Raw genomic sequence first — 280685 nt, 5'->3', positions numbered from 1 at the left:
CGATTATCCAGCGGACCCCCATTTGAAAATATCTTGAGAGAAGACCCCCATGAGAGAAGACTTTTGTTTTGCGGCTCTATCAGTGATTCTCAACCATTTTAATTTCAAGGACCCCCAGTTTGACATGCATTATAATACGGACCCCCCCATTTTATGTAGCCTAATTTCTATCTATTGTAAGATCAATGTTAAATTAAAACTCAGATATATAGGCCTGTACAAATATGACCCGTTTTTTTTTACCTTACAGACCCATAAGGGTTCATTTGGTTCCTATCATTTAGCTGAGGACCCCCTGGAACTCCCTCAAGGACCCCTTTGGGAACCACTGAACCAATTCATTGATTAAACCATTGTCATCTGCCGCAACCATTCAATTAAAGACGTTTTCGCTCTCCCATGCTATTGGCTAGCCTTAACAGATCGAGATTGATATCTATCGAAAAATAACCTAGCTCAAAAAACTACGCAATAGCCTACTCTATAGGCTATATCTTAGGGGGTTTAAAAAAATCATGAGATTGCAGCACCATGGACAGTAGCAGAGCAGAGGGCTGACGCCTTGCAGACGCAGAGGGAGAGAGAGAGGAGACAGGAGAGACCATCAGATCAGACCCAAGTTTTACCTTCTTTAGACTTTTTCTTGCGCGCCAGAGTCCCTCCTAATTTCCCGAGGAAAGATTCGTCCTTTTTCATCTTTGCAGACTGCGATGAGGTGCCAGATCTGCTCGGATGAGTCCCAGACATTGTTGAGTTGTCTAGTCTGGTCTGGGGTCTGTCCGCTAGAGTTGTGTATCCTGCCTGGTCGTCCGGTCCTGGCTGCTGCGAGGGGCTTTGTGCAAATCTCAGTCCCCCCTCTGGTTTACATCCAGACACCTGCGAATGAGATCCCTATCCGCTGACCAGAACAAACAACAGCTGTAACAATAGACAGACAGGGAGGAGAAGGAAGGTCGTCTCGTTTAGCATCTGTACTCGTACTTAAAGGTGGGACGTTAGCGAACGAATCGAGTAGTTTGAACGGCTCTCTTGAAATGAACGACGGGATCCGGTTCGCAGTATAGGGAGCCGTTCCTTTCTAATGATGAACAGTGATGGAGAAAGTAGACTACTAAAATAAATTCATTAATTACTTAAGTAAAAGGATCAATACTGCGCAGTGCAATGTGGAAATACTCTACCACCCACAAGTAGAAGTTTGGAATGTTAATGTAGTCTACTTGAGTAAATGTAGGCCTACAGTAAAAATGTATTGGTATCAAAATGTAATTAAAGTACCAATAAAGTACTCCTTATGCAGAATGTCCTGTTTCGCAGGTTTTCCAATGAATAAATGTAAAAAAAAAAAAAACACACACACATTTGAAAATAGCAGATCTACAATCTCACAATGCGTAGCGTTATTTTCAAATGGCAGGTAGGTAGGCCTACCTATAGCCTATATGGCAGGTATGTACCTATATATGTCCTAAATAAATGTATATAGTGTTGAAGTTATTTGTCATTATAATCAAAATCTACAGAGTAGTCTAACTATGAGCCACTCTTTTGAACGGCTCTAGAAAGGAACGGATCCCAGAGATCCGGCTCACTTCAAAGAGCCATAAATCCCATGTAGGGCTGAATGACTCACAGTCATGGTTTGATTCATTCACCCCACAGCGCCAGTCCATGGCTGGATGAGGGATAGGGCATCATGGTCATGCATGGTGGGAGACATTATGATAAGATGCTCGCAAGGCGCAAGCAGCGTTCATTTTGACAGCAATTTTTGATGTATTTTTTAATCATAGCCTTTTGAATAAAAAAACATTTCGTTTTAGTCATATTTTTGGCATCTTAACATTTTAGATGACTAAAGCTACAGTTGATTTTGTCAGCAAAAATGTGTCTTGGCAGGCCTTGATTGGTGGCATTAAAGTGGCTGATTTTACACTTGGTTGCATGCTGAAAATATAGCCGATCTACTAGCTTATTGTATCCAAAACATCCAGCAAATATAAAATGACTTCTACTCTTCCCCACTTGTCTCTCCCTAACATTTTAGTCTAGTTTTTATTTGTTGACAATAAATATAATCTTAGTAAAGATGGCTTAGTTTTCGTTTCGTTTGTCAGTGAAAAAAGGTAGCCAAACATTTTTCGTTAGTTTTAGTGACAAAATTAAGACTGCTTGCAAGTGAGCCATCAACAACCAAAGCAATAGGTAATGGCTATTGTTGTGTGAAGATACTATAATAACTTTTAAGAGCTTACTATAAAGATTAACATCATATGTTATAGTAGCCTATATCTTGACTTGCATTCATGCAGGATTCATCATTAAAAAAAAAAAAGAAAACTAAAAAAGAAAGAAAACAGAACTACTGTTATCTCCTGTTGGCCAAACCAGAAGAGTGGCATGGGCACCAAAACATGGTGGGCACCAGGGAAATCTGGGCACAGCAGAAGAGTTGCCCTGAAGCAGGTCCACATAAGCCACTTAAACCATAATTATCAAATAACAAAAATAGCCAATTTACAAGCTCACATGTTGAATGAATTATGCTGTTCACCAAATGTTTGTATTTTTGCCAAGCGTTCCTCTATTTATTGCCTATTATGTCATGCCAAAAAATAGGGACAATAGGGTTGCGGTTGATCCTTTAATCTCCCCAATCTGTTTTCCAGATGACTTGAACCGTCAGCCTTTGTGATAGAGAATCATTAAGACAATAACTATTGTATAGTCATAGTATTACCCAAGTGACAATACCAAAACATAATTTTTGTTAAAAATACACACAGTGAATATTACAATGTAATTTGCAGAAATGCACAATTTGGACTCAATTAAATGTTATAGGCAAAACAATTACAAAACTGTATAAAAATAATTCTGAAACAACATTATATCAAAATACAAGTTTTCTCTCCTTTTTAGATGTTTTTTTTTAATTTATGGAATTTCTTTGATTTTTCTTTTATTTATTAATGAAATGACTTGCATTTTCTTTCTCCATCATGAAAAATTAGCTTTTTTTAGGAATGTTTTGAAAATGTTTTGAAATAATAATTAAAAACAAAATGTAGGAAACAAAAAAGAGATGTGCCGATTGATCGATCGGCCGATAATGCCTCTATCGGCTTTGATCAGTATCGGTTGTATCGGTATACAAGCTAGATCAGCTATTTTCACAATATTTATCTGTGGGACTGAATGTAACCTCAGCTTCAACTCCTAAAAGTTGAATTGGATACTAAAGCACCTCAGCCTGCAATACTTAATATACATTGTCAATGTTTTGTAAGAAGAATCATTAAATATATACTGTAAATGCTGCAATAAATTGAAGAATTTATGGATTTGACGCTGTAATCGGGAATATCGGTATCGGCAGATACTGATTCCAGTTGATCGGTGATCGGTATCGGCCCCAAAAATCGCAATCGGAGCATCTCTAACTGGCACTGCTGTCAAGGGAACAACAATCACTGTGCGCCTCTTTCCGAGCAACATTTTTACGTCGAGTTAGTTTTGCACAATGCCACTGCTGTTGAATTACATCATTAGTGAGTTCCCAAGAAATGCTAACGGCGCTCATCCGAGGTTGATCCGGTCCTCACGTCTCCTGTGTCGTCTGTGGTCCGCAACAGTTTCCAGTCCTGCTGTGCTCTCTGTCTGAGTCTCTCCAGGGACGCCACGTCCTCTGGCAAACGGGCCCCCAGAGGCCCCAGGGAAGGAGCAGGGTTTCCCCGGAGAGAAGAGGCCGTGGAGCTTACCAACGCCTTCTCAGACTCCTGGAAAGAATGCGCACACCAGAGTTAATTTCGCAGACTAAACACTAAAACGAAAATAATGTTCGTCGACTACCCTTTTTCGCTGACGAAAACAAAACAAAAAGTAAATAAAAACTAAGCTATGATGACTAAAACTATGACTAAATATATTGACAATTTCGTAGACAAATAAAACTAGACGAAAATGTTAGAGAGGGACTAATGGGGAAGAGATCCAGTAGAACTAAAAGACAAGTCATTTTATGTTTGGTTGGTTGTAGTCGGGTGATTAGGCCGCAGGGCTACTTCTGATACTTCTGAAACTTTAAACCCTATTCTACTCCGTAAAAGCCTGAACTTGGGGTGTACTTGGTTACACAGCCATTGTTGGCCAATGTAAAGCCAGGCCAGGAAAGTATGTTGTTGTGAACATGAGGTGAGAAGAAGGCTTCCATTTCTAATGGGAAGAGACAAAGACACTGGTGTGCTCTTTGTAAAGACCTTTTCTTGTACTAGGTTTATACTGGCTGAAGTATGATCTATGCAGTGGTTTAAAGTAAAGTGTAAGTGTAAGTACATTTACTCAAGAGCTGTACTTGGTACAATTTTGAGGTATTATTTTTACTTTACTGGAGTATTTTAAAATGTCTATACCTTTACTACTCTACTACATCACAAGAGCAAATATTGTACTTTTACTCCACTACAATGATTTGGAAATTTGAGTTACTAGTTACTTTGCAGATTTTTATTATTATTACAAAACATACAGTAACCACTTCAGCCCTATAAACATTTCGGCCATTTGAAAATAGACGCTATCGTGACGCATTGTGAGCTTGTAGATCTGCCATTTTCAAAATACTTTTTTACAATTATACAATTATGTTGAAAACCTGTGAAATGGAACATTCTACGTAATGAGGGCCTTTTGGTGGAAATATATATAAAATGGCAGACGGAACGCAAGCTTAGAGGTCGCGAGCTTAGGGGTCTGCTATTTTCGCTGCTTTATACCACACTGAACTAAGCATCATCAAGTCAATACCGGAGATTTGGCATACAGCATGGATTTCTACACAGAGAGGGCAATTCTTTCAACATAAGATTCAAGTTCAGGAGAGTTTGGACAAGGCAGTTCTATTGAATGCTGCCTTCAGGTATGGCATGGAAAGAGGGGCATTTGCATTTCTTTCACCATAGTAAAAGCTCACCTGCATCAGCACCAGTGTGTGCCCGTGCGCCAGGCCCTGCAGCAGGCCGGTGAGTTGGAGCCAGGCGTGGTGGGCTGCGCCGCTGTGTGGCATCAGCGCCAACACGACCAGGCTGGGGTCGTACTCATAGGCTAGGGGCAGGAGGAGGCCTAGCACCGCCTGCATGAACGCTGCTACGTCACCGCAGCCCTGGGGAAGAGCACACACACGCGCACGCACAGTTCATTTCGCCGACTAGAACTATGACGGAAAATGTCTGTTGACTATGTTTTTCACAGACGAATATGACATAAAAACGTCTACTAAAACTGAGACTAAATATGTTGACAATTTCGTCGATGAATAAAAACTAGACTAAAATGTTAGGGAGGGACTAGTGGAGAAGAGATCCAGTAGAACTAAAAGAGTAAATTCAGGCATTACTACGCCATCAAGGCCTGCCTAAATATATTTTTAACAACAAAATCAACTGGATATTTAGTCGACTAAAACATTTCAGATCACTAAAATATGACTAAAACTAAATTAAATGTTATTCAAAAGGCTGACTAAAACTACATACATATTTGCACACAAAATGACCACTGGCACGCACGCACACACACACACACACACACACACACACACACACACACACACACACACACACACACACACACACACACACACACACACACACACACACACACACACACACACACACACACACACACACACACACACACACACACACACACACACACACACACACACACACACACACACACCCTTCGCTGGTGTGATTGTTTATCTCCACTGTACCTTCTTCAGATGCACCGGAAAATGATATTTGGATTTCTGACCCTCAGACTCCTTAGCACCGATATGCACCAGTATGGCTTTCCTGCAGGAACATTTTGAAAAGAGAACAGTCACTAATTCATGTCATTCATGATTTATTCTATTACTGTTATAATGTTCACTGAGGGAGGATCCATTCCCATAATAATGAAACATAAAAAAATAAATGCTCAGGAGCCAAAACTCACCCATCATGAGTCAAATGATCTGGGACCACTCCATCTCCAACACACACCAACAAAACCCTGTGTTAGAGCAAACGCTCAATTACCCCCATCACTAGCGCTTTTGCGATTATGACATTTTACTCAATGATTAATTCTCCCTCAAATAATAGCAATAAATGATTTTGTTTCATTTCTGTCTTTGAACATTATGGCACATTATGAATAGAAATTACATTTTGGTTTGGCTTTTAGGCATTTTTTTCTTTAGTAAATTAAACCCTACTTCATCATACAAAAGTGCCACACAAAAGTAGTGAAAATAGCAGATATACATGCATACTGTACAACACCTCGCATCGTGTGCTTGTAGATCGGCTATTCTAACTATTTAAAATCTTTTAAAAATAATACAAAAAAGGAAGGTTTTGGACATACAAGGTTTCTACCCGACAACAGGACAACAGCGTTATACTGTACATACTGTATATAGCACAAGAATCCCAAAAGGGGTGACCCATCTTTAACCCATTTAGGCCTAGAATTATTGACTGCTTTAACCAGTGAAAAAATAGCAGATATACAAGCTCACAGCACGGCACCGAGTGCCGCGCTGCGAGCTTGTAGATCTGCTATTTTTGAAAAAGTCGTGAAAATGTGTGCAAATCTTTGAATATATGTATTTTCAAAGCGAACGGTTGTAACTCAAATTTTGCTTCTGGGTGGTCCCTGGAACTAGATATTTTGAGATGGGGGTCCGTGGTCAAATAAATATCAGTTTGGGGGTCCTTCACATGAAAAGGTTTGAGAACCACTGACATAGTAGTATCTCAAGAACAGACTAACTGAGCTCCAGTTAAGTAAAAAGGACCTTTTCTTTGACGATGGCTGGCCAGATTGCTGACATAGAAACTTAGATTTTTTCCAAAAATCTTAGAAGGATTCAAAAGACACTTATAGAATCGGGTCAAAATTCGAATTTTCACGATTTTTCAAAAATAGCAGATCTACAAGCTCGCAGCGCGGCACTCAGTGCCGCGCTGTGAGCTTGTATATCTGCTATTTTTTTATATTTAAAGCATAAAATATTGCGTCATATTGTGTTCAGGCCTAAATGGGTTAAAGGTATAGGCTGCCTGACAGTGAAGAATTTAGGATGTTGTACCGGTTGGTGGGTGAAGTCATCACAGCCTGCTGAACGGCACACCTCATGGCCGTGGAGACGTCGCCGACCAGCGCCAGGCCGTTACCAATCTGACAGTAAAAAATGACAGTGATTTGTCGAGAAATGTTGGTCACAGCAGCACGCGTTGGTCTTTTATCTCACACAAAGAAGGGCTATAGGGCTAGAAAGAAGCCAGAGTAGGCGTGGGCGATATGGAAGAATACAATAACACAATATTTTTCCAAGCGGTATCAAGATCAAGATTTTTTATGGTTAACTTTCAAGTTACTTAACACTACAACCACCACAACCAAAAAACCTGTACAAAAACCACAGTTTTTGTACAAGCCAAAGGTAACAAAAACTAAAAGAAAAAATAGTAACCGAGCATTTAGACCAGCGGTCCTCAAAGTGGGGTCCAGGGACTAAATTGACCCTTACAAGTATGTAACTCTGACAGTATACAAACGAAACCAAATTGGTTTCGTTTGTATACTGTCAGAGTTAAGGGGAGACCTTGACATTTTAAAGTTTGAGAACTAAGACCAAAATGTAGGTTTAAATGAATTCTGCAATGAATCTCTGTATTAACAACTCAATGAACAGGATTGTTTAAGGCTCATTGTATCACGATACATACGATATCTCTAAAAAGCAATATCCTGGAGAAAGTGTATCGTCTCAACGATATTTATCACCCTATCGCCCACCCCTAAGCCAGAGGTTATGCAATTGATGTAACGACAAATGAGTTGGGGATGATTCTACGTACGTTCTGTTTTGAGTGCAAGCATTGTGAATTTTTTGACCAAAATACCTGCCAAAGTATTATATAACTCACCCATCTATGTTGAAATTGATTTTAGTACTGCAATCTGATAAGCCAAAGGCTATTTGTGAATTGGGTGCTTTTCTGAAAAGCGTTCCTTCCTCTGTTCAAATAACGCATGCCATGCCTTTTGCTACGTCTGCATGAATATTGTAATGTATTGTATACTGTATTTATGGAGCTGTGCTTCATACCATGTGAACATGGTCGTGAGTTAAATAAATGATTATGACGATGATGATGATAATGAAAAACGAGGTGCTCACTGTACCTTGTTTTTTCCCATTTCCTCTATGAGGTCGACGAGAGCACAAAGGGTTGTGAGAGCGTCCTCACCGCCTGACCCCTCGGAGAAATTCTCCCTTTTTGTGGAGAAAACAATAATCAGTGTATCGAATGCAAATGACACCATGGAACAGAAATATTTGAGAATAAAAAAATAAAAAAAAGAATCTTTGAATGTACTGTATATCGTCACTGTCGGGCAGAAACCTTGTATCTCCAAGTTTCAAATTAGTACGTTTTTTTTTCGCGAAGTAAAGGCCTGCTTCATCAGTTAAGGCTGTCGCACAAAAGTAGTGAAAAACAGCAGATCTAGTTTAGTAAATCTTCTTAAATGATAAAACGAATGGTTTTGGACATACTGTACAAGGTTTCCACCCGACAACGACAATATATATATATTTTTCTTTTTCTTCTGAAAACTGTTAGGAATTAAAAATTATGACAGAAGCCATCTTCCGCCGTAGCTCTCGTACCGGAGTCTGAGGAGAACGGCTGGACTGGGGGTCTGCTGTGGCGTGAAGGGCTGACATCCGTCTGGAGGCGCCTCCCCGCCGGGGAGAACCACGGCTGTGTGGAAGGGAGGGGTGGGGCGGAGGGGAGGCTCTGCCCACACCACCACCTCCTCCTCCTCTTTCGTCACAGTCAGGTTACTCTATAACAGTATAACAGTCAAATTGCATATGCTTATTATATATGTATTAATAGCAACAGCTTCATAAGGATTTTAGATCCCTAAAATGGAGGGGAAAAATGCTTTGATCTGCTATTGCTGATGTATTTGGGTTTTCATTTACATGTTATTTTATTGTCTCCACCAGCCGAAGGCTGAGGGAGAGTATGTTTTCCCCTCCGTCCGTCCGTCCGTCCGTGCGTCCGTCCGTGCGTCCGTCCGTCCGTCCGTCCGTGCGTGCGTCCGTGCGTCCTCGCAGTTTGTGAGCAGCTAATCTCAGTCACCGTTGGCCCGATCGCTGCCAAACTGAGCACACACACTCCCTGGATGCCAATCTAGAACCTCTGCCCCACATTTTTCAAATCAGCCTCATGGTGGCGCTATAACAGGCCGATTTGTGTGGCCTGGTTGTTACCAGCTAATCTCCGGCGCCGTTGGCCCGATCGCTGCCAAACTGAGCACACACACTCCCTGGATGCTAATTCAGAACCTCTGCCCCACATTTTTTAAATCAGCCTCATGGTGGCGCTATAACAGGCCGATTTGTGTGGCCTGGTGGAGACCTGTGCTCGTTTTCATTATCTTTTTATGGTGAACTTGTATACTCTTATAACATATTACTGTATCTTAAAGTTAAACCATGAATATGTAGGACAGGCATTCTTTGATTTGCTATTATGCTGATGTATTTGGGCTTGTAAATACAGTTTCTTTATATTTACTTTCTCTTTATATGGTAAATTTGAACACCTCTATAACATATTACTGCATCTTAAACCATGAACATGTAGGATAGGCATTCATAAGCTTTATAGCTTCAGCCTATTCCTTTTGAACACCTCAAACAGTGCTACTGTTTTTTTTTTTTTTTTTTAAGATTTGTTTTTGGGCTTTTATGCCTTTATTGGATAGTACAGTAGACTGACAGGAAACGGGGGGAGAGATGGGGAGAGACATGCGGCAAAGGTCGTCCGGATCGGGAATCGAACCGGCAACGCCGCCAGGCATCAATGCCTATATGGTATGCGCTTAGACCAGTAGGCCACCAGGCGCCCCAGTGCTACTGTTTTTGTGGACGTATGACTTGTATAAATGTATGCTTGCTACTGTGAGTTGATCAGATAAACTAAAGTAAACTTTCACCTCCTCCTGCTGCAGCTCTCCACCGTGCTCTCCTCCCCCGGTTGGCTGCTGTTCTTCTGCCTTAAGGCGCTTAGTAGTGCTGTGCTCAGAGACCGGTGGGTCAGCTGAAAACAACCAAAGACATGAAAGCTTTAAAACACTGTTTCATAGACAGTGGGTCGGGACTCGGGACGCATCACTGGGGCACGGAGGCAATTTTTCAAAATAAATCTAAACATTATAAAAAGTTTAAACAGCTAAAAAGACTTTTCATCAATTAAAAAAACACTTTTCAAACAGTTTTTTCATCAATTAAAAAAATACATTTAAAAAAGTATTTCCATAAATACAATAAAAATAATGATAACTTCAATAATAATAAAATATATATATGTTTTGAGCGTTGTGAGCTGACATCTGCTATTTTCACTAGTTCGGGTCCTGGGCAAATGTCTAATCTCTCTTTTGGGTCTACAGCTAGAAGGTTTGGGAACCACTGGATCATCAATCATCATTTGATATCATGCATTCTTTCATCCGGCTCTTTTCAGCTTCTATAAATCGAGGCTTTCCTCAAAATACTTAAAAACATAAAACTAGACAAACTAAAAGCAATCAAGTTCCTAAAACAAACTACTGACACTATCCACTCATAAAACGAACACTAAGATGAAATCAATGGCCAAAAAGAACTACTAAAACTGATCAATATTCCAAAACTATGTGCAGGACCAATAGCAGATAATGCAAGACACAAAATAGAAGTCCACACACTGTAACTTTGCAAGTTCCCAGTCAAAGCTTTATTGAAGATTAACGTTTCGACACAGAGTCTTCTAGTGTCGAAATGTTAATCTATAATAAAGCCTTGCCCGGGAGCTTGCAAAGTTACAGTGTGCAGACTTCTATTTTATACAATGGTGAATATCATACCTGCGTGACTGAAACAGGACCAGTACTGCTTGTGGGCTGACCGCACACAGTGTATGGACTCCACAGCACTGAAGTAGATAAGCAAAGAAAGTATAGTCATTTCCCAATCAGCAAATTGTAGCTCCAGGCCCAGCACATTAAAATAAAACACGTATTTAAATGTGATGGGACAGCCCATAGATGACCTTTTGCAGGGACCAGGCAGCTCTCTGGGTGGAGGGCAGGGGTCTCCAAGCAACGTCTGAACAGTCTGACACACAGACTGAGCCAGAGACGTCAGGTTGTAACCACCCTGGAAACACAGCCAGACAATAAAGTGTATGACTGCCATTGAAGTACATCTATGCCATGTCAAATCCAGCCAGGGGTGTCGCACCAAATTCTGGGCCCTGGGTAAAAGGATCCATCCAAAAATAGCAGATATACAATCTCATAGGTGGGGCCGAGTGCCGTGCTGCGAGCTTGTAGATCTGCTATTTTGGAATATTTCAAATCCTTCTAAGGTTTAAAAAAAAAAAAACATATGTTTCTATGTCAGTGGTGCCCAAACCTTTTCATGTGAAGGACCCCCAAAATGATATGTATTTGGCCACGGACTCCCATCTCAAAATGTTTATTTCCAGGGACACCCAGAAGCATTCAAAGATTTGCAAACATTTTCACGACTTTTCAAAAAATAGCAGATCAACAAGCTCGCAGCGCGGCACTCGGTGCCGCGCTGTGAGCTTGTATATCTGCTCTTTTTCAATAGCAAAAGTATAAAATAATTAGTCTCCACCTTGGTCCCTAGTAATTCAGTCCCATTTTCCCCCCCTTGTGACGCCCCTGAATCCAGCACTTCACCGCCATTGACAGTGATCAATGTCTGCTCAAACCCTGGCTTTTGGTGATTACGCTAGAGGGCGCTCTTTCCACAGAACGTGTCGGCTTTAGAGCACTGGTCTTCAACGTTGTTGACCCACTTAGCAGAGAGAGCAAGGACCCTTCACTACATATTGTATAAAACTGTGTTGCAGATTAAACTTTTTCATAGATTTAATTCATGTTCATGTATATTTCAGACATTTAACCACTTAAACCATCAATACTTAGGAAAACCTAAGCTTTCACTCTGTACTTGGTCTGATCCTTTTTCCCTCTACACTAAACCTCTTTACCAAAAACTGTTGTGAGCTAGTAGATCTGCTATTTATTTTATTTTGTATAATTTTTTTTCAGTTCTCCACAGAATAGGGATGATTTTTTGATTGATTGAAGAATTTATTAGAAGTTTGCAATAGAAAAAAAGTACAGTTTCATGACAGTACAAATCACTGGTACAGGGTCAACTAAAAGGAGATCCTAGAAAGCTGAGGCTTATTTCCACAGGAACCACACTTTAAGTATCTCATATAACATTGAAAGACAGACGGATAGAACATATTACTTTATCTAGGATAATATCAGTTTCATAAGCATAATATCAAATACAAAGGCAGAAAAAAAGGGAAAAAAGGGGGGGGGGGGACATGGGGGCTTAGACTATTTACAAGTCACGGGTAGCAGCTGTCTGAAGGTGACTTTTCATACCAATTTTGAAGGAGGCTAGGGATTTGCTCTCCTTTAAGGCTTGTGGAAGGGCGTTCCACATGTTGATGGTATAGCAGGAGAACGAGTTAGCGCCTTGTTTAGTGTTAAATCTACATTGATGATGATTAGTCAAGCTGCCTCTGGTGTTGTGATCGTGAACATCCTTGACCTTTAAGAAGTAGTTTGCCAGGTACATGGTATCTTGGAGGTGTAGTGAATCTTGTACACCAGGCCCATTGCAAGATGCTGTACTCTGTCAGCTACTTTGAGCCACCCCACGCTTTCGTGGTGATGATCGGTAAGGTGGGTCTGAGGTGGAAGACCAAGCACAACCCTAATTAGTTTGTTCTGGGCTGTTTGGAGCTTTAACTTTAAGGCAGCTGGGGCATCGCGATACCAGACAAGGACCCCGTAATCAATGAGGGGCCCAATAAGAGCACCTCCTAGTGACTTTCGAGATTTAATATTGATCAGCGGGGCAACCCTTTGCAAGAAACAAATTCGTTGGTTGACTTTTTTGATTACCTTGGTAGTCATTTTTTCACTCGATAGGGTTCAAGTGGTTAATGTTAAAAAGATATCCAATCACACAAAGATTTGGCAGCATCCCTGTAGTAACTCTGAGGACCCCTTAGGGGTCCCGTACCCCCGATTAAAGACCGCTGCTTTAGAGCATGTAACAGAATGGATTATAGGATGTTTCCTCTTTAGTTTCGGAAGATGCAAGTCATTTTCCCAGCGGCGTGACCAACCACTCACACGATCAATAGCAAAGAATAGCTAATCTCCAAGATGGCAGGCTTGTAGATGTGCTATCGTCACTATTGTGTTTTGTTTGTGGACAATTCTGGAAATAATATCTTTGCCTACAATGACATGCCTAAAGTAGGGTCACCAGGGTGAAAGTTATTAATAACAACACTGACCTCTAGAACAGCACACAGTTTGCCTCCTGCCAGGTTCATCAGCAGGTGGGTGAGGTGGGCGAAGATGTCTGGGGTGGCACTCATGAGACCCTAAGAACAGCAGTACCAGTAAGACTCCCTAATCGGGAGATAAGCGACCGTAGGTGGCTTATCTCCACAAATAGGGCAAAAATTTGTTTTTCCAAAATCTTCCTGATCCATGTTGATGACATGAGTGTAGACATGCTGTGTAGTGATATTCGTGATTTTAGGGCAAAAACTGTAGGAGCAGTGTCCAAAAATGTGTTTTAAAAATCGGCCTGAAGGTGGCGCTAGAATAGGTCCATGTGAGAAATGAGGGGTGTGGTCTCCGCGTTGCCTTGGCGGACGAATAGGTACCGGCCCCGGCTCTCCCGGACGCTCCTAGCCCGAGTTACGGCATTTTATGTGCGCTGCAGTGGCAGGGGGTCCTCCACTGGGGGCGCCACCACTTTTGCATCCGTTCTGGAGCACCAGGAGTTGGTGGTCCCCGGGAATTCCCCGTGAGCAGCCCCGTTGGGGTGGTCATTTGGTCATTTTTGCACATTTGGTCATTTTTTACATCTGGGGGTCCCCCAGGGACCTGGGGGTCCCTGGGGCTCCGGGGGTCCTTGGAGGTTGTAGTTTGGCAGGCAAGGAGTGTGTGTGTAAAATCTGGCATGGATCGGGTCAACGGGTGCGGAGATATAAGCAGGGAAAAAGTGTGACGTGTGACGTGTGAGCACATTTGGTCATTTTTTACATCTGGGGGTCCCCCAGGGACCTGGGGGTCCCTGGGGCTCCGGGGGTCCTTGGAGGTTGTAGTTTGGCAGTCAAGGAGTGTGTGTGCAAAATTTGGCATGGATGGGGGCAACGGTTGTGGAGATATGAGCAGGGCAAAAGTGTGACGGACTGACTGACTGACTCACTCACTGACAGACAGCCTGTGGAGGTTTTGGTAGTAAAATAAGTAAATGCGACCTACGGTCGCAACAATACACAGTCTTTTCAGTCATCAGGTACCGTGTACTCAACTGTATACATTCAGACCAGTAAGACGCCTCAGGGCGACATGCAACCTCGAGGTCGCATGTCGGCCAGTGATGTATATCGGGCCAGTTACCCATATATGGAGATCCCGGTCCTGATGTCATCAATATTAAGGGCATAATTGGGAATGCCCATATTTGGTAATACCCATATATGGGCATGTTCTGACATCACATTGTTGACTATCATGCAGGGGTCTTGCCACCGCATGTCCTTTGCCAAAGCAAATTGGAGGGCATCACGCCAGGACCCCTTAGTGCCTTGGAGCTGCACAATTCCACAAGTCCAATATGGGCATAAAAGGGACATCAAGCCTGAGCGTGATGTCAGAGCGGCAAACCCGTTCTGTTAAGAGTGGTTCCCCTGACATCACAGTGACATCAGAGCATGATGTCAGAGCGACAAACCCGTAGAACCACAGACAAACCCATAGAACCACAGTGCCAGGCGTGACAGAGATACGTGGAAGATGTGCCGGTTTTCATACTCAGGTACAAGGCTCTGATCCAGGGGTCATTGCTATGCTGACTTGTGGAGGACATTTTTGGGGAACATTTGGGGAACACCCTGGGGGTACCGACCCACAGGTTGAGAACCCCTGCATTGTACCGTCTAGTAAACAATATCAAGCAGCTCACCTCTGGGTCACCAATGGCAGAATCAAACCCAGCACACACCAGGACCAAGTCGGGACAAAACTGGAAGTAAAATCACAACAATTTAGTTGAAAAGACAAAACAATGTAGCCGTTCTACAAGTTGACAACGTTTTTTTTACATTTGTCACTTGATGAAATATACAGTATAGAGCCTACTACGTGGTTAATCTGCAAGCATTATGACATGTGCTATCCTTTTAGCTTTAATGTCTAAAGCCCTTTGCACACAGGCGCGTTTATCCGCACGGAGAAAACGGACAATTTAATTTTTTAAAAAGAAAACAAGGATTCTCTACGACCTCATGCACACCGGATCCGAATTAGCCGTGTGACGAGTGGCTGCGGCTGTGCGTTTTTTTCTCGATCGAACCCAGTTCGATTCGTGCGTCTTGTCGCATGCGGTAAAAATCTCATCACTCCTTTTATGAATCCTTTTGGGATCCGCAGCGCCGATTCCGCACAGCATTGCACACCAAATCCAATGTGTTTTATTCATGCAGCAAAGGAAAAGAAAAAAAAAACACAACTGTCCTGTGTGCAAAGGGCTTTACTGTACCACGTGCGGTTTGCAATTCTGACTCAGGGGTTAACACTAACGGTTGCCCAACTGCCCGTGGCAAGTAAGTAAAACGCTTGGGATAAAAAGTGGAGTTTGCTTTCAGGTTGCCCGATGGGCAAGTGTATTCTGTCTTCATTAAATATTACTGGCTATTCATGAAGACAATGCTACCTTTTTTATAATTAGCAGTTACACTCATTCTGTTTTGTTTTTTTCTCAAAGTGTCTGTCACCACTCGGCAGTTATTGATTGGATGTAATATTAATTTGTTCTACAAGCGCAATTTCTACCTTACATTATTTATTATGTACAATTTACTTTTCAGGAAAGTGCACGACCTTGGGCCAAGTAGAACATGATCTGTGCTTGCCCAATCCGCAAGTGCTTCTGAGTCACCCGTGACTAATAAATTATTCAATCAATCAAAATGCATACACAAATATCGTCACTGTCGGGCAGAAACCTTGTATCTCCAAGTTTAAAATGTGTATGTTTTTTCGCTAAGTAAAGCCCTGCTTCATCATACAAGGCCGTCACACAAAACTAGTGAAAACAGCCGATCTACAAGCACACACTAGTTTAGTTCATTTTTTAAATGATAAATACAAAACGAACACTTTTGGACATACAAGGTTTCCACCCGACAATGACGATATGGAAGAACAACTCACCTCATACGCAGCAGGAAGGAGGACATGAAAGAAGACTGCCAGGTAGTCACTGTTCTCCATCCCCACCTAAACAAGCATTAAAGAGAGGCCACGCCCTTTACAGTGCATCCAAAGATACAACCAATGTATAGTCATCTTTTAGTTTTCCTTTGCATCACATCAAATCCTATGCAATTATTACCAGTAAGAGTCCCTAAACCGGGAGATACGCGACCGCCAGGTCGCATACACAAACTTTAGAAGGCAATGGTAGCCAATCAGGAGGGAATATGGGAAATGTGTTTTGCAAGAATCGGCCTCATGGTGGCGCTAGAAGAGGGCCATGTGAGAAATGAGGGGTGGAGGTTGTGGTTTGGGAGCCAAGGAGTGTGTGTGTGTGCAACGTTTGGCATGGATAGGGCCAACGGTGGCGGAGTTATGAGTAGGGCAAAAGTGTGACGTGACGTGACGTGACGTGACGTGAAGTACTAACTGACTGTCATACTGACAGCCGGTGGAGGTTTTGATAGTAACTGCGACCTGACGGTCGCAACAAGTACATCAGAGGGACGGCAGCATGTCAGATGTTTTGGAGATAAAGCAAGAGAGGCCAGAGGGATAGTGAGTATATCGTTAGAAGGATTCAGAGGTTGGAACTGCCAGGCAGGAGGCCTAGAGGAAGATGTATGGATGTAGTGAAATAGGACATGGAGTTAGTTGGTGTGAAAGAAGAGGAGGAAGAGGATTCACTGTGGCGATTCCCTGTAGGGAACAGCCGAAAGGAAAAGAAAATTAGCAGATGTGAATGACCTTGTTCCATGGCACGTTGATGTTGAATCCGGCCCCCTTGTCTTTTCCCACGCTGTCGTAGTCTGACTCCCGGAGGTTGGGCCAGAAGCTCTGGTGCTCATAGCGGTGCCAGGAGAAGTAGAGAACACTGGCATGATGCACACATACAGGATGAATATCAGTGTTCATTTCATCGAATAAAACTATGACGAATAGGGCTGTCACAATTATTGCATAATCGTCATAATCGTTTCCATGTTGAAAGGTTTTCATATATTTTCAAACATTTTCAAAAACAGTGGAACTAGCAGATCTACAAGCTCACAACACGTTGTGAGCTTGTAGATCGGCTATTTCCACCATCAATGTTCTTTTTTTAAGTATAAAGTTGTCAAATATGTCAGTCCTTTCTTTGTATATTTAGGTTATGTGTCATATCTGCCATGTGCAACTTCAAAGCCTACAAGCCAAACGTCAACGACAGATACACAATTCAATCGTTAATCGCAATTATTTGAGTGACAATTAATCGTCATGTAAAATGTCATCATCGTGACAGCCCTAATTACGAAAACTAAAAAAAAAATAAGACATGATGACTAAAACTCAGACTAAATATATTGACAATTTCATCAACAAACTAGAAGCAGTGCTCTTCTGAGCACAGATCTCCGCCAGGTCAGGTAGGTTATTGTGGCCTCCTGGTCAATGTGAAAAGGGTGCCATGTCTTCTTGGGCCTTTGACGGCAATCGGACACTGCATGCAAGATTTGTTCCAAAAATGTGTTTTACAAAGGTCGACCTGCTGGTGGCAAACGATTTTGGATTGTTTCTAATCAAATCGAATTAGTCTAAACTTGGGCCTGGGCAGTCAGAGACATTGGGAAAAACTCGGGAAACTCGGGCCTTGGCAGTCAAAATACATTTTATTTTTTGTAGGAAAAGAAAAAGGTATTTTTACTTGAGTCGTGACCCATAAAAATTGTCCCGTGACCCACAAATGGGTCCCGACCCACGGTTTGGGAAACAATGCCATAGCACAAGGTCAACCTCACCTTGGGTCATCCTCAAAGCAGTACTGCACCCCCTGGCCGTGATGCACGTCCCAATCAACTATCAACACCCTGTGGGAACAAAAACAAACACATGAAAAAGATGCAACCATTCTCCAGAGGTCACTGGAAGCATATTTAAATGAAGCTTTTTGATTTCATTATTCCCTGACATGCACAACAATTCATACATCTGCCAAGTTACTACTGTATATCGGCCTCTTTAAATGGTTATTTGAGATCGGGATCAATCTGGGAACAATGTCCAAAATCTAAACTCGGGCCTGGTTTATTTTATTTAAAAGTGAAACATTCCTTTAACTAAAATGGTTGTAAACTATTGTAAAGGTTGTAATATTGTTGCTTCAGTGTAATGCAACCAACACATGTTGCAAACAAACCTAGCAATAATAATCGTATTACCTTTTGACGCCATAGTTCTTCTTGGCATAGCGAGCAGCTATGGCCACATTATTAAACACACAGAAGCCGTTGGCTGCACTGCGCTGACTATGGTGTCCGGGAGGTCTATGAACAATGACAAAGAAGAGATGTAAGAGAGTAAAATGAACACTGTTGGATTCACTCTCTCATTAACCGGTCAAACACTTTGCATTTTAGGCATTTAGCAGACACTCTTAATCCAGGGCGATTTACAGTAAGCAAGGACATCACAAGATAATACATCAAATCCATAGACACATACTACTAATCTAAGATCATAGGTAAACCAAGAACCTATCATCAGTCTAACACAGGGGTTTTCAACAGGGGGTCCGGGACGCCTAGGTCTCAGAGTTACTACAGGGGGTCCTCCAAATCTTTGTGTGATAGAAAACTTTTTCCTCCTTTTTTTATATTAACCACTTGAACCCTAGCATCCATATTCTGAGAACTTTAGACAAAAATAGCAGATCTACAAGCTCACAACGTCTCGCACTGCGAGGCGTTGTAAATCAGCTGTTTCACTAGTTCACTAGTTTAGTTCATTTTTAAAATGATTAATACAAAACAAACGGTCTTGGACAGAAGGTTTCCACCTGACAACGATGATATTTTCACATGCTTTCTAACTCTGTTTCCACTTTCCAGGGTTTTCTTTTTGGAGCTCACCTGACCAGGGCCATACCGTTCTTCACCTTCTCCGTCATCACACTGTCCACCAGCTGCAGTGTGGCACCTATGGCTAGCTTGGCACAGTGATAGATGTTCTGGAGCCAAACCACAAACAAGGGGGTATTATCTGTCAGTAAACTGAATAATGATAATCATCTTTATTCATACATCACCTTTCGTAACAAGGTTGTTATGACAAGCTTTTATGAAGAAACTAGAACAATCAAAACAATAAAACTGTACAAAATTGATCACCAACGCAAAAAAAGAAAAAAAGAGATAAGCTTAAACAGAAGTAAAAGCAAGCAATAAAAGCATAATAAATGACATAGACAACATAGACAACAGATAAAATGCAGTTTCTTAGATCTTTTTAGTGGTGTGATGATTCGTTTTTATGCAATTGCTTAATGTAGCACTTTGAGATTTTCGTAAAGGACCCATAGTTACCCAACGTAAAGTGCATTAGGCTATAAATAAAATCCATTATTATTATTATTATTGGCTATAACATACAGTGGGGCACTTAAAAGGTGAGTACATAATAGGGGGAAAATAAAACTAATTAACAAATTCACATTAAAAACAGAACTTACCGGGTGGAAGTAGACATCACCATATTGCTGGGTGAAGGTCATCAGATCTTCCAGACTCATAGAAGGGGTTTTCTTCACTGCCTCCAGGTACTCCTCGCTGTAGGGTGCACAGCAAGACACACCTAGCTCAGCCCGTTCACATGGAACTCACTCCCAGCACACATCAAAGCTGCCCCTAGCCTCGGCACGTTTAGAAACACACTCAAAACACAACTTTTCCCCCATACCTAATTCCCCTTGTTTAGTTCTATGGGGAACGTGCGTATGACGTTTTGTAGGCCGATTTGGAGTTATCGGCCTACAAAACCAGCGCCATTGCTGAGGGGGACCAGTCCAAAAAAAAAAACATTTTCCATTGACTAAATATAAAATAGCCTACACTTTAAAAAAGTGTCCCCATTATGCAAGTAAACAACATTCGATTGTGGTTTAATAAATAGGCTTAGGCCTAAAGAGATTATATTTTAATTGGCAATGCAACACAGGTCCCGTCTTACTCACGATACAAAGTGGAGCTCACTCGACCATTTCTCTCTCTCTCTCTTTCTCTCTCTTTCTAGCCTACAACTATTACAAACAAACGGAAGATGACTTACCTCTGTAGATAGAAAATAGCCTAAAAGCATTCCTTTCTCCCTCCAATGTTAATATTATAGATTCCTAGGCAACCAACCAGCAGCATTGGACAATAATAAGTCTACATTATTACATGATAAAGTTTACACCGCTCTGAATTCTGACAGTGCCTGTCAATCAGTTCACACAGCTGAAGACAGTATGTTAGATTGAGTAGACCTCACCACATGAAAGGCAGAGGCACGCATGGACTTTTAATAGCCTAATCATAAGCTAAATGCTCGGGTCTCTCTGAACCTCGGAAATAAACGGATTTCAGGACAATGTCACAGGTCTCAAAAAAAAAAAAAAAAAAAAAGGAATCAGAACGGGACGGAACTGGACAAGACAATTACGGGGCCACTCGGGTTTGGTTTTGTAATGTGGCATAACACATGTATTTCTATTTAATATATTATAGACTTGAGCATTTCTCTCTCTCTCTTCTGTTGGATAATTAGAGAAAGCGCACCTCTCTCTCTCTCAATAAAAAGTGATCCTTGCTTGACCACAATGTTCTCTCTCAGATGATCTGCGTAAAGTGGCAGAGTTTTAATACACATTACAGGAGGTTGAGGCCAGTAAATCTGTCATAAAAATATATTATAGGATATAGCCTACAATGAGATTGAGCAAACAGTTTTGTTTAAAGACAAAATATGAACAAGGCTGTCTGTCTGTCAGACAGACCCATGATGTTTACCAGGATAAGAAATAACACTAGAAAAGTTGTTATTTTGAGAGAGAAATGTCCTGCACACTTTGATATGGTTTATTTTGATGATAACTGTTGTAGCCTACAACAATCTATCTCAATACATACAGTAATAGGATCGTCATGGAGGTTGTGTAAACGTTGTAGTGCACTTATTATTATTATAAGTGACGTTTTTTTTTTTTACTATTATAAGTGACGTCCCTCGAGGATGGCGACGGGAAATACGTCATCTGGAGCGAAACTCCTCCCTAACTCCGCCTTACGCTCGAATTCTATAGTTTTGAACTTTTTAATTAATTTTTTTCTTAATAAAGTAGTTGTTGTTCTAAAGCGACTTTGAGTACTATATAACTTTGAGCTGCCTCTAAATAAATGGTATGTTATTATTATTATGATGCATGCATGTACGTGTGTGCGTGTCCGCATTATGTGCTCGCCAGTATGCATGCATATGTATATGTACCCATGCACAGTTCGTGTGTGCCTGCACATACACGCGTGCCTGACCACATGCACCTGGTATCAGCACCAAATGGAGGCCTGACCTGTGAACCAGTAGGATGTCTTCGTCGGTTGCTTCACGGACTGACGTGGAGACGCAGCGCTCTGCCAGACCGCTGTGAACCAGGGCTTCATGACTGACGGTCAGTCGCTCAGGCACCTCGATCTTACACGCCGGACTGAGGGAAGAATGATGTTCATCAATTCATCGATCGCTCTATTACTGCTTGACTACTGAAGACTATAAGACTGCGGGTCAGGGTGACCCTACATGTTTTTTAATGTTTCTTTTTTTTTGGGGGGGGGGGGGGGGGGGGGGGGGTCACACATTTTCACAATATCTGTGGAACAGAGTCAAACTAAAATAAATGTAATGCTGCAACTCCTAAGTGCTTGTCAGGGTTCCCAGTTCACATGATAGATTATTGGGGGATTGGGGGGAGGGGGTGTCCCAATTCAATTAAATTATAATTGTTTTGGGAGGTCCCCAATCTGATGATTATTTTGGGAGGTCACCAATTGCATTGTAATAGCAGCGTTGCTCCACAAGATGGCGTCCCTGTCCATAGAGCTGCAACTTGACGTGAAGATAAAGTACTTTACCTTCACATTCTCGATCTACATTCAAAAATAGCATCACGTCCACTTGTTTCACTTGTTTATTCTGCATCCTGTAGCCCTATATAGTACCTTAGCCTTATATTAAGACTTCCAAGGCTATAGTAATATAGAACCTCACTCTCCGCTGGACAGTGTGCAGCGGAGGGTTATATCTAGCATCCTGTATGAGTTCTCTCTCCTCATTAGAATAAACGTAAACTTACTCGACCCAAAGCAGTTTGTATTTGGTCATCTCCTCATCATAGACCAGTGCTGTTCCCATCGCCATCTCTCAAGTCTAGTCTGACAGAGGAGGAGGAGGGTGTCACGGACAAGTAAGTTTCAGTAACAGTTTCCAGCAGTAAAATGCAAACATTTTGGCACAACATTTGATTTTATGCTCAACAAACATACTTACAAAATAACTGCACACGGCCTAAATACAAGCGCACGAAAAGCCCAAATATGACGTAAATTTGAAGATATTGCAGAGGTGTCAAACGAGCAGATAACTTCATAAGGGCGCAGACATGTTTGTTGTGTCATGTGACCAAATCAATGCAGACTGCCTCCATCAAAATAAAGGTTATAGCAACCCTTCAAAATAAAAGTTTAGAATGACTTTATTTTATACCCCTCAGTGAGGGGGTAGGTTGTTCACAGAAATTCACATACATACTTTATTTCAGACATTGCCTCAGTGCTACAACAAAGCTGTTCTAAAAATACCACAGGGTTCTCATAAATAAATCAACAAATACAAAAATATACATTTCACGTTGAAAGTACCAGAAATAGCCTAGACTGCAGCCTACTTCAGATTTATGTGGGATCTTTCCATGGTTGCAGTAAAGTAACTAATACAATTTACTCAAGTACTACTGTACTGTACTTTTTTGTACAATTTTGAGGTATAGGCTATTTTACTGGAGTATTTCCAATGTTCAATACTTTTACTTCTACTCCACTGCATCTCAGAGGCAAATATTGTAATTTTACTCCAATACAATTATTTAAAAACTTACTAGGTACTTTGTAGATTTTGATTGTTACAAAACAGCCTACATTAACCACTTGTCTTCAGCCCCACATTGCGTCCATTTAAAAATAGCTGATCTACAAGCTCACAAATGTGTTGTTGTGAGCTTGTAGATCAGTTATTTTCAACAGATTGTTATAATTCATACATTTCAAAACTTGAAATGGGACATTCTGTAAAAAGAGTACTTTCTATTTTTGATAGCAATACTTTTGTACTTTTACTCAAGTAACTTTTGAATTCCAGACTTTTACTTGTAAGGCTGCTCCCACACCAAAGTACCTATGAGAGTGGAATCCGCATTCCGCCAAGACATTTCAATGAGAATGGAGCCTTTTTTGCAGAAATCCTCTGCTGGCATGAAACCGCTCCATTCTCATTGAAATGCATTGGCAGAACGCGGATTCCACTCTCATAGGTATTTTGGTGTGTGTGCAGCCTAACAGAGTAGACCAATGACATTGCAGTATTGATACTTTTACTTAAATAAAACATGCTAGTACTTTTCCCATCACTTCATGCATGGTGGGAAAGCATCTGGGAGTGTCTCTCAGTGCCAGCCAATGAAACTTCTCATGTCATGGTTTGACAGTAAAATGAATTAATGCGTCTTGTAATTGTTTCCTGTTTTTCATATATATCCCATTTATTTTCAGAAGGATTACATCACTGTCTGCGCAGGATCTCTTCTTAACTCTGAGAAAAACAGCAGTTGGTCCAGGGGGTATGCTTCATAATAATAACATTAATAATGCAGAGTTAATACAGCATGAATAATTGGATTTTGAAGTTTTGTCTGCATTGAACACAGAGAAGAGATAAAACAAATACAGAGAAACATATTCCATTTAAAATGTTTTGAAAGCAAATAAAGTTGTTCCTTTTTAACTTCTTAAAAGGTAAATATTCAGTAGTCTGTTGTTATTAGGCCCTTTAATAATTAGTGTGCCTATATACTATACTATATAGGGCAACCAGACTATAGTTCTTCATAGTCCATAGTCCAGCTTCATTATTTCATCCAGAGTAGCCCCAAAACCTGTGTCCCTTTTCTGAACAATGTAATGGATTTGAGGATTGGTCAAGCTTCACGTGCCATCACAATATATAATATATAAATAGGCAACCACACTCGAAATGTGTCAGTATTGCACCTTTCGTCAAAATACATTTGTTCCGTTTTCACATTACGTAAGAAGAAACCTTGTCCTTTAACCTCCTTGCCTCCTCTCACTCCTTTCCTCATCCATTTTGCATTATATTTAACGTCTTTTCAAATGGTTCAGTGTCTTTGCTCAAGTACATTCAACTGAACACGTGGGAATCGAACCAGTGACCTCGCAGACAGCTCTGGGCCACTATAGTCTCTCTAACCCAGTGGTTCTCAGGGTGGGGGTCGAGGGACCCCCAGGCGGGGCGTCCTTGGCAGGGTTCCAGGAGGTCCCCAGGAACATTATTGGCGGCCATGAACCAAAATGGACCCCTATCTTTCTTTAACTCCAAGAGTGTACAAATGGAACCAAATGGACCCGTACCGGGTACGGGTCCATATGGTTCCATTTGTACACTCTCAGAGTTATTAGTCTGTGGCCTAATTCCATACCAAACTATGAGTCCTTGAAATGAAAAAAGTTTGAGAGCCACGTGCTCTAACCGCTGGGGCATCCTCCTGCTACTCCTTCCCTCCCACCCTCTGTCCTCCTCTCCTCCACCTCCTCCTCCTCCTCCATCCTAACCGCCGTCTCCTCCTGAGTTCCGGTGGGAGAGGCCGAGCTTCTCTCTTCCCTCTCGTCCTCGCCTCCTCCTTTCGTCTCGCCTCCCTCCCCCGCCTCTCCCGTCTCTCCTCCTCTCCCCCGCAGCTTCGCCCACAGCCGGAGGAGCGCCCCGCGGCAGCGCTTCCTGAAGGTGGAGTCGCAGGCGGCGTAGAGCAGCGGGTTGAGGCAGGAGTTGAGGTAGGCCAGGCAGGTGACGTAGGGGTGCGCGGCGAGCAGCGCCTGGTCCAGGGCGCAGGAGTACGGCAGCAGGCCGAACTCGGACAGCATGGACACGGTCTTGTTGACGTGCAGCGGGAGCCAGCACAGGAAGAAGGCGAGCACCAGGCTTATGATGACCCTGAGGAGCCGCCGCTGGCGCCGGCGGTCGGGCCGGGGCCCGCGGCCGAAGTGCCGGCTGAGGAGGCGCGCCAGCGAGCAGTAGCACACCAGCAGGATGACCAGCGGGAGCAGGAAGCCAAAGGCGGTCGACTTCAGACTCAGGGCCGCCGCCCACCACAGCTCGGCCCTCTCGCGCTCCGCCTCGCTCAGGCCCGCCCCCATCAGGGCGGAGTAGTCCATCTGGCAGGAGAGGAGGAAGCCCGAAGCCCCGGGGTCAGCGGCCCGCGCCGCCGGAGTCGGAGTCGCTTCCGTCGGCAGCCAGTAGTAGTCGTCGTAGAACTCCTCGTCGTGTCCTCCTCCGTCGAGCGCCACCTCCTTGACGGAGCGGAGCAGCAGGCCGGGAAGCGCCAGGACGCTCGCCAGCGCCCAGACTCCTCCCACGATCCAGAACGCCCTGCCGCCGCAGCCCCCTCCCCGCTGGGTGTGGTGGCCCGAGTGCCGGCGCCCGATCAGGACCCAGTAGCGCTCCACACTGAGCATGCTCAGGCTGAAGACGCTGGCGTACATGTTGAGCGCGGTGAGGAAGCTGCTCGCCTGGCACAGCGGCTGCCCGAACGGCCAGTGGTAGCCCATGGCCGTGTAGACCGCCCACAGCGGGAGGGTCACCAGGAAGCACAGGTCAGCCAGCGCCAGGCTGGCGATCAGGGAGTCCGTCAGCGAGTGGGCGGGGCGGGGGAGAGATGGAGGAGAGGCGGGAGGGGGCGGAGGGGGAACGGGGAGATGAGACGAAAGCCTGTAGCTCTGCCTGACGGTGTACTTCTGGGACGAACCGCTCTGGACGTCCCTCACCTTCTGGAAGAGTCCGCAGAAGACCCGGCTGGAGCTGACGTTCTTCCAGCCGGTTCTGATGATGTCGGCATAGCGGCCCGCCGCCGCCGCGCCACATCGGCTTCCCGTTCCGCTCTCGTGTCCAGCGTCGTTGGGCTTCTTCTTGCCGTCTCCCCGGTCCAGGTAGGCCCAGAGCACCAGGCCGTTGCCCAGGCAGCCCACCACGAAGGCCAGCAGGTAGACGCACGGGATGATGGAGAAGGAGGGGGACCAGTCGCTGTAGTCGCAGTGGGGGGCCGGAGGAGAGGGAGACACCGAGGGGAGGACGGTGAAGTCTAGGTCTTGGTCTGACATCTTTCCTGTTTTGTCTCGCCTCTTGAGTGTCTGTCTGTGTGTCTGTCAGTCAGTCTGCTTTATGCCATGGAATTGGACATCACTGGAGGCCCGACTCTTCTCGGAGAGAATGTCCCAATAAGCCAATGTCACCGAAAGAGTCAAAGTTCAGCAATAAAGCAGAATTTTTTCTGTTAAATGTCAAAACTATTCTTCAGATTTCGGCAAAGAATTATGTGAGTAAAGGTGAAGTTCCTCAATGATACAGCTGTCGGGTCTGAGTCACAAGTAACACGATGGCTCCTTGTCTTCCTTTTCTCCTTGGTCTCTCTCTGTTCACCTGAGAGGCCTGGAAACAGAGGAGTACAAAGTGAAAAACTGAGGCTATAGTGTGGCCTCGAGTGCATGCACAGTAATTTAACTCAGAGTGTAGAACTTGATCAATTAACACCAAGACACACATTCTAAAAATAGTATACATTTAATCTCCACATTAAAAACAAAACATATATATTTAAAATACACTATGTGTAGGCTTTGGTGCATCAGTCCAGTGATGTATATCAAAGCCCCTTTACAATGTAAAATGTAGTTATTTATGTGTCCATTTTCAGGATTCTGCGGAAACCATCAAACTGGTTGTCAGGAGGCGTTGATGATCAAAGTCATGGAATGCATGATCCAGAAGTAAGACAAATTGAAGTGCATTTTCAGACTTCTTAACTATTCCTGCTGAGGCCTATTAGTCCTGCTTTAAATTTTCAATTTCAAATGGTGTAGGCCAGGGGTCTTCAACAGGGGATCCGGGACCCCTAGGGGGTCCTCAGAGGTACCACAGGGGGGCCACCAAATCTTTGTGTGATAGGATCATGTTTTATACATTAATCACTGGAACCCTAGCATCCCTATTATAGTGGAACATTAGCCAAAAAATTGCAGATCTACAAGCGTTGTGAGCTTATAGATCAGCAATATTTTGGCACAGAGATTTGGTGTAGAGGGAAAAGAAGAGCAGACTAGTAGGTATTGACAGTTCAAGTGGTTAAATATGAAAATACACATTAATCCAACCTACACAGATGATAGTGCTGTCAAATCTAAACGGTTTAAGAAATAATCCATGTACATCTGTAACACAATTTTATACGATAGGTAGTGGGGGTCCCTGCTTCATCTCTCTCAGAGATAAGGGGTCCTTGGCCTGAAAACATTGAAGGCCCCTGGTGTAAGCTGTCAAATGGTGCTGCCAATGGTGCCTGGCTGTCACCCTGATGAAGGCCAGTGTGCTGCTATGCATGGGTGTGTTTCTATAAAGTTTCAAACTTTAAGCCCTATATACATTGTCATACGAATTAGTAAAAATAGCCTATCCATAAGCTCACAACCAATGATTGTTGCTTGTAGATTGGCTATTTTAGAACATCTTGCAGTGTTTTGAGTTTTGACATTTTCTGACGTGCAAAATGTATTGCTATGGCAGGTTGAAAGTTGTTAATCCTCTCGCTATGCATTAACAATACAAATAAATGCTTTTTATTTCTCCACAAGAGTACCTTCTAGTCTCCACAGTTTTGTTGTGTGTGCATCCACAATAAAAGATTCCTTACCTCAAGCAAGTCCACCAGGCTGTATGAGTATCACTCTTCTGGAAAATATCAGTTAATCTCTGTCTGTCTCCAGTGCTGTCCTCTCTGCTGATGTCCCCCAGTACCAAAATATCAGTGTCTGCCTCTTAACTCAGACTATATAGACCCCTCCCTTCTCACTTTTACACACATAACAAGACAGAGGAGGATCTTCTCTTTCTTCCCTCATCAAAACAGGACCACCCCAGCAGTGGCTTAATAATACGGGACCTGCAAATACCCCACTAACCCCAACACCCCCCACCCCCAACGCAAACACTCACACCTCCTGAGAGACACAATAAACTGCACCCTCACCTCCCGAATTCACACAGACTGCGTGCAAACACAAGCCACACAAGCAGACAACAACAGCTCGCCAACCAAAGCATGCTCTCTGCCATATTGTCTATGTATATAAGGTCATATACATAAACCCGCACAAGAACATGCACATACCCAAGTGTGTGCGTGCACAGTCGCATACATGCCCCTTGTGCTCTAATGTATGACATGCTGTAAAGGCCAAGAGTCAACAAACCACAGCGGCCTTAGAGCAGCTCTTTATATAGCCTATTATACGTAGTAGGAGACAAAGGACAACCAGGGGTCAGTCTTAATGAATAAAGCCTTTAATTCAATGGGTTGTTGTTTGAACAGTGTGTAAAACATTCAGACCTCAATGTGTTTTGCTCTTTTCCTATGTCTGAGGGAAGGTTAAGAGCCACTGATAACCATATGCCCATGCGGTGTTTTGATGACACTATGTGCCAAAGGAAGCAGACAAACTAATGTGGAATGTAATGGAACTAATGTAATGTAATGGAGCTATTGTGATAGACTGCAGGGGTTCTCAAACCTTTTTAGGCTGTGACCCCCAGAATAAACCTATTTGAAATGGGGACTCCCACCCTGACAAGCACTTGGAATTGTAGGTATTATATTTAACGTGACTTGGTCCCACAGATAAATATTGTGAAAATAGCAGATCTACAACGCCTCGCGTTGTGAGCATGTAGATCGGCTATTTTCACAATGTTCGCCTCTTGCTTACTTAATATTTGACAGTTTGGCCAGTTTGGTATTAAAATGGTCACTTTAGAAATGTGGAGATACCATGTATACACTTATACTGTGTGATGGTTTGTTTACCATTGAGTGAGAAAAAAATGACATTGAGCTAATCATCTGGGGACCGATAGACAGGGTCCCGGTGAGACACTCTGCTGCGCCTTGTGTCTCACCGCGCCTCTCAGCCGTTATAAAATACCAGGTAACCACATGCCACTTGTGGCTTATTGCTTCAATAAATACACATGTCCATGCTAGTATTCTGCAACATTTTCTAAATGCCATGCTTTGACCCTTATTGTTTAAAAGATGTCTGCTGATTCTCTTTATTTTACCGGGGGGGGTGGCTAGTTCCAGTTTACTGCTCCTCCATATCTAAATGAGCATCTTCTCTTTTGAATGCCTCAGCAAGGCAGTGTTCATTTTGTCGACTAAAACTATGATGAAAAGTTTTAGTCGGCTACTTTCTTTCACTGATGAAAAATGAATAAAAAACTAAACAAAAACTAAGCTATGATATATCGACACTTTCATCAACAGATTAAAAACTAGACTAAAATGTCAGGGAGTGACTAATGGAGAAGAGATCCAGTAGAACTAAAAGACAAGTCATGTTATGCTTGGTTGCGCTCGGACAGATCTATAAGCGGTGAGCTTGTAGATCGGCTTGTAGAGAAGTGTAAAAGTGTAAATTCAGCCACATCATCATCAAGGACCACCAAAATACATTTTTGGTGAGAAAATCAACTGAGATGACTTAAATATGACAAAAACTCGATGACATTTTATTCAAAATCAAGACGTTGTCAAAATTAACACTAGGTATCATCCAGAAAAAGACAGACAGAAAGATCGTTGGTGTGGATGAGGGCCATGCCATAAAAAGCACGTTTCTATCACCAAGCTGTACCATCGCTAGAACAGCTGCCGCAACAACTGTTCTTTTCAAGATGCACACTCCCAACTGTCCAGCATATCTGAAAGAGCTGCTTCCCCTCAGCCCACGTCCCAGGCCGAAACCACCATGGAGGTTATACCACCAAGCCGGGCCTTGTCACTCCCCATTTGGCTAACAACAAATGTCTTGACAGGAAAAGCTCCTGTCAAGACCTCCACTACTGGTCCATCCACTCTGCTGTTAACAGCCTGGGACAGCCTCTCCTCTCCTGCTGTCGCAGACATCATGTCAAGTGGTGTTCATGACTTCAGGAAGAGAGCAGGGCAGGCTGAACAAATACCTCCCCAGCATGAGACTGCAATAGAGCTCAAGGACTTCCAAAACGTACACAAAATCAATTAATAATAAAAACAATATACTGTGTATATATATACCTGCATGCATAGCTATTTCAGGGGTCATCGTCATGTTGGCTTGTGGCAGACATTTTTGTCAAAATTCTATTTTTGCCATGGACAAACAAAATGAGTAGACAAACGAATGCTTGACCTAAATTACCAATACAGGTCTGTAACTCTCAGTGTACAAACCAAATGGACGCATAGTGTTCCATTTGTACACTCAGAGTTATGGGGGTCCTTGAAAATGAAACATTTAGGACCCACTGTAGTGGACTACTAATGTTCCATAGTGTCATAGTAAATCAGTGTCATACAAAATTCTGAAGAAAACCTGGAGACTGAATCAGTGTAATACAACATTCTGAAGAAAACCTGGAGACTGACATTCAGTAACTGCAGGGTCTTATGATCAAAACAAGATTATAATGGTTAGAAAAACAAAATCTAAAAGGGCTAAGCCTTGCCACGGACATATTGATGACATCCAAGCTGTTGCTGTGTTTGTGAATATCAGTAGCTGAGTGTAAATACACTTGGACCTAAGCTATGCTCTAAAAGCAATGCAATTCCGCCGACAGGGTCTACCACAGTATTGTTTTATCCTGTTAAAAACACAACTCAACCAACTTTCATGAAGTGATTGACAACGGTCAACAATTGCATGTCCTGTTCAAAACAAATGGGCACATAGAGATGGATGCATGCAGCATGCGCTCCTGGTAACAGACCATAAGTGTGGTGATGGGTTGCTAAGCACCAACTACAGGAGCGTCCCTCAAGAGGACACTGATGAATGAATGTTGACAGATTTGATCGGTTGCTGAGGCAAATGCTTTTGGATGTAGTGCTTTAGTTATATGTGGCAATTCTCTGTCTCTAGCCAGCCTCATGGTCAATATAGTGATATCATGCACCACTACACACACATCATATCTAAGTTTTATGGTTAAAATAATCTGTGCATCAAATCATTACTGACTGCATGTAAAACAGTGGGTGAAATTTGTTTTTGTGCAACTACAAGCTCCATTGTTTTTGTTATTTCCATAAAAAAAGAAAAGGAAGAAGAATTAAAGATGAAAATTAATAGATGCAACGATGTAAAGAAATTTGAAGTATTGCTTTGAAATGTATTCAAATACAAAATACAAAGTGGAAATTATTTGAATGTAGTAAAAGCTGTATTTAAATGACTGGTCATGCTCCAAAACTGTACCACACAGGAAAAAGAGAAAATCACGATGTGACGTGAGAGTTGCCGCAAAATCATTCTGTAAATCATAACGTCTGTGTAAAGCAACACACAGAAAATATCTCCCCTTAAAATAAAGATGATCAGAATTACACTGTCTTTAGTGGCACAGACAGTGGCACAGACAGACAGACAGACAGACAGACAGACAGACAGACAGACAGCCTTGGATCAAGATGGTCATATGTATCAAGGCTATTTAGATAGATAGATGGATAGATAGACAGATAGATAGATAAATAGATGCCACTCGTCAACGGGAAGTGTTTGTTTCCAGCAGGCCAGGGGTCAGCCAGCTATCTGTTGTTATAGGAACAGTTTCAGAAACATTCCAGTCTTCTTTCACTGGTAAAGCTGGTAAATAGACTCCACCCCCAAACACACATGCACACACACACACAAACACAGCTTTATTTATAAATGGAAAGGGAGAGAAAGGAGTGGCAAATACAGACTGGCTTGCATTTAAACCACGGTCTGATTATTGCCGTGGGAAACGGCGGGCCAAGGGGGTGGTGGCAAGTGGAATCCAAAGCTTCTCCCTTGTCAACTAAAGTATTTTCTTTCTTCAAACTGTAACAGTGTGTGTTTACAGTTCAAAACTGCAGTATATCCGGCAACCACTTAGTTTATATGGCTTTACTACTTAAGCCATCGTACACTCAATAATGTGCTCTTTTCTTTTTATTTCACAACATGCATAAAAGACACAGATGTAGACATAAAACTACAATAACCCACTGTAACATACAGTATAAACCCGCACCTCCCCAGTAGTTCATCATTAACAGTCCGTTGTTCCCTTTCCCCCCTATCACGATAAGAGAGGTAGAAAAAAAAAGTGGAGATGTGGCGTATGGCATGGATTTCTACACAGATTAGGAGGTATGGCATGGAAAGAGGGAATTTGCATTTCTTTCACCATAGTGAAAACTGCATTCATGGCTGGAAAGGGCACTTTTTACAGACGAATAAAAGGGAAGGGGCTCAAGCCCCCTTTGATGTCTATGTGTGCACGTGCCTGAACCGCAGTTTTAAATATCCTTTCCAAAACAAGACTGGATAAACATTTATTTATCTCTAATAATATATACTAGACTGGAGCTGACCAAGATTTTTCAGGGATAGATATTGTAATTAAAGCCATATTCCTTCACCAGTGGTGTAAAGTAACTAAGTACATTACTCAAGTACTGTACTTACCAGGAGTATTTCCAATTTCCAGTAACTCTACTCCACTACATGTCAGAGGCAGATATTGTACTTTTACTCTACAACACTTATTTGAAAATGTTAGTTATCGGTACAAGTTACTTTGTAGATTTGGATTATTACAAAACATTCATGAACCACTTCAGCCCTATATACATTTCGGACATCTGAAAATAGCCGATCTATGAGCTTGTAGATCTGCTATTTTCAAAATATTCTATATACATGTACTGTATCTGCAAAATGAGTGCTTTCTACATTTGGTACTTTAAGTACATTTTTATACCTGCTTCTACATTGCAGTATTGATACTTTCACTTGTGAGTACTTTTTCCACCACTGCCCTTCATTATAGGGCTTGCTATTGCCACTGGATAGACTGCCCAGCCCATAATATTAAAATGAATGAGAAATTTGCATGATGTTTGCCAGAGCAGTTAAACCCACACGGGAAGAGACGTTGTCCCCTGGGATTAAATGCACAGTTAAAGAGGACCACAATACACTCAGGTTCGCGGGACAATGTTTACCAACGGAGGGACTCGAGCCCTCGTCTGTCTGCTGATGGCAGTGACGATGGCTAGAGGAGAGGTCCAGGAGAAGCTCTCGTCCGACTGTAAAGACTTCCTGTACATGGGCACGCTGCCCCAGGGACTCAACGACGACTTGCTGAAGATCATCTGCCAGTACTACGACGGCCAACCTCGCTTCGTCACCCTGTACGACCCCTGTGACCTCATCCCCATCTACTCGGCGTACACCTTCAAGCGCTCCGACGGCGCCAAGAAGACGGAGGCTCCCTGGATGTTCGAACCACAGGTGGTTATGTCACAATTATGATGTAATAATCGCCTATTCGCAATTATTTGAGATAATCGCAATTATTTGGGATAATCGCAACTATTTAGCAAAATCGTTTTCATGTTGACATTTTCCAAAAATAGCAGATCTACAAGCTTGTAGATCAGCAATTTCACAATCTTTGTAAACCATTTTTTTCACCCAGTGTCAATTGTCTAATGTAATCCTGGGTGCTACTCTCCCTCTGCCAACCTGGGGAGAGCATTTTGGAATGACCTCATGCTTCCTTCTAGAATGAGAAGGAAACATGAGGTCAGTCGGCCAAGCTGCTTCTTTTCACCTGACAGGAGGGAGTTTCCCCAGCTGGACGTAGCGTGTGGAAGGATTACTGCATGTTTTTTTGTGAGGATACCTACAGTACCCTAGGAGACACGGGGAGAACATGCAAACTCCACACAGAAAGGCCCTTTTGCCAAACCCACCTAGGGTATGGGCACTGATGACGCGGAGGAGAGAATGCCCCCAATTGCCCACAGCGTCCCCAGCAGGAATCGAACCCAGGACCTTCTAGCTGTGAGGAGTCAGTGCTACCGACTGCGCCACCGTGGCCCCCCAATTTCAGGGATAGGGGATAGTGGAGATAGACCGAAAACAGGGAATGAGAGAAGGGTAGTGACATGTAGCAAAGGTCGTCGGGAACGGGACTCGAACCTGCGACACGCTGTCAGGCTGCACAGAGCCTATGTGGCGGGTGCCCCAATTCTCAACCTTTTTTAATTCCATTTTTATCTCGCCAGCTCTCCTTATCAACTGGCTCAAGAAACATGCAGGCCTTCCCTGCCGGCGACCTCCAGAGGCTATTGGAAGAGTCCCAGGCCGTGCTGTTAGACTACTCGGACACCGTGGACTACGAGCGCGGTCAGCTGAACCCAGACGAGCACCAGAACAGTCCTGATGACAAGGCCGCCACCTACACGCTGACCAACGTGGTCCCTCAGGACCGGAGGTCAGTGGTGGATAGCAGGGGCGTCACAAGGGGAGGGAAAGTGGGACTGAATTACTAGGGCCCAAGGTGGAGGGGCCAATTATTTTATACTTTAGCTATTGAAAAATAGCAGATATACAAGCTCAAGCTGCAAGAAACCAATCCATTCCCATTGAAACGCATTGGCAGAATCCGCCCATACAGGTAGAATAAAAGTATGGCGTGACCGTGCCCTAACTTGAGTATTTCTGCACTGCAGTATTGATACTTTATTTTCCATGTTTTAACTTGAGTACTTTCTCCACCACTGCCGAAGGTTCAACGTGGGCCCGTGGAAGGCCCACGAGCACATGATCCGCAGGCGGCTGAACAACTACTGCCTGGGCACGGCGTACGTGGTGACCGGGGTGACCACCTCGGGGCGCACCATCCGTCGGAACGGCGCCGAGCGCGTGGTCATACCCACGTACCTGTGGTCGGCCTACTGCTGCCCCGACTTCGACCGCAACGCGCCGCCCGAGGAGCGTGCCAAGTTCCCGGCGTTCGGCGCGCACGGGCGCAACGACCAGGACAACAATCGGGTCCTGGAGATGGCCCTGCGGGAGTTGCAGGACTTCCTTCAGGCGATCACGTACGTCGGTCACTCCTTTCGGATCTTCTACAGCGACTGCGTGACCCCTCAAATGCCACTGAGGACCCTTCGAGACTATGTGGAGGAAGCGTTAAAAATTTAAACGTTTTAACAAATTAAAGCTGATATAAGTAGTTTTCTGCTGACATAAGCAGAGTTATTGGCCATTGCTTTTTTAAATTATAAATTCAGACGGCTAACAATGCTCCCCAAAATATTATTTTATCTGTGAGAAGCTCTGTCATTAATCCGGAAAATACATCATTAAACTATTCAAAGCTCACCTTTCTCTCCATGTCTAGGTCATTATTAAATTACGGCTATATTCTTGCAGGCCTACATTAGTTTGTATAAACTATCGAAAAGATTGTTGTGCTTAATGATTTTGCTTATACTGTACATCCTGTGTTCACGTTTGTTGTTGAATAAAAACATGATCTGTGTATGTTATCCCCATTCATCATGTGTGCAACACAGAGCAACTTGGACTTTTGGATTTGAAACAACAATATGTTTTAAACAAATTAGCTATAGTAATTCAGAAGGCCCTTGTGTTCCAAACACCTTCAGCACCTGTTCTGTGTCCTTTATCATTTCAACCCATGCATGGATGCACTATCAGGTCTTATCTCCCAGTGACAATGAGCTTTATCTCTACCGTCTCACTTGCATAGAGTAACTAAGTATGTTTACTCATGTACAGGACGACTTTGCCACTTTTCAACCGAATAGCACATGTATTTCCTACTGTCTCTCTTAGGAGGGCTGTGGGCAGTTCAGAAACCTGTCTACCAGTGACATCACTGATATGCAGATTATTTTGTTTTAAAAACAATATTTAAAAATGTATATATACATTTCTTTCTTATTGCAAGAACAATGGCTTCCATTATATCAAGGTAACTTTTCAGGAATAGAAAGCATGGACTTTCTATTAGCTTGGATTGCCCATTGATGAAAGGTTGAAAATTGGTGAAGTTGTCCTTTAAGTCCAATTCTGACCCTTGTTTACTTTACTGGAGTATTTCCAATTTTCAGCACTTTTACTTCTACTACACTACAATTATTTGAACACTTTAGTTACTTTGTAGATTTTGATTGTTACAAAACAAACATTAACAAATTCAGCCCCATATACATTTCGGCCATTTGAAAATAACTGATCTACAAGCTCACAATGCGATTTGAAACCTACTTTGGTACATTAAGTACATATTGATACCAATACTTTTGTACTTTCTCACACCCAACACTGTAGTACGTTTGTTCTCACAAGATAGATAAGCTCAACCATTTTACATGTTCCCCACATGACTATCAAGTGTAGTACGGTTCACACAGCAATGCAAAGAGGCCAGATGATGATTTAGTAAATGCTCCTGCACTGACTTGAGCACGCTATGCATAAACTGTAGCCAACGTTTGAACACCGTTTCAATTCAAGGTAGCAAAGAACTGAATGAGAATTGTGCTGCTTCCTGCAGATCAAAAGCCTGAGTAGACGATAGACCAATTTTTTATATATACTGTATTATATATATTTTTAAGAGAAATATCTCTTTAAGGCCACTAGAGGAAGTCTGATTACGTACTTATTATGTTTTACTGAAGGCTGCCTTTTTAATCCAAAGAATGTCTGCACAGAGTTGGCATCTTCAACATCGATGTGGTTTATGAAAGAACTTGCAACAAATACATCAATAATGATCTTATCGCTCTTTATTCGCCCTTAAAGAGCAGTCCAAATAAAAGTACACCTATAAAAACAAAAGTTCACTTCTCTGTACAACATTTTGTACCACGTGTGGCTATCGGTTATACACTTGTGCAAGTTATACATCTCAAGAGAAGGGCATGTCTCCATGGGTGGTCCCTGGGTGGTCCCTGAGAGCACCACAAGTCCAATTAAAACCCATTTAGGCCTGGAATTATTGAATGCTTTAACCAGTGAAAAATAGCAGATATACAAGCTCACAGCGCGGCTGCGAGCTTGTAGATCTGCTATTTTTGAAAAAGTGAAAATGTGTGCAAATCTTTGAATATATGTATTTTCAAAGCGAACGTTTGTAACTAAAATGTTGCTTCTGGGGGGGTCCCTGGAACTAAATGTTTTGAGGTCTGTGGCCAAATACATATCATTTTGGGGGTCCTTCAACATGAAAAGGTTTGAGAACCACTGACATAGTAGTCTCTCAAGAACAGACTAACTGAGCTCCAGTTAAAAACTCATCTACTGCCATTTAAATATGCCTTCTTTGGGATTTCCCCGCCAGAAGTCTCCATAGACTTCCATGTAATTTATAGTGCACAGATCATGCACGCCCATGCACAGATCATGCACCATGTTTGTGCAGTTTGTTCACAGCTTTCAAACAAAAAAAAAAACGATTGGAAATCCGTTCAGGCATTCTTGAGATAATAGCCATTATGTTTTACATGTTATGTAAGCAAAGATGGCTGAAAGATGGGGTTGTATGGGGTGGAACATGCAAAATCGCGATTGAAATCATATTTACTAGATTTAATGGGGTCCAAAAATAATTTTAAAAAAAACTCGTCATACTTGTCATAAGCAGAGTGGACACATAAATATAACTCGTCAAACTAGTCATAAGCAGTGGATGAGTTAAGTGAAAAGGACCTTTTCTTTGACGATGGCTAAGCCAGATTGCTGACATAGAAACACAGGTTTTTCAAAAAACCTTAGAAGGATTCAAAAGACACTTATAGAATCGGGTCAAAAATAGCAGATCTACAAGCTCGCAGCGCGCGCTGTGCTATTTTTCAATAGTTAAAGCATAAAATAATGATACACAATAATGTGTACCCGTTCTGAATGGGTTAAAATGCTTCTTTATGCACAACCTGCCAAAATAATCAGCGCATTTGAGAAAAACAAAATCCTGATAAAAAAGATCAAACTAAAAATGTGATAAATTGGTGCTTCTTTTGGCGTAAGTGGATTAGATAAATTCATATCGCCATATATCCCATAACGCACACAAACAAAATACACTATAATAGGGATGGGATGATCATAATCGCTTATCGCGATAGAAAACAATCGCTCACAATAATCGTATCGCAAAGACTTTAATTAATCGTGAAATTGTCCTGTGTCATTGAGCTGCAAATTCATCACCACTTAAAATCCTCTGTACTCGATGAAAACGGACGTGTAAAGTACGCAGGTAGGCCTACGCTCTTACAGTATTTCACTCTACATGAATCGGTTCGCCAAAAAAACAGATCTACAAGCTCACAACACACGTTATCAGCTTGTAGATCTTTTATTTGTTGGCAAACATTCCCCCCCATAGAATAGGGATGCTGGGGATTCAACGTTTTTCTTAAAGGTGATACACCATGAAATTTCACTTTTCCCATTTTAAAACCTTTTTTTGGGGTCCCACTAGCACCTTCTATCCTCACAAAGTCCCATTTCTGACCGTTGTGTCTTTCTCTGGTTTTGAGAAGGCTATCCAGATTTGCTACCGATTGTGACGTCATCTGCCGATTGTGACGTCATCATAAAAAATAAAAAAATTCAAAAACTTTTTTTTTTTCAAAAGAAAATGTTTTCAAAAACATTTTTTTTTTGGTGGGGGGTGGGGGGGGGGGGGGGTGGCGCAGTTCAGGCCAAAGGTGGTACTGCAGCTGAAATGCTCTGAGAGCCATTCAAAAATGAGAGAGGCTCTCTATTCAGGAGTGGTAATTTAGCCTCAAACCTTTTGAAAAACGTTTTTGGGACATAAACAATATGACATAAATACTTTTTAAATGCATGGTGTATCACCTTTAAGCGGATTCAGATTCATCACGATATCGTTAATCGCAATTATTTTCTTGACATGTAGTTTTGATATTGTGCCATCCCTAACACTTTACACTCACACAGCATTTATGCGTGTTGTTGCCACAGTAAAGACGGACGCTTTACAGCGGCGGGGTGGACGTCTGGGCGGGGCTGGGTGGTGTCAGTTCAACCACGTGGTGTTGAGCTGCGTCTGGTTCTTGATGCTGGTGTCCATCTTCAGCACCTCCCTGATGGCCATGGTGGCGTAGGTGGAGGGAGGCAGGGAGAACTCCATGCGCAGGGCGCGATACTTCCCCTCTGATAGGGGGAACAGGAGGACATGGTGATTTCACAAGTTTATAGATCTGCTATTTTAACTCAGGGGTTCTCAACCTTTTCAGGCAGCAACCCCCAAAATAATCATATTTTAATTGGGGACCCCTCCACCCTGACGAGCACTAAGAGTTGAGGCATTACATTTTGTATAACACAGTTCTATTGTGAAAACTAGAAGATCTATATGCTCACAACGCCTCGGTTTCAGAAGGTGTTTTTATAAATCCGCCTCAGGTCTAAATGGTTTAAGAGTGATAGATGAGAACATGCATCTCCACTTAAAGGAGTACTGTCACCTACAGAATATTCTTAAAAAACAAGTTAATACCTTTATGATGTCATTGTGGGAATGCCAATTATAAGCCAATCAAATTAATTGTCTGTATAGCCTGACTGTATGACTACTTACTGTACTGGTCAGCTGTTGTTGGGCAGATTACACTGAGACAGTTTCAGACTGTTTCAGGATCCACACGGGAGAGAGACCACATGACCTACTGTATCATACTATTATAATTTCGGGGCTGACAGCGGACCTTTAAGAGACAAAACAAATTGATCTGGCACTGACCTTTGTTGAAGACAGGAGCAGGTTTCTTGTCTAGTTTCTCTACATCAGTGTGGACCAGGGAGATCTTAGGGTCATCATACCGAATCAGCTCCCTATAAGACAGGAGAGAAAACCACAGCTTAATATAATATGATGAGATGATCAGATAAATCATCAGAATTTGATCAGGCTAAAATAGACAGGGAGAGCCTACTAAGGAGCAAGGGACCAGGTTACTGTCTTCCCAATACAACAAATGTAAACTGGATCTCGAAAGGGGCTAGTACCTGTAGACCTTTGTCGGCAAAATAAAAAGTTACGACGAAGAAGAAAAAAAAAAGAAATAATAATGATAATAATAATAAAAGCCGTGTACTAACCAGCTGACATCACTGGGTCTGATGATGATGCGTCGGTAGGCTCCGGCTAAAGAGTAGTCCTTCACTTTGTGTCTCATGTTGTCAATATCCAGGCCGTCTGCTGAGAGCAGCTCCCTGTAGCCTGCACCCACTGCCAGGGGACCAGAAACATCAGCTTTATTTAGCCCATTTACACCTGGAAAGCCTAGATGTTGTTTATAGCTTCAATCCAGCAGTGGTGGAAAATGTACTTGCATGTTTTACACAAGTAAAAGTATCAATGTAGAAATACTGTACTCTGTTAACTCATTGAGTGCCAGCCTATCACCACTAGAGGGCGCCCAGTGACCAGAGAATAATAGAGATATGCTGGTAATGCATGCCCAAGCCCTGGAGCCATGACTTTTTTTACAAAGGAAAGGACACTTTCCTTTGTGCATGTACAGGAAGAGGATGAAGTTAGCTTGAAGTTAGCTATTGGCTACCAAGCATTTTAGAAGCCTTATTTTCGTCAACTTAGCCATGATTAAACCTTGCACACCTCATGCATGGGAAAAAAACAGAGAAGAATGAGCTCTAAAAAATCCAATGCAATCCTGGATTGCATTGGAGTGGATTTGTGCAGTTTGTTCACAGCTTTCAAACAAAAAAATCCGATTGGAAATCCGTTCAGGCATTCTTGAGATAATCGCCATTATGTTTTACATGTAATGTAAACAAAAATGGCTGCCCTGTATGTTAGATGGGGTTGTATGGGGGTGGAACAAGCAAAATCGCGATTGAAATCATGTTCACCAGATTTGATGGGGTCCCAAAAAAAAAAAAAAAAAATTCAAAAAAATTTTTTTCAAAAAAAAAAAAAAAATTTTTTTTTTTTTTTTTTTTTTTTTTTTTTTAAAAAGCCGAACTTGTTCGGGATCGGCACACTACGATACGCTAATAAAGCCGAACTAGTTCGGGATTGGCACTCAATGAGTTAAAATTAAAAGTCCAGAATTCACAATGTCCTTAAAGGGGAAAACCGGTGTGTGATGTCATCACGGTGTGATTTACAATATAAACCACACAATCAATCTTTCAGTTCTAGGCAACACAGAAGGGGGGGGGGACTTTTTTTTAATTTCCATACAACTCCTCTATAGGTATATTAATGACATAGTTCAATATTGAAAATGGGTGGTTTTCACCTCAAGTAAACCTACAAAAGTATTGGCATCAAAATGTACTTGAAGTACAAAAAGTAAAAGTATTCGTTGTGCAGAATGTCCCATTTCAAGTTTTCAAATGTGCAAACATCTTTTGATAATAGCAGGTCTACAAGCTCACAATGCATCACATCATGACGCAATTTGAGCTTGTATATCATCTATTTTCAAAAGGCCAAAATGCATATAGAGTATGGCTGGAGTGGTTAATGTATGTTTTGTAATAATAATCAAAATCTACAGTAACTGGTAACTAAAGGTTTCAAATAATTGTAGTGGAGTAAAAGTACAATATTTTGTTCTGAGATGTAGTGAAGTAGCAGTAACATTATTGGAAATCTACTTAGTTACTTTACACCACTGCAATCCAGGAAAGCATCCATTTTATTTTACATATCATTGCCTTTTGGGCAGAAACGTCCTATCTGCATATTCTAACTTGTGTTTTTTTTGTAAATTACCGCCCCACTTGATCACACTACAGCATCACACAAAAGCATCAAAAGTAGCAGAAACACAAGCTGGAAAGAGGCGTGAAGCGACACGTTTTGAGCTTGTAGATCATTACGTTATTTAGACAGATGCTACAGGTCTGATGTTTACCGTGTCTAGGTTATTTGAAGCACTACGTAGTTCTCTTTGCACTCACTGTTTACCCTGTTTGTTGACAAGGGTCCATGCCATTTACTCTGAGGCTCTAAATGCTTCAATTGTAAATTGTCAAGAAAACCGGGGTGACTTTTAGGGCTTGACCCGAGGTCTCCACTCTCCTGCGTGCGTTTGTGTTGTTCTGTCATTACCGTGCCTCATTTATAGTAGGGATGGGATGATAATCGTCATTATCGTTTCTTCTTGTGATAAAAAAAAAAAAAAAAAAAAAAAACACTCACAATAATCGTATCGTGGAGATTTACATTTAAATTGTCCTCCGTCATGCACTGGGATCAATTCACCTTTTATTTGTTGAAGTGCATATCTGGTACTATGTAAACCCTCAATAAGTTGTCAAATGGACGTGGAAATAAAGTACTTTATACAGTCTTTTTTTTCATTCTACCAAATCTCTGCCAAATAATTGCCGATCTACAAGCTCGTTGCAATGTGTTGTGAGCTTGTAGTGAGCTTGTAGATCAGCTATTTTTGGCAAACGTTCCTCCCCAGAATAATGGATATTTTGGTTATAGTGATAATATTGTAAACCGCTATTATTTTGCTTATTATTACATTTACATGTCGTCCCATTCCTAATATAATTATTATATACATGTAAAATGACGCTGACAGCCAGCTTACCGTGGTGAGAGGGGTAAATGACGTCGAAGCCAGGCAGAGGCATCACAACCTCGTGGATGGACTGGCCCTCGGCCTCCTCTGCGGACAGTACGTGAGCCGTGCCTTGACAAGACATGTTAGGATGAGTCAGTACTGTAGAATTTCCTCCATGACATGTCCATGACACCTGCATAATTGTGCAGCTTATGAACAGTATACAAATACTGTTTTCACTTTTTTTTTCGAAGGCCAGCCATTTTTGTGGTAAGGTTCTTCTTACATAATTTCATCTGGCTCTACCAGCAGTTAAGGTGCTCAATTAACACTTCAAAATCACACCTAGTGTGAAGTGAAATTGTAAAAAAAGTTAAATATCATCAAGCGTTCAGCTGGCCAATCACAGCACGTCCTGCGAAGCTTGGCCAATGGGACCCTGGGTGTACAACAAACTTTGAGCCGGTTGTGCCAAGATGTAGGCCATATCTAGGCCAGATGTAGGCCACACTTCACATTTTTTGGGGCCCGGACATTTTTTGGGGACCAATGATTTTTTGGGAACCGAGTGCTGTGCTGTGAGCTTGTAGATCAGCTATTTTTGAAGAACCGTGATCATCTTTGCAAGTCTTTGAAATGTTTGAATATATTGCCCTGATTATAAATGTCTTCTAAATCCATCTAAATCAGTGGTTCTCAAACTTTTTTCATGTCAAGGACGCCCCAAATTACATGTATTTGGCCACGGACCCCCCCCCCCCCCATCTCAAAATATGTTTTTTCAGGGACCCCCAGAAGCAGAGATTTGAGTTACAAAAGTTTGCTTTGACAAATATAAATTCAAAGATTTGCAAAAGATTTCACGATTTTTCAAAAGTAGCGGATCTACAAGCTCGCAAGTGCAGCACTGTGAGCTTGTATACCGGTATTTGCCTCTTTTTTCTTTTTTTTTTAGATATGTTTTTGGGCTTTTATGCCTTTATTGATAGGACAGTAGACTGACAGGAAATTGGGAGAGAAATGGGGAGTGACACGCAGCAAAGTTGGTCGGGATCGGAAATCGAACCAGCGACACACTGTCAGGCTACACTGAGCCTATGTGGTCCTGGAACGGTAGGCCAGCGGGCGCCCCATATTAGCCATTTTTTAATAGTTAAAGCATAAATGCATAAATGGGGTAAACAAATGAAGTAAAGTAAAGGACGAAGTAGAAAATCCCAGTAAGCCTGTTGAGTACCAACCTCCCTTGAGCACCAGGTCACCCTCTACAGCTTTGAGGCCAAAGGCCTCGATCCTCCGGCTCACCATGGTGTTCCACATCACACTCTGGTAGCTGTGGATGTACATCAGACGGTTGTTCCGAGGGATCTGGCAGAAGAAAACACATGTCAGCATACACCACGGAACCAACCCTCGCTTCATATTTGATGATTTACATTAAGCAGGGAAACACAAGGTAATACATCAAATGCATAGAAATAACAATCTAGGATCATATGTAAACAAAGTACCTATCAGTCTAAACGGTATAAAATAACATAAAAAACTATAATCTGGGGGCGCCCGCTGGCCTACCAGTCCAGGCACATACCACATAGGCTCAGTGTAGCCTGACAGCGTGTCTCTGGCGACTACCTTTGTTGCGTGTCATTCCCCCATCTCTCTCCCCACTTCATGTCAGTCTACGGTCCTATCAATAAAGGCATAAAAGCCTTTATAGCATAAAAGAAATGTATTAAAGCAAAACTAAAAATAAAGAATTAAAAGAAAATAGGGGCAACAAAATATAACTAAATCGGTTATAAAAGTAGATTAGGTGTGGAAAGCAAGTCTGAGGAGGTGAGTTTTGAGCGTGGTTTCAAAATAACAGAGGGTATGGGGCTGCTTTGATGTCATGCGAGTTTGAGTTTGCCAGTCTAGAACCACTGTCCAAGATTATTTCTAAATTACACTGATCCGGACCGGTCCAATACGCACGTTATGGGTATCGGAATTGGAAGGAAAGAAATGCTATCAGTACATCTCTACATATGATCAGCTGGGGAGTCATGGGCTATAGAGAACCCACCAGTCCGAAGGCAGTGATAATGTTCTTCTTGCCGTACTTGGACAGCCCCCGCAGCAGCTGGCCCTCCACGCAGCGCTTGACCGGAAGCTTCCTCAGGGCAGCTTCTGGGTCCTGGGTCTTGGCCCACTCCTCCCTGCACTTCAACATGTAGTGCTTCTCCGCTGCCAGGCGCAGAGAAGGGACAAAGGCACTACAATTACCAACGGCACAATTCATTATGTTAGAACAGGGGTTCTCAAACCCCCAAAATAATCATATTTTAACTTGGGGACCCCCCCCCCCCCCCCCCCGCGGACCCCCATCTCAAAATATTTAGTTCCAGGGAGTTACAAAATGTTTGCATAAAAAATACATACATTCAAAGATTTGCACACATTTTCACGAGTTAGCAGATCTACAAGCTTGCAGCGCGGCACTCGGTGTGAGCTTGTATATCTGCTATTTTAAAATAGCTAAAGTATATAAAATAATTAAGACCCCTCTACCTTAGGCCCTCGTAACTCAGTCCCACTCTCCCCCCTCCCCCTCCCTTGTGACGCCCCTGGGTGTGATTTATAGGTGTTGGGTTTACCTCCAGGACGAGGCTTCAGAATCAGGTCGATGACCTCATTCCAGTCGTTCTTCAGGATGGCTCTAAACGCAGATGACAAGAACAGACATCGTGTCAGAGTTTTCTTTCTCATGTTATGTCAGAAGAACACATCAGTTTCAACGTTAACAAATGTGGCATTCAGCATAATCACACGCTTATCCAGAGCGTTATATGGTATCGTATGTAAGGTCCCACCAACAACAAGGCTGAAGACCCGCTGAAGGGAGATAGATCATTTTCCTGGAACCAAACTGTGGAAACGACCTGAAAAAAACCTGTGTTTGAAAACTCACTTTTCCTACTATTTAGGGAAAGTTAGCCTATTGCTACATCAATCTGGGAACTAAATCTAAATCACTAGCTTTCTTCACAAATGTGTTCATAAAGGTGTCTACTATCACCTCTGAACTTTGTCAAACCCAACTCCCTTGACATACTTTGTGGGAGCCAATCAAAGTTGGGGGTATCAGGATACCCAGGGCCTGGGATTAAAGGGGGAAAAATAAAAAATGGCCAATATGAACGTATGAAGTGTGTAATTAGGGTGTTGTTGGGCTGCTGGATCCATTCCAACCATTAGTTATAAGTAAAAATGACTCCTTGGCCATAAAAAAGGCCTAATTGGCTAAGGCTTAGCCAATCATGTCATTCGAGTTCACCTGTGTCCTGTTAGTCCCTATGTTTTAAACCCTGTGTTTGAATGTTCCTTGTCAGATTGTATCATGTTATCATGTGTGTCATGTGTGATTACCCACCTGATCTTGAATAGTTTTCATGAATTCAAACACTACTCCAACCTTTTTTTTTTTTGCCAATATTATATGTCTCATGGACACACAAAAGTAAGTGTGGCCTATTTTATGGCCAAGGAGTCATTTTAACTGAAAACAAATGGTTGGAATGGATTCAGCAGCCCAAAAATATCCAAATTACACACCTCATACGCTCATATTGGCCATTTTTTATTTCCCCCCCTTTAATCCCAGGCCCTCGGGATACCCAATAACTTTGATTGGCTCCCACAAAGTATGTCAAGGGAGTTGGGTTTGACAAAGTTCAGAGGTGATAGTAGACACCTTTATGAACACCTTTGTGAAGAAAGCTAGTGATTTAGATTTAGTTCCCAGATTGATGTAGCAATAGGCTAACTTTCTCTTACTATACTTGGCGTTCGATGATTCAGACTGAGAGTTGCTGTTTCCTTCTAGCAGTGTGTCTGTTTTGCAACCTCTATGTATTTTGTGCATCGTTTTGCTCTTTTAGTATTTTTGAGCGGTGCAAACGCTCCTACACTTGAGTGTCCGTGTGTTTCTATGTTACTATCCATCTATGTAGCCTCAGCTGCAATACCAGCACAGCAACAACAGCTGCAGCCACCAAGTGGTGCTGTCCAGCAGCCTTCAAAAGTACACACACATGCATGCATGCACGCAGCTTTGAAATGAATGGACAGCACCGCTCAGTTCACAGTCACACTAGTGTGATTTTTTGTTACCGAGTGTGCAGCACTTTGGTTCAACACTGTTGCCTTAAATGTGCTCTATACTTAAAGGAGCTATAGTCAACTTTTTCCATTGTAGGGCCAACACTTAGTTTACACCCTAGTGTATAGACTAGAATGTAAACAAAGTGTCGGTCTGACAATGGCCAAAATGATTATTTTATCATTATTTTACGCTTTTTGTGGTAATTGCCAGACCCATGAAATGGGTAGGCCTACATAAGCAAATGTCGGTCTGTCTGTCTGTCCTGGTTTTCTATATAAAGGGTATATATGATGATGACATGCCTACAAAAGGCATGATGTCATAAATGATGATGACAGACAGGGGGTCTGGCACAACCAGGTTGACCAGGTCTAGCTTTTGAATAGAAACACATATATGAAGCTTTTTTTTTTTATAAAATATTTTCGAAACATTTTTATTTTAGCATCCGTTTTTCACAAAAAAGTTGACTATAGCTCCTTTAAAGTGGATTGGATATACTGTACAAAGTACAAGGTTGGAGGTTAAGAAAATTATGTTCACCATTTACGCCAACATAAACTGACAATTATCTGACCAGAACACTTAACTTTTAGTGTGAAGTCGATGATATGATGTGATATAGTACTTTATTGTCAGTTCACACTGAAATTTGTCTTGCGACACAGCAAGTCATGTATGCGACACATAACGATAGTTTATGCATCCCCAATATAAACCGTCAACAAACTGCAGGTGCAGAATGCAGAATGATGCAATGATAATTTCCCCAGGCCAAAGCCTACCTGCCAACCTGGTACGTGGGCACCGCCGTGGTGCCAAAGCGCTGCATGCCATAGTAATTGATGAAGCCAGTCTCCTTGAGCGAAGTCAAGGCCTGCTGGACCTGCTCGTCTGTTCCTGTGATGTTCCTGAAATCAAAGCATGAGAGCAAAGAGGATGGAGACGGTTGTTGGTGTCTAAATGTCACCTGCACGGTATGGTACAGCAGTGGTTCTTAACCTGTGACATGTTTCTTTTGATCATGATAATATCTATATCAGGGGTCTTCAATGTTTTCAGGCCAAGGACCCCTTAGTTGAGAAAGAGATGAAGCAGGGACCCCCACAACCTTTTCATAGATTCCATATAGTTTCATCGTTTGACAGCACAATCATCAGTGTATTTTGGATTCATGTCAATTTGTGTTTTCAGATATTTAACCACTTGAACCGTCAATACTTAATAAACTTGACCTTTGACTATGTACTTAATCTGATCTTTTTTCCCCTCTACACCAAAGCTCTTTAGCCAAAAATAGCAGATCTACAAGCTCACAACGCCTCGCTGCGAGGCGTTGTGAGCTTGTAGATCTGCTATTTTTGGCTTAAGTTCTCAGAATACGGACGTTTGGGTTCAAGTGGTTAATATATAAAAAGGAGGAAAAAAATAGGTTTCTATCACACAAAGATTTGGAGGACCCCCTATAGTAACTCTGAGGACCCCCTAGGGGTCCCGGACCCCCTGTTGAAGACCCCTGAACTACACGGTATGGTACAGCAGCAGTTCTTAACCTGTGACATGTTTCTTTTTTCTTTTGATCATAATAATATGATTATTTTGGTGAGTCGCAGCCTGAAAATGTAGAGAACCACTGCCCTATTCTATAGGACCTACCAGTCTGAAGATAACCAGTAGGGGTCAGCAGTGACAAGCTAACACAAGTGTGCAGAGAAATCATGCTAAGGCAGTCATAATGTTACAAGCTATACAGTAGCTGTGATGGATAACAAAGCACATCTACAGTATGCTCTTTGTTTACGTCTGTCATACATAGTTTGCTTCTCTTCGGCATTGACCACATACATTTCCTTCCCCTTTTAAGCATGCCCACAACCATGGTCAGATTAGGTCTAAAATGTGTAACTTCACAATCGTTCAGTGACATTGGCTGGCTGGTGTAGGGCCTGCCAGATAAGAAAAAATAAATCTGTGATCGGCCCCAAAAAACGTGATCGGAGCACCCCTAGCTCCAACCATTCTGATTTCAATTCTGGTGCCACCGAGAGGGCACCTTAAATTAACCACATGAAAGCTTATGTCCCTATGCGCTGTAGATCGGCTATTTTCAGCAGAGAAATTTGGCATAGAGGTAAAAGATACAAAGTATAGAGCCCTGGGGAACCCAGATCAACAACGCATATAGGGCTAAGCAGAAACCATATAGACCTGTGGGTACATAAACAATGACACCTCTTTTCTTACTGCTCGAGGTGCAAGCATTAACAGCAGTATATTTGAGCAACCTTTGAAGAGATGTTTATTCACCACCCAGTGAGAACAAGTTCCATTTCTGGACCCGTAAAACCTACTGACCTGAGGACCACAGTGAAATGGTTCCCCTGCAGCTCTCCCAGCTTCAGGGGGTGGTTTTTGTAGCTGAAGTTTCCCAGGCGGAAGTTCATGAGGCACTTGTTGAGGTGTAACAGTCGTTCTGCTGTGATCCTAGGGGAGAACGGCACAAGTCTCTGATCAGTTACAGGTACATCAACTAGCCAAACAACCGGAAGCTAGCCTCACACTACAGGATAATCAGGACGATTTGTGGTCCCCTCCCCCCCGACAATCGAGGGTGGTCCCTGCTAAAGGCCTCCTGATCTACTCAAGAGATAGCCTGGGATCACTACCATCTGGTCAGGAGCGGAAACGGCCTACACTTTGGCCGGAAAGATCAAACCGGAAACAGTTTAACCCAAAATGATTCCCGCGCTCAAGGGCATAATTTTAAGGCCTACCGAATAAAACCCTTTGCCGCGTAGTTTTGCTTATGTTGTAATAGTTTGTTTGGTATATCCATCTTTTAATCCAACTCGTAACACTACTCTCAAGCATTCAAAATGGTTATTGGGGAAACAAACGGGGGGGGGGGGGGGGGGGGCAAAAACAAAGCGATGCCGCTTCTTCTTCCTTTTCCTGATCTTATTTCCGGTTTAGGCCACGTCTAGACCGGATCACACGGCCAGTTTAAAACTAATACCAGGGCAGATACCCTCACAAAAACCTGCAGTAATCCTGGTCTCTATAATGCCTCCCCCTGGCCAGCCGTGGCACCTGATGGAGGGGAAACGAACTGGTTGGAATAACGTGTTCCTTCCACGCGCTACGTCCAAACCGGGGAAATCCCCCGTCAGGTGAAAAGAAGCAACTTGGACTCCTCATGCATAGAAGGAAGCATGAGGTCAGTCCGCTGTCTCCCCAGGCGCGGCAGAGGGAGAGCAGAGCCCAGCGTTACAGTTTAGACAATTGGCACTGGGTGAAAACATGGGTTACAAAAACGTGGGATTAAGTAAAACGAATACCAGGCTTTTCTCCAAGATGGAAAGTCTGGTGATGCGAGGTTACTCAAGAGATGTACGATAAAACATTTTCAGACAAGTAGAACACTCACTTGTGGACTGCAATCTCCTGTACAGTGATGGCTCTCTTGTCCTTAGTCCCCATGTAAGAAAACACCGTGGGGGCCATCCTGCAGTAAGAAACATCCATATTCAGTACACATATTAAATGGTAGACGGTTAAATCATATAGCACCTTTATCCAAAGCACATTACATTCACCCAGTCAGGGGTTCAGTGTCTTGCTCAAGGAACCTTCCAATTCCCAAGCAGAGCCACTGCCAGACATTCACTCTTACATTATGCATAACACTACATATATATTACTACTATATTGCACTAAGTTGCCTTGTATCTCCATAACTTAACTTTTTTTGGTTCTCTTTTTTTGTTGCTGCAGATGAATGCCACAGAAGTAGTAGCTGGAAAGTGTGTTTTTATAAATATTTAACCAATGAAAAGTATTAACAAGAACTTGTGTCTAAACAATAACTACCCGTATTTTCCGGACTATAAGGCGCACTTAAAAGCCTTTAATTTTCTCAAAAAACTACAGTGCGCCTTATAGTCCAGTGCGCCTTATATATGGATCATTCATTGACATTGACATTCCCTTTAGCACAGCTCCATCTGTTGGATGCATAAGGCAACGGTAGCGTCTATTATGTGCGCCTTATAGTCAGGTGCGCCTTATATATGAAAACAGTTTGAAAATAGACCATTCATTGACAGTGCGCCTTATAGTCAGGTGCGCCTTATAGTCCAGAAAATACTGTACATTGGATCCATTCAAATGCAGGTTCTTTTTTTTTTTCCCATATCATGAAAAGTAACGGTTTTAGACACTCTGTTTGGATATCGTCCCCTTCTGGTGGAAACCTCATAATATGTCCAAAACTGTTACAGCAGATCTACAAGCTCAATACTCGTTTTCCAAGCACCGCATTTCAAGCTTGTAGATATGCCATTTTTGATATATGTGGGACGCCGTAGTATGATCAAGTAGGGCATCAATTTACCCCAAAAAATACAAAAGGTTAAATTATGGAGATCAGTAGGGCTGTCACAATTAGTACATAATCGTCTAATCGCACTTATTTGACATAATCGCAATTATTTTGTGATAATCGTCATAATCGTTTACAATGTTGAAAAATGTTTATATATGTTCAAACGTGTCGTGAGCTTGTAGATCGGCTATTTCCACTATCAATGTTCTTTTTAAAGTGTAAAGTTGTCCAATATGTCCTTAATTTCTTTGTATATTTGGGTTGTGTGTCATATCTGCCATGTGCAACTTCAAAGCCTACAACCAAACAGAAATGTAATTGTCAACGACAAAAACACAATTAAATCGTTAATCGCAATTATTTGAGTGACAATTAATCGTCATATAAAATGACAATCGTGACAGCCCTAGAGATCAGAGGATTCTGCCCGACAGCGACGACGCCCTTTGCCATACAATTTCCGCATCAGTAGATTTTGTGAAGGATCCCAGACCTGAGGAATTTGGAGAGGACATTGATGGCCTCCATGGTGTCCTTGTTCTCCTTGTACAGCACAAAGTGACAGAAATTGCCGCGGTTCTTGGGCCACGAGTGCTTCCTGGGAGCTTTAATGGAAAAAAGGAGGGAAAAAAGAAAGAAAGTTAAAACATAGAAATAAAAACAAGATAATCAATACATAACAATCACCTCAGAACTTGGCATACTGACTTGCAATACAATTTCATCATTGCATTGCGAGCCAGAATGGAAATAAATCCAAGTCTTTTTTTGAGGAACCGGAATCTATCTATTCCATCACATTTGGAACCATTCCCGGAACCAGTTTTTAATCACTCTATCAGAGCTGGTTATGTGGACTTAATATCTGCTATACAATTACAATACCAGTGGTTCTCACATGTTCTAATTACAAGGAACCGCCATAATAACTCTGAGAGTGTAGGAATGGAACCAAATGGACCTGAAAGGATCCATTTTAGGTTAAAACCTTAAAGGATCCTAGTCATTACAGCACCATACATATTAATGATCTAAAATTAGCCATGTTTATAACACAGGCTGACTTTAACATCTCCCCTGTGCTGTGTGTGGACTATACATTCTTACCTGTTGGTGTTTTCACCTGTCTTTCACCTTTGTCCACCACAAGTAGAGCAAAAAGGAGGATAGGACAATGTTACTGAAGATAAAATATGTTTATGGATTCATGGACACGGTGAAGGGTGAGATGGAGTGTTCTGCCATCTGCATGCAAAGGCCAGGGCAATGGTCTCTGTTGTTTTTATTAACCAATTGGACCCTAGCATACCTGTTCCGGGCATGGCATAATAGGTGAACGTTCAGCGAAAATGATTAGAGATGTGCCGATTGATCGGTGAGTGAACGCGATCGGCCGATAATGCCTCTATCGGCTTTGATCATATACTTAATATACAATGTCAATGTTTTGTAAGAAGAATTATTAAATATATAAATGCTGCTACAGTAACAATAAATAGAAGAATTTATGGATTTGACGCTGTGATCGGGAATATTGGTAGCGGCAGATACTGATTCCAGTTGAACGGTGATCGTATCGGCCCCAGAAATCACAATCGGAGCATCTCTAAAAATGATGTAAAGCAAAGTAGTTTGTTGCGTGGTTGTGGATGTGGTGGATGTGACAACAACGACCCATCATCACAGACAGTTTGAGCTGATATTTGATTACATGTTTTGGTTGAATGCTCAATTCCGTTTGGCCATGCACTGCATTGTGCAGCCCGCTGTATCTCAATAGAGAGTATGCATGTGACATCATCGTACCTGGAAGTTATGTGGGAACGCCTACTTAGTGGCAAAAACAAAACAGTCAGCAGGAGTCATGAGGAGTCAGCAGAGTCATGAGGCTTCCTACACACAGTAAAGTCATGTACCCTCTCCTTGTCCTTTGAGAATGAGGGGGGAGGGTGTTGTCCAATTCATTCTCTATGGAAGTCGCATGGTTTCATGCCTCTTCCAAGCCTCTTGGCTTAAATCAAGCTTGATTCTTGGCTTAAATCAAGCTTGATTCAAGCCAAGAGGCTTGGAAGAGGCATGAAACCATGTGACTTCTATAGAGAATGAATTGGACAACACCCTCCCCCCTCATTCTCAAAGGACAAGGAGAGGGTATATCACTCTTTAGTGTGAATGCAGCCTGAGGAGTCAGAAGAAGTCATGAGGAGTCAGCAGGACTGTAGAATCTCACATACGATTTACGGTGTGGCTCTGAGAGGTTAGTCGTCTATATAGGAAGATATGAAGTCAAGTTCTTCCTCTTACAGATATATAAGAGGAAGTGAAAGGTGGATGGTCAACATGGGCTGAGAGCTTCCCCCGGATATGGTCAATCGATGCCAGTAAGTAGCCTTGGGAAACAACGGACACAGTATGTCGCAGGGACTTAACCCCAATCCAAACCCTGATGCCGAGTACCAAGCAGGCATTGGGTACCATGTTAAGTCTTTAGTGTGACCAGTCCAGTCTCAGGGCAGACACTGACCACCAGACCACTGCGCTGGTTCATGTTTCATGAAGCCATACCGTTAGTATTAGACACCATCCAACAATTATTGATTTCTTTAATTTAGTAGCCATGTAAGAAGCAGAATAATAAGCCATTCATTATTGCAAAACAAACATCTTCAGGGTGATTCAAGACCTGGCTGTCACCTTGCATCAAGGGTTTATTATTGTATCCCAGATGCAGCGACCCAATGCCGAGTAGAAATAATGCTTGATTGATTTGATTTATACTTTGATGTGTAGATCTGCTTTTTGTCAGTGCAAAACCATGAGGACCAAAGCCCATCATGTGATACAATGATGGTTACCGTATCACTAAGAAGACAGCCAAACTCCTCCTGTACTTAAGGCACTTTTAAAAAATCAAACCTCGGTTCGAAGTGAAGCGGTGAATTTCTATTCTATGTGTTCTAGAGCTATGAAATCTGTGTTCTAGATCTATACATTCTGTGTTCTAGATCTATACTTTCTATGTATAGATAGACAGATAAAACCTCTATTCTGAATTGTTATTTGAATAAGGTTTTCATAGTAGCATTAGTTGTGGATAACCTGACTTTCGCCAGATAGTTGCAGCAGTGCGTAACGCTCTGCCTTACATCTGGGCTCTCTCGGGCACACTCGATGTAAGGGGCGGGCCATTTTTTGAATTTCTGTAGCAGGTGATTGGATGTGGCCGTTTCTATCACAGTCTGGGAGTGCCAACTCCAACCACTCATATTGGCCTGTCTGCATGACGTTGCACCCAGAATCCGCCTCCTGGGTTTCCACGTGGTCTGCAATCAGACTCTATTGGCTCAGAGCCGCTCAGAGCCCGCCCATAGCTGCCGCTGATTGGTCCGGCCCGGGACTTTACGAGTGTTATCAACTCTGGCCGAGCAAGCCCAGATGGTAAAGCAGAGCGTTATATACGCAATGCTGCCACCATCTGGCGAAAGTCAGGTAAAGTTGTGGATGCAGTAGGTGAGAACTATTGCATGTACAGGACAGATAAAACCTTCTGGACTGATATTCTGGACGTATGGGACAGATAAAACCTGTTCATTCTGGACTGAAATGACCATATATGGACATGAGGTGACAGACATTTTGTTTTTGATAAAACCTGTTCATTCTGGACTGGAATGACCATATATGGACATGAATCACACATTTTGTTTTTGAAAAAACCTGTTCATTCTGGACTGAAATGACCATATATGGGCGTGGGACACACAAAGCCACTCATTGGAAGCGGCTTTCACCGCTTCAAAAAATCTTTTTTATCTTGTCTGAATTTGTAGTTGGCAACATGCAGGTGTTCTGGCCGTGCACATGCGCCCACACATTCAAAGGTATGTCCCCCGCCATAGCCACATGCAACGGGGCATATGAGATGTTCATATATTTTCAAACACTTTCAAAAATAGTGGAAATAGCAGATCTACAAGCTCACTTGTTGTTTCGAAAGGTGGCGACAACCACCTGCTTCCTCCGATACACATGTAGGCCTGTCACAATCATTACGTAATCGTATATATTCGTAATTATTTGAGAAGCTGATCTTCAAGCTCACAACGCGTCAAAACACTATGTGTTATTTAGCTTGTAGATTGTCTGCAATGAGAGTTAGTGTAGACTGTAGAGGGGAAAAAAGTAGTTGGACAAGAATAGACCCCTATGCAAACCCGTTCAAAGTATATACAGTAGGGCTAAGTGCTTAACAACTAATTGCGTGTCATGTCGCATCTCCAAATTACCTGCTAAAGCCTTCTTGCCAGCAGCATGGTAGGCCACTATGAACTTGCGACCTTCTCTCTCCTCCGTCTTCGTCTCCAGGCCAGGGAACTGAGTCTTGATGGCTTTGTGGACCAGCGTTCGCTTCTCCTTTGTATCGTCGACTACCTACACACATTAACATTGCACCTGAGATCAACTTCTCTTCGACAGCCAAGGGTTGGCATGTGTGCCTGAAAAGCGTTCAAGTTTGATCAAAATGGCACTCAAAACACACAGCGTTTACAGTAAACCCTGGCCTTGTTTGTCTTCTGCAAACATGTTCTTGACTTGTTGATTAATCATATACTGTACATTATACTGTATGTGTGTGTACATAACATTTTTCCAAGTAAAAGTAACAAGTGAAGAATAAAGCTAAGCACATTACAAGACATTTAGGCCATGTTTAGACGACGTCAGTAACTAGAGAAACGTTATTTGGGAATGCTCTGCCTCGCGTCTCCATGTAAACGGACAATACGCAAACCGTGTGATGTCATGGCTCACAGTGCAGAGCCGTAGAGCCACACTGCATTAGTGAACATAAACAAACAGCTGTGAAAGAAAGTAGAACAGAAGTGGTACGCATGCGTGACTGGTCTATCTGGCAGTGTGTCACCGCCACATAGCCACCTGGCATGCACACTACAGCGTATTCGATCATTGTTGCGTCTCTGTCTCTAACGCAAAATAAAAAGTTGGGACGCCACAGACCGAAGTCTAAACATGGCCTGTGGCACACGGGTAAGAAAGGGAGTCTCACCTCTATGGAGACGTTGCCCTCTTTGTTCTTGAAGAGCTGCAGCTCTCCAAGCTGTGTTTTCTGCTCCTCGGTCAGGACCTCCGTCTCCTCTGTGGGCTGCTGGGGCTCAGGCTCTGGAACATCCTGAAAAACACCCACCCAGTACAGAGCGCTTCAATACAACTGAACATCTGGGCCCAGCTGCTGGCTTTAAGTTGGTCATGGAGGGTCCGACATTGAGGAACTGGAATCGGTTCCATCACATTTGGAACCGTGTTTTAGCACACTGTCAGAGCTGGTTATGTGGACCACCATAACTCTTGAGTGTACAACGGTCCCATTTGTACACTCTCCGAGTTACATACAGACCTATAGGAACACCAGGCCTATAGGAATCGTTAAAGGAATTAAGGACCCCAACCCTAGATGTGACACCATGGTGTCAGTATAGACATAAGAGTAATGGATAATTTCTGACATTGGGACACACAGATTTGATTGTCACATATTTTAATTCATATTATTACAATTCAGATATTGGCTTTTGTCCTCCAGTAGTAGAAGTAGGTTTCTTTGACTCAAGCAGAAAAGGAATTGAACTTAAATCTTTAATAGAGTGAATCATTTGACTGAGTAATGGCCGTGTACTGCTCGACCCCCGCTGCAAATACTGTGACAAAGACAAGAATGACAATACATATATCTTTAAAGTATGTTATCTCACCTCAGCCTCTGGGGGGATAGAGAGGTCGTCTAAGCGGGAAATCTTGCCTTGTCTGTTGATCTCGTGCACCACAAAATCTGAGTATCTGAACACAAAGGCACACGACCAATGAAGGACGTATCGAGGTAAATGAAAAAAAAAAAAGAAAAACTAAAAGAATACTGCTTCCACCGGGGGGTAATTCTTTATTGGTAACGTTTCGAGTTGGGGGGCTCTTCCTCAGACCTTACTGGGAACAGTAAAGACAGTAGGACTGAGGAAGAACCTCCCAGCTCAAAACATTACCATTAAAGAAATAACCACGATGGGAGCAGCATTCTGGTGTGCGGATTTTATGTTATTTATTTATTTACTTATTTTCATGTAGAATTATTTATCTAGCACCCAGCCCAGCAGGACAGGATTTGTGTGCCTTTTGACACTGTGTGACACCTTTTCTCACAGACTTCGAAACAAACCACTCTTTAGTCTTTAATAGCATCAGGGCACTAACCTCTCCTTCAGGATACCGGAGAACCCCTCATGTTCACTGACGAACTTCAGAATCCCCACGTCCAGCTCTGTGAGGCCGTGCTTCATCATGTCCGCGAAGGTCTCTCCATCTGCCTCCCCGGTACCACCGCCAGCTCCTTCTACAGATGGGACAATATGAAAATTACATGTCACAATTATTGTGGCAAAGATCTTTGAGCTTAACAATATTATCGCGATGATCAAAATATACTTAAGACTTGGAATGCCACTTTAGTTAACCACTTCAACCAGCATGCCTATTTTGAGGAACATTTCCCAAAAAAGGTTGATCTACAAGCTCACAATGCATTGTGAGCTTGTAGATCTGCTATCGGCGAATCGATTTGTGTAGAGCAAAGATAAGAGCGCACAAAATGCACCCTTTACAGGTCAGTTTTATCAAGTATAGAGGGTTTAAGTAGTGATGAATTTGCAGCTCAACAAAAGCTAATTCGTCACAGTGTATGACGGAGGACAATTTCATGATAAATTAAGCGTTTTCTTTTATTCGAAGTCGCGATAAACGCTAAATGCCATTATGGTCCCACCCCTAGCTCCTTCACCTCCATCTTCTTCTTCTGCTGGCTCTTCCCCCTCCTCCTCCTCCTTCTCCTCCCCATCCTCCTTGGCGGCTCCGTTCTTATGGTCGCTCTGAACTCGGGGTCTCTTGGAGGACGGATCCGTCTCCTCGTCTCCAGGGCAGCTTCTCTTCTCTCCGACCGGGGCTGCGGCAGCAGGGAGTGTGGGCTCCAGTTCCGCCATACAGACACACCTAGAACAGAGGAGATGATCACAATTATTACTAGTAAGACGCCTCAGGGTGACATCGGACCAGTTACCCATATATGGAGATCCATGTACTGTATATAGTACATCCCTTTTATGCCCATACATGGAGATCCCTGCCTGAACCAACCACACAGATATGGGCTGTCTTCCTCCTTATATGGGCATTCCCATATGAAGTCCTGTTAGATATAGGCTTAATATTGATGATATCAGGGATCTCCATATATGGGCATAAAAGGGATTCTGTTAGAGCGGTTCCCAAGACATCACAACATACAATATCTTGTATGCCTATACATGAAGATCCCTAACTGAACCAGCCACACAGATATGGGCCATGACTCTGCCATCTGGCAAGTGATATATATCGATGACATCAGAGATCTTCATAGTTCATATATGGACATAAAAGGGATTCTGGGGAATACCCATATATGGACTTTTACATGTCACAGTGATGTGTCAAGGGAACCAACCCATAGACTGTAAAAATGTGTACACACATGTCTACATGCAGACAAGCTGTGACATTTCTCATGGTAAACTTTGGTCGCAATTATTCTTTTAGCATTTAGCAGACACTTTAATCCATATCATATCACATACATCAAGGGTCTTCAACAGGTGGTCCAGGACCTCTCAGAGTAACTACAGTGGGTCTGCCAACTCTTTGCGTGATGGGGAACATAATTTAGAATATTAGCTGAAAATAGCTAGCTCATCTCTCTTGTAGAGGGAAAAGGTTCAGACCAAGTACAAAGCCTATGGTCAAGTTAACTAAATATTGAGGGGTTAAAAAGGTTAAATGTCTGAATATAAACATTAACATGAATCAAAGACAATGTGTGTCAAGTCTATTAAGCTAGCTATGAAATCTAAAAGGTTTAATCTGCAACACAATTTGTAGCCTATACAATATATGCAGTGGGGGTCCCTGCTTCATCTCTCTCTCTCTCGGCTAATGGGGTCCTTGGACTGAAAAACCTTGAAGACCCCTGACATTCATCAACTGCGATTAGGCCATTATATTAGCATAATCATCATAGCATGCCAATCATAGCATAATAGCAGAGGTGGAAGCAAGGCACCCACTATTACTATTACACACAGTAAAATCCCTGTTAATTTAATTCAGAGTTTAAAAAAGGGAACACATGGACCCCACACAGTTTAACACTGCAATAACGATACTGACATCAACATGGATTTATATGTCATTGATAGATGAACGCCGTGTTAATAATGATGATGACTTTACTTTACCCAGGGGACGCAGAAGTGAGGTAGCAAGCGGGACAGCTCAAGTGCGTTTTGGGACACACAGCGTTTAAGGACACGCCGATACAAAACTGAATTTGGTCAGAAGACAACAATTAAATGTAGTAGTATAGTTTTAATTTAATCATTCATAAATTACTGTTAATCTAGCGATCTTCCCGCAGTGTCAACAACAGCAAGGGCCGAGCTGAGCTGCTAGCCCATGCTGCTGTGGCTGGACACTAAACTAACTGTGTAGAATGTGAATAGAATACGCAGTTTGACAGTGTGAGGAAACCTGGTGTTTCTCACCGGAGCCGATGTAACGTTTACCTACTTATTTCTGCTGAAGATGTGGAGGATGATGACGAACGGTCCAACTTTCAATGGCACACGTGTGTGTGCGTGCGTGCGTGTGTTTGTTGTGTTGTGTTGTGTGTTCTCTTACCCGGTATTCGGGGTTGGCAAACCAGCTTAGAGATGCATTACCGCCACCAACTGGACTGGAGTGTGGAACTAAACTACTTAAAATACATAAATCAAATATTTTAACTAGGTTTAATAGTTTCTTTTATAAACATATAATGCGGTAGTGTATACAATTAATACATGACCTGTGTCTCGCACCAAAAAATAGCTGATCTACACGCTGACAACGAACTTGTATATTTAAACTTGAACTTTATATTGACTATATAAGTTGTCTATTAGATACGGTATAATATAAACACCCATTTGGAGATCCCCTACTTCAGTGAAAATCATTCTGCCCAAATATGGTGTATGATGTCACAATGTCAAATGACCATATTTGGAGATTCCACAACATCAGCGCACATCACCTTTGTTTGGGGAGAGGGGGAGGGACCTGTGTTTTAAGGGGAGTCAGAGGTCGTGACTCGTGTGTGACATCAGACCAGAGCTCAGCAAGAGGAGACGCCATACTGACCTCAACAAGCTAAATAAATACCTTTGGATCACTAAAGGTCTTTGTGTCTGTCCTTCCCTCTTGCCCAAATCTGGAGTTCCACACTGATGTCATAAATATGAGATCCTTGTCCAAATATGGAGTTCCACGTGGCTCCATAGTGGCCTCCATCTACCTCTGATATACTGTACTAGTCAAAGGCTATAAGGAATGTAGACTTGCTAAATAGCTTTAGACCTAACGTGCCTTGGCAAAGCTTGTTCCCAACATGAAATGCTTGTGAACAAATAAAGGGTGGCCTTCAAATCACTAAATGATCACATTGAAAAGGATTGAAAAGATCTTCTGCAAGATTCACCATGAAGTTGTACGTTTTCCAGGTCAACAATGGTATCATGCTAACATTTGACACAGAACTTGCTATGCAAACTGTGCTGGATCTTAAACATGCCATCCAGGTGAAATATAAAATTGCGACTCAACATCAAGTGCTCGTCGTCAGTGGAGGGGAGTGCATGGCTGTGGAGAGGCGCGTCTGCAGCTACAACGCTGGCACTGACACAAACCCCATGTTCCTTTTTAATAACGAGATGATTTTGTCTGACCGGGCTCCAACAATCCCTAAGACCACCTTCTCCATTGAGGATGAAATGGCACTTAAAGTGGAAAAGTCTCTAAAGATGCCACCCGTCCTTAAAACGGTTTCCTCACGAACTCAACTTGCAGTGGAAATGGCTGAAGTTGCCAAGAAAGTTGGTTCTTTCTGTGAATACTCGGTTCACGATGAACATCTACAACACCAAGGCTGGGCTGCTATTATGGCTAACCTGGATGACTGCACCCTGTCTTATGAGAAGCTGCTCGGCGAGTTTGACACTGCATACACAAACTATCAACAGGACTTTGAAGAAATTGAACTCAAACTCACCAAGCTAGGGACAGCAGTCTCGGTCATGGCCAAGATACCGTTATTAGAATGTTTGATACGACACAGTTACGGACAGAGGGTTGAAGTATCTGGTGCAGCCCCAGATAAGGACTCTGAGGCAGAGATGCAGAAGTCTCACTCTGTGTTCTGCTCCGCGGATGCACAGAAGACCATAAACTTACCTACATCTTTTTTGGCACTGGCGACAACTGCATCAGAACCAGCTGAAGACCAGGAAACAAATGAGTTGACTGACAGCGGTGGGCTTAGAGCTGCTCTACAGGAGCATGACACGCCTGAATCAGCAAACCCCCCCTCCTTCAAAGTCACACTACTAGATTGGGTCAATGTACAAGACAGGCCCAATGACATGGAATCAATCGTGAGGAAGTGCTTTGACTCCATCAACAGGCTCAACCCGCAGATCATTCAACCCTTTTTGACACACTGTCGAGATACGATTGCCAAACTAGATAATAAAAACATGAAAGCCCTCGAGGGGCTTGAGGACAGGTTGTATGCTCTAGATCAAATGACTGCAAGCTGTAAGAACTTGGTCAATGAACAGAAAGAACTTGCTCAGGGATTTGTGGCCAATCATAAGCGTGCTGATAACCTGAAGGATACTTCTGTTCTGCCAGACTTATGTGTGAGTCATGCCAAACAGATTACAATCATGCAGACCAACCACAGGAAGCTGCTAGACATTAAACAGAAGTGCACCACTGATAAACAAGAACTTGCAAACAACCTTCATGTCCATCTCAAATGGTGCTACTACGTAATGCTCCAAGCAGACCAGGATGTGGGGAAGCTTCGGGCTCTGTACAGGCTGTTAACAGAGCTAATGGAGAGAGTGAGGGTGGTAGAGGCCCTCAGCACTGTACCCCAGATGTACTGTATGGCAGTGGTGGAAGTTGTCAGGAGGAAAATGTTCCTATGCCACTACACAGAGTGGGTCTCTGCACTTGTGAAGGATGGAAAACAACTATACGAGGGTGAGAAGTACAAAAGGGAAACATTTGGGAAACTCTTCAGTAAGTCTTTCCTCAGAAATTGCCTATTTAGAGGACTTGATTCATGGCCTCCTGCATCATTTTGCACTAAACAGCCGAGACGATTTGACTATGAGCTTCCAGACATTTCGCTTGATGACCTCCAGTACCTGAAGTCATGTTGTCCCACAGAGGTGCAGCCTTTCCTCATGGTTCCCACACCGTGTGACTTTGAGCCTTTACATCAACATGTAGAGAAGCTTCACCAGCTGGTCCAAGCTGCACAGAGTGTGGATGAGATGAACGGGAGTAAGCAGCAAGAGCTTGAGAAGCAGGTCCATAACATGATGGAGGAGAGGCAAGTCAACCAAAATAAGGTAAAAGATATCCAGCAGGCAATGCTAGAGTTGGAAGGGCTCCTGGAGCGCAAGGAGGAGGAGCTCCTTCTGATAGAAAGCGAGAGGGAGAACTGGATCAAAGCAGAGATACGCCACACTAAGATCATTACAGACCTAGAGCAGAGGATCAGTGAGCAAGAGATCAAGACTCTCACCGCCTCAAGAGACTCCCTGACTAGCCAGTCTCACTTGAAGGATTTGGAGGAAAGACTGCATCAGCAGCACAATGCCCAAATTGGGTCCCTGACCAGTAAGAACCAGGAGGCCCTAGAGTGCCTGGCTGCAGAGAGCAGGATGAAGTTAAGCGAGGTGGTCCATTGTCATACATCTGTTGTGGGAGAGAAGGATAGAAAGATAAAGGACTTGGAGGCTCTTAATTCTGACCTTGCCAAACAATGCTGCAAACTTGAGGTGCAAGCCTTCAATAATAAAGTGTCAGCGACCAAGGAGGTGAGGCTGTTATTGGAGGACACCAAAGTGCAGCAGACAGAGGCTGTGAAGGTGGAGGATCAGATTGAAGCCCTCAGCAACACGGTGGCGGACCTCAACAGACAGCTTCAATTTAAAAATGAGGAGTATGAGCTCGCCCGGGTAGAGCTGAGAACTCTCATGCGGCTTGAGAAGGACCACTGCATCTCGGAGCTGATGGACCGTCATAAGAAGGAGAGCATCTTGCTGCGCAGCGAACTGTCATCCCTGCAACAGCAAGCCCTCCATGTTGAGAAAGAACATGCCGAACAGCAGCACAAACTCCAACAGGACCTAGACTGTCTTGTGGCTGCTCTGCAGAGAGAAAACAAAGAGCAGCAGAGTTTCCAGCAGCGGGAGCAAGACTTAAGGACTGTTATAAGCAATCTCCAGGCAGAGAATTACCTTCTTTCTGAAAGATTAGAGCAGGACAGACAGGCACAGAGACATTTAGAGAAGGAAGAGGGCGGAGAGGTTGCATCATCAGATGCCATTAAAGACTTACAGCAGCAAAAGGAGGAGATGGAAAAGAGACTGTTTGACAGAATCAGACAACTTGAAAATGAGCTTCATGGGGGACAGGCTTTCCTCAAAGGCGATGAGGAAAGCTCATCCCTGCAGACTGGGCCCAGGGCAGAGTCCAGTGTTCCTCTCTCTCTGGACTTTGCCCTTCAGGAGAGGCTGCAGCAAGAGAGGGCCTCCATGCAGAACCAGATGGAACTCCTGGAGAAAATGAAGAATGACAAGATGCAAAACCTCAAGCCATCACACATTGCTGAGCAGCAGATGAATTTCAACACAGTTTTAACCCAAGAGAAGCTGAAGAAAGAACAGATCATCAATGAGCTCACAGAGAAGAAACAGGAGAAGTACAAAGCCCTCACAGAGGATGGAGCCAGTGTCATGAAGCAGGAGCATCACGACGAGGAGCTGAACCGTCTGCACAGCAGCACTGCAATGGTCTCCTGTGCCTTCGTGCCTAACACTAACACTGCAGCCCAGGAGGCCACAGATGCTGATGCCAGAGTCTTTGGCTTCGGGGTGGGTGTCAGGGCAGGGGTGCCTGTCACTGGATCTTTTACCTTAGAGCCCCCACCTGACCCAGACAGATTGGCCTCTGTGGCAGTCATCATAGAAGATGAACAGTGCAGTGCAGTGGAGGCTGGCATGGTGACAATGCACAATAGCATATTAATGATATCAGAGGAGAAACAGCGGATTCTCTCACTAGAGAAGACTTTACATATGAAGGAAGAAGAAAACAAGAGCCTCAGTCAAAGGCTCAAAAACGTGTCCTCAGTGTCATCACGGCATTCAGAGAAAATTGACATCAGAGATTTCCAGGTGGGCGATTTAGTTCTCATCATTCTAGATGGAAGGCATGACAACTATGTGCTGTTCACTATCGGACCCACCCTCTACTTCCTCCACCCTGAGTCTCTCACTGCACTGGACCTCAAACCGGCACCAGGAAGTACAAGACGGCCATGGGTTCTTGGGAAAGTGATGGAGACAGAATATTGCCTGGCACAAAAGGCTCAAAACAGGTTCAAAGTTCCATTGGGAACTAAGTTCTACAGAGTGAAAGCTATGCCGTGGAACAGTAAACCTGAACATAACATAAGTCCTACATCTCATCAGTCCATCATCTCATTAGTCCTATTTTGGTTAGGGTTAGGTTTTAGGGTTAGGTTTAGACATAGTTTTACTGAGGTTAGGGTTAAGGTTTTGGTTAGGTTTAGGTTCAGGCATAGTATTTTCACCAGGTTAACATTCACCAGATAACATTTAAATAATGTTCAATACTGGTGAACCTTTATCAGGCATCAGCCAATAGGAAAAGGTGTGTCTGTCTGTCTGTCTGTCTGTCTGTCTGTCTGTCTGTCTGTCTGTGTGTGTGTGTGTGTGTGTGTGTGTGTGTGGGGGGGGGGGGGGGGGGGGGGGGGGTTTGACCCCACTTGGCAGGCATTAAGCTTGTAGTTTTTTTTTGCCCACTCCACTCCAATATTAAGTCGGCGCACACTGCCCACCACCTGCAAGACGTGTGTAACCGACATGCTTGATGCCTTGGCTGCGTCTACCTCAGACGCACATGTGTGACAGTGATCATATCTGAACATGCATATCTAATACAGTAGGTGTCCATATCATGCTTGCACATTGGCCATTGGCACACCCATGGCTCTAATCCCTGGGCACACCTGTTATTTTTACTAGGCAGGTGTCCGTCGCCCTACTACTTGTCAGGGGTTCTCTTTTTTGGCCCAGGTACCACTTGGAGGGGAGATTATTTTCCAGGTTCCCCCTCATCCTCGCAATACCGATAAGCATTTACTGTACTTACAACCACGTACATTTAGATGCCATTGGAACTGGCTTCTGATATTGTCCAAATCTTAATTACCAATTCCTATATCAACCGATACCGATATCAACCGATACCGATATAGAACTTATTTCAGAGTGGCGCTGGGTAGCTGCGGTGTCTGCGCACAACCGCACAGGTGCCGCTTGACACCGCAGTTATGGTTGCCGCACTGAGAAATCGGTCTATATGCAGGCTTTTTCACCAAAAGTCAATTAATTGTCAGGTAACATCACATATATAATCAAATAAAATAGCTATAATATCAATATAATATAATCAAATATCTAATGAATCTAATATAATACAGTGATGTTGTTAAGTTTTAAATGAAGTGAGTCCCTAGGCCTAGACCCACTGGTGGTAATTTGAATGAGTCCCATTAATCTTAGATTAGACATTGGCCTATTTGAAAGGTGCAGTAGCATAATTGCCTTGATGCACATTAACGAGCATCAACAAGTTTCAGCTGGACACAGACAAACACAACTCCCTTCTGCAGTGCTTTAATTTGAAAGTGACCTCAGTCTCATTTCTCTGCAAAGCCCTTGAATATGATGCAATATGATTAAGGATTACTGTGTGGTAAGCTCACATTTCATGCCTTAGGGAGTCTTACTTGTGGATATCTCTATATCTCTCTTTTCTCGCCGGTATTATGAAGATCCCTGATGTTATCAGTATAAGGCCATGGGCATGTGCATTGCATGTACAGTATATGGGGATATCAGGGGGGACCTGCACTTCTGGAAAGTCCTTGTGCAGTGAAACGTGTGTGCAAACTGACTGTGGGAAGTGGACTAACTAACTATCAAATGGCAGGTCTAGGGAATTTTAGGCTGGGGTTGCCATGGCAATCAATTGGCTCATTTGGTCCATCATGGCCAGAGCCTTTTGGGCAAAATGTGAAGAGATAGGCCTACATTAAATGTACATATGAGTCAGTGCATTTATTGTAAGATTAGCTACAGCTGGATTGCTAACTACCCTGGCATGCTTTACCATCCTAGGTAGTTTTTAAAATGAACTGGAAAACAAACCAGAAAAATCTGTTTGGGTGTCCTGAGCCTTTAAAGATGCTAGAACTTAGCCTAAAGCAGTGGGGTCATTCAAGGTTTTCCACTGGGTCCCAGCAAGTTGATATAGGTTATTGTTAGTAAATATAGCAATCAGTTTGAACCATTTTAAACGTATTTTATGAAGTGAGCTTGTAGATCTGTTTGTTTGGGGGTAAATATTTTTAAAATGCTTCTCTTTTTGGGGTCCCTAGTGGCACATCTTTTCAGATAGGGTATAGGCCTATGACTAAATATCAATTTGTGGGTCCTTCTCCTTCACAAAAAGTTTGGTCAACTACAATTATTTTTGTACAGGCACCAGTCTCAGTGCCTGCCTAGGCCTACTGCCCAACTGTCCAGCTTTGCAAAGGTGTCTATATTTATAACTCTATGGTCCATCTGATCCATAGGCCTACTCATACTCGAGTTTACTTCTCAAAAGTTCTCAGTTCTCTCCCTAAATTAGTAACAGCAACTAGCCTACTACTTAGCATTGTCGCTTGTCGGAGTGTAAACACAGCTGAAAGTAGCCTATTAATTAAATAAATGTAGGTGTTGGTTTGATTCAATTGATGCCGGCGTCTCTGTCTCTAGCGTGGATAGCTCCTGCCTCCTGTACAGTTAGCTCCACCCTTCTGGCACGCAGAGGCACCCAAGTGAAACACACCCCAAATTAATGTTACGTATGTTCTTCAGCTGGGCTCGCAACTCGCAAGTCTCCCTTTAAAATGACCCTAGGTGCTGATCACTGATGACATGAGGTCTGTGAGCACTCGCTGCTTCCTGTACGTGTGACAAATAAACCATCCTCGAGTCTTGAAAGGTTTAAGGTGGTCAATCACTGTTGCAGTTTGTGTAAAGGTACATAAGAGTAAATCCGTCTTTTGTTTTAAACTATTTAACACCAATAAAACTGTGTTCCCCGTGGATAAATCCGAGTGGCAGAGGTGCACGGACAGTCAGCATCGACCGCAATCGGTGTCTAACCTCGCCTCACCAGACTTTCCACATTGGAGGAAAAGCACGAGTGCAAGGGAGAGAAGAACGCCACATAAAGAAATGTAAGTAAACTGAAATGCAGTGGTGGAAAAACACTCAAATGTTGTAGCCTACTTCAGTAAAAGTAGTAGCAATACCACAACATAAATATAGCTTATTATCATTGTTAAAAGTAAAAGGCCTGTTTTCAAAACGTTACTTGAGTGCAAAAGTTTGGTATCAAAATATACTTAAAAGTAGATGCGAGACGCGTTGTAAGCGTGTAGATCTTTTGAATCTCAGTTTAAAATGGGGCTGAAGTGGTTAATGTGAAGTTTTATAAGTAATAAATATCTGCAAAGTAACTAAACTAAAGTTTTCAAATATTGGAAAAGTATATTTTCCTCAAAGATGTATCCTTGGAACAAACACGTTTGATTGAATAGGTCCCCCTAGTGGCGAGAAAAAAAAGAACATCTGGGAACTCGGATACCATTTAGAATTTAGACCTTGCTGCTTGATGACTAGCATTGGATATGACTATCATAGTCACTCTCTGTATTTTATACGAGTCTGACTTTTAGATATTAAAAGGTCAAACCCCATATTTTATACAGTCTATGGTCAAAACCGATAAAAAAAAGACAGAAGAATCAACTTGGAACAATTTCTCAACTACAAGAAAGATGGCGCTGTCCACCTTTTTTCGCCGTTCGCTCTCTGTGACCTCTGACTTGATCAATCCCCCGGCCTGCTCCACTCATTCTGGATTCACGGGGGCTAATAACTAACACGCATTGGATTATTTTAACTGTATTAGCAAGTTACTTTGTTTATACCGGCGGCGACTAGCAGCAAGCGACATCATCTTCGTCAAACAGAGACCGTCCATCGCATCACACAGACGCAGGTGCTCTAGGCCAGTGGTTCTCAGAGTGGATTTCAGGGACTCTTGAACCTTTAAGTCTATAACTTTGACAGTGTACAAATGAAACCAAATGGACCCGTTTTCCTAACGGGTCCATTTGGTTCCATTTGTAAAGTAAACTAAACTCGTGTCAGACAGACTAGTACTACCTGCTGATGCTTGAGAAAAGGTTTTATAATAGGCTGGGCTGGGAAGAAGCAGAATGTAACACTATACTAGGCTTAACAGCTGATGACGGGAGGGATAGAAAGTTAGAAACACTTACTGCAGCTAGCTATCCTCCCTTTCTAAAAGTTTGTTTGGTGGAAAGAGGTTTGACATACAGCCAGGATATCAATTTTAATTGAGACAATTGATTTGTGATTGACACACACGGCTGTGTTACATTAGGTGATTTATGGGGTCTGCATGTCAATGGAAGCCATGCTGTCTGTTTAACAGTGATTAGGAAGTCGAAAGAAGTTAGAATCACTTTGTATGACTCTCTTGCAGTGTTGCTGTTTCCCAGGCTTTTGAGTCCTCAGCTTGACTGACAGGCCACTATGCTGGAAATATCAATTTTGAAGGTAAAAAGAATATATACTTTTTTGATTAAAAAATATTATACAAATAATTCACTGTATACTTAAACAAGATTCACTGCATACTTAAGTGTGTGTGTGTGTGTGTGTGTGTGTGTGTGTGTGTGTGTGTGTGTGTGTGTGTGTGTGTGTGACCGAATGTTTATATGATTATGGCAAAATGTTGCTTTCCAATTAAAATACCCGTGGTGTTGGGTACCTCTGGTCTAGGGCTGTCACGATTATGACATTTTACATGATGATTAATTGTCACTCAAATAATTGTGATTTAATTGTGTTTTTGTCGTTGACAATTACATTTCTGTTTGGCTTGTAGGCTTTGAAGTTGCACATGGAAGATATGACACACAACCTAAATATACAAAGAAATGACTGACATATTTGACAACTTTACAATTTTAAAAGAACATTGATACTAGTGAAAATAGACGATCTACAAGCTCACAACGGGTCGCAACTCGTTGTGAGCTTGTAGATCTGCCATTTCCACTATTTTTAAAATGTTTGAACATATATAAACATTTTTCAACATGTAAACGATTATGACGATTAGCACAAAATAATTGCGATTATGTCAAATGATTGTGATTAGACGGTTATGTAATAATTGTGACAGCCCTACTCTGGTCCATAGCATTAGAAGGAGTTCTCCTTAATGCTTTGTCAGTAACTATCTGGTGCAATAGGGTGTACCAAATGTAGTTCTAAGAGCAGCCATTTCTTGGGTCAACACAGCCGTGTTCTGATTGGAGTAGAGCATTAGTTCTATGCAATCAAACAATTGAAACACCTGTGTTTTGACTCAAGAAATGGCCGCTAAGGACTACAACTGCATCACCGTTGGCACACACTATAGAGTCTGAGGCGCCGTAGTGACATTTGTGAGAGCTATCGTGTCCGTATCGTTTGAGAATGAGGGGGTATCGTTTGAGAATGAGGGGAGGCTGGGTCCAATTCATTCTCAATGGAGGTCACGTGGAGACACGGCAACGACATGAAACCACGTGACCTACATAGAGAATGAATTGGACCTCCCCCTCCCCCCCATTCTCAAACGTTACGGAGAAGATGCCTCACGCTTATGTGTGATTGCGGCCTGAGCCTACACACCTTCTTGTCGGTCCAAAAATAACACATACAATTTCGCTACTCACCAAAACAAAGGTGTCTGTGGGCGAGTTGAAAGCTTACTCTATACTTAGTGGACGCACTCTGGGCCCCCCATCACACGTCTAAAATACATCTCTAAGGCCAAATGAAAAAAGAATTCACCGGCTGGAGACTCACTTCTTCTAGTGTTTTACTATTTGTCCTCGCCATCACGGCGCCAACTCACTACTGCCGCGCAGGTCAGAGGACCGCATTAAACAGAGCATTAGACTTGTTGTTGGGTGTTAGGCTATGCAACGTTGGAACTTGGAAGCGCTGTTTTGTAAAAACAGTCTTCAACCATGAAGTGGATTATTTTTCATTTAGCTCTAGAAATGTATTTTAGGCGTGTGGTCGGAGGGGGCCAGAGTGCGTCCACTAAGTAGAATAAGCTTTCAACTCGCCACAGACTCCTTTGTTTTGGTCAGTAGCAAAACTGTATTTGTTATTTTTGGACAAGACGAGATGCTGCGCTGGCTTTCCCTCCGGCGCACCAACCGGATGGTTACTGACATAGTGTTAAGGAGAACTCCCTCTAACGCTATGGACCAGAGCTAGGTTTTGGGACACTGCGGCATTCATTTTGGAGCTGCAATTCACGACATTTTGTTTCAAAATGAATTCTGGGAATCACAGTTCTAAACAGACGAGAGCTGTACCATTATAGCTGCCAAAAAAAGACGAGGCCAATTAGCCAGTAGCTATGCCCCTCCCCTAAAAGCTTTTGTCCAATGCTAGCTTAGCAACCGGCAGCTTGCCACATAGACATAGAAAGGTAGACGCCTCCTTCGGCTAGGGGGCGTTTGCATTGAATAACTAAGGGAATCTTCATTGCTTCCTTGTTTATTGATTCCGCGTGCGTCACACATACGGAAGTCGGTAAGCCAATCAGAGGCAGGTGGGGTCTGGTCTTTACGTATGCAGCCTGTAAGAACAGCTGAGCAGCGCAACATCGGAACTGGCTCTGTTGAAATGAATTGTAGTCCTTGGATAAGTCCCGGAAAAGACACGCTGTGATTGGCCAGTAGTCACTTTGACTGACAGCGTTCCCTTAGTTTTTCCAGGAAGTCCGGACTAGAACTTTTGCACATTGCTCCAATTAACTGCAGAGGCGTACGAGGCATCTAGCTCTTTATATTAGTCCATGGGCCATACGAGATGTCGGTATCGGAAAGGTGGCAAAGGTTATCATGCATTTTTGAAAAGCTCTATATCTGTAGATTATAATTTGGTACGATAACCCTTTCTGAGACACAGCTAAATTGGTGTTATCAGCCGCTAGAGTTGGTGTCCCATTAACTTTACATTACAGGGAAAAAAAGCTAAAAATAATCTGCTTTAAGTAACATATGAGGGGTCAAACTAGGGGGTTTTCATGATTCTGAATCCATTGCAAGCATCCGTTTAGCACAAAAAACATTCCTTGGGCTAAAAAACGGCCCACAAGACTATGGTTTAGTGATGAAAAGTGATGAGTTATGACTTTCACACTTTTGTGGGGGCCGTTTTAGCCCAAGGATTTTTTTTTGTGCAAAACGGATGCTTGCAATGGATTCAGAATCATGAAAACCCCCTAGTTTGACCCTCATATGTCACTTAAAGCAGATTATTTTTTTGCTTTCTTTCCCTGTAATGTAAAGTTAATGGGACACCAACTCTAGCGGCTGATAACACCAATTTAGCTGTGTCTCAGAAAGGGTTATCGTACCAAATTATAATCTACAGATATAGAGCTTTTCAAAAATGCATGATAACCTTTGCCACCTTTCCGATACCGACATCTCGTATGGCCCATGGACTATATCTGTGGCTTGCCAAGGCAAACCTTGGCAAGCAGGAAGTTATTCTAAGCTAGCATTGGACAAAAGCTTTTTGGGAGGGGCATAGCTACTGGCTAATTGGGTTCTAATTGAATTAAAATGATGATCTTTGGTCCTCATCTATAGGTGGAGAATCCCTCCTGCCTCTGGGGTAGGATTGTCAAGGGTCTGACGGATGTGGACACTCCTGCGAAATATGGCGACTTGCAAGTGAAAATGAATCTCTTGTATCATAACGTCAACGCCGACGTGCAGAAGACGTTGAAAGTAACGTCTGTAGAGGCAGGGCAGGTAAGGAATGCCATTCTGAGCAAAAAAATAAACTTATTTAAGCAACATTTTCTTGAAATTCTAATGTTGCGTGTGAAGGTGCTACAACTGAACATGATCCGTTGATTGATTGAGAACTTAATTGGAGTTTGCTTAGGAAAAGGTACAGTTTCATGACAGTCCAGATCACTGGTCCACTGTACAAGGTCGTTAAAAGGATTAATCAAAAAAGCTTTTGGGCTTGTTTCAATTGGGGTCCTTTTTTGAGTGGTGGTCACACCACTCCTGTGATTCGCTTTCACGATGTTACTGGCCGTGTATGTCTGTTACTGGCCGTGTATGTCTGTTACTGGCCGTGTATGTCTGTCGCCTCACTCGCCTGCCATACCTCTCCTGACCAGGAGAGGGACACACAGACCACAAACACACACACACACACGTTAAAGGAGGGCACACACACACACACACACACACACACACACACACACACACACACACACATATGCACGCACGGGTCGCACGCGCACCCCCCCCCCCCAACAACCTTGCAATACATGTATTTGACTCTTTTTATTTGACCACCACTCAGTTCACAAGGTGTGATTTTTTAACTCTTACAACATAGAATGACAGACAAATAAAACAGTACTATGCAGAAAATAGTAAAACACAATGCAAAATAAATGGTATTTACAATAGAAAGGTCAGGGGGAGGTAAGGATAGGCTTTGTATTCTTTCACCAGTTTCGAGTAGTAGCCGCGTCTTAAGTGGCTTTTCAGTGCCGTTTAAAGGAAGGTAGGAATTAATTTACTCTCCCTTAAGGCCTTGGGTAGGGCCTTCCACATTTTAGCTGCATAGCAGGAGAGCGCATGATCTGTGGAGCTGCCTCTGGTGTTGTAATTGTGAACAACCTTGACGTTTTGGAAGTATTTTGTCAGGTACATGGGTATCTTAGTGTTGATGGTGTTAAAGTCTAGTGCAACATTAAAAGTAAGGGCAGAGACTATCAATCCTGCCTTACTCGGTACACATGGATTAAAGTTCTGAGTCGCCACGACTGATTTCAGTCATTTTGATTCCGTAGACGCCAGCCATGTCTCTATGGAAGCATGCAACTAAAATTGCCAATCTACGAGCTCACGCCACACATTTTCTCTTCATCCTCAGGTGTGCGTGGTGTACTGGTCGTCCATGAAGAACTGGTGCAGGGCCGTTGTGGAGTCCGTCAACCTGAACATTGACCAAAAGCATGCCATGTGCTACCTGGTAGACCATGGCCAGTACATCAGTGTCAAGTGTGATGAGTAAGACTACGTTTCCCTGTCCTACATTAGAGCTGACACGATTACAGATTTAAGTTGACGATTAATTGTCACACAAATAATTGCGATTAACAATTTAATTGTGTTTTTACCATTTGATCATTGGAACATTTGCATGCAACTTCTAAGTTTTGTTTGGGGTTTTAGGCTTCATAATCACAAATTGCACAAGGAAGACTTAAATATACAATGAAATTACTGATTTTAATAACACATTTTCAAGAAAATGTAAAAAAAAAAATGCGGGAAATAGCTGATCTACAAGCTTACACGTCACTTGTGTAAGCTTGTAGATCAGCTATTTCTGCTATTTTTGGAAAACATTTTTCTTAATTATTGTGACAGGTCTACCACATATACATTTTTAGATGTGAAGGTTTTTGCAGTGCATAGCCCTTCAAAGAATAACAATTTTCCCATTCCAACGCATCAGGATTCGCTCTCCTGTGGAGAAAGTCCTGCAGCTGCCCTTCTGGGTAAAGAAGTTTCACCTTTCTGGACTTCAGCCCACGACAATGCAGGTGTCCTTGGATGGACTGAAAGCTGAACTCAAGTAAGGCTTAGCAATTGTTGTGATAAGCCACAATGGCAGATTAAATTCCGCTATAGTCAGAGCTCCCACGGTCATGAAATTAATGGACATCTTTTGAAAAAAGAAGTTTTCCAGGCCTAGAAAATGTTTGGAATGTATTTAATGTTTTGGAAAATAGCAAAAGTAGCATATCTACAAGCTCAAAATGCTGCACGACACTTGTCAACAGTGTTGATGCTTTTGTGCGATGCTGTAGTATAATCAATGGTAGTTAAAGGTAATGCAAAGTGATCTTTTGATTAGCTTGAAACCACCTGCAACACACCCACTGATTATATGCCTCATCTAACCCACCTTGGCACTTCTGTCACCATGCCTGTACACCGTTGACTGTGCTTTCCCCAAAATAAGTCTTCATCATGTTTGTGGAGATGTACAGTTCTGCATATTTCAAGCATTGTCTTGCAGTGTAGAATAGATATTGATTGATTGATTGAAGAATTTATTAGAAGTTTGCAATAGAAAAAAGTACAGTTTCATGACAGTACAAATCACTGGTACAAGGTCAACTAAAAGGAGATCCTAGAAAGCAGAGGCTTATTTCCACAGGAACCACACTTAAAGTATCTCATATAACATTGAAAGACAGACGGATAGAACATAGTACTTTATCTAGGATATCAGTTTCAAAAGCATAACATCAAATACAAAGGCAGAAAAAAAGGAAAAAGGGGGGGGGGGCATGGGGGCTTAGTCTATTTACAAGTCACGGGTAGCAGCTGTCTGAAGGTGACTTTTCATACCAATTTTGAAGGAGGCTAGGGATTTGCTCTCCTTTAAGGCTTGTGGAAGGGCGAAATTATATTTATTCAACCATTGTATTAACATGCATGTTTATTTCTGTCCAGATCATGCACCCAATGGGACATGTCGGCAACACGCTATCTTCACAACCTCTTACAAGGTTTGCCTTTTCTTCCTTATTGCTACAGTACATAAAGGATAGATGTGTAAGATCAGCACATTCTTTTGATTGATGGATAAGTCTACTCTAAGAGAATGCTATATTGGTATCACATCTACATGGCATCACCCCTTTACATTATACGGCATATCAAGTCAGATTCAAGATTATTGGGTCCTTGAAACCTGTCGAAACCCCATTTCATTTTTCCCAATACAACTTTTGTGCTATTATTTGACACAATACCAATAAGACTCCCTAAGGGGAAAAAGGGACCTCGCCCTTCACAATATTAAGCTCTAACTTCCTCACCCTGAAGCTTCTTCCCAGACTGAGGCAGTGCTGCATGAAACCCAAGCTGATTCTACTGCCATTGAGCTCTACTTGACCATCAAGGATGTCAAAGTAAAGTATTGCACACATTTAGGGATGCTTGATCACAGAGTGACAGTGTTTACATAATATATACCGTATATCTTTAATATCAACAAATCAATTGGTGTTTTAAGTGTTAATTTATACTTTGGTACACAACAGTGTTGTATAGTGAGAATGGATGATCTACAAGCTTATAAATTCTTTATTGTCACTATTTTGAAATGTTTTTACATTTTAGGAGCATTTTTGCCTATCCCAAAGCGGAGATGCATTAATATAATATTTTATTACCTTATTTTGCTTTCTTTTTTAATAACAATCAATTAAACGAATTGGTGCAATTAAATGTTGCACCCCTGCCCTGCATACATTTGATGGGAGTGGTCTTTTGAGATGGTACAGCTGTCTTTTTATTTATTCTAACCATCTAATCAGAAAGTAATGTTTGTATGTAGCTAATTGCCCAGAAGAATGGAAAACTATTAATACTTTACTGGAGTTAAAAACCACTGATCTACGGGTTTCCACTCCATAGCAATACTAAAAACATTGAGAACAGATATGAGCATTTTAAAAGAAATCCACTTCCTTTCATCCCCTTTCCAGATCTATGTGAATGATGAGCTCGTTGCCAAGAAGTTTGCCTATTACTCCAGGGACATGGTAAATGGCAACACCAACGGGAGCCAGGACTACACGTCGCCTGCCTTCTTGAGCCATGACATCTACTGTGATACCAAAACGTTCCTCTCCAACAACCGCTGCCCCGTCAGACCCTGCTTACCCGTCACTCCACTCAGACATGGTGCCCGTCATTAGTGTTTTTCTTTTCTTTTTTTTTTCTCCTGAAATGTATTTGTCTAGTTTTAGTCGTCTAAGGGCAGATTCACACTGCGGTTGCGGGTGGGCAATAGGGCATTCACGAATAGTGATTTTTAGTATTCGAATTATTCAACCTCAAAGTATTCGAATAGTCGAATATTCAACAGGACTGGCCAAACTGTCAAATATTAAGTAAGCAAGAGGCGAACATTGTGAAAATAGCCGATCTACATGCTCAACGAGGCGTTGTGAGCATGTAGATCTGCTATTTTCACAATATTCATCTGTGCAACAGAGTCACATTAAATGTAATACCTACAATTCTAAGTGCTTGTCAGGGTGGGGGTTCCCAGTTCAAATATGTTTATTTTGGCGTTCACGGCCTAAAAAGGTTTGAGAACCCCTGCTATAGAGCATTAACAAATTCATCCACCAGGGGCATTGACAACTCATGCGTATGACTTCCTATCTAGCCAAGCTTTATAAACTATATATACTTTAAAGAAAAAACAATACAAATAAGCGAATATTCAACTCCGGTGAACAACGTCGAATAGTGACTTTGATATTTGAATATTCAAATATTTGGTGAATGCCCTAGTGCACACTGGAGACCACTTGGCAGATGTTGTGATAGTGTGAAGGCTACGTACTGTTCTCTGAAACGCATCACCGCACCTTACCCGAGACGGCCTCGGGAGGTGGTCTGGACTGGAGTCTGTTTGATGCGTCCTCGGGGACAGTGCGCTGCAATGTGAAGCCATCGTTCCATAAACATGGAAGTGGACTGCGGTAGAGACGCTGCTGCTAGGGTAAAAATAACAAGGATTGGTATGTGACGTCACTATTACGTTACTGTTATATGATGATTACAGACTACGTTACATAATTGTGATGTTTCAAAAACAGTCGGCACACACTGCTTTGGTTGTGTATTGTTCTGTTATTATTACAACTAAAGATGACATCAGGAACACAGTCAAACTTTATTATTCACTCTAAACTCTGACAAGTGAGTCTTATGTGACATGACATTCTATAGTCTCCCAAAGCCCCATATTCAACAGAGCCCCCGGGAGGCACGTATATGCCATTACAGTTGAATGAAGTGTACTCTAATGCTGGCCAGTGGGGAGCAGGCAATCGTTTTCGGTAACAGTTTGAATCAATCGGACTTCTGTGTGAATCCTTTCTAAATATCATACGATTTTATTCGATTAAATCTACAGTTGGTTTTGTTGTCAAAAATGTATTTTGGTAGGCTGATGGCTTATTTTACATTTGGTTGCATGCTGAAAGCGTCTTTTGAGTTTGTAGAACTAACCCTTTGACCCTTTAACTCTTGTAGCTTAACTTTTTATCGACGAGTTAACACCACATGAAACTACTTGACGGTTATACTGTACGTTTGTTTTTTGGCATTTAATGTTTTGGCTTTTAAAACGGTGTTGGCTTTTAGGCTTCTTAAACAAAAGTTGCTCATGACAGATGTGACAAACAACTGAAATATACAATAAATACATGAGAATGGGTGACCTGGTATGATTTGGTAGTGATGGTTTGGGAATTAATATACAAGCTGAATCTTTTATTTATCCTTAGCAAATGGAAAGATGACCAGCTCAGGACCATGGGAGTTGCTGAATTCCATATTGCTAGAGGTGAGTTATATCCCTGATTTCATAGCTGTCTAATAACTGTGCAGATGTCAATATCTCAAATTGCTGTTATGTTCTTTTTCAGAAGAGCCCAGAGAAAAACATGAAGTCCTCCGGGAGGCCCATGGATCCAAGGAAAGTATTGGGTAGCACATCTCCGAAGGCAGCCACCAATGCTGTTGACAATGAGAGGTGACATTTACTACTCATTACTACTCTATATACCAGGGGTTTTCAACGTTTTCAGGCCGAGGACCCCTTAGTTGAGAGAGAGATGAAGCACAACCTTTTCATAGATTCCATATAGTTTCGTCGTTTGACAGCACAATCTCAGTGTATGTTGGATTCATGTCAATTTGTTTTCAGATATTTAACCACTTGAACCGTCAATATTTAGTACAACTTGACCTTTCACTCTGTACTTGGTCTACCCTTTTTCCCCCTCTACACCAAACCTCTTTGCCGAAAATAGCCGATCTACAATCTCTCAACGCCTTGCAGCGAGCTTGTAGATCTGCTATGCTTGGCTAAAGTTCTCAGGATATGGTCACAGTGCATGCATATAAAAAAGGAGAAAAAAGGTTTCTAGCACACAAAGATTTGGAGGACCCCCTGTAGTAACTCTGAGGACCCCCCGTTGAAGACCCTTGCTCATGCTCCATATACAATACTTTCGGTATGGGAGGGAACTCTGGCTAACTCCCATACCAGGAGACATGCATGTTGGGTTTCATTAGAGGTTCAATGTCCAATATTATCTTTTGTCACGTGTGTACTATTGGTTACAAGGCTTAGTGTTCCATCTGTTTCACAGTGACAGTCCGGAGGCTACCGACACTGATGCTTCCCTGGTAGCTGCTCTGACCAATAACCTGAATATCTTTAGGTACAGTAAATCTGATATCTTTAGGTACAGTAAATCTTGATTCCACGTTTTTTCCCTACTATATGCATTCTTCATGCTGGAAATGAAACCATGAATTTTATCTTCTACACAGATTGTTCAGATTTTTGACTGGATCAGGTCGGCAGCAGGCAGTTCCCAATGTAAGTCTGTGTGTAAGTATTTCTGTATATTAATGGTATAATGTATAATTTAAGTGGGGATGGCTTCTTTGCAGAATAGGCCCTGCACTTGGCTGGATGGATACATTGAAAAACGTTGTTTCGGAGGATCTAGGATTAATTTTTTGAAGTTTTTTGTTTCTTTTAGAAGTCCTATCAATAAGAAGTCCTATCCGTAACAAGGCATTCATAAAAAATATAAGTTGTGTGAAACATTTTGCTGTCGTATGACTGAATTGCTTCTAGACAAATTTGAATGGGGAGCTGGATGGAGAACTGGATGGAGACCTAGATGAAAGCATGTCAAAGGACAGCGGAGCAGTCAATGAGGGAAAGACTGCCACACAACACATGCCTGCAGCTCTCCGGTAAGATGAAAGAAAGTTAGTTATAGGGATTTACAGCTACTATAAATATGTGAAATCTCTTTGTACAAAGGTGGTGCTTAAGTATGTTTGTCTTTTCAGCAATGAACGTGACTCTGGTGAAGGCCTGCAAGACAATCAAAATTTGCTCTGCAATCACGTGGAATCGCAAGATGCCAAAGCCGAGTAAGTCATGTTTGCAATATTTACACGCTTTTGCTCAATAGGTATTTTCACAGTAGTACTAGGGATGGGACAATATGAAAATGTAATATGACGATTATTGTGACCAAAGAAATTGCGATTTACGTTATAATCCAAAAATATCCCCAAGATCCATTATCCTGGGGCGGAACATTTGCCAAAAAATAGCATTTCTACAAGCTCACAACGCGTTTTGAGCTTGTTTGTAGATCGGTTATTTTTTGGCAAAGAGATTTGGTACAGTGAAAAAAAGAATGTATCAAGTATGTATATTATAAGTACGTTTTACCAATAGAGGGTTTAAATGGTACTGGATATGCAGCTCGGCAAATAAAAGGTGAATTGATCCCAGTGCATGACGGAGGATGATTTCACGATAAATGTAATCTCCACAATACGATTAACGTGAGTGTTTTTTATCACGATAAACGATAATATCGTAGTACCTTTTAAAATTCCCTCACTGTGGTGAATCTTATCATTTCAGAAGTCTTAACCTTAACCAGAGACCAGTGTCTCCAACATCCAGCTGTGTGTCTATGAAGAGTGATCTGTCAAAGGATGAGCCTATGTGCTCCAGTAATGAACCTGGACCTCCAGACACAAAGTAAGATCACTAATCATTGTGAACGTCAACTGGACATTTTTGATTGTTTCCAGAAAGAATTTATATAAAAAGACTAAAAAGTATCTACATATTACACATAGCATGTCCATCCAAACATTATGTACATGAGGTTTAGAAATGAGGTGCGTGAGCATAGCAGCTGGTAATGACATTGGTGCAAGACGAGTATCAGTGCTGGTATAATCCACATGAGTTAAGCAAAAGTCCAAGGCCAGGTTGTGGTCATGCCTTGTTCAACGGTCTGACTGCACATCCAACACCACATGAAAGCATGTTCCAATATCTATTTGAAATGGACACTATTGGTTATTTCACAAAATATTTTACACATTGATTGTTGGTAAATGTGGATATAATGATTGATTTATCAATATGATATTTATATTTGGCCAGCCCTAGTCTTGCTTCTCAACGTTTGGTCTTGGCTTCAGGCGATTTATAAGTTGGGTGGGCTTTACAAAGATGTCTTAAAATCATGCACGCTAACCCAATTTCCACACTTCCCAGAATTACTACCACCCTAGGTGAAAGCCTCTATCGAGAGTTGTACCCAAAGCCAAGCTCTGAGGACATGTATGCCTGTGCACGGTAAGCTCCCACCATTGTATGAAGTTGACAAACGGGTATCGGAGCTAAACATTGATTTCAAAATCAACATAGTATTAAGACATACACTTACAAAATCATTGACATTACACTTTTGTTTGAAAGGATTCTTGTTTTTGGACAATATTAACAATCTAGAGGACCTTACTGAGCCTAGTATGTTGGAATGGAAACACCATTTCACAGATTTTGCTTTCTTTGTATTTCAGACTTGCTGAGTGGCTAAATCCAGCTCCTCTCAATCCTCCTGACTCTGAGGATACAGACTCAACAGATGATGCTGTAAGTACTCTCCATCACCAAACACTTCACTTTTAGTACTATACCAGTAAATAAACTAAACAGGGTTTCCGGCACCGTTATATTGACCAGGCGGTGCGCCGCATAAGATAAGTTAACAAAAGTAGAAAGAAATCAAGAAATACGTATCAAAATTAAGGTAATTAAATTAATCTAATGAATTAATTAAAAAATGACGGCGAGCGCCAAGAGTCCCCCTGTAGCCTACCACCTGGCCAAGTTTTTTTCCTGCTGAAAACCCTGACTTTATACTTTATACTTTATATGCAAAACAAGACATTATACATAATGACTGACATCACTGATACGTATTAAATCCTACCATCCTATAAGCCGATACTTTGACCTCAGTACACTCCCTCCAAAACCACATATATCCACAATGAAGAGCTTGAAGCATGATCATGCTGTTTTTGCCAGACCCATGAAATGGGTAGGCCTACATAAGCAAATGTCTGTCGGTCCGGGTTTTCTATATAAAGGGTATATATGATGATGACATGATGATGACATGCCTACAAAAGGCATGATGTCATAAATGATGATGACAGACAGGGGGTCTGGCACAACCAGGTTGACCTGGTCTAGTTACATACCACTACTTGCTACTAACGACAAAGTTACTTTCAATCCCTCATATACTGTGCACACCCCAAACTCTGCACATACTGTAATTCGGAGCACATATGTTCAAACGGGCAAGGACTAGTCTATTTATAAATGGTGGATCTTCAAGCTCACAACACGTTGCATCGTAGCATGTGGTAAGCTTGTAGATTGGCTACTTTTGAAAAAAAGATTTTGGCCTGCGGGGGTTCAAGTTAAAGGTTAAAAGTTGAATGATGACGTGTCTGCCTCCAGGTTGTTCCCAGTGAGCCCAGCTGCAACGATGTGTTGGTACATTCTGTTCTCACCGTGGACCCCTGCACCAGTCTGGCCAGCGCTCCCATCACAGACATTGTCCGCAGGGTAAAAGAAGACCCTTTGTGCATGTTTTAATCTGTTTAATCTATATTCCAGGCAAGTGCACACATAGACATCAAAGGGCTTGAGCCCCTGCCCTTTTATCTGTCTGTAAAAAGTGCCCTCTCCAGACCATGAATGCAGTTTTTACTATGGCGAAAGAAATGGAAATGCCTCCTTTACATGCCATACCTGAACACAGCATTCAAGAGAATTGCCTTGACCAAACTCTCCTGAACTTGAAAGCATCTTATGTTGAAAGAATTGCCCTCTGTGTAAAAATCCATGTTATTACGCCACATCTCCGGTATTGACTTGCCATCCCTGCTATATTCAGTTTTTCCCCCCCACAAATTCAAAGTTAAACTAACAATGTGCCATGAGTGACACGAGTGTTAAGTACCTGCCCACTTCCACTATGGAGACTGTGGTTAGGCCTGTCACAATTATTGGGACTATAGCTTGCAGTTTAATATCAGAGTCGTCACAACTTGACCGTATCTTATGTTAAAATTGATGATAAAGTTGTGGGGGGTGTGGCCAACTAAACTGATACCAGCCGGGCCGGCTGTGTTCTTCTTCGTGTGCTTTATTTCGGGAGGCTCCGACCCGACCACATTCTCCCATGTATCCCTGCGGTTGTACGTGACCGTTGGCAGCCAATAGCATTCCTTATGATTCCTGGGGTACCATTCAAACGATGATGGCGACACCCATACAAGGGACAAAAAAGTGTCATTTTCGCCGCATAGAAACCAATGGCTTCGCATCGTCCATGTTCTTTTTACAGTCTATGGTACGTACGTACGTACGGGCATAAAAGGGATTTGGTTGCCCCTGGCATCACAGGTATCTCCATATATGGGTAACTGGCCCGACATACATCACTGGCCAGACATAACGCGACCTTGCTTTTTGCCCTTAGGCGTCTTACTGATTACACAATCGCTTACTTGCAAAGTTTTTCTGAAAACTTAGGTTAGGATTTAGAAGGAGTTTTTGAGCGGTGGTAAACCGCTCCTAAGAGTCTGTAGCCACTTTTCCTCAGGGTTTTGCCATAGCAATGTGTTTTCCTCAGCGTTAATATGTGTGTGCGTAGCCAATAGCCATATTACATCATATTACATCACCATTTATCTGTAGCCACTTTTCCTCAGCGTTTTGCCATAGCAATGTGTTTTCCTCAGCGTTTTGCCATAGCAATATGTGTGTGTGTGTGTAGCCATATTACATCACCAATTACATCCTAGACTTATATCCTAGTCTTTTTCCTCAGCGTTTTGCCATAGCAATGTGTTTCCCTCAGCGTTTTGCCATAGCAGTGTGTGTGTGTGTAGCCTGTATTACATCACCAATTACCAATTGAAGACGTTATGCAAGCACGACCACCGCTCACTTCACATTGGGTGTGACTTTTAAAAATCAGCCTCATGTCCAAATGGGTTAAAAAGAGTTGTTGGTTTAATCAAAGCAGGTTTAATCAAAGCAGTCTGATTAGTTTAAATGTCTTGCAACCATGTGCTTATTATTATCATGCTGTGTGCTTACCCCCTCTCTGTTCAGATCCTGACGAGAAAGAAGTATGCCGGCCCGTCTGTATCTGAGAGCTACTGTTGGCCAGCAGTGGCCCGCGGCTGTGACACCATGCTGATCTCCACCACGGCAGATGACCCCATGAACTACATCCCACCTTTCCTCGCCCACGTGCAGCTCTCCACTCTCTACAGCACACTCACCCATAAAGCAGGAGTGAGTGTCATCATGTATCATCATCAAGGACGATGATACACGAAAGAGACTTTGCGATGTGTTGTGACATTGTAGTGTTGTGCTGTGACACTGCTATTTTCTATTTTGAGTGACGAGTGTTGATCGGCATTGTACATCATCGTTAATGGACTATAATTGATAATGTCGCGTCACTGCATCTATTCAGGATCATCGTCAGCATTGTGATGAATCTTGGAAGTAATAATTGTACACATTTGGTTAGATATTGTCCTTTTAGATACATTATCTACTACCTGGACTATTGTATGTACAGTATATTATATGACATGATATTTGTATAGTACCATTTATTCCTGTTCTTAACTGTTGTAACCTATTGTCCTTGTGTTGTCGTCCAGCCTCTGGCGGTGATTTTGTGTCCCGGGTGGGAAAAGGCCCAGACAGTGTATGACCTTCTGGAGGAGACTCACGCTACACAGACCCTCCAACCCATGGTTCTATTGGTGGGTGTGGGCAAAGATGAAGGCACGCACACCAAGATCCCCAGAAACTGTAAGTTTACGTGTGTCTGTTTACATTCACACATATTCACCACAGTCCATATGTAGCCAAAATTGAGTCTTTGAAGTTTAAACCAAGTGATGGACATGCATTTTCCCAGGCTGAAGTGATCTACCATTGCCAATATAGCAGACACTGAACATGTCCACCACTTAGCTGCTATTCAGAATCAAACACAGAATAAATCAATCATTTGATATTGATAAGTAAAAATAAAAAAATACTTGTATGACCTTTTTTTTGTTGAAAATGGCAGATCTACAAGCTCCCAATATGTATTAAAAAGCAGCATTTGTAGAGAAAGCCCTACACACTGTTAGGCTAGTCATATGGGCCCTAGACGGTAGCCTGACACACCTATATACACAGATGGACAGTTAGTCAGATCAACCCACAACTCAAACCGGTCCTAGCAGATAGCTTTCAGATGTAGCCTTTGTTTGTAATAATGAATGGTTATTGCTGGTACGTAGTACGTACTGTACAAACCGAAATTCAGTTATGGGTATGCTGTACTAGCAATTTTGGAATCGGTTCTAACTTATAATGGGATTTCGGCATCAAACCCTGTATACAGTACCAGTAGATAAATGCAAATGCATGGGTGCCAACATCTACTTTAAACCTTGCATCCCTTCAGGCCAGGTGGTCATCACCACACCCTTCAGCCTGGTGCGTCTGCTGGCGTGCCACCTGCGCCTGTTCCTGCGGCTCTGTCACCTGGTGCTCGATGAAGCAGACATGCTGTTCTCCCAGGCACCAGACGAGGTGCGTATATATTTTTCTTTTTTTCCCCCGTATTGTGCCGTATTCTCAACTTTGTGTTATCCTTTTAGCATTCTTTTGTATAAATCTATGCCAACACGCCTTGTTTTGCCAACTCTTAATAAAGTATTCAGTCAATCAATACCACATGGCAAAGACCAGGTCCTTAGCCAAGACATAAGAATTACACAAAGAGTAAGAGAATCTGCATTTCCACCGTTTGTAGATCTTCGCCAGGTACCTGTGAAAGGTTGAAACGTTGCACTTTTGTCTAATGAAGTAATTGGGAGCTTGAAAGGATTCGTTATTCGTTTTCGGCGGATATCGACTTTTGGATGTGTGCACCTCCTGAACTGATGTGCACTGTGCACCTCCTGAACTGATAACAATAACACGCATGCATTATTCTACCATCGTAGATGCACACCATCCTGCAGCACTTCCAGAAGGTGACGTCCAGCGAGGAGCGGGTCTTCTATCCCAAGCAGATCGTGGCTGTGGGGAAACAATGGAGCAGTCACATGGAGAGCCTGTTGAAAGACTACATGACCTCTCCCTGTATCATCATCACCGTCATGGAAGAGGCTGCACTCTATGGCAATGTGCACCAGGTCAGTCTGCACTTTGTCATGCTTACTTATGTAATCGTCTAATTGCGATTATTTGACATAATCACGATTATTTTTCATCGTCATAATCGTTTCCATGTAAAAAAAATCATATAAGGCAAAAATAGTGGAAATAGCTTACAACGTGTCATGATGCAACGCGTTGTGAGCTTGTAGATCGGCATTTTCCACTATCAATGTTCTTTAAGTATAAAGTTGTCAAATATGTCAGTGATTTCTTTGTATATTTAGGTTATGTGTCATATCTACCATGTGCAACTTCAAAGCCTAAAAGCCAAACAGAAATGTCAACGACAAAAACGCAATTGAATCGTTAATCGCAATTATTTGAGTGACAATTAATCGTAATGTAAATGTCATAATCGTGACAGCCCTAGTCATGCTCCCCATTCATGTAATGAAAGTATATTCCATAAGTGTTGCACTGGGCAGACACGGTCGCCTCAGAAAACGAGGAAGTGTTGATCAAATGGAATACATTACTGCATTGTCTTCTCCCTTCAAATGTTTTAATAAATATTTAGTTGTACACGACAGTGTGTGTTTGTTTACAAGGCTGTCATGTTGGCATGACATGTGATCTGAGTCTTTGATTTAGAGGTCTGTTATAGAGCTCATCGGTCATTTTCCAGAAATGACACACAGCTGAATTTGGTGATCGACCAATCGGAAACAAGCATTCAACCAAGCCGTCTAATAAACCATTGTAACAGCCAACTAGTATTGAGTACGAATCTGGGTTTACATGGTTCTTTTCCATTAACAGATGAACCTCCTGTGTCTTGAGAGCACCAAGATCACCGCGCTGGTCGGCGCTTTGGATTTCCACCCTGATGTGGGCCAGAAGACCCTCATAATCTGCAACTCGGCTGAGGAGGTTGAGCACGTATTCAAGGTGGGGAAAAGCTTTAACTTGCTGCACCGTGCAAACATGTACTCTGTATACACAGATGAGCATGGTACTCATGAAGCAGTAGGTTACATGTACTGTTTGGTGCTCATTCTGAATCAAACAGTTGATTATTCTAAGTAAATGGTGTACAGAACTAAACAACATAAGTGACGATTTCCCAAATTATTGAAGAACAGGGTATTCTTTGTTTGTATTTACTCACCTCCTGAACCTAAAGTATATTGGTCAGTAGCCTTTCAGCTACTGGTTTATAAGGAAATAATAAGGCAGCAGTGAAACTAAATAACTAGGACAGTGCTCTTATCTCTGTTAAGAGCCTCTGATGACACAAAATACTTAATTCCGGTAATTCCACGGCTGGTTTATTAGCAGAACTAGAATCAAGTAGCCTAGTTCCAGACCCTGAATCGCTAGCCACACCCCTTTAATTTTTTTGTTTCGGCGATTCAGGTCTAGAATCGCTCTCAATGAGGAGGCCTGCCTCGGTTGAAAATCCAAACGGGCGAATCAGCGTCGTGAATCAGCGTCTTGTGATCAGCGTGGGTGGGGGTTTCCCAGAACTCATGTGTGTTTCCAAGTACACCAGCGCCGCCGCCGTACCGTACCGCACATCGTGTCGCGGTAAAATGCGGTAAATTGCGGTAAAATGCGATCGTATCGATCTCGCTATGAAACACCAGTAGCAGGCATGTTATGTTGTGTTTGATTACTAGTTCGTAGTGCTCCTATTCTGACTGTTTCTTTGGTTAGCAAGTAGCACTAGCAAGCAACAGGTTAGCCAGGCACACATAACAACACTATGTCATGTGTTGGTCGGTGAACCAATCGCTGAACAGTGCCTCATTTTGGCAACGCCCATCCCTGCAAACGCCGTGGGCGGAACTGACTTCAGACTGAATAATGAAGTGAAACGAAATGTCAATTCAGGCTGAGTGTCAGGCTAAGAATCAAGCTCATGAAGATAACAATTGGATATTGGCGATTAAAAGGACATCACTGCTGATTATCTCCTGTGCCCAAGTGCCCATATCAATTTCTGCGTTTCTCTTGTACTGATAAACATATCTTCTACTACACTAAGTTGATATTGTCATATTCATTATCTTTTTTTTTGTTTGCTTGTTCTGTAGGCTGTAAGCAAGATGTCTGCTTTCTGCCTGAAGACCCATGCAGGGTTAACGCAGCAATTCGACTTTGTTATTCAGCAGTGGAGGAAGGAAATTGCACCAGACACTCAAGTCATCTTGGGTAAAAGGGAGCATATTCAATAGTTTGCATGTAATGTATATATAAACCTCATTGAATGGAATTCAGAAGTGCTGTCTGAGAGGCCTTTCTTTTAATGCTGGTATTGTGTTAAGAACTGTGAAATGCTTTGTTCCTGTAGGTCACTTTGCTTGTAACAAGATAATCAATACCTTGCATAATACTGTACAGTAACCGCACATTCTCCCACAGACGAGTTGAGACACTCATTTATGATCTGTGGTGTATTCCTTCTCTTTTGATCTGCAGTGACCACCACTGATTGTCTGAAGGCGCTGTGGGTCAGAGATGCAACGTGTGTCGTCCACTATGGCTTTCCCACTTCCCCCAAACGTTTTGGCAGCTCTCTCTTTTGCATGTTGGGAAACTTCCGCAACCTCTCCGACAAAGTAAGATATACTTGAGCAGCTTCAGTTGAAATATCAAATCATTTTTTAACCACTTAAATACGTTAAACTTCATTGACTGGGGTCCCGCAGAGGTCTATACTCTATACTTGTCCCCCCCCCTTCTCCCCTTTACAGCAAATCTTGCTTAAAATCCAATCCACAAGCTCACACCAGTGTTAATTTTGACAGCATATTCTGATTTATTCTAAAGGGCTGCAACAGCCGCCCCCATTATTTTCAATGAACATACCCACACGGTGTCAGACACGTGCGTTCACACCTCGCCCGCCTCTCCGATACACCACTGTTCTATTTCCAGGTGTTGCCGCGTGGTGAAACGTTTCCGCTGCCGGTGTGCGTTCCCCTTTAGTCTTTTGAATAACACACCATTTAGTTTTAGGCCTGTTTAGTCATCTGAAATGGTCGACTAAATTAAATGAACACTGGCTCAAACGAGTTGTAGATCTACTAATTTTGATGACTTATTGTTTGTCAAACATTTGTTTTTTAGGGCGGAGGGAGCACCACCCCTGCTAAGTCGGTGCTGCTCATAACGGAGATGGACGCCAGGCACATGGTGGGAGTGCTGCGCTACCTGAAGCGCTCGGATGCCCTGCTGCCTCCAGAGCTGCTGTCCTTCGCTGAGGGAGTCATGTTGGCCAAGGAGCAGCAGAAGACTGACAGAGCCCTCTGCAGCTACCTCAAGAGCTTTGGTGTCTGTCGGTCAGTAGGGCTTTCACCATTACAACATTTAAGTTGACGATTGTCATTAAAGTAGATTTAATTGTGTTTTTGGCATTAAAAATTTGACAAATGTTTTACAAAGGCTTTGTAATCAAAAATTGTGTAGGGCAGATCATGACAAATAACTTTATATACATTTACTGACATTAAATATGTGTATGCTTGGAAATGTGGAAATAGCTGATCTACAAGCTTACAACTTATGACTGTAGCACTGCACTACACATTGCAGATGTAGATGTATTTGACATGCCCATAATAGGGACGCCAATTGCTAACGGTAAAGCTCTTCAGCTGATGAAGTATTATGGCACAACCAAATGCTGTCAGTGCGGATAAAAAATCCAAATCATCGCAGATCTAGTGAAAGTGTCTATTTGAAATAGATCTTAACGTCCATTTTCCTTTTCAGGGACCGCCATGTGTGTCCAGATCGCCACTGGTTCAGTTCCACAACTGATAAGTCACTGCTACCAGATTCTGGAACCATTACGGTGAGATCTTGAGTTGGTTCCTCTTTTGTGCAAAACCATTTTCACTGCGTGGCTCTGCAGGAGTCTATCCGTCTATAAGAGGGTCTGTGTGTGTACAGAGGTAATCCAAACTTTGTACTGCCAGTAGGCCACAGAAGTATCTCCACTTTATTTTTTCATGTTTACACTTTTTGAAATATTTAGCTTTATTTTCATATTCATAGTCAACCGGGCTGAAACCTAGTCATAGATGACATCACAGACTGGCCACATGAAAGTCCAAGATCCTTATTGGAGCCACATAGTTTCTTTCGATGTCATTGTGGATAGCGAGATCCACATGATTTGATGTTTAAATAATGTAGCTGTTTAGCTATAGCATTTACAATTTGCTTAGTAAGGCCTATATTTGTTCATTTGCTCATGCTAATACATTTCAGATGGCTCTTGTACAGTATGACTCATCAAAGTGATGCTTAGTTGCTAGTCAATCTTCACAAGATGAAACGGAATTTAAGCAATGAAGGCTTTGGCAGCATGCATACACAGATGTCTAACCACGGTTTTAACCACTAATTTAATCCGGCATGATGTTGCTTTTTGACCAATTTGGTCTGCTCAATGAGTTTGTCATCTATGCTCTAGGTCAGTTGTACAGGGTATTTTTTTTATTTTTTTTTTAAGATTTGTTTTTGGGCTTTTGTGCCTTTATTGGATAGGACAGTAGACTGACAGGAAATGGGGGGAGAGATGGGGAGCGATATGCGGCAAAGGTCGGCTGGATTGGGAATCGAACCGGCGACGCCACCAGGCATCCATGCCTAAGTGGTATGCGCCTGGACCAGTAGGCCAGTGTGCACCCCTACAGGGTCATTTCTAAAGTAGCAATCGGTCATTAAATAGATAATGTAGGTGTAATGTTATAGATAAATAGATATTGCATAAGAAAGAGGCACACATTGAGAATAGACTATTTAAAGGTTTAGTAATCCTTGCTCTAGATTCTCCAGTCTACCAGCCTCACTAGTAGAAACAACCATAATTTGGCATTTCTACTTTAATCTACCAGATGTTTTATGATCAGAAGTTGATGGTTGATTTATTTTATGTTTGGATTTTTTTGTACGCTTGTGTCTCCAAAAGGTTTTACCCCTCTACATCAAGACCGCTTCTGTCTTCTACGGGCGCATCGTGAAGAACCAGGATGACTCTTACGAGAGCCTGGCATCAAAGATGGCCTCCTACTATGCTACAGAGAAACTGGTGGTCAAAGAAGTGGTGGAGGGAGGTCTCTATGGAATGGAAGAGAAGGAGGTCTATCACAGGTCAGATGCAAAACACCACATACACAATGGTTTAAATACCTGGCTGAATAGAATAATTGCTGGGGCTATTGCACATTTTCATTAGCTTAGCTGCTGTTGACTTGTTTAAATCTGCATTCTACAGAACAAGTCAGTCAAACTTTGTCCTCAGAACCTGTGGTTTAATGCTCAACCATTGGTCAACCGTTTGGCCTAAAGCCAAATACTGTCCTGTAGAAATCACCTACTGCCACAAGAATAGATCCCGGCCGATGCCATATTTTTTGACCGATGCCGATGTTTGCCGATGGTGGGTGATAGACCACCGATTGATGATGTTTAACCAATGTTTTGTAATAATATAAAATAATAATAAATAGCCTAAATTCCTAAAAATGTATTGCGTTCAAAACCTTTTTTTTTTTTTCTTGAGGGGTTTTCAGGTGGTCCCCAGCTAAATTATGAAGATTTGGTAACCAAATGGACCCTTTATAAGATCTTTAACTCATGAGTGTAAAATGAAAACCAATGGATCCTTACGGGCAACGACAATATATTCTAAGTTTTGGGTCTGAGTGGCTAAATGTCATCAAATGGTGGTCTAATATTACTTATAAAAAACGACGATACATTGGAGAGATAATGACCAATGTCCGATACCGACATCGGGGTCCAAAAACGACCGTTATATCGGTTTGACCGATATATCGGTCGGGCTCTACAAGAAAGAGTTGTATGGGAAACCTGCTGCACTACATGAATGAACTGTGGTTTAATTTTGACCACACCTCTGCGTGTAATGACCACCAACTTACAGAGGTACCGGCGCAGGGGTGGAAAGTGGAAGCGTTTTAAAGTACAGCTAAGCCCAGGATGTTCAAGAAATAGTGGATGCTCGATTCGTTGTATTGATTTTGAATGCTAACGTTGTACCAAAAAGAATATATTACTATTCAGTGTAATATAATGAGTTATTGACTTCATTTTTTATGAATCTCTTCAGTGTCTTTCCCTTACAACCCTTTGCCTTCTCTGCCTTTCCAACCTCATCTTCCCTTGCAGAGTAAAAGTGACATCCGTGCCGGACAAAATGGACCATCTGTTCTTCAGCGTCAGAGTGTTGTTTCTGGACGAGGGCAGAGAGCAGGAGGTGAAGTCCTACCAGTTGCTCCATCTACCAGCCCACTTCCACACCCTCCCACCCCAGGCCGTGGAGATCGTCGTCTGCCGAGTGAAACCTGTGGACAAGGAGGTCGACTGGAACCCCAAGGTCAGGAGGCTGAGCTACTAGTGCTGCAGTTATTCGGTTATATAAAAACAACAAAAAGGTCATCACTAATAGCGCTCGGGTGGCGCGGGGGTAAAATACCTGCCCACCACTGTGGCATGGAATCTAGAGGGTTTAATCCTGTGTGGTGCATGGTGCATTGGTACAGTGTCTATATGACCACAATTGGCTGTTATGGGGAGAGGTTGATCTTTGTGCTGGGGCGAATCGGTTTGTGTAGATTGAAATAATATACTGTAGTACCAAATGCATGGTCTGTTATCAAGTATAGAGGGTTTAAGACTTGAGTAGTACTGAATTTGCAGCGCAACAAAAGTTAATTCATCCTATAGTGTATGACGGTGGACAATTTCACGATAAATACAAATCTCAACGATTCTATTGTGAATGTTTTTATTTTATTTTACAATAAACGATGATAATCGTTATTATCGTCCCATCCCAAGGTAATACCGATTATCATTATCCCATCAATGCAACAACTCTGCTTCTCCCTCTGCAGGCGGCCAGAGCCATTGGCCAGAAGATCAGAGGCCTGCAGCACCAAGCCAAAGTTGTTCTCAGCCTGGGAAACACCATCTTTGTAGATCCCATGGTAGGTGTTCATCTTGTAAAGCAGCCACCAAACCATGAGCGTAAAACGGATGTGCCAGTGGTATGGTGCCAGTTTTCTCTGTCCATAGGACGATGATGCCCCAACCAAGCGTTGGCGCTATCAGGGGGGCGATGTTTACTGCCTGGATTTCCTGCATTGGCACCGTGCATGCACGTGCCATCGAAGTTCAAACTTTTTCAACATTGACCCTTGCTAGTCGTGGTTGGATTAACGTTTAGCGGGCATTCAGCATGCAACCAAGTGTAAAATTAAACATTACAATGCCATCAAGGCCCGCCAAAAATATATTTTTTTCATATTTTTGTCAACAAAATCAGCTGTACATTTAGTTGACTAAAATATTTTGATATTTAGTTGACTGAAACATTTCAGATGACATAAAATAAATAAAAATAATAAAAGTTTGCTGTCAAAATTAACAATAGAAGAAATTACTGCATCGTTTTCTCTCTGAATGAATGTTCCTTTCCTGCAACCTTGCGCAGGTGCGAATGACACGCTTGCCCGGCATGAAGACACTGATCAACGAGTACAACGTCCACTCTGAGATCCTGAGCACCGGAATGGCCGCCAACAACCCTGAGCACCTGACATTACTGAAGGAGCACAAAGACACTGGAGAGCACCCTCACATCACTGGGTGAGAACACCCATAGACATGGCACTGTGATATCCTTGCTGTCGGGGGGGGAAACACCTTGTATATGTCCAAAACTATTACTATTCGGGAAATGGAAAAAAAGAAAATAATCCAATATAGTTATTTAGTCACAAGAAGCGTTAATACCAGGAGTCCAGTTCTGCTTATCGGTTTCCGGTTCCTAACGGTTCCCTATTTCGTCTGTGACGCATATCTTTAACTCTTTTACTGCTTCGGACGTTCCCGTTCACCCCTATTTTGACTGCGGCGCGTTGCCAATACGAACGGCCGTTCTTTTACCTTGTCTGATGACTGTAAGCTGATGAGAGGTTGTGCGGGTGTGTACAGTAAAAACATCTCCCGTAATGCTGCTTTCAAATCTCCACCACACGTAAACATCAATGATGTCCAATTCGCTTCCTGGCTGTTCTCTGTGGACCTGATCTAGATTATGCATTTCTATGCTCTGAACGACGGAAAGAGGGGAGGGCCATTTCACATCCATTCCTTGCATAAGGCTTCCCCCTGCCGCCAGCTTGGCTAAAGTACACATATAATAGGTCCAATGAAGAAGAAAAAAATCGTTTGGAAATAATCAATAGATCTTTTTCTATAACATCGCAACGGTAAGCTGCTTTTTGCTGGCACCAGCCCCAATAAATAAATAATAAATATGGCAGTAAAACTGTTAACACACTTGTTGCCAAACATGAGTTTCCAGAGTTTTTTTTTTTTTTTTTTGCACTCCTTACTTCCTACTTCCGGTTTTGGCATGATCGCTATTCCGAAATGCATGTATCTTTCAAACATGGCAGCCATGTTTGTTTATATTTGAAGAAAACACTAGCCTCTATCTCATGAATGCCTGAACGGATTTCCTAGCGGATTTTTTTAGTTTGAAAGCTGTGAATGGCATGCACAAGTGTGGTGCATTATCTGTGCATGACCCGTGCACCATCGTGCACATTAAAAGGTACGAAGATGGTGGCAATTGAAGACATTAGTCGATTTTAATCCAGGCAACAAGCGTGTTAAGACCTTTTTTAAATCTCTCAAGAAAGAAGAAAAAATGCCATTACTGCATCAAAAGTAATGAACAAACTATACTATAAAAGCTGTTCAAACATTAGCCAACTTGTAAAATAATATAAAGAGGCAAACATTTTGAAAATAGCCGATCTACAAGCTCATAAAACTGACATTTTTATTTTTTTATTGGGGACCCATACAATTTTTTCTGGGACCCATTTGAATGACCAACTGTGGGTCAAATCATGAACACGGAGTGCGATTTCCGTGAAACTTTGCACGCACAATCCCACTTGGCCGAGGAAGAAATCCCACTAGATTTATTTTTCAAATCAGCCTCATGGTGGTGCTATAACGGGCTGATTCGTGTTTTTACCTATAACTCCACCGATCAATGTAAAACGTTGTATTCACACTCCCTAGAGGCCAAGGAAAAACCCTCAAATGCATTTTTCACATCTGCCTTTTATAGCGCCACCAGGAAGCTGACGTATGCAAAAAACTATTTTCTAATATTACATCAGATTTTATCCAAAAATCACGCAAATCGGTATACAGTATCTCTATAGTCATGTGATCAAGACTGGTCTGTCTGATATTTCATATTGCATTCTAATTGGCTAACATTGGCTTCCAAAGTTTGCAGGATTGGTCCACTTTGAACAAAATACCATAATTAATGAACACAGCTTGCGATTTCCATGAAATTTTGCACCCACATTCACACTAGGCCGAGGAACAAATGCCACCCTTTTCACAAAATTCGACAAGCCGGTTGACTTTAGCAAAACCCATTATTAGAACAAAAATCATGAATCATGAATGCAGCGTCCAATTGCCGTGAAAGGCTGGGAGAGTATTTTTTGCAGGTCTTTCAGTCCGAGTGTATCAAAAAAGCAACTGGGTTAAAGGACCTACACCATGAATTTTCACTTTTTCTATTTTAAAACCTTTTTTTGGGGTCCCACTGGCACCTTCTATCCTCACAAAGTCCTATTTCTGACCGTTGTGTCTTTCTCTGGTTTTGGGCAGACAGAGATGAAAAGCTTTCCACGGGTTCTCAGAACAATGCTGTTCTGAGAGTTGACGAGAGTGACGTCACTCTCGTTTCCCGTTTTTTTTTCAGTCAAAAAAAAAATTCAAAAAAAATGTTTTTTTTCAAAACTTTTTTTTTTCAAAACTTTTTTTTTTTCAAAAAAATTTTTTTTTTCAAAACTTTTTTTCAATTTTTTTTTTCAAAAAACTTTTTTTCAAAAACTTTTTTTTTTTTTCAAAAAACTTATTTTTTTTTCAAAAAACTTATTTTTTTTCTGGAAAAACCCCACTAGATGCGCCCCTGAGCAAACAGAGGCCGTTTTGGTATTGCAGCTGGAGAGCCTCATTATAGTAGAGCTAGAACAAACAAAAAGAATGGTCAGAGTGTTTGTTGAGGGTTAAAACCTGTCTAAGACTCAATTTTGAGCATATATTTATACAAAAAATATAGTTTTAAAAGCATGGTGTAGGCCCTTTAAGCACCGTTGGTGCGACCAGTTTAACATTCCCCAGGTTAGCATTCACCAGCATCGGCAGGTTAGCATTTCACCAGGTTAGCATTCACCAGCGTCAGCAGGATAGAGCATCGCAGTGAGGTGTCGGAAGTCCATTTTCCATTCATTTTCACCACAGGGTTTTTCATTATCAGCCACAAAGTCGTAGCAATTCAATGTACACTTACCACTAGGCTGGTGGTTGTAAAATGGTTCTATATGCTCCTGTAGAACCCTGAGTATGTATGCAATCACTCTAGTTTTAGTAAAAACACGTTTTAATCAAGATCGCACAGAGAAGAACTGCATTTCCCATACTGCTAAACATGTACATCTGGTGAAATCGACGTCTGTGATTGGTCTAGCTTCACATATCTTGCGGTTACCGCGGAAGTAGCTACTGCCCCCTGTCTTCCCGGCGGATTATTGCACTTCAGCAGAACTCCGTGAGCGATCGTCTTTCTTTTACAAATATGATGCACTATGTTAAGGATGACGATAAGAGCGTCCACAGAGATGACAATCACTACATTTCAGGCCATATGCTGGCCTGGATAACTAAACTGAGCGTGATTTAAGGGCTATATTTCAGGAAACAAGTGTCATTCGCAATGCATTCTGGGAGTGTAGTTTACGCAATTTAAAAAATAATGATGTACACAGTCTTGTACCCTGCCCTTTTTTCAGCTTTCTAATTAATCTTTGCATTAAAAAAAAATTGAATATTGACATGATTCCTCTCTAGCCGAGGTGGCTTTGTCCAAGGCTTAAAAACGTTTAAATAAATACTTTATGAAATGTCTATGGAAGAAATGAATGCGGAAAACGCTTCTGACACCAGAGTGGGGACGGGGTGGGGCTTCAACTGCGATGCTCTATAGCATTTCAACAGGTTAGCATTCACCAGCGTTAGTTTTATTGAGGTTAAGGTTAGGTTTAGGTGTATCTCCGTCCCTCCCACTTTTGGCACCTCCGTGCAGCCAATCACAAGCTTCCGCTGCCTTAACCAATTATTTTTCCACCCTCCCGTGAAAGGCTGAAGAAGACGTGGCACCCCTTTCACAGTGGCCTATTATAGCGCCACCATGAGGACAAAATAACCTATCTGACCTGGCGGAGACCTGTGCTCAGAAGAGCACTGCTTCTATTTTTGATGATTGAAGCCTTTTTGGAACAGTTATTGGCGAGTCTAGGAACTGATATGCAGAACTGATATGGCGGGTACCAGGTACCTGCCATTCTTATTGGCTTCCTACTTGTAACCCATCCCTAGTTAATTCTTTTCATTTGTACATTTTTTATGAAACCCACATATTTCACTTTAAAAACTTTGTAACCCATCCCTAGTTCATTCATTCATTGGTACAATGTTTATAAAACCCACAGATTTCACTTAAAAACAAAAAACAAAAAACAAAAAAAAAAAACAGATCTAAAAACAACGAAGTGGGGTATCAATTTAAGTTGAAGTATGAAGATACAAGGTGTCTGCCAGACAGCAACGATATGTGTTATATAATATGTTTTGTACGACATCAAGTCATTTGAGACAGTTATTCTATCAGTACTGGTAGTATAAGGGAATTGTCTGTACGTTTTAATGTAAGCAAGACTGGGTCTAATAACAGCGTGGCTTCACGTGAATCTCAGACTTCATGTGGTCAGTCTATTGACCCATTTCTCCGAGCGGCAACCATAGCTGCGGTGCCAAGCGGCAGCGCTTCGCACAGGGACACCACAGCTACATGTCAGCGCTCTGGAAAAAGGTTTATAGAGAACCCAAGTCTTGACCTATAGTTGGGTCGAATCTAGGGCTGTCACGATATGACATTTTACATGACGATTAATTGTCACTCAAATAATTGGTGATTAACGATTTAATTGTGTTTTTGTCATTGATAATTACATTTCTGTTTGGCTTTTAGGTTTTGAAGTTGTACATGGTAGATATGACACATAACCTAAATATACAAAGAAATTACTGACATATTTGACAACTTACTACTTAAAAAATGACTTTGATAGTGGATATAGCCGATCTACAAGCTCACAACGCGTCGCGATGCGACGCGTTGTGAACTTGTAGATCGGCTATCTCCACTATTTCGGACATTTTTCAACATTCACGATTATGACAAAATAATTGCGATAATGTCAAATAATCACGATTAGACGATTATGTAATAATTGTGACAGCCCTAGTCGAATCCGATACTTCCATTACCTTGGAGAGCGAAGGTCCTTTTCTGAGTGTTTTTCATGCAAAAAAAAAATGCTTGCAATGGATTCAGAATAATTAAAAACCCCTAGTTTGACCCCTCACATGCTACTTAAAGCATTTTTGGGGCGTATTTTTTCCTTTATGTATAGTGTATAGTAAGTGAATGAGATACAAACTTTCAGCGGCTGTCAAACATTTTGGGAGCTCAATTAGTTATTCAACCTTCATAGTTGACTAAACCACTGAGAAACGGACCTTCGCTCTCCATGGTCAGGAAGTATCGGATTCGATATTTGAACTGGGGACCCCCCACCCTGACGAGCACTACTTGGAGTGGGAAGAGTTGAGGCATTACAATTTGTTTAATTAACACGGTTCTATTGTGAAAATATTTTCACAATTTCTGCCTCTAATATTTGACAATTAAAGGGATCCCTGGCTAATACGACAAATATGCCTTAATACATTATAATTGTCCTCTATAACTACAATGTAAAATTAAAAACACCTTAAATATTGTTTTTCTTCTAGAAATAGCAAATCTTTCACTCAACAGGGGGAAATGCCCGTCTCAAGTTGATGATGTCATAAATGTCATGTGTGATCTATCCCTATGGAATTTATGGCATGCATGTGCAAATAAAAACAAACGTAATACTTCCTATGGTTAATATGAGCATCAAATCAATATTTCAAATGTGTTTTTTACACATGCACTCCATAAATTATATAGGGATAGATCACACATGACATTTATGATGTCATGTGTGATCTATTAGCCATATTTGTCGTATTAGCCAGGGATCCTTTTAAGTCTCAAAAGTCCTTTAATTGACACTTTAGAAATGTGCAGATTTACACTTAAACTTTATGTTGGTTTGTTTACTGTTGAGTGAGAAAACAATCTTAACATTTAGCAAAACATCTGGGGACCCCTCAAAATAATTTGGCAACCCCCTCCCCCCTCCCCCCCCTGGGGGTCCCGACCCACAGGTTGAGAACCACTGTTCTACCCTGAGCCACTCCAGACTAGTAAAGTGTGTTGGAATTAGGCAGGTTTTGAGATTGAGCAGTTAATTGAAAATGAAGTAGTCGGATCAGTTTGTTTTTGGAGGTTCACAGCTTAGATTTGAGTGGGCTTTAGGCCGAGAAGTAGTCAGATCAGTTTGTTTTGAGAGGTTTGAAGCTTTTAGTGACATTGAGATGGAGAACCAAGAGGTGCAAGCATAGTGAAAGTGGCTTTGAATGAGGGCTCCAGCCAGAGTCTTGAGAGCACTTTTGTTGACGGAAATTCTGCCCCAAAATAATGTTTTTTGATTTGCTTTTGAAATCAGTTTGTTGTCAGGAATGCAGCCCAAAAAGGTAACCCCTTCTTGGCAAGGTTTCAGCCCAATCATTTTTTGTTCTCTCCAATTTAGTCATTATGCCAATTGATTCCTCCCCACATACATTTGTGTGATTAATTGTTTGATTGATTGAAGATTTTATTAGAAGTTTACTTAGGAAAAGGTACAGTTCACTAGTACAAGGTCAACTAAAAGGATGCCTCGGAAAAGCTTTGGGGCTTGTGTCAATTGGGGTCCTTTTTGTCACTGCTGTTGTATTCCACTGACTCACCTACCAGTGAGTAGAGTGGCAGCTTGGGAAACGAAAGGTTCCCAATTCGAACCCGGGCTCCCCCAGAGTTGGTGTTGGTTTCCTCCACTGTCGGTGTGTGAGCTATCTGCGGACCATCTTTAGTTTGAATGGATGTTATGTGAAGTGTCCCAAGGGCTATGTGAAAATGTCGTTTGTATATTACAGGCTGCACACAAACTGTAATGCACTTAGATGTTTTTTTTTTTTCCTTTTTTGGGGGGGGAGGATAGAACATTTTCACAATGGGTTAGCCTAGACCTTCTTTTTTGACCTTCTTTTCTTTTTTGTTTACAATTGAATTTAATGTTAAAATATTTGTTTGAAGGAAGGTGATTAATACACACACAGCACTTTAAAGCACATTCTCAATAAAGATATTTCACTATTTATTTGACTGTTTGTATTAACTGTTGAAAATACAAACTAACAACCACAAAATGACAGTCAATGACATTAATAGCTTTGTTTTTTATTGCCACGGCCAATTTGAACATTCCCTTTTACATAAGAATACACTGTAAAAATACAGAAGTAGCATTCTTTTTGCCATTCTACAAATTCCAACTGCAGACTTTAGCCAATATGACCATATTTGCTTTCTCTCGCAAAAAGTCAAAATGGTACAACATATTTGCATCATTACATTGATAACGTAATCTAACCTGTAACAAATCTGCAGTAATTTGTAGCGCAAAGTGACACACTACACTACCACAATACTGGTAAGAACATAAGTATGTTGTACTACTGGGGACATCAAGTAAGCTACTTTGAGACTCTTTGCTGTCATTATAAACATAGATAGACATGAACTAACATTAAGGAGATCTACAAGCATGCAACATGTTGCGATACACTTTAGTTTTGGGTTTTGCTTGGCATGGGGGCACGTCCGCAAAGCGGGAACATTTGCAGAAGAGACATGTATGCTGTCGTTGGCTTGCTAGCTTGCTAGTGGAGTGGTCTATGGATGCGGTCTGGGGCAAGTGGTACGTGTGTAGGTATGTTGTTGTTGAAGCTGTGCTTCCTATCATCTACTAGTTTTCATCATAGTGAGCAGCACAACAGATTAAAGCTCAGAGATGTCATCTTGCAGAGCAGCAACATGAAAATCTATACTTTTAATAATGAAACGAAAAAGTAACTAGTTACTTTAATAATTCAGTTCTTGTTACTGAATCAATTAAAGTAACTACCGGTAGTTAAAAGTGTTACTTATTGAGATCAGTATCTAAATTCCTCACAAAAAGTTTGGATAACTTGTGAGGATTTTGCAATCGTGGAATAAGAAAACACAGCTAAACGAGTGGGTTACGCCCCCAAACTACTTTCCTCAAATCTTACAATATGCTTCTGTTGGTAATTGCTCTTGTTTTGAGTGACCTGCCAGCACACCTGCTGGCAGTCAGGTCTATGACTGGCACCTAAGCATGGGTCCTGCAACTTTGACATCTGTCAAATCTTCCTGTAATCTCTGGAAGAAGGCCTTTGGTTCCTCAGTGATGCCAAATAATGCTGCTCTGTGAAACAAAACAGCAGCTTCCACTTGCCCTATTGCACTGGTATTATCCTGAAGGGACAAAGTGCCATCTTTCCATGGGTTCAGTGTTGCCGTTTGGAGCATACAAAAACTCATCAAAGTCTCAGGACCAATGCTCAGATGCCAGGTACACACCTGTGACTGTCACACACCTGCCAGCAAAGTGTGTGCTCGCTAGGTCCGCTCAAACCAAGAGAGTGATTACTAACATACGCATATTTGGGTATTTTGGCAACATTTTGGAGGGGTGCTACTCATATTTAGATGTGTTGGTCACTTTACACGATTGCACGATCCTTACAAGTTAGACTTTGTTGTAAAGGTGACTAATCAACAGCCATAGATGAGTGGTCAGTGAGCCCGCCTTGGGAGCTAGAGCCCCTGGTTGTCCCATGTATGATTCCCGGCCAGGCCAGCAATGTGTCGATGTGTGTCCCTAAGCAAGACTCTTAACCACTAATTAATCCAATAATTGGCTGCTCACTGCTCCTAGTTGTTATATGATGGGTAAATGCAGAGGATGCATTTCACATATGTGAATAGGCTACAGTATAAACATATATGTGACAAAACACCCCAAGGAGTGGGGACTATTCTAACAATATATGATATACAATACAACACCAATTGGTATTATTGAAGGGGAGAAATAATTGGAAGTTAAGTTTCCAAACTTTTTGTGAGGAGCTTATAACTATTCAAAGTAACATTGCCTGTGTGTACAGTATATATATTCTATTTAACAAGTTGTATTTATATGCTGTAAACTTTCATTTTAACACAATTCCAGTACTGTTTACTGGAGTAGATAAACAATTCCAGAACTGTTTACTGGAGTAGATAATCTTTTTACATGTGTTTTCCTCAAATATTGAAATGTTAATATAATATTATAAGATTGTTATAATCCTTTATAAGAAATGTTTTCAGAGGTTATAGACTGCTTAAAAACATCAATGAAGCCTTTTAGTTTGTTTTTAATTATTGGTAGCATTACAAACACATCTATTCAGTCTCACTAGCTTACCTATTAATGTTGACTTATCACGGTTTTGGCATGTACCAAGTCATGCTTTATTAAGGTTAATAAATCCTGTATATGCACTGTGCATAACTGTACTATAGTCCCGGGTGTGTGGAAGGTGGCATACCTGTTCTGCTGGATTTTCCCGTAGCTTCATTTCATTGGCTTATTTCATTGGATCATTGATTGCAGCCAAACCAATCATATGAAGCTATTGGAAAATGAACAGGAAATTCTTATGCCAGCTTCTGGAAACCCCTCAAGACAATTTTGTACTGATTAACAGTTACCTATGCTTTATTTAAATGGGGAACCATGCCTTATTAAGTTGAATAAATCCTTTACAAAGCACTTGGTGTCCCGGTGAGAAAAGCAGTTTACGTTACACAGGGATGTCTTGTGTTCTAGGATGGAGATCACTGCAATGGCCATGGAGCACAACATGCAGGCGCTGGCCGCGGTCATCAGCAGAGCCTGTCCACAAGCTGCTGCTGCTGCCGCCGCAGCCTCTGTTCAAGTCCCACAGCCAAGAAAGGAGCCTGCTGCTCCTTCTCAACCTCCTGAAATTCAACCACAGGGACCAGTCCTCCCCCATGGCCCACTTCAGCCTGCGTCTGCTGAACCAGTCCACCCCCATGGCCCACTCCAGCCTCCGTCTGCTGAACCAGTCCACCCCCATGTCCCACTTCAGCCTCCGTCTGCTGAACCAGTCCGCCCCCATCTTCCACTCCAGCCTGCATCTGCTGATCAAACCAAGCACTCAGACAACAGACGACCTCTGGTGGTGGAACCATTGAATGACTTCTTGGCCAATCTGAGGAATACAGCTCTAAGGCTGAGGTTGGTGCCCTATTTCATACTATGGCTGTTCGAAAATAGCCGATCTACAATCTCACAGTGCATCCCGATCCATTGCGAGCATCTTGATTCTTTTGGGGGGGAACTTGGAAAGAAAGAAGGGCTTGGTACATACAGTTGTAGTGCCCCGTGAGCCTTGTTATGTTTTTCTTATTAACCCATTTAGGCCTAGAATTATTTAATGCTTTAACTATTAAAAAATGGCAGATATACAAGCTCACGTTGCCGCGCTGCGAGCTTGTAGATCTGCTATTTTTGAAAAAGACGTGAAAATGTATGCAAATCTTTGAATATATGTATTTCTAAAGGGAACGTTTGTAACAAGAATTTTGCTTCTGGGTGGTCCCTGCAACTAAATATTTTGAGATGGAGGGTCTGACGGTCCGTGGCGCGTTATTTGGAATTGCACACGCGTTCTGGGCGGAGGCGTTGATTATTGTCCACGACACTGCAAGCGGCGCGAAGGCCAGCGGACCTTGGTCCTGCTCTTCGCCCCCGAGCGCCGCAGGCGCGAGTGGCCGCGAAGAGCGGGCCAGGGCCGCGCGGCCGGCGGAGCGCCGCGCGAGTTACGAAGCCGTGGTGAATGCAATCGTTCTATTTATGCCCAGGCCGTAAGGCCTGGGCAAGCGCACGATAAACGCACCGCGCACCTCTGTGCGGTCCAAGCGGACAAAAAGGAGCGCTCCCTAGCGCCAGTTCAGCCAATCAAAAGCTTCCATGGGCGGGGTTTGCCCAGAACGCGTGTGCAATTCCAAATAACGCGTCCGTGGCCAAATACATATCATTTTGGGGGTCCTTCACATGAAAAAGTTTGAGCACCACTGACATAGAAACATAGGTTTCAAATGACACTTATAGAATCGGGTCAAAATCTGGTCAAAATGTTCGATTTTTCAATAGTTAAAGCATAAAATAATAATACGCAATAATGTGTATATCCAGTCTAACTTTTTGCCTGTTATTCTAGTAGTGCTTTTGTTAATAATGGGACATGGGTTATTTAGAATGTGAATGTGTCTTCTTTTCTGGTCAGTACCTTTTGCTACTGCACTATTGTACATGGGTAATCCATTAATAAAACAATGTATGCATTATTATTTTATACAGTAATGGAAACAAAGGATTCACTGTCCAGAGTGGTCTGTCTGCAGAGCTCAACCCTTCTGAAAATGGTAAATGAAAATGCAAAAGCCATCTAACCTTCATTAGAACAGTTTAAATGTTGACAGCAACCGTTTGATTTAGTTTACCATCCATACAAGGGCTGCATCTATCATTTATTTTCTTGATGATTATTCTATCGATTTCTGTTAATTAATCTAGAAACGTTTTTTTAATGATTGTTATCAACAAATTAACATGACATTCTAATTTATCATCAACTAAATGTATGTCTGATTGACCGCTTTAGTCCTATTTTATACTTACAGTAGTAATATAACAGTGTCGTTCACAAAATAGCTGATCTATTATCTTCTAGATCTGCTATTGTATTCCAAAAAGATTTTACATTTTTTTAATTGGACTAACTGTTCCACCCCTCCAAACCATGTATTTTAGATTAATTATCAACCCACCTGCCTTTGGAAATTGGAATAGTTTTTGTTGAAGATGTCTGCGTGTGTGTACGTGTGTCAATTATGCAGTATTGCTATCATTTCTTCCATATCCATTCCAGGTCTCCCCATCAGTGAGAATCAAATGACTGGTCAGCAGCTCATCAGTAGTGGCAAACCAAACAATGCTGCCTCTACAGAAAGGTACAAATGAATACAAATATGTAACACTAAAGCGTGGGGGGTCATCGTAGCTTAGTTTTTATTTAGTTTTCGTCAGTGAAAAAAAAAAAAAAAAGGATACGAACATTTTTCATCTTAGCACTGCTGTACAACTGGGCTGGTGGAGGTACTAATGTGGGGTAATTTTATTTATTTTAAGAATAATAAATACATACAAATTATTTGTTTATGGTTTTAAGATTAAAGCTAAAAATGATTCAGGTCAACCATACAAAATGTTTCCCCTTGTTCCTGAGTTTTGTTCATGTGTGATTTCTGTCCGTTTCAGCTTCCACCCTCAGATAAAGTGGCATCAGAAGAAAGAGTTGGTGATTGTGAACGTTAAGCTCAACAATCCAGTGTCGCAGAAATGTGAATTCTACTCCAACCGTGTGGTGTACAGGTCTGTTGAGGAATGTGGATGTGATGGTCCATTGGTTTACATTCAACTAGATACATCATCTTACAACTGTCGGGTGAAAATGCCAGCATAACCTTTTTGTGTTGCATATCATTGTTGCTGGGCAGAAACATTCCCTTATACATACTATTACTACAGTGTGTAGCCGATTTACAAGCTCACAAGCTTGTGAACTTGTTTTCCATTACCTGAGAAATAATCGTTTTGGACATGCAAGGTTTTTACCCCGACAGCAACCAACAGCATTAGGACTTTACGACATTACGAAGGATAAAGAAAAATAAATTAACATTTTCAAACGTTCACCAGCATGTTTGCGTAAAGATTCTTCACAATTTACACACATGGCTTTATGTCCAGTGGTGTACAGTAACTCCGTACATACCGGTATACTCAAGTAGAGTACTGTACAATTTTTAGGTATTTTTTTGTTTTTACTTTACTGGAGTATTTCCAATTTTCAGTACTTTTACTCCTACTCATCTCAGAGGCAAATACTGTACTTTTACTCCGCTACAATTATTAGAAAACGTAAGTTACTAGTTACTTTTGTAGATTTTGATTATTACAAAACATACATTAGCCCCTTCAGCCCTCTATTCAGTACATTTTGGCGTTATGAAAATCTACAATCTCACAATGCGTTGCATCGCGGCACATTGTGAGCTTGTAGTTCTGCTGTTTTCTAAAGATTTGTATACATTTGACATTCTTTCTACTATTGTTACTTTAAGTACATTTTGATACAAATGGCCTACTTTTGTACTTATACTCAAGTCAATTTCGAACTTCCAGACTTTTACTGAGTTTCTGCATTGCAGTATTGATACTTTTACTTAAGTACAATATTTGAGTAGTTTCCCCACCACTGTTGACGTCTGTGCGGTCTCTCTTCAGTGGCAGTGTGGACGGCAGGCACTACAGTGCTGACCTGGAGCTTGATGGCACCATCGTTGCAGAGCAGTGCTCCTGGGCCGTGAAGTGCAACGAACCCGTCCTCACACTGGTGAAGCAGCAGAGAGGATGCTGGGACAAGCTGGTCAAACACAAGGTTCAATAACTGCCATATTTCACGCCCCTTTTATACTTTGTTGTTAGGCGGTGTCACTCTGTGAACTAAAATAGTTAAGGCGTCGAGTCCCCCTTCCCCTCCCAACAACATCAAACATGTTGCGTTTGTGCTACTGATTGCGATAGAGCTTTTACAGCAAACTGTACTCCTCCCTCCCTCTGTCAGCAACAAGTGGACATGATAAAAAAGGTAGACAGCTCCTTAGGCTCTGGGGCATATGCTCGCGGCTCTTGGCGACCGGTCGTTTCCGGTCAGTTCCCACTTCCACTTGTGTCACAGACACGGAAGTTGGTAGGCCATTCAGAGGCAGGTGGGGGCGGGTCTTTTCGTACGCAGCCTCTAAGAACAGCTGAGCCGCGCAACATCGGAACTGCATGGAAACAAAGTCCCGGAATAGACCCGCTGTGATTGGCCAGTAGTCACTTTGACTGGCAGCGTGGTCTCCGTCACCCTAGAGACGTCCGGCTTCCAGTTGTTGCACGTCGCTCCAATGAACTGCAGCGGCGAATGAGTCATCTAGCTTTTTATATCTATGATAAAAAAGGCAAAAAAAATAACATCACGCTCTTCTTATCTCTTTGTGGTGCTTTGTGGCAGCTTTACAGCGCCACTCAGAGGCCTGGCACATATACTACATTGGTTTTGTGCATTCTGGAGACAGACTTGCCATTCTCAGTGGTTTCATGTAGACACTTCTTGAGACGATTCCGTCTGTACAGTGTAATGTTTTGGAAACGACTCAGTGTATCGTCTTCGTGTGTATGGGGCCTCTGTTTTTTGCCACTGAGTAGGCGTTCCCGCATAATTTCCAGGTACAATGATGTCATGGCATACAACTGTGCAACAGGTGTTGATTTTAACAGAACTTTTTATTTAGTTCTAGTTATATTTTACTAATCTTTTTTTTTTTTTTTTTTACTTTTAGTTGACTAAATCTACAGTTGATTTTGGCGAGCCTTGATGATGTTGTAATGCTTGTTTTTACACTTGGCTGCATTCCAAATAGTCAATCTACAACCCACAACACGTTGCAGTGCAATCAAACATTAAATGTTCAATACTGCCATTTTACCCGTTTTACTTTATCGTGCTGTGGTGTCACACAGTGAAAATGGCCGATCTATAAGCTCACATGTCGCTATTTTCATCAGAGGATCATAATAATAATTAAACCACAGTCTAATAATACTGCCATAGTTAGTATAGTAATATTTATTTATTTTGCAGAATAATTGTGTTCGCTATGACCTTGCCTACTTCGAGGACATGGAGGAAGAGACTTCACCAAAAGGTAGGTTACATGGGGGACATTAAATATTAACATTGTAATGTGAAATCTGTGTTTTCCAGTTGTAGAAGAGATTAAATGAAATGTAACTGAACGGTTTAGGTCATTTTGCAATTTGTTCATAACTGTATTTTAGAACTGTAGAAGTGGCTGTTGGGAAGTGTACAGTACTGGTACTTATGAGAAAAGGGTATTGAGAACATTGACTAAAGCCAGGTCCAGGCACTGAGGATAGATAGGTTTGAAAATAACAAAAGGCCTTAATTCAGTGAGCTAGATACAGTAAAATGCTCAACTGCCTGTTGGGCTTGCAAGTGAGATAAAGAGACAGAATGGATACAGAGAATCTGCCTTCTGTTTTCAAATGTTTCAAATAGTATAATAATAAATGGTGGAAACAACGTAATGATTCTATTCATGGAATCACATTTGCATGAATTACATCTCCAGCTATGAGGAGTGTCGGCAGCTTTACATTTTCCAAAATTATAATTACAGCCTACATTTTTCACGTTCTTTTCTCCTTGTTGGTCCACCAGGCGGGCGGTTCGTAGAGACGGTGGAGGATGATAAAGATGATGGCTGCCCTGTGGAATCATCGGACAGTGACAGTGAGCTTGACTGAAGCCCTGGAGACTCCCTGTCTGTCACTGAAGGTTTATGGCACAATTAATGGTCAATGTTAGGCCATTATGGTCACTGTCGGCCACAAACCTTTGTTTCTCCATCTTTCAATGTTTCACCCACCTAGAATTGTGTTGCGACAAAGTTTGGTCGATTTATGGGTCTTTATTTTTTATTGATATATAACCGCTTGATTGATTGAACACTTTTATTATTCTTTAATGTGAATTAGCCTGACGGTCAGAAATGAAGGCTAAAAGGATAACACCGAAAACTCCTGTGGTCTTGTTTCCATTGTGGTCCTGGTCATTATGTAAGCAGCAAAAATAACTGATCTACAAGCCCCCGTGCCATGCAGAGTTGTGATTTGTAGATCTGTTATTTTTAACACTTACGTTGCAATAATTTTTTCTCCTTAAAAGTCCAAGATGCCATGGTCTCCATAGACTTCCATGTAATTTATAGTGCACGGATCGTGCACGCCCATGCCTAGATCATGCACGACGTGTGTGCACGCTGTTCACAGCTTTCAAACAAAAAAAATCTGCTTGGAAATCCGTTCAGGCATTCATGATCTAGCAGACATTATGTTTTCTTCAGATGTAAACAAACATGGCTGCCATGTTTGAAAGAATGGGTTGGTATGGGGGTTAAACATGCAATTTCGCGATCGCAATCATGCCTAATACATTTCTGGAGTTTTTTTTTTAATTAAAAACTTCAAAAACTTCCCAAACTCGGCAAACTCGGGGTTGGCACAGAAGTGGTACCAATACAAACTCAGGAAACTCGGGGTTGGCACCAGATGTGTTAAAACATTTTTTTTTTTTTTTTATATATATAAGTACATGCCCAATATGGGGAAGCTAGGTTGAAAGCAGTTAATTCTTTGGGCAGCGCTTAGATTATATGGACACATGCATGTGTGTGAGTTTAGTTTACCCTTCAAATTCAAAACGCTACCATGAACAACACCCGTAGAAGAATGTGGAACCTGATTATTTCTCACCCCAAAACCACAATGGATTGCTGCTGCACGTTTACCAAGGTATCACACTGTCTCACACGGATGAGCCATGCCACCGTGGCTAAATGAGCCCCCATCAGCCCTGATGACCAGCTATGTTCCCTCTCGACCCCATGTTCCCTCAGCGCCACTGAGGTTAGGGTCAGGGTTTGGGTTGGGTTTAGGCATAGTGGTTAACATTCACCAGCGTTGGCAGGTTAGCTACTCACCAGCGTCGGCAGGTTAGCATTTCACCAGGTTAACATTCACCCGCGTCGCTGAGGGAACATAGGGCTGTCGGAACTTGAGCATGGACCCGATCCAATAATGGTAACTATTAGCAAACTCATGCCTGTATTAGATCCATTCGACTTTATTGTCACATAAAGTTTAAAAAGGACCTCAATTGAAACAAGTTATAGGCTTTTTTGGTGTATCCTTTTAGTTGACCTTGTACCAGTGAACTGTACTGTCATGAAACTGTACCTTTTTCCTATGCAAACTTCTAATTAAGTCTTCAATCAATCACAGGTTTACGGGTAAAGAAGTGGGTGGGATGGCAGGATGAGCGGGAAACAATTCCGCTACGATGGTATTTGAATACAGGGTTTCTTTTCCCATTTCCTGAAAATAACAGTTTTGGACATAAGGGTTTCTGGCTCAACTGTTGGTTACAGTATCGTCCCTGTTAATTATGTCCCTTTTAATTGTGCTCACACTTTTCGTCTATGGTTGTTACTTGATACAGATTTTTGATTTGTCAACGTTTAAGTTTAATTTTCACCCAGCCTGCTCAGATAGTCTACTGGCTAAGCTACTGGCTCTCCCTTGTTTTATGAATGGACCATACTAGTGTTTTTTTTGCTTGTTTTAACCAATTGACTACGTATCACTACTTTGTATTACTGCTTATTAATAATTTTGACTTTATTCCAATTCAGCTTTCTGTTAAGCTGTAAGCTAATATTCACTTAGCCCAGAGGAAGTCATGGATGTTAGAATTTAATTCGTACAACAAGCTTTTTACCCAGGAAGTATTCTGAGAGACCATTCTGGCAGAGAGACAGAATATATTGTTTTGTGGGCTTCTTATTTGTGTGTGTAAAAAATAAACTGTAATTTGTTTGATTACCTGTCTCAAGGCGCACAGAAATTAATTGATACCAACAGTGTCCTAGATCGTTGGAAAAATATATTTGTATATAACGCTAAATTGGTCGGAATTAATGTTAAAGCTGCACTATGTAACTTTCCTCTTCTACCCTGGATTTGATCCGGTATCCTTTTTGAGCTATTAGAGCCTGCTTACTCAGAGGATAAATAATTTGTGTGGCCACGATTACTTTCCAGCACTGCCTTAACCCTCTTGGACATGGAGTTCACCAGAGCTTCACAGGTTGCCACTGGAACCCTCTTCCACTCCTCCATGACGACATCACAGAGCTGGTGAATTTTAGAGACCTTGCACTCCTCCACCTTCCATTTGAGGATGCCCCACAAATGCTCAATAGGGTTTTAGGTACTTGTACGTCTATTTTCCAAATCAACCTCTGGATATGACGCTGAGCATATGCACTCAACTTCTTTGGTTGACCATGGCGAGGCCTGTTCTGAGTGGAACTGAGCACTAACATCCACCAGCGGAGGAGTGGAAGAGGGTTCCTGTGGTGGGGCAATGGCATTGGTCCGACATCTCATTGTTCCTACATCCCATTAGTCCAAATCTGGTGAATGTTAACCTGGTGAATGATACTATGCCTATACCTAATCCTCAGTAAAACTATGCTTAAACCTAACCCAAACCCTAACCTCTGTAAAACTATGCCTAAACCTAACCCAAACCCTAACCTCAGTAAAACTATGCCTAAACCTAACCTTAAAACCTAACCCTAACCAAAGAGGTTAGGGTTAAAGGACAACTTTAGTTTTTTACAACAAGGGTTCATATTTTAGATTGTAATTAAAGAATATAAAAGATAGTTGTTGAAATTATTTCTTTACTTTCTATTGTTTTAGAGATTCTTATTTCAGTTGTTGGGGGCATGCGTACAAGTGGCTAAATATGTCACTTTACACAGAATAAGCCCATTCCCAAGATACAACGCAACCTTTCATGGTTGGATGTGACTTATGGGGGCTAGAAGTGTTACTGTAAATAGCAATAAAGAAACTGCTGGCTTGTCTAAAAATACATTTTTAGCCACTTGTACGCATGCCCCCATGCGTACGCATGCCCCACATTTTAGCACTGTAAACGCGATAAAACAATAGAACGAAGCAAATGAAAACATTTTAACACTCACGTTTTCTTTTCTCTAATTACAATCTAAAATATGTAAAAAAACAAAGTTGTCCTTTAACTCCATGCCCAAGAGGGTTAAGGCAGTGCTGGAAAGTAATGGGGGCCACAAAAATATGACACTTGAGGGGACAATATAAATTACAGTGTTATCCAAGCTGTACACTGACTATATAGTATCAAAGTGTCATACAAAAAAGTTACATAGCGAGGCTTTAAGTTTACAAGACTTAAGGCCCATTCCCACTGGGCCAGATAACAGATATCTGGAGATATTTCTCCAGATATTTTTCCATGCAAAGTGGATGGTAGATACAGATAAAAAAAAAGTCCACCACAGATATTTGCCACAGATACTTTTATCTGTGGCAAATATTTTTTGTATCTGTATCTACCATCCACTTTGCATGGAAAAATATCTGGAGAAATATCTCCAGATATCTGTTATCTGGCCCAGTGGGAATGGGCCTTTAGTGAGCAAAACATGGGGTAGATAATTATTGTTTCGATTGATGGATAGATAAACCAACCTTTAATTGATCCTGCAATGGAAATGCAGTTCATGCAGTGCTTGCTACCAGTATTCCTGATGATCCATGCAAATATTATGAATATTATGCAGCTGTTATGTGAGGCATAATGTGCTGTGTAACATCAGTTATGAGAGCCACACATTTGTTCTGCCATGTCATCCCGTATTCTGTACTGAGGTGGTCCCCAGCAGATGAGTAGATATAACATCAAAATGTGTTTAACCACTTAAACCCCATATACTGTACATAGGCTATTTGAAAATGGCTGATCTATAAGCTCACAATGCCTCATGATGTGTTCCATTATTCCATTATTATTATTTTCTTTTTTTCTGTTCTTATTGGCTACTCTTAAAAGAATTAAGAGTAGCCGTTTATTTTACACCCTTTTTCTCAATGTAGTCGTGCCAATATTGATTCCTCCCCACAACATTTCTGTGTTGTCATTTTTGTTGTATCCTATTGACTCACCTGCCAGTGAGGAGCACAGATATAAAAAGCTAGATACCTCCTCCGCCGCTGCAGTTCATTAGCGCGACTGGTCAAACACCTCTGGCGGAAGTGCATAACTGTGGAACTGCGGAAGTCACTCTGCCCCCTCCAATGGGAAAGAGGGAGTCCTGCCAGTCCTGCATCTGATTGGACTACCGAGCTTCCCATTCTGTGACGCACAAGGAAGCGTCCTTCAGAATTCCCAAGAGCCCCGCCTCAGAATTCTGGAGGCTTGCGTAGAGTTATTGGGAGGCTTGCCAGGAGTCTTGGACCAGCACCCCCCAGCCGGAAGAGGCGTCTACCTTTCTATGTCTGTGGTGAGGAGCCCCCACCGGGAGGACGTAGAGCCTTTGTCCTACTCCTCCCGCCCAACAGTCCCCGCTGACAGGTGCTGACCCAGCCTGTAGGAGTACGTGCAGGGACTATTATCAGCCTTCCCGCACGGCTTCCCTCCCCCGAAACACGGTCCAGTTGTGTTTGTGTAGGTTCCCGACAAAGCTGGTTGCACCATGGTGGATTCCAACCCACAACCACCGTGTTGGTGGGCAGGGACTTTACCACTGCGCCGCCCGAGAGCAGATCTGCTTTTTTCTAAACACATTGTCAAAAAATATTTTCAAATGGGGATCTGCAGCCAAAGGCATGAATCCACCACAGTGCATTGGGAGCGAGCGTCTACTCTATACGAACACAATGTTTTTTCTTTTAAATGATTATTATTTCTTTTAGATCCCGCTGGGAAATTGTTTTCAGCTTCACCCAGCTGCGAGAGACGGGGCGGGGGAAGTTAGGGGTGTCTTGCTCAAGGATGGGAGAGTCCCTTTTCCTGGTGTTTCGCCCGTTGGACAGGGTTTTGAGGTTAGGTTTAGGCAGAGTGTTTGTGAAATTGAGGTTGGGCTTAGCCTAGCCCTGAAAAATGAATGGTCGTATCTCATGACCGTCATGGATGAGGTATGATCTGGTTTGGCGATTTTCATCCAATTGTTTTCAGTTTTTCCTAGTATTTCCTGGTTTTCCCCATGTGCATCAGCCCCATTTATCGGTTGTAACATGGTGCACTAAAAGACCTGGGACAATCGGGTAAAACTAAGCACGTGACAACCGATAGATGGGGATGCTTCTAATTAAAGAATACAGAAAATACGGGTAATTCTAGTTGGATGTACCATATTTAGACATGTTTAAGCCTTCATTAAGCACTTTATTTTTGATATCTGAATGTTTGTGTAGATGTAAGCGACAAATTGGCTCATCCACTTCACTTTTTTTTTTTACACTGTACAGCATTCCCGCAGCTAAACATTTATAAATATTAAATGTTGCATTAAAAAACTTCAAAGACGCTTTCATTGTTTCAATTACAGAATGGAGTGCATGCACATTGATGTTTGACAACAATCAGTGTTTAGGGAGGTTTAGTGGTATTCTTTCATATAGGCCTATTGACCTGTCTTTCTCATAAAAAGTACTTGTTTAAGATATGGTTGAAAATTACAACCTCAGAATGAAATTATACATTTCCTGAATCCTTAGGTCATGACAGCATTATAGTTGTGTTTTGTGGTTCTGTTTCTTGATGCCACAGAACAAAAATAAAATGTATGGTTTAGGTGGAAATTGTATAAAAAAGTGTTATTGAAGAGCTGCAGTAAGTTGTCATACATATTCAAAGGGCATGAATGAAATCTCAGTGTCCCCTTAAAAATTATACCAATCATATAATATAAAACATTACAATATGTGAACATGAGCCAATACCAAGATATACAAGTGTTTAAATGCACATTTTCAATGGGGGATGGTAACTTAAGCAGCTGAAAACATATTACTGCTGCAACATAGCTGTGAGTTCCCGCAAAACGGCACGATCTTATATTATTCATGGGTTGCGTTTGTAGTCCTACACCGGCCATGTTGAGGACCAACACAGGTGTTCTGATTGGCGTAGAACAGTTCTACACCAATCAGACAAATTGAAACATCTGTGTTGGTCCTCAACATGGCTGTTTAGGACTACAAATGCAACACATGAATTATTAACAACTCCTTGAAGATAAAACCTCTAGTCTAAATGGATGGCTGATGTCATAATACTGACATCATATTACTGACAAGATCAATACATTTCTAATGATATTGTTTGCCAAAAGGTCATTCAGTTTGAGTAGCTATCTTACAAAATGACATCATAACACAATGACTTCACAAAATCATGACCAAAATTAATTGCCCAGTAAAGTAATCGTCATTTTGTAACTTGTTACAGATATCTGCAATTCCTGCTAACAACTTTGTCTGTAAATTAGTTTAACTGATTCATGCTTGAAATGTTTCACTGGACGACTCATCTGAAAGGAGGACATAAGCATTCCGGCCATGCTGCTGTGGTAGTCGGACGCAAGCTGTACTCCTTTGGTGGGCACCAAAAGGAATGGTGGATCACTTTCAACTGTGATCAGATTGATCCGATTGAAGTCCACATCTTCAACACAGTGTCATTATACTGGATTAAGTTGCCCCCAGGCCCAGAGCCAACTGGAAGAGGAGAATGTCCACTTGAGGTTCCCAACATGTGTTCCCACCACACAGCTGTGCTCATAGAAGATGTGGTGTACCTTTGGGGAGGGTTTCCGTTCTGCAACATTACTTATACATTTAATGTCGACACCCACAGATGGTTCAAACCCGAGGTATTTGGGACTGTTCCAGAGGCAAGGTCGTTCCACTCAGCCTGTGTCCTGGAGAAGGTCATGTATATCTATGGAGGAGAGACCGAGCTGATTGAACGCAGTAATGACATCTACAAATTGGACACCACCAACATGGTCTGGTCTTTAATCAACACCATGGGAACTCCTCCACCTGGTACACTTAGTCACTCTGCCACCATCATTGGGACAAAGATGTTTGTATTCGGGGGCTATGGGGGCTGGGGGGTCTTCTACAACAACCTCACTGTGTTTGACACAGAGACCAACTGCTGGCTGAGCAGGACTTCTGCACAGCTTGTCCCAGAAAGACGCAAATGTCATGCAGCCTTTTCCTACAATGGAGAGATGTACATATTTCATGGTGACAACTGTTTTCAGCATTTCAGTGATATGTGGAAATTCAGTCCAGAGAGTTTCTCCTGGAAGAAGGCTGTGCCCAAGAGGAAAGGCCCCTGTTCAAGTATGGCTCGGATGTGCTGTTGCATGGTGGGAGATCGTATCCTGATCTTTGGAGGATTGTCCACACCAGATGAGCTGTACATCTTAGACTTTAGTCCTACACTGAAGACGCTATGCAAGCTAGCAGTTATTCAGTACAGTCTGGAGCAGTCTGGACTCCCACACAACATCAGGTGGGAACTGGCAGCCATGAACTACCAATAACAAAACAAATAACACTTGAAGCCGGGCTGAATGAATGAGAAGACACCGCTGAGTACCGAAATTAAGTCGGGAGTTCACAACATTTCGGCAGCACCGTGGAGCCCCCCCCCCCCCCCCCAAACCGGGGACGACGACCCGGTTTTTTGGGACTCACTTTTCTCCGGGTGTTTCGCCTTGATGGCACTCACTTTTCTCTGGGTGTTTCGCCTTGATGGCACTCACTTTTCTCCGGGTGTTTCGCCTTGATGGGACTCACTTTTTTCCAGGTGTTTCGCCTTGATTTTGGGACTCACTTTTTGGGGGATTTTGGGACTCACTTTTCTCCGGGTGTTTCTTCTTGATGGGACCCGGGTGTTTCGCCTTGATGGGACTCACTTTTCTCCGGGTGTTTCGCCTTGATGGCACTCACTTTTCTCCGGGTGTTTCGCCTTGATGGGACTCACTTTTCTCCGGGTGTTTCGCCTTGATTTTGGGACTCATTTTTGGGGGATTTTGGTACTCACTTTTCTCCGGGTGTTTCGCCTTGATGGGACTAACTTTTTTCCAGGTGTTTTGCCTTGATTTTGGGACTCACTTTTTGGGGGATTTTGCACACACACACACACACACACACACACGCATCTGGGTGCGGCGCGAATGGCGCAAACAGGTATCTTCGGTATCTTCGCATCATTTGCATATGACATAGTAGATATCATTTCCTGTTTTCTGGTGAATTTGGGGAGTTTGATTCCAAATTCAGGAGAAATTCAGGAGAAATGACAATTCAGATGCACTGCAGGAGATGGTGTCAAAATCCGGGAGAATCCTGCTGATTCAGGAGGGTTGGCTACCCTGTGTGAGAGATGGTGTTTTTTTTTGATTGATTGAAGAATTTATTAGAGGTTTGCAATAGAAAAAAGTACAGTTTCATGACAGTACAAATCACTGGTACAAGGTCAACTAAAAGGAGATCCTAGAAAGCCAAGGCTTATTTCCACAGGAACCACACTTTAAGTATCTCATATAACATTGAAAGACAGACGGATAGAACATAGTACTTTATCTAGGATAATATCAGTTTCAAAAGCATAACATCAAAATACAAAGGCAGAAAAAAGAATAATAAAAAAGGGGGGGGGGGGCATGGGGGCTTAGTCTATTTACAAGTCACGGGTAGCAGCTGTCTGAAGGTGACTTTTCATACCAATTTTGAAGGAGGCTAGGGATTTGCTCTCCTTTAGGGCTTGAGGAAGGGCGTTCCACGTGTTGATGGTGTAGCAGGAGAACGAGTTAGAGCCTTGTTTAGTGTTAAATCTACGTTGATGATGATTAGTGGAGCTGCCTCTGGTGTTGTGGTCGTGAACATCCTTGACCTTTAAGAAGTAGTTTGTCAGGTACATGGGAATCTTGGAGGTGTAGTGTATCTTGTACACCAGGCCCATTGCAAGATGCTGTACTCTGTCAGCTACTTTGAGCCATCCCACGCTTTCGTGGTGATGATCGGTAAGGTGGGTCAGAGGAGGGAGACCAAGCACAACCCTAATTAGTTTGTTTTGGGCTGTTTGAAGCTTTAACTTTAAGGCGGCTGGGGCGTCGCGATACCAGACAAGGACTCCGTAATCAATGAGGGGCCCAATAAGAGCTCCTCCTAGTGTCTTTCGGGATTTAGTATTGATCAGCGGGGCAACCCTTTGCAAGAAGCGAATTCGTTGGTTGACTTTATTGATTACCTTGGTGGTCATTTTTTCACTGGATAGGTTAGCCTCCAGGATGCAACCCAGGTAGCAGATGTAGTTTTTTCTTTCTATCACAGTGTCACCTACTTTAATTGTGAAGTTCTCGACTAGGCTAAGTTTCTGACTAGATCCAAAGAGGATACATTCAGTTTTGCCTAGGTGAATTGAGAGTCTGTTGTCATTGAGCCAGGTGCAGATCTTGTTAAGTTCACAGTTAAGGGCCTTTTCAACCTGCAATAAGTCTCTGCCGGAGACTAGGAGAGCCGAGTCATCCGCGAACAGAAACAGATTGCAGTCACAAGCAGATGACATGTCGTTTACGTATATTAAGAACAACAGTGGTCCTAGTATACTCCCTTGAGGTACTCCACAGTTTACTGGGAGGGGGGGGGACAGGGTTCCGTTGACTTCCACCATCTGTTCCCTCCCCACCAAGTAAGAGTGCATCCATCTCACTGCTGTGCTATCAAGACCAATAGCTTTGAGTTTTTCAATCAGAATAGAATGATCGACGGTGTCAAATGCCTTTTGGAGGTCCAGCATGACCATGCCGCAATATTTGCCATCGTGAATTTCACGTTTGATGTAATCATTCAAATAGATGAGGCATGTATCTGTGGAATGGGACTCTCTGAAGCCAGACTGGAACTCGTAGATCAGTTTATTCTCTTCAAGATATTTAGCCACCTGTTCATAGACAATTTTTTCCATTACCTTAGAGATGGTAGTTGTATAGAGAGCTGACTCTCAGTGCAGAGGTCCCATGTTCGAATCTCAGTCCTCCCACATTGCTGTAATACATTTTCAACATTAAAATACAAAAGAACATGTCAAAATATCTGTATTGGCATATGGTTTAGCGGCCTGGTGATTGGACTCTCAGTTCAAAGGATCCATGTTCTAATCCGAGTCCTACTAGGAATAAAGTTAATACCTCTGATGAGAGATGGTCTACTCTAGTGGTCTAAAGATCAGCCTCTCAGTGCTGAGGTTCCAGGTTCAAATCTCAGTCCTCCTGCGTTGCTGTATTACTTGGACCTTTTTCAAGGCTAAAATACAAAAGAACTACTCAAAAGCACCAGGAGCTATCTATGTTGAGAGATGGTGTAGTGGTCTAAAGATTAGACTCTCAGTGCAGAGTTTCAGTGTCCAAAGCTCACTCCTCCTATGTTGCTGTTTTACTTCAAGGTTAAAATATAAAAGAGTTAGTCAAAAGCACTGGAAAATGCGTCTAGTGGTCTAAAGATCAGACCCTCATTTTCAAATCCGAGTTCTCGTACCGATTATTGTTGTTACTTTTCAAGGTTAAAATACAAAAGAAGTATTCAAAAACACCAGATAAAGTCTCCTGTGGGAGATGGTGTAGTGGTTAAAACATCAGACTCCGATTGCAGAGGTCACATGTTCAAATCCATTCCTGTAGTGCTTTGACCTTTTCAAGGCTAAAATAGAAGAGAACAACTCAAAAGCACCAGGAGATACCTGTTGAGGGCCCAAAGGTGCCTTGGCTCAATGGTATGGTCGCTTGATCGGTTGTCCCTGCTTCAGGCAGGTTTCAGACAGGTTCAAGTCCCATGCCCAAGGTACACGGAGGACCATCGTGGAGGGGTGTCCCTCCCCCTGTTTCCTGAGAGTTAAAGGTGGGGGGTTATATCTGAAAGAACTCTGTCCAGCAAACATTTTACAGAATAAAATTCTTATTAACATGCCTTGAGAGCACTGGAAGAAGTCGAGAAAATTTAGACAATTTTAGCCTTAAAAAGGTCAATACGCTCCAGAGATGGACTCTAGGTTGAGTGGTATTTGAACATGGAACCTCTTAACCGAGACTCTGAATGTTAGACCATTAGGCCATCTCTCACTGTAATGTTATCTGATGCTTTTGAGTACTTATGTTGTATTTTAACCTTGAAAAGATCCAAGTAATAGAGCAGCAGTTAGTAGGGTGACTGGGTTTTGAACACAGAACCTCTACACATTAAGTCTGATCTTTAGACCACTACACCATCTCCAACCTAAAAAACATGAGGTGCTTTTGAGTACTTATCTTGCATTTTAACCTTGAAAATATCCAAGTAATAGAGCAGCAGTTAGTAGGGTGACTGGGTTTTGAACACAGAACCTCTGCACGTTAAGTCTGATCTTTAGACCACTACACCATCTCCAACCTAAAAAAACATGAGGTGCTTTTGAGTAATTATTTTGTACTTTACCCATGAAAATGTCAAAGTAAAACAGCAATGTAGGAGCATTGAGATGTGTACATGGAACATCAGCAATGAGAGTCTGATCTTTAGACCACTACTCCATCTCTCTTGCATTTTAACCTTGAAAATATCCAAGTAATAGAGCAGCAGTTAGTAGGGTGACTGGGTTTTGAACACAGAACCTCTGCACGTTAAGTCTGATCTTTAGACCACTACACCATCTCCAACCTAAAAAACATGAGGTGCTTTTGAGTAATTATTTTGTACTTTACCCATGAACATGTCAAAGTAAAACAGCAATGTAGGAGCATTGAGATGTGTACATGGAACATCAGCAATGAGTCTGATCTTTAGACCACTACTCCATCTCTCACTACATTTTGAGTGCTCTTGAGTTATTCTTTTGTATTTGAACCTTAAAAAGGTCCAAGTAAAAGAGCAATGACCTATGGGAGAACTGGGATTTGAACATGGCTGCTCTGAACTGAGAGACCAATCATCAATTTTGTTCAGGACACTTGGACACCAGACTGGGTGAGATGAGAGTCGATCCACTGACCTTCTCAATTCCCAGGCACCGTCAGCTACAGCTATATGTTACGACCTGGTGGTTCACCAGGCACTTGTTGCTTTTGGGTCAATTTATTTATTTATATTATTATTAATTAACTAGAAATACTGTTCCTACGAAACAGTGTGGGCTCGCATGGAACACCATGTATGGGCACAAAGATCTACCCTTTGGCTGCTCCTCATTGGCTAAGGGCCCTTAGTACTGTCACTAATTCTTTTGAGGAGAATAACCTTCGTCTATAAAGTTTTGGTATAACATATTGATATAACATACGGGTCTCGAGCCCACGTGTTGTTATTTATATCAGGTCGCACTTGTTGGTGGTGATGTCACCAAGAACGCTGCTCCTCATTGGCTAAGGGCCCTGCCTTTGTACTGTTGGTCATTTTTTCTAGGAGAATAAACTTAACCTATAAAGTTTTTGTATATATTGTATATTTATATAAACGTACTGGTCTCGCCTTTCAGCGAGCCAACAATTAAAGTAGCCAAGTAATAAGCAGGTCCTCGAGGGAAAAAAAATACCTTTGGTCCTCAGGTGGTAGAGGGGTACTTGCCCACCACAGCGGAGTCTAGGGGTTTGAATCTACCACAGTGCATCTGGTCTGTCTGTCCTCTGACGTCATAGTACTGACGTCACATACTGGCCTGGACAGGGAGCACCATATGGGCATAGGTCATATATGGGCATGGGTGAAACAGTTCCCAAATGTCTGACATCACTTATACCGCCGCCTGTACTGCACATGCATCGCCGCCATGGTAACATCTGCATGCTGAAACAATGCCCAAATTTGGAGATGACTGACATCACTGATACATCTGGGTTCTCCTACATTACGTCTGGGTTCTCCAACATTACCTCTGAGACTACATTCAATATTCCTACATTCAATCCCTCATATACTGTGCATACCCCTGGACAAGGTCCTTGTACACTATAAATTGTAAGACGGAATTCAGTCCCCAATGGATTCCTCAAGACTCGTGTCAGTGCAACCACACTTGCAATCCCCCAGAATTGCACCCTTTTTTTGCCAGACCCATGAAATGGGTAGGCCTACATAAGCAAATGTCGGTCTGTCCCTTTTCTATATAAAGGGTATATATGATGATGACATGCCTACAAAAGGCATGATGTCATAAATGATGATGACAGACAGGGGGTCTGGCACAACCAGGTTGACCTGGTCTAGTTTTCTAGTTAATTGGTAGAAAAGGGAAAATCACATCCAGTGTGAAGTGAGCGGCGCTTTTTATGAAGCGTCCCGCAAAGCTTGGCCAATGAGCCAAGTGTGGAACACACGTACACACATACAAACAGACAAAGCCAGATGTAGGAGCAGCTAGCACCTCTCAAATATATGGCTACTCCAGATTACATGAAAAAACAACTTTTGTTTATCCACGAGTTTCCTACGCCCCATAGTGCATTGCGCAAACGTCTGCACCGAGGTTCCGCCGCCGATTTACAAGCTCACAACGGGTTGCATCTGCGACGCGACGTGAGCTTGTATGTCTGCTGTTAAACCCGGAAGTTTGGTCCTGATAGTCTCCAGTAAACTCCCGCGGAAACTTGTGGATATGAAAAGGTTACACTGTATGACCTTAAAGAGGCCATAGTTTTGTACTTTTTCTGGTTTTCATGTGTCTATGAGGTTGACAGTACTTCATTAGACCCCCTGGTGTGGTTGTTATGAGCAATTAAGTCCCTTTGTATTTTGGGTTTCTTCCCGGAGGCTGACACCTTGTGGCTCAAAAGCGCCGATCCAAAAACAGTGAATAAATGACATCATATAATCATCCCCTCCCCTTTTACCATTCACCCAATACTGTGGGTGTGGCTTACTTCAGCTGGGTCACCACCCACCATGACAACCAGGCATACTTAATGAACTGGTGGGTGTGACCACATAAAAACCTAATTTTAACTCTTCTGTACACTTTTTTTGGGAAAAATCTCCCTCCTAGTATAATCACAATACCTGATAATCATGTTTTAGGGTTGGAAAAATCATTGCACTGCATCTTTAAGCATGGAGTGGAGTGAAAGTTTTTCTGACTGGTGATGGTGAGGGCTGTGACACATTTAGAACATCCATGTCAGCCAACTCAGCCTTCCATTTGTTCATCATCAACTTAGCCTTCCATTGGCTCATCAGGCCTCTCTGCAGCAGGCTCCTCCTCTTGGGCCACCCGTCTCTGTGGTCTCTCCTCGAGTCCATCGAGGAACGGGGCGACATCGTCATCGTCGTAGATCGTGAACTCCATGTCTTTGCCGACGATCCCAATGGACACGTTCTTTGTGGTGAGATCTTGTTGAGCGGGCAGGGTCTCTCTTAGAGCGCGGAGGCCATGTTGCACGAGGTCATTCAGATTACAGTCAAGGAAGGTGTCCATGTTTCTCTCCAAGTAGGTCCGCGCAGACTGGGAGCGCGCACCGATGGACATGGCCTTGCAATCGAAGAAGTTGGCAGAGGGGCAGGTCTGGAAAATGTGTGGACCCATATCATCGTAGCCGGCAATGAGCAGCCCCACACCATAAGGCCTTCTTCCATACCTCTGTGTCGGTACTTGGGTCTTGCTTCCGACGACCGAGACCAGACGGGACACGTGAAGCGGCTGGTCGAACACGTACCTGGAGTCAAGGCACTCTTGGCGCATGAAGTTGCAGAGAAGCCTTGCGTCAGCGGTGAGACCAGCGATGGAGATGCCCACGTGGTTATCCACGTGCAGGATCTTCTTCTGGTGAGCGGCCAACTCGGACTGAGCTCTCTTCAGTGCCACAAGGACCGCGTGAGTGCGAGATTTCAGACCCACCGTCGCGGATCCTTGCTTCACTGCTTCCATTGCGTACTCGATCTGATGGATGCGTCCCTGGGGGCTCCAGATTGTGACGTCGTTGTCATACTGGTTGCGGAACATTATTTTCGATTTATTAGAAACCGGCTATATGTACTGTAGGATTGAACGTTGATGGTTCTCGTGTGAGTTTGAGTCCAGAACAGCTTCTGTTCTTTTATACACACCATTGCCATGATGTAACGCTCCATATTTGGACTGGAGGACGGAGATGCCCATATTTAGATATGGCCATATTTAGATATGCAGATGCAATAAAGGACATTATAATGATGCAGAGCAATTATGGCAAGTGCGCTAGGACCAAACTCAGAAAACGCAAAATGAAAGGACAAATGTTTGTGTGGTAGGTTGTGTGTCGGTTTTCAGGAGACTGGGGTTTGATCCCAGCTCGATGTGAATCACTACACATGCAGTCAAGGATACAATTCTGGAGACATACTGTACTTAAACAGAGCTTCTGCAAAGTGGCGTTGTTAGGCGTACGTTACTATGTGTGACAACACATCAGAGCCCTGGTCTGTCTGTATAAGGCATGAAGGCACCTTTAGTCTTCAACTTTGTCAGACAAACTAGCACCTTGCAAGCCAATAGTAATTTATAAGCTCACACAATTCTTGATGTCATTATTTGGGAAGCCTCACATCTACGGTACTGTAAGGGCCATCTTTATATAATTTGATTAAAGATGTCTCCTCTACTTAAAGTGGACAACGAAATCAAAACCAAGGTGGATGCTTTCAGGGAACGGATCACGAGGGAAGCAGAGCACCTCGTCGCCAATTTCTTCCCAAGGAAGTTGTTGGAACTCGACCACTTCCTCACGGATCCCTGCATAAACGTCTCTGAGCTTAAGGAGATCCACTCGGAGACGAACCCGAACGTGCCCGACCCCGTTCTGCTCTCGAGCCTGCACAAGGGACTGGAGGCTCAGAATGGCGGGTGGGAGGACAAGGCGACGGGCTCCAAGGTCTTCGCCGTGCCCGGTGAGACGACGATGGCGAGCAACGCTAAGCTCGTGGACCTGATCGAGAAGGTCAAGCCGGAGATCAGGACACTCATAGAGAAATGCAACACGGTTCAAATGTGGGTGCAGCTGCTCATCCCCAAGATAGAGGACGGCAACAACTTTGGCGTGTCGGTCCAAGAGGAGACGATAGCCGAACTCAGAGTGGTGGGGCTGGTGGCGTTCTCCTACCTGGACCACATATCCAAATACTACATCACGCGGGCGCAGCAGATGTCCAAGATAGTCAGGCACCCACAAGTGGAGGACTACTGGCGCACCATCACAGAGATCGATGAGAACATATACATCAGCCTGAAGATCATAGTGTCTGATCTCAGGAACTATTATGTGACGTTACACGACACAATCATGAAGAACATCGAGAAGATCAAAATACCCAGAAGCAGGAACACGGACTCCCTCTACTGAGAGAGAGAGTCACATACACACACACACACACACACCAGTTGAAAGATATAATCAGTAGCGTGTGACTACAAATTATCTCCATCTATGAGGGCCAGATTGGCAATGCCTGCCGGGAGCTCTATAGTCTGGATGTGATGTAATGGGATGGACCAATGCCCAGTGTGTCAAGACCAATGGAGGAGACAATTCTTTCAACACTTTCTTCAGGGCAAAACAGACCCTGTGACATAACTCTTAGCATTCTATAAACATTTTGTGTTAGATCTTAATACTAATTTAGAAAATACTGTTCCTACGAAACAGTGCTCGCATGGAACACCATGTATGGGCACAAAGAGCTACCCTTTGGCTGCTCCTCATTGGCTAAGGGCCCTGCCTTTGTACAGTAATTTCTTTGAGGAGAATAACCTTGGTCTATAAAGTTTTGGTATAACATACTGATATAACATACTGGTCTCGAGCCCACATGTTGTTATTTATATCAGGTTGCACTTCTTGGTGGTGATGTCACCAAGAACGCTGCTCCTCATTGGCTAAAGGCCCTGCCTTTGTACTGTCGGTAATTTTTTTGAGGATAAACATATAACGTTTTGGTATAACATACTGGTCTCGCCTTTCAGCGAGCCCACAATAAATAAGAAGTTGAACCACTTAGGCTTAAGTTGTATATATTCCATAATTTCACAAATGTTCCAAAAATTTTGAAAATAGCTGATCTACAAGCTCGCAATGATGACGAGTAACTGGAAAGCAGGGTTTGTTTCATCAAGAGATGGAGCCTGAAATGGCTAACCGCTCGAAGGCAGCAGGTGTGCACTGAGGCTGTGACAAAAAGAAGAAAACAGCAATCCGGGACTCTTTGGAGGCCCTGTACTTGGAAAGAGGGGACAGTTCCGGCGCAACAGTTCCGATTTTGACTATTTATCTTGATTGAATATTGATTGAATACTTCAGAAATGTAAACAGCACGTGGTGCGATACAGTAAGACATTAAGGCTAAAAGGTTAACACAACACCTGGGTACTTGTTTCCATTGTGGTCCTAACTTCTGAATTTAATGGGCAACCAAAGTGACACAAATTGTGCACATTTTCAAGATAACAAATAGAAGCTTTTTTATGTTCGCCTAAACATTAGTCTACAGTTCAACCAACCCACCCCAACAATATGTATTTCATATATTAGATGGCATAACACAATCATTTCTATATTATTAATAATTCTTATTTAACATTAATGATCTTATAGCCAGTTGTATACTTAGTTGTATGAAGTAGAAATAGATACTAATAAGTTACTTTCCACCACTGTGATACAGTGACAACATGGGACGAAGTGTGACACAACCAGAGGTGGACAAAGTACTCAACCCCAGAACTTGAGTCAAAGTATAGATACTGCCGTTCACATAGAACTAAATAATGTACTAAAGTCATTGCTTTTAAAAATACTTCAGCATTGAAAAGCACGAGAGCATTTCTTTTTTTAATATAGCATACTGCAATTGAATCAACGTAAAAGATAGTAATTTATCTATTTATTTTACCTAAACAGTAATAACGTTAGCTGTACTTTGCTAAATGAAATAAAGTTAATTTGCCTGAATTTCTATATGGGTCCAAAGCCTTTTGAAAGCTACCCATTTTTCTTTTTCCCGGCATCCCAATTTATGTACAGGTCCTAGTTTATTAAGGAAATTCACTCCAAAATTAGTAGTAGAGTAATTCAGAAGTTTACTGTACTTTTTACTTCACTGTCTTCCTAGAAATGTAGTTTAGATAGTTACATAGATTGTTTTGACAAAACTATCAACAGTGTTGTATAAATTCATGTTTTTTGTTTGATTGTTTACACATATATGTTGGATTCATGCTAATTTGTATTTTCAGGAATCTAACCGAAGGTTTAACCTCCGGTGTCTACACATGACCACTTAGCCGAAAATAGCCAAGAGCTTGTAGATCGGCTATTTTCTGCTGTTGTGTTCCCTTTAAGGCTTAAGTGTATCGTTTTTGTTGACCATTTGTTTTTTGTTTGGGTTATAAGGGTTGTGGTTAGGTTCTTTTGTTGGGGTTGGGTTACGGTTAAGCTGGGGTTTCATACTCTGTGCACGACGGTGTCACACGTCAGAAATAGCCGACTTACAAGCTCACAAAGTGTCACATCCGCAACGTGTTGTGAGCTTCTAGGTGTGATATTTTCATATGGATTGGTCTTAAGGTTTGGGGTAAGATTTTTTGTTGGTTTGGGTTTAAGCAATCTGGGAACCCATTTGGTTAAAAAAGAACTCTGGCGGCCTACGTTTACAAGTCATTTCATGAGCGCGATGAGCCCTATGTGTCTGATTGATTCTTTGTTGCATGCTGCCCCTGATTTCTACTTGGTTTTTGAAGAGTTTGGCATTATGGCCTTCCTTAAGATTAAAGGGATATTCCACTTTAAAAAAAAGGTTGGTCATTACTAATTTTATTGTCTACTCGGGCTTTTGTGAACACCCTGGACAGTTTTTAATTTGCTTCATTCAATATTTAGTTACTTGATACTCATTTTATCATTTCATTTGGGGCGGCATAGCTGAATGGTTAGGGAGCCCGCCTGGGGAACCATTGGTTCTCCCTGGTTTGATTCCAGGCCAGGGTAGCAATGTCGATGTGTGTCCCTGAGCAAGACTCTTAACCCCTAATTGCTCACGTGCTCCTTGTGTGCAGCGAATCAGCTGGGTTGGGCTGAAAACACTGAATTTCCCTCTCGGGACGAAGGTATATATTATTATTATCAAACCAGACCATCCAGGGCCCCTCCCCATACACCCATTGTCATTTCAAACTCAATTTTAACCATGATAAAGTCATCAGACGTCTTTTTTTCCCCTGGATGGTCTGGTCTGATAAAATGTAGGCCTATGAAATATCTAATTATGAAGTGGAATATCCCTTTAAGTTCATCATCTTGGATTCTACCATCAGAGCTGTGGATATGATATGCCTTGCTACGCCTATGCTGATCGCCATGGTAGCCATCACAAATTACTATTTAGGCATTTAGCACAATTAGCAGAAACGCTTAATCTAGAGCGACTTAATAAGCAAGGTAAACACACACAAGGTAACGCATCAAATGCATAGAAATAGTATCTAAAAGCATAGGTAAACCAAGAACCTGTCATCAGTCTAACAGTTAAGTAAAATAAACAATAATTTGTTGAAGCGATACACACTATAGGATTCCAGGTCAACAATGACCTGGTATCTGTCCACATAACATGCTATCTAAATTATTTATTATTTCCTTTGCATAAGCCTGCAAGGTCCTTGAGGCTAGGCCAAGTGCTATGGTAAGTGCTATGGGCTGAGGTTTGATTGATTGATTGATTGATTGATTGATTGATTGATTTAATACTTAGCCTAGCAGTTTACATATAGGAAAAGCACAAGACAGTTCAGATATAAATAGGATTTAAACCCAAGAGAGCACTGGCTTGTTTACATTGGGGTCCTTTGTACCCATTTCATCAAGAAATAAATTGAGGTGGAGACTTAAGAGCTGAGTCTTTAGAATCAGATTACTGCAGGAAGAAGACATGGAGTGAGTCTGCAGTTCTAATTGCAATGCGCCCTCATGTCGCCAATGGGCAATTGGCCCGCATAGTCATAATGTTGCCACGCCCAAAAGCACACCCTGCTTTTATCATCTATTTTACTCTAAATGGGACCATCATTTACAGAAGACTTGAAAAAAAAAGACTGACAACATGAAAGTATTAGGAAAATGTTTAACAAGGTAATTATTCTAAAAGTGTGACTCACTTGACATAGACTTCTAAACAACTTATTTTTGCAGCCAGTGTTCCCCTCTGCTGGCCATTAGCTTAATTACAGCTGGTACAGTCAAGTTATGTGTAGAAATGATTTATCCCTGCTTCTCAGACTGAATGAAACACAGTCCTTTTGGAAAATGTATACAGTCTGATAGCCTACGTTTAATGTGTCAAAATGCCTTCACTGGACTTGAACCAGCAACTTTTGGTTCTCTGGGGAAAGTTCTTTCCTCTGTGCTATAGAGCCATAATGAGTTTACAGGGGACAACAAAGTTATTCATCTCATAGGATTCAGAAGCCTAAGCTTTCTTTTCATATATATTTTTTCCTTTTAGGTGGACAGTGACAGAAAATGTTCATAAAGGTGTCAAAGGACATTATTTTTTGCCATTTGTCATGAATGATGATGAAGTATAGGGTTAAGGGTGATGTATTGACAGCTAGCAATTAGAAAATAAAATTTCGAAGACGTTTTAAGTGTGCCTGCAGCTGTGAGCAAGTGAGCGCTTCCCGTTTAGCGGTTGGTGTTAGCATTTTTAGCATTTGTATTATCATTAGCTTTAGCATTTTTAACATTAGCTAGCATCAGCATTTTAACATTAGCATTTTTAACACATATCAATGCGTTGTGAGGCGCTGTGAGCATGTATATCGTCTATTTTCACAATGGTATAGATCGAGCCAAACTAAATGCAATGCCAATCCTACAATTCCAAGTTCTTGTGCAGGGTGGCGGGTCCCCAGTTAAAATATGATTATTGTGGGGGTCGCGGCCTGAAAAGGTTGAGAACCACTGACGTAGAGTATGTATAAAATACAGTCACCTATAGAATCATTGGCATTATTGGCAACCTTTATTGATAAAAGGCAATCAATTAATAGAAATTACAAGTATTAAAAACAACAACAGCAACAACAATAAAACAACAAAAGATTCACAATTATGTCTTACGCCTAAAATGAAGCATTTGACATTGTCCTGCGAAAGCGTATACCTGTACAATGAAAAGCCCTTTACACATACAGCCAAATGGGATAGTGGGTCATGAATGTTTGGCTTTTCGAAATATGGAGGCTGCCAAGTACCTGAAAAACATATCTCCAAATCTCACTGCCTCTGTGACTGGGTCAGAGGGAAGCAATTAAGGGAAACAAACAAATACATAAGACACAATAACAGTTTATTTACTGGAGGAAATGGGAGAATACTGTGAGTCTAGCAGCCCCTAGAGGCCGTGCTGCTCCTTACACGACCAAAGGGGACTTTGAACCAACACACATTGCCATCCTTAGAGCCATGCACATGAGCACTAGTGGAGCTAAACATGAATGGGGGGGACACAATTTGGACTGAGGGTGATGCAATAGTGCAACAACTCAAATGGTTTAGGCTTCATCCTCCGAGTAGCCTGAAGGTGCCCAGCAAAGTCATGACAATCCAGCCAGTTGCTTTTGTGATATCTTGATGTGGATGAAAGTGTGTTGTTAGGGTTGAAGTCTTTCCATCATCCCTGCTCGTTATCAGTTTCTGCTTGGGAAGCCTTTTCAGTACCATGTTAATGCAGAAGGAATGCAGTCAGACTGAGACTGAGACACTGAAAACAAGGTAGGTGCACCAACAGAAGCAACCTTGAGGCACACCAGAGGGAGTGCTTATTCCAAGTGGCGCAATGGCAGACACCGTCAACTCTGTGGCGTCCGAGTTGCATACCGATAGGGTGGGAATTGAGTAATATACAATCTTGAAATGACACATGGTTAGTGTCCACATGGAGTATCCTCCCTAATACTGGGAGGTCTGGGGGTTCAATCTCTGGCCTGAGTAATACCAAAGACTATAAAAATGGTACCCTTGATGTATCCCTGCTTTGGCACTCTGCACCAAGAGTAGGACTAGAGGAAAGTCCCTGTGACATACTAGTGTCATGTCCAGAGGGTGTACACTTGCACATCATGGCCAGTGGGTGTAATTGTACATCAAGCTGCCTCATACAGAAACGAGAGATAGACTTCTGGCCATTGGTTCTTGAGACCACTTATGTGATGAATATATAAAATGCCTTTGTAGATAATAAGTCATGTATCAGTGTGCCAACAATTCTGGAGGTGACTGTATTTTCTAACAACGGGATACTTATCGCAAGTTATGTGTTATATTACTTACTATAATGGTGCACACTTTATCTTAATGTTCCATTACATATTACATAATACCCTCTGTACAAACATGTGTGCTACTGCTAACATAACAATCTGACGTTAACCAACTACTGTACGTTTCTGAAAGTTATTGCTAAACCTATGTGTTAGCATGGTAACAAAGTATAACTGTCTCGTAAAACTGTGTCTGTTGTCAGACAGAAACCTCATCTCCATGATTCTTTTTTTTACACAAAAGAAGCAACGCGTCGTTGTGAGCTTGTTTTTTCTTTTGCTGTTTTAGAAACATTTTGAACGTGAAAGTGAAGTGTGTCTGTGGGTTTTATAAATATTTAACCAAAATATATGATATCGTCTCTGTCGGGTGGAAACAAAAATTGTTACTTTTCAGGATTCAAATTCAGAAATAGCAGATCTAGCGCAAAACATGTCACTTCGCATCACTTTCAGATCTGTAATTTTGTATAGGCCTACTCTTGTGTGACGCTGTATGATCAAGTAATTTACAAAAGAAAAAAAAAACACAAAATGTTATGGAGATATTTTTCTGCTGGGTTTCTGTCCCACAGCGCAGATATAATTATATGAATTATATCAAATGTATTAAGAAGAGCTTGAGACTACATAATAACTATACTTTGGATCCCAACACATTTCCTGTTTCCATTTCTTGAAAAGTAACGGTTTTGGACATACAAGGTTTCCACCCGACAGGCGGTATGTGACCTTTCAGCTGTTGGCTAAGAACACGTACATTGTTCTCCATAAGACTTGCAGGGCTGTGTTTCTAAAGCTGGCCCTAATCCCAAATATTATGTGATGATGTTATTGCTATTGCACAGATGCTATTGCACAGATTTTCAATGACACACACAGAAGAAAAAAGAGGGGAAAAAAAAGACATTTTAGCCAGCTAAGCTTGCCTCCCATCACCACTAATGTAACGTTGCATTGGTGCTATGATATATAATGTATGTATATATTGTCATTGTCTGAAGTTATTCAAGATCATACAGTTGTAAGATTACAAAGGCAGTGACTTTTTTTCTTCTTCTTTTTAAAGACAGTATAAGGTTGCATCAGTCTTATAAGTGTTGGAAGACATGAACATAGTTACAACGGAGAGCTCTAATCTCCAGATGAAGCTGTGGTTAAGACTGGGGTCTTCAACATTTTTCAGGACAAGGACACCTTAGCTGAGAATAGAGATGAAGCAGGGACCCCCCACGGTAACAGGAAAGGTCGACCTAAAACAAACTCGACCTCATTCGCACGACTGCGCGTTTCCCAACGGGTCTGTGGCCTTAAGCTAGATGCAGAATAGACCAAAATCAAATCTTTGCTTCTGGGGGTCCCTGGAACAAAATATGTTGCGATGGGGGTCCGTGGCCAAACACATATCATTCTGGGGGTCCTTGACATGACAAAGTTCGAGAAACACTGATAGCAACATACGTTTTTTTTCGCCAAAAAACTGTTAAATGTACCTACTGTATCAGTGGTTAAGGACCCCCAAAATGTGTTTTTGGCCGCGGACCCCCATCCCAAAATATTTTGCTCCACGGATGGACCCCTATCGCAAAATATTTTGTTCCAGGGACCCCCAGAAGCAAAGATTTGATTTAGGTCTCTTCTGCATCTAGCTTAGGGCCACAGACCCGTTGGGAAACACGTGGTCACGTGAATGAGGTCGAGACGAGATTGTTTTAGGTTGAGTTTTCTTGTATTCCCCCCCACTACATATTGGATGTGTGCTTTCAGACATCATCTTAAACGTGTTTTCAGACATTACTTACGATACTTTGTAAACTTGACCTTTGGCTTCGGTACTTGGTCTGCTCGTTTTTCCCTTTACTCCAAACCTCTCTTATATAAACGATCTACAAACTCACAACGCGACTGCGTCGCGCCTCTGGTGGCCCCGGACCCCTGTTGAAGACCCCCCGGGTTAAGACATTGCTTTGTGTTTCAGTGAAAGAAAATGGCAGTGTGAACTCTCTCTCTTTCCCTCTTAGTCTCTCAGCCTATACACACGTTCTCAGAAATCTCCTCTTCCATAAGTCCATTCCCTAGTCAATCATCGGAGAGCTGCTCTCCCATTTGCTGGAATGTTCCGGACAAGAATAAGGGCACAGACTCGATTACACCTGCAGCTGTCTTCACCAGCTAGCAACCCTGCTATTCTGATTTTGCTGAGGGGTAGCTTATCGGTGGAGTGACATGTACTTGTTAAAGAGTAATGAAACACTTGACGGTCCATGTTTGAATTTTGAAAATCTGATATATTTCGAAATTTCTTTGCCACGATACTTTCAGAGTAGACTGGAGATCCTTTTAGTGGCTAGTGTTAAACTCAACGGCCTTAAAGTCTTCAAGCTATTCATATATAGTTTGATGCGTCTTTCATACAGGTTGATAGTCTTATCCGTGGTGAAAAAATCACCGTTGTTCCAAAAACAATGTTTTCGGGCGAATCAATCAGACAAAAAAAACGAACAAAAAACGGGACCTTTGGCGTTTCATTACTCTGTAAGTACTAACCCACTACATTCAAGTTGTTGTTGGCGTTGTTACTGTGGACCGTGGACCGCGGGCGGGCTTTGCTGCGGGGGGGTGGCTGTGGTGGGGCTGTGGTGGGGGCTTTGCTGCCGGGGGGCTGTGGTGGGGCCGCCGTGGGGGCTTTGCTGCCGGGGGGCTGTGGTGGGGCCGCCGTGGGGGCTTTGCTGTTCCCGGGGGGCTGTGGTGGGGCCGTGGTGGCGGGCCGTGGCTGTGGGACCGGCATCATGCAGTCCAGGATGTGAATCTTGCCCTGTTCCTCCTTCATGAAGAGCTCCACCAGCAGGATCTTCTCCTCGTGGATCTGCAGACTGATGTCCTTGGGAATGTCGGGGATCAGCCAGTCCACCACGTCACTCATCAGCAGCACCACGTTCTGAGAACGTACGTACGTACGTGTGTGTGTGTGTGTGTGTGTGTGTGTGTGTGTGTGTGTGTGTGTGTGTGTGTGTGTGTGTGTGTGTGTGTGTGTGTGTGTGTGTGTGTGTGTGTGTGTGTGTGCGCGTGTGTGCGTGTGCGCATGTGTTGGTAGAGGGAAGAAATACAATACAAATGATTATTATTATGCAATATACGGCTATACAAAACATTATGATTATTATTGTTTATGTATTTACTATGTCGGTAAAATGCTATACCCTCAAAAAATATAACCATTTTTCAACCTGGTATCCCTATTTTGAGCTGCTATTTTCGACGTGCAACACTTTAACCTGAACAATACAAGAGAAAATAATACATTAAATAACCTTTTTTCAGTTATTATTTGTCTGGAATGTTTTTCAAATCGTATCATGATCATAAATCAAATCAGATTGTGAGTCGAGGGAATCACTTTACCTGAAAGACTATGACAAAGGCCAGACGCACAGCGAGGATGGCATAGAACTCCTTGGAGATCTCGTAGGGATGGGCTGACCAAGGTGGTTCCCTGTAGTCTTTATACCTGCAGACGGAATGAAGAAGATTCCATCTTTGATTTAGACAGGAACTTACAGGTTTATTCGGTTCCCAAGCTTTTCAGGCGGCCGTCCGGCCAGTCACTATGACCACGATCACCTTGCGGCCCAAACTCTCCAAACCTCTAGTTTTACTATAGTATTTATTTGTTTGCTCATTAGTTGTTCTCAAGTAGAACTTTCAAATTAATTAGAAAACTATTTTTTTTAGAAAGAACTTAATATAACATAATAATCTTTGGTATGTCAGTGGTTCCCAAACCTTTTAGCTCGAGACCCAAAAGGGAAATTAGACATTTTGTATAATATATAAAGGGATAATTATTAACTTGTGAACCAAAAAAATTGGTCCGCGACCCACAAGTGGGTCCTGAACCACTGTTTGGAAACCAGTGATCTAGCTCAGGGACACATGGGGAACGATATCCAACCCAAAACATCTGGCATGGTTCAGGCTCTTCCCTCGCTACTAGTCGCTAGACTCCTCACCAGGGGTGTCACACCAAATTCTGGGCCCTGGGTACAAGGATTCACTCACATTTTGAGCTTTAACTATTGAAAAATAGTAGATATACAAGCTCACAGCGTGGCACGAGTGCCGCTCTGCAAGCTCGTAGATCTGCTATTTTTGAAAAATCATGGAAAGTCTTTGAATGTTTCAAATCCTTCTACGTTTTTTTTAAAAACCTATGTTTCTGTCAGTGGTGCTCAAACTTTTTCCACGTGAAGGACCCCCAAAATGATATATATATTTGGCCACGGACCCCCATCTCAAAATATTTAGTTCCACGGACCCCCCAGAAGCAAAATTTTAGTTACAAATACATATATTCAAAGATTTGCACACCTTTTCACAACGTTTCAAAAAATTGCAGATCTACAAGCTCGCGGCGCGGCACTCGGTGCTGCGCTGTGAGCTTGTAGATTTTTCAATAGTTAAAGTATGAAATAATTAAGGCCCCTCCACCGTGGGCCCTGGTAAGTCATTCCCACTCTCCACCCCCCCCTTGTGACGCCCCTGCTCCTCACCTGCACATCTCAACGGCGTGGCCCAGGTGCATGGGGTCCATGGGTTCCGTGCCATTCTGGAAGTGGCTGACATTAAAATAAGACAGGGTGTGGTTGACGAAGCCGTGCATGGACCCGTCGGGACTGTACATGTACTGATAGACCAGCCGAGGGATGAAGTCTGACGTGAAGGAGATGACAAACGCCTGGAGTTGGGAGGGTTGAAAGAACGCGTGGTGATGAAATATGAAACGGGGAGAGAGAGAAAGAAAGATGGATGGACGGAAGGAGGGAGGGAGACAGAGGGAGAGCAAGGTGAACAAAAACAGTATGAAGAGAGAGAACGTGGAATATTATTGGAGATTGCATAAGCATTAACATAATAATAATAATAATAATACATTTTATTTGTAATGCACTTTACATTTGACAGAAACCTCAAAGTGCTACAGTACAGAGAGATAAAAACATAGGATAAGACATTTGCATAGAACAGTCAAAACTAGTTAAAACAAGTTAAAAAGGGCAAGGTTTTAAAAACCTAAAAACTAACCAAAAGCTTTGTTAAAAAGGAAAGTCTTTAGTCCTCTTTTAAAAACATCAACAGACTGTGGAGCTCTTAGGCGCTGTACAGACATTTGCGTGAAACTCTTCTCCGTATCGTCTGAGAATGGCCACTGGGGGCGCCATACTAATGCATTGTCAATGGAAGGTTGTTTGGTGTTTTGTCGTTGCCGTGTCTCTTGGCCAAAATACAGGCTGCGGTTGAGCTTGAGACACAGCAACGACAAAAAACCAAACAACCTTCCATTGACAATGCCTTAGTACAGCGCCTCCAGTGGCCATTCTCAGATGATACGGAGAAGATGTTTCACGCATATGTGTGAGTCCAGCCTTAGGTGGTCTGGGAGCGAGTTCCGGGGGCGGCTGCATAGAGCGCTCTGTCTCTGTCTCCCATGGTGCGGAGCTTGAACAATGTTAGTCTGTATTGGCCCTATGGGTTTTTCGATGATCTATGACACAACAGCACAGAACGCAAAGCACAAAGTTTGGGTGTTTGTTTTCCCTCCAATTTTGCAAGTTAGACGGCTGATGAATCTAACTTGAAGTTTGGTCTTAGCACAAAGCGCAAACTCTGTGCGTAATATAGCAGTGGCAGTACGCCCTGATTGCGCCAGACCACACCTCATTTCATGGCAACATACGCCCATGGGCACTAATTGGGCACTAAATATGTCGAAAGATCAATTGTTTATCTAAACAATGTGGGGGCGCTGGATGTACAAATTACAAGTGCGTTGATTGGAAAATATCAAGTTAGTGCAGTCTTGCACCTGGCAGAGGATATAGACCAAAAACTGAGATGTTGTAAGTGTCCTGCCATGTCTAAGCTGAAGCTTTACTTACATTAATTATGACAGCCACTTTCGCCACCGCTCTGAGCAAATTGTACCATATACCTGAAAACACACACAAGGAGAAGTTGATTTTTAAAGGTTTAAGATCACACATCAAACAGACCATCATCTAGTAAAAAAAAAAAGAAAAAATAAGAAAGAAAAAACATTTAATGGGTGACCTATCTGGTGTGCATGTTTGTGCATGCGCATAGAGGCAGTACAGTAACTAAAGAAGATGGCGTGTGTGTTTGCTTCTGATGATTGCCAAAGCGCTTGTTTAAATACTGTAGGTGAGGTGACTGATTAATCTAACCTACAGTATAACATTGTAAATATGTTTTTTAATTGCTTGATTTGTAATTATGTGACCAGTTAAAGTTATACCATGTAACTTTTTTTATAAAACAAATCTTAAAATTGTCCTAACTGTTAAATCGCTAAAGTTTTAGAACACCCACTCCGTTATTTTCAGCTTCTAAAGCATTCTCTTTATATGTTTTCTATGATCCTGACCGGGGTCTGGTTTTCGCGGAAAAATATCGTCATCTGCATCATCTGTATACGTTGGCCAATCACATCGCGGATCATACACACATGATACACTACCGGCCAATCACAGCTTATCTGCCATGGTCTTCAGGAAGTAGCCTCGCTCAGCTACAGTGTTTACCATGGTGAAGGATTCTTAACCTCTTAATCCCCAAATCCTGGCCAGAAAATTACGTTCTACCATGTGTTCTACCCCTCCATGGATTCGTATCGGTCGCGGTGGTTTGCGGCGCTGCTCCGGTGGTCCGCGGCGGTGGTCTGCGACGACTCCGGGGCGAAAAACGGCCGAAAAAAGCAGTAACGCTACTGACCACTAGTTTAGCAACTTACACAGTATAGCTTTAAGTTAACCCCATTATTGTAAACAATTTGGAAATACCATTTATGCCAGGGATAGCCTCAATGGTACATAATCGATATAGTCCTTTACAAAATTACATATTTTGACATACCAGTAGGTATTTTTGGCTGAATACGTAGGCTATTTAGATGGCTTGATTGTCAGCTACGTTTACTGTATGTCAGATTGAGGACAGCTGAAATTACTGCACGCCAACGTAATCAGGCATGCAATTCTCCTTTTGCACAAAGTAGTGCATTGCAAGATAGAGGGCGCCAGATCCCTTTTAGTCACACCCTACCACTACTTCCTGTTCATTCACAGAGCATTGATTCTAGTCATTTTCTCCATTAGATTTCTTTTCACTTTTTTCAACTTTTATTACTTGGGATGGTAAAAAATGAGGCAGACATATCAAATGTATTTTGACAAGTAATAAAAGTTGAAAAAAGTGAAAAGAAAGCACTTTAATCTAATGTGGATGAACAGGAAGTAATGGGAAGTAATGGTAGGGTGTGACTCAAAGGGATCTGGCGCCCTCTATCTTGCAATGCACTGTGCAAAAGGAGAATGCTGTTTTCAGTAGTTATGGTGTATAGTTTGTCAACCTACCGATATCTTTAGCCCTAGCTGCCACAGGCCTTCGGAGCTCAGCAACGAACTTCTTGGCATCAAGTCGGATCTCAATGATGTTGTTGAGTAGAGCAAAGAGAGGTGCCAGGGGGAAAGACGCCACAAACAGCGTCACAAATCCAAACTGAATGACTATAGAGACAGAGTGATAGAAGAAATGGAGAGAGTTTGAAGTTATATACTGTGTAATGGATTGAATCGAATCAGATGCATTGTATAGGAATTTCACATAAACATAACAGACTAACAGATGTACAGCGTTGAACACAGAACACTACTAAACGGTTTCTAGGTTTGTGCTGGGCTCCCTTTTTCTATAATTATGTATTATATTAGGTATCATTTAAGCCTTCACTGCGCTGTCAATACTCACAGTGTCAAAGTGTCAACTTTACTAGTCCAGACATTTACTTTATGTAAATGTCAAGAGGACAACTGATGATGCTTAAGATGCTTAGGGACTAGGGTTTTCTCTGCACATATTTCATTGATAGTCTTCAAGAAAGGTATAGTTTAGATACACCTACCAGAGTTTAGTCAGGTAGTGGCTTAGTGAAATGTCCATTAGATTTAGCAATATTTCTGCCTGATATTCTTTAAGGCCAACATTTAATTGTAGTATATTAGAAACCCCTAGACAATGTATGTGTGAGACATCAAATTGCAGGACTATCACTATCAATACAATTACATGAAAAAAGGCTGCTATTTTCAAGTCCAGTCAAGATGACGATATTACCTCCAAAATTGGGAATTGTTATATACAGGTACTCTGTACGGAGAGTTTAGACATTTCTGGTGGGCTCCTAGAGTAAAACCCATCCTCCTCACTAATAGGCATAATAAATCAGGTCACAACAAAGCAGTGTTTATAGAAACACTGTGGTGTAAGCGAGTAAAAGTATCAAAAGAAACACTCTGTAAGGGCACAGTCACATCGCACATTTATTCTACCTACGGTATGAGGCGGATTCAGCAAATGCATTTCAATGGGAATGTATTTTTTTTTCTTTTAACTTTTTTTTTGCAGAAATCCGCGATTGGCAGCAAACCGCTCCATTCCCATTGAAATGCATCGGCAGAATCCACCCTCATTGGTAGAATAAAAGTGCGGTGTGATCGTACCCTTACAAGTAAAAGTCCAGTAATCAAAATGTAAAAGTACAAAAGTATTAACATGAAAATATATTTAAGTATACCAAAAGTAAACTCATTATGCAGTGTCACGTTTCACAAGTAATCATAATGATAATGTAAAACGTATAAAGAATCTTTTAAAAATAGCAGATCCAATACAAGCACACAACATATATTGCGCTGTACGTGTTGTTGTTCAAATACCCAAAGTTTAAATAGGACCTAAGTTGTTAATGTAGGCTATGTTTTGTATAACGTACATCTCCAAAGTACATTGTAAATACTCAAGTAAAGTAAAAAAAAGAAAATGTGTTGTGTGTGCATGCATGCGTGTGTGTGTGTATGTGTGTGTGTGTGTGTGTGTGTGTGTGTGTGTGTGTGTGTGTGTGTGTGTGTGTGTGGGGTACTGACTCATCTCCATGTACTCTGGTGTCAGACCAGCGAAGGGCTCTAAGAAGTGGTCTATCTCATATCTTTGCAGCTTCTTCTCTCTCTCCTCCTCGTGGAAGGGCATGCCCTTGGACCGGATGTACCGGATCAACTTCTTCAGCTTTCTGAGGAACGCACGCACGCACACACACACGTACACACGCACACACACACACACCAATCAAAATAAGGTTGTTTATTTTAGGGTGCATAACAGAACAGGGTACAGTATTCTCTGGACTATAAGGCGCACCTGACTATAAGGCGCACTGTCAATGAATGGTCTATTTTCAAACTGTTTTCATATATAAGGCGCACCTGACTATAAGGCGCACATAATAGACGCTATCGTTGCGTTATGCATCCAACAGATGGAGCTGTGCTAAAGGGAATGTCAATGTCAATGAATGATCCATATATAAGGCGCACTGGACTATAAGGCGCACTGTAGTTTTTTGAGAAAATTAAAGGCTTTTAAGTGCGCCTTATAGTCCGGAAAATACGGTAATAATACGTTTGCACGTTACAAGTTACAAGTCAATATTATTTGCACTATGAAATTGTCCTTGAGGAAGACAATGAACCCCCATATATATATACACTGCTCAAAAAAATAAAGGGAACAGCCCAGTCCATGTGTACTCTGGCAAATGTCAAACGGGCTGCACGGTGTTGGGCTGTGAGCACAGGCCCCACTTGTGGACGTCGGGCCCTCATACCACCATCATGGAGTCTGTTTCTCACAGTTTGAGCAGAAACATTCACATTAGTGGCCTGCTGAAGGTCGTTTTGTAGGGCTCTGGCAGTGCTCCTCCTGTTCCTCCTTGCACAAAGGACCAGATAGCGGTCCTGCGGCTGGGTTGTTGTCCTCCTACGGCCCCCTCCACGTCTCCTGGTATACTGGCCTGTCTCCTGGTATCGCCTCCATGCTCTGGATACTGTGCTGGGAGACACAGCAAACCTTCTTGCCACAGTGCGCATTGATGTGCCATCCTGGATGAGCAGCACTACCTGAGCAACTTCTGTGGGTTGCAGATACCGCCTTATGCTACCTCTAGTGGTCAGGGCACTGGAAAAATCCAAAACTAACCAAAAATCTGCCAGAAAGGATGAGGACAGGCAAATGGTCTGTGGCCACCACCTGCAAAACCATTCCTTTTTTAGGGGTTGTCTTGCAAATTGCCTCATTTTCACCTGTTGTCTTTTCCATTTGCACAACAGCAGATGAAACTGATTCATAATCAGTGTTGCTTCCTAACTGGCCAGGTTGATATCCCAAAAGTGTGATTGACTTGGAGTTACATTGCAATGATTATGCGTTCCCTTTATTTTTTTGAGCAGTGGGTATATATATATATATATAAATTGGGGGCCCTTGGTACAAAAAAAGTGAGAACTATTATTTAGAAGGCATTTGTAGAATCGGTCTTAATGGGTTAAGAGGATCAGCGAAATGCTGAGAAACACATGAAGTGAAGGGTGGTATATTTAGAAACACATGAAGTGAAGGGGTATATTTAAAGCTGTACTGTGGAAGCTGCTCAACTAGTGGTCAGTAGCGGTATTGCTTTTTTCGGCCGAGTCGCCGCGGACCACCAGAACGGGGGTCCGCGGACCACCGCGGCCGCCGCGACCACCTCCGCCTCGCCGATACGCGTCCGTAGAGCCGTTTAGACCAGGATTGAGGGAGTAGCAATCAAGATTCCTTCACCAATGTAAACACAGTTGCTGAGGGAAGCTACTTCCTGAAGAGACCGGTGGTGTATGATCTGCGCTGTGATTGGCCAGTAGTGTATCATGTGGGAGATGACATCATTTTGCCGGGAAATACAGCCCCTGTCAAGGCTATGTAGAAAACATATAAAGAAAAGGCTTTTGGGGCTGAAATTAACGGAGTGGGTGTTCTAAAACTTTAGCGATTTAACACTTATGTTGCAATGATTTTTTCTCTTCAATGTCTCGCGTTGCCATGGTTACCATAGACTTCCATGTAATTGTGCAAGTGTGTAAAAAGTGCACGCCCATGCCTAGATGATGCACCACGTGTGTAGATGCTGTTCACAGCTTTCAAACAAAAAAATCCGCTTGGAAATCCGTTCAGGCATTCATGATTTATCAGCCATTATGTATCCTTCAGATGTAAACAAACATGGCTGCCATGTTTGAAAGAATGGGTTGGTATGGGGGTTAAACATGCAATTTCGCGATCGCGATCATGCCTAATACATTTCTGGAGGTCCAAAAAAAAAATTTTGAAAAAAAAAAATGAAAAAAAAAAAAAGTTTTTTTTTTTTTCAAAAACGGCCCAAACTCGGGAAACTCGGGGTTGGCACAGCACTAGTACCAATACAAACTCTGGAAACTCGGGGTTGGCACCATATGTGTTAATAGTTAGGACAATTTTAAGATTTGTTTTATTAAAAAAGTTACATAGTATAACTTTAAACACATGAAGTGAAGGGTGGTAGGCCTATATTTAAACACATGAAGTGAAGGGTGGTATATTTAAACACATGAAGTGAAGGGTGGTATATTTAGAAACACATGAAGTGAAGGGTGGTATATTTAGAAACACATGAAGTGAAGGGTGGTATATTTAGAAACACATGAAGTGAAGGGTGGTATATTTAGAAACACATGAAGTGAAGGGTGGTATATTTAGAAACACATGAAGTAAAGGGTGGTATATTTAGAAACACATGAAGTAAAGGGTGGTATATTTAGAAACACATGAAGTAAAGGGTGGTATATTTAGAAACACATGAAGTGAAGGGTGGTATATTTAAACACATGAAGTGAAGGGTGGTATATTTAAACACATGAAGTGAAGGGTGGTATATTTAAACACATGAAGTGAAGGGTGGTATATTTACGGTATTCCGATCTCAAACAGGTTGTTCTGAATGAGCTGCTTGCCCAGCATGGTGATGCTCAGCTGGATGCACAGCTCCATCAGGCAGCCCCCATGAGCACACTGGGAAGTAACGCACACAAAGATCTGAATTAGACAATCAGGGGTGTCGCACCAAGTTCTGGGCCCTGGGATGTGGATTCACTCACATTGTGTGCTTTAGCTATTGAAGAATAGCAGATATACAAGCTCACAGCGCGGCACCGAGTGCCATGCTTGCGAGCTTGTGGATCTGCTATTTTCGAAAAGTCGTGAAAATTTGTGCAATATTTCAAATCCTTCTAAGGTTTTTGAAAACCCTATGTTTCTATGTCAGTGGTGCTCAAACCTTTGCATGTGAAGGACCCCCAAAATGATATGTATTTGGCCGCGGACCCCCATCTCAAAATATTTAGTTCCAAGGACCCCGCAGAAGCAAAATCTTAGTTACAAAATGTTTGCTTAAGAAATATTCAAATATTCAAATATAATATTCAGCACGGCACTCTGTGCTGTACTGTGAGCTTGTATATCTGCTATTTTTTCAATAGTATAAAATAATGAAGGCCCCCTCCACCTTGGGCCCTAGTAACTCAGCCCCCCCCCCCCCCCCCCCCCCCCCTTGTGATGCCCCTGTAGACAATCGAATAAAAAAAGACGCAGCAATTAAACTGAGAGCTTGAACTTCTAGATTGGCTATTTTTGCTGTGTGGGACACAGCGTACCACACAGTATAAAATATGGCTTACGTGTGGTTAATTACCTCTTCCATTCTGTACGACTCAAACACATATAAGTAGCTGCCTGGTCTGCCCACCAGCCTTTTAGGGAAAAGAAACATAATGGTTAGGGAGTGGGAATCTATTATTGTACCCACTCCAACTGACCCCAACTGACCCCCAACTGATACCGTCATAACCTCCCCCCCCCCCCCCCCCCCCAAATGAACATGAAACTTTATTGTTATTAATGTGAATGGCTTGTTATAGTTAATACAGTAAGTAATAGGAAAAACTGTTTCTCAAAAATCAGCCTCCTGGTGGCACTAATGCTGGTAATATCCAAAAATGGGTTTAGCAAAAATCAGCCTCATGGAGGTGCTATAACAGCCAGGCCAAGGCAGGGCAGAGATTCTGCTGTGGCATCCATAGGGAGTGTGTGTGTGCAGTTTCACATCGACCGGGCCAACGGTGCAGGATATAAGCTGTTCACAGACGGACAGACACACAGACAGACAGGGTGCTAAACATAGGGTGCGTTCGGAAATGCGCACCGAGTGTGTGCTCAGTGTAGTGAGTGCAGTGGGCGGTGACGTTGTAGAGTGCATTCAGTGTGGCTTATTTACGAACGACCAGTTAAGAGGCAGCTGTGCGCTTTTTTAGTCGGAAAACTTTCTGAAAAGCAGCAGTTGCTAACGTAACGTTGCTATTGATAGGTAATTTAATTCATAACATTGGCCTACCTGCTGTTAATTTACACGTTGATGCGTGTGTAAAAATAAATCCCAAAACAGCAAATGGTGAATTTTGTTATCATTTCCTACGCCATTGTTCACAGCTGAGAAGCGCGAGACACTGCCATGAAAACCAAGTAACCAATCGAAACACCGCATTGACGCACCACACTGCCAAACCCCATCTTCTTAGTAGGGTCGGTCAGTGCATGCACTGGATTTCCGAACGCACAAAGTGCACCGAATAAACGAACGACAACATGGCACACCAGTGCGTTGAGTGCGCATTTCCGAACGCACCCATAGTCTCGGCCTTGCCGTTGGCCTGGCGGAGACAATAATCTTGTGATGTACAGTATGTACTGTAGCCTATGCATTCACTGGCTAACAGGGTACGCAGTCATGATTATGACAGGGCTCAGAGGGCTCAGGGGTGTGAGTTTAGGCTACTAACCTTCCTCTGAAGAAAGCGATGTAGATGATGGGTGCGAAAGCGTTCACAAATTTCAGGATAAAGGTCTTAAAAATAAGGCGTTCCTCAAAACTCTTGTCCGTCTTTGGGACCTCTGAAAGACAAAGGGAGAGCATATTGTTACCTGGGTGCCAGCCTGTTCGCTCCGTTCCGCTATTTGTTTTGTCTCCGTTCCACGATTTGTTTTGTCTCTCAAGACAAAACAAATCGCGAACAGGCTGGCACCCAGGCTAAGCAAATTGATCCACAAGAGCAAATTGAAACATACATCATGTCCCTACTTGAAGCTAATCTTTCCAGTGAAAAGATGACTTCTAAAGTAATAAATAAAATCAACCAACGAACTCGTTTCCTACAGAGGATCGCCCCAATGGTCAATTTCAACACACTGAAGACCATAGCTGGTGCAATAATCCAGCCCCTCTTTGACTACGGAGTCCACGTATGGTATCGTGACGCCCCACAAGCCCTGAAAACTAAACTCCAAACAGCCCAAAATAAACTAATTAGGGTCCTGCTTAACCTTCCCTATCAGACTCACCTCACCGCTACTCACCAGTTAAGAGTGGGGTGGCTCAGAGTAGATGACAGAGTACAGCAACTTGCAATGGGCCTGGTGTACAAGATACACTACACCACTATGATACCCAAGTACCTGTCAAAATACTTTATAAACATTAAGGATGTCCATAATTACAACACCAGAGGCAGCGCCACAGATCACTTTCAACCCAGAGTCAAAACCAACAAAGGGTCAAACTCTTTTTTCTGCTATACCACCAAAATGTGGAAAGCCTTACCGAAGGCCATAAAGGAGTGTGGATCACTAGCATCCTTTAAAATTGCCCTGAAAAACCACTTACAGGCAGCAGCCGTTCGCAACTGGTAAAAAAGAACTAACCTAGCCCAACCCTACCCTCCCCTGCCCCTTCTTTGTATATACTTTACTTACTTACTGTTTAGACTCTTTTTTTTGTTCTCTCATTTTTCTTTTCTTACATATCTACTGCATAGTACTGTGTTCTATTCGTCTGTCATTCAATGTTATATGAGATACTTAAATGGTTTCCTGTGGAAATAAGCTTAGTCTTTTCATGGATCTCCTTTTAGTAGACCTTGTACCAGTGAACTGTACCGTCATGAAACTGTACCTTTTCCTATGCAAACTTCAAATAAAGTCTTCAATCAATCAATCAATACTAATCATAGTAGCAGTGGCAGGCAAGGCGGTTTGATTTGTAGTTATTTCAACAAGGCAATTCAACGAGCTTTACAGAACATCAAGCAAAGGAAAAAATGGATACAGTTACGGTGCAGAAGAGAGATAAATAGAAAAAAGAAAAGGTAACTCAATCAAAGGCATGGAGCTGCAAACAGAAAGGTCTTTAGTTGTGTTTAAAGGGATATTTCACTTTCAAAAATACTTTTGGTCATTGTATCGTCTAATCAGGCTTTTATGAACACCCTGAACAATTTTAATTTGCTTCATTCATTCAGTTTTTAGATATTTGATGTAATGTTATCAGGCCCTCCCTGTCCAGGGTCTTTCCCCATACACACACATTGTAACATCAAACTCCGTCTTTCTGGTGACTCATAATATCCTCCTAATACGTGAGCTGGCCGTGTTTTTTCAATAACCTTTTTATTTATTTTTGAGCGGTGGTCACACCGTCTCCATAGCGTGGCCGTGTGTGTATCCGTGCGTGTGTGTCTGTCTGTCTGTCTGTGTGTCTGTAGCCTCTGGTGTATGTAGCCTGAGTACCCTGGGTGACCAGAGAGGTGCTGTTGAGTCTAGCCTGGCCTGTGCATCAACTGCAACACACACACACACACACACACACCCCCCCCCCCCCCCCCCCCCCCACACACACACACACACGCACACACACACACACACACACACACACAATTCAATTCAAAGGAGCGTATACATGTCTCCATAGCGTGCGGCCCGAGGGGAGGGGGGAGGGGGGGGGGGGGTTGGTGGGTAAACCACCGCTCAGTTCACACGGGTGTGATTTTTAATAATTATTTGGGAAAATAGAAAAAATGTAATACAATAATAAATTATTATTATTGTAAATCCCTCTGGATTAAGAGCGTCTGCTAAATGCCTAAATTGTAAATTGTAATTGTACGATATGTGGTGCATAACAACTAAATGCACCTTCCTGACATTTACTTTAGGTTTTAGGACAGAAAGTAGAAAGAACAACTCACCTAACACGGTCAGCCATCGAGCCACTGCTCCGTACACCTCGTCCAGTATGAGTATCACCACCAGGTTGATGATGGCCGCCGTGGTTTTGACCGTCAGGCGGACATGGCTGCGCGTGATGGGGTTGGAGCTCATGTGGAGAGCTGCCTTGGTGGAGATTCGATAAAGGATCACCCCAAACACAAGGGCAAATGTCACGCCAATCTGATAGATAGATAGATAGATAGATAGATAGATAGATAGATAGATAGATAGATAGATAGAGTCATTTGGATGAAGGAGGCTTCTATCTTGGAATCCTCTGTGTTAACATCTACAGGAACATCACCTCACAACAGTTGTATTCTAGTTGTATTTCAACCAATACACAGCAAAACCAAGTTTAGCTTTGCAATAAAAACGTACAACGGAGAGAATATATATGTTCGGAGAATAGCTTTGGAGTTAACACTTAAGTTGTTACTAAATGCATTTCAGTAATACATCAAATCTCGGAGCACAGGTCTCTGCGAGGCCCAGGTAGTAGAGGTCAATCTTAGCCAATCAGGAGGAAATATGAAAAATTGTGCAGGTCCGTCTTGATGACATGACTAAGGTATAAAGGTAATGTTTTGCAAGAATGGGCCTCCTGGTGGCGCTATAACAGGCCAATTTGAATGATGTGGGGTTCTGCTCTGGCCTCCATGGAGTGTGTGTACAATTTCACACCGATCAGTCCAAAGGTGCCGGAGATTAGCTGTATACAAACGGACAGATGGACGGACCGACCGACCGACACATGGCAAATCATAGTCTTGGAGACAAAAAGTGTCATAATAATGTTGAGTATAGTAGTTCGAATGTGTTCTCACCATTAACAGCATCATGACAACGTTGGTCATGTAGGCAGGGAGACGGTCTCGACACGTCAGCTTCTCTTTATCCCTCTAAATAAGACAGATTCCAACACTTAGACCCTCCAAATCTATAGTCACATGGCTAAAACACACTCAAACAAAACATGCAAAGTGCATAGCATTCATGTTCTGTCATAGCCAAATTACACTAATGCTGTGCAGTGACTCTGTAATTGTACCTTTAGAGATTAGACGTTGTAGCCACTGAATACCTTGCTGTGTCTGCATTATAACTGCATTTGTACTGTAGTTATAATCTCATCATTATATCTCATCATGCAAACTTATGCAAAACAGACATTGAGGAACTGAACATTCACCAGAAAATGATTATTAATAATACAAGCTCATCAGGCTTGAAATCTTAATAAAATGAACACATTATTTGTGTATGAATCTTGATGTGCTCTGAGCACTACAAACAAGATTCAGCAGAAATGTCTGTGCTGTTAAGTCAAGTCTGCCGTGGATGCACAGACTTATACCATGTTTAGAGCTAGATCCTTACCACACCAAAACCATGCCTAAACCTAACCTACTTAAACTGGGGGGAAAGGGGATAATCCAGCAAACCACACCAAAAAAAAAAAAACATGCTGAATGAAAATGTATTAAAGGAGTAGTTCTTAGTTTTCTAGCAATTACACTTTATTCAAGGCTTCATGGGGTGCATGTAATTGATAGAAAATAACTACTTTTTGGGGCGAACTACTCCTTTAACCACAGCAAACACCATTTGATTGGTTCGGGGTTGCTGACGATATCATTCTTCCACTCTAGCACTAATTAAGATTAGTGCCGTGCTGCTGGGCACAGAGAATACTTGATTCTGATTGGCCGAGGGAGGGTGTGCATTCATTTCGCATAACTGCATACTGCAGTCTTATAACTGTTCTAAAGGAATATGCACAAAATACTCAGTATGTTTAAGTAAGTCACAGATTGTAGCTTTTAGGCTGTTGTGTTAAAAAGCTGCATTCATGTGGACGCATCCAACAGCTCATAAAAACAATGCTGTATTTGACTTTTGTCACCGCCCTGCCTGTAAGAAATGGGAAATGCACAAAGAAATCATTTTAATCACGACCGTTGGGTTTCTCCACATTATTATTATTATTAATACAAACCAAAAACAAAAAGAATACTTTTTAGGTTGTTACTACAGTCTCAGTAGTAAAGTACGGTTTATTCCAAGATATTTTTCCACACAAAGTCCTAATGCAAATAGTGTGTTGCCCACAAAAACACTACTCATATTTGTAATGTCGGCAAGTAGCCACCATGGTCTAGCCGAGCGGGACGTGGGAGTCATTAATTAAGTTCTATAATTAGCCTCTGCGTTGTGCACCATTATGTTTTATAATCACACGACATATCATGAATCATTATCCCCCAATCAAAATGTGGTTCACTGGATATTAGAGATGTCTGATAATATCGGACTCCCAATATTATCGTCCGATAACATAAAAATATAATATCTGAAAATATCGCTATCGTTTATTTATTCATTAGTTCAGCTGCCAATTTGGAAATACAATGGGTCATCACAATGCGTTTGACAGGAGATATGTGATGTTGTTACCTTAGACATTAGTTTTGGTGAAAAAAGCTCACATTTATCGGAATTGGAATCGGAGTTGGACAATATCGGACATCCCTACTGGATAGTGAAAGCAGAGTGTTCAAATGTTTCTGTTTTCTAACACATCAGGACACGTATTTCAGAACGAGAATCCGGACTGACTCTAAGCACCCGATGGATGTTCCATGGTCAACTGACTTAGATCCTAAAGCTTTTTATTTTCTTTTTTTCTTCACCTGTACAAGACAAGGTGCGCTCAGTGGAGCACAAATCTCCACCAGGAGATTTTAATACTTACACTGTGTGACTGTCCCTGCCCCTCTCACTGTCTGTCTTCCCGACTTCTCGTGCATGTGCGCAAGTACAGTCTGTGTGTGGTGTGCTTGCATGCAGTGTTAATTTCTACTACCTTTTTTTCTTCTGACTCAAACTAAGGAAAAAAATATTGTCAATTTTGTCAACCAATAAAAACTAGACTAAAATGTAAAACTAAAAGTCATTTTATGTGTTGTTGATTTTCTCTGAAAAAAAGCACATCTACAAGCTTGTAGATTGGCTATTTTCAGCATGCAACCAAGTGTAAAATCGTCCATTACGGCGGCATCAAGGCCTGCAGAAACACAGTTTTGGCGACAAAATCAACTGCAGATTTAGTCGACTAAAATCTTATGATAGCTTATTTAGTCGACAAAAAATTGACAAAAAAGAAAAACTTTCAGATGACTAAAACTAAATCAAAATGGTCAGTCAAAATTAACACTGCTTGCACGCATGCGCGTGTCTTCTCTATCTGTGCCCCCTGCCCCGTCTCTTTCTCTCTGATGCATTGTAAAACAGTGGTGTCGGATTACGCACGCTCTGTCTCACTAGCAGTAGATCCCATAGACCGGACGGACAGCTTGCGCCCGATTGGCTATTTTCGCTCCATAGCCTTGCGGACACGTATCCCGTAGCCTGGAGGGACGGTGAGTCTGAGATTATGAATTCACAAAAATAACATTGTTATCGTTGAACGATTTGAGAAGAATATTTGGGAATTTAGTTCCTAGGCGTGCCGGCAGCGTGCACATGAAATATGACACTGATCGGTGGTATCTTGTAGGCTAGCAGTTAATTTGCACGATTAGCCACGGACACACATGCAAAAAACAAACAAACAAACACACACAAAGGGATGAAAACATAACCTCCGCCTTCAGCCTGGCAGAGATAACCAGACAAAACTAGATATTACTACTTTTGTCTATAGTATTATGACAAATATGACACTGATCGGTGTTATCCATTTACATGATTAGCCACGGACACGCATGCAAACAAATAGAGATAAATAGACAAAACTAAATAATACTAGATAAGACTCATACATTTAGAATACTCGTACATTTAGTGGCAATCACAACATCATGCTTTCTCATTGGGGACTAATCTCTCTCCAGTAGCCAGATAGTTTAAAGCATTCAAACATAAATTAAATAGGCTACACCACGCATAAATCAAACCACCCAGATATTGAATTGTCATGCTCCCCATGTAACCCCTTTAATCTGCAAGAAGGCTATCAATCTGACCACAGTTATCCGGAACAGACATGATTATATATTAGACGGTCACCTGACAATGGACCCCAACCCTTCTGTCAGTGCATGCCGTGGTGTGCAAACATGTAATACAACATTAACAATATACATCACATCTGGAGTACATGTCCAGTCCATGCATCTACCAGACCGCAATCAGCAGGATGAAATTCAATTGTTTTACATGTTAATTGAATGGGTTTCATTCATCAAGTGACACATTTGTAATTTCAATGTTTTGTAATACCTAAATAGTCATAAAACGTATTCCATATGCACATCCAAGAAACATATAGATCCAGAGGCTCATATTACTTTAAGCTTGAAGTATTTTTGAGCGGTGCTCTTGGGAACAGGAGCTAAAGCTCCAACATCTGCCTTTGTCCGGTCAAAAACCAATGAGATAAACGTTTTAAAAATGTACGGGGCTTACAGTAAGTAAACTGAAGTGTGGCCTACATCTGGCCTAGATATGGCCTACATCTTGGCACAACATGGCTCAAAGTTTTTTGTACACTCAGGGTCCTATTGGCCAAGCTTTGCAGGACACACTGTGATCATTCCACAGCATCACACAAAAGTATCAAAAGTAGCAGATCCGCAAGCTTGAGCTTGTAGATCTGCTACTTCTCATGAATCCTGAAAGTAACAGTTTTGGATGTCTGAGGATGTGATTGGCTTTCGGGATGTTTGATGACATTAACTCATAAATGGCACCGCTCACTTCGCAGGTGTGATTTATTTAATTTTTTTTTCCTGTAGATGTATGTGAAACAGAGGTAAACAGTGTTTTACTTGACCATAACATATTGTGTGTTATGGTCAAGTAAAAGCTCACAGCTTGTGAGCTTGGGGTATGTTTAGGATGCTTGGATGCTTTCCACAGGGAAGGGAATGACAGACCGACGTCAGTATCTATTTATTTAGCTATATTCGCTTATACGTGAGTAAGTGAGTAGCTGCTCAAAGTAGACAGGCAACTAGAAAACAAACACAGTTAAAATGAATGAAAGAGTCAGGTATCAGCTCTACAGTAGTAGGCCTAGATAGAAAGTGATAGCTTAGATGCCAGCTGTCAATGACATAAGTACACTCCTCACATCATCTGATGTACAGGCATATACAATATCAGTAGAGAGCCCGATTTAAAAAGGAATGTTGGCGCTTGACCACACAGAAAGTGAATCTTGTTGTTGCAAGGAGCTGATCGTAGAGCAGTTCTCAAACGTTTATTTTGTATTATTTAAATGTTTTTGTCTCAGGCCACCCCTGTAAATAACCTTTTCATCCACGTTACCCCTGAATTCCATGTAAATATGTACATCTTTCCCCCTAAGATATGTCACAAGGAGAATATCTATTTCTATAGGACAGACCGAAAATAAATGTTTACTTGGCGTTGAACCTCTTGAACCCCAGCATCTCTATTCAGGGGATTCAACAAAAATAGGGATTTTGGTGTAGATCGAAGAAGGACGCACCAAGTACAGTTAACATGGGTGCGTGCGTGTCCATCGTGCACGATGGTGCACAGATCGTGCGCGATCCGCGTTCACGTCGTCGTCCATTCGCGATTACAAAAGACAGCATCTTAATCCAAGCTACCGTTCCTGTGTTAGCAGCAATGTTAGCTACAGTAGCAGTGTTTACATAGGAAGTAAACGGAAGCAGGAAGAGGAAACAGAGAAATGGGTTGTTCTGGCCAAACAACGGAGATCCGGTTCCTGTTTCCGGTCCAAACCGGAAGCATTATTTTTCGGGCACTTAGGAACCTTGGATCGATGATCCGATTTTGGATTGTTTTTCGAATCGAATCGAATTAATCTAAACTCTAGAAACTCTGGTGCGGCAGCCTGGACCAACGGGAAAATCTTGTGAAACAAGGGTCGTGGCAGCAAATGAGTTAAAAGGTACGAAAATCATGGCAGGCAACCCATAAAGACGGAGATGAAGGGTCTTAGAGTTAAACTGATAAATTCCAATTATTATCAAAGTGGCTCCCCTGGACTTGCGTCACGGCACCCTAGGGTGCGACTCTGACAACCCTGTCGTAGAGATATACTGTAACTCTATGGAGGTGCAGAGAGGGCAGTCAATCAGAGAACTGAAATTCTTTTGAAGCGACCGCCGATCGTCTCCCGTTACCCTGGTTACCGTGTTTCCATATCACGGCCTGGAACTGGTGACGGTTTTCACAAAGTGTGCACTGTATCCAGATCACATTTGCTACCAGTGAGTTCTCTCTAATAGATTCTTGTTGTTGACAGGATGTTGACATATGATATTGAGGATTCTTCTTCTTGGGCAGAGTACCGAAGTCTATCTTGCAGTTGTGCAAAATAAAATAAAAAATAATAATGTGTATTTTCTATCAACTACAAATGTTGTTTTTGTCCCGTTCCTAAGCCAATAATTTGATGACTGGACAGTCATCAAATTATTGGCTCAGGAATGCGAGAAAAAAATTGAATACAAATAAAAATCTTCACGAATTCAAATGTATTTTCCTGTTAGGTGAACTACTACTGACACGTTTGGCTATTAAAATAAACGAGTAGTTATGGACATATTGATGAATGAAACCCAGTGAGCATGGCACAAAAGCAAGGAATGGTATGAGAAGGAATGAGAGAAAAAGAGGATAATAATCTAGTAAGAGAATGAAGAGAGCAGGAGGAGTAAGAGAAGCAAGAGAAGGAGGGGAAAGATGACAATGAAAATATAGCCTTTATTTATACTCCATAGGATGATGGTGTTACTTGCCGACAATAAGGTAACAAAAATAACTGACTCCTCAGGCCGACAAGAACAGACTCTTCAGGCTAACAATCAAACATATAATTTTCCAAACTCACTCACGCTCTAACGCTCTAACGCTCACGCTTATCTACGTTTATCTATTCACTCGCTTCAGCAACTGATCCCAAAGTTCACATGGTATTGGCCATTAGCATTATACCAACGCTGACGGAGCCCGAATTTCATTTCTCCCAAATTAAAGCTGTTTATTAGCGTTTTCTTTGCCTGTTGTCATGGTTACGGTCCGTTCCTCCAGGCCATGGGATCTGTAGCCCCACACACACACACCTCTCTCTCTCACAGTTAGGAATGTGCATTCTCTCTCTCTCTCTCTCTCTCTCTCTCTCTCTCTCTCTCTCTCTCTCTCTCTCTCTCTCTCTCTCTCTCTCTCTCTCGCTTTTACCAGGTGCGTTTGATATGTGTCTCATCTAGTCATCTTCCAACGGGTATGAAAAAACTATGTGGAGCAAGCGCATTCATACTTCTATTCACCTAAATTTGCTGTTAAATTATTTGCATCATAAATATACACTCCTCCATGAGCTGCTCCTTACATTATGATGCGCCCACATATTCTCACGCACGCACCACAGTAACTTTCCCCACAACCCACACTCTGCACATATTTTGGAGCACATATCTTCGAACGGGTAAGGTCTAGTAAAAACTGACTCTTCAGGCCAGGGACGTGCTGGCCATTGGGAAAAGCGGGACAACTCCCGAACGGCCGGTTCATTCCCGGCCGGTCCAGGCCGGCCATTAGGAAAAAAAATAAAATAAAATTGTCGGCCAACAAAGTAAATCATCACTGTCGGGCAGAAACCTCGTATCTCCAAGTTTCAAATTTGTAAATTTTTTCACAAAGCAAAGCCCTGCTTCATCATACAAGGCCGTCACACAAAAGTAGTAAAAACAGCAGATCTACAAGCACACAACGCCTCGCGGTGCGAGGCGTTAGTTTAAATCATTTTTTAAATGATAAATATAAAACAAACGGTTTTGGACATGGTTTCCACCCGACAACGACAAAATATAACTCATGTAATTGGCCCACTGGCTTGTCACTTTGTCACAAATCTTTGAGTAGCAGCAGCGCTATAGAGAGAGATCTCTCTCTATAGCGCGCAATGAGGGCCTGTCCAACTCTTTTTCCCGGGCTGAATCAGGGGCCCAGCACGTCCCTGCTTCAGGCTAACAAGAAGAACTGACTCTAAGCCCAGAAGTTATTTTTTTCGCCACTACTCTAAGCTAACAAGAAGATCTGACTCTTCAAGGTAAAAAAAACTGTCTCTTATAACAACAACAACTGTCTCTTCAAGCTAGAGAACAATAAGAACTGACTCTACTGACAATAACAACTGACAACTTCAAGCCATAATTGTCTCTTCAAGCTAATAAGAACTGACTTTTAAATCTAGTAATAAGAACTGACTGCCTGATAAATGTGTTGCAATGCGACACATTTTCAACACGGCAACACATTATATTGTCAGCACGGAGTGTCCATTTTTCGACGGCAAGCAACACCGTCGTGTGATGGAGTATAAATACATTTTAAGGATGGAGATGAAGGCGAAGTGGAGTTAGTTATGATGAAAGCTCCTGGACGGCAGAAAAAGGATAGAGGAAGCTCAGTCTACCAGTCGTAACCCCGCCATGGCACTCTGCACTGTCTGCTTCCATTTGTTAGGACGATCCTCAACCTGATCTTTGGGCTTCTAACACACGAAAAGGACATCATACACGCACAGAAAGACCAGACCACACATCGATATTCACACACAACAACAGCAACAAACAGTATAATGGACAGATACTAAAGAAACAGGGAGCAGAAGCAAATAAAAATACAGATTTTGAACAGATTTAGTAGTCTAGGAGAAATACCAGAGTTCCTTTTCCATTTGATTCATTATGTATACAGTACATAATGAATCAAATTATGTACTGTATACATGAATCAAATGTATACATTTGATTCATTACTGTAGTGCATACAGTAAAGGAAAGGAAAAAAGAAATATGAATGTTTCTCTAGCCCATACCCACACTCAAATTATACGGGTGCACAGATACTACAGTAGTATTGGATCCAACCAGTAGTCGTACTTAAAGTATTGTCAGTGCACTAAATAACAACAATCGTGGAATGGAGAGGTGGTACAGTATGAGGCACAGGGCTGATACAACAGCATTGAAAGGTGTCACTCTGGAAGACAGAAGGACACTCCTAGACAACTCTAGAACTTAAATTTTTTTATCAAGTAGACATTAGTAGTCCTACCTTCTGCTTGTCTTTGTGTTCTTTCTTCAGCAACTTCTGCATGACCCGGAACTCATACTCCGCCCTGTGGTGGTCCTGTGGTGAAGGTGGATGGGTCGGGGAAAACAAAAAGAGAAATAGAGAAAGAAAACATCATGAATTGAACAAAATGTGTTTCCATTCAATGCAGTCTCAGACTGTATCTCATACAGACATCACAGGAAAAAGTTATATATTTATGCAAAGAATACATACGGTAAACTCCAAACTATCAAAGGAATACATCACCCCCAAAATGACTCCCCCCCCCACACTAACCCCCACTTATAACTCAATGGCAACGTAACATGAAAATAATGACTTTTCCAACCAAGTTTACCGTAACTTTTTTGACAGCGCTTCAGGAGAAGAGCGAGTGAGCCTGCAACATGCCCTTGGGGCAGATTTCAAACTTAAACTACTTCAAAATTATATATTTTTAGTTTATAGTTTGACAGCATACTGTAATAATGGGGATGGGGCAATGGGACATGAAATGTAATAGGCCTACACTGTTGTTGTGATACAAGAGTGGTTAATTGGAGAGACAGTAAGTAGTGAAATGTGAATAGTGTGAATACAGAGCACAGACATAGACATGCATGTGATAATAATGTAACAGAATGCTGGGGAAGGGGTGGGTGGAAGGGTGAAGCACCGTGTCCATGGAAAAAATGAACAGCATATTAGCATTTATCTGGAAATGTAATAGTTTTATCTTGTAACACAATGATTTACCATAGACAGACAAAACAAGACAAACAGACAGACAGACAGACAGACAGACAGACAGACAGACAGACAGACAGACAGACAGACAGACAGACAGACAGACATCATCTTTACCCACTTGGCATATATTAGACCCTGTCACAATTATTAATTCACACACAGTCCTAAAATAGTACATGTACATCTGCAGCATATGGAATCCATATTGAAAATTGTTGGAAAAACATTTTTCATTATATAAAAAAGAAAAGAAAAGAGGGAAAAAGCGAACATAGACTGCTGCAGTGCATGGACTCTTTGTGATAAAGACATGATTGTTCATTGCTAAAACACAAATTGAACATGGAGTTTTTGTTAAGACAATCACCAGAACTATACATGTGCACCACAAGTATATTTCACATAAGATCCAGAAATATAGCTTCCAATCTATGTTTCAGTGTCTGAAAAGTGGACTTTGCGAGTGGAAGGCCAAAGTGAGCGCCAATGAAAGAAATACAGATACAGAAGGTTTTACTTAAGTATCAATACTGAGAAGTAGAAATACTCTTTTACTCAAGTCTGGACTTCAAAATGTACTTGAGTAAAAGTATTGGTGTCAAAATGTACTTGAAAGTACCAAAAGTAGAAAGTACTAATAATGCAGAATGTCCCATTTCACAAGTTTTCAGCAGATCCACAAGCTCATCGCAACACATTGTGAGCTTGCAGATCAGCTATTTTCAATATAGAGCTGAAGTGCAATGCATGTTTTGTAATAATAATCTAAATCTACAAAGTAACCATTAACTAAAGTTTGCCTCTGCATGAGATGTAGTGTAGTAAAAGTAAAAGTACTGGAAATTGGAAATACCCCAGTAAAGTAAAAAAATACCTCAAAATTGCACTTTGTTACTTTACACCACTGTTGCTGGGGAATGGAAACCGTAGAGCAGAGAACATCAGATAATGACCCTCTTGCTGTTTAAGGCAACATCGTGAATGTTCTTAGACATGAGATCATTCATTTTAAATTAGCCCATTACCACTGTATCTCTGGCTTCCAGATGTGTTGTGACACAGCGGGTCAGAAGGTCAGGTATGCATGAGCTGCACATGAAATGTGAGCAGTGGATGTGGCCACTGTGGTATACGGTATGTATAGATTCAGTGTTGCCAGATTCTGCGAGAGAGATAAGCAACCATGTCTATGAAAACAAGACCAAAAGAACCGACTATAGGCCGCATTTGAAAATAGCAGATCTACAAGCCCACAACGTGTTGCAATGCGACGCGTTGTGAGCTTGTAGATGTGCGCTCGTATGGGGTCCCTGCTATAAAACATTTTCAGATGGGGGTCAATGGCCAAATATTACCTAATTTGGGTGTCCTTCACATGAAAATGTTTGAGAACCACCTTTTTAAACCACATTAGGAAGCAAGTCCAAATAAGCTTCTACAATTTGGAAACAAGACCCAAGAAACCGCAACCCGCAACTGCCAATATTTACAAGTTAAATTTCAAAGAAAACCAAGCCCTGAGTCACTTATAATAAGTAAACATGGCAACACTGGTTCAATTTGAGCACACCACATTTTCCACTCTTGATTAGAATGATCTGCTCCTTCATTCACGTTTGGTTAATGTAGCCTTGCAGGAAGAGTTGATGTCTTCAGGTGGTGACCATCGATCCTAGACGTCAGTCTAGGATCTAGGATGGTAGTGGAGGCCAAATCACTGCCCATATCCTCCTCCTGGCCAAGACTAAACTCCTCTATCTTGGGTGGGTACTATGATAATTATAATACACTGTATAATAGATTATAACAGTGATTAGAACACAATATAATCTACTATCATGTATTACAACTATATCCTGGTGGTCTAAATGAAAAGTCAGTGAGTGATCAGTCATTATGAAGTGTTTGGCCCTGTTCGGCCAAGCTCAGACCTACTCTTGATTGGATACTTTTTATTACCACGTTTAGTACCACTTTCACACCACTCTACCCAGGTCCTTGTAGTGGAAAACCTGGCACAAGTGGGCGGTGTGGAGTGGTGTGGTGTTGGGCCAGAGGCTAGTATCTAAGGGGCTAAAGTCACACATTGTGAGCTTGTAGATAGGATCTTTGCCCCAAAATAGGGAAGTTAGGGTTCAAGTGGCTAAAATAAAAATAAAAATAAACCTACCGGTATAAGCTCTTTGTCAGACCAAAAACAAAGTTATATGAGTGTGAGACACAGAACATGTGGGTAGAGGAGCAGTGCCAGAGCAACAGACAAAGCTGTGGTGAAATTTCAGAGTTGTGAGTGATTATAGCAAACATGTAATGGTCCAAACCTTGAGAGCCTCCTGTTAAAAACACGGTGAGGGTTGGAGATAGAGAGACAAAGAAAGAGATAAAAGGAAAAGAATCATTACTGAACACACCCAGGTCATTCTTCACTTGTTCCAGGGTATCCTGATGCAACAAAGAAATGTCATTGCTACTGTGTATTAACTTTCATTATAAACACAGCTTTAAGCAGTGATGAGTCACATTGAAACGCTGAACATACAGTGCTATCAAGCTGTATGCTGATAAATTCATATAGGTCTACTTGAATTTACCCTAGCATCCCTAATCTGAGCATGTCATAGATAGGCAAACATTCGGCAACCATAGACAAACATTTAGAATTCTGCCACTGTTAACACATTTAGTACCAAGTCTAGTACCAAGATCAAGTCTATTCCCTGCATTCCCTGCAAGAGATTATTACCATTTTGCACTAAAAGGAAATATCAGTATTGTCTGACAGACATCCTCTGATATGATACTCCTGATGAGATTTGATTACATTAATGATCTTTTATCAGCTGTGAATAGATCTCCCCCCATTGTGAGACAAGTGTCCAAATAGCCAGTGATTTTTATTAAAAAAAAACAACGGAGGAGAGAGCGTAAAATGTTGTAGACATGATCAAAGTATTTTGATTTTACACCCTCTTCTTTGTTATTTTTTTAGTTTTCAAGTTTTGGTTGCCGTCGATCCTAAAAGCACTGATCTACGCTTTTAACTCAACTATTATTGCCATTGATCTCTCTCTCTCTGCACATACTGGTATATAATATACTGTCTAGAATGGAATGCTGTGATCTGCTCCCTAACACTCATATGGTGAATGTGTTAAATGCTTGATTTATAGCCGTGTGCCGCAAATGGAAGATCAGCTATTTTTGGCGCACCGACTCTGTACGACACAGTATATCAGGCTTTAGATATGTACTGTATGATAAGGAACATATGTTAGCCAGCACACACCTCCTCATCTTCAAAACCAGTCAGGTCCCACTCATAGTTAAGCCTCATCTGTCGCCTCTTCCAGTGCTCCATAAACATGGCGGCTGTACGACAAAGAAAGATATACATTTATGTAAGGTGACATTACATGTAAAAAAATAAAAAGAAACACTGTAGGTTGTGCAAGAAGACGGTTTTAATGCCTTAAAAATGTTTACGTTTGCCTGGGCAGACGTCATTTTTGTGTTCCTCTGCCTAGAAAGTATGTGTGCACAAATACAAGAACACTCGCCCCAAAACATGCTTGCCCCAGGTCAAATCCAGCGACCTCGGAACGGTCCCCACCAGGTATTCCTAAACGTAACCTCTGCCTAAACCTAACCTTATTCCTAACCATAACCTCTTAAAACTATGCTTAAACCTAACCTTATTCCTAAACGTAACCTCAGTAAAACTATGCCTAAACCGAACCTTATTCCTAAACATAACCTCAGTGACACAAATAGAAGAAAACAAGAACCACTGGGGGCGACTGGTCTGCAGGGAAAATGGGGGCGAGCGTTCGTTTTGCGGCGAGCGTTCCGGATACTGTGTGCACCTGTGTGTGTTCAGGGGCGTCACAAGGGAGGGAAAAGTGGGACTGAGTTACTAGGGCCCAAGGTGGAGGGGCCCTAATTATTTTATACTTTAGCTATTGAAAAATAGCAGATATACAAGCTGCTGCGAGCTTGTAGATCTGCTATTTTTGAAAAGTAGTGAAAATGTGCGCAAATCTTTGAATATATGTATTTTTCAAGCTAAAATGTTAACTCAAATTTAGCTTCTGGGGGGTCCCTGGAACTAAATATTTTGAGATGGGGTCCGTGGCCAAATACATGAAAACGTTTGAGCACCACTGACATGGAAACATACGTTTCTCAAAAAAACCTTAAAAGGATTTGAAATATTCAAATAGTAGATCTACAAGCTCGCAGCGCGGCACTCGGTGCCACGCTGGGAGCTTGTATATATGCTTGTATATATGTTATTTTTCAAAAGTTAAAGTACCCATGCAGGGCCCAGAATTTGGTGCGACACTCCTGTGTGTGTTTGCCTGATATAGTGTCTGTGTGATTTAGTTCTCTCACCCCACAGAGCCATGAATATAGAGAAGAACACGGTGGCAGGGTTATCAAACAGATGGCTGGCCCTGGCCGTGCCACAGGCCGTGCTCAGCTTCCAGTAGCTGCACGCTCGGTCACACAGAGGGCACATCGAGATGTTGTTCTTCGGGTGACATATCTCCATGCTGGAAAAGATGAGCACGTGCACACGCACACAGACAGGCACACACGCACGCACACGCGCGCGCACACACGCACACACACACACACACACACACACACACACACACACACACACACACACACACACACACACACACACACACACACACACACACACACACACACACACACACACACACACACACACACACACTATTGTGAGTGTTCAATTTGGAGAAGAACTAAAACTGATGGTGGCGTCACGACACATAGGGGCCTTTTCCACCAAGAGAACCTTGGTTCAAGAACCAGTGCCGGTCAACTTTCTTGGAACCGTGGTTCGTTCTTGCGAACCGGCCGCGAACCGGCTTGCGTTTCCACCAGAATGAACCAGATTGAACCAAAGGAACCAAGGACTTTGTGGTTCCCGTTCGGAACCAACTTTCACGGTTCGGAAACCAACTCGGTTCTCGTGGAAAAGCTCACCTCTGGTTCATCCCATAGGCGGGAGAAAGAAACCTGAACCATTGTGAGCTGTGTGTCATGCCCCGTCTCTCTCACCCCGTTTCCTGTCTATCTCCACTGTATACTACCAAAAAAGGCCTCACAAAATATAAAAATAATAATACATTTAAGTTTCCCTCTCTATAAGTTTAATTTCCCCTTCTCACTCTGTAAATGCAGGTGTAAACCTCATACAGTAGTAGTCTAAAACTGTAACTTTTCATATTACAAATTCAAAAACAGCAAAGGTAGCAGATTTACAAGCTCAAAATGTGTCACTTCGGGCCGTGTTTAGAGCTTGTATAGCTGCTACTTTTGTGTGACGTTGTAGTAGTGATGAAGTAGGGCATTAATTTACAAGGAGTAATGCCCTAAAAAAACACAAAAAGTTTAAATATGTAGATAAGAGGTTTCCGCAGCGATATCTGATGCAGGCTGGTATTCAGGTTGATAAAGTCTGTCTAAAAATGATCCAATTCTTGGCAGAAATGACCAATATAATACCTTGCCAATGCTGAAAAGGACGTGACGATTAAGAAGGTGTCACACAGGAGTTCTGGGTTGTGTTACAGACTATCATACTGCTGGTTGTGCGCGTGTGCATGTGTCTAATGTGTCTGTGTGACACGTGCGTACTTGCTTGTGTTTGTATGTGTGCGACTGTGCGTGCGTGTGTGTGTGCGACGCGCGTGTGTCATAATATCCTGCGGATGATGAGAACCAGACCAGAGGAAGTAGAACAGGACTATAAATGTCACAGCCCATTCGTCAAGCATTCCTCTTTTTTCTCCCTTTCTCCTGTATTTGTTCATTGTCTCGCTCCTTCTTGCCCACTATCTTCTTCTCACATTCCATTTCTTCCTCTATTTATGTACACCTCCTCTACAGTATGTCTGCTGCCCTCATGTGCTTTCTTTCATGTGTTTTCCCCCTCTCCTCTGCCTCTTACTGCCTCTCAGCCCTGTTGTTAATTCCACCAGGGTTATTGTGCTGAACCAAATACATTTGAGGACAGCAATTCTTTTAGGTTAGTTTTGAGTTTGGGAGTCTTTCCACGTTGTGGTGGCAGCGGTAGAATGCCTTTCCTCCCATGTTTGAGACAAATTTTGGGGGAACAAGGTCATATGATCTCTGTGTTATATCCATGGAAATCACTCACTCTAGAGAAGTTTGACAGGTTTCTGGGCACTGATCCTCTGAGTATTTTAAAGACCATACCCATTTGAGATTGTAGATAGACTATGTTTGATATTTTTGAAAACATGAAGTCAAAACAAAGTAAAAATCAAATCAAACAGAATCAGCTTCTCAGCTTCTCTGAGCACAGGTCTCCGCCAGGCCAGGGAGTAGAAGTCAATCTTTTTTTGTGTGTGCAAATATCGGCCTCCTGGTGGCGCTATATCAGGCCAATGTGAAGTTTCACGGCAATCATGATTTGAAGCATTTTGTTCCAAACGGACCACTCCTGCAAAATGTGGAGTCAATCATAGCCAATCAGGATGGAATATGAAAAATCTGACAGATCTGTCTTGATCACATAGAGAAAATGTGTACCGATTTGCGTGATGTTTGGACAAAATCTGTAGGAGTAAAATAAAAATATGTTTTGCAAAAATCTGAGGCAGAGCAGAGGTTCTGCTCCAGGGAGCAGAACTGTGCACAGTTTCATGTAGATCAGAGATTAGCTGTACACAGACACACGCAGGGGTGTCGCACCAAATTCTGGGCCCTGGGTACAAGAATTCACTGCGGGCCCCCCATGAACGCATTATTAGTCTACACATTATTTTGTGCTTTAACTATCAAAAAATAGCATATATACAAGCTCACAGCGCGGCACTGTATTTAGTTCCAGGGATCCCCAGAAGCAAAATTTGAGTTATAAATGTTAGCTTAAAAAATACATATATTCAAAGATTTGCACACATTTTCACAACTTTTCAAAAATAGCAGATCTACAAGCTTGTATATCTGTTATTTTTCAATAGCTAAAGTACAATAATTAGGGCCCCCTCCATCTTGGGCCCTAGTAACTCAGTCCCACTTTTCCCCCCCTTGTGACGCCCCTGGACACATGGACCGACGGACAGACAGGGAGAAAACATACAGTAGTCTCGGCCACGCCTTCGGCCTTGCGGAGACATTTCAAAAGCAAGGCATTTAATGTATTCCCCGGGTGAGAAGTGTCACACGGCAGCTATTCAGCTATTATCACCCCCACCCCCCGCCAAAATAAAAATAAAAATAAATCAACAATGCGGACCATGTTGACTCAATAAAAATGTTGGCATTGAAAAGTCACACCAACAGAAGCAGGCTTGAGTAAGGTTGGCCCCTCGTGGGGTGTCAGCTGAGCCTCTCGCTTGTTTGGCGGATTACATCATTGATAAAACACATCCACGGACCGACCTACTGTAATAATATCTCTCCCCGGAATGTGCACACTTACATGCACGTACAAGCAAGAACAAGTGTCAATTCCTGATGTGTTATTGTATCTAACGCCTGCAAAGGGACCCATCTCTGAGACCCTGCTTCTGTTTGAAGGGCAGAGTGGAATCTCTGGACAGCTGCTGGATGAAATCCAAGCTAAGGTTATAGAGTGGATTAACCTTTCCGTGTTTCTGTGTATCGATGAAAGGCTCCACACAAGTTCAAACTATTACTTTCTCACACAACTGGTTTTCTCACAATGCGCTGAGGCATAGACAACATGCCAATACATTCAAAATAGGCACTAGACGACTCTATTCATGATGCTGTGTGAGTACATTAGGGCAGAGGGAAGAGCTCAAGTTACATTTACAGTTTAGCAAAGATACCAAACAAAGTTATGATGCAAGTGCTCTACCACATGTACAGTGATCCAGGGAACAAACAAACTGAGTTTCTGATGCCCATCCTGAATTTGCTCGAGTCAGCAACCGATGTTCCAACTTGAAACTGATAATTCATAAGAAATGCTGCCTGTCTACAGTTTTGTTCCATGCACTTGAGTGATCAATGACGCACAGCGTGATTACTCCATCCAAATCAAAACTAGATTTGGAAGACACAGCCAGCAACACATGGAGGTCCATCCATGCATCCTTCACACACACACACACACACACACACACACACACACACACACACACACACACACACACACACACACACACACACACACACACACACACACACACACACACACACACACACACACACACACACACACACACACACACACACTATTGTGACAACAGGGAAGGTGGCTGTTGAGAGGGAGACAAACTGGCCCTCAAGTGCGGTGCAAGTGACAATGGCACTAAGAGAGACGGAACAGAAAAAGGATACTGAGGATTTGACTCTGGGAGTGTTCTGAGTGTTCTGAAGACAAAGTGGAAACCTTGGAGTGGAATCCTTTTTCATCCAGGGTGTGTGTGTGTGTGTGTGTGTGTGTGTGTGTGTGTGTGTGTGTGTGTGTGTGTGTGTGTGTGTGCGTGCGTGCGTGCGTGCGTGCGTGCGAGCGTGCGTGCGTGCGTGTACCTTGGGATGTTGTCATCGACAGTAGCACACCCGTACAGGAACACAATGACCCCCACCACGGAGGCGGGGATAAGCATCTGCGTGTACAGACCCAGCCAGGCGAAGTACAGGCCAATCTTCTCCCCGAAATACTTCCTGGAGGAGGAGAACACAATAACAAAATGAAAGAGGAGACTATATATAAATCAGGGCGAAGGTTTACACAAAGTGTAAGGAGGGAGTGGGCGAAATTGGTTTGGGCAAGTTGTCCTCGGCTGCAGTTACATTATTGTTAAATAAACATGAAACGAGAGAGAGAGAGAGAGAGAGAGAGAGAGAGAGAGAGAGAGAGAGAGAGACTGTAATGTTCCAGCACACTATCATGGAGACTGTCTGGGCTGTATGAGACTGCACTCCAACAAACACAGTAACCTGCTTCTCGGTTCAACAGTCCGTGGACGAGCCAGACAGTGCCCTCATTTCAACATCATGGTGTTGATGACATCTACTGTAATGCTGTGCTCTCATCCTTACTACTTACACAAGTAAGATGCCCTAAGGACCAGAAGCGACTGTTAGGTTGCGCTGAAACAACAGAGCTTCTAAATACGGCCACGTCTACTCCACTACATCTCACAGGCAAATATTGTACTTTTACTCCACTACAGTTATTTGACAACTTTAGTCACTAGTTACTTTGTAGATTTTGATTATTATTACAAAACATACATTAGCCACTTCAGCCCCATATCAATTTTGGCCATTTGAAAATTCTTTATAAACTTTGAACTTGTGAAATGGGACTTTCTGCACAATTAGTACATTTTGATTCCAATACTTTTGTACTTTTACTCAAGTAAATTTTTTATTCTGGACGAAAAACTCAGGCAAGTTATTTTTCACCACTGATGCTCAAATTCTCAAAATAATAAAGTGGGCATTATTGAAGGTGAAGCGTTCAAAGAATAATCATCCTTACCGTACAAGGCCAATGGGTTGGTATTTGTAGAAGACACTGTAGCTTGCCCACTCCTCATACAAGAGCTGGGGAAGGCAAACAACAACAACAACTATTGTGAAGTCTGTTTGTGTTCTGAAACCTTGCCTCATAGCTAATTCCCCCCCAAAAATTAAAACTAAAAATAAATTCCTATGCGGATCCATATATGAGCTGAATGATTGTAGCCAATTCGCCTACCGACAAAACAGATCCATAGATGATGCCATAGCCACAATGCTACACACTGCCCTCTCCCACCTGGAGAAAGACAAGATGCCATTCAAAGACTAACAGCTTAGCGTTCCATCACCATCATCCAGCTCAGACTTAAAGGAGGACTTTGACACTTTTCAACCTATCTTCATATAATAGGTCCTCACTAATGTCCATAATAAAATTGCAAAAACATCGTTTGACAGATTTCTTTTAAACAATATTTTTGAAAAAATATTTTAGATTTTTATTATCACCAGAACAATAGCTTCCACTTTAACATTACAACTTTTCAGGAATAGAAAGCCTGCATTTTCTATTAACTTGGATTCCCCATTGACGATGTCACAAGACTATGGATTTCTAACCCTTCCCACAGCTCTCCTAAGAGACTTGGACCGAGTAGATATTTTTTTTGCAATTTTATTATGAACATTAGTGAGGACCTATTATATGAAGATGGTGACGTAATCCTTTAAGAATACGACAGCGCTAGTCCCGGGTCAAATCCGTGCAACCTCGAAAGGGTCGCCACCAGGTATTCACAAACATAAACTCAGTAAAACTATGCCTAAACCTAACCTTAGTTATTCCTAAACGTAACCTCAGTAAAACCTAAACCTAACCCTATTCCTAAACCTATCCTCGGTAAAACTATATGCATATAAACCTATTAACCATATACCTAACCGTAACCTCAGTAAAACAAACACAAGAATACAAGAACCGCTGGTGGCGAGTGTGTGTTGGGGCGAGCCTTCTCGTTACCAGACTTGAAACCAACAGTCAGGAGGAACCTAGGGTTCAACCCCAGCCTTTCTGTCAGAATGCAGACACATGGTGAGGATGAGGATCTATCTATCCAAAACCTCTTCGGCCCTGACCCTCAGCACTGGAGCCTCCCAGGGCTGGCTCCCTGCTCTAATCCCTGTGCATCTACGACTGTGTGGCCTCGCACAGCTCCAACCTAGGCCACGATTACGCGGTAACGATCAGAACGGAAAACGAGAAAGTCTTGTTGCTTCTCACTTTTCATTCTGCGTTTAAAAAAACGCTGTAGTGCGCATGTCAGGTGGCTAAGTGGCATTGACACACTGCCAGATAGACCAGTCACGCAATGCGTAGAACCTGTTCTACTTCCTTGTTTACACCAATGCAGCGTGTTTCTATGGCTTGCCGACATGAGCTCATCCCACGTTTTGCAGGTTTACATGGAGACGCCAGGCGACGCTTCATCAAAGATTTCCACTCTGGAAGGGGCACATCTTGATATTTTATTTAGCTGTTTTCTCTAGAGACCGCTGTCGTCTAAACGGGACCATAGTGGTCAAGTTCACGACACAACAGCGATATAGGCCTTGACTATGGATGGTGGACTACAGGAGGTCAGGCAGAGGGCACAGCCCCATCCACACAGAAAGGCACTGCAGTGGATAGGGTCAGTGAGTTCAAATTCCTGGGAATGCACACCACTGAGGAACTCAAATGAGATGTGCTGTATAAACACTGAACGGCCGGTGACAAAAGGCACAGCGCCTCTACCTTCTCAGGCGAACAAAGAGGTACCACCGCACTGACTGGCTGCATCACTGCCAGCCAGGTATATGGGAATCCTACTGACCTCAACTGCAAATGCAAAGGGTTGTGTGTAGGGTTACTTGGGATCCTTTAGGATTTTAATGAACGTGTGACTGAATCCACATTATCAGTCTGGATAATGCCAGGCTAATAAAAAAAGAGGCAGGGGGGACAAGGTATAAGTAAAGAACTTACCTTCCTGTCGTTGTGCTCTATATTCTCCCCATGAACATCTCCCTGTAAAAACAGAAGTCAAACATTACATGTTGTATTGATACTATTATTATAAATATTGATGTTGAATCACTACCAATTAATCCATACCACATTGACATTTTGGAAACGTTCAAAGAATTATTCAATCCCAGTTCGACAACACGTCGCTTTGCGTGGCATTTCGAGCTTGCCTATGACACTGTAGTCCATTTCATACCGCATGACAGCGTCACTTGTAGGTCATTTTTGTTGCGCAACACAGTTATAAAACAGAGCATAAAATAGGACATTACTCACATCATGGAGAGGGTAGGCAGCCATGTAGACCCCACTAGCCAGAAGACTGGTGATACCTACAGGAGAAAGAAAAAAGAAATGCTTATTTGATTCACATGGTTAACTATTTATAATCACCTTAACCACAAACCTCTGCAGTTGCAATTCATGTCATTATTTATGGAGAAAGTGGGAGAGAGAATTACCCATGCTGTACTTGGCCTTTGTGCATTTTGTCCGTTTTAATACCTCAAAAACCTGGTGAATGAAGGCACTGAATTAATGAATTAAGAAAACATCTGAAAAGATCCCACTAATAAACTCAAACAATTAAAAACATAATCGACAGCTTATAAGAAACAAAATTAATTCTGTGGCATTGCTAAAGCCATTCAATTGTAGCACACTATTAGCTGTTTACTTTGTGATTAATTGGATTTTTTACACAAATTGTGTGACTGAGGCTCTATTTGATGTATTTGATGTGTTTGTTTATGTATATGTCATACAGTAGACTATGCACTTACTATTGAACTCCTGGTTTTACTGTCGAAGAAGTTATCTTTGTCGGACAGGTCAAACCTGTGAATAAACAAAACATGACGCCTAAAACACAGGCAAACCCAAAGCATGAAAACGACCTAAAACATTAGAAAAAGAATGGTCTACTTGTAACTGAGAAATAGGGAAAGTCTCCTTTGTTTTCTTATAAACTCATAGGAAAGACACTTTAAAACGTTACAACTGGTAATCACATGCCGAACAATGCTTTCAGCTTTAAACACTTAAACACCATATAGTTCATTGACCGGCCCAGGGGTCTATAGGTCTATACTTGGTCCCGTCCTTTTTTCCCTCTACACCAAAAGTCTTTGCCGAAAACAATCTCGATCAACAAGAGTTTGTAGATGAGATATTTTTTGTTGGATGAAGGCCTAATTTTCTGCCAAATGTTTACACCTGTAACAACATGCCCAGAATAGGGACGCTGTGGTCAGTCGGACAACTCTAGATCAGAACCATTTTATTAGTGCAAAGACAGCCTGCCAGCAGAGCCTTAAAATAGTGGTGATGTCATCTTGTAATTCCTTTAACTCCTCTTAAAACTTGAGCTGCCGCTTTTTAGACGAGCTGGAGACAGGAAGGAGGAGGATGAGAGCTGCAGCAGTCTAAACAAGTTGGAACGAAAGCAGAGGGCCCTTCATCAAGGTTCCTCAGCAGAAAAATGGCAAGCCTCTGTGTGTGTGTGTGTGTGTGTGTGTGTGTGTGTGTGTGTGTGTGTGTGTGTGTGTGTGTGTGTGTGTGTGTGTGTGTGTGTGTGTGTGTGTGTGTGTGTGTGTGTGCGTGTGTGTGTGTGTGGGTGCGCTCGCACATCCGTCCATGCGTGCGTGTGTGTGTGTGCGTAAATGCTTCATTGCGTGTGTGCGTGCGTGTGAGCGTGTGGCGTGTTAATACTGTCTTTATGTGGACCAAAATATGTGTGGAGGGGGGCATTGTTCTGGTCTCTACCGTATGAAGAAAACAGTCATTTTTGTGATAAAAAATTAAGGACTTTACACACTACAGAAAAACCCACAAAATGTTAAATAACCGGCAGCGAATCGTATCATACTATCGATGAAACACCGACCTTGATCTGAATAATTATTTGATCAGGAGTTTCTATACCGTGATTAAGTACTGGGATTACTTTGTGGGATTACGTGGTGCTGGGATGGGTCGAATTGGTCGATATGAACATTTCATTTCACAAATATTGCCACCAAAAAAAAAGTGATTTACAATATTATCACAATAATCAAAATATTCCCAACATTCGTTATTCTGGGGCGGAACATTTGCAAAAAAATAGCAGATCTGCGACGCAACACAATGTAGATCGGCTAGAGATTTGGTAGAGAGTGAAAAGAAGACTGTACTCAACTATGTTATTTCCAGGTCTGTTTTACCAATTATGTGTTAAGTGGTACCAGATATGAAACTTGGCAAATAAAAGGTGAATGACGGGATTATTGTGATGCGTTTTTTATCACGTTAAACGGTAATAACGATTATCGTCCCATCCCTAATGGAGATGTAAATTGTGTGTACGTACAGGTGCTGTTTTTCTCTGGAGAAGGTGTAGGACAGGCGTTTGAAGTTCTTGCGCTGCGTGTCCTCCACGTGTGGATGGAGAGGCTCTGAGACTTTGTTGATCAGCGAGCTGATCTTCTCCACCACACTGCTGGACTGCTTCATCTGGTACACCTGGAGGCAGTGGTGGAAAATAAATGGTAAATGGTGCATTTATATAGCGCTTTTATCCAAGGCGCTTTACATAGATTGTGCATTACATTCACCCATTCACGCACACATTCATACACCGGTGGCGGAGGAAACCATGCAAGGCACCAATCTGCTCACCGGGAGCAATTAGGGGTTCAGAGTCTTGCTCAAGGACTCTTCGACATTAACTCAGGGGGAGCCCGGATTCGAACTGGGAACCCTTCGGGAACCCTTCGTGCTCTAATTACGGTTTCTCCACCCCTGAGCTATGCCGGAAAAATACTGTTGTTGTTTTAATTTAAGTAAAGTTTAAGTGTTTTATTTAAGTAAAAAAGTATCAATACTGAAAGGTAGAAATACTCTATTACAAGTAAAAGTCTGGTATTGAAAATTGACTGAACCTTTGTAAAAGTACAAAGGTATTGGCATCAAAATGTACTTAAAGTACCAAAAGTTAAATTACTCATTGTACTATCCTATTTCAAGTTTTCAAAATGTCTAAAAAATATTTTGAAAAAAGCAGATCTACACACATACACGCACACACACGCATGCACATGCATGCACGTGTTGTGAGCTTTTAGATGCGATATTGTCGCTATATTTGACAATCTTTGAAAATAAACATGTTTGCCCCTTTTTCTTTCTTTTAAGTTTTTTTGAAACAATACTTCTAGCTTTTTTCTATTTTGTTTGTTTATTTTGTTGCACCTATAATGCTACCAAAAAATGGACAGCAGGTTGAAAGGGATTAAGACAAACACATTATTTCGAGAGGGAAGACAAGGAGGGTTGGCTATTAATCATTAGTATACCAGTCCATACAGGCGATGTGCACAGTCAAACTATATGCACACTTTCTTATGCTTGGTATGCATAACGTATAGTTATAGTATAGTTTTGTGCAGTGGGTTAATCCTGTTGGCTTAGTGTGGTGGTGTGTGTGACAACCCGGTAATTTACTAATTACGACCAACATGGAATCGTTGGCACCCACAAGCATGAGAAGTTCATGTTGACGGTATGTTTGAGCTAAGCTATGTGTGCTAATAAAACAACAGGGATTTGAGCTTTGCATGGCTCATTCTACGTGCTAGTGCTATGGAGATGATATCCAAAGCGCCCTCCCGCTCATAAAAAGCGTGTGGACACAGCCAGGCCCTAAATGAAAATCCTTTTTTTATGTTTGTAGCGTCAACCCGTTGTAACCATGCCAACAGAACGTAACCGTGACACCAGATCCCATCGCTCGAACTCCAAATCTCCGGCGTTTACACAGAAACGCTAATTAACAGCTTACATTTCGGGAATGGGAATACCAGGGTGCAAGTTCGGCCAAATTGCCCAATCCACTGACGAGACCCAAGCGGAACAGACTGACTGACTGACTGACTGACAGACAAAGGTTTCCTTAATATATAATAGGATAATAACTAACCCTATCCACCTGTTTCCGCGAGAATTTACTGGAGCATTATCTGCGAGACACTTCCGGTTAACACATCTGGTGCCAACCCCGAGTTTCCCGAGTTTGAAAAGGTACTACCGCTGTGCCAACCCCGAGTTTCCCGAGTTTGGGCTGTTTTTTTTTTTTTCAAACATTTTTTTTTCAAAAAAAAAAAAAATCAAAAAAATGTTTTGGACCTCCAGAAATGTATTAGGCATGATCGCGATCGCGAAATTGCATGTTTAACCCCCATACCAACCCATTCTTTCAAACATGGCAGCCATGTTTGTTTACATCTGAAGAAAACATAATGGCTGATAAATCAAGAATGCCTGAACGGATTTCCAAGCAGATCTTTTTGTTTGAAAGCTGTGAACAGTGTGCACACACGTGGTGCATCATCTAGGCATGGGCGTGCACTTTTTACACAATTGCGCAATTACATGGAAGTCTATGGTAACCATGGCAACGTGGGACATTGAAGAGAAAAAATCATAGCAACATAACAGCAGACATACAAGCTCACATCGCATCGCAGATGCAACCGTTGTGAGCTTATAGATCACACCTTCTGCGCAATGCACGATGGGATGTTGGAAAGTTGTGGATAACATAATAACAGGTTTATAGGTGTAATTCTTACTTTTTTGGTCGGCATCTTCAGCTTCATGAACTCGGCTTCACGACAGAGAACATTCCATGGAGCATGAATCTTGACAAAACCCACACCTGGAGTCTTGGCCTGTATGACAAACAGATACCTTTGTCACGTGAAGCACATTATGAAGGAACAACATTATAGGGCAGCAATGGTTGGGGCTGGACATTTTTAGGACTGGTCTTGACAGTTAATGAGCAAACACTGTATATGACAAGAGAGTGATGGACTTCATAACTCACACCAACTCGAAGCATTTGAACATGTCTGCTCATTCAGGCCTACATGTTGGTGAATGTTGCAAAGTGATAGCACGTGCTATAGAACTGATTTGTTATAAATGTTTAAAGCTCTGGACTTTAGACAACTGATGTAGCGCCAACACTATGGGACTATGAGCCCACATAACAATTTCAGTTTGGCATAGGACTGGTCCAGTTTTGGTTATTTGGCTGGCAAAGCATATTTCCTGGCAGAAGGAAGGAGAAAAGGAAGAAAAAGAAGCAGAAGAAGAAGCAGAACAACTGATAAACAAGGGGAGATAACAATCCATTGTGTTTTAAAATAAATATGTCCTCTCTCTGCGATTCGAGGTCTCCTATAGTTCAAATAATAATCTACAAATAATAATCTACAAGCTCACAATTTGTCGATGTAGATCGGCACAAGCTCACAATTTGTCGATGTAGATCGGCTATTTGAAGTATTTTGAAATGTTTTTCAAAATAGAAGAAAGGGCAAATAAATGTAGGGATAAGGAGTCAAAAACATAGCTGACCAGGTTGACACCACTGGACTGGACATGCCTCCACCAGGCTTTCTACCCTGTGCTTGGATTAATGACTCATTGCTCACGCTCAAGTCTGTCTCACCTTGGACAGTGGTGGACAAAAGTACTCACATTCTTTACTTAAAGAATGTGAGTACGTAAAAGTATCAATACTGCAATATAGAAAAACTTCTTGTAAGTAAAAGTCCGGAATTCAAAATGTACTTGAGTAAAAGTATGAAGGTGTTTGCATCAAAATGTACTTAAAGTACAAAATGTTTGAAAATAGCAGATCTACAAGCTCACAACGTGTCACACTGCAACGCATTGGGAGCTTGTAGATCGTTTATTTTCAAAGTGATTAAGCTATGTTTTATAAGATTATAATTTATATCTGTAATTGTAGTGGAGTAAAAGCACAATATTTGGATCCAAGATGTAGTGGAGTAGAAGTAAAAGTATTGGGAATTGGAAATACTCAAGTAAAGTACTAATACCTCAAAATGGTCCTTAAGTAATGAGTGCAGTACTTAAAGGACCAGGTCACCTCTTGGACAACCAGATCTTATTTTATTGTTGTGTGGGACACGATCAACACAATCCTGAATTATTTTTTGTGTTCAATCTGTGTTTTTAGATATGTTAGTATTTCAGCATGCTACAACTGGTCATATGATGCATTTTGCATCATATGACCAGTTGTAGCATGCTGAGATCGGCTGAAATACTAAAATATCTAAAAACACAGATTGAACACAAAAAATAACTCAGGATTGTGTTGATCGTGTCCCACACAACAATAAAATAAGATCTGGTTGTCCCAGAGGTGACCTGGTCCTTTAAGTGCATCTACTTAGTTACTTTACATCACTAGGCATACTCATGGACTAACTGGGATTTCCCCTCATCGCCAGAGTAAACTGCAGTCATCTTTTTTTTCTTTTCCTTTTTTTTTTTTTTACTGTGGATAGATTGTACATACTACACTCCTATACTATAGACTGGTTCCCAAACACTGGGTTGGGACCCATAACTGGGTCACGACTTGAGTGAAAATACCATTTTCTTTTCCTACATACAGTATAAAAGTTGTATAATATTTCAAAAGATTTTCCAATCCCCCCAAAAATCTAGTTTTATATTTTTTTTATATTTGAAAACAAACAAACAAACAAACACATCTAAGAAATGCCATTAAAAAAAGTAGTGAAAATAGCCTATCTACAAGCTCAAAACGCAGCTCGAAGCGATGTGTTGTGTTGTGTGCTTGTAGATCTGCTTTTGTTCCCCCACTAGTTTGGGTCCCAGGCAAACATCTAATTTCTCTTTTGGGTCTCGATTATATTTATATACTGTAATCTTAAATTGTTCACAACACTACAGTAGGCCTATATTTTATAGTATAATATTGTACCGGTATGTTTTGTTTCGTGTTGCTTATGTTGATCTGATCAGTTTGGTTGAGTGTCTCAAAGTGTACAGATCCTTCCTCCTCACGTGTGGTTTGAAGAGCCTTTGCTTGTAAGTTTACATGCAATTATGCTCGCCTGCACGCAATATTTATCATCAATTAATGTCCGCCCCCACCATGCATGTCTACATATGCATATGTTATGTATATATGTTGACGTGTTTCTTTTTTGCCATTTTTGGTAAGTCTAAATAGTAAAATTAGGCCTACTCCCTGCGGTCGCTACTCGACCTTATAGGGAGTGTTACTTGTGTTGATATTGTAATGCACCTTCAGCTACAGCTTAGATATGATCTACAAAATAGAAATAGCATCATCATAACTATTACACAAATAATTTGAAAATCTTTTCCCCATATGCGCCTTCAGACATGTTTCACCTTATAAGAAAGACAGCCACCAGCTGGATCAGAACCCTATAAATAAATGTGAAAATGGGGTTAGAGGGCATTACTGTACTCACACCGTACACCATGTGCTAGTGTTAATGTAACTACTGTATCTCCTAGCCATATTCACAGTAACCTGAGCATTGGAGATGTTGTGGAGTATGTAGCAGTGTTTCTACTTTACTGGAGTATTTCCAATTCAGTACTTTTACTTCTACTCCATTACATGGCAGAGGCAAATATTATACATTTACTCTACAACAATTACTTCAAAACTTTAGTAACTAGTTACTTTGTACTAGATTTTGATGATTATTACAAAACATAAACATTAACCACAATGTGGGACTAATGTATGCGGTCTAAGCTATCATTATATGATTTACTGTACCTGCAAAATACATAAGTCTAAAGCCAACGGGCAAAAAACAATCTAAGCTAGAAACCTCAAAACCTACTCTAGTGAAGCCTTTAATCACAAACTGGCGAACATAGACTGGTCCCCTGTACTCGCGAGCTCACAGGTCGATGAAGCATGTTTGGGTTTTAAATCCAAATTCCTTACAACTCTAAACGCCATAGCTCCTCTGAGAACCATCACGATTAAAGCCCGCAATGAGCCTTGGATGAATTCGGAAATCCAGGATTCAATCAAACTCAGAGACAAAAAAATCTCTGAGTTACGAAAGTGTAAATACAAAGCCAAAAAAGGCTCCAACTAAAACCTTGAGGCCCACCTCAAACAAATCTCTACAGAAGCTAAAAAACTGAGAAACCGGACAAACGTCCTAGTCAAATCCACCAAAACAACTACATTGACGACCAAACCGAGGAAAACAAATACAAACCCTGTGAGCTAAAGACGCTGACGCTTTATTCTACGCTATGGTGTTGTGTCTGAGCTGTTTACTGTATTTTATTTTGTTTGTTGTAGCATTTGGTTAATGTGCTGTTTTGTTTATTGTACGTCAGGTTTTGTCGTTCACATCTATGGCCGCAAAGCTGGTCAAAAAACTACACGATCCATCTGGGCTGTTGGTGCAGAGTACGTCAAAATCGATAAACAACTAGGGGTACGAAAAGAGAACTTTAAACTTGCCACGTGACAACTGATGAAGTGTTTAAAAAACTGAGTGCCCTACCACAACACAAAGCCGCTGGCCACGACAAATGTCCCCCAAAATTTCTCATAGACTCACCCGCCTCCATTTCCCCAATCATTATCCACATAATAAATCTATCTATCACACAGGGTCACATCCCTCAAGACTTTAAATTAGCAAAATTAATCCCCCTGGACAAAAAAGGCAGTAAACAAGACCTGGCAACTACCGGCCAATTTCAAGTCTTAGTTCCATCTCTAAAGTAATGGAAAAAATTGTCTATGAACAGGTTGCTAGATATCTTGAAGAGAATAAGTCGAGAATAAGTTGATCAAACGTGAGGCAGAATTGGGCAAATATAGCGCATGGTCAAGCTGGATCTCCAGAAGGCATTTGACACTGTAGATCACTCAATTCTAATTAACAAACTAAAAGCTATCAGCCTTGACAGCACAGCAGTGAGATGGATGCAATTTTACTTGATGGGGAGAGAACAGATGGTGGAGATCAACGGAACCCTGTCCCCCCCCACCCTCCCAGTAAACTGCAGAGTTCCTCAAGATAGCATAGGGCCTCTGTTGTTCCTAATATATTTAAACGACATGTCATCTGCTTGTAACTGTCATCTGTTTTTGTTCGCGGATGACTCTGCTCTCCTAGACTCAGGCAGCGACAAATTGCAGGTCGAAAAGGCCATCCTCAACTGTGAATTAGGAAGAATCTTCACCTGGCTCACTGACAATAAACTGTCAATACACCTAGGCAAAACCGAATCCATCCTCTATGGATCTAGTCATAATCTCAACAAAGTCAATAACTTCACAAACAAAGTATCATTCTGGGCTGCATCTTAGAGGCTAACATTTCTAGTGCAAAAATGACAACCAAGGTAATCAAAAAAGTCAACCAAATAATTTGTTTCCTGCAGAGGATCGCCCTGCTGGTCAATAGCAAAACACTGAAGACTCTAGTAGTCTTATTCGCACTTATTGTGCGTATGGTATCGCGATGCCCCAAATCCCTTAAAGTTAAAGCTCCAAACAGCCCGAAACAAACTGATTAGGGTCCTGCTTGGCCTTTCTTCTCGGGCCCACCTCACCGCTTATCACCACATAAACGTCGGGTGGCTCACAGTAGCTGACAGAGTACAGCATCTTGCAATGGGCCTGGTGTACAAGATTCACTACACCACCAAGATACTCATGTACCTGACTAAATACTTCACAAATGTCAAGGATGTCCATAACTACAACACCAGAGGCAGCTGCACTAATCATGTTCAACCTAGATTTTACTCTAAAAAGGCTCAAATTCGTTCTCCTGCTATACCACTAACATGTGGAACGCCCTTCCGCAAGCCCTAAAGGAGTGTAAATCCCTAACATCCTTCAAAATTGGTCTGAAAAGTCACCTACAGATGGCTGCTACTCGAAACTTGTAAATAGACTAAGCTTATACTTACCTCCCCTTTTCCACTGTAAATATCTACTTCTTCTATTTATTTTTTTCTGCTTTGGTAATTGATGTTCTCCTATGCATAATACTGTGTTCTATCCATCTGTCTTTCAATGTCATAATGAGATACATAAAGTGGTTCCTGTGTAAATAAGCCGAAAAGCTTACTAGGATCTCCTTTTAGTTGACCTGTGATTTGTACTGCATTGAAACAGTACTTAAACTTCTAATAAATTCTTCAATCAATCAATCAATCAATCAATCAATCAATCAATCAATCAATCAATCAAACCACTTCAGCCCTATATACATTTCGGTGACTTGAAAATAGCCGATCTACAAACTCAAAATGTACTTAAAGGGATAGTTCACCTAAAAAAAATACTTCTTTCTATTGATTACTCACCCCATGGAGACTTGAATTCCTAAGACAATTGCATTCCTAAGACAATAACTTGAGGAGACTCTTTGTGTCTCCATAGGGAACAAAGTCTCCATAAAGGTATCTGCTCTCCAAAGGGTGAGTAATCGATAGAAATAAAGAAGTTTTTTAGGTGAACTATCCCTTTAAGTACATTTTGACACCAACATTTTGACACTTTTACTCAAGTACCTGAATTCCGGACTGTTTATAGATGTGCCGTTTCAACTCTTCATTATTTACTGCTCTTTTCCTGCAATGTCCTGCAAATGCATTTTTTCCACAACTTTCCCTGTTTTGTCTTTCAAATTTTTATGGAGAATGGAGCGTATTTTTTGCAGAAACTCGCAAATGGCAAGAAACCACTTCATTCCCATAAGTCAGAGAAGGTCATAAAAGTAGCAAAAATTTGGTAATTTACAAGCTCAATGTTCTGCAAATCCCTGAAAATCTACTTGCCAATGGCAGGACGTGTGACGTTTTTAAATGGCACATCTGTACTTGTGTAACAGTGTATTTCTCCATTGCAGTATTGTTGGTGTATAGTAATATCAGACCAAAAGGGAAACCCTCACAACCCACTCCTGTGACGCATGGTGTCATTCCATATCTGCCCTGAGGCCCTGGCTCATGTGGAGGTCATGTGAGGTTGGTATGCAGGGGCATCATTAGGGGGTCTCAGGGGGGAAGGCCATTTCCACCCCCTAGTGTTCACATTTAACCAGTTCTTGTGTGCATGTTTCCTAAACCTCTGGAGGTTCCTTTTGTTGTGCTGTTGTTGTTTCTTGCAGATTAATCTGGCTTAGTTTAGATCAGTCGTTCTCACAAGGACCCCCAATTGCACTTACTAACCTGCAGACCCCCTTTTGAAATGATATTCCCCCATAAGAGAAGATTTCTTGCTATAGCAGTGATTCCCAACCATCAAGGACCGTCAGTTTGACATGCATTAGGCTACGGACCCCATTTAAAGGCTTTTCTATCTTGGAACCCAATTTACTGTATATTGTAGAATCGTTAATGTAACTCAGAGAGTGTACAAATGGAACCAAATAGGGTCAATTCGGTTCCATGTACACTCTCTGAGTTACAGACCAATAAGGTTCCATTTGGTTCCTATAACTATCATTTAGCTGGGGACGCCCTGGAACTCCCTCAAGGACCCCTGGGGGTCCCCAGACCCCACTTTGATCATGCTTTACATCATTGCTGAGTGCATCACAATCCACACCACAACCATCTACATGTGATGTGTGACACCTGATATAGACACATGAGTTTTGTTGGACGCAACCCTATTTTGGGGGCGAGCATTTTTACAAATGTTCACATTCCCCCCCTAAAGGGCTACTACAGCACAAGCTCATTCGACACAGTGTGAGCTTGTAGATCTTAATTTTTGTTGAAATTGTCACTTTTTTGCCACTAGTTTGTTCCCGGTTTTGTGTTTTCCAGAATTAAACTAATGGTCATGATTCTACTGTGTGGAGTGAGATAGTGTGGTATGTTATGTTACAATGTGTATGGTATGATTCTACTTTGTGGTAGTGTGGTATGCTATAAGGTGAAACAGCTGTCATGTTGGCATGCTCAGCAACTGGAGTACTCAGAATCTCTCTCTCTCTCTCTCTCTCTCTCTCTCTCTCTCTCTCTCTCTCTCTCTCTCTCTCTCTCTCTCTCTCTCTCTCTCTCTCTCTCTCTCTCTCTCTCTCTCTCTCTCGTACTGTACATACATAACATACATACAGTACAATTCGCACAATGGACAGCCTCCGGTTTGCATTACTTTGTTATGTCAATACAGACCAGGGAACTGTACAAATGTACAGAATACATACCCACAATATCATTTTCATGATCTAAAAAAAATCACACTCAAAGCCGTCACACCCAGGTAACTTGTGAAGTCAACCCAACCTTTCCAGTCTACTGTAGCTATCTGTGCACTCACATAAAAGAGGCAGTGTTTGCAACGTGTGACTAATCACAAACATGGACTACTAGAGATCTACTGGCAAAAGAGCAGCAGCATCTTCTTCTCTTACAAAGAGCCTAATTCCACATTCAGAGCCGCAGACCGAGCCACAGTCATAGGTAGATGGTTAACAGTAGGCCTCGCCGTTCATTGGCTAGGAGCCGTTGCCTAGGAGCCGGTTGCCTAGGAGCCGGTTGCCTAGGAGCCGGTTGCCTAGGAGCCGTCGCCTTGGTGACATGGTTATAGCCTCTCAGGCTATGGGACCATACGGAAAGTGGGGTTGCGGCTCTTCACAACACAAGATTGCACGTGACATTCGGACACGTAATGGCCACAAACATGTGTGTGCGACTGTGCGTGTCTGTGTGTGCGAACGAGCGAGCGTGCACGCATGTGGATCGAGCGAGCGTGCGTGCAGATCTCTCGCTGTCTTCACAGTTCACATGGCTCCTCCAACTGTTTATGTCAGTGGTTCTTAAACTATTGGTCGCAAGACTCGCAACCCAAAGTGGGGTCGCGGGAATGTGCCGTTGGGGTCCTGTATTAGCTTGGTTCTGGCTCATATAGCCGCCCACTCTCAGAGTGGACTGTTTCTCTGGGCTGGTGTTCATAATAAGCGCAAAATTACGGCTCCTCCAATGAGCGCAGGGGATGGGGGTGCGTTTAACGAATAACCAATCTGCGTCCCGTTTTTCAAGCGATGTCATCATCAGTGCGTCATCATCAGAAGACGAGGTGCTTTGCTTTGATCTGTAGTGATTGGTTTAGGGAAAGTCAAAGTCCCTCCCCTCCAGAAATCACTCAAACAGGGCACAATGTCAGACTCAAGGGGAGAAATTATCAGTGTGTGAATGCATAAATTCAAGTTCAAGGCTTATAATATCACGGCAAAGAAAACACATGCACATCCCAATGTCCAGTAAATGGGTGCTGGATGAACAGAGAGTTCAGAGAGTATTAAAAAGTATATAAATTGTCTTTAAACTTTATGGTGGTTTGTTTGGTGTTGAGTGAGAAAACAGTGCTGCACATTAAGTTAATCATCCGACTGGGGGTCCTGTCCCACAGGTTGAGAACCACTCCTATAGAACACAGAGTGGGACTATTGTCCCACTATTGTGGGACTTCAACATATGGTGGGAATTCCACAACTAATCCAGCTGATGTCAGCAGAAGCACAAAGTCCTGTGATCCTCCCGCCCCAGCATGCACAGTCTTTGTCTGTGTACATGTGTATCTGTGAGTGTGTGTGTGTGTGTGTGTGTGTGTGTGTGTGTGTGTGTGTGTGTGTGTGTGTGTGCATCAATCTGTGCGTTTGTTTGTTTCTATTTCATGCCTTTCTTTGAAAAGGTCAAGAGTGAAGTAAATATAGTTTTCTCTGTCTATATGTCTGTCTGTCTGTCTGTCTGTCTCTCCGTCTCTCTGTCTCTCCCTGTCTCTCTCGCTCTCTCCTGACAGGTTGAACGCAGACGGATGGCGTAAGCCTAACCCTAGCGTAAACAGAAAGAGTATGGCGACACCTCCTACGTCTAAAGGACGAGGAGGTGAGAGCGTACAACGCAGACAGAGCAGCAGAGCGGATGTAGTGTGAGACTCACCTCATGGTCGCTCTCCAGCTCCAGCCCCATGTCCCGGAGGTTCCCCTCAAACTCCTCCCTCATGAGCCTCTTGTCGTCCTCCTGGTAGTCGGGCGTGTCGCCTGGACCGCCCGCACCGCCCTGCAGCTCCACATCCACGGCCGGCGAGGAACACGACGGGATGCCCGTCGTCTCTGTGTGGTGCTGATGCTGCTGCGCGCGTCTGTCCCCCGAGTCTGTACCGAGGTTATTATAGTTAACGAAAACTAACCAAATAACGAAAACTACAATTGAAAAAATTATAACTAACTGAAACTGTAATTGTGTTTACAAAACTAACTAAAACAAACTGAAATTATTGACAAAATGCCCTTAGTTTTAGTTTTTCTCGTTACAGTAACAGTAACAGTAACTGAATATTTTTAAATGATATCTTTTGTTTTTATTGCATATAGGCCCACTTACTTTGACCTTTTTGAATCCTGCACCTCACAAATAGCCCAAAGTATGAAACAAACTAAAACCAACACTAAAACTAGTAAAAACTAAACTAAAACTAAGCGTTGTCACAAAGAATAAAAAAGAAACTAATAATAACTTGCAAACCCACTCTAATTAACAATTAAAACTACATTAAAAAAAACAATTGTAAAAACAAACAAAAACCTTGGTTTGTAGCCGTCGCACGGCCGCCGCGGTTGCCCCCCGCTCCCCCGCGGCGGAGCGTTCGGGTGAAGGCGTTGTCTGCGAGCAGCAGTCGGGACGGCTGGCGGCTGTGGCGCCCCCCGCTGGGCGGCTTCTTGATGTGATAGGTGAGGACGTAGTCCACGCGCCGCTGCCCATCCTGGAAGTACAGGCCCTGCTGGCACTGGGTGTTCTCCTCTGGCGTCAGAGCTTTCAACAGCTGGCATGGGGAGGAGGGGGCACACAGAGAGAGACGGGGAGGGACGGGCATTTAGAGCAGAGAAGGCAAAACAGCATAGCGGCCACGTGGACCGGGGTGCGTGTGTGTGTGTGACTGAGTCTTTGTGTGTGTGCATGTGTGTACATTAGGGTTTGGGGTGGGGGGGTGGGGGTCTTTGTGTGTATGTATCTCTTTTAGAGTATGGGAGCAGCGTGTTGAGCAGGGGGGTCAGGCGGAGGATATGCGCCCCGTCACAGGGGGCTGCTGGGGGTTGAGATAACAGAGACTCTCCCTCCCTCTCAGGCACGCGCACACGTGGACATCAAAGGGGGCTTGAGCCCGTGCCCTTTTATCCGCCTGTAAAAAGTGCCCTCTTCAGACCATGAATGCAGTTTTTACTCTTGGTGAAAGAAATGCAAATGCCCCCCTTTCCATCCATGCCATACCTGAAGGCAGCATTCGAGAGAATTGCCTTGTCCAAACTCTCCTGAACTTGAACGTAGCATCTTATGTTGAAAGAATTTCCCTCTCTGTGTAGAAATCCATGCTGTACACCACATCTCCAGTAACGCCTTGATTATACTTAGTGGAGTGTGGTATCAAGCACTGAAAATATTTTCAATATTTTCACCAAAACGCCCTTTCAGAAATGTTAGCCCCTGCCTCTAAAATTCTCTGCACGTCCCTGCTCCCTCTCTCTCTCTCTCTCCCTCCCTCTCTCTCTCTCTCTCTCTCTCCCTCTCTCCCTCTCTCTCTCAAAGATGGATTCTGTAGAGTGAATCTAGAGCCAATATTACTATTACGTTTTTGGGCACTGCAAAACACAATTCATATTGTGTCCTGGCTACATTGGCTCCCTGTTTCATTTAGAGTCGACTTTAAAATGTTGCTTCTTGTTTTTGAAACAACCAGAGTATCTTGTGGACTCCCATGGAAAATATACCTGTATAGGCCCCCAGGAGTACTTATATCTTCTTCCGAAGGTCTATTAGAGATTACAGTTAATACCCAGAAGATATTTGGTGATGCTGCATTCATCAGGTTACCCGCCCAATCTGTGGAAAAAATGTCAGGGAGTACAGAGGCAAGCGCAGACAACTGAAAGCCCACCTTTTGAACTTAACTCTTAACTAGGATCTTATGAGATGTATTGCTCAGCACCTAGACGTTGCTGCTTTTGAAAAATCAAAAATGTTCAAAAGCATGTACTTTTGAATAGTAGCCTATTACTAGAAACATTTAGAAAAGCAATGTACTCCAGAACATGAGCTCAATGGACCCTTCGCTAAGCCTCACCCACTCCACTCTGCTTCTCAGTCGTAGACTTGCATGTTATATGGCGGCTTCTCCCCATATAAATAATCGATCATTTCAGGAGCAAGATCTTCAATATATCTCCTAAATTAAGTTTAACTAAGTTTAAGTGCAGATTTCAGCTCGGGAAAAGGGGTGGAAAAATGCAACTTCCCAACCGTTTTCTGGGTACGTGGAATCTGTTGCTGGTTCATAGTCATCATTGCGTTATCGTGGCATTCCTATTCTTGCTATTATGTTGCAAATGATTGTGTGTGAACGGGCGAAATAACATTGACAGCTATGACAGGCGATGGAAGCTTGCAATGGCAAGCTGCCAGGTTAGCAACGGTTGCCATAAGTTAGCATTGGAAAATCGATTTTGGCCGTGCGGTAGCGAAGGGTGATATTGACCTGAGCAGGTTATGCACTTGGTATTTGACCAGTGCAGGAGTATCTATGACTTTGACTCTAGCCACCACATGGCGCCTGCCAGCTCAGCCACTTCAGCAAAACGGGGGACTCCCCAGACCATGGATGCAGTCCAGAGTCGCTTTAGTCAGACTAAACCATGTCCATAATAAAAGATCGTGCCAACTTGACTCGCCACAGACTGTGCCACAGAGAATTGTAAACGTGTGTAGGAATTGTAGGCATGGTAAGCATGGTTGTAGACCCCCTTGGCATAGTTGGTTGGAACTAGGGTTGCCACCCGTTCCGTAAAATACGGATTCGTCCCGTATTTGAGAATGAAATGTTGCGTTCCGTATTGAACCAATACAGAACGCAGTTTGTTCCGTATTTCCCAAATGCCCCATAAAGGTCTGTCACTCAGACACTGAATTTAACAATAATTCCTGTAGCCCATCCCAGCCTTGTGTAGGTCTACAATTTTGTCCCTGGTGTCCTTAGACAGCTCTTTGGTCTTGCCCATAGTGGAGATGTTGGAGTCTGATTGATTGACTGTGTGAAAAGGGCTATTTTATACAGGTAACAAGTTCAAATGGGTGCAATTAATACAGGTAATGACAGTTCTGTGAGACCCAGAATTCATGCAAAAAAAAAAAAAAGAAATCTCCTGGGATTGTTTTTGGGAACTTTTTTTTTTCTTCGATTCTATCTCTCACAGTTGAAGAGTAAAGTTGTCCTTTGAGTGTCCTGCAAAGCTTGGTCATGGGCGAAGGGACAAAGCAGATAGTAGCGGTTAGCTCCTTATAATAAAATAAATAAAGTAATTCATATGAAAACTAAAAGACTAAAAAACAAAACAATAACACTTAAGCAAGCAGCAAGCAGTAAAACCTATGAGGAAACCCTCAACCCTCTCTCCCCCTCCTTTCTTCCGCTGTCGTTCAACACAGAATGTATGGGCTCACTGAAGTGTAGCGTGTTTAGTTGCGGTGGCAGTGCATCATGGTCACTGTGACAGGGTGAAGACCGTTTTCCTCGAAGGAATGTTATATTAGTTAGAATTTAAGTGGTGCGTGGGGTCATAGCCGTCCAAGCTCTAAACTTAGCTCAGTCTGCAGACCCTAGAATTGTTTGTGTTCGTCCTGTTTGTGTCGCCTTGCATGTGCAAAGGTTATCCACATACATATAAATAGCATACACAATAGTACCGATTCTTTCTCAGTCCGTTGGGGTTACTTTGGACCTCACAGTGACCCGGCCTGCATGCCTCTGTCAGAGGGAACATTTAAAGGTCGCCTCTATAATGCATTATAATCACATAATGCATTCTAAAGTGCCTGTAAGGCATTATAACACTCATTATAAATGTTTATAATAATGTATGACAACTTATAACAACATTTATAATGTATAAATGTAGTGCTGGTCATTAAAGCAATAAGCCACAAGAGGCGAGTGGTTACCGGGGGAGTATACACCGGCTGAGAGGCGTTGGGAAACACGAGGCGCAGCCGAGTGTTTCCGACCCTCTCAGCCGGTGTATACTCCCCCGGTAACCACAAGCCTCGCGTGGCTTATTGCTTTTCTAAAACGGTCACAATAATTGCAACATGAAAAATCATAGCATTGCATTATTTAAAGAAAAAAGTACACTTCTCCGCCACCAGGAAGAGACATTTCCTTGCGTTTACGAGTCACATCCAGGAATGGAATTTACGGAAGGCAGTGTGTGTTTACAAAGTCACATCATTCTTTTTGCCAAAATAATAGGGAAACAACACTTGTGTTAGATCAGTCTCATGTTAAGAACCATATTCGATCCATACACATGTTTATTTTCATCCAGATTTAGCTGCTATGTGGGTGAACAAAACATCAAAAACGCTAGCATAGCAACCTAAGCTAAACAGCCGAGTGGTGCCTGGAGAATAGAGGGCGCTTGTTGCCTTTACAAGCCCCGCCCGGAGCCATTCAGTCACTGTCCTATGCATGTGGGCGGTGCTTAGAAGCACCCGCACGGCAGGATTTGAGAGGAAATCAAACGCTCGCTTCTCTAGTTCAGCCTCACGGCACAGTGGAAAGAAATAACGCACCTGGCTTTGATATAAACTGATTCAAGGTGTGGGTTACAGTCTCAGGTATACCATGGCAACCAGCCAATCAAAATCAAGGAATGGAACTAGCCGTTTTAGAAAATGCATTATAAACTCACAATAAAACCAGGTAACACTTTACTTAAAGGCCTAATCTAATGCATTATTCTCACATTTATAATACGTTATTACACATCAAAATGGATTATAATGCACTTAAAACTTTCATAACACTTGTTATAAATGTTTATAATTATGAATAACAACTTGTAACAGACACTTTATAACTAGCTACGTTACGGTAGTTATAATATGGACTGGACTTGTGATCATCCCTCCCATTCCTATTCATTCATGAAACTGTGTGTGTGTGTGTGTGTGTGTGTGTGTGTGTGTGTGTGTGTGTGTGTGTGTGTGTGTGTGTGTGTGTGTGTGTGTGTGTGTGTGTACCGGGTCTCCCATGTGGAAAGCCATCATCTTAACCACTAGACTAAGGGGACACTATGGAGTGTCTGACTGTGTCTTGGGCATACCTCGGGCGCTGCCCCACCAAAAAGCCTTAAAGGAGAATGGCGGACTATAGCCGTTGTATGACCTTAATCTGATGTTATAATATCAAAAAACGAGTGGTAGAGTTTATTTATTTCTTTTCTTTTCTTTTTAATTCTTTTTTTGTTGATGATAAGTGTTGTTCACGATGACATAATACTGTCATTGTGAGCCACCGTGGTCCACTACGGCGACGTTCTGTGATATAAAGTCATGCATAACTCATTGACTGGCCAGAAAAAGAGCGTTTTTCATGAAGGCTACCTTTGAAAAAGGTCAGCTGACCAGGGTCTACTGGTCATTCCTCGAACTAAGTTAATCACCAAAGGTGACAGAGCCTTTCAGTCTATAGTGCCCAGACTTTGGAATGCCCTTCTGCGTGGCCTGAGAGCTGCAGAGTCTGTATATTTTTAAGAACCAGCTAAAAACACTAGGCCTACTGTTTCAACATGCTTTTGGGGAAAGTTATTGAACTTCTCCTCCAGGGGTGCTTACTAAAAATCGCTGAATATTCTGCATCATTGTCTCATTGTCGATGATTATTTTGGGGGGTCGTGGCCTGAAAAGCTTGGGAACCCTTTGTCTAGCAGGGCATCCCCTTTTAGCAGGACACAGGAGTAAATCTCTCTCTCTCTCTCTCTCTCTCTCTCTCTCTCTCTCTCTCTCTCTCTCTCTCTCTCTCTCTCTCTCTCTCTCTCCAGTGTCAGCCCCATGTGGTGCTGCCGTCTCCCTGTCTATTTGTGTCTCCCTGTCTATTCGTGACACATGGCACACGTGCATGCATGCAGTGTCGTAATATGTCTGTGTGTGTGGGGCTCATGTAAAACATGTGCTCGTCATAGCTGCATGCATTCTCGTTGTGTAACTTGGGCTGGTTGCCGTGTGTGTGTGACTGAGAAATTGTAAAACTGCCGTCAGAAAATAACGCTTTTTCTTGATTGATTGAAGATTTTTTTATAAGGTTGCATAGGAAAAAGTACAGTTTCATGACAGTACAAATCACTTGTACAAGGTCAACTAAAAGGAGATCCTAGTAAGCTTTTTGGCTTATTTACACAGGATTGGAACCACTTTATGTATCTCATATAACATTGAAAGACAGACGGATAGAACACAGTACTTTGCATAGGATATCATCAATAACAAAAGGGGAAAAAAGCATTCATAAAGAAGAAAAAAGAAAAGAAAAGAAAAGAAAAGAAAAGAAAAGAAAAGAAAAGAAAAGATAAGAAAAGAAAAGAAAAAGAAGATATTTAGAGTTTCTACATAAAAAAGGAGACAGTGCCCCAGAGGTAAAAACGAATTTGACCAAATGGGTTTCCAGATAGCTGAGCCTGTAACTCTAACTCTGAAGTGTTGGTCAATGTCCTCACACCCCCCACATGCACTGAGCCAGCCAATAGGAGCACTTCCGAGTCAACAGGTGTATTTTTTATGACCTCCTTCCTACGAAGGAGTCTCCTCTCACGTAGCCAGACAACTATTCCACAATCTCCGAATGCTGTGTGTGTGTAGAGTCTGGAACAACACCTCCAGAAATCCGAGGCAAAGCTGTCATCTATTCGTCATTTCCGTTCACGAAAATATATTTAGAAATATCTTGACATAATTGTATTTTATTTCCATTTCTGCTAAGCATTAAAGGAGTACTCCTCCGTAAAGGAGTATAGTTCAGCCCCAATGACTTTTGTTCTATTGATTACAGATTACTTATACCATGGAGCCTTGAGTTTAAAAACATTTTTAGGTTTTTGTCGCATTCCTAAAACTATAATCAGAATGTTGTCTTAGGAATGCAACAAATACAAGACAATATTATTGAACTCAAGTCTCCATGGGGTTAGTATTCAATAGGAGAAAAAAAGTAATTTTGGGGCTGAACTACTCCTTTAAGCTATATACTGTATGCCTCGATTATTTAGATGTATATTATTTGCACGACTGTAAAGACGAAACGGAAGTGGGGAGGAGGAGGCTTCACATTTCAGAGCTTCCGTTGCTCCGGCGGCAGTCCGGCCTGTATGACGGGAAGAGTTTGAAAATTTGGGGAGGCAACAGTCTCTGGCTTGCGTAATGCCCATGTACAAAAAACATTAATTAACACCAGTTGTCATTTACGGACTAGGCAAATATTTGGGTTAATTTTAAATATATTTTAAATATATTTTATTTTAAATATATTTTAAATATAAATCCATTAATGTCTCTTTGTCTATCTGTGCTGGTTATTATGTTGTTAAATTACAGTAAAATAAATGCAAAATTTATGGTCACTTTAACAAGGTATTATATTATATTCTCCACACTTTTATTCTCCTCATCTTGACAAGATGGTATATTCCCAGGTTCCGTAGGTCAGCTGCACAGGTGCAAAGCATTTATTGTTAATTGTGGCACTCTTTACTAACATGCCAAGTTTAGCTGCACTTGAACAACCATTCCAGGCTGCCATATCCAGCCCAAGAAACCGTAGAAACGGGGGGAAAAAATAAAATGTACTTCTTAAAATGAATGTATCATGCCTGTTGGCAACATGACTGGTGTCTTGTCATGTTGCCATACCTTAGCTTTTTCTGAACTGACGCCACTGTGAGCTTCTTGTGAGCATTGTGACTTGTGAGCTCTACTGTTTATAAATGGGTCCAAAAACAGCCTAGATAAATTCCCATGGCAGGTGGCTACACACATTCTTTCACATCTGGGAGTATTAGCTGATACTGTATGTCTGATAAGCTGTCACACAACCATGTCGGGAGCAACAGAAGATGTTTAAACATGCAGGGAATGCAGATTCAAAAATAGACAATCTAACTCACAATGGGTCTGGCCTATTTCCGAATACCAAAACAATAACAATAGAGTTTGTGTTTTAACTGTTCCTCATTTTTCTGGGAACCCCTTAAACAACCTCAAGGATCAGTGTCCTATTGCAAGGGTTCTCAACCTTTTCAGGTCGTGACATGTGATGTGACCCGCCCAAAATAATTTGAACCGGGGATTCCCCCGCCCCGACATGCACTTGGAATTGTAGGAGTTGAGGTATTACATTTCTGTTTGACTTGGTTCCACAGATAAATATTTATGAATATTCTTTTTCTTCTTAAGATTTTTTAGGTATTAAAAAGGTCTTAAAAGTCCTTATTGTCACTTCAGTCGTCTGGGGACAAAAGATCATGTGGGGACCCCCCTGCGGGTCCCGACCCACTGGTTGAGAACCACTGTGCCTATGGTGTGAGAGTTTGTGTCATTCAGGAACGTGCAGAGAATCTTAGAGAGGCAGTGGCTGAAATTTCTAAAAGGGCCTTTTGGTGAAAATATAAAAAATAGCAGACCTCCAAGCAACCGAAAATAGCCGACCTCCAAGATCACAATGCGTCACAGCGCGACGCGTTGTGATCTTAGAGGTTATTTTCGATGCTTGATACCACACAGAACCAAGCATAATCAAGTGAATACTGGAGATGTGGTGTAATGGCATGGATTTCTACACAGAGAGGGCAATTCTTTCAACATGAGATGATGGATTCAAGTTCAGGAGAGTTTGGACAAGGCAATTCTTTTGAATGTTGCCTTCAGGTATGGCATGGAAAGAGGGCATTTGCATTTCTTTCACCATAGTAAAAACTGCATTCATGGTCTGGAGAGGGCACTTTTTTACAGACGGATAAAAGGGCAGGGGCTCAAGCCCCCTTTCATGTCTATGTGTGCACGTGCCTGTTCAGAATGAATGCGCGCGCACACACCACACATACACAAAATATCCATATTGTAGACAGGGCTTAGGGCCGACACGTTTCTAATGAATGAACATGCAGGAAGCTGCCAGCGGGGGTCTTGCACCTCTTGAACATGACCCTCCCCTCCTGCAGTGGTGTCAAATAACTACCGGTAAGTACATTTACTTAAGTACTGTATTTACAGTAAGTACAATTCTGAGTTATTTGTACTTTACTTGAGTATCTCCAATTTCCAATACTTTTACTTCTACTCCAATACAACTCAGATACAATTGTACCTTTACTACATTTATTTGAAGACTTTCGTTACTCGTTGGTTTGCAGATATATGTGATTATATTATAAAACATACATTAATCCACTTTAGCCATACCTAGGCTATTTGAAAATAGCAGATCTACAAGCTCACATTTTCAAACATTTTGCACTTTTACTTTTTGTACTTTATGTACATTTTCATGCCAACACTTTCATACTTTTACTCAAGTACATTTTGAATTCCGGACTTTTACTTGTAAGGGTGCCCTCACACCAAAATACCTATGAGAGTGGAATCCGCGTTCCGCCAATGCATTTCAATGAGAAGGGAGCGTTTTTTGCAGACATCCTCTGCTGGCATGAAACCGCTTCACTCTCATTGAAATGCATTGGCGGAACGCGGATTCCACTCTCATAGGTATTTTGGTGTGAGGGCACCCTAAGAGAGTATTTCTATAATGCAGTATTGATACTTTTACTTAAGTAAAAAAAAATCTGAGTACTCTTTCCACCACTGCCCCCCTGACACATCCAGTGTTAGGGTTAGAACTAGGGTGCGACTGCAACGCGTTTATTCTATTAAAGTCCAACCGCAGCATTGAATTACTGATGGCTGTGCAGCTGTCAAACCGGCGCAGTCAGAATCCAGAGTGTTAACTTTGACTCGAGTGTTAGAGGCTATTTGTATGACGTTGTACAGTGCTCAAACTGGCGGCCTCCGCCTTAAATGAACGCTCCAGATTCTCACTGTGTGTGGGCCAAAGAAATACTGTACGGTGCATGCATTTGCAAACTGTGTCTATATCCTTGTGTACGCACGGTGCTCACGTGATTAGATTTGCTTAGATTTGCGCATATACCGCGAACACACTAAATCATATTGTTCATCAGACTCGTCAGGGTTGCATTTGTAGTCCTAAACCGGCCATATTGAGGACCAACACAGGTGTTCAATTTTGTCTGATTGGCATAGAACCAATGTTCTACGTTAATCAAAACACCTGTGTTGGTCCTCAATATGGCCGGTTTAGGACTACAAATGCAACACATGAATTCCGTGTGTAATGGGCAACCCAGCACTTCCCACGGCTTCAAATGTTGTTCTCAGACACATTTCATTAAAAGTTACATGTTTTCATTAAATGGTGAGAGGGAGCTCTATTATTACGCTCAATGGTGGAAGACCTTTTTTTATACCCTTTATATCATATCCCACGTGGGAAGTGAAAATAGGACCACAATGGAAACCAGCCCTCAGGACGTTTTGTGTTACCCTTTTAGCATTATTATATAACTGTACCTCTGTACTCAAAAGCTGAATTCAAATAAATAAATAAATCTGCCTCCTCACTTCCTCCATCATCTGTCTTACAGCATGGCGGTGTTACGATGAAATTGGTGACCTGCCGAAATATGTGACCATCTTGTGGACTTCCTAGAACTTACATGGAGGTCTTTAAATACGTGGCCTAAATACTGCTAGGTTGAACTCTGCTAATAAACAAACCGCGATGGGTTACATCATTCGGACACTGACATTATATTTGTCTACACGGTTGTCGCATATTTCGGCAGGTCACCAATTTCACCGTGACACCACCATGCTGAGGAGGACAGATGACGAAGGGAGGCAGACATTTGAGTATGCCTATTGTAATTGTAAACTGTTAATAAAGTATTCACTCAATCACTCAAACAAGAAACAAACAGATGTAAATGTAAAAGTAGTCATTATGCAGAAATGGTCAATTTCAGAGTATATCACTATTGGGTTGTAAATTAGTAATTAGTAATGCAATCATGTATTTTTATCCCACGATTTTTGTAACCCATTTTCACCCAGTGCCAATTGCCTATGTAATCCTGGGCTCTGCTCTCCCTCTGCCGCGCCTGGGGAGACAACGGACAAACCTCATGCTTCCTTCAATGCATGGGTAGTCCAAGTTGTTTCTTTTCACCTGACAGGGGGGATTTCCCTGGGATGGACGTAGCACGTGGAAGGAACACGTTATTCCAACCAGTTCCTTTCCCCTCCATCAGGCGCCCCGGCTGGCCAGGGGGAGGCATTATTGAGACCAGGATTACTGCATGTTTTTGTGAGGGTCAACCCTAGGAGACACGGGGAGAACATGCAAACTCCACACAGAAAGGCCCTATCGCCAACCCATGTATCATGTATTTATAACCCGACAGAGTATCACAAAATGGAAAAGGTTTACTCGAGAACAGTTACTACTTGAGTAAATGTACTTATGGGTTATGCGTTACCGCTGATGATACCGCTGATGACGCCACTACCCAGTTATGACCAACAATCATGTAACCTTGTTATTGCTTACAGTATGATAATATTGTCCTATCGATGCTATGCGGCGTGTTTAGATAGGCATGCGACCCTGCTGATTGGCCTATATTTGTTCTCTGTCAATCAAATGGATTGTTGGCCTACATTAAAAAACAGAACAGAGTGATTCTAATCCAGGCATTCTGACCCACATTGACAATGACACAAACCTCATTCTTGTGGCAATGTAACTGTTTTCGCATGTACATCACTGATGATCTTTTTCAAGGTCATATTGATGGCATTTTTATGTGGATAAAGGAAGACGAAATAAAGGATTAGAGTCGCCAAGTGTCATCAAAAAATACATAAATAAAACAGCCTTTATTATCTACCCCTGTTAGACCCGGTCCCCTTCTTTGATGCATTAACAATGCCCACTCTGCAGTGCTCTAAACTGAAGTGATTTGGAGTCACTTGACTTGAATATGATGGAATATGATTGAGGATTATACTGCATAGGTAAGCTTACATTTCATATCGCACAAACCATACCTATAACTTTCACTAGCCCCCCTAGCCTTTTTTCTTTTCAAAATCTTTCATTTCTTTTTTTAACACCTTCTAAGCCTGGCCGTACTCCCTCGGACTTCCTACTGGGTCCCATCAGCCACGCCGTCTATTCCCGGACTTTTGATATAAATTATAATAAAAAAAAAAAAAACATCGGAAATTCTTCTCTGTGTCTTTTTGGAGCGATCTGAAAGGGTTAATATGCTCTGACAGTCATTTTCTGGTGCTGGGTGTGATACTCCTAATATCCAGCAGGCCACGCCGTTGACTCACATTCTGGATGGATGGCTGGCCAGGAGGAGCCTCATCCTCTCCCCAGTGTTGAAACTCAGCAAGAAGCTCAAACAAGATGGCTGGTCTTTGTCTCTGTTCGTGGATCGCGGTTTCAATCACGTTCGGGCGCCGCTTCTCTATCGCTCCTTTCCCTGCTTCGCCGCACGTAAACGAATGGAATTGATCTCCCCTCCGCCTCGCCAAAGTAAGATCGCCGACCTCTGCAGGATGAATATGTACGCTGTGTCGAGCACTCCAGTACGTGTTGTTATCATGTGGGCTTTGTTTTTTTAAAACATGTTTGTAAATAAATGGCTTATTTCTTCGGCGCTACCTCTGTTCAGAGGGTTCTGCCGCGGCTTGCAACGTGTTAATATAAATTGTCCCAAGGGCCACATAAGGTCCCCGGAGGCCGCATTTGGCCCGCAGGCCGCATTTGGCCCGCAGTCCGCCAGTTGAATAAGGCTAACTATTATCCATGTGTGCATCTGTTTTAATTGAGAAAGGTCATTTCACCATGATACAATATTGCATACATTGTAGTAATTGCTGCCTTCCCGACATGAGTCAGGGAAATAAGGAAGCTTATGAAAGAGCGGTATTGAGAGTCTGACATCTAACGGTTGATTGTTGTCTATTGTAATATCAATGACCCTAGTTTATATGCATTAGGCCACGGACCTCCAATACTTACACTAACTCGGAGATTGTAGAAATGGAAGCAAATGGACATGTAAGGGTCCATTTGCTTTCTTAATTACCCGGTATATTCAGCTGGGGACTGCCTGCATGAAACCCAGGACCACATGTTGCATTGCGTTTTATTGGATTAAATATGAAACAAAGTTATGCTGAACAGAGGAAAAGTGAATTTGAATGTGATTTGATCACACTTGTTTGAACTGATAAAATGATATCCGATAATCATCATCACTCAATCATCTCTCATATATAAATGTACCCTCATCAGGCTGTTGGGTTTTTAAGCACAACACATTCACATCTGGGCGAATAACGTTCCTTAGTTAGGTGTGGGATATAATGAGTCATGACAACACATGGGCCGTTGTGAGTTATAGCTTACTGTTATGAATTATTATCTAATATGAGAATGACCTTTATCTAATTGACAGTACATGTGTTGAATCACTATCCTCTGCTCAAGCACATAGCATTACTGATACACTAGACCCCATGACAATCAACTACTTTTTGCTTTTGTCCTTGTCACATATCTTTTGGTCACCTCATGTGTCCAGTATACTGTACACAGTATACAGTATATTCTCTATGTGTGTAACCAGTAAGACACCCTAAGGCCAAGGGCAAGACGCAACAGAGACTGACACAATATGTCCATATATGGGCATTCCCAGATATGGGCTTAATATTGATGACATCAGGGATGGGCATGACATCAGGGATTGTATTAGTGTGGTTGCCCTAACAGGGCATCATGAGACTGACACAATATCTCCATATATGGGCATTCCCAGATATGGGCTTAACATTGATGACATCAGGGATCTCCATATGGTCATAAAAAAAGGATTGTATTAGAGTGGTTGCCCTAACAGGGCATCATCTGGGAATGCCCATATACAGACTTAATATTGACGTTTTTGGGCCAGGTAAGGTGTGAAATGTATGCTAATTAGTAAGGCCAGACGGGGCCTCAAGCCCGCTGAGAACACTGAGCTGGCCGAGTCATGTCATATGGCCAAGACAGAATTCATTTGCATTGATCTGTTCTGACATCACAATGATTGACGCGCATGACGGACGGACAGACAGACGCATGCACAGGATCTGCAGGTTTTCATAGTAAATGTGACCTACATTCGCAATAAACTTCAGAACTTATGGTGTGACACAGCCTGATGTCATGTGGTTCTCTGCTCCCTCCCCATAGCGATTCGCCAGTTGCCAACACTGAACTCTTTTAAGTCTGCACTGAAGAGACACGTATTCATTCAGGCTTTTGGACAATAATGTGTTTTGTTTCTGTTTTGTTAAGCGCCTTGGGTTTTTTGAAAGGCGCTATATAAATTCAAGTTATTATTATTAATATTTCTGCGCTCAAGACTCAACTGAAACATCATTCCACCCTTAGTTAGAGGGAGACTAGCAGGGGTGTCGCACCACATTCTGGGCCCTGGGTACAAGGATTCACTCACATGTTGTGCTTTAACTATTGAAAAATAGCAGATATACAAGCTCACAGCCACGCTGCGAGCTTGTAGATCTGCTATTTTTGAAAAATCTTGAAAATGTGTGCTGAGTCTGAATATTTCAAATCCTTTTTTGAAAAACCTATGTTTCTATGTCAGTGGTGCTCAAATATTTTCATATGAAGGACCCCCAAAATGATATGTATTTGGCCACGGACCCCCATCTCAAAAATATTTAGTTCCAGGGACCCCCCAGAAGCAAAATTTGAGTTACAAATGTTCGCTTAAAAAGTACATATATTCGATTTTCACAGTACATACAGTATATTTACAGATTTTCACACATTTTCGTGACTTTTCAAAAATAGCAGATCTACAAGCTTGCAGTGCATATCTGCTATTTTTCAATAGCTAAAGTATAAAATAATTAAGGCCCCTCCACCTTGGGCCCTAGAAACTCCCACTTTTCCCCCCCTTGTGACGCCCCTGCTCTTAAGGGACCACATGGTTGGTCAACCAAAATCACAACACACATACATTATAACATACCGTAGCAACTACAGCTGCTTAGAGGGCCTATAGACAACATTCAGCCACAATAATTAACACTTTAACACTTCAACACCTCTGTTGGATAAGGTTTGCTATTTGCTCATGTTATTTTCAACCTTGCAACATAGAAATACCTTACAAGAATACTACATAGGGGGAAATACAGTATCCAACGAAAACACATGGATAATAGCTGCCATCAGCTTTGCCTTTTTGTTTGTTTGTTTGTTATGCTATCTAAACCATTTAAAGTTTTACAGGGAAAGATCCAAATGAGATGTTTAGCCTGTGTTTGTGCCTACAGTATGTTGATATAGTTCTATGAACAGCGTTTAGAAACCCTGACAAAAATAAATCCACAAAAGTGTGGATATAAAGATGCACATTATCACAGGCAGTTGACGTTGCCCTCATATCCCATTTGACTCTTTGTTTGGCCACATTACAGCTTCCACGTGCTCACATGTTTACATTAGATGATATCTTGAGGGTCACTGGCACAGGTCATTTTACATGCCTCGGCATTCCTCTGCATGTTCACAATGTTTACCTTAAATGTTCTTATATTACCCAGGAGCAAGAACTTAACGCACAGCAGCTTCAAGCACGTCAAGCGCCAAGACAATGGTCAAATCTGTTTCTCTTCTCTTGTTGTTGGTGTGTGTGTGTGTGTGTGTGTGTGTGTGTGTGTGTGTGTGTGTGTGTGTGTGTGTGTGTGGACAGGGAAATACTACTTTGAGGGGACCTCATGTCCCCACAAAGACAGTACAATCCTTGCACACTACCTTGTGGGTACTTATTAATACGTCCCCATAAGGTCTTTAGGGGTTAGGTTAAGGGTTAGGGTTAGGGTTAGGGTTTAGGGTTAGGGTTAAAATGAATGGAATGTCCCCATAAAGATAGTAGACTATGAGTAATGTCCCCACAAAGTAGCAAATGCAAACCTGTGTGTGTGTGTGTGTGTGTGTGTGTGTGTGTGTGTGTGTGTGTGTGTGTGTGTGTGTGTGTGTGTGTGTGTGTGTGTGTGTGTGTGTGTGTGTGTGTGTGTGTGTGCGTGTGCGCACGCAACTGTGTACACGTGCACATACAGTTTTTGCTCACTTCACATGACTCAAAATGCATATTTCTTGACATATTACAAAAACATGACTTCGTTTTCACAAATATTGTATGTATGAATCAATAAAATAAAATATTGTACTATTGAATTGGAGTTGAGTAGTTCTAAGCCAACATATACCCAACTAGTGATTTACAGTTCTGGTGCAATAATGTCTAAAATATCATTTCCAATCAGAAGTGTTTATCGGGGCTTAAAGACAATTCTATTACAATCTAAAGAACAGAGGAGGAGGAATTTATAGCTTGTCAAAGTCTTCTGTGGCAAAATACAAAATCTTTATGCTGGACATCACAAAAAACATCCCAAACATTCAAAGCATGCCAACTGAACTTCAAATAATGCATTCGGATAAATTAGGCTATGAAAAAACTAGAGCTGGTTTTACTGCTCACAATCCATGTGGCAGAGAAAAGCATACAACTCTCTCAAATTTGTCTCTGATTAGATTATTGACCATGCAGGTTGTTAGAACCCAAGTGTCATGGTCTGATATTTACATAACAGGGGGGGGGGCAACACGTAGATTCAACAGCTACTTGTTGTTCTTACTATAAAGCTAATCTGAACAAATTCTGAGGAATTGACATTGGAAATATAACCACATGAAACTATAGTCTCCATTCTAGGCGTTGAAATAGGCTGACTCTGCAAAGAAATATATGCTGTGAACTTGTAGGTCTATTTTCACTATTTGATGTGCAACAAAGTATTACAAATTAACTTTTTGGTTGAAAAAGAAAAGCTGCACAAAGTTGTGTTTGGGGGAAAAGGGGTTTCCTCCCTAAAGAAGACAGCCTGAATTGTTATCAGAAGTGAATATAAACTTAACACAACCCATCTCATTCACTCAATCCCTGCTTCATGCTCAGCATTTCTTTCCCCTTTACCACCCTTGCTTTCTAGTTCTCCATAATCCTCCACTGTGCGTTCACTGGTCTCACCTCTCAGTCAGTCTCTCTCTCTCTCTCCCCCAACTCTCTTTAGTTGCACTCACTTTAAACTTGCCGTGGAAGATCACATCTCGCAGGAAATGTGCAGATGACGACCGCCGCTGGTCGCCAGGGGCCGGGGCACAGCTGGGAGTCTCTATTCCTTCCCCAGCCATCTTCCCATCACAGCCGGCCGGAGGGAATCACGGACAGAAGATGAACAGGCAGACACGTACTGGTACTGCTTTAGGGAGAGAGCTGGGGGTTTCAGCTGAACACTCCAGCTCTCCAGCTCCTGGCCGCTCTCGTTTTCTGGGACTCCTTTTCAATTACTTTTTTTTATGACTATGTGGCTCTGATTGGCTCATTTCTCTCTCTCTCTCTCTCTTCTTTTCTCTTTCCTCAGACTTCCTGTGTTGCCAGTGGAGTGTCTTTAACTCTCACTTTGCTTCCCAGTCTCACGTCTGAAGGGGGTCGAGCTGAGCCCACTGGCCCTCTGTTACTTGAGAAGCGGCCGTGGAAGCCAAGATCTAAACATAGTCGACGATAAAGCTGTGATCTACGCAAGGTGCCCTCTCCCACTTTCTGCTGCTTCTCTCCCCCCCCCCCCCCCCAGCCCCCTAATCACTTACAACCACCACCACAGCACTTTACCAAGCATCTCTCTCTGTCTCTCTGCGAATCACAGTGGGGTCAAGGTTAAGATGCATTACACGCTGAGGTTAACGTAAATATGGCCCACAAAACACAAACATCGCACAAGAGCCCACTACAGAGTTTCTTGATGTTTATGTCAATGGATATGTGCTTCAACGTAGCCTAAGTACTCACTTAACCACATTCAACTTGGCGCCCTATTTTGGGTGTGTCATTATAGGTGAAAATGTCACAGAATAAATAAATACATACATTATTTAATTAATCAAATACAAAATGGAGGATTGAAAATAGCACATCTACGAGATCTGTTATCTAAGATTGACTATGTTTGCCATACAATGCCATACATTAAAGAGCCCCCGCCTATAACAGCATGTGAGCAAAACAAAAGGAAGGTTTTGGTTTGGGTCAGAGATATTCAACTAATGGACAACTAACTGTACAGCAGTGGTTCCCAAACCTTTTAAAGTCAAGGACCCACAAATTGATATGTATTCGGTCACGGACCCCCATCTGAAAAGGTTTTGTGCCAGGGACCCCCAGAAGAGAAGATTTGAGTTAAAAAAAAAAAAAAAAAAAAAACACACACACACACACACACACACACACACACACACACACACACATTGTCATATTTTTCAAAATATTTTAAAAAAGAGCACATGCACAAGCTTGCTGTGAGCTTGTAAATCTTCTATTTTTGAATAGCCAACATAAACTTGTGACGCTATACTAACTACTTATATTCCTGTGAGACTTCAGATGATGTGTGTGCATACAAATAGTCAGCAGCCTATAGTAGAAACCAGGGAATCCACCACTTTAATCTGCATGGTGCCAAAATGAGACCTTTTCTGGAGCGACTCCAAGGACTCCATCTGGACTATCAACTTATCCACCCCTGTCCTGAAGTTTCAAAATACACAGACTGAAAAACGTATTTTGAATGCTATTTAAAACACTAACCCTAACCCTAAAATAAACAAAAGAATGTATCATAAGACATTCCAGTTTCCCAGTCTTGTGTGCTAAACAGTGCCCCCTTTTGGGACATGACACACATTACAAATCCAGTAGTTGGCTACCCTTACCTGATGAAAAGAGTTGGCAAATTGACTTAACACTATATTAGCAAAGATGAAGATGACAAAATGAAACCGTGAAACTGCTGCTACTGAGAGTGTCTCATGAGTATGTAGGATCAGTGCTGTGAAGTAACTCGGTATATTTACTCAAGTACTGTAAGTACAATATTATGAGGCATTTTTACTTTACCGAAGTATCTGTACTTTTACTTCTATTCCCCTACATCTCAGAGGCAAATATTATACTTTTACTCCGCTACAATTATTTGAAAACTTTAGTTACTTTGTAGTTCAGCCCTAGATACATACATTTCGTCCATCTGAAAATAGCTGATCCACAAGCTCACAATGTGTCCGATGCAACGCATTGTTAGCTTGTAGATCTGCTATTTTCAAAAGATTTTTATGTATTGAAAAACTTTATTCTGCATAATAATGAGTACTTTCCACTTTTGGTACTTTGAAAACAAATTGAATTCCGGACTTTTACGTGTAACAGAGTATATTTCTAGATTACAGTATTGATACCACATTTACAGGCTATGGTCAAAAACCTTGTAACTCCACATGAGCTGTATTTGGCTAAAGTGATGATAATAAAGACACGTTCAAGTATCTGACAATGTATAAAGTCAACATACCAACTTTGATGAAGCAGTATTGTGCTATTTAAATGAAAATATGTTGTATTTCCTGAAAAGTTACATAGTTTGGACATACATGTAGTTGGTTTCTACACGACAGCAGAGATATGAAATTAATTTGGGATATAGAACCCCTTTCAAAACCAGAAAAATCCTGTGACAATTTCTGAAACGAAAATGAGTCAGAAGCTAATTGTGGGTATTATTTTTCCCTTTTGGAAGTGACTCCTGGAAATCGTCTTTCAGCCCATTGTTTACTTTCGAGCGCCGAGTTCCAGAAACTTAAGTCCCAACACTTCAGTCCCACAAGGAGCTTATGTAACAACGCTAGCCCCATGCATCCGGGGTCAGATGGTATTTTTAGACATAAGGAGTTAAAAAAGAAAAGAAAAAAGGGGGACAAAATGACAGCGGAGGAACCTCACAAGCGCAGGACGCGGAGGAGCGGCGGGCCACGGCGCTCCCCGGGGGGAACATGTGTGTGTGTGCTTGGGCGATGGGAGCAGGATGTGGGGATGAGATGTTGCGCTTCTCACAAGAAACACCAGATTGTTTTTTCTCGTTTGCTCCATGGGTGTGTTCCCATAACTCAGTTGAACTCTTAAAAACAACTAGTCACATCATGTTATGTATACACAAGAAGTGATTCTCAAAACCTATTTTCTTTCATTTCAAGGTTGCCCAGTTTGATATGCATGAGGGTACAGAGCAGAGTAGACCCCCTTTTGATACGACTATTGCCCTACAAAGGCAGAGTGCAGTAACTACGTTTTGGGACACACCGACTTATTTGTGTCGCCCAACGGTCAAATTAGCCTTCATGATATTGGGGGATGAACAATTACCTCAAGAACAGATGTACAATCAGTGTAATATCACTTTTATGTCTTTATCTCATTTGGCTGATAAGCTGTAACACTTTTAAACCCATTTTTTTGTGAAATTCGAAAACGTAGTTACTGCACTCTGCCTTTGTAGGGCAAGGCAACCCAGCCTGGCGGGGATCTGCACTCTCTGAAAAGCACACTTTTGTAGTTTCTTTCTTCTCTATTTTCTCCCTTTCCCAATTCTGACTGTGGTACCATATTGAAATGGTTTTGCTCAATATATGGGACTTTTAATAAACAATAACAATTGTATTTATGTTATTATTATAATATAATAATGTGTTAATCATGTTAGTTTGATGTCATGCATTCTTTCATCCTATACTGTACCTTTTTCAGCTTTTATAGATCAAGGCTTTACTCTTCATACTTGGAAAAAGTAAAACTATCACTAATCTAAAACTATAGAAGACAGAAACCATGTATTTGAAGTATGAAGACTTCTAGCCTAGTTCAGGCCGGTCCGGTGCATCTCAGGAACGGGACTTGAATATGCAGAAGGAATTACTGGAACAAACACAGACTGTTTAAGCCTTATTTATTAGTTACAGTTACAGGGTGCAGGCAAGAGTGACAATGTTTCAATGTCAATACATCTTCGTCAGGTCATGACCTGACGAAGATGTATTGACATCGAAATGCTTAAACAGTCCGTGTTTGCTCCAGTACATTCCTTCTGCATGTATTTGAAGTATTGTTGTGTTGTCCTTGCTTCATTTAAGTCGCTCTGGATTAAGAGCGTATGTTAAATGCCTAAATTGTAAAACTGCAAATTGTTGTAAATTCCCCAAACTAAAAATGAACTCATAAAGTTAAGGTAAAGATGCAAAGGTATGGTATAATGCACTCAAAAGGTAAAGATAATGAAATACATACTAACTCTGGTTCAGAAGCAGTGACATAACAAAGCTCAGAGATGTAATTAGCACAGCTGAGACTTGACCACATTCTCTGGGTTTTTATCTCCGGATGTGGCTCTTCCCCTCTTCTCCTCCTTCCTCCTCTCCTTTCTTCCCCTCCTTCGCTCTCACGCCCCCCGCTCACGCCGGCTCTTTTCCTCCAGTCTAACCCTGCTCTCTAACCTTGCACTCATCCATCTTCCTTTCTTCTTGTCCCTTTCTCTCTGTCACAGACCGAGACGTGCGTGTAGCCGCGCCGTCACACACAGCTGGTCTGTGTCCCGAAGAGCTCGTCACTCTCACCCTTTCTTCTTCTAGCCCTAGTGTGTATGAACTTCTGCTTTCCTACGAAATTCGCTCATATATTCGGCCGAATATCAGATCCCCCCCCCCCCCCCCCCCCCCCCCCCTCAACACAGGAACCCCTCAGGGCTGCGTGCTGAGCCCTCTCCTCTACTCCCTGTACACACACAACAGTGATGGGCCGTATTGTCAACAACAATGAGAATCTCTGCCTAAAGGGACGGATGAGGTCAGATCTGGTGTCAGGAGAACAACCTTACTCTACTCTCGACGTCAAGACCAAGAAGCTGAGATCTCTATTCTTCGCCCCTTTCTTGAAAACTGCAAATATAGGAGCTTGTACAAAATGATATCACATATATATTTGTTTTACACCTGTACACTAGGGCTGCACGATATGGACAACATTTCATATCTCAGTATTTATGCCAAATATTTCGATTTCGATATGATATACAATATTACCGTACACATTCCATATTCAGTATTTCAAGTGTTACAACAGTTAGCGACTATTAGAAAAACTGCATAATATCTCTTGATTTTAAGAGCTATTGGGTTACCATACCTTGATTGTATGTATGGTACTGGATGGGGAAACCGTCAGGATAAGTTTACTAAAGTCGAGATCTTAAAATCGGGCTAATACGGTAGGTGAGAGGGTGCAAAGTTCTTCGGGGCCTACTCTAGGGGCTCTGCAATCATTAATGTACAAGCATTAATCTAGCAGAGGAATTTGAGCGCATTCTGTAAAGAACCCATTTTTTGATTTGACCTTGGATAGGATGTTGTGTAGACATTATTGCCAAAGCCTTACCCACCAAATCAAATTATTTTGGTCTTAGAGGTATTCAACTTAGGGGCAGGCCTGCAGTAAAATGGAGAGGGCCTGTTGGACTTGTGAAATGATCCTGAATTAGTTTATCAGATTGTACACACTCCACCCTCTCCATGAGATGGCTGGACAAATCAGAAATGAGAAATAACATTGCTGTCAAACCTATCAACAACAATAGTGAGATCAACAATATCAAGGCCTTAGCTCAAGTCTATAAAGATAACACAACAATGCTGTTTGGAGTCTAAGGCGGAAGTGAGTCATTTGGGATTAGGGTTGCAGTTATGCACCCTGTGAAACCAATCAATGTTCAATCGGAAAGCAGATTGAACTCTAGATAAAATATTACTAACATATTTAAAAATAGTCAGTAAGTTGCTTATTTACAAGATTTCCCAACACTTTTTACCTATATGGCAGAATAGAAATAGGCCTATGATAATAGTTAGGATCAGACCAATCTTGTTTAAAATATAAAACAAAGCACTTGATTATCCTAAATGTTTTGTTTTGACTGTACTTGTACTGTTCTTCATTTTTGTCTAATAAAATATTCAATCAATCAATGATCAAGTAGGGCATTCAAAATGATGTAATTCGGTGTGTTCCCGGTGTGAGTATGCTGTTGAGATTCTAAGCGGATTTTAATGATCTTTTATACAAACTGTTCAAAGTTTGATCAAAGAGCCCTTCCTCTCCCAGTTCTTCTACATTCTTCCACTCCCCCAAATTCTACTCAATCCAAACTCCCCAACATCCCAACCTTCCCATTTTCCCCTTGAGAGCACGAGCACACACACACACGCACGCACGCACGCACACACACACACACACACACACACACACACACACACACACACACACACACACACACACACACACACACACACACACACACACACACACACACACACACACACACACACACACACACACACACACACACACACACACACACACACACACACACACCCTACGCCACTGTCTGTGACTGCATGAGTTAGTTTATTGATTTTATTTACAACATTCATGTTTATCTAACTGGATGATGTACTGTAATGTTTGTCTGGGATCTTCAGTGAACCTTGTGGAAACTGTAAATTTGTGTTGACAAAATACATGCTTTCTTATGGGTTTCTCTGTTGATTGCTAATTCAGTTTCACATCAGTTTAATAATTTAACTATATATATATATATATATATATATATATATATATATATAAGCCTTTTCACAATGTGTGGTTAGCTGCAGCCATGCCAGACCTTATTGCTATTTTGGGGTCCATGGCCTGGAAAGGGAACCCTAAAACAGGCAAAAGATTATGATCCAGAATAAGAACAAAATATTAATGACCCAAACATCATAGTGTTTATGACTACAGGTGAAAACATACGAGGTACTGGACTTATTTAACAAACAATGAACGTTAATGAAGAAACTGTAATGTATATAAGGTTGTATAAGCATATATTTTCATATTTTGTTCATTATTTAAACATTTAGATATTGAAAATCTTAATCCTGTCTTATTACGTTTATATTGAATAAACATATATGCCATCAAGTCATTGTTGATTGTCAGTCTGTTGTCTAAAAAGACATGGCTACTTTGACTTGAATGAAGGAGGGAATAAAGAGAAATGTAAACCTTGTCAGATTAGGCTGGACTCAATCTGAGTTCCCAGAAGTTCTTTTTCTCGCCACTAGGGGGGCGAGAAGGACTTGGCTACTAAAGGGTATTTGCCTGTTATACAGCTACTAGATTTACTTTGTATTCAACCATTCAGGAAGGATTTTGTTTCACCTGCAGGTGTCACTGTTCTCTTTTTTGATATTTCCTTTTTTACCTCAATGAGGTGCCACTGTGCATGGTGGCAGTCAGTGTTTATTAAAGATAGCAAATATAGGTGAGCTTGTAGATCAGCAGCAAAATGAAACATGGGGTTACAAGGTAGCCTGATTTCAGACTCTACGCTGGAGCTTGAGTCTGAAGTTGTCCCTATTCTATTTGATTACAAAGGGGAGGGGATTTGAAATTTGAAATTCCCAATCACAAGAGATCTGGTGGGAGGGGTTGTGTTTGACAAAACATTCCCTCCTCCCCCTCCCCTCTGTGACATGCACCAAATAGGTCATTGTCTTTGATGTTTCATTGATTAGAGAGAATCACTAACGAGCTATCGACACTTGTAGTTGTAGCTCTTCTGAAGTTCAAAGGAGGCAATTAAGAACTCTGGTGAGCCACCCCTTCCTCCACTGTTTCTGTTGATTTTCAAAAGTTAGACGCACCCCTCCTCTGTCTTGCATTGATTTCATTGGTCGGTTAGCCAAGAAACCGAATCAAGAGACGCGTCATATGACACCTCCAGACCAAGAGAAGCAGTCCACTCAGAGAGTGGGCGGGTCTATTGGCTGGAGCCAGGCAAGTTACAAGGTGAGGGACAGCGATGTGAGGTGACTGCTTGTTGTAATACATTATTTATGTTCGGTGGTCCAGTGGTCGTGGTGTTGGGGGACGGGACAAGCTGGTCCACTGGTCCACAAACTGGTCCACTGGTGGTCGTCGTGGGCGGGGGGTGGGGGGGTGATAGGTTCCGCAACAGCGGCAGACGGATTAGGAATAATTGCTGCGGCATAGGAATCATTGCCGCGGCAAAGGAATCATTAAAGGAATCATTGCCACGGCTGTTGCCGGCACTTCTGGCGGTGCCGCGGCAGATGCTGGAAGTGTATTGGCTCTTTCTGGAGGTTCCTGTCAGACAGGATCAAACAATAAACTTTAAGACCTGCACTGACTGTCTGTTATTCACTCTTCACTTCTAACCACCACCACCAGGTATGAAGGTATTGAGCTGCACTGTCCTTTTGACTCCTGTTGGTCGGTTCAAACCTTTATGGGTTGGATGCAATGACCAGCATGGCCTCTAGGGGCTGCCAAGACCTTGAATTAGACAAGAGCACATGAACTACCTGGCATGTGCACACATAGACATAAAAGGGGGATTGAGCCCCTGCCCTTTTATCTGCCTGTAAAAAGTGCCCTCTCCAGACCATGAATGCAGTTTTTACTGTGGTGAAAGAAATGCAAATGCTCTCTTTCCAAGCCATACCTAAAGGTAGCATTCAAGAGGAGTGTCTTGACCAAACTCTCCTGAACTTGAATGCAGCATCTTATGTTGAAAAAATTGTCCTCTCTGTATAGAAATCAAGCATCGAAAATAGCCGATGCGTTGTGAGCTTGGAGGTCTGCTATTTTCGAAACAATTTCAGCCCCTGCCTCTCTAACATTATCTGCACGTCCCTGTGCACTAAAATGACTACATGATAATACACAATTATTCTTTTTGGCCTTTATGTCTGTGCACACAGTAGCCATGCTGCATAAACCCTAGATAACCATTTCAGGAAATGAGGGTATCAATATCACATCAGTGAGTATCACGTATGGAGGTCTATTTTTATTTAATTGGAATGTTGGCTATGGCTCGGACAGAGGTGGCAGTAGGCCACGATCACATGACGAATGTTCTAGGAAGCACTACATTGATAAAACGATGGCTCTGCATAGCTATTTGTTGCTGTTCCGTGTGATAAATGGATCCTGGATTTGTGCTTTTTATGCTCGGTTTATACATACTGTGTACGTATGGCTCCCTAGAATAGACTTGGATCACAAAAGCTGAACAGTGTTTATTTATATAGCGTTGTGACACTCTAAACATCCTATGCAAGTATGTGTTCCACTTAATCATCGTTGTGACTCTTAAAATGGCTTCACAGATCCCAAGTGGTCTTAGCAAAGTGATGTAGAAATGTATTAGCTCAGCTGTATACCGTTTTCTCCTAAATGGCACTGCAGTAATTAGAATGCAATTAATCCACTAAATCCTCACTCACTAAACATTACTTAAACAATAAATATTTACCAGTCTTCGGATAATAAAGTATAGACCTTTTGTCCATCAATGGCTGTAGGACTGCATTTTGCCACACACTATAAGATCGGCTATTTTCACTACTTCTTTAAACATTTGTTTTCTAATTTATGGAATTACTTAGATTTGCATTTTTTTATATAATTTTTTCCTGAATCTTTTTTGGGGAATGTTTTTCTTAAATGTTTTGATCTAATAGTAATTAAAAGCTAAATATAGGAAACAAAAAATTAAGGGACCCACACAAATGTGTCCGCGACCCACAAATGGGTCCCGACCCAGTGTTTCGGGAAACAGTGGCGTTGTGTATGTCTAAAGGCAGTGTACAGTGTATGCTATGCAGTGTGTATGTATGTAGTGTGTATCCATGTGCAGCGGTGCTCATTCAAAAAAGCCGATCTACAATCTCACAACGAGTCGCGATGCAACGCTTGCTTTATTTTTCTTACAAAACTTATATCGGGGGTCCCTTTCACAAAATATTTTCAGGTGGGGGTCCTCAGCCAAATGGGTCCCTGACATGAAAAGGGAACCACTGCTCTGGTGCAGTGGTTCTCCCTGACGAGTGTTGAGGAATTACATTATGTATAACACAGTTCTATTGTGAAAACAGCAGATCTACATGCTCACAATGCCTCGTTGTGAGCATGTAGCTAGATATGCTATTCTCACAATTTCCGCCTGTAATATTTGACAATTTGGCACATTTTTAATTTGACATTTTAGAGGTATCAATTAAATTGACAATTTAGAAATGTGCAGGTAGCCTTTACACTTTATGTTGGTTTGTTTACTGTTGAGTGAGAAAACAATGTTACACATTAAGTTAATCATCTGGGGACCCCCCAAAATAATTTGGGGAACCCTCTAGGGGTCCAGACCCACAGGTTAAGAATCCCTGCTCTAGTGCATGTGTGTACACAGTATGTTTCTCAACGGAAGAGTATAGGGAGACCACTGCAGATGCACTAGGTTATAGTTGTATTGCATCAAAATCTACCATACAGACTGGATAAAATAAAGTTTTATTCAATCAAATAATATATACTCATACTCAATATTCTTGCGCTTCCTACTTTTTGCTTCCCTGAAATACATGAAAAGTAATTGCTGGTTGAAGTAAAACTTCAACCAGAAGTAAAAACCTCGCTTGCCTAGAGTCTCACTTGGCTAGTGAGCTCTGTTGGCAACTTGTGAACTACTCTGGTTGATGAGCGTTGGGGAGAGACCGTAGTAGGGGAGAGATTGTAGTAGGAGACCGTAGTAGGGGAGAGACCGTAGTAGAGGAGAGACCGTAGTAGAGGAGAGACCGTAGTAGGGGAGAGGCCGTAGTAGAGGAGAGACCGTAGTAGGGGAGAGACTGTAGTAGGGGAGAGACAGGGGAGGGGGCAGATCACACAATGGAACCTTGCCAACTGTCATTATAGGCAAACTCAACAGAATGGTCAAAACTAACCTCAAAACGCAATGTGCCACATTGTGTGCTCGTAATTTTGATTTTCACTCTGCAACACCATCGTACGACAAAATATCAACTAGGGCTTAAAGGAGTAGTTCACCCCCAAAAAGAGTTTTCCCTTCTATTTAATGTTTACGCCATGGAGACTTGAGTTGAGTTGGTGAGATTGAGAGACATTCTTTATACAGTAGGCTACAACAAATGACCTACACACACACCTTCTATGCATGAAGTTGCTCTCTCTCACTCTCTCTCTCACACACACACACACACACACACACACACACACACACACACACACACACACACACACACACACACACACACACACACACACACACACACACACACACACACACACACACACACACACACACACACACGTGTTGTCAGGACAGATGCAGATGGTAACATATTTATAAACGCCTTCTTCACATACCAACGACTCTGAATGCACCCATGAACACCTCAGACTACAATAGGCTGTCCTGTCTCTCGCTCTTTCTTTGCCCGCCTCTCTCTCTCTCTCTCTCTCTCTCTCTCTCTCTCTCTCTCTCTCTCTCTCTCTCTCTCTCTCTCTCTCTACCCCCATAACCCTAACATTAGGAATGTCTACTTTGAGAATGCAATGTCACTTAAAGATGGAAATGTTAACCACGTAACAAGTTGCTGTTGCCGTAAAGCCTCCCCGTGTCCTTGCGTTGTAGGTTTTGTCAGTTCATGGTATCATTATATTCAACCAGTAAGACTCCCTAATCGGGGGGTATACACAAATTTTAGAAGGAAATGGTAGCCAATCAGGAGGGAATATGGGAAATGGGACAGATCCATGTTGATGACATGACTGTAGAGATACTGTGTACAGCTTTGCGCGTCCAAAAATGTGTTTTGCACGATTCGGCCTCATGGTGGTGCTAGAAGAGGGCCATGTGAGAAAAATGAGAGGTTGTGGTTTGGCAGCCAAGAGTGTGTATAGGGGCAACGTGGCGGAGATATGAGTAGGGCAAAAGTGTGACGTGCCGTGTGACGGTCAGACTGACAGACAGACTGACAGATTGACAGCCGGTAGAGGTTTTGATAGTAACTGTGACCTGATGGTCGCAATCAATCAATCAATCAATCAATCAATCAATCAATCAATCAATCAACTAAATAGTAATTAAGGATAGCTGTCAGTCATGGGGTACGCTGTCAAATCCTCAGTGTTAATGTGCAAAAATAACCAAATGGACCTTGTTAAACACATTCTCAGAGTAAAACGGACACTGAGGATTCTACTGATTGTGGATAACAATGAGACTGCACACAATCTTAAGGTCCTAATGTGACTCGGGTGAAAATCTCCACCTGTGTGTGAAGATTAGAGCCCTTAATTGGTCTTGGATTGAATCTAGCCAGCAGGGCTTGAGTTCCCCCGCTCTGGCCAATCCCATTCAAGTAAATCCCTGCATGGTAATAAATAACGCACTGCTATTTGTTGCCTCGTTATGGGACATTGTCAGCTTAGCGACCAATCATTTAATAGGGAGCAGGAGAGGACGTGGGCAGGGCTACCTGCAAACCCCTCCTACCAGGGCCAGTCCACCTGTCACACAAAGTGTGACAGCGAGGGTTCCTAACCTAAAAAGGCGTGCGTGTGTGAATGAACCATAGGGGATGTCAGGGTTTAAATACAGACAGCAAGGTGAGACACAACCACCACTCTCACTCCTCACTCTCCAGGGAGCAGCGATCCGCCACACCACCTCAGCTCTTAAAGTAAGTCCTCTCCTCGACACACACTGATACGAATAGATGCACCCTAAGTTATCTTATAAACAGACACTAGTGTGCAGACACAGCCATAGGGAAGCATTGTTTAGCATTGGTAACGTAGCATTAGAGTATTGATTGACAGGTACGTGCACACAGACATCAAAGGGGGCTTGAGCCCTTTTATCCGTCTGTAAAAAGTGCCCTCTCCAGACCATGAATGCAGTTTTTACTATGGTGAAAGAAATTGATTATACTTAGTTCAGTGTGGTATCACGTACCGAAAATAGCCGACCTCCAAGCTCCAAGTTGTGAACATGGAGGTCTGCTATTTTCGATATTTCCACCAAAAGGCCCTTTTAGAAATGTCAGCCCCTGCCTCTCTAACATTCTCTGCACGTCCCTGTTGATTGATGTGATGTAAATGCTCTGGTTTTAACAAAAGGCTATTATTCAACATCATAAAAGAAAAAGATAACATACGATGAGATTGAATACAAATTTCAAGAGGATATTAATATCAGCAGCCAGGAATACATTTGGAATTCATTGTTTAATGGTGGCCTTTTATTGGTCCAGCACCTGCTCTAAACTGTAATTTGATGTGTGCTGCTACTATTGCATTTTGTAGATGCCAGCAAAGAAGACAGATTTAACAACTCTCTGTCAGTGCGTATTAGAACATAGCAGGCCCATCATTTATTCTTCTAATACAGTGTAGAACATTTCCCTGACAGAATTAGTTTGATCCTACTAAGGGCAGAGGGTTGTATGAGTACACTGTAGCACATAAATTATTATACACATTATTCAAAGTGATTTAAATAAGTTGCACGGATGAACATATGAAGATGGATATGAGTGTTTAGCTGGCAGTGGATGAGAAATGTAACAAATGTGACAAATATGCTAGTACTATAATCAGATAAATTAAGTAATTAATTTAGTAATGAAATGTACTCCATGTACCAGAGTCCATTAGGGGTCTATTAATACTAGGCCCAGTCCTTTTCTCCACCAAATCTCTTCTGTGAAAGTAGCTCATGTACGAGCTCACAACGCATCGCATTGTGCTGAGCTTGTAGATCAGGGATGCTGGAGTCCAAGAGGTTCAGTGTGAGATAACTCAAGTGATCCCAAATTACTTCAAGGTAGCAACCACAGAGGACTCTCCTGGGCAGTTCCTTAGACATGATCTTGTGCCTAGAGGAAAGCCCCCTGCAAAAAAGTGGTGTAAAGTAACTAAGTACAATGTTGAGGTATTAACTTGAGTATTTCCAATTTCCAATACCTTTTTTTGGCACTAGTTACTTTGTAGATTTTGATTATTATTACAAAACATACATTAACCACTTCAGCTCTATACACTGTACATTTCGTCCATTTGAAAATAGCCGATCTACAAGCTCACAATGCATCGCTTGCGAGTATTTCTATATTACAGCATTGATACTTTTACTTAAAGGAGTAGTTTACCACTTTTCAACCTGTCTTCATATAATAGGTCCTCACTAATGTTCATGATAAAATATCAAATTTTTTTTTCTACTCAGTCCAAGTCTCCTAGGAGAGCTGTGGGAAGTTCAGAATCCATCGTCTTGTGATATCATCATTTTCCCAAAAAAAAGAATTCATCAATATTTTTGAAAGAAATATTTAGATTTTTATTATTGCGAGAACAATGGCTTCCACTTTAAAATTGCAACTTTTCAGGAATAGAAAGCCTGCAGTTTCTATAAGCTGGATTGGCAATCGATGATGTCACAAGAAGCATATTTGCATATTTGTCACATTTGTTACATTTCTCATCCACTGCCAGCTAAACACTCATATCCATCTTCATATGTTCATCCGTGCAACTTATTTAAATCACTTTGAATAATGTGTATAATAATTTATGTGCTACAGTGTACTCATACAACCCTCTGCCCTTAAGCTGGCCATACACTAGCCGATAATCGGGCCCGACTGAATCGGGTAGAATTAAACACTACAGGATCATTTTTTCAGATTATTTTAACAGATAATCTAAACGGGCTCAGACTAGCCGTTTTGAACAGTCGGGCGCTCCGCACGCTACAGGATTCTATTCAGATTGAGTCGGGCCTTAACAAAGCAATAATAGCCTACATAATATAAAATACAAAATGTCACGGGGCTGTTCTTCGCCTTGCAACACACACACACACGCACACAACAACACATAAACGTTATCCACACAACACACCATCGCTTCGCGCAATGGAGAAAAAAAACCGCTTCAATTGTGTCCCATTTTGATGATCATATGAGTTCACTTTGACACGTTTCATGTCAATCCATGCCTCTGTTCAACTCTCTGACTTTTACCCTCTCTGTCTCTATCACTGCTGTGTGCTGCGTGCTGTCTGCTTCTCATGGTGCCTGATTTATGATTAGTCGTATGACTGTGTGGCGCACAGAACATTAGATTTCCAAGATCAAACTGGGTCCCTCCGCGCCACATTGTAGGGTTTGTAGATCAGGCAGTGCGCGTAGGCTACTTCCACTCGTGTGCTGTTCCCACTTCAGTCTGTGACTGACTGGTAGTGACTATTTCTGCTGATATAAAACAAACTCGCGACCATTGAGTTTTAATTCCCATCGCAAGCAATCATGATACAACCTGGGAGGATGGATGTGGATCATTATTTGAAATAATAAGCAGTGTATTTATGTGTATTGCTTTTTTGGGGGGGAACTTGTTTTTAGTCCCAAATATACTGTAATGCTTTAAAAAGGACAGGCCTATTAGGCCTATATCCATATCCAGGTTTATCATTGTCAGTTTTGATAAAGTCATTTTATTTTATAATAGTTAAGGTAACGTGCGCGCATATTTTCTAAACCTGCTGTCTGTTAAAATACTTGTGCGTGCGAAACGCCTGGCTATGCGGGGCGCGCTGTGCCCGGAGTAGCCAGGAGTTGTTAACCCAGCTGGTAGATCAAACAACGAGTTGCTGATGGCCCATTAATTAAACTACACGCTGTACCTATGGCCAATTGGAACTTGAAAGGAGTAGAGATTACATAACTGCACCGTGCATGGACCATCAGAGAAAGTGACTGACGTGGGGTGAGCTGCTGTTGTAGGCTGCAAAGACAGGTTCAAGTTCAAGACAGGCAAGTGTCTGCTTTTACTTTAGTGGCCATGGCCTAGGCTTTCAATCCCTGTCTTTTAACAAATTATCGCGGTGTGGGCGGATGGATCAATCAAATATAATCATTAAAAAAAGATCCGAGGGCACGGAGATCCAAATCCAATGTCCCAGAGAGAGAGAGAGAGAGAGAGAGAGAAAGAAAGAGAGGACGGTTCTGTCTGGTCCATTTGAAGAACTGTAATCCAGCATTTTGAGGTGGAAACATGGAGAATGCACAGGTTTATCATACATTTGAGAGTGAGAACCATAAGTTTAATGTAACTTGGAGGAGGAGAGCAGAGCTGGAAAGTTATTAGCGAGTCCAGACAGCTGTGGCTCTTGCACTAATTGGTTTGGCCTAGTTTTACGTCTTTGTTGATTGATTGATTTCGTGTGTGTGTGTGTGTGTGTGTCAGGCTTGTCAACTCTCCTGGATCTCCCAGGAGTCTCCTGGATTTTGAACCCCTCTCCTGGGAGTCTCCTGGATTGGCAAATCTCCTGGATTTCTCCTGGATTTTGTATCAAACTCCCAAAATTCACCAGAACACAGGAAATGACATCTACTATGTTAAAAAAAATTCTGGGGGAGGACCCCCAGACCCCCCGCTTTAGGGGTGGGGGCAATGCATGCAAGAAAGATCATACAGATATTCACTTAAGTAATGATTTAAAGATGAGAAATCATAATGTTCTGGGGGAGGACCCGCTTTAGGGGTGGGGGCAGTGCATGCAAGATCATATAGATATTCACTTAAGTAATGACTTACAGATGAGACGTCATTATTAAAGATGTCTTACTTTGCTTCTGTCATCAGATCTGTACACCTACATTTGGCATATTAGGCTGAAATCGTACACATGCTAGTAAATCAAGCCTGATAAATGTATCAAACATGCACAAAATTCACAGAACAGAACACAGGAAAATATATCTATTAATACGTTTTGGGGAGAGGACCCCCCAGACCCCGGTTGGGGAGTTCCGCGCACCCCCCAAAAAATAAATCTCCTGGATTCTGACAGTCCAATGTTGACAACCCTGGTGTGTGTGTGTGTGTGTGTGTGTGTGTGTGTGTGTGTGTGTGTGTGTGTGTGTGTGTGTGTGTGTGCGTGTGTGGAGAGAGAAAAAGAGATAGCTCTGTCACTCAGATATGTATGCTCAGAGACTTGCGTCTATCAGCAGCTGCTGTAGGCCTAGTACCTATTTTCAATCAGTCCCCTGCTGCTATTCCAGTCTTCCAGACCAGTAGTCTACTGATCCAGGAAAATATCAAACATGTTTGAAAAGAGTCGGGCTACCCCCGATCGTCCTCCGAGCCACTCGGCTGGGCTCCGAGTGGATCTGTGAGACCTCACGCTAGACGACGTTCATGCCCGATAGTCGGGCACGTTTCAGTCGGAGGAAGCCCGATTGTCGGGGGGGTAATTAAATAGCCCGATTATCGGCTAGTGTGCGGCCAGCTTTAGTAGGATCAAACTAATTCTGTCAGGGAAATGTTCTACACTGTATTCCTGGCTTTAATAGAAGAATAAATGATGGGCCTGCTATGTTCTGCAGGCTTTCTATTCCTGAAAAGTTGCAATTTTAAAGTGGAAGCCATTGTTCTCGCAATAATAAAAATCTAAATATTTCTTTCAAAAATATTGATGAATTTTTTTTTTTGGGGGAAAATGATGATATCACAAGACGATGGATTCTGAACTTCCCACAGCTCTCCTAGGAGACTTGGACTGAGTAGAAAAAAAATTGTGATATTTTATCATGAACATTAGTGAGGACCTATTATATGAAGACAGGTTGAAAAATGGTACACTACTCCTTTAAGTAAAAGTATCAATGCTGTAATATAGAAATACTCGCAAGCGATGCATTGTGAGCTTGTAGATCGGCTATTTTCAAATGGACGAAATGTACAGTGTATAGAGCTGAAGTGGTTAATGTATGTTTTGTAATAATAATCAAAATCTACAAAGTAACTAGTGCCAAAAAAAGGTATTGGAAATTGGAAATACTCAAGTTAATACCTCAACTTAAGCCCCCTTTGAAGTCTATGTGTGCATGTGCCTGATTCTGAATCAATTTGATTTTCCATAGTGGCAGCTGAGCACCTGCTGTAGTAAAACAAAAGGAACGGTACCATAATAGGCCAAGGTCATATAGGAGAGAGAGCCCTGGTGACTTTTGGGTTGTGCCAAATATCATTGTGCACCTATAATAAATCCCATCTGTCTGTCTGTCAGCGCTGTGCTGACGGCCATGACTGATGGCAGCCGCGCTGCACAGGTGGACAGGAAGGACACACACACACACATTGGTGGAACGAGTTACTCCACTGTTTTACTTAGCAAAACTGCAATGTAGAAATACTCTGTTCTCAAGTCAAAGTCTGGTATTCCAAATTTACGTGAGTAAAAGTACAAAAGTATTGGCATCAAAATATACTCAAAAACTACCTCAAAGTACTATCTGCTATCTTCAACTTGAGTGGTCAGCTCATATCCAGAACTAACAACAATAATATTTAATATGCCAAAAGTAAGAGTACTCATTATGCAGAAAGTCCCGTTTGACAAGTTGTCATATGTATATTTTTTATTTTATTCTGTTGAAAATAGCAGATCTACAAGCTATGCGACACATTGTGAGCTTGTAGATCTGCCATTTTCAAATAGCCATAAAATAGGGCTGAAGTGTTTAAAGGACAACTTTGTTTTTTTACAACAAGGGTTCATATTTTAGATTGTAATTAGTGTAAAGAAAAGATGAGTGTTAAAATAGTTTCATTTACTTCTTTCTATCGTTTTATCCATTTTAGAGAGTTTGATTTCAGTGGGTGGGGGCATGCGTGCAAGTGGGTAAATATGTCTTTTTAGACACAATTCTTTATTATTTACAGCAACACTACTAGCCCCCATAAGTCACTCCTAACCATGAAAGGAAACCATGTGGTGCATGTAGGGGATAGGCTCATTGTGTCTATCTTAGCCACTTGCACGCATGCCCCCACCCACTGAAATCAAACTCGCTAAATTGGCTAAAACTATAGAACGAAGTAAATGAAAACATTTTAACACTCATCTTTTATTTTCTCTAATTACAATCTAAAATATGAACCCTTGTTGTAAAAAGCCAAGGGTGTCCTTTAATGCATGTTTTGTGATAATAAATACAATCTAAGTCACTTCTAAGTGTTCAAATAATTGTAGCAGAGTAAAAAGTACAATGTTTGCCTCTGAGATGTAGAGGAGTAGAGGTAAAAATACTGAAAATTGGAAATACTCCAGTAAAGTAAAACAAAATCTCTCTATCTTTCTTTATATATCTGCTACAGTATGCTCCATTGGGATGCATGCGTTTCTGGTCATAACATTGTTGTTTTATGGTGTGTGTTGGGGGGGCACCAATGACATAAGCACCTGCCTCCACACCACCCTAAATCCAGCCCTGTCTACACCTGTTAAAAGCTCTTTCACCATGATAAGTCCCAAGCAGTCCAAGTGCTGAGGGCCAAGCTAGAGTTCTGTGTTGTATACGATGTGGTTTCTGGTACTCTGTTGCTAATCCATCCCAGTGTGTTACTATCTGCTTCCGTTGCTTAGTATTGTTTGTTCTCCTATCGGTATATCTTTCATGTATCTGCTGTGTGTTTCATAACTGCTGTAATGTACTGAAAACTGAATTTCCCCTAAAATGTTTTGTCTGTCTGTCTGTCTGTCAGTCATGTGTTTCTAGATAACTGAGGCACTGTCTATACATTTGACGTGTTACCCCGGCCCGTGTTTACCTTGCTTACTGGAAGTCGCCTTGGATTAATGCCTAAATGCCTAAATTGTAAACGGTTTGTCCGTAGGTCCCCAGTCTAACCGCCAGTCAGCATGTGCGACGAGGAAGAGGCCACCGCTCTTGTGTGCGACAACGGCTCAGGGCTGGTGAAGGCAGGCTTCGCTGGAGATGACGCTCCCAGGGCAGTGTTCCCGTCCATTGTGGGCAGGCCAAGACATCAGGTGGGGCAGATTAAACGAACGGGATAGCACAACGAACGAACAAACGCGCACATGCATGCAGTACAAATGTACACAAATGGAGACATTTACGAGTGATGCACTAGTACTACAGAATTGAATGGTTCAGGGTGCGTCAGGGGTGTGCTTGCTCATGAAGGTTGTGTGAATAGGTGCAGTATGTGTGCTTGTTGTGTGCAATAATAAGCCATCCTGTCCCAAGTACAATTTACCTAGTTTTAGTTATGACTTGCATAACTGAAACTGTTCAACTGTTACTTCAATCGTGTCCAAGTTATTTCCTTGCTGATGGTTCAGACCAACGTTGTGGTGTTGAGCTGTGTGTCATATGACATTCGGTCCACTATGTAGGAGTCTGACCTATATGTGCTCTGCCTCTGTCTCCAGGGAGTGATGGTGGGTATGGGACAGAAAGACAGCTATGTAGGAGACGAGGCCCAGTCCAAGAGAGGTATCCTCACCCTCAAATACCCCATTGAACACGGCATCATCACCAACTGGGATGACATGGAGAAGGTCTCTATCTATCTCTATTCTTTTCACGTCTATTTCATCATACAGTTTGTATCCAAGACACTGATATCCTGAGTACCATTTTAAAGGTGCTGTACATATTATGTTTTGTAAAAAAAAAAAAAAAGAAAAAAGTTAAATAGCTCTATATTCCGCAAGTGTTTCTTTGTTCAGTAACAGGATGGGTCTCACTATCTCTACAGCTTCAGTAAACCGAAAATACAGTTTCAGTTCAGGTTACAATTTCATCCAATCAGGAGAGTGAAGATGAGCTCATACAGGATACAGAATTCGAATTGATGATATGAAATAATATTTTTATCATTATTTAATAGCGATCAGACAAAATTGGAACTGGACAAAATTGAAAGATTAAATTGGTTCTCTCTCTCCTGAGTGGATGAAATTGCTGTCTCAACTGAAACGGTATTTTCTGTTTATCAAAGAGCTGGAGAGATGGCGAGAACAAACACTCTATACTTGGAATATAGAGCTTTAACTTTTTAACAACAAAAATCACTTACAGCTCCTTTAACTCTGAAAGTGTAAAGATGTACCAGATTGTAGGTGTGTGTATCGTGGTCACTGTGTCACTATGAGCTTCCATGACACTGTATAGCCACTGGAACAGTATATCGTCACTGTCGGGCAGAAACCGAAATAATATTTTCACTAGTTTATATAACTTTTAAAATGTAAATGTTAAATACAAAACGGACGGTTTTGGACATTTTGAAGGTTTCCACTCGACAACAACAATATGCATTTGACTCTTGTCCTCTTGGTTGTGTTGAAGATCTGGCACCATACCTTCTACAACGAGCTGAGAGTGGCCCCTGAGGAGCACCCCGTCCTGCTGACAGAGGCCCCACTCAACCCCAAGGCCAACCGAGAAAAGATGACACAGGTATAGGGAACCAAAACAAACAGACATACCCAGGACAACAGCAGGGATGGGACGATATGAACATTTCATGTCACGACTATTGTGACCAAATAAAATGTGATTTACGATATTATCGCGATAATCAAAATATCCCCAAGACCCCAACATCCGTTATCCTGGGGCGGAATATTTGCCAAAAACGAATTGGCAGATCTACAAAATAGCAGATCTACAAGCTCACAACGTGTCAAGTTGCAAACTTATAGTTCGGCTATTTTCACAATATCTGTGGAACCGAGTCAAACTAAAAGCAATGATTACAATTCTGTGTGCGTGTCAGGGTGGGGGCGTCCCCAGTTCAAGTTTCGTGGGGGTCGCAGCTTGAAACGTTTGGGAACCCTTGTCATATTCTATGAACTTATTAATGAGTTCCTTCTTAGTCTCTTTATTCCCCTATGATTGAGACCTGTCCTCACCACTATCATCTCCTCTCTCTGCCGTCCTTTCCTGTCTTTGCCCCGTCAACAGATTATGTTTGAGACCTTTAACGTACCAGCGATGTATGTGGCCATCCAGGCTGTTCTGTCCCTCTACGCCTCTGGCAGAACCACAGGTGAGTGTGGATTTATGTGTATAGAAGATAGAAACCAGACAGCAGAATAACTATATGATAATAATAATAATCTATGACATATCTAATGACTATATACATAGCACATGCGAATATGTCAATAAAGAAGTCAATCAATCAATTTATAATAACCACATAATAATAATGACGTACAAATAGTGCAGGTTGACAATGGCATTCTAGAATGGTCCTTTTTATAATCCCAATGATCTATAAAAAACACTGCCAAGTCACAGTTAAAAATAAAATTAAAAAGTCCAGGCTATGGGAAGTAGGCTAATGAAGTGCTTTAGGTGGTCTTGTTAGACAGAGATCTTACATTAAACACGGTTAGCTTGACAGAAGATATGGGCTATAGTCTGTCTTCAGTCTGTCAAGACACTAAAGTACCACGATATTAGGTCATTGTGAAAATATATCCTCTCCCTCTGAGGTGAAGGTAGCAGCGTTCCCTACCTCAATACAGAAATAAAACATAATTATCCTCTAAGGCATAGGTTCTAAAGTGGGGCCCGGGGACCTAACCCTAACCCAACCCCAGCAATAATGAGGTTTGTTCCCCCCAGCAATAATGAGGTTTGTTCCCCCCAGCATAGAGATGCTATAGGCTTCAAGTACTGTAGTGGTCATTGCACAATCGCCTTGAAGCAAGGTCAAACTTTCAAACCCAAAGTGGGCTTTTCTGTGCAAGTAGATGGCTACAAGCTTGGACAACTGGGGCAAATTAGGAGAATGGACGTTACAAGACAAGTGGGCTTGTCAAGAAACTGAATCTACAAGTTTCTATCTTTAGAAATAAAAACAGGCGAGACTGAAGCACAACAATGTCTTGTTTTGTGTGCTTATGAAATAATGTATACTGCAAACTTGCAACACAGCTGATCAAAGTCAAATATATAGAGGCCGTGGTCTTATGATTCTATGGTCTCTGTAGCCCTCCTGTGGACACACTTTGTGTTGCATATCCTACAATCACTGCATGTTCTTACACACTTTTGCTCTGAGCTCTTTCCACCCACCACCTTTTAACCCCTTTTTCCTCCCCAATCTGTCAATTAATTCCTCCCCACGCACATTTCTGTGTGCTGTCACTGCTGTTGTATAATAACCTGCCAGTGAGGAGCCCCCACGGGAGGACGTAGAGCCCCTGTCCTATCCCTTCCGTGAGGCAGTGTGGAGTGACCGTGGACTTGCTACGCTGGGTCACAAAGCCAGGTTGGGTGTGATGAACACATTATGAACATGTCTTTTATATGGTATCTCTTCATCCATCTCCCAGGCATCGTACTAGACGCTGGCGACGGTGTGACCCACAACGTACCAGTATATGAAGGTTACGCTCTACCTCACGCCATCATGAGGTTGGACTTGGCCGGCAGAGACCTTACCGACTACCTGATGAAGATTCTAACTGAGAGAGGCTACAGCTTTGTTACAACTGGTAAAAAAATAAATAAACATACACACACACACACACACGCTATGATAGCTCTCAAATCCACTGGTGGCACAACGTTGTATTATTGCGAGGCGTTGTGAGCATGTAGATCACCTATTTTCACAATGTATACCTCTAATATTTGACAATTTGGCCAATGTTTAATTTGTAATTTCAGTCCTTAAATTGTTACTTAAGAAATGTGCAGATACCCTCTATACACTTAAACTGTATATTGGTTTGTTTACTGTTGAGTGAGAAAACAATGTTGCACATTAAGTTAATCATCTGGGGACCCCCCATAATTATTTGGGGACCCCCCTGGGGGTCCCGACCCACAGGTTGAGATTGAGAACCACTGCTTTAACCCATTAAAACCAGGACAGCGACCTGTGTCATTTTAGATTTTAGCGTTGGATATTCAAAAATAGCAGATGTACAAGCTTGCAGTGGGGTTGTCTCACACACAAGCTCGCCTAGGCTATAATGCATGTCAAAGTGGGGGGTCCTTGAAGTTAAAATGGTTGAGAATCAAGAGCCGTAAAGATCTTTACTTATACAGGGGGTCTCTGGCCATATCTTTTCAAATGGGGGTCCACAGGCTAATAAGTGTACATTTCGGTGTCCATGACATGAAAAAGGTTTGAGAACCACTGTTTAAATTCTCTCTGTCTCTCTCTGTGGAATCCCTGCCCCCTCCCAGCCGAGAGGGAGATTGTGCGCGACATCAAGGAGAAGCTGTGCTACGTGGCTCTGGACTTTGAGAACGAGATGGCGACCGCCGCCTCCTCCTCCTCCCTGGAGAAGAGCTACGAGCTGCCCGACGGTCAGGTCATCACCATCGGCAACGAGAGGTTCCGCTGCCCGGAGACCCTCTTCCAGCCCTCCTTCATTGGTCAGCAGAGGACATCATCTTTTCTCACATTATTACTATTATTTAGACTACCTTCCAGTGGTGGAAAAAGTACTGAAATGTTTTACTTAAAGGAGAAGACCAGCTGATACGCCGGTTCTGCCAATGCATTTCAATGGGTAATGGAGCGGATTTTTTAAGGATTCCCATTCCCATTGAAATGCTTTGGCAGAATCGGCTTATCAGCTGGCAACCATACCTTGGTGTGACCGTTACCCAACAAGTCCGGAATTCAAAATGTATTTATTTTCTTTGGGCTTCAATTACGTGAACACTGTTGTGGATTGACAAATGTACATATACCGTATACAGTATGGCCACATTTAGGTCTTATCACAATATTTCTGATATCCCAAATGCCACACAATGTCTAGTCTCAATTATTGATATTCAAATATCGAAACATTGCCCGGCCCTAACTCCTGTACATTGGTCAACATGCTTGAGTTATGTCGGTTGATTTATGGCTGGTACACCTCTGTCACTTTGTCAGTCAATGGTTATCAAAGTGGGTGCTAGCCGGGACCCCCAGGGGTCCTTGAGGGGGTTCCATGGGGTCCCCAGCCAAATCAAGGAGTACTTGATCTTGAACTTTCACTAGACTACCAGTGTTTCAATTACACCATGAATATATCGCTTGCATTTATGACATTCAGACAATTTAGGCACATTTGAAATGGGTCAGGAAAGATGTTTGGTTTCGTAGGTGTCTCTGGATAAGCGCGTCTGCCAAATGCCTAAATGTGTATATTTTATTATTACATCCTAAGAGTTCTCCATACCTGCAATCCTGGTCCTTGACGAACAACCACAGAACGTCTGAATCCTTCTCCCCCTCACGCCGTCACTTGCTCTCTCTCTCTTCTCTGTCCAGGTATGGAGTCTGCAGGCATCCATGAGACCACCTACAACGGCATCATGAAGTGCGACATTGACATCAGGAAGGATCTTTATGCCAACAACGTCCTCTCCGGTGGCACCACCATGTACCCTGGTATCGGTGACCGCATGCAGAAGGAGATCACAGCCCTAGCACCAAGCACCATGAAGATCAAGGTTAGAGCCAAGCAGGAGACCTCCACACACAACATAAGAGTTATTCACATCGCAATGCGTTGCACGCTTGCAGATCTGCTATTTTCAAATTATTTGGCTTTTTTTTCCAATAATGAAATACGTGATTACAACAGGGAAAGGACATTAGGCTATATGTTAAGTCATAATATTTCCAATATCCAACATCCCAGTCAGTCAATATCTAGTTTAATATCATGATTTATATAACATCAATATATTGCCCAGCCATACCCATACAGTTGGTCAACATGACTCAATTAGTGAGATTCCTAATAGGGTGTAATCGATAGAAAAGAAAAGTCATTTTGGGCCCCTAGGAGGTCCTCAGAGTTACTACAGTCAAATCTTTGTGTGATAGGACGTTTATTTTTCACATTAACCTCTTGAACCCTATCATCCCTATTCTGAGGGGAACATTAGCCGGAAATAGCTGATCTACAAGCTCACAATGCCTCTCGCACGGCTATTTTTGGGAAAATTGGTTTGGTGTAGAGGGAAAAAGGAGCAGAAGTACAGAGAGTTGAGGTGTTTAAATGTCAAAATGTGTAAACTAAAGGGCTGTCCACTCCATACTGTGTCTCCTCCTGTACTTTACGTCGGAAAGGTCCGGTTCAACTACAAAATTACGTCACTTGCAACTTCTGAAAAGCATTACCCGAAGTAGAGTTCGGAATGCTGCACGTCGGAAAGTCGGAACTTTCAGACGAAAAGTTTGGTGGTCTGAGGCAGTATGGACAGCCCTTAATCCCCAAAACTGAAAGTCAATGAAGCCATCATGAAATCCATGAAAAAGACAACCCAAATTTACACAATGTGTAGGTGGCCTCTCTGCTTCATCTGTCTCATTCTAAGACGGGGTCCGACCTTGGCCTTAAAAAGCGTTACAGACCCCTGAACTAAAAGGCAATTTTTTCGAAGGCTCCCTCATTGTATCACGATAATATATATACGATATCTCTGAAAAGGCATATATCATGGAGACATTGTATCGTCTCAAATGTATTTATCACCATATCACCCACCCCTACTCTGTCTGTGTCATCCTTCTGTAGATGATCGCACCTCCTGAGAGGAAGTACTCTGTGTGGATCGGGGGCTCCATCCTGGCCTCCCTCTCCACCTTCCAGGCCATGTGGATCAGCAAGGATGAGTACGAGGAGGCGGGCCCATCCATCGTCCACAGGAAGTGCTTCTAAACTCTCCCTCCGTCTCACTTTCATCTCTCTTTGCAAGCTTTGTTTTTCAAACCCTGTGTACGTCCCCCTTTCTCATTGACTCCTCATTTGTTCTTTCCTGTCTCTCGCTCTCTCTCTCTCTCATGTTGTAAGATCTTTCACCCTGTCCCGTCGCCGTATCCCGTCGGAAAAATGGAATCTGAGTTTCCTTCATAATAATGCACCCAGACAATCAAATAAATCGCCTCTTTGTTCTGAATGTCGTGTAAGCGTGAGTTTTCTTTGACACTTTCAAATTTGGATTTAACATGAAGAGGTGTGGTGGTAAAAGTGGGAAGAGAGAAGTTTAACCCAATACAGTAACCATTTGGGGTCATTGGCTCGAAAAAGTGTGAGAACTACTAATTTAGAAGGTATTAGTAGAATTGGCCTCAGGTCTTAATGGGTAAGGGAAGGACATTATACGATGAGAATACCTATCACCTTGCTGCAGACATGAGATGATGACAGCAGGATAACAAGACTAGTCCACAAGCCTCACTAGGGGCCCCTAGAGGACAACCTATGCTGTGCCAGTCTTTGAGACACTGCATTCTCAGTGGGTTGGTGGTGGGGGGAGCGGGGTGGTAGAATAAACATCATCATAAAGATCACTGACTAGTCCCCCCCCCCCCCCCCAATTAAGCCTGGCTATACAAGGTTACTGCAGGGATCCCCCCCAAAACGCTCATGCCGGGACAACGGCTCATATCCCGGGTAGACTCGGTTACCCGGCCGGTATAAACCCGGCAGGGTCAGAGCCACTGAGGCCAGAGGGTGTGTCCCTTTTATGCTCGGTATGTCCCGTGTCAGGCCCAAATATAGAGTAGAGGCCCGTACATTATATAATATTGGTGACATCAGCGTACTCCAAATTTGGGGATTTGCGGTTTAAATGAATAAACTAAGCTCTTTTTGAGCTTCTTAGGAGGAGTTCACCCCCAAAATGACTGTTTTCCTATTGATTACTATGCCATGGAGACCCAATAATAGTTCAATAATATCTTTTTTGTATTTGTTGCATTCAGCCAAACATTTACTAGTATAAATGTACCCCCTTTGATTCAGGATGGGGAGCCAAATGCATGCATGGAATCAATGGGGTTACATTTACTATAATCAAATTATTGTCTTAGGAATCCGACAAATACAAAAATATATTATTGAACTTGGCGTGAGCAGAAACATTTTTTGGGCGAACTACTCCTTTAACTTGACTCCGGCATTGTTAGGCAACGGCTTATGTTTAGTGATGTGACATCAGGCCAGAGCCTGATGTCACATCTTCAACATACTGTATAAGATGTTGAAGATTCCTTTTAGTGACCCACACTTTTACAGAGTGACACTTTTCTCAGTCGCATGGCTGCACCCAGGCCCGTAGTCATTAGTGGCCCCTCGGGGGCCGGGAAAAGCATGCTCCTTAGTAAGCTCATGAAGGAATACAAAGACGTTTTCGGCTTCAGCGTGTCTCACACGACAAGAAGTCCCCGGCCCGGAGAAGAGAACGGCAAAGACTACCACTACGTCACGAGGGAGGTCATGAGGTCCGCGGTCGACAACGGGGAGTTCCTCGAGCACGCCGAGTTCTCGGGAAACATGTACGGGACCAGCAAAGCGGCCGTGCGAGCCGTCCAAGCCAAGAACCTCATCTGCGTGCTGGACATCGACATGCAGGGCGTGAAAAACATCAAAGGGACGGACCTCGATCCCATCTATGTGTCCATCCAGCCTCCATCCATAAGCGTCCTGGAGAAGCGCCTGCGGGACAGGAGGACGGAGTCGGAGGAGGGTCTCCAGCAGCGTCTACACGCCGCTCAGGTGGACATGGAGATCAGCAAGCAACCAGGTTTGTTTAATGTCATCATTGTCAACGATAACCTGGACGGTGCCTACGGCCAGTTAAAAGACGCTCTTGGTGAGGAAATTACCAAAGCCAAGAAGGTCAGCGTGTGCCCCGAACTCTTTTCGGACACTCCTTTCAAAACTCATATCCGGGTTTGACTACAAAATTGAAACAATGCATGCCTTTACTGTATCTACCCGTGACGAGATTTGGTTTCAAAGTTGTTTTTTTGTTTTTGTTTTTGAAAGATACGTATTTTTTTTACATTATTAACTCTGCCAGACAAAAGTTATATATATTTTGCCTAGGTCTGTGTCTTTGTCCAGGGCTAATTAATGCCAGAAATAAACTATAAAATCTACATGCATATGCCTTTACTTGTGCCAGCGTAGAGCACAAGTACTATACTTTGTAGGCCTATATTGTTTCTGGTCAATAGTACAAAGGCAGGGCCGTAGGCCAATGAGGGGGCACCGTTCTTGGTGACGTCACCACCAACCAGTGCGATCTGATATAAATAACAAGGAGCAAGTTGGCACCTCGACAGAGTGCCAACTTGCCCTCCCACTTACATACAGACAGCACCAAACAGCACCGAAAGTAGTTATTGCACGCTCTGCTGGCGCACAAGTAGGCCATAGGCCTATATGGCCACGAGTGCACAAGCGGAACGTTGGCACCTCGACAGAGTGCAGTCTAGTTATCATTGGTGCAGTAGTACCGGGTGCAACGTGCATCATTCCTTGCCAGCCTTTCTCATCGCCTTTGAGTGTATAATCTACACATTGATAGCTATTGCACATGTAGGCAGCATGCTTTATTTCTGAGAAGCCACAAGTCAACTAGAGGAATTTATTATCAAACTAACTTATTATATACTGTACATGTTTGAATGCACTTAAAGACAATTAAAGCTGCTCCTTATAAACAATGTTGTCAGTTATTCCTTCCTCATAACCCATTAAAATCGAGAACGCGTCCGTGGTTTTACAGATGTAAAAACTTGCTGCACGTCTGCTATTTTTTAAAATGTTTTAAACAAAGTGTGAACTACTGACTTAGTTGGCTTTTGAAGAATTGGCCTCAGCTCTTAAAAGGATCCCTGGCTAATAAGCCAAATATGCCGTAATATACATTATAATTGACCTGCAAGTAAAATACAAAATAAAATAAAAACACCTTCAATATTTTATTTATTTGGGAAATAGTTAATCTTTCACTCAATAGGGACGGCTCCATTTTAGTCATTTTAGTTATAGATGGCGAATCCTTGATTAGGTTCCATATGGTCTCCACTCCCAGCTAAATGATGGCGAGTTGGTAACCAAATGGACCCTTATAGATCTTAAACTCTGGAGAGTGTAAAATGGAACCAAATGGTTCAATGTTAACGCTCTGAAGAGTTAAATTATTGTTTAATTAACATCTGCATTAATTAATTGACAAGAAGTCACAATTAGAAAATAATTCTGTAAAGTCGCTTGTAAATATGTGTTGTTGGGGGTTGTGTTTTTATCCAAGCCACTTTACTATGTGCATTACCCATTCACACACACAGTCAAAGCATGCAAGGCACCAACCTACTCATCGGGAGCAGTTCAAGGGTTCAGAGTCTTGCTCAAGGACACTTCGACACAAACTCTTGGGGAAACCGGGATCGAATTGGGAACCTTTCGGTTCACAAACGAACAATCTACCTCCTGAGCCACTGCCACCCCCGCCCTCTGTAGAGGCTGCATGGTTGACCCTTCATAGACGATTCTAGGTGCTGTCACATGTATCAAGGATTTGGGAGTCCCTTATAAAACGTCCATGGCAGTCAAATCAATCATTAAAACATAGCCCTTCTACACACATAATTCCATTGCACGCTACATTAGTATATAGGAACTTCTTTTGGCAGCATACAGATTCTGTGGAGCTGCCTGCGCAAATCGGCGTTGTTAATAATCACGCATGACAACTGTTTTTGTTGTGTGTCCAGAGCTCTGGTCAGTCTATATAAGGTGAGGATATTATGTCAACTCTGTCTGAGAAGGAGTAAATAAAGAAGAGTCTTCCACCCTCGGTAGCAACGTGAAAATGGCCACATTCAGAAGGATCTCCCAAGCCCTGTTGCGGTCTTCAGTGACCAGGACGCAGCGCCAGCTCTCTGCTGCTGTGGCCCATGGCGAGCAAACGGCGAAGATGTGGAAGACGCTGTCCTTTCTGGTCGCTCTGCCCAGCATCGCGGTTTGCCAGATGAACATGTACCTGAGAAGGCAGGAGCATGAGAGCCACTACGAGCAGCCAGAGTTCATAGAGTACCCTCACCTCCGCATCCGCACCAAGCCGTTCCCATGGGGAGACGGCAAGAGGACTCTGTTCCACAACCCACACGTAAACGCCCTTCCCGATGGCTATGAGGATTGTGACAACTAAAGACTCTGGAAGGCCAGGGTTGTTTATGGGCGTGGCTCCTAGCAGGCACGTGCGCACATAGACATCAAAGGGGTCTTAAGCCCCTGCCCGTTTATCCATCTGGTAAGTGCCCTCTCCAGACCATGAATGCAGTTTTTACTATGGTGAAAGAAATGCAAATGCCCTCTTTCCATGCCATACCCGAAGGCAGCATTCAAGAGAATTGCCTTGTCCAAAGCCTTATCAAAGCTCTCCTGAACTTAAATGCAGCATCTTATGTTGAATGAATTGCCCTCTCTGTGTAGAAATCCATGCCGTATGCCACATCTCCAGTATTGACTTGATTATTCTTAGTTCAGTGTGGTATCAAAAGCATTTTCACCAAAAGGCCCTTTTAGAAATGTCAGCCCCTGCCTCTGTAACATTCTTTGCACGTCCCTGGCTCCTATTAGCCAAAGAAGATGGTGTGCCTTTGTGGCTGTTTCCCAGGCTAGTCTCACAAACCACATGTCTTGTGCACGTTGCCAACAGGAGGCCAATTTCCCTAAGGTATAGTCTGTTTAAGTACACCTAGTCCAGGCCTGTTTCAGACCACAGCACGCTTCTGGCTGATGGATGTGGGGTGTTCAGTTAAGTTGCTTGTAAATATTGATAGTCCATGGGTTGTTTTTCGGGGGGTTGTTTTTAAAGTGTAATTTGGCTTGCTTCCCATTTAAAAAACAACCACAACAACAAAATAATACATCAGAAAGAATATGTTTCATATAATAATATTTTTTACGCTGTCTTTTCAAAATATTTTTTGAAACGCAACACATTGTGAGCTTGTAGAGCTGTCATTTTCAAATGGGTTTAAAGTGCTCATGTGGCCTATAGTCGCTTATTTTCACTCATAAACCTGGTGGCTTATTTCTCTCTCGAAATCTGTAAAACACTGGTGGTGTTGTGTGACATCACCTCACAGCACTATGTCAGACTATATATATTTTTCTAAACGCCTTTTGGCATCCACTCAGCCAGCCAAACATTGCACATTGAAATACATAATAGAGAACGCGAGACAAATGGCTGGTCCCAGGCCTGTGGTGATCAGTGGTCCGTCGGGGGCAGGGAAGAGTACGCTCATCAAGAAGCTCCTGAAGGAATACGAAGGTGTTTTCGGCTTCAGCGTGTCGCACACAACTAGAAGTCCTCGACCCGGCGAAGAGAGCGGCAAGGATTACCATTACGTTTCGAGGGAGGTTATGCAGGCCGGAATCGATAACGGGGAGTTCCTTGAGCACGTGGAGTTTTCGGAGAACATGTACGGGACCAGTAAAGCCGCCGTGCGAGACATCCAAGCCAGGAACCTCATCTGCATACTGGACATCGACATGCAGGGCGTGAAAAGCCTCAAAAGGACAGACCTCGACCCCATCTACGTGTCCATCCAGCGTCCGATACACATCCTGGAAAAGTGCCTGCGGGACAGAAAGACCGAGTCGGAGGAGAGTCTGCAGACGCGTTTGCGCGCAGCTCTGGTGGACATGGAGACCAGTAAAGAACCGGGTTTATTTGACGTCGTCATCGTGTTTGATAACTTGGAGGGTGCTTATGGGAAGTTAAAAGATGCTCTCTGTGAGGAAATTACTAAAGTCAAGAAAGCCAACATGTCACCATTACTTCCAAATCTGCAGGCCTACACTCCAGCTCTGAACATTCCTCCTAATGGAGGTCAGTAGTGAAGTTCAGACCACACCTCTTTTTTTTCTCCAACAATTTTTACACATTTTAGAATTACAAGATGGAAAACAATGAAAATAGAAATGGAACTCTTTACTATTTATTTGACTGGGGTTCTTTCTTTTTTACAAGGATACTTCTACATTAATGATTAGCTTATGTATACTGGAGTTTGGTATTCTCCGTTTCCTGGTGTCTTGATTCAGCGTTGTCATACGAATAAAACCCAAAAGTGCATATGAAGGAAGGATGTTTCATTAATATAAACGTCTACCACACGTTCAGTTCATCAAATACATACTGTATCTGCACCTTTTCCCATATGGGTCTCTTCTAGCGCCACCATGTGTCACTTGTGTATACATGCGTCCTGACGGTTGGAATCTTACTGGTATTGTACAACAAGTCTCTAGCTTTGAGTATTAAAGAAAACAAACAATCTAATCACGGCCTGGATCACTCCCACAGAGAACAAGTCAAGCTACCAGGGCATTTGTCATGCTACACAATATATTTCTATATATGGTATCTGTCAGTTCATGTCCCTTTTATGCCCATATACGGAGATCATCTGTATCTGTCTGTCCAGTCTGTCCTTGTCCCTTTTATGCCCATATAGGCCTATAGTCATGGAGATCTCTATCAGTCCATGTCTCTTTTATGCCCATATATAGTCATGGAGATCTCTATCAGTCCTTGTCTCTTTTATGCCCATATATAGTCATGGAGATCTCTATCAGTCCTTGTCTCTTTTATGCCCATATATAGTCATGGAGATCTCTATCAGTCCTTGTCTCTTTTATGCCCATATATAGTCATGGAGATCTCTATCAGTCCTTGTCTCTTTTATGCCCATATATAGTCATGGAGATCTCTATCAGTCCTTGTCTCTTTTATGCCCATATATAGTCATGGAGATCTCTATCAGTCCTTGTCTCTTTTATGCCCATATAATAGTCATGGAGATCTCTATCAGTCCTTGTCTCTTTTATGCCCATATATAGTCATGGAGATCTCTATCAGTCCTTGTCTCTTTTATGCCCATATATATGCAGATGTCTTTATCTGTCAGTCCTTGTCCCGTTCATGCCCATATGGAGATCCCCCTTATGTCAGTAGGCCTATGCCCATGCATGCTCTAGCCTTTTGTGCCTAATGCCATGATGACACATTGAGGATAGACAACACACTATTTTGAGCGTAGCTGCATTTGGAACTTCTTATATTGTTATTGCTGAAGGGCAGTCCCTATAGCCTATCTTTGACCACCAAACTTTTCGTCGGAACGGGAAAACCTAACCCAGTTCAACTACAAAATGAATTAACTTGCAAATTCTGAAAAGGAAGGCCCATCCCCACTGGGCCAGATAACAGATTAAAAAAATCTCTTTCTCCAGATATTTTTCCATTCAAGTGGATGGTAGATAGGCCTACAGATAAAAACATATCTATCACAGATATTCTTTTTTATCTGTGATAGATATATTTTTGTATCTGTAGATACCATCCACTTGAATGGAAAAAAATCTGGAGAGTGGAGAAAGAGATTTTTTTATCTGTTATCTGGCCCAGTGGGAATGGGCCTTTAGGCCAACCCCGAATTTCTCCCCAGGCCCAAGGGTCTGTAACAAGTTAACAACATTAGGGAATGTAGCAGCACAATCATTTTTAGCACTTGATCCATTTAATAGCACGTTGGCTAATCAAAATGAGAAATTAAGTCGAAGCTACCTTAATACAATTCCTACTAGTAATAATATTAGGCCTATATATTTCGTTACCAACTAGTGAGGATACAAATATCAACAAACAAACTTAGTACAAACAAGCTTCATCTTTTTTCTCTACATTGCACTGTAAACTTACTGTTGGGTGGTAAAAAAGAGAGGAAAAGAAAATCCAAGAGCAGAACGTTGAAGGTAAAAGAAAATACCCTATGTCACTGGTCCGTCCGTGAATACGGTTGTTATGGAACCACAGTGTGTTAAAACATGTTGTGCGTTATTCGGTTACATTACATTACATTACATTACATTACATTACATGTTAAATAATATCTAGATGTAACTCTACACGGATCATATTATTTTTGTTCTTATCGGTGGACAGCTTTTATGTCTTTATAATGTAAATGAATACACGCGGAACCAAGTTAGCCAGCTGTCTGTGTGTGTCACTCTGTTATTGGTCCCCCTGTGTGCACGGAGAGGAAAGCACGGTAAGATCACTTTTTGGGGGGATTTATTTGACATCTTGCTTTTTCACGGCCATATCTATAAATATTTCAATACCATTAAACAATAAGCGTCAGGTTCTTTTTAACTTAGATGATACAATTCACACATTATTGTTAACTGACTTAGAAAAAGTGTTGGGCACAACTTACCATGCAGTCTGTTGGCACATTCAACCCTTTTCATAACAAGGTCCATATTATTCGTCCGGATTTACGCCGGACAGTCCGGTTTTCGACCCTGCTGTCCTCCGCCCAGCACAGCCTCTGGCCGGACACCTCCGGCTTTCAGAGTGATTAGGCTACAGTGCATGTGTTATTGCTTTAATGGTTACATTTACATATCTCTGCAAATCTCCCGTTTCCTTGGTATAGAAAAATAGCAGATATACAAGGCAAGCTCACAGTACGACGCTCGCTCACACTGAACGCTCCAGTCGCTCCTCCCACGCTTGTGGATGAAACCCACGGCGAGTAGTTAGATGAACTGCAGATCAGATCATGAAGGGTATTTGGGTGCATAAATAAAGCAGGTAGGCTACACAGTCTTAGTTTAAACCACTTTAAACCTATTTTACACTTTATTCATAAATAGCCGATCTACAAACTATGAGCTAGCTTGATCTATTTTCTTTTCTATTATTTACTGTAAATTTGGAATAATATGTGGGTCCCTGGCTGGCACAAAATATTTTGAGAAGGGCGCGACTAAATAGGCCTACATATCAATTTGGGAGTCCCATACAGCGCGTCCCAGAAAAGTGTCCTCCTTTCTGAGGTCCTGCTGATCGCCACCCTAGTACATTATTGGGCATTTGAGCCTCGGACCACCATTTGATGAGATTTATCATTTGGCCTCTCGTCTCAGACCCAAAACCTGAAATAAGATTTTGTGCATAATTCCATGCTGTATTGACGTTGGTACTATAGGAGAGGCAAACATTAAATAATTGTTCTACATCCTCTAATTGTGTAGACTTCTTGTAACTTAAGTAATGCAGATGTCTAACAATAATTATTTCACTCTTCAGGGCATAAAATTAATTTTACGCTCTGAAGAGTCACAGATCGGCCATCATTTAGCTGGGGACCACCTGGAACCCCCTCAAGAACCACTGGTGGTCCCCCGTCCCCGGTCGGACCACTGTTTGAGAACCACAGCCTTACCCTATTACTGTATATTCCACGTCATGTTTTGCAGTCATCGTCGTCATGCATGTGACCCAGGAGCTGGAGCTCTATCCGGAGCACTGCGTCACACAGCTGCTGTTTAAAGATGTGAAGAACGTTGCTGAGTTGAGACAGAGCGCCGTGGAGGGTAAACTCACCTGTGCCCTGATCACCCCCACTATGGTACGGAAGAAGTGTGTGTGCGTGTGTCTGTGTTTGAGTGAGAGAGAGAGAGAGAGAACTACCTTACATACATTTGAATAAGTTGCTGCTATTTGTCGCAAAGGTTTTATTACGTATTAAGTGAATGCAAAACTATTACATGAATGTAACAAAGTCATGACGTCACTCGCTCATCCCCCAGTTCACGGAAGTAAGTTTTCTATGGAGAATAAGTCATCTTAAAATCGTCTCATATAAAGCATTGTGGTCTACAAATAAACTATATTGTCGGGGAGGTGGCTCTGTATGGTTTATGATAGTCAGTCACTCAAATTTACAGTCCATTTCTGGTGATAATGTAACCAATTCGGCGACATTAACATTAGCCTTTTCTCACCATCAGTTGATTCTTCATATCCATATGAGTCAAACCACTGAGATCATTTGTTTATGATTGAAACACTGTTCTTATATGACGAGATATGAAAAAGGTCTATGCCGGGAATTCAGAGAGAGAGAGACTGAGACTCTGACTGTGTGACTGATGAGAGAGTGAGTTCTATAACGAATATAGGGGAGACAGTGAACACAAACCGTAATTTACACACTCTTTGGATTCCATCCCAAATAACTGTATTTACAGCTGGTGAATCCTTTGCAAGTGCTGGTAGCTGCGAACAAGGCTGTGCACTTACAGAAAACTGGCAAGATGAAGACGAGAGGTTTATATTCAGAGATCATCTTCAACCTCTCTCCCACCAATAATGTGAGTAACTGTAAACAGATGGACTGTGTGTGTGTGTGTGTGTGTGTGTGTGTGTGTGTGTGTGTGTGTGTGTGTGTGTGTGTGTGTGTGTGTGTGTGTGTGTGCGTTTGACAGACAGACAGACAGACAGACAGACAGACAGACAGACAATAATCTTAGAGGTCGGTGATATGATGCTGTGTTTTCGTATCAATAGACTTTTCAAATGACACTATTCAATTCAATAATGTACCTCTGTGTTTTATGAATGTCCATTCACTGAAATCAGATGTGTGAATAATAACACACAGTTTAGAGGGGAATCATAATAACACAGGCTTAGAGGGAAATCAACAGAAAGGAGAGGATTTTGTGTGATTTATATTTATTTACACTGATCAAAGGTACAATAAAGGGGTTATATGTATTTGTTCAGTATGCATTTATAAATCTTCATATTGCTGTTTGAGTCCATCTGTGTTCTAGGAGAGTGTGATGTACTTGTATGTAGGGCTGCCACGAATTATGAAATTTTACTTAAAAATGCATACATATAATTGTGCTTGTAGACCAGCTATTTCCAATTCTTTTTTTTAATTGTACGGTAATATTTTTCAACATGAATACTACTCTTGACGATTGCACAAAAAACATAATCGTATTTACGTGATTGTGACAGATGGGCATTACGTGTGTAGGGCTGTCAAAATTATGACATAATCGTCTAATTGCCATTATTTGACATAATCACAATTATGTTGTCATAATCGTCATAATGGTTTAATGGTTGAAAAAATATATTATCAAACATTTTCAAAAATAGTGACAATAGCATATCTACAAGCTCACAAGTACTAGCTTGTAGATCAGCTATTTCCACTATGAAGTTTCTTTTTCAAGTATAAAGTTGTCAACTTCAAAGCCTAAAAGCCAAACAGGAATGTAATTGTCAAAGACAAAATCACAATTAAATCATTAATCGCAATTATTTGAGTGACAATTAATCGTCATGTTAAATATCATAATCGTGACAGTGACAGCCCTTATGTCTTCCTCCCAGATCTCAGAAGCCTTCAAGAGGTTTGGGGTCAGTGACAGTGATGACTCTGTGCACGTGACTGTGGTTCACTCCAGAGAGGAGTCCCATGTGGTCTCAGACATCAGCAGCAGAGTGGACGGCCAGCAGCTTCCCGTGGAAGACATGGCAACGCTGACAGACACCACCAAGGTCAAAAAGGTGAAGCCCTTATGGGTCCAGAATGAATCCGTTCAGAGATCTGATTGGTTCAGACACCTTTTAAATGACATATACCCGAACCCTAGTGGGCATGGGTTATATTTGTACTGAGATGTGATTCGTTCCAAGTTTTCATTCTTTCTTTTCTCTCTTTTTTAAACCCATTTAGATCTGGATTTTAACCAGTTTAACCATTAATTTATATCGGTATACAAGCTTGCAGACCTATTTTTGCAAATCTTTTAATATATATATATATATATTCAACTCAAATCCTTGCTTCTTGGGGTCCCATCTCAAACATATTTTGAGATGGGATTCTGTGGTCAAATACATATCATTTGGGGTGTCCTTGACATGAAGAAGTTGGAGAACCACTGTTCATAGAAACATACATTTTTCAAAAACCTAGCCTTTGAAGGATTTAGAAGACATTTGTAGAATCAAAACATTTCCGCCAATAACAAAATGCCCATAATTGGGACAGTTAAGTTGAAAGTGAATAACATGTCTTGTCTTCTCTCCTGTCCTGGTTTCAGCTGTACAAAGTCACCCCACAGGAGGAGAAGTGTGGGACTCTGTTGGACGCTCTCATCTGCAGGATGGCTACCAAAGATGTTCTGTAGCTTCACAAACTCAACACTCTTACCTTTCTTTGTTACTGTAAGTTGACTGTTATTATTGCTACAGAGACGAGGAGACAAAATATTTGTTTTACTCTCATGTACTTTCACTGTACCGTATGTAAGACACAACAATACAAACATTTTGAATCTTGCCCCCCTTTGTGCATTAAAGCGGCACTATGTGACCTTTTGTAATGTATATAATGTAATTTTGTCCAATCTGTATGGTAGAGTATGTTAATACAATATAACTTGTACAATTGGGGAGGTTGTATTTTGTCTCCCTGCTCTGCCGTTGAGACATTTAGAGGTCTAGATCAGGGTTCCCCAATAGGCGGGCTACTGTCTGGGCCCCCACCAACCCCAGTAATAATGGTGGTATAAGAGCAGCAACAACACTAACATATCGTCGTTGTCGGGTGGAAACCTTGTATCTCCAAATTTGTACATTCTTTGGCAAAGTAAAGCCCTGCTTCATCATACAAGGCCGTCTCACAAAAGTAGTGAAAACAGCAGATCTACAAGCACACCGCGAGGCGTTGTGTGCTTGTAGATCGGCTGTTTTCACTAGTTTAAATCATTTTTTAAATGATAAATGCAAAACGAACGGTTTTGGACATACAAGATTTTCACCCAACGATATCTGAACTGTCGCTGGAGTAGCGGGAACGCCACCGTCGCCCTCTGCAATGTTGTGGCCCTCGGCTTGGTACCCTAGACATAATTCGGCCCTTGGGGAAAACTAATTGGGGAACCCTGGTCTAGATGGTTGAAGTGTAAAAGGTCATGTCTCATCTAGACATGGGATCTGGCATGAATTTTGACCTGATGTCAAGATTCAATGTATCCCCTGATTAAGCAGGCTGGCTCTATTAGCTCAATGGTAAAAAAAAAGAAAAGAAAAGGAAACTGGGTTCAAATCCGGAGTAGAAGAATAAAGTTACATAGTTCAGCGTTAACCGAAGCAGACTTGGCAGATCCTGTAAGTGCAACACCTATACAGTATGTATTCAGAGTTGTGTTTTATCGCCAAACTCTTTAACAGGCATTGTCATATACATGGAGCCCATTAATTAAATACATGTTCATATTTCATACGTATTGTCCTATTTGCATTGGCTTTTCTTCTGCTTATGTTTGATAAATGGATTCATTCCTTCAGTCACAGTAATTTCTCTTAGTAGATCTACTTTTGAGGTATTTCCAATTTCCAATACTTTTATTTCTACTCCATTACATCTCAGATCCACATATTGTGCTTTTACTCCACTACATTTATTTGAAAACCTCAATTACTAGTTACTTTGTAGATCCAGGGACCCCCCCCCCCCCCCCCCCCCCCCCGCTTTAAAAAACAAATATATTACAGATTTGCACAAATGTTCAGTTTTTCAAAAATAGCAGATCTACAAGCTCATAGCGCGGAACTCGGTGCTGATTTACAAAAATAGCAGATCTACAAGCTCATAGCGCGGCACTCTGTGCCGATGTACTGCGGCATTAGCAGCCGCAGCCAGTGTTGCCAGATTTTGCAACAGAAATAAGCAACCGGGTCTATGAAAACAAGTAGATGGTATACTTGTATTACTATACTTGTGAGGGATTAATGTTTCCACAAGTGTAGTAGAATTTGAGAAATAAACATTGTGATGCATGTTTCCAGTGAAATTGTTGTTTTATGGTTGGGGTAAGTGTTAGGATTAGGCATTTGGGGATTAGGTTTAGGGGTTGGGGTTGGAGATATTATGTCTGACTTGGTTACGTGCCAGTGTCATGCACAGACAATAGCAGATCTACAAGCTCCACAGATCTACAAATCCACGTAATGAATGTACTTGCTTGTGGAACCGTACGTATGCTATAGGAACGTCTATTCAAAACTTCAGCATAGAAATGCAATCTGTTGGACAAGGGGCAGTTATCCATGTTTATACAAACACGTGTGTGTATCTACATACCAAATGTCCCTGGCCCTTGACCTACTTGTGTGTGTGTGTGTGTGTGTGTGTGTGTGTGTGTGTGTGTGCGCCTGCGTGTGTGTGTGCGCCTGCGTGCGTGTATGGCTGTGTGCCTGGCTGCGTGCCTGGCTGCATTCCTATGTGTGCGTGTGAGTATGCACGTGTGTTATAATAAGTCAGGCCATTTACAAGAAATGACCCCCCCCCCTCCCACACACACACACACAAGTGGAAAGTAACTAAGTACATTTACTAAAGTACTAGTGCTATGTACACCCCAATTGTATAAGTTACTCAGTTATTAACCTACTCTACCCCAGTGGTTCTCAACCTTTTCAGGCCGCGACCCCCAAAATAATCATATTTGAACCGGAATTCTCTATCCTAACAGGAAAATGCATTTTTCCTGTTAAATAACTTAAAGACACTCTATACTTGCAGTGGTTCTCAACCCGTGGTCCGGGGACCACCAGTGGTCCTTGAGTGGGCTCCAGGTGGTCCCCAGCTAAATGATGGAGAGTTGGTAACCAAATGGACCCTTATAGATCTTTAACTCTTGAGAGTGTAAAATGAAACCAAATGGACCTATAGGTGGAATGCAAGTTGTAACCGTCTTAAAAAGAAAAAGTGTTGGGACAATAAGTCGGCGGTTACCGTATATAAAACCCCCCAATTCAACAGAGCAATCCTACCAATTGAAAAAAAAAAACTAACATTAAAATTAAAATTAAATTAAACCAAATGGACCTATAGGTCCATTTGGTTTCATTTGACACTCTCAAGAGTTAAATTATTGTTTAACATCTGCATGACTTAATTACAAGACGTCTACACAACAGATAATGTGACAAATTGTTATTTTGATTTAAGTTTCCTGTTCCCGTTTTCCTGTTTCTTTGTTAACATCACTGACAGAGCAGATGGAAGTCAGCTCACAGCTGTAAGCATTGAAACATGCAGAACAAGCATTGCAGATGCCATAGAACCCCAAATCATAACTGACTGCAGAAACTTCCCACTGGACTTCTAGCAGCTCTTACTTCAGAAGGTTGACATTTCTCTATTATAAATCCTTGTTTCGAGTGGTCTCGTGTAATATTGTAATATTTATAAATATGGATTTGATATATATTCTTGATATTCATGAGATGTATGCCATAAAAATTCGAAAAATGTTTTGGAATAATTCACTGAATATGCAATGTATCTAGAATAGCCTATATTAAAGTTTCGAGAATTTTTACTTTTACAAAATATTCAGATTTTCTGATATTGATCTGTGTATATTCTTTCTTTTTTTTAAGAAGTGGAGTGAAAGTCATGCTTCCCAAAAAAAGCTCTATAGATACTGAAAATGACTGTACTTTGTAACTGTGCTGGTTATGATGCGTTGTGCAACCAAAAGGAGCATGACCTTCCCAATGGATTCAAATAACACCACACACTGTTGATGAAACATTTACAGTATGGGCCAAGGAAGGAATACCCAAATGTTCAGGTTGACACTGTCCTTGAGTGTTTTCAAGAAACAATTAAGACAGCGTGAAGCAGATTTATTCAAGAGTTGATACAATTCAGACACACATATACGTTGTTGCATCAAGTGGTTATTCTTATAAATCACTTACAATTTCAGAGTTCTCTATCAATGACCTTTTTTTTCTTCTTTTTTTTCCTTCTTTTTAATAAAGAGCTAGAGAGACACTTAGTACTTGGAGTGGTTCTCAACCAGTGGTCCTTGAGTGGGTTGCAGGAGAGTTGGTAACCAAATGGACCCTTATAGATCTTACAAAAAATAAATAATAATAATACATATATATATATATATATATATATATATATATATATATATATATATATATATATATATACCAAATTTCATACCCCACCTCAGGGGCAGCTGGACTATAACCAAATGTTGATTTAATGATAGGCATACTTGGTTATAGTAAGTTAATAAACCATATCAACTATAAGCTAAATAGGTAAATCGTTTAAGCATAAGTAACAGCATAATGATCATTTAAAGATAAACAAATACACAATGATTAAACAAATTAATTATATATATGGCACACTTGCCGTGGTGTAAAGTAACTAAGTACGTTTAGAACTTGTTTAGGTTATTGTACTTTACAAGAGTATTTCCAATTTTCAATACTTTTACTTCTACTCCACTACATTTAACTTGGAAATGGGACATTCTGCATATGAGTTCTTTCAACTTTGGTACTTTAAGTACATTTTGATACCAATACTTTTGTACTTTTTTACAAGTACATTTTTATTCTGAACGTTTAGGCTTACTTGTAACAAATTAGCCTATTTCTACATTGCCGTAATGATACTTTGGTAAACATTTGTTAAACATTCAAGTCCTTTTTCGACCTCTGCACACGTGGTTATATAATGCACATTAACATTAAACACTCTGGCTCTACATATGTCTGTTGCAAACCTCTCCTATCTCCGTTTTTCTACTTTTCTTTTTTTTGGAGCGGTGAAAGTACCAACTTTGAGATGTCTTGTAAAAAAAATGTGTTACAAGACATTTGTGTTACATACAAAGCTACATTATCATGGGAAATAACGATCAATCAAATAGAGCCTAAAATATGATGGCTCTGTTGGGCCGTTGACTAGTGTGACCTTAGCTCTGATTACATTCAAAACGTACTCCTCGTCAACAATGCTGCTGTCCAAAAATTCTGTTCTGTTAATCCTTGCCTGTCTAATTCTTCCGTCCTGTAAGATCAGTGTTTCTGCCATTACTGAATTGCTGCATTCATAGACGGTGATATAAGAGGATAAGAGTCTTATTTTGCCGTTAAGCCTGTGCGTATTAAGTCTATTTCTAATATGATGTGTCCTGCCTACTTTCAGTGTTCCATCAAGGCAACGGAAAAAATAGATATATTCTTCATCGTCATCAGATGCAGTCGAATCTGATGACGGTGACTCGTATTCAACATCAGGTCTATACACTCTTACTCTTCCATTTTTTAATGTGCTTTTCACGACTTGGACTTTCACCAATGTCTCTAATGGGCTTGTTGCAACCTTCTTTGCAACCTTCTTCCCAACCTGTTTTGATATCTGCTTTGAGGATTGCTTAACAACTTCCTCTGATGATTCGCTCATCATGGAATAAAAATCTATCTTGGCAGATTTCTTCACAAATTCATGTGGGGCCAATGGGGCAGATTTCAAGATTTGATTTGGGGCAGATTTCGCGATTTGATTTGGGGTCGATTTCACCACTTGTTTTGTTGGCAGTTGTGCAGCCGAGTCCATTGCTCCCCCCATTGAAGCTCCAGCTGCAGCATCAAACCCCATTTCCAGACCCATTGTTCCCACCCCAACAAGTACATCTTTCACATTCTTTGCTTCAGCTATCGTCTCGATGTTTCTGATGAATCCAACAGGTTTTTTGGTCGCAGCAGACACCACCGTGTCCGTTAAGGCCCCGGTGTAAGCAGCTAACGCTGCCGCTCCCCCAGGACCGGCCAGGCTTCCCACCGCCCCACCTCCCAAAACCAGGGTGCTTCGGGTGGCGGACAGGTAGGCTTTTTTCGCCCCTTCGTGATCTCCAACAATATTATGAACAAGCCCTTTGGCATGCCCGACGACCGGGATGCTGTTCAAGACACCCGATGTGCAGCTGTTGGCGGCCTTGATGGCCTTTTCCGCACCTTCTTCGTCTCCTAAGATGCCGTGAACCACTCCTTTGACGTGCCCCACAACCGGGATGCTGTTCACCACGTTGTTCAGAAAGTCTCCGAGACCCATTTCGACCCCCTCTGGTCAGTCAGCTCCGACGTGTCGCCCCGGCAAGCTCCAGTCCGAGCAAAGATTACGTTGATGAAGACCGCTGTGATAGAAAAATATTAATATCCAGTCAGGGTGAAGTCAACCATTTATTGAAGAAGATTCATCAGCATCAGAGAAACAGCATACAGCATACACAGCATAGAGAGCTCTGGCCTGCTGGCCAGAGCTTTGCCCTGTTGGGCAGAACTCCTCCTGAAGTGTCATATGGGACACCTTTTATACACCAAAGTGCTCTCCCTAGACGGAGATAGAATCTAAGCATCTATACTAGTACCATACAGTTTATAATAAGGCTGACTGGTTAAGTTGCAATGACCATGTATAGTATCACTTAGTACAGGTTTTATGCTGACACAGAGGAGAAGTGGAGGTCACAGTCCATGGTTGTCAGCTGTTAGATTGACAGCAGCAGGTACATCTAAATGTAGTAGCCTAGTGAGATTTTCTTGTAGACTACATACAGTACACTTATTTGTTACACTATAAATATTACTACCACATTCCATCCTTTTTTTTTGTGAATGAATACTCTATTCATTTACATACAACAGGATATTTATAGAGTGCCAAATCAATAGACCTTTCAGACAATTACATGTTGATATAGCAATTTAAATAATTAATTCATGATTTCCACATGATAGCTATATGTTAAATAGCTATACGTCCGCGTTCCACGGCTAACACCTTTGACTTAAGGTATTACACGTCCGAGTTCTATACGGCAAACACCTTCTATCATGCAAGGTATTTCTAGTCTACCACGGTTCCCCCGTGAAGCTATAATTAAATAGCACCCTGAGTTACACAGGTACTGTTTTTTTCTTTTCTTAAACAGAACTTTTCCGCTGAGATATGAGAAAGTTAGAATTTAGTAAATGTGAATCTATATTTGTTTGTACTTTGAAACTCTGTTTTACAAAATCAAGAGCCCGCATGTACTCCCGTCTGACTCAAGCGTTTTCCTTGACAGTCACCACGTTCCCGGAGCTGCCTGACAACTCTTCAATGTTGAAACAACAGAGTTTAGACTATAAAACCAAATATTCTTACATTAGTGGCAAATGCCTTGTTGACATATTTTAGATCTCAACTTTTAGCTAATATTATTCCTATATAAATTACTCAGCTTCATATCAAACATATAATTGTTGTAGTCTTCATGGCGTTGTCCTCCATCTGCCCATCTTCATTTGGCTTATGGCCTGTGGTGGTTAATGTCTCTGCTTCTGTTGGATCTCCACTGGGCTGGGGGGCTCCAGTTCAGTGGCTCTCACACCGCATGTGTGTCTCCTTGGCTTCGTCCCCTCCTACTGTGGCAAAAGTCATGTTGGTGTTCGACATGGTGTCGATTTCGTCACCTCCGCTGTCAGTCTGTGTTGTTTCTTGGTGCCCGACTTGCTCTCCATGTTGGTGAATAGCAATCTGCCCTCCTTGTCACCACAGGCTGCAGTCATCACAAGATTATTGTTAATCTGTGAGGTCTCGACCTTGTAGATCTGCTTGAAAGTCAGTTCTTGCTGGTTTTGCATAGCTTGCAAGTTGCTTCTGTAGCGGTCTCCTCTTTGTTCTTCATGGTGGTGGACCTGCTTTAGGTCTGCTTTCAAAAATCTCCTTTCCAAAAATGTTCCTTCAACCCAGAGTTCTTTTGACCAAGTATCCATCTATGGTAAAGATGAAATATTGGTCCCTTCGTGGTCGCCAGCTGTGATAGAAAAATATTAATATCCAGTCAGGGTGAAGTCAACCATTTATTGAAGAAGATTCATCAGCATCAGAGAAACAGCATACAGCATACACAGCATAGAGAGCTCTGGCCTGCTGGCCAGAGCTTTGCCCTGTTGGGCAGAACTCCTCCTGAAGTGTCATATGGGACACCTTTTATACACCAAAGTGCTCTCCCTAGACGGAGATAGAATCTAAGCATCTATACTAGTACCATACAGTTTATAATAAGGCTGACTGGTTAAGTTGCAATGACCATGTATAGTATCACTTAGTACAGGTTTTATGCTGACACAGAGGAGAAGTGGAGGTCACAGTCCATGGTTGTCAGCTGTTAGATTGACAGCAGCAGGTACATCTAAATGTAGTAGCCTAGTGAGATTTTCTTGTAGACTACATACAGTACACTTATTTGTTACACTATAAATATTACTACCACACCACCACCCTGATAAAAGAAAAGTGAACCCATTAAGACCCGCATGGGCCAATTCTAAATCCTAACAGTTTTGAGAAAAAGATTATAAAAAAAACTATTCTGTGTTGTTGCAGGGGACTACCAGAAGCAAAGGTTTGAGTTAAAATAAATCAACGATCTGCACACATTTTCAAATTCATTTCATAGGCTTTTGTGTTTCACCCCAGATATATATATATATATATATAATTATATATATATATATTACCTTTTTATATCCTTACTGTTGTATTTGAGTTTATTATTATTATTGCTACAATGTGTAATTTTACTCTTACATAAAAATAAAGATACCTTAAGCTTGAGAAGAGTAGATTCTAAGTTAAGTCTTCAGTGACTCCACCGTGCTGCATGCGTCTGCTGCTCTCCCAAGTACAGTATGAGTCAGGCTGCACTGTGTAGCGCTGCTCCCAACCTTTTATTTCCTCTCCTTGTGTGTGTGTGTGTGCGTGTGCGTGTGCGCGTGCATGCACCAGCGCACGTACGACCAAACACATGCTTTACAGCAGGTCAGACCATTTCCCAGAAAAGCCCCCCTGACACAACTGAAAGTGAAAGTGTAGCTACATTTACCATGAGAACTTGTTATGCTATATTATAATGCATTATTGGCACCATGAACCTTGCATAATTATAAACTTTTACAACAAGTGAACTCAAGTCTCCTTGTGAGTAAACAATAGAAAAAAACTCCTTTAAGGGCCGATGCATACTTTTTTTTAGAGCCCAATTTACCTCGAATGACGTGATATTGTAGTTTAGATCAGTGGTTCTCAACCTGTGGGTCGGGACCCCCAGGGGGGGTCGCCAAATTATTTCTGTGGGTCCCCAGATGATTAGCTTAATGTGCAACATTGTTTTCTCACTCAACAGTAAACAAACAACAACAGCGCCAACTGTTGCAAAGGAAATGTATTTGACCCCCATCTCAAAATATTTGGTTTCAGGGACCCCCAGACTGAAAGATTTGAGTTGAAATATTTATTCAATGATTTGCAAAAAACGTTCACGACTTCTCAAGAATAGCAGATCTACAAGCTTGTAACGCGGTGCAAGGTCTTGTATGATTTCTATTTTTGAACAGACAAATTATAAAATAATGCTTTTTAGCTTAGCTCTTGCCATAACTCCATTGAAAGAAATCTGCCAAAGTCGTATAACCGTCTTCTATTTTATAATCATTATTGTTATAAAACTAAAAACTAAAAAAACTCTGACAAACCGCTTGTCAAGGCTTATGGATGAACTTGGTGATTTGCCAAATGAAGTTTGGGAAATGTAACAAAAAGGTGAATTTTGGAGTTTAAAATAACACAATCTACCCCAAAAACTGGTAAAAATAGCACCTTGAGAAATAACAATTATGAATAGTGTTGACCAAATGCTCAATTAGCTATACCATACTCTAAAAACGGATGGAATATTATAATGATTTTATGTGTTGTTCTGTTTATTTATATATACACACAAGACAACTGCTTAATGTTAATAGGAACTTTTTGTTTAAAGGTGATACACCATGCATTTAAAAAGTATTTATGTCATATTGTTTATGTCCCAAAAACGTTTTTCAAAAGGTTTGAGGCTAAATTACCACTCCTGAATAGAGAGCCTCTCTCATTTTTGTATGGCTCTCAGAGCATTTCAGCTGCAGTACCACCTTTGGCCTGAACATTTTTTTTTTAGATCACAATCGGCAGATGAAGTCACAATCGGCAGCAAATCTGGACAGCCTGTTTTGAGAACCCGTGGGATACTTTTAACTTTCGCCTTCTCAAAACCAGAGAAAGACACAACGGTCAGAAATGGGACTTTGTGAGGATAGAAGGTGCTAGTGGGACCCCAAAAAAAGGTTTTAAAATAGGAAAAGTGAAATTTCATGGTGTATCACCTTTAATGAAGTTGAATAGGCTACCGGTATTTGCATGTCAGTCAATTAAATGACAGCATGCATGCGCGCTGCTAGACTAATCACTCTGAATACAGGAGGTACAAAAAAAAAGTTTAAACTATAGAAATGAAGCATTTTCACTGTACATTCAATGAAGCATTATACAATGGCTGACAGCAAATATAGCAACTCTGGCGTCAACCCTTCAGTGGGTGGTGCCAGTAAAAGTTATGGCCTTGCTTGGTCCTCTTCAAAAACCTCCCAACCCCAGTCATATGATTTCAGAGAATCAGATGCTTTTCTTCCATATTACATAACAAACAGAGTCTTTAGATTCTATTTACTCGGTACATTGAACATGTCGTCACCCCTCCCATATAGAGCACAGTGTTATCTACAATGGGCAGACTGCATGTTGCATACTTTCACACACACCCACACGCACATGCGCGCGCGCGCGCACACACACACACACACACACACACACACACACACACACACACACACACACACCTTTCACCTCTGCAGTTGCATAATTAAGTACCACTGTAAATCAAAACAGTCAAAGCCTATGCACAGAATATAGACTGCTGCTTAGCAGAGATGGAAATTCAAAACAATAATTTAAAGATATTATAAATGTATTAAAATATATGTTTGTGGATGGAAATGCCAAACAGCTTCCTGTCGCAGCTTCCGTGAGGCACAGTTACTCTGTAGCAATGAAGCATGTGCAGATTGTGGAGGAGATGTCTGGTCAACAATCAGTCTATCAGAATAAATATTCACTCCAGCCCAGGATTTTTCAAAGTGAGTGATATTTGTGTAATTTGATAATATTTGGAATGTATTTGGACACTTGGACACAAATATTTTGTATGATTTTAAACTGTCAGTTCTAACCAAAATGGCTATTATCTCAACATTTTCCTAGAAACATAATCTCGGGGAGAATAATGGCAAGAATGCGCTTATGTTTCCCCTTATATGGAGTTCAGTTAATATAAGGTGCTGGGAGTGAAACTTATGAATATAATGTAGGGGTACCTACAGGGGGTAGCCAAAAAGTTTTGGGAACCCCTGCTCTACACATTTTGAGTGCATACATTCGGCAATAACAGGAGACATGGGATGGGAGCCATGTTTTTGATTGAATTTGATTGAATACTTTATTAGCAGTTTGCAGAAAAAAGGCACAGGAAAGTACAGTTCAATACAAGGTCTGCTAAGAGGATTTAAACCCAAGAAAGCACTATGGCATGTTTCCATCTGGGTCCTTTGTAGGCCTACTCAACTCATTGAGTCAAGTGCAGTTTTACAGCATGCACCTACTCAACCACTAGAGGATGTTTTTAAAATTCCATTTTTTTGTTATAAGGCAAAATTATTTAGTCATCATTAAGTGCATGGTACAGTATCTTCTTTAATACACTTCATCACCTCGGCACTATGGTAACACAGCATGTACATTAGGTTGCTTGACTGCAACAAATAACAAGTTTGTATTTAACTATAAAATAAATGAACCGGTTTTGAGGGTCCCGCTTTACTGGCCTGTTGAATCTACTTAACATTACCATTTCAGGGCCTATGGCTTTTCACTTCACATTGCTGCACAATGCAACTTATTTTTTAAGAATAAATTGTCATTTTGTCCAATCTGGTAGAGCAGGGGTTCCCAAACTTTTTTGGCTCAGGGCACCCCTAAAAATATATTTTTCATCTGAGACACCCCTACATTATTATATTCCTAATTTTCACTCCCAGCACCTTATATTTATAGCATATTTTAGCGATTATTTGCGAGGAAAGCGAGATAATAGCCATTTTGGTTAGAACTGAATGAAAATAACTTTGCACTTCAAGTTTAAAATGATAGTAAATATATTTTTAAATGTCCAAATAAATTGCAAATATTATCAAGTTATCTCGCGGCACCCCTGGACTGCCGTTGCGGCACCCCAGGGTGCCCCGTCACCCACTTGGAAAACCCCTGTGGTAGAGTATGTTAATACACAATATAACTTAAATTGGGGTGGTTGTATTTTGTCTCCCTGCTCTTATATTGAGACATTTACATTGCGTCAAAGGTCATGTCTCCCCTAGACACAGCTGACACCATTTTCTTAATTTTGACACCAAGATTCAATTTATCCCCTGAGCAAGCAGGTAGGCTCTATTAGGTCATTGGAAATAAAATGCCTGGGTTTCCAAGGCTAGGTAATTGGTAAAAAATGTCAGCAGAAAACTGGGTTCAAATCCCAGGTGGAAGAGAAAAGTTACATAGTGCAGCTTTAAGCCGTGTAGTTGTCCTCACACAGTATTTGAGAGCAGGAATTAAATTAAAATGTTCTCCTGGCTCATCGTTTGATAATCTTCATTTGACCTTAGTTTTTAATTTACTTTATTTTAATACAATAAAGTATTTAGAGCAGGGGTCTTCAATGTGTTTGAGCTAAAGAACCCCCAAGCTGAGAGCGAGATATAGCAGGGAGTCAGGGAACCCCCACTACATATTGTGTGAAATTGTGTTTTTCACAGATAGCTTAGAATTCTATGACAGCATCATGGATTCATGTTGATGTGATGTGTATTTTCAGACATTTCACCCCTTAAACCCTCTTTCTAAACCAACCCCATTTGCTGAAAATAGCCAATCTACAAGCTTAACCCTTTCATTGATTGAAGACTTTATTAGAAGTTTGCATAGGAAAAGGTACAGTTTCATGACGGTACAGTTCACTGGTACAAGGTCTACTAAAAGGAGATCCATGAAAAGACTAAGCTTATTTCCACTGGAAACCATTGAAGTATCTCATATAACATTGAATGACAGACAAATAGAACACAGTACTATGCAGTAGATATGTAAAGAAAAACAAAAAAGAAAACAGTAAGTCTAAACAAACAGTATATACAAAGAAGGGGCAGGGGAGGGTAGGGTTGGGCTAGGTTAGTTTTTTTACCAGTTGCGAACGGCTGCTGCCTGTAAGTGGTTTTTCAGGGCACCAAACCTCTTTGCTGAAAATAGACGATCTACAAGCTCACAACACCTCGCACCGTGAGGCGTAGTGAAGTGAAGTCGTCCTCTATAAAGCCTTTTCAGAGTAAAATCAATGAGTGAATATAAAATGGCTGATGGCGTAAATAAACACGTTTGTATTAAAACAATAATCATAAAATACATTTTGTTCCAAAATCAAGAGATCAAAGTAAAGGTTAATTGACCTTTAATCAATTCTGTGCAGTTTTGTTTCATTTGAAACAATTGTTATGACCCACCGGGTCTAAGGACGCAACAAAAACAAGGTGGTAAATGCCAAATATATAAGTTTTATTACAATCAAGTGAATATTACTGATAATGCAAGCTGAGGTTGCTAAATTGTGCTACGGGTGAGACAGGGCTGGGCAGGCTCCAAAGCAATGAACTAAACAAAATACAGAATATTATCCCTATACTAGAAACCCCCAAATCTAACTAACCAACTAATGACAAATAACAAGCAATAAACAGAAACCTCCCTAACTGTCTACGCTGCCTTAGCCTAACCAAACAAAACTACAAAATGCGGTAACCTGCCCCTACCTGGCGTGATCACAAGTGATTTTATACTATAGCGAAAATACCTACTTATAATGGTTACCCTAGCTCACCATAAAAACACTTGGACTTGACTGAATAGTAACCTTTACAAACAAATAGCAGAGCTAACAGGCGGGCTAAGGCTACAGCTATGCTGCGTCGTTGGGCACGCTGTCACTATGCTACACTTGTATTTTCTGACAGACTGACAGCGGCCATGCATGGCTTCTTCATGCTGCTTATAAAGGGGGCGGACCAGACGGACAGAGCACTGATTGGCTGATGACGGGCAGAGTGACAAGAACCCCCTCCAATCCTAGCGGCAGCAGGAATCTGCAGACAGGGACAAAGACAGGCGCGCGCACATACAACACATAACACCATACAGATCCCCACTCTAAGGGTTAGAGTTACTCTACTACTCTACTAGTTTTTACTCTTGTCCGTAACAACAATATATCAAAGAAACAAAGTGATTAAATTCTAACCTATTATCCACTTTTTAATATGTGCACAATATCATCCCTTCTGTTTCACTTGTTTAATTAATTCATGCTACTATACAACTTTTATGACCTACTTTTACAGGGACGTGCAGACTGAGAGCACTGAGTGGGCAGGTGCTCGAACCTCACAAAAGGGCACTTCTGCACGGGTCCCTTGTGTCATTTCACACCAGAAATGTAGCTACTGTATACACGTGCACGTGCCTGTACCTTTATTAACCACTTAAGCCCTATTTAAGCATAGAAAAATCTGGGTTAGGGTTCTGCAGACTTTATTTTTTGTGTTGAAATAATATTCGCAATTTTGAGTAAATTAAAATGTGTTGCAAGATGTTTGTGTTACATTATTATTGTGTATTTGTGTATTAAGCTACATTATCATCAAGATTGATCCTAGATAGGTTGCACTAGGATAGGATGCACTCAATGCCTGTAGCCTACTTTTTTTTTCTTTGAATTTCACCACTGTTGACTTTTGCGACAACATCTTGGATTTCCTTCAACACAAACTCCTCAAACTCCGTTAACTCCATGTGAACTTGTCTGGGGTCCAAAAATTCGGTCTCTCTGATATTTATCATTCTTGCATCTTTAATTTGCCATTTGTCATTTAAGATGTGCCACTCTGCTAAAACTGAATCGTGGCATCCAAAGACTACAACTTCATCGACGTTGCCTAGTAATAAATTATTCATGTGTGTTGTAAGTCTTGTTTTAAGATCGCCAGTCCTGCCTACTTTAAATTTGTAATCATCATCTATGCATCGGAAGAAATAAATAAACTCCATAAACTCCTCCTCGTCAGATGAATAGACAATTCTTCTTCCTTTAGTCATTTTAAGTACCCTAATTTTATTTCCTACTGCCTTACCGACAATGTTGTCCACGGCAGATTGAACCCCTTGTTTTTTCTTGGCCTGCTTGCGAGGCCCCTTGCGAGCACGGATTTGTTTTCGTTCAGATTTCAGCTCTTGCTTTGCTAGAACCTTCTTCCCAACTTCCTTTGTTTTCTGCTTTGAGGATTGCTTCGCCACACTTCCAGCTTTAGATTTGTTTTCATTAGATTCTTTTTGGTATTCTTCCTGAGAGTCATCGCTATCACTGAGTATGAGGTCACGTATTCTTTTATACAAATCTGAATCTGAGTATGGTACTGAATCTGAATCTGAATCTAGCTTACTCTCAGAGAGTTCGTCGGAGAGTTCCGACTTGTCGACGTGCAGCTTGGTTTCGGAGAGAGTATGGGCAGGCCAAAAATCTGAATCTGAGTATTGACTGTATGCCTGACTGGAAACTTGATCTATCTCGGTTGCAACGTGCTGCTTCATAGTTTCTATTGCTACAACGTGACTTCCTGGGGCCTTTACAACGTGTTTTACTACCTCCTTCATTGTTTGCTTCACAGCTTCCTCCTCTCCTCCCTTCAGAAATGCTGCAAACTCTGCTTTAGACATAGAGGCAACGCGTTGCTCAAATTGTTTTGCTGCCTCGACTCTCCCCCCAACTGAAGCTCCACTGAGGCCGTCCAGCCCAATGTCCAGACCCATCTTTGCCACACCAACGAGGACGTCTTTCCCATCCTTTGCTTCAATAATTCTGTCTACATTTCTGATTAATCCAACCGGTTTCTGACTGACAACAGACGACACTGTGTCTGTCAAGGCCCCCGCTGCAATAGCTCCTGCAGGTCCTCCAATCGCCCCACCGACCACTACTGCTGTGGCTCTACTGGCAGCAACATAGGCCTCTTTTGCCCCAGCATGATCCCCAACAATATTATGAACAACCCCTTTGGCATGCCCAACTAACGGGATGCTGTTCAAGCTATTGGTGGAGGTCTGGAAGGCTTTTTTTGCACCGTCTAAATCTCCAACCACAAAATGAACCACTCCTTTGGCGTGCCCAACAACCGGAATGCTGTTCACCACATTATTGAGAAAGTCTCCGAGCCCCATTTCTCCGCCTCTGGTCTGCTCCCGTCAGTCAATTCCTATGTGTTGCATAACAAGCTGCAAAGAAATGGTCCATTAAGACACTCATGAGCACAACTGCTTGAAAGGCCTTTTCATTATTGTCTATACTTAAAACTATGCTTGTTTCGAGATTCAACATTCAAGATTGTTATTGTTACGTCTTGTGATGCAGGTACATGTTATTGTTACATCTTGTGATACGAGTAGCCTACAATCCCTACATCACAAGAGTAAAAGTAACATGAGATTAGGGCGATGTCAGCACAAAAAAATAACAATATGCTTCGGAAATGCAAATTAAGATCATTGGTTGTGGAGGGCATCTTTTTTCAAGGCTATATTTAAATATCCTGGTATTGGTGTTCATGATGGTGTCATGGTATCAATCTCAGTAAAATGATTTAAAAAATGTTGAAGCAGGATAAGCCTGCTATACCTGCCTCAAGGATGCTGCCGGGAAATTATACGGGCCAGAAGAAACTGTGATATTTTAGTATGAACTAAAAAGAAACCAAGGATATCTTGATCAGGAATTCAGTAATTTCATTTTCATATGAATACCATGAATACCATAATTAGAACCGTTTATAAAGCTGCATATATATACCTGTTATAAAGGTGAAGTATCTCAGAGTTGCAGTCAAACAGGGTGTTCAGAGCTATAGAGCCAAGCACCTCCAATCTCGCCAGTTTTTAATTCACACCTTGAGACAGAGACAAGATACAACATCTGATGATTATGATCATGATACTACATTAAAACCGTGATCATAGATGTACACAAAGCAGGTGTGAAGAACAGCGTACTGGAGGCAGGCCCCAAATTCACCAGTAACAATTCATGTTAAGCATGACATCGCCTGCAACGTGATGCGTTGTGAGCATTTTCACAATAGAACCGTGTTATACAAAATGTAATGCCTCAACTCTTAATGCTCGTCAGGGTGGGGGGGTCCCCAGTTAAAATATGATTATTTTGTGGGTTGCGGCCTGAAAAGGTTGAGAACCACTGTGTTAACCCCTGTATTAACCGCTTAGGCATTTGGGTAATTCCTTTCAACTTCTTTAACCAATTATTTTACACTTTGTGGGTGAGGGGGGGGGGGGGGGTGGGTGGAGTGGATATGATATGATATGATATGATATGATATGATATGTGTGCATGTGGTTGTGCATGTGCAGATACATCATTTATATGTCCTTACACCGTAGGCTAAACTGAAAATGGGTTGTTCTGATGTGAAATAAATAAACAACGCAAATCTGGTCACAAAAAACAAACAAAAGATATTCACAGTCTGAATGATGTAGCTATGTACTTCTAAGATTTATGAGATGCTTAGTATGTGCCTCCCTGTCTGCTTGTGACTTGAATTATTGTCTCTCCTTACAGTATCAGCTCAGGTGCAAAGATACGTCTAATTGACCTGGACTTTACTCTTCAGTATGTTTAGCAATCCCAGGAACCGGAGGCAGAGACATAATCCACTGTTAAGGCTCACGTTTACTACAATGTCACATCCCGCGGCTGTTAAATTCTCCTCCTCACATACAAAGCCTGTAATGGTCTGGCACCTCAGTATCTTGAAGAGCTCATTGTGCCTTGCAATACTGCTAGACGGGTGCGTCCACAGTATGCAAACATGCTTCCCAGAAGAATATCTAAGGCCAGAACAGGAGCCAGAGCATTTAAGTATCAGTATAGTCTACAGTTCACCAGGAGTAACGTGTAAGTCCGTCAGTCAGTCAGTCAGTCTGTCTGTCTGTCACACCTCACACGTCACACTCTTGCCCTGCTCATATCTCCGCAACCGTTGCCCCGATCCATGCCAAATTTTGCACACACACTCCTTACCTGCCAAACTACAACCTCCAAGGACCCCCGGAGCTCCAGGGACCCCCAGGTCCCTGGGGGACCCCCAGATGTAAAAAATGACCAAATGTGCTAAACTGACCAAATGACCACCCCAACGGGGCTGCTCACGGGGAATTCCCGGGGACCACCGACTCCTGGTGCTCCAGAACGGATGCAAAAGTGGTGGCGCCCCCAGTGGAGGACCCCCTACACTGCAGCTCACATAAAATGCCGTAACTCCGGCTAGGAGCGACCGGGACAGCCGGGGCCGGTACCTATTCGTCCGCCTTGCCGGCGCGGAGACCCCACCCCTCATTTCTCACATGGCCCTCTTCTAGCGCCACCATGAGGCCGATTCTTGCAAAACACATTTTTGGACACTGCTCCTACAATTTTTGCCCTAAAATCACGCAAATCGGTACACAGTATGTCTACACTCATCCCATCAACATGAATCTCTCCCATATAGCGCCACCTCCAGGCCGATTTTTAAAAACACATTTTTGGACACTGCTCCTACAGATTTTGCCCTAAAATCACGAAAATCACTACACAGTATGTCTACACTCATGTCATCAACATGGATCAGGAAGATTTTGGCAAAACACATTTTTGCCCTATTTGTGGAGATAAGTGACCTACGGTCGCTTATCTCCCGATTAGGGAGTCTTACTGGTGTATTTAGACATGTAAAGAATGGTGATAAAGTCAATCATCTATTATTTTAGACATGCTTTACTTGCAGGCAGCCTATCGGGTGATTATCCATTGATATTAGTAGGCCCTATCTTGCCATTCCTCCTTATGCCTAATCTTTTTTTTTTTCCTTCTTTTTTTTACTACTTTGAAAAGAAGGCTCACAATGTGTTGATTTGTGCAGTGTCGGGTATTTTCACTATTTTAAAAGGAAAACAATAAAAAACGAATGTAGTTTAAGTAAAATGCATATCGTCACCTTCCTAAAGAAATTGCATTTTTTTTTTTGGAAAATGCTATTTTTACTTAAATCAGCTATTCAAGACACTGGCCACCTCTGATAATGATTGGGCCTAATTCAGGTTTATAATATGTAATCCTCTGATGTTACATAACTGACAGACAGTGTCATTTTTATGTCAGCAGTCAATGGTCATACATCTGACAACAGAGACTGACACAATATGTGGGCATAAAAGGGACAAGGACAGAATACATTTGCGAGTGTGGTTGTCGTGACGCCTGGCCTGGTACTGTATGTACTGTAACTGTACCATAACATAGTGTACCCTTTTCAACCACAGAGACTCAGGATCTCTTTATGATGAATTCAGTATTTAATTTGTAGTGTATAACATCATAAATAGAACAGTCTGTGAAGCTGCATACCTATTATAAAGGGCGTTCAGAGCTACAGAGCCAAGCGCCTCTAATTCAATTTTTAATTCACACCCTGAGACAGAGACAAGATACAGTATGTGGTTACTGTATATTACTACATTCACACTTCATCAGAGATCTGTCCGTTTAACCCATTAAAACCAGGAACGCATCTGTGCCATTTCCTCTGGGGGTCCCTGCACAAAACATTTCCTGATGGGGGTCGATGGCCAAATACATATAATATTGTGGGTCCTTGTCCTTGGCATGAAAACGTTTGAGAACTCAAAGGACATTTTCTTTTTTTTTTTTTTTTTACTAAACATGTCTTTTTAGACACAATAAGCCAGCGATTTATGTTGAGGAACCACCAAAACAAGTAAAAGATAAACATATAATAAATCATTTTAAACCCTTATTCATTACCCTTTTCAACCAGAGACTCAATTCAATTTCAATTCAAAGGAGCTTTATTGTCATGAGAAAACATATGTTTACATTGCCAAAGCAAGTTTCAAACATAATAAAAACAGATTCAGGATCTCTTGATGATGAATTCTGTATTTAATTTGGAATGTGTGACCATCATAAATGAACAGTCTGTGAAGCTGCATACCTGTTACAAAGAGGAAGTACAGTATCTCTGTTGTTGCAGTCTTCTCAGAGCTATAGAGCCAAGAACCTCCAATCCGGCCTGTTTTGAGACAGAGACAAGATACAATGTGTGGTTATACTCAAACTTGATCAGAGATATGTGCACATGCAGATGTTGAGAGCACATACTTTTATTAACATTCTAGTAGGCAGTGACCAAAGACCCATCTCACCAATATCGATTCAAGTTAAACATCTTGCTAAAATAGTTGAGGAGATTTGATATTATCAGGTTGTGCTGCATGTGTATTTATGTTTTGCCTCTACGTGTGCTATAGTAATAACATTATCATACTGTCTATGACATTGTACTATAGATTATATAACCCTGCAATTACGGTGGGAAGGTTGGATCTTGGTCTGCTGATGACCGTATTATCAATCTGTCAGTTTATGCCAGCTTCAATTATCTTGGCGAAAATATGGTAAATGTTCTGCTTACCTGAGTTCCAGAGATGGTGACTGTCCTTCAGCAGGAGACTGGTGTTATGATCATGGTCCTACAGGTGTTCTATAGCAACTGTGGCGTCACCTTTTCAGGCGGTGCTACAGTACAGTAGATTAAAAGTGAAGTATTTGCTTGGACAAAGTCCTCCCTCTTCACAACCCACCCAACCCACCGTAGGTCATGTGATTTCAGGGAATCAGACAATGGTTATCACCAGTTTTATTTCGTATTACATTAACACACAGTAAATGAATGACAGCTCAAAATATTCCAAAGATAAAGCTGCCTAATCTTCATAATCATGATTATTGTGCAACAAGTACAGCCAATCCAAAATAAACCTGTGTGAAGACACCTGTTCATCTGAATGGAGGTTTAGAAAGATCTCGGCAACAAACAATCAAACATAAAGATGACTGCAGAAAACTGACTGAGAATCACAGCAACTGCACCTTAATATCAATCTACTAAATTAATCTATTATTAAAAACATAAGAATCAATCATTTAATAACATAACCAAAAGGTGTTGACCTCTGAACAGCTATCAATAAATGTCAATAAATCAATAGAGACCAAATCAAACTACAATTTCTTTGTTGATTATTGTTGCAGGTGGCCTACAGAATAGTATTCAGTTGTCATTGTACTTTTCATCCATACATTAATCATATTACAGTATTATTACAACTTATTGTTACTCGTTTTTATCATTTTTCACCCTATACTTTAACATTACTAATACACTACTCTCGCTAAAACATCTGTAGAGTTTACATAGTTTGGAATATATTCATACACTTTTGCCTATCAATTGATGACCTTGGTGAACAATTTCTCTATTCACTATATATGTTTTCAATTAGGTCTTGAGGCAAAATTTCCATAGGCGGAGGTCTTTTTCAATCATCTTTTCCTTGGTAAATGATCCCAGCAGGACACTTTGGTAAGAGAAATGTGATGTTTTACACTGCATTTGTGAATTTTCAGGGGTTAGCTGACATTTGGTGAGTCAAGAGTATAGCCACAATCATTGTAGTTTTGTGTCCACAACTGTTCCAATTTGGGCATACATTTTAGGCAGATTTTTCCCCTGGACCCCCCTGGGGCTTAACTTCATTTGTGTGAAGCTAACCTTGGGGTTGATGACATTGCATTCAGGGAAATAATGAATACAGTTAAGGTAGATGAAATAATACACAAATAATCTGCACGTTTTCTATAAATCGTCCCTCTTGTTTGGGAGAGTTTTTTTTTAGTTCTTGTTAATGGTAGCCGAGCTGAAAGTGCACAGCACTCCTGGATGCAATATACAAGCATGTACACTCAAATGCTTCACAGTCAGCCCATTTCTCAGAAATAGATCCCTGCTAAACAAAACAAGTTGAAAGTGAAAGTTTCTAACATTTATTAGTTTTGTGTCAGGCTACCCTTTGAAATGTGTTGATTCAGCAATAAGACAACTGATACGATCAGGGTTTTATAGGTTAATGCATGGTCTTATATAAATCAATGTAAGAAGCAAGGTTTAACATTCAAGGTTTGATCGCCACGTGCACTTACAATACAGCAGTGAAATCATTTTAGAGTCATTGTGTGTGTGTGTGTGTGTGTGTGTGTGTGTGTGTGTGTGTGTGTGTGTGCGTGTGCGTGTGCGTGCAGTGCCAACATTGGAACATGGGGAAGGTAACCACTGGCGCACTGGCATACATACATTTGAGAGAGAGAAAGGGAATTACTTTTTAATGTATAAAATATTTAAAATATTTGTAAATTAAATTAGGTCCCCTCACACCTATGCAAATTACATCCTGCACATAATTTTACATTTATTCAAACTCTGAACTCTAACTTGGGGAGAAAGATAGAGTAAGTGCTGTATTACTAGAGTTTAATGATCATTAAAATGTCCTGATAATTTAACAATAGAAAATAAGGTTGTTATGTACATGAACACAATCTGTTGGAAATATTTTATTTTGTGTCATAATCAAACCTATTTTTTTGTTAACCCTACCAGTGCCAGCCCCTAGATGGCGCCAAAGAATGCCAGGCTTTCTCCCATAGGCGAGCGCATTAGCATCCGGGGACTCACGTTGCAGTGACGCGCGTGCTCACGTTCGTGCACGTCATGGAAACAGAATAGCTATTCCCATTTTGTCATTTTAAAGATCATTTTTCGGCGATTTCGCCGTAAATAAACCTCGCGCCACATCCCTAAAAACACAATCCAGAGATATGGCCTCCAAAGATGTGGTTTTTCATTGGATTCGGCGGCGATTCGCGGCTACGTTCGCGGCTCACGGCCGGCATGGCTTCCCCAGGATTTGGACCACTGGATTTTAAATTTAGGCTCAGGCTTCAGAAGGCCTCGGATCATTTTATTCATTTCATTAAAAATCCCGAACATGTTCGGGATAGGCACACTGGACTACGTTCCGGAAGCGGCGCTGAACATTCGGTGAACATTGGGGGTCTCAAAAATGTATTTTAAACCATTTTTAATGGAATATATCGTCGGACCATGTAAAATGGCTAGCTGGCTAGCGTAGAACGAGCCAGGACCACCCACGACTCTACAAGCAGCTCAGGGTAAGTCAATTAATAAAAAAAAAATTGTTTTGGATTGAACATATCCCGAACATGTTCGGGATAGGCACAGAATGAGTTAACATGGCACACTGACGATTAAGAAAATAAAAACATGCACTTCATGTCAAAAAAGGTTTGCTGACCCCTGCAGTAGGGTGAGTGAATGACCATGTTAGTATTTTCTGTAATTTCTGCTATTTTCACAACCGTGTTATACAAAATGTAATGCCTCAACTCTTAGTGCTCTTCAGGGTGGGGGGGTCCCCAGTTCAAATATATTAATAATATTATTTGGGGGTCGCGGCCTGAAAAGGTTGAGAACCACTGGTCTAGATAACACGTGTTCTGTCTGGGAGGGGCATGGGCACAGTGCATGTTCAAAGCACAGAGAAAATATAGAATCTAATTTATCTAAAGACAAACATGTAGAGTTTGAAAACATGACCTAAGGCAAAAAAAAACTCTCATATCTGTTGGGTGATCATGAAGTACGACAATATGCAAACATGTTAAAAAGATTTGTGAGCTGTTGTGATAGTAGAATGATGTCAAATGGAATACAACCACCTTACTACTACTAATCATTGTGTGTGTTCTTACACTGTCTGCACAGAGTGATCTCGGTACAGAGAAACACTGAACATACAAACAGTTCAACTACCTTTAAAACACATTTGAAAAAAATGCCTCAATTTGTGCACAATTCAAAATAAAATGTAATAATCTGCTGCTATCACCCCCAAAGGTTTTATACCAAGTGAAAGCAAAACATTGAAAGATTGCTGCCATTTGTTTCAAAGGTTTATCCCAAGCTAATCTTTTCCTATGTGGATGTGGGCTAACTATGTCTGACAGCTATGGTTTTGTAAGATATAGCTTTCTCTCAGGTGCAACAGTTCTGTTTACATAATTATGTTTTACTCCCTTTTAATGTACATACATTATCTTGTTCCAATTGCTTTGGCAATCTAAACTTGTGTTTTCTCACGCCAATAAAGCTCATTTGAATTGAACAGAATTAGTTTCTTCTGCAGCCAGCTAACCCTAACCCTGACCTCAATTTACATGAACAAGTGTCATTGACTCAGGTTTTTGATTGGCATGTACTTCATACTGTCATACTACATAATCATGGTTTTGACGATAAGACATTTATCTTTAGAACATGTTGAGTTGTCATTAATTGACTGTGTTTGTTCATGTAATATGGAAGAAACCCGTCTGATTCTCTGAAATCACATGACCTACAGTGGGTTAGTATAGATAACGCTGCATGTGCTCTGTCTGGGATAGGGTGGGCACACTTATCTAAAGATGTGCGTGCGTGCGTGCGTGCGTGCGTGCGTGCGTGCGTGCGTGCAGTGCCAACATTGGAACATGGGGAAGGTAACCACTGGCGCACTGGCATACATTTGAGAGAGAGAAAGGGAATTACTTTTTAATGTATAAAATATTTAAAATATTTGTAAATTAAATTAGGTCCCCTCACACCTATGCAAATTACATCCTGCACATAATTTTACATTTATTCAAACTCTGAACTCTAACTTGGGGAGAAAGATAGAGTAAGTGCTGTATTACTAGAGTTTAATGATCATTAAAATGTCCTGATAATTTAACAATAGAAAATAAGGTTGTTATGTACATGAACACAATCTGTTGGAAATATTTTATTTTGTGTCACAATCAAACCTATTTTTTTGTTAACATGGCACACTGACGATTAAGAAAATAAAAACATGCACTTCATGTCAAAAAAGGTTTGCTGACCCCTGCAGTAGGGTGAGTGAATGACCATGTTATGTTTTCTGTAATTTCGGCTATTTTCACAACCGTGTTATACAAAATGTAATGCCTCAACTCTTAGTGCTCTTCAGGGTGGGGGGGGTCCCCAGTTCAAATATATTAATAATATTATTTGGGGATCGCGGCCTGAAAAGGTTGAGAACCACTGGTCTAGATAACACGTGTTCTGTCTGGGAGGGGCATGGGCACAGTGCATGTTCAAAGCACAGAGAAAATATAGAATCTAATTTATCTAAAGACAAACATGTAGAGTTTGAAAACATGACTTAAGGCAAAAAAAAAACCTCTCATATCTGTTGGGTGATCATGAAGTACGACAATATGCAAACACGTTAAAAAGATTTGCGAGCTGTTGTGATAGTAGAATGATGTCAAATGGAATACAACCACCTTACTACTACTAATCATTGTGTGTGTTCTTACACTGTCTGCACAGAGTGATCTCGGTACAGAGAAACACTGAACATACAAACAGTTCAACTACCTTTAAAACACATTTGAAAAAAATGCCTCAATTTGTGCACAATTCAAAATAAAATGTAATAATCTGCTGCTATCACCCCCAAAGGTTTTATACCAAGTGAAAGCAAAACATTGAAAGATTGCTGCCATTTGTTTCAAAGGTTTATCCCAAGCTAATCTTTTCCTATGTGGATGTGGGCTAACTATGTCTGACAGCTATGGTTTTGTAAGATATAGATTTCTCTCAGGTGCAACAGTTCTGTTTACATAATTATGTTTTACTCCTTTTTAATGTACATACATTATCTTGTTCCAATTTTGCTTTGGCAATCTAAACTTGTGTTTTCTCACGCCAATAAAGCTCATTTGAATTGAACAGAATTGAATGATCATGTTAGTTTCTTCTGCAGCCAGCTAACCCTAACCCTGACCTCAATTTACATGAACAAGTGTCATTGACTCAGGTTTTTGATTGGCATGTACTTCATACTGTCGCATAATAATCATGGTTTTGAAGATAAGACATTTATCTTTAGAACATGTTGAGTTGAGTCATTAATTGACTGTGTTTGTTAATGTAATATGGAAGAAACCCGTCTGATTCTCTGAAATCACATGACCTACAGTGGGTTGGGAGGTTTTTGAAGAGGGAGGACCAAGCAAGGCCAGCTAACTTTTATTGTGAGTACTGTAGCACCACCCACTGAAGAGTTGACAATAGAGTTGCTACAGTATAAAACATCTATGGAAACATGACCATCATCATTACACCAGTCTCCTGCTGAAGGACACTCACCATCTCTGAAACTCAGGTATGCAGAATATTTTCCACATTTTGCCATCTTTGCATCATAGTTATAATTGACCTGCAGGCTGATTCTACATTAATGCCTTAAATAAGCAGTTAGGGCTGGGACTCGATTTAAAAAAATCATCTAATTCATTAGAGGCTTTGTCATTAATGAATCGAAATTAATTGCATGCTTAATCGCATATAAATATTTGACCTGAGAAGCAATTTTATTTCAATTAAAACACATTTTGGTATACAAGTGAGTTTTTTAAATCAAAATCTACCATCCACTGGGCCGGGCAAATAAGCGGTCTGATTGGCGGCTTCTCCCATAGCGTGCACTGGGGTTTGTTGACTGTTGGTTGGTGCACCGGTATGATCAGTAGTAGGCCTGAAACGAAGCGTGATTAAATGCGTTATTATTTTTAATCGCATTGATTTTCTGTAATGAATTAATCGAAATTAATCTGTTAAAGTCCTATAGCCCTAATATATATATATATATATATATATATATATACATATACCTGTATATATATATATATATATATATATACCTGTCCTGTATATATGTATATATATATATATATATATATATATATATATATATATATATATATATATATATATATATATATATATATATATATATACACATATATATATACATATATATACTAGAATGACACAGATGCTTTCCCGGCAGATCTCTGATCAAGTGTGTAATCACATACTGTATCTTGTCTCTGTCTCCTCAGGGTGTGAATTAAAAACAGGCCGGATTGGAGGTGCTTGGCTCTGTAGCTCTGAATGCCCCGTTTGCCTGCAACTCTGAGATAATTTCATAACAGGTATGTAGCTTTACAGACTGTTCTATTTATGGTGGCATACACTACAAATTAAATACAGAATTCATCATCAAGAGATCCTGAGTCTCTGTGGTTGTAAAGGGTACTACGTTATGGTACCAATAATTAAGGGTTACAGATACAAAAGGTTTCTTGGTGTTGACCAAGCTCATACATGGGCAACTGGTGGCCCGGGGGCCACATGCGGCCCCCACCTTCACTTTATGCGGCCCGCAGGTTAATATTGGAGTAATGATATATTATTGATTTCAGCTGTTACAAGTTCATAAAGTTAACATAAGAACATATAAATGCATTTGAAATGTTAAAACAAAAGAAGAAACAAAAAAGTTACTTTTCGAGATTCCAATAAAAAAATAGCAAAAATAGCCAAGCTCAAAACGCGTCGCAGTAGATCGGCTATTTTTGCGATGTATACTGTATGCATTGTGGCCCTCTGGAGTGAGTGTGAAAATGTAAGTGGCCCTCTCCATCATCAAAGTTGCCCACCCCTGACCAAGCTGCATGTTTTTTTTAGCATGCTTTTTTTTTATACAGTAGCTTGGCTTTTTCTAGTGTGAACAGACCATTAGTCGAGTTTTTACAGAAACAGAAAAAGATTATCCATAACAAAACTACACAATATTTTGCAATCATTTCACCCAAAAAGTTTAGAATTTATACAGTATGACTATTGACATACAAATGACACTGTCTGTCTGTTATGTAACATAAGAGGATTTAACATTATAAACCTGACGTAGGCCAAATTATTTACTGAATTACTCTAGGCATATAGGCAAAAAAAGATTTGTCCCGAGTCACAAGCATCGGACTTGGCCCCCATTTTACCATAGATGGCCAATGTCATGAAGAGTTGATTTAGGCAAAGATATATATTTCTTTCTCCAAAAATGGCCATTATTTTAACCTCATCTTTAACTGTACTTTGCAGCTTGACACATTGAAATTGACCGACAGGAGCAGACCAGACCAGACCAGAGCCTCACGCAACAATGAGCTTCTTCAACAATATCGTGAACAGCATCCCGCTGGTTGGGCACGTCAAAGGAGTTGTTCATGAAATGGTTGGAGATCATGACGGGGCGAGAGAAGCCTTCAAGGCTGCCTCGGCAACCACAGGGGTTGTGACTGGTGCTGTAGTAGGAGGCTGTGTAGCTGGTCCTGCAGGAGTGGTAGCAGGTGCTGTTGCTGGCAAGGCCTTGAGTGACAATATGAAAAAATGAGAAGAGCCTTTAAAGTTGAGATGGTCCTGCCCAAGACAGACGTTTGGCTGTGACCATTGATCAGGCAAATTTGATGGCGCTGCATGTCTATGGTGATTAATATTGTTTCCACTTATATCATGCAAGTAAAACAAATTAATAGAAATTAGAGTTAAAGCAGTAAATGAGTAAAGGAGATAATGAGTTAAATGTCAAAGCTTTTATGTGTTGGTCAATCTATTATAGAAATGCTTTAACATAGATGAAAATATACCTGAACCTTGGATTTAGTCATGATGTTATTGGTGGAGTCAGAAATGATAGCAAGAACATTTGCTCTGGTTTCATCCAAATTGTGGCCATTATGTATTTTGCTACACTATTTGTTTTCATACTTTGTTTCCTTAGTGCATTTTGTTTTATTATTACTATATATTCAATCTATATATTCAATGTGTTGTTAAACTGTGTTAAACTGCTTCAATTAAAGCACATTTAAAATGATACCTTTTTGACTTTGTCACTATATTCTTCATATCAAGGTATTCAATTTCTCTGATGAATAAATGTTACTTCTGGTCAACTGTAAACTGTTTGAGATTCTGAACGATTGGCTTGAGAGACATAAATCAACATCCACGAATATGTAAAAGTATACACCGTTAACATATTATTTCCTGACAACTACAACAACAGATTTTTTCATTGAAAGCAGAGCCGCCATTAATCCTACATTGTATCTTGTGGCAGCCATACTGAGTGGTTAGAGAGGCTCTCCTGATTGGATACAATTGGTATCCCGACCTGAAAATTAATTTACTGTTTATTAAAGAGCTGGAGAGACATAGAGGCCCCTGTCACTGACAAATACTTGTCTAGACTCTAGACATATATAGTTATCTAACACTTATTTTTAAAGATATTTTGGGGGAGAAAGATGGGGAGAGACATGCAGCAAACACTATCAGGAACAGGCCTAGAACCTGCTGTGTGCTGACAGGCTACTTATTATGAGCCTACAGTAGGTGCCCGAACCACAGGGCCAGCAGTCCGGGGCTCTAACACTTATTTTAAGCCTACCTTTAAAATCATATTATGTCAATTATGTATATATGCAGCCAAGCATAAAATGACATGTCTTATTTCTCCTGGATCTATTCTCCACTAGTCCCTCCGTAACATTTTAGTCTAGTCTTTATTTGATGAGGAAATTGTCAGTATATTTAGATGTAGGCAGAGTTTTAGTCATAGCTTAGTGTTTCTTTAGTTTTGGTTCAAAGGTATCATTGAAAAACATGCGTGGGTGTGTGCATGCGTGTGTCTGTATGTATGTGTGTGTGTAAATGGTGCATTTATATAGCACCTTCATCCAAGGCGCTTTACATAGATTGTGCATTACATTCACCCATTCACACACACATTCACACACATTCATACACCGATGGCAGAGGAAACCATTAAGGCACCAACCTGCTCATCAGGAGCATTTAGGGGTTGCAAAAGGACACTTCGACACTAGTCTCGCGTGGCCAGACTGTTGCCTCCGCGATTTGGCCAAATGCTCCCGGCATACAGTCTGGCAAACCGGGGAAGAAACGATGAGTGCGATATAAAGCGGATGTGACGCAACCGCTCCCTTGGTGCAGTAACAATAACATGTCCTGCTGGAAGCGTTAAGTCTCCTTTCAACATTTCTGGGGGCTTTATTTCGTCTTTCTCTGGTGTTATTGGTGTCACCTCCATGATGTTTTCAAATGTTTTCTTAAACTATACACCCATAACAAGAATAGGCCACTCGAATGACTTTGTCTGAGCTATTGTGTTATTATTATTATGTTTCCAATGGGACTACAGTTCAGTGCAGCAGTGGCTACTTCCGATACTCGCCGTTCGGGAGCTGCTCTTCCAGACTCTATATAGCATTCAGAGATTGTGGAATAGTTGACTGGCTACGCGAGACTACTTCGACACTAACTCTGGGTGGAGTTGGGGAGGAGGGGTCTTGCTGGGAACCTTCCGGTTTCCAAGGGGCTGCTCTTCCTCCTGAGCCACTGACTGTAGTGTGTGTGTGTGTGTGTGTGTGTGTGTGTGTGTGTGTGTGTGTGTGTGTGTGTGTGTGTGTGTGTGTGTGTGTGTGTGTGTGTGTGTGTGTGTGTGTGCGTGCGTGCGCATGCGTGCGCGTGCAGGCACATGTGTGTCTGTCCAGTGTTTTACAGCAGATCAGGCCATTTCCCAGAAAAGACCCCCCGGCACAACTGAAAGTAAAATTATGCAACAGTCGGGACCGTACTGTTACTATAGATAACACTGTGTTCTGGGGTGGACGCCGTCCACGTGCCACATGGCACAAAATGTCAAAAAGGTTGCTAATCCCTGTAGATTGAGTGAATGACCATATTAGTATCTTCTGAAACCAGTTCCACTGACTCTATTTATATAGGCATTGATTTATCTTTTATATAACAAAATCTTATTAGACAGAAATGCAAAACAGCACGAGTACAGTCAAACACTTGGTATAAAAGGATTACACCTAAAAAAAATCCTTGTGGCCTTGCTTCCATTGGGTCCTAATAGGTTTCATTCTCACAGGGTTTTTATTTGCTGTACTTGTTGCAATAATAATCATGATTATGAAGATTAGGCACCTTTATCTTTGATGATGATAATCGTTGCTGAGAAAACCGTTGATTCTCTGAAATCACATGACCTACAGTGGGTTGGATGGTTTGTGAAGAGGCAGGACTTTATCCTAGCCCATCCCTGCTATGAACAGGTGATGCCAGAGTTGCTATATCACCTGTAGTATCTATCTATCTAGAAACACCATCATAACCTCTGACTAAGCTTATAATCGTTGGTTCGACGGCGGTAACATTCGCGATTTCTCACCTTCAGTTGATGCTTCATGAAGGCATCATTTTTTGTGCATTGATGCCTATAGTAAAACATTTTTTACTATGGTGAAAGAAATGCAAATGCCTCCTTTGCATGACATACCATAAAAACAACCTTTGATCCTATGTGAAAACATATTTTAATATTACATTATTTGATATACTACATTTAATAACTGCCCTTTGTTTAGCAATTTTCAAAATGTTCTTTTCATAGAAACACAGGTTTTATGGTCATGATTCACTGCAATCCTGGATGGCTTGGTTCTAGCTTAACATAATTGTTATCAATATTTTCATGAAAGTCTATGAGGAAAATGAACGGGATATCTTTTTTGTGGGACCAGTAAACCACGCCCACTGCGATGCTCTATACCAGGGGTGCCCACACTTTTTTGACGTGAGATCCACTTTTAAAATGACTAGCTCAACATGATCTACCCATCCAAAATGTTTTAGCTGAGGGCCTGAGGGGGGATTTGGAATAGCAGCACTGGCGTTACATTTTAGACAAACACACTTACTGTAAGGGGGAAATAAATGGGAAATACTCTGGGAAATGTCTTCATCCCATTCTGTATGGAAGTGGTAGGTTTTGGGGTTCTTTGTAATGCTACTGACTCTTGAACAAAGCATTGCATTGGAGGTTTGCCTACTTTAGAAGCCATGAAGGGAGCTAACAGGCCCTTCTTGATGTCATATTGACATATTCTTTTTATATTTTAATTATATGTTTTTAGAGGCTTGTCATGTGGTCTACCTGCACAGTGCACACCCTTGGTGATCTACGATCTACCTTTTTAGGCACCCCTGCTCTATACCTTTGCCTCCCTAGATTGTAAATGGTCTGTTCTGGGAAATGGCCTGCATTTGCTGTGAAACACTGTGTTGTACGTACGTACTGTAGCCTACTACACACACACACGCGTGCACGTGCAAACACGCGCGCGCACGCACGCGCGCACGCACGCGCGCACACACACACACACACACACACACACACACACACACACACACACACACACACACACACACACACAATAGAGGGATGTCGTTTGTCTATCTGTATACTGTACATTGACCTACATTGCTTATTTGCTTTGTCCACCACTCCCATATCAAAGTCACAGTTTAGGGACATAGTTAAATACTTTCACTTGTGTCAAGGGTCTTTTCTGGGAAATGGCCTGACCTGCTGTAAAGCATTGTGGGTTTGTGTTGTCCAATGAGGAAGCAGAAAATGAGGCAGCGGCATAAAGGCGACGCCACGAGAATAATGGTTCAACATTGGCTAAATGTGGAACCAATGCCATAAACTCATTAGTGTGTTGCCCTTCAGGCAACCACACTAACTATAAAGGTGCAATTCTGGGAAATTGCAAGTGTGGTTGCACTGACGCGGGCCACGAGGACTCCGCTGGGAAATTAATGACCATTTATATTATATATTGTGATGTCATGTGATGTCTAATTGGACATTATATTGTCCAATCAGAGATCAGAAAACAACAAATTATATATTGTGATGTCAAGCGAGTGGCCAAAAAGTGAAAAACTTCTGGGAACCCAGATTAAGCGAAGCATGACCAAGCGTGTCTAATCATGATATTCATTCAGCCTTACAACCCTGATAACATCACTCAAAAAGTTTACCAAACGCAGGTTCACTTTACTGGCAAATAATTCCCGGACTCCGGACCAAATACAGTGGTGTGTTGCCTATACCCTATAGCAACCATACTAATAATAACTAGAGAAATTGCAATTTGGGAAATTGCGAGTGTGGTTGCCAGGGCAACCACATTATTACTCTGGGGAATTTTGCATTTTTCAAAACTCTTAGTCTCATTGACTTGAATGGGAAACTCCATATATAGTGAGTAACTTTTATGACGTAACTTTTCCCATTGACTTTGAATGGGAAACTCCATATATAGTGAGTAACTTTTATGACGTAACTTTTCCCATTGACGTTGAATGGGAAACACCATATATAGTAAGGTAACTTTTTTATGCAACCACACTCGCAATTTCCCAAATTGCAATTTCTCATAAAAGTTACTCACTATATATGGAGTTTCCCATTCAAGTCAATGAGACTAAGAGTTTTGAAAAATGCAAAATTCCCCAGAGTAATAATGTGGTTGCCCTGGCAACCACACTAACTAGAGAAATTGCAATTTGGGAAATTGCGAGTGTGGTTGCCTAAAAAGTTACCTTACTCTTACATCACTATATGGTGATAACTAAATAAAATAATTAATAAATACAATACTGTAGCTATTAAAATAAAAAATGTATGTGTATGGTCAAGTGGCCATAAATAAAAATGACTGTTCTTAAAAAAAGGTTTTTAAATAAAAGTTCTTATATTTGTATTTTCTTATGAGATTGAAAAATAAAAAATCAATTTAAAGATTTTAAATAAAAAAATGTAAATAAATAAAATAAATAATAAAAAAAATATTAAAATGAAAAACTGTAAATAAATAAAATAAAAAATAAATACAAAACCTACTTTCCTCTTTATGAGTTCATAATAAATAAATTGTAAGTGTAGCTTATCTAATCATTGGGTGTTAATATTATAGATTGTCATGTTCTTGGATATGTAAGACTGTGGTACTGAAACGTTCTGTATTGTTATATGTGGTTTTCTTGACCGAATTACTAAATATATAGGTCTTACATGCTCTTTGAAATATATTGTCAATTATATCTGTTTCCGTCTCAGTATAATTTACTATGGAATCAGCAGTACAACCTAATAGAATTTGAGCTGTGTCCTCAAAGCAAGTGACCCATAAAGATGTGTCAGATTGCTTTATTAAAACTGAAAGTAAAAGTTTGTATCTAAATTCATAATATTCCTTATTACATTTAGTACAAAAATAATTACCATTAACTGATGGAGAAATCTTCTTATTACATTTGTCAGAAGGACAACATTCATACATGCACGTGTCTTGTTTAATCATTATTACCTGTGCAATACAAGAATAGAACTCTTCATTCTGTGTTGTTGGTCCGTTTTTCATCTGTGCTAATGACTTTACATTTGCTTTTGCTACCGTAAGAGGTGACCATTTCTGTCTTAAAAGTTCACTGGAAGGATGCTTTCCTGTAATGTCGAACCATGATTGTAATTCAAGGGATTCTGTTATTTCCGGACTAAACAATAATATTGTATTACTTGTTGTTCGTAGTGACTTTCCATGATATGATGACACTAAAACATTTTTAAGTGCTAATATCGGTTGTGCGGAGTTCTGAACTTTATTCGTCTCATTATTCCATAAGGTGAGTGTTACTGTGTAATTGGTACTATCTAATAATATTATTTCTCTTTTTAGATAGTCTCTTTCATTTGCTGATGTTCCAGGGGTGATATTATCAATAAAAATGCAGATTCCGATAATGTCTATTACTGAACCTGTGTTATGTTTATCTAGTTGGTCTATTGGAACAAAATTATAACGTGTGTTGCTAATTGGTAAAATATTTTCACAATAGGTAATTTTACTATGCTTATTTAATATAATTTCTCTCTTCATATTTCCAAAACAAAATTTCTTATTTATGTTTTTTACTGTTCCATTTGAAATAATAAAGGTTTTATTTATTTGAATTAAATCAAAGAATCTGTCTATATTTTCCTCAAAAACTGTAACTTTAATTTCATCATTTTCATCTCTAATTTGAAAAGAAAAATATGTTCCCTTGTTATATGACCTAATTTCAGTTTTGGTTAAAACACAAACACGGATATTCCATAGTGACTGGTAACAATTTAAAGATTTAATAGATCGTATTGATGTACATGGTCTCTTGAACTGAATATTGCTGGAACAGGTATTTGGTGGATTTGTGGATAATGTGGCTGGTGATGATGTGGTATTTTGCGTTTGTACATCTTGCTCCTGTCTATGAACTGTCCTGTTTTGCGTTTCTGAGTCTGAAACGTTGTTTTGCGACAGGCTCCCGTTCATTAGAGATTTGAGGAGTTCTTTCTGAGGTTTGATCTCACTATGGACCTGGTTGGCCAGTCCAGGATTGATCTCGGGGTGAGCAGGAGCATCTTCCGCAGTTCTCCCATTTACTTGCAGAGGGCTGGCTTTGCTTCGATCCACCTCCATGCTCTCAGGTGGCCTCTGTCCACTGCCTTCTTCAGTGTCCTTGTATCCACGCTTCATAGGGTTCTTTTCTGCCTGACTCGCCTTCGCTTTGAGGGGCTTGTCTGCACTTGCTACTGCTTCCAATATCGAGTCTCTTTTATTACTGAGATCATCACCTAGCTGGGAATTCCCGTTCATTTCTTTATGGGCTAAGGCCACTCCACTGTTACCCTGAATGGTGCTGTGCATCGATCCTGCAGTCTCTGTGGAATCGCTAGCTAGTATGGCCTCTAGCCTGGGCATCTTGTTGGGTGGCTGGTGGTCCGAGTCTGAAACGTTGTTTTGCGACAGGCTCCCGTTCATTAGAGATTTGAGGAGTTCTTTCTGAGGTTTGATCTCACTATGGACCTGGCTGGCCAGCCCAGGATTGATCTCGGGGTGAGCAGGAGCATCTTCCGCAGTTTTCCCATTCACTTGCAGAGGGCTGGCTTTGCTTCGGTCCACCTCAATGCTCTCAGGTGGCCTCTGTCCACTGCCTTCTTCAGTGTCCTTGTACCCACGCTTCATAGGGTTCTTTTCTGCCTGACTCGCCTTCGCTTTGAGAGGCTTGTCTGCACTTGCTACTGCTTCCAATATCGAGTCTCTTTTATTACTGAGATCATCACCTAGCTGGGAATTCCTGTTCACTTCTTTATGGGCTAAGGCCACTTTACTGTTACCCTGAACGGTGCTGTGCATCGATCCTGTAGTCTCTGTGGAACCGCTAGCTAGTATGGCCTATTTATCTAGTTTGGTGTCTAGTCTGAATAGTTAGGGGTCTCTTTCTATTGTAGTTTTTTTGGTTTCTCTTTTGGTTGTGTGTTGTTCAAACCTGTGTGTTGTTCAGACCTCTTCTCTTTGGTTTAAAGAGATTTTCTTTTTTTAATATGGCCTTCTGACTAATTTGGCGTCTCTCACTAATCTGGCTGTAGTCAGTCTAGTCTGCTCTTTCTCAATAGTCTGTTCAGACCTCTTCTCTTTGGTTTAAAGAGATTGACCTCTAGTCCGATTAATCTGTTGTCTCTTACTAGTCTGGCGTCCACTTATAGGCTAGTGTCTTCTATTTTTTGAATTTCTTTAATATTTGGTTTATGTACTGTGTTAATACAACTAATAATACAACTAATACAACTAATAATACAACTAATAATATGATATGATACAGCTAATAATAATAATTAGTTATATACTTATTTTAAAGTTTTATATGATGTCATTATGATGTAATATTTTAGTCATATTCGGAATTTCCATATATAGTGTCTTAGGTTCCTGAAGGTATGGGGTCTTTGGTGGACAATATGCAATATACTGGATTATGATAGCTGTAGTATGTACGTAAAACTCCAGATTGTATACATTGTTCTGGTCTTGAGATGTACATGTGATCCAGCAGCGTGTTCTTTTCTGTGGTGGACTCCTTGATAACTTGTGCATATCCTCTTGACTCTAGAAGCTTTCTTATGGGTCCAGGAAAATCGTTCAATAGATCTTCATTGAAGTCTCCACAGATTACGATGGGCTGGTCGTCGATAGGTTCCAAGGAATTTAGTAGCGCCTCCAGGTTCTCCATAAATGGGTTACTATAATATGGTGGTCTGTACACTGCAGTGATCAAAATCTTGATAGGGAACTCGATCATTATAACCACAAACTCAAGGTTTGTAACATTGTGAAAGTAACGTTTTTCACTAACCTGGAAATGGTTCTTCACATACACAGCGACGCCACCGCCGTTTTGCTTTACACGGTCAGGTAATGTTGTGTATGACTTGTGTCTGTTGCGACCAAATGGTTTCTTACTGCCTTTGATCTCTTGCAGTCTCCAGTGAACGTAGGCAAACAATTTTTTTGATATCATTGAGATCTCATCGATGATGATTATTTCTGCATTTCCCAACTTTGCTCTCACATCATCCAAACTGTTTCCCAGCCCTTTGTAGGGTGGGTTTAGGCTTCTGGGTAACTTCAACAGGGAGTGCAGTGTGTTCCCACCGATGTTGTATGCCGCAGTTCCTGTGAATGCAGATAGCAGCACTATGGGCATGGATGCGTCTCTGTCTTCATAAAGTTTGGGGAGTCGACGGAGGATCCTTGTTGCCTCACCAAATATACACTTTATCAGGTGTGATTTCCCTGTGCCAGCCCCCCCAGTTACAAAGAAGAAGAATGGTTCGGGGTTCTGTTTAACTATGCTCTGTAAGCACCAGTCCCGTACAGAGTGAAATATTGAGGCTTGTGTTTGGTTTAGGTTTCGATACATTGTACGTAGAAAGTCTAGGCTCAATTGCGGGACAACTACATTATGTGCAGTAATTGTAGCTATTTTATGAGTCCTGAACTCTGGCACATTGTCTTGTTCTTCCTCTTCCAGTAGATGCTCGTCTTGTTCAGCAAGACATTCCATGCGATCTAGCTCGTTTTCTGGAGCAATGTTGGCCCATGCGTTTTCAACAGGGCCATTTTTCCAGAAGTCCTCTACGGCTTCTTCCACTGCTTGATTGTACTTTTCAAACCTCTTCCTGTTCTCAGCAACAATTAATTTTGTGGGATGAATTATGCATGTTCCAGGTAATTCCACACATGCGGACTCGTAGAATTCCTTATACGTGGGGAATGTTTCGGTTTTAAGGGTTGATTGATAGCGATGGGGTAGGTAGACTTTAAGCAAATTGCCATAGAATTTTTCTGGTTCCTTCTTTTCAGAGAATTTTGCATATCGGATAATTGCAACCCTTTTCTCACGTTTCTTAATAGTTCCCATGTTGTCAGACAGTTTCTTGCAATTTTTGGCTTTTGCATCTTTGCCGTATACAACCTTGTACTTGGATGCAAAGTCTGCTAGACACATGTTGTCAAACTCTGGTGTTTTGGGCCTGGCGTTGTACTTGTCCAGATATCCCTTCATCCACACTTGGTCTGAGTCATCTGGTTTATTCTGCAGCATACTGAGGGGGAGACTCATCTTCATTGCATTGTCATCTGTTGGGAGGAAGATAACCTCACGGGAGCATTTCTTCAATGGCATGCTGCAAGTTCTGGCCACTGCTTCTTGAGTGCTAACCTGCCTATTTTTCACATAGGTGTGAACAAGTTCATTCATGGCATCCTTCTCGGTGACCTTTGTAGGATCGATGCCAACTACTACCTGTTTGAGAAGTTCGCCCATTTCATGTTCTGCTTTAGATATGTAGGAAAGCATGTATGTGATTGCAATATGGTGATCAAGATTCAAGATTCAAGATGTTTATTGTCAAGGGAATGTACAAGTACATGCACTGTGAAAAACTTGTGTTGGGGGGTGCTCCATAAAACACATAATTAAAAACGGTACATAAATAACAATAATAAATGTATCTAAAGTTAAGAACAGTTAAAAACAGTTTAAAAGAACCACAGACAACATACAAGGCCTTGGCACCACAGAAATGTTCATTTCATAGACTCGTTTAGCAGTCTAACAGCCTGGGGTAGGAAACTGTTCTTCAGTCTACTCGTGCTCGCTTTGATGCTTTGATACCTCTTCCCTGAAGGCAACATCACAAAAAGTTCTTTGTGGGGGTGTGTGGGGTCCTTAATGACCCTCAGGGACTTCCTGAGGCAGCGCTGTGTGTACAGCTCCTCCAGGCTGGGCAGCTGACAGCCAGTGATGCGCTCAGCTGTGCGCACCACCCTTCGGAGGGCCTTATGGTCCTTTTCGGTACAGCTCCCATACCAGCTGGTGAAGCTGCTCGTCAGCAAGCTCTCGATTGTCCCCCGATAGAAGGCCTTGATGGTGTGCGGACTCAGTCCAAACTTCTTAAGGCGTCTGAGTCCGTACAGGCGCTGTTGTGCCTTGGAGACCACCAGAGATGTATGTACCTCCCACGTCAGCTTCTCATGAATGTTCACCCCCAGGTACTTAAAAGTTTCCACCCTCTCCACCACAGCTCCGTTGATGGTGACAGGAGGTTGTAGCTCCCTCCCCCGCCTATAGTCCACAATGACCTCCTTGGTTTTGGAGACGTTCATGTGGAGATGGTTCTCTCCACACCACTGCTCCAGGTTGCTCACTTCCTCCCTATACGCTGCCTCGTCATCCTTGGAGATCAGCCCCACCACCACCGTGTCGTCTGCAAACTTGACGATGGTGTTTGTAGGATGCAGCGCCACACAGTCGTGTGTGTAGAGGGAGTACAGGAGTGGGCTGAGTACACAGCCCTGTGGCGCTCCTGTACTCAGAGTCAGCGATGAGGAGGAGCAGTCGCCCACTCCTCCTCATCGACTTTCTGACGGCCCATCAGAAAGTCCAGGATCCAGTCACACAGGCCTGCAGGCAGACCCAGGTCCTGGAGCTTACTGACGAGCCTAGATGGTATTATGGTGTTGAACGCCGAGCTGTAATCAACAAAAAGCATTCTCACATAAGTGTTCTTTCCCTCCAGGTGGGAGAGGGCAGTATGAAGGACGTGTGCTATGGCGTCCTCCGTACTTCTGTTGGAGCGATAAGCGAACTGCAAGGGGTCCAGGGTGGGGGGAAGCATGGGGCACATTAATGCTTTTACCAGATCCTCGAAACACTTACTGGCTATAGGGGTGAGGGCTATGGGGCGCCAGTCATTGAGACTGGTCACTTTCTGCTGTTTGGGGATGGGAATAATAGTACTGGACTTGAAGCAGGTGGGAACAGTTCTGAGGGAGAGAGACTCGTTGTATATTCCCGTGAACACCCCTGCCAGCTGGTGGGCGCAGGCTTTCAGGACGCGTCCAGGAATGCCGTCTGGGCCGGCTGCCTTGCGAGGATTAATCCGACGAAAGGAGCGGCGGACGTCAGCCTCACTAATGGTAAGGGGCTGCTCGGCGACAGAGGGGGGGTGAGGGGGGGTCTGCTCTCCCACAAGGGTGGAGGTGAGGGAGGGGCCAGTCGTGCTAGTGGATCTGACAGAGGAATCAAACCTGGCATAGAATGAGTTAAGTTCATCTGGGAGGGTAGGTGTTATTTGTGGGGTTTGATTTGTTTTCCCCTTATAGTCACTTATAGCCTGGAGTCCACACCATAGGTGTCTCGGGTTTGTAGTGACGAGATTGGACTCCATTTTCTGACTATACTCCCTCTTTGCCCTTTTGATTGTTGCCCTGAGTGAGTACTGAGCCCTTTTATACTCATCTTGAGTACCAGATTGAAAGGCTACAAGCCGAGTATGGAGAGCTAACCGCACATCAGCATTCAGCCATGGTTTCTGGTTAGGCATGATTTTAATTTTCCTCATAGGGACAACATCCTCTGTGCACTTTCTAATGTAGCTGGTGACAGTGTCTGTGTAGTCATTCAGATTTCCTGCAGCCTTGAACGCATCCCAGTCAGTGTTGTCAAAACAATCCTGGAGAATGCCCTCTGATTGGTCTGACCAGCGATGTACCGTCCTATAGACAGGGGCTTCCCGTTTCAGTCTCTGCCTATAGGCGGGGAGGAGCAGGATGGAACAGTGATCGGATTTGCCAAAAGCAGGACGGGGGAGGGCTCTGTAACCATTGCGGAAGGGACTGTAGCAGTGGTCCAGCGTGTTTACACCTCGCGTTCCAAAGTTGATGTGCTGTTGGAGTTTAGGCAAAACTTTTTTGAGATTTGCCCGATTGAAATCTCCAGCCACAACAAGCGCTGTATCCGGCTGACGAGTCTCCTGCCTGCTGATCGCGGTGTGGAGCTCTTCAATCGCCGTGTCGGTGTTGGCGTGCGGTGGGATATAGACAGCGGCGATGGTAACCGACGTAAATTCCCTTGGAAGCCAACCGGGACGACACTGCAGCATGATGTACTCGAGGTCGCGGGTCGCGGCTGTTCCGACTGTCACAATATTCCCCTGGTCACACCAGGCTCGGTTGACCAAGAGACAAACACCTCCACCCGTCTTCTTCCCGGAGAGAGCCCTGTCTCGATCTGCCCGATGGACAGAGAACCCCAGGACATCGATGGCGTGATCCGGTGCTCCATCTGACAACCAGGTCTCCGTAAGGCAAATGACATTACAGTTCTTGATGTCAGACTGGAAGTATATCCGACCACGCAGTTCATGCAGTTTATTTTCCAAAGACTGTACGTTGGCCAGTAGCATGCTAGGGAGTGGAGCACGGTGTGCACGCCGCCTCAACCGGACCAGGACACCGGCTCGCCTGCCTCTCTTCCTCCGCCGTAGTTCGGGGATCAGGGAGATGGGATCCGTAGGTCTCCCGCGGTGAGTTTGGCTCACTTCTCTGATGGTTAGTAGCATGTTCTTGCTGTAGGTGAGTCTCGTCATTGTACAGCTGTCAAGGTCCCCAAACTATACTAAACTGATGTTACAAAACACTAGTTTGTAATCAAGGTCCTATCACCAAACTAGATACTGCTAAAATATCAGTTTGTCGCTAAATAAACAACTGTTCTCAGACAATTGTTTGCGGAGCTCCCAACAGATCCAGATCCAGAACAAACTGGATATCCATGTTAGCATTCCAGGCCTTTAGGAAAACTGGGTTGTAGTTGTTCACAAGGCAGTCCTTCACTCCACGCTTCATGAGGAGTACACGGTTTTTTCTCATATCTTCAAGGCAGGTGTTGTATTCTTTGCTGGTCATATTGCAATTTGCCAGCAAGTCCGATAGGTCTGTGATTTCTGTTGCAGAGTCCATGAGCATGTCAAACAGTGGTTGGAGTTTTGCCATAGCGGATTGTGCTTTTTCCGTTTGTTTTTTGCCTTTGTCTTTTGGACGCTTTGTTTGCTTTGTTTTTGTTGCATTTTCTTTCAGGTCTTTGTTTGCTTCGCTTTCCTCTACCTCTGTGTCATCAACTGGTTTTGGTTTTATTATACAGGTTTTGTTTAGTGGTGGTTTTGGAAATCCAAACCTGCATGTCTTCCTACCTTTACTACAGGACTTTGTATGGTTTTTGCTGTGCATCTGAACCTGTAAGACAATTTGGTAAAGTACAGGATCTTTGTCTTGATCAGGCAGTTGGCACGAAATGTAGCGGTCTGCAAACTCGCAGATCTTCTCTTCGGAGTCAACACCAAGGACAGGGGCACCCTCGACCCACATTAATGCATGAAAATGGGGTGAACCTCTAGCCTGGAACTCGATACGATGGAACCAGTCGATCACACGTCCGAAAGGTAGAGCTTTTGAATGCACCAATTTCTTGTAAGCGGATTTAACTCGCTTGTCAAACATTCGCATGGTTGTAACTGCGTTGCTTCTGAGAATGTCACATTTTTCATTTCATTCCAATTTTTCAAAATTCACGATCTGTCCTTGCTGTGATTTTATTGCAATGATAACCTCTGGCCATCTGAACTCAGCAGCACTTGCAGTCACAA

The 280685-nt window shown here is 41.8% G+C and overlaps 15 protein-coding genes across 23 annotated transcripts in view; 9 read left to right on the top strand and 6 right to left on the bottom strand.

Moving 5' to 3' along the window:
* Window positions 1-747, bottom strand: part of parvb (parvin, beta) — a gene marked incomplete at both ends in the record, with an annotated part of 22806 nt that extends 22059 nt beyond the window's left edge. The window contains one exon of the mRNA XM_080737320.1: window positions 627-747. Coding sequence (XP_080593446.1) covers window positions 627-747 — 121 coding nt within the window. The remainder of the gene's footprint in view (window positions 1-626) is intronic.
* Window positions 748-2638: 1891 nt separating this feature from the next.
* Window positions 2639-22913, bottom strand: hdac10 (histone deacetylase 10). 2 transcript variants are annotated; one of them, XM_080736735.1, is made up of 21 exons: window positions 22795-22913; window positions 22601-22679; window positions 21821-21955; window positions 19943-20039; window positions 19344-19441; window positions 18654-18758; window positions 18234-18302; window positions 17200-17326; window positions 16411-16476; window positions 15161-15220; window positions 13476-13565; window positions 11166-11272; window positions 10981-11048; window positions 10069-10172; window positions 8729-8907; window positions 8242-8332; window positions 7142-7230; window positions 6001-6057; window positions 5774-5855; window positions 4973-5161; window positions 2639-3779 (listed from the first exon to the last, which is right to left on the bottom strand). In XM_080736735.1, exons 2-21 carry the CDS (start codon window positions 22663-22665, stop codon window positions 3570-3572), a joined length of 2088 nt encoding a protein of 695 aa, XP_080592861.1. In that variant the 5' UTR covers window positions 22666-22679; window positions 22795-22913; the 3' UTR covers window positions 2639-3569. The 2 variants fall into 2 exon arrangements, with proteins under 2 accessions (XP_080592861.1, XP_080592862.1); XM_080736736.1 differs by having other exon boundaries at window positions 22601-22674; window positions 22795-22889.
* Window positions 22914-25064: 2151 nt separating this feature from the next.
* Window positions 25065-26690, bottom strand: aplnr2 (apelin receptor 2; the record flags this gene model as incomplete). The annotated part of the gene is made up of 1 exon (XM_080737054.1): window positions 25065-26690. The coding sequence occupies one exon, from the start codon at window positions 26688-26690 to the stop codon at window positions 25065-25067; it is 1626 nt and encodes a 541-aa protein (XP_080593180.1).
* Window positions 26691-33704: 7014 nt separating this feature from the next.
* Window positions 33705-35648, top strand: LOC308294324 (endonuclease domain-containing 1 protein; the record flags this gene model as incomplete). Its single annotated transcript, XM_080737053.1, has 3 exons — window positions 33705-33947; window positions 34727-34935; window positions 35231-35648. 3 exons carry the CDS (start codon window positions 33705-33707, stop codon window positions 35646-35648), a joined length of 870 nt encoding a protein of 289 aa, XP_080593179.1.
* A 1607-nt stretch (window positions 35649-37255) lies between these two features.
* On the bottom strand, window positions 37256-60341 carry LOC308293753 (pseudouridylate synthase 7 homolog). 3 transcript variants are annotated; one of them, XM_080736374.1, is made up of 17 exons: window positions 60252-60341; window positions 58436-58644; window positions 57853-57991; window positions 57360-57444; window positions 56657-56779; window positions 55875-56019; window positions 52082-52193; window positions 50632-50709; window positions 49560-49688; window positions 47990-48115; window positions 45697-45758; window positions 45126-45286; window positions 44299-44425; window positions 43085-43186; window positions 40608-40737; window positions 40249-40340; window positions 37256-39659 (listed from the first exon to the last, which is right to left on the bottom strand). In XM_080736374.1, exons 2-17 carry the CDS (start codon window positions 58632-58634, stop codon window positions 39523-39525), a joined length of 1947 nt encoding a protein of 648 aa, XP_080592500.1. In that variant the 5' UTR covers window positions 58635-58644; window positions 60252-60341; the 3' UTR covers window positions 37256-39522. The 3 variants fall into 3 exon arrangements, with proteins under 3 accessions (XP_080592500.1, XP_080592499.1, XP_080592501.1); XM_080736373.1 differs by having other exon boundaries at window positions 60256-60335; XM_080736375.1 differs by having other exon boundaries at window positions 57853-57988; window positions 60256-60335.
* An 864-nt stretch (window positions 60342-61205) lies between these two features.
* LOC308294322 (RB1-inducible coiled-coil protein 1-like) lies at window positions 61206-69480 on the top strand (the record flags this gene model as incomplete). The annotated part of the gene is made up of 2 exons (XM_080737050.1): window positions 61206-65238; window positions 69473-69480. The coding sequence occupies 2 exons, from the start codon at window positions 61206-61208 to the stop codon at window positions 69478-69480; spliced, it is 4041 nt and encodes a 1346-aa protein (XP_080593176.1).
* Window positions 69481-69506: 26 nt separating this feature from the next.
* Window positions 69507-116507, top strand: tdrd12 (tudor domain containing 12; the record flags this gene model as incomplete). Its single annotated transcript, XM_080737049.1, has 36 exons — window positions 69507-69530; window positions 72641-72805; window positions 73953-74089; window positions 74541-74660; window positions 75548-75603; window positions 75923-76008; window positions 76588-76749; window positions 77441-77557; window positions 78547-78653; window positions 79276-79347; window positions 79460-79508; window positions 79773-79894; window positions 80583-80702; window positions 81231-81311; window positions 81539-81611; window positions 82491-82598; window positions 84156-84341; window positions 84722-84875; window positions 85525-85652; window positions 86069-86260; window positions 87045-87173; window positions 88322-88439; window positions 88707-88846; window positions 89358-89569; window positions 90003-90084; window positions 91207-91388; window positions 92430-92637; window positions 93158-93250; window positions 93757-93911; window positions 103341-103673; window positions 105818-105931; window positions 106847-107000; window positions 108249-108312; window positions 108849-108920; window positions 115853-116088; window positions 116379-116507. The coding sequence occupies 36 exons, from the start codon at window positions 69507-69509 to the stop codon at window positions 116505-116507; spliced, it is 4680 nt and encodes a 1559-aa protein (XP_080593175.1).
* Window positions 116508-123275: 6768 nt separating this feature from the next.
* On the bottom strand, window positions 123276-124061 carry LOC308294320 (proteasome subunit alpha type-1-like; the record flags this gene model as incomplete). The annotated part of the gene is made up of 1 exon (XM_080737048.1): window positions 123276-124061. The coding sequence occupies one exon, from the start codon at window positions 124059-124061 to the stop codon at window positions 123276-123278; it is 786 nt and encodes a 261-aa protein (XP_080593174.1).
* A 625-nt stretch (window positions 124062-124686) lies between these two features.
* On the top strand, window positions 124687-125436 carry LOC308293731 (proteasome activator complex subunit 3-like; the record flags this gene model as incomplete). The annotated part of the gene is made up of 1 exon (XM_080736349.1): window positions 124687-125436. The coding sequence occupies one exon, from the start codon at window positions 124687-124689 to the stop codon at window positions 125434-125436; it is 750 nt and encodes a 249-aa protein (XP_080592475.1).
* Window positions 125437-133950: 8514 nt separating this feature from the next.
* ano1b (anoctamin 1, calcium activated chloride channel b) lies at window positions 133951-200052 on the bottom strand (the record flags this gene model as incomplete). The annotated part of the gene is made up of 26 exons (XM_080737047.1): window positions 199925-200052; window positions 183376-183613; window positions 182731-182945; window positions 173535-173633; window positions 171275-171426; window positions 169707-169761; window positions 169386-169437; window positions 169201-169256; window positions 168883-168924; window positions 166876-166940; window positions 165918-166052; window positions 161748-161908; window positions 160642-160724; window positions 156606-156680; window positions 155962-156039; window positions 148313-148387; window positions 147464-147665; window positions 145223-145334; window positions 144079-144136; window positions 143299-143399; window positions 140408-140550; window positions 138839-138991; window positions 137345-137397; window positions 135959-136143; window positions 134811-134916; window positions 133951-134346 (listed from the first exon to the last, which is right to left on the bottom strand). The coding sequence occupies exons 1-26, from the start codon at window positions 200033-200035 to the stop codon at window positions 133951-133953; spliced, it is 3201 nt and encodes a 1066-aa protein (XP_080593173.1). The 5' UTR covers window positions 200036-200052.
* Window positions 200053-219357: 19305 nt separating this feature from the next.
* Window positions 219358-226158, top strand: LOC308293498 (actin, alpha cardiac muscle 1-like; the record flags this gene model as incomplete). 4 transcript variants are annotated; one of them, XM_080736058.1, is made up of 8 exons in its annotated part: window positions 219358-219486; window positions 219892-220020; window positions 220814-220924; window positions 221432-221516; window positions 222814-222975; window positions 223676-223867; window positions 224760-224941; window positions 226015-226158. In XM_080736058.1, 8 exons carry the CDS (start codon window positions 219358-219360, stop codon window positions 226156-226158), a joined length of 1134 nt encoding a protein of 377 aa, XP_080592184.1. The 4 variants fall into 4 exon arrangements, with proteins under 4 accessions (XP_080592184.1, XP_080592186.1, XP_080592185.1 ...); XM_080736060.1 differs by lacking the exon at window positions 219892-220020; XM_080736059.1 differs by lacking the exon at window positions 220814-220924.
* A 1377-nt stretch (window positions 226159-227535) lies between these two features.
* On the top strand, window positions 227536-228180 carry LOC308294318 (guanylate kinase-like; the record flags this gene model as incomplete). The annotated part of the gene is made up of 1 exon (XM_080737046.1): window positions 227536-228180. Exon 1 carries the CDS (start codon window positions 227539-227541, stop codon window positions 228178-228180), a length of 642 nt encoding a protein of 213 aa, XP_080593172.1. The 5' UTR covers window positions 227536-227538.
* Window positions 228181-230104: 1924 nt separating this feature from the next.
* LOC308294317 (cytochrome c oxidase subunit 6A1, mitochondrial-like) lies at window positions 230105-230443 on the top strand (the record flags this gene model as incomplete). The annotated part of the gene is made up of 1 exon (XM_080737045.1): window positions 230105-230443. The coding sequence occupies one exon, from the start codon at window positions 230105-230107 to the stop codon at window positions 230441-230443; it is 339 nt and encodes a 112-aa protein (XP_080593171.1).
* Window positions 230444-231486: 1043 nt separating this feature from the next.
* LOC308294315 (guanylate kinase-like) lies at window positions 231487-232143 on the top strand (the record flags this gene model as incomplete). The annotated part of the gene is made up of 1 exon (XM_080737043.1): window positions 231487-232143. One exon carries the CDS (start codon window positions 231487-231489, stop codon window positions 232141-232143), a length of 657 nt encoding a protein of 218 aa, XP_080593169.1.
* A 2192-nt stretch (window positions 232144-234335) lies between these two features.
* On the top strand, window positions 234336-241317 carry tprkb (Tp53rk binding protein). 3 transcript variants are annotated; one of them, XM_080736145.1, is made up of 6 exons: window positions 234336-234362; window positions 235579-235730; window positions 236353-236475; window positions 237515-237691; window positions 238231-238354; window positions 241196-241317. In XM_080736145.1, the coding sequence occupies exons 2-5, from the start codon at window positions 235590-235592 to the stop codon at window positions 238315-238317; spliced, it is 528 nt and encodes a 175-aa protein (XP_080592271.1). In that variant the 5' UTR covers window positions 234336-234362; window positions 235579-235589; the 3' UTR covers window positions 238318-238354; window positions 241196-241317. The 3 variants fall into 3 exon arrangements, with proteins under 3 accessions (XP_080592271.1, XP_080592269.1, XP_080592270.1); XM_080736143.1 differs by lacking the exon at window positions 241196-241317 and having other exon boundaries at window positions 238231-238443; XM_080736144.1 differs by lacking the exons at window positions 234336-234362; window positions 241196-241317 and adding an exon at window positions 234782-234910 and having other exon boundaries at window positions 238231-238443.
* The last annotated feature ends 39368 nt before the right edge of the window (window positions 241318-280685 follow it).

Source organism: Nannobrachium achirus (genome assembly GCF_963921795.1).
Source record: "Nannobrachium achirus genome assembly, chromosome: 11".
Classification (NCBI taxonomy): Eukaryota; Metazoa; Chordata; class Actinopteri; order Myctophiformes; family Myctophidae; genus Nannobrachium; species Nannobrachium achirus.
Note: the sequence above shows the minus strand (reverse complement) of the source record. Positions and strands in the feature narration are given on the sequence as shown.

Bases quoted from the DNA above. Each gene is read 5' to 3' on its own strand.
- hdac10 (XM_080736735.1), bottom strand. From the start codon at position 22,665: ATGGCGATGGGAACAGCACTGGTCTATGATGAGGAGATGACCAAATAC. The intron at 21,956-22,600 runs GTAAGTTTACGT...TTCTTCCCTCAG, and splicing joins TACAAACTGCTTTGGGTCGA to TCCGGCGTGTAAGATCGAGG. The intron at 8,333-8,728 runs GTACGAGAGCTA...CTCCACAAAAAG, and splicing joins GCCGTTCTCCTCAGACTCCG to GGAGAATTTCTCCGAGGGGT.
- LOC308293753 (XM_080736374.1), bottom strand. From the start codon at position 58,634: ATGGCGGAACTGGAGCCCACACTCCCTGCTGCCGCAGCCCCGGTCGGA. The intron at 56,780-57,359 runs GTGAGATAACAT...GGTGTTTTTCAG, and splicing joins CTATCCCCCCAGAGGCTGAG to GATGTTCCAGAGCCTGAGCC. The intron at 44,426-45,125 runs GTGGGTTCTCTA...TTCTTCTGCCAG, and splicing joins TTATCACTGCCTTCGGACTG to ATCCCTCGGAACAACCGTCT.
- tprkb (XM_080736145.1), top strand. From the start codon at position 235,590: ATGCATGTGACCCAGGAGCTGGAGCTCTATCCGGAGCACTGCGTCACA. The intron at 236,476-237,514 runs GTGAGTAACTGT...TCTTCCTCCCAG, and splicing joins ACCTCTCTCCCACCAATAAT to ATCTCAGAAGCCTTCAAGAG. The intron at 237,692-238,230 runs GTGAAGCCCTTA...TCCTGGTTTCAG, and splicing joins ACACCACCAAGGTCAAAAAG to CTGTACAAAGTCACCCCACA.